Raw genomic sequence first — 255899 nt, 5'->3', positions numbered from 1 at the left:
CAGAAAATATTCAGAAAACAGTTTTTAGTTGGAAGATTTGAGGATGGAGGTTAAATCTCACCTTGGACATCTCTTCATAGAAGATGTACATTATGTGCTCTTTATCCTCAGCATTCAGCCAGCTCTTCACTTGGTCAAACCATGAGCCAAATACAACTGAAAAAAGAGATAAAAAGAAGTCACAAATATCCCAGTATAATTAACAAATTATAACTTGAAACAATTATGAAATGTAATTTATTTGCAATGAATTTCATTGTGTTTGAACATCCCCAATGTTAAATCATGTTACCAGGTTAAAGACTATAACTATTGCATCAAATAGTTCAGTCTAAAAAACACCTTTTCCATCAAGGAACTTGTGGAGGTACTCCCTCTGTGGGCCGGGATCCACGAAATATTTCATCGTCCTATTGAAGTGAAAGGAAGATGTAAACACATCTTTGGGGTTCCTCATCATATAGATCACCTGTAGTGATGAAATTACATCCATTAATCATTTATGGTGATTTGAAGACTCAACTTGTACATTCCTCAAACATACTGGCCCTCATTAACGAAACAAGCATATGGCAGAAAAGCAACGTGGTCTCACAGAAATCTGTGAAATAGCCACGGAATCACTCAAATTTCCGTGAAACTGACACGGATTCGCTACAATGCAAGTTAATGACAGTCATATCCCGTGGCTATTCGTGTTCCAAGTCACGTGGAACACATTGTAGCGAAATCCGTGTCAGTTTCACGGAAATTTGAGTTATTCTGTGGCTATTCCACGGATTCCTTTGAGACCAGGTTCCAGAAAAGTGTTCGTGTACACAAGTTTGAGTCAGCGCGAAGTCCATGTCGGAGATGGAGAATTATTAGACTATTGCATTGAAGCCTGGAATGGATAAAACTCTGTGTTGATTACCAACAACAAAGCATATCATAGATTTACCTTTGGCTTAACTGCAAAGAAAGATTGAGGCATCATGTTGTAATGGAAATGTGAAGCGATGATCCGCGGAGACGGCCTCTCTTCAAACTTTAGGAATGCGTTCTGCCCCACTTCGATGAAGGGAACTCTGTGCCAGTTAGGAAGAGTCTCAACAGAGGCTGGGTCGCCCCCACTAGCAATCAGAGGGACAATCTCTTGCAACCAATGTGAACCTAAACAAGATGCTTTCTGTTACATCATTAACCACAATAACACTTGAGAATTGTACACTTCATGAAGTATGCATCAAAAAGGAAACCACAGTTTGCTTTTTCATTCAAATCAACATGGTAGAATGGTGAGTTGCTATTGCTATTGAAAAGATCCCTGACCAATAAACTTTCTGCTAGAGAGGAGATGAGGATTGCACTACCATCATATAGTTTTTTTTAATTTTTTTATTATTTATTTGTATTTTTTTATTAATTTAAAGAAAACACAACATAAATCACCAATGGACAAACACAGTAAAACAAAAAAATGCAATAAATAAAGAAAACTACAATAATAAATAAGAACTTCAACACATTAAAACGAAACAAGACACAAACAAACATCAAACATATTTACCACATAAAACATACAGTATATCAGTAAACTTGATAACCTAAGAGAAAATAATAAAGGGTTGAGTCCAAATGCCAGCCTTCCACTTCAATAAACCTTTTCCCACCTTCCCAAATACCGTCCAACATCACCATTCCTATTAGAAATATAACCTTCCAAAACAAAAAAACGTTTAATAAGCATCCTAAATTGATTAATATTCAAAGAATCTGCAGCTTTAAAAATAAATATTTTCCCCAACAAGATAATTAAATTAATAATATAACTGCTTGTCTCTGTAACATCACCTAGTATAACAGAAAAGAAATCACATTCAAAACTCAACTACAATCATATTTCTTTTGGTTAGTCATCAAATTCTATTAATTAGTTATTATTATTATTATTATTATTAATTAATAATTTAATTTAATTAACCATTTTGCCTCTCATCATCATATACCATCTGTGTTGAAACCCCTCGGGAGAAAAACAAAAGCCTTCAGATTTGTTCAGTTCTCTGGCCTTTTTTTTTTTTAGCAGATTCGCGATCTTGTAATCCTGCAATTCTTGCACCATTTTGTGATAGTGCGGGAAACTGTGGAAAATTCACTTCTATACAGTGAAAAAAATATCACTGTTTTGACTCTATGACACATGCTGTATATGTAAACATTTATACCAGTACATCTATGTTACATGTATAAATAATGAAAATGTTACATATAAGTGAGTACATAAACATACATATTTTTATGGGTCAGACATACACAGTACTGTGCCGAAATCTTAGGCGAAAAATCTAAATCAAATTAATATTTGCTGTGTCCACCTTTTGCCTTTAAACCAGCATCAATTCTTCAAGGCATTTTTTCACACCTGCCTAAGACTTTTGCGTAGTCCTGTATGTCAACGTCATATATACATTGTACCTATATGTACATATACACGTAATATTTCATAAGGGACATTCAATATATAGACAAATACAGTTCTGTTCATGGCACTTTCTTTAAAACCTGGTCTGGAACTCTCTGACTGTATACAACAATAATGTTACAATCATTAGGAGCTGCTGCAAGACCAGATTCAAATACAAATACAGAGGTTACAACTTTCTGCCATAAAGGGTCTATTTTAACTCAAACCATGCTCCTTTCTTTTACTGTTTTGTTGCCTAAAACCTCTTAGATCTGGTAGATTTCTGTCAGGGGCTCACTTCACCTAGGAGCTATCTGTGATGCAAACTCAAGAAGTTAGAGTAATAACTCACCTGACTTGGGATACGATACAATGAGTATATCATCTGGGCGAAAAGTAAAGTTTTCACAGTATGTCAGGATCTCTGGGGTGTGGATAGATGAAGCCAGGTAGACCCCCTTGTACACCTTGTATAACTCTGCCTCAGTCATAGTTCAATGTGTAAATGAGCAGACTCTCTGGGATGGAGTCCCTTATTTAAAGGACAACCCCCACTCTGCTTTGTCAAATGATAGACAAACACCTGCCAAAGTACACAAAACTCATTTTTTGTAGGACATTAGTTAATGAAGTTGAGTTATTAAACCCTCATCTGGGGTTAACTCTTCTAAGTAGTGGCTTGTGAAATGCACTCTGTTTAAGCTGTTGTACCCCTGCCACTTTGTAACTGCTGTAGTGGTACTACATTAATATTAAAGCTCAGAACATTTATTTACAGGCTGTCTCCAAGAAACATTCTCCCGGGTAATTGGACCTTATGAGGTACACAAGATTGTTAATGCCTTAAGCCACGCCCCCTTTACTTGATCTCTGACTTTGTCTGTGGGTGTGTGTGTGTGTGTGTGTGTGAAAACAGACACTCATTCAAAGACTTCTCGCCACGACAGCGAGGACACTACATGTTTGCTAACCATTGTTTTTTTTGTTGAAGCCACTTTTTTTTTTTTTGCCAAATACCCATCAAATCTCCCAAAGATTTCCCAAATGTACCACTTGAATCTTTTAAAGGTTTTTTCAGCTCCTGGACCTTCTGGTTCTCTATCATGTTTCTCACACTGGCCAGGTCTGTGTGGTGTTCTCTGCAGTAGCTATGGGCCTCATTCCAGGTCATGGAGGGGAGCGTTTCTATGTTCCCCGGGTCCTATGGTCCCCTCTTTGTATGAGACTGGGGAACATAGGACCCTTTTCCCCGCTTTTCCCAAAAAGGGTCCTATGTTCCCCGGTCTGTTACTCTTTCCAACATTACTTCCAAATAGGCCTATGGGCTAACCCTAACCCGGGGAACCTAGGACCCGGGGAACATAGGACCCGGGCAACATAGGACCCGGGGAACCGAGGACCCGGGGAACATAGGACCCGGGGAACATAGGACCTGGGGAACATAGGGATGACCCCTCAGTCATCAGTGAGGACAAATGTCAGTGAGGACATCTGCTTTAAATGACCTTCATGTAACTGAAGACAGAGAGGCAAAGAGCAGCAGAGAAGGGAAGAGGTCATCAAGCTAAACTGGTATGTTTTAACTTCACTGCTGAATATTCTCCTCTGACATCAGAGCAGACTGCCTGAGCGTTGTATGTGCAGCTGAAATCGTGCCATCGTCCATTCAACATTGTGCAGTGTTTTGCACTGCTGGGATAGTCTGGTTGTCCTTTTTCCCATCCTCTGAACTCCTCCTCCCCATATTTGTAGAAGCTTGTGTCTTGTGAGATCCCTTATAATGCACGTTTAATGGGAAACAAAATCCTTAGTCCTTAGTTCAGTGTAAAAAAAAAAACCATTAAAATTTCTGTGAAGTATTACGGCTCAGATTGAAAAAGTTTAAATCCACCTGCACCCAACAGCTTTGAAAGGAAAGAAAGAGAAAAGTGATCTCACAGACACTGTTGTTGTTTCTGCCATTCTGTTCGGGGTCTCCACATCCTCCATGCTGTCTATAGTGGCCAGGTCTGTGTATCTCTCTCTGGTGTAACTTTGTGCTTCAGTAAGTCTTGTTTTCATAAAAGACATGGTACTGACGTCCAGCACACAGGCCTGTAGAGACACACATGCACACTGTTCAGATTTATGCTATAAATAACTCTTCATACATGCTTTATTCATGCTTAATTAGCGCAGGTATAAAGTGAAGCCCAGCAGTGAAAAACAAAGACTGAGCACATTTTAACTGATTTATCTCTAATACATTTTTTAAAAGAAATTAGATATGTGACTGATTCCTGCTTTTTTTAAAATGATATGAGGTCAGTGTGCGTTTTGGTTTAAAAGTCACTCTGACAGAGATCACAGACAATTTTGATAGATTTGATTTGATTGAGTTTATAAATGACATCCTCCGAGCTGGACTGGAAAAATTGAAACGAGCACAAAATATTTCAGTGCAAGTGTCCGACATGGTGAAGGTGGCGGGGCTTTTGATACAATGATCATGTACCAATATTGTTTTAAAACTACGATTACTCTATATACATTTATTTTATCTGCCTAAACTTTCTGTGTCCTATTTAGAGTAAGATTCTATAATCACAAAAAGTTTTATATCTCATGTGGACATTGCAAAATCTGTGTCCCCACTATCATCTCTGCAAGTGATAACAAAGCAGGAGGTTGTGTTGAATATTTTGTTAACAGGTCAGGTCACGGACATGGTGTGCTGAAGCAGAAAGATAACGGTCTTCTCTGCTTGGTGACATGACGTGTCCACAATATTTATTCAAACTGACAAATCAATGGTTCAGGGACGCACCTTCTGGAGAGTTTTACCTACATTCTGAGTAAAACCTCTGTTAGGATATAAAAGAGGGTTCAAGGGACAGATGGGGGGAGTCCAGACTTCATGAACCTTAATCATGTAAATCAGGGAAGTGTAGTTTGAAGCCAGAGACTCTGTAACTGCAAATTTCTTGACGTATTGTTACGTCCCAAATTGAGGTTTGGGCAGTGATGCCGGTGTCGTGCCAAAAAGTGATTGCCTGCCAGAATCTGATTTCTGGCCGCGGGAGCGCACACGGCAGCCCGTTGAGCGGTAGCGTAAACACGTCTGCTTTTCTCTGGATTAAACGGTCTTAATATGCAGATACACACAACTGTATTATAATGTAATTATAGCAAAGGCATGTGGCTTCGAAAGTTTAACGTTTGTTGTTGCGTAATTATTACAACTGTGGCCAAAAGAAGTGTAGTTTGTAGCGAAATCAGACATGGCAACTACGTGATAGACACGTCTATTTCAGTTTTCACCTCGCAAAAACTGATTGAAGGCCAGATACAGTTACTCAAAGGTTATTTCTGCCTAAATATGACTTGATCTCATTCATGAACTTCATAATGTAAAGATCTGACCGCTCAACGGGCTGCCGTGCGCGCTCCCGCGGCCAGAAATCAGATTCTGGCAGGCAATCACTTTTTGGCACGACACCGGTAACGCGTTAATTAGTAACGCGTTACTCTAATATGACCACTTTTTTCAGTAACGAGTAATCTAACGCGTTACTATTTCCAAACCAGTAATCAGATTAAAATTACTTATCCAAGTCACTGTGTGCGTTACTATTTTTTGTCATTTTCCTTAGTAAAACGATATATTTGCTTTCTTCTTGCGACTCGGGGAGCGACGTCGATCGCCGGTTTTGCAATCTATTTTGCGGGTAAAAATGGGTTTGGGTGGGTGGATAAAATTGGGCTGTTTTCGGATCAGTTCTGCGGGTTTTTGAAGCCGAAACACGGGCACTTCAGATCCTTTTTCTGCGACCCTCTGTTCAGCAGGCAGCAGTCTCACTCACTCATTTACTCACACACACACTACAGCTCTGGCTGACGTGCCCCCTAAACTCACAATAGACGCTCCCACTACCTTCAGGCTACGTTAAGTCAATCAGTAAGGATGACTATATGGTGCTTTATATCCAACACAATCATGATCTAGTCTGTCCTTAGCCTACAAAATAAAGTTTGAGAAATGTCTGCATGGAGCACAGCTGCTTACAGGTGTGCAGCTGACAGGTGTGCAGCTTACAGTGACAGTTTCCTCATCGCTACCTGAAACACCATCCGATCCTCCTCCTTCAGTTTTTGCACGTACGCGCCCGGTATCTCATCTCTTTCTCTCTTGCGATTCACACAGCACAGCTGGACAAAGTGGTCTATAACTGCCGTTTATATGCAGCAGTCAATATGATCGCTATTGGCAGTCCGGGGTATAAATGCTCAGAGTTTGTTTCATTTTAATATATTATTATATATAAGTTGTAAGCTTCAGAAACCATCAAACACATATATTTAGGAACTAACCCTAACCCTAAAAAAAAGAGAGTATTTATTTTTAAGTAAAGTCAAGAAAGACTGTCTTTATTTTATTTTTTATTTAAAAAAGAGTATTTGTTTTTAAGTGAAGTCAAGAAAGACTGTCTTTATTTTATTTTTTATAAAAACATGTATTTTTTTCAGGAAATTGTTTTTAAGTTTGTACGTTACTGTTAAAAATACACTTCCAATAAAATGAGTATTGGCAATTTAAAACTGGTTGTCATTTTTATGTTGAGGCGGCGAGGTGTTGTTGTCAGCAGCTGCTGAATGTAACTAATAAAGTAACTTGTAATCTAACTTAGTTACTTTTAAAATCAAGTAATCAGTAAAGTAACTAAGTTACTTTTTAAAGGAGTAATCAGTAATCGGATTACTTTTTCAAGGTAACTGTGGCAACACTGGGTTTGGGAGTAACCATTGATGTTCGGTTCTGGAGCTGTTTAACTGAAGGAAGTTGTGACTCATCCACGCCCTAATCTCCTCCAGGCAGTTGGAGAGGGCTTGAGTAGGTGATGATGAGATGACCGAGGTAGAACGTTGGTTGGGGTTAGTACGAAGGTATAACTGTGTGTCATCGGCATAGCAGTGAAATGACATTCCGTGTTGGCTGATGATACGACCCAGTGGCAGCATGTACAGTATGAAGAGGATGGGTCCTAGGACAGATCCTTGGGGGACACCACAGGTAACAGGGGCTGTTTGGGACTTGGCAGATCCCAGGCTGACGTACTCCGTCCTGTCACTGAGGTAAGAAGTGAACCAGTCCAGTGTTGAGTGATGGAGACCAATGTCGGTGCGGAGGCGGCTTGGGAGGATGTGGTGGTCGACAGTGTCAAAAGCCGCTGAAAGGTCGAGGAGGATGAGCAGGGAGGGGGATCCAGAATCGGCAGAGATGAGAAGATCATTGGTTACCCTCAACAATGCTGTCTCTGTACTGTGGGCAGTGCGAAAACCAGATTGAAATATTTCAAAGAGTGAATGACGTTGTAGATGTTCCTGTAGCTGTGCGGCAACAGCTTTTTCAAGCACTTTGGATAGGAATGGAAGATGGGAAATGGGCCGGTAGTTGGAGAGAGATTCTGGGTCGAGGCTGGGTTTCTTTAGAAGAGGCTTGATAATGGCAGTTTTGAGTGAGGGTGGGACATGGCCGGAGTTTAACGAATGGTTTATGATTTGTGTGATAAGAGGGCTTATGACAGACAGGTTTGATTTGATGAGTGTTGTAGGGATGGGGTCCAGGGGGGAGGTGGAAGGCTTCATTTTTTTGATGAAACCCTCAACTTCGGACTGAGTGACTGTGGCAAAGGTACTGAAAGGTGCAGGTTGAGGGCAGGCAGATGGCAGAGATGGAGCAGGGGAGCCTGAGAGCTGAGACCGGATGGAATTTATCTTTTCTTTGAAAAATGCAAGAAACCTGTTACAGTGTTCTGCTGTGGGTTCTGAATGGGTTTGGTTTTTGGGATTAAGGAGATGGTTTATGGTGGAAAAGAGCTGTTTTGAATTTCCTGGACTGTTATTGATGATGTTGGAGTAATAGATGGACCGGGCTTCTTTAAGGGCTGCTGCATAGGCTTTCTGGTTAGTTTTGTAGGCCAGCTTGTGTACCACCAGGCCAGATGATTTGATACGCCTCTCAATGGCACGACCAGCAGCCTTCATCTTGCGCAGTTCATTGGTGAACCAGGGGGCAGTGCGGGAAAAAGACACAGTTCTTGTTTTGAGAGGGGCATGTATATCCAGGAGGGAGCGAAGAGAATGGTTGTAGTGTTCGATCAATTTGTTGACTGATGGAAGGTTAACTGGGGCCAGCAGTTGGAGGTCAGAGTGCAAGATGGCAGGGTTGATGTTTTTTATATTGCGAAAATTAATATCGCGTTTAGGCTGGGGGAGGTGAGATGGGCAGGAAATGTCCATGGAAATTATGCTGTGATCAGAGACACCCAGGTCATATATTGACAAATTTTTGATGGAAGGAGAGTCCGAGATGACCAGGTCTAAAGTGTGCCCTCTGGTGTGTGTAGGTGCATCAACATGCTGTGTGAGGTTGAGACAGTCCAGTACATGAAAGAAATCAGCTGCCAGGGGGGAGGAGGGATTGTCAATGTGAATGTTCATATCGCCAAGTATGATGTTATTGGAGGATAGAGAGCAGAGGGAGGTGAGAAGGTCGTGAAACTCTGTGATGAAGGATGGGTGTGGTTTGGGCAGCCGGTAGATCAGTACTGCATTGATCTTGGAAGAGGGTTTAGATTTGAAGGCCAGATATTCAAAAGAAGACACATCAGGCAGAGACAGAGGTGAGAGCTTGAGAGAGTTGCGGTAAATTACTGCCAGGCCATCACCTCGGCCAGTGCAGCGAGCTCTCTGCAAGTAACTGTATCCAGGGGGACAGGCTTCATTTAATGAGGAAAAAACTCCCGGTTGGTGCCAGGTCTCAGTGAGGCACATCAGGTCAATATCTTTCTCCAGAATGTGATCATGGACCAGGCTTGATTTATTAGACAGGGACTGTGCATTAAAAAGTTCAGTTTTAATGTGGGCCAGATCTGTAGACCTCTGGATGGGACAGAGCAGGCTAGGATCTACACCTCTCCTTCCATCACACACAGCATGGCACAGTCTCGCGATGTTCCCGGCGATATTCCTTACTGCGGTGGCGGCGGTCTGCTGACGTGTCTGCGATGCGACAGGTAGAGCGGCAGACCAGGTGGGTGAGATGGAGCCGGCGTCGGGAGGCTGGATGTAAATAAACTTTCTCCGCGATCTTTCAGCTTTAAACTGTGCCAGTGTAGCGGGTCCGTTGACCGGAGTAATCAGCGGCTCTGGCTCCGGGAAATCAGGGCGGATCCATCGGCTGCATACGAACCGGGCAGGGAGAGAAGATCCGAGGTGGAACTCAGCCGAGGAAAGGACTCTCAGGTGAGCTTTGAGACGGGCAATCACACCGGCGCGTCTCCCACGTCTTCTTGAGCGCTTTCTCTGGGGGAGAGGGCATGACAGGCGGCCTCGGTGTTCGGAGCCGCAGGGTCGGCTGGAACGGGACTTTTGGTCGCGATCCCTCCGGGGAGAGACTGTAGGCAGGCGGCGCAGGTGATCGGGAATGTCCGCCAGAACCGGTGTTTGCTGATCGAAAAGATGGTGATCAGATGGCAACAGCGAGTCTGACCAAGCCCTGAGGTCGAGGAGGGTTTGGCGATCATATGCCAGCAGAGCAGATACATAACGGAAGGCAAAAAGCAGTAGGAACAGGAAAACAGACGTAGCAGCAAAGGAGCGAGGCCGACGGCTTGCCATCACGGGCGCCATCATCGTCGTTTAGTGTCCAACATGGTGAAGGTGGCGGGGCTTTTGATACAATGACCATGTACCAATATTGTTTTAAAACTACGATTACTCTATATATATTTATTTTATCTGCCTAAACTTTCTGTGTCCTATTTAGAGTAAGATTCTATAATCACAAAAAGTTTTATATCTTATGTGGACATTGCAAAATCTGTGTCCCCACTATCATCTCTGCAAGTGATAACAAAGCAGGAGGTTGTGTTGAATATTTTGTTAACAGGTCAGGTCACGGACATGGTGTGCTGAAGCAGAAAGATAACGGTCTTCTCTGCTTGGTGACATGACGTGTCCACAATATTTATTCAAACTGACAAATCAATGGTTCAGGGATGCACCTTCTGGAGAGTTTTACCTACATTCTGAGTAAAACCTCTGTTAGGATATAAAAGAGGGTTCAAGGGACAGATGGGGGGGGTCCAGACTTCATGAACCTTAATCATGTAAATCAGGGAAGTGTAGTTTGAAGCCAGAGACTCTGTAACTGCAAATTTCTTGACGTATTGTTACGTCCCAAATTGAGGTTTGGGAGTAACCATTGATGTTATATAAATAAATAAAAAACAGTAAAAAGGGAAAACCAGGCAAGCTGAGTTAAACAAAAATATAATTTATTCATAGATGGCGAACACAAAACTACTATCCAATGGACAGCGACAATAACCTAAAATATCTTCCAACTAGAACACAAACCAAAATACAAGGACCAACTGGGTTTTCCTTCCCCAGCTTCCAGGCAGCACTCAAGGGTTTTCACCAAAAACAGCCATCACTTCCACAACCGGCACAATCACAGCGCGACAATGGCCCACCAGCCACATCTGCTTCAGGATTCAGTCTATTTAACACCTAATCAGCAATCGATCACAGGTGCACCTGGAAACACACAGCAACTGTGAGGAGCAGGAGGCGGACCCTTAGGGAAGCAAGAAAACAAAAGAAAAACAAACATAACACACCTCCAACCGTAACAGTATTGTAATAAAATGATGTTAAACTGAGAACTTGGACGTCTCCTGCTCATCATTCCCCATCAAACGATCTGCACAGATAAATAGGTGAGAGGTTACTGTTGGAGTCAGATCATTTCATTTTAAAGGCTTCCTCAATGCATTTCTCAACTAATCCCACACCACGGTCTGCCACTCCCTCGCTCTTCCACCCAGAAGGGTTATGATGTAGGCTACTCTGGAGTGATCAGACAGGAGGATTGGATGGATCTAGTTCAAACACCAGTGAACACTGTGATAAAAAGGACCTGGCTCCCCGCTGTAGTGACTGGGAGGAGGCAAATGTGGCTCATGGCTGGGGTGTGGTGCCAGAGGGGCAGTTGGCAGCGAGGCAAGGTTATAATAGTTTTGGATTTTTCATTAGTTTTAGTTTTAATTTCGTTGTGAATTTTTGTTTTCAAATTCAGTTAGTTTTAGAGTGAGTTTTCTAGTTTAAGTTTAGTTTTTATTTTTTGAAAATGCTTAGTTTTAGTTTAGTTTTTATTAGTTTTAGTTTTTTTGTAATGGGCTATGTGTTGGGTGCCAGATTCAAAGAGGTCATAATAAATTTTGCCTTTATTTCCTTTGGGTTATTCATCTCAGCCCCAATAAGGTTATTAACTCTTACAGTTCTGGGTGTTTTGAATTTTGTTTCGAGTGTAGACATCCCAGTCTCAGTAAACATATTTACCAAGTTCAAATAGAAGCACTGAATTATGAATGAAAAAAGTTGCCAAAAACGAAAGCTAAGAATATTTTCACTACAATTTTAGTTTAACCTCAGAATACAGTTTTAGTTAGTTACCAGGTTTTTTTAAAAGTCTTGTTTTTATTTTTATTTCAGTTAACGAAAATGTTTTTTCAAATCTAGTTTTCGTTATTTTGTTAGTTTTCATTAACTATAATAACCTTGCAGCGAGGGTGAGGAAACCACATGACTGGATGGAACTGCGGCCTGAAACTGCTGTAGCTGCGTCCCCATCTGGTCAACCCCGTGGGAAAGGGCTTGTAGGTCACAGCAGCCCTCTCCTCCCGCTGCGTGTTGAGGGCGGAGCCTTGCTTGTCCACCAGCGTGCAAAGGTGTTCAAATTCTGCTGGGTCCATTGTAGGCCAGATCTTACTGTCACAGATCAGGGCGGACCCAAACGCAGAATCACAGGCAGACACAGGAGTTAGGCAAAAGAGATTTTACTTAAGACCAAAGCAAAAGTTCCAGCAAAGGTACAGATACGTCAGGCAGGTTGATAACAGGTAGCAGGCAGAGGTTAAAAATCCCAAAAACTAGAGATGGGCCATTTGACACTGAGACCATGTTTATACATAGCAGGCTATTTAGAGAAACGAATATTTCCCCCCCTCCGTTGTCATTTACTAGCCTGGGTATACCCATACTGCCTTGCGTGCTCAAATTTAATTTCAAACCTCCAGGCGGTCTGGCAACCAGAGAGGTTTCTTAGCCCTGTTTTAGGGATCCAATCACAGAACGGGGAGGGACGGCAAGACGATGACGCGTACTACCTGGCAGGCGGAAGCTTGTAGTTTTCTTACGATCCAACATGGCTGCTGCAGACGCGAAACTCTCTTTAGCTGTAGATGGTGTTTTAAATAGTTTAGAGCGAAAGTTGAAAGGCGAAAGGTCTCTCAGCGGCTCCGCTGAGATCACCGGCGTTATGGTAGCGGGGCTATTAGCGTCGCTAGCGGCTATTAGCGCCGCTAGCGGCTAATAGCCCCGCGGACAGCGGAGCCGCCAAGAGGCCCGCAGCAGCTTGTTTATTGCCCATAAAATCAGTGGATGTGTGTGGCTGAATGACATGAGGGGGAATAAAGCGTGAAAATAAATAATCTTGCAGAAAGCGAGAACTGGAGAAGCACAGCAGCAAGCAACACTCCCTCACAGATACACACACAACAAACATCCATTTCTGTTGCTCTACTACGTCATCTGGTATAACTGATCTGATTGGCTAAGGATAGACATTCTAAGCGCCCAATAAACGGCTCCGGAGGATCGTAAACCACACCTCCTCTACAGAGAAATGAATGGCTGGTTGCCAAACTAGATCTCATTTGAGAATAGTCTGGTGTTAGCCAGGCTAGTCATTTACATCAACTCGCATAAATACGCCGTCGAGCACCATTATAAGTATGTCAAACCTATGGGCGGCAGTGTAGGGAGAAGGATAAAGCGATGCAAGCCAATCAGAATCCTCAGAATCAACAACAACGAATAACACGAGCGACTTCCTGTTCCTTTATAAACAACTAGATAGAATGAGCATGAGAACCTAAAACCCCGTTTCTCCCAGTTGACACGACAACACATTACCAGAGTTTTTCAAATTCTCCAATTTGCCCGGAGTTTTTAGAAATAATCGTTTTCCGTGATAAAAACAGGGTTTTCGTGTAAATGAGAGGCCAAACAGCATGGAAATATCTGCATTTTCCTTTCGTGTAAACGGGGCCTGAGGCTCCGAAGCCGGTTTCACTCTTTGAAGCTGGTTCAAAACACTGTGTTAGAGCTTGTATCAAAGCTCATGTGACCGATGACGTTTGAGGCTTCAAAGAGGCCACAACGAAGCACCTGAAGTGAGGTGACTGATTTGAATCTTTGCCGCTGCTTCATTCGTTAAAAGGAGACGCAAAATGATCGGTGTTGCCACCCTGCTTCATAGCATTACAAGACATCTTCAATTGCATAATTCCCTCATGTACACAAGCACTTCATTTTCACACTGTAGCAGAAGCACAATATTCATTTTTTTTCATAATGTGGCACAAGGAAGCCCTTCAGAATCATTTAAACCAAAGTACTTCCACATTGTTGAATTTTAATCTTTTCATAGTATTTATTACAACACATTTAAACACTTTCATGTGAGAACAATGATTCTTAGAAAGAAGACAGATAAGACTGATATTATTGCTTTTGTGTTGGAGCTGGAATAAATAAGATGTGTGAATCATTTGGAAGTCTGTGGCTGCTATAATTGCAGCTGACCACTAGATGTCACTGGTAGGGTCTGTCTTTGAGGCTTATCAGACAAATGTTTGGATGCTCTGCACAAATACATCGTTATGAAGGTTATTATTGATATAGTATTACACAGTATGACACAGTATCAGTGCATATTTTTAAAAAGGAGATAAACACATTCTCTCTTTATGATGATTAATATTCAGAAACTGTTTTTGTTCTCAACCCAAGAAATTCTTTGAGATTTGGGAAAATGTGGGAAGAAATGATTAGACAATTTACATTAAATTAACATAAAATAAATTTGATGATTTGGGTAATTATTTTGTTTATAAATATACATTTGGAAATAAGAAAAACATTGTAAAATGTGTATTCAATAGCATTTTTTTAATTGATTAAAAATATATTAATTTCAGATTCATCATTCATAAATGTATATTTAAATAAACGACTTTTATATTTAAATACATCATATTTTTGTGTAGTGTGATTTACCCCCTGACTTTTGTTATTGATCTGTCTCTATACAATCCCCTCCTCCTTTTATAAAATATATGTTATAAAATATGACAAAACATATATTTTTAAGTGCAAAATTGTTGTATATGTTAACAGGTGAATAAATTAGTAGACAACAAAAAATATGTTTTAATGAAACAAAAATGTTTTTAAAAAGTATTTTATTCCAGCTGCAAACTGACCTGCAAACTCACTCTTCTGAATTTTTTAAATGTTGTTTTTGATTTTCCTTCTTTATTTTGACATATCTGATGTCTTAACTACATTTGTGTATAATAAAGTTATATATTACTCTATGCATTGTATAATGTTAGAAGTCACTGGGGCCATTTTTCTGATTATACTTAGATACTTTTACTTCAGTAACATTTGCTGTTACTGGTATGAGAACTTTTACGTAATTAAAGGATCTGAATACTTCGTCTACAACTGTATATTCTGGTTGAATGGAGTTGTGAACTTGGGACTGTGACTTGTTCCTGTGGACAGTATGAGATCCTCAGAGTTATTATTTCTGCTGGATGTTTATTCAAACTGCAGATAATTACAGCAGCAGCTTCTAACAACATAAACAGCCTCCTTCCTGTCTGCACTTATCTCCTCACTCTGCTTTCTGCACCAACATCACACACTTCGTCACCATCATCTGGTAAAGGAAAGAAAGAAAGAAAGAAAGAAAGAACTCTACTAAGCTGTACAGAGTTTAGTTTAAGTAATTCCTTCTTTCATTCCTTCCCTTTCTCTCTCATTTCCATCATCTGTCCTCTCCTTCCTTTCTTTATTCACTTTACATTTCCTTTCCTTTTTTATCCTTCCTTCTATTCTCCCTTTTCCTTTGTTCACTTCCCATCCTTCCTTCTCTCACTTCATTCACTCCCGTCTTCTTTTTCCCCTGTCCTGTTTTTGCCTTTAGTTTTTTTTCTTTTCACTCCTCCACTTTCATTTCCTTTAATTTTCTTTCCTTCGTCGTACTTTCTTTTCCTTTCTTGTGCCTTCTTTCCTTTCTCTCCCATTTCTGATCTTAACTCTCCTCTCCTTTCCTTCCTGTTCTCCATTTTCCTACTGTCCTTTCCATTCCATACTTATCTTTCTCCTCCTTCCTCTTCCTTTCCTTTCCTTTCCTTTCCTTTCCTTTCCTTTCCTTTCTTTCACATTCCTTATCTTACTTTTTTTTTTACCTTTTACTTTATTTATTTTCCTTTATTTTAATTTATTATCCTTTCTTTCTCTTCTCCACTCTCCTTTCATTACTTTTCCTTCCTTTTCATCACTTTTACTAAAGAAAAGTTATTCTCCAGAAATGTACTGTACTATTTTAGCTTTTTCTACATTAGGTGCAAATGCCATAAAAGAAGAAAGTTAATTCATTTTATTACAAATGTTAATATGTTCATACTATTTTACAGTATTATTCAATTGCTTAAAGGTCTTAAATGTTAAATTACAGACAATTCTATTAGAAAAAACATTTGTTTGTTTATTACTGTTTTGCTGATAGTGGTAGGCAACTTTTGCTGCCAGACTTTTTTGAAAATTTATTTTTACGTTTTTTGTTTTGTTTTTACAGTGCAGTGAATCCCCTTAACCTTCTGGAGTCACCAAAAGCACCAAATCCAGACTTCTTCATCACATCCAGACTAGAAAACAAAGCAGCGTGGAGCCCTACTGTAAATTTACCTCTAAAGTTCTGGCTGTAAACTCCATGAGGCCAGTTTCAGTTTGATGATGATATACCAAGTATAAAACTGGAGGCAAGGTCAAATATATTTAGTATAAAATGATAGAACTGGATGTAACCCTCTTATATGTTTTATTTGCTACCTTAATTCACATTTGCAACATTTTTAATTTTTTTTAATCACATTTTATGTTGGACTAAAGGACTAAAAACATGAGAAACAAAATGAGAAAAAAAGACACAAAATAACTAAAAAAGACACTATAAAAGACACAAAATGACGTACAAAGACACAAAATGACTAAAAAATACACAAAATTACCAATTTTTTTACGCTAAACACACAAGACACCAATAAAATACAATCACACTAGAATAAAAACCAGAGTTGGATGACATACACAATCACAAGATCACATTTATGTTGGTTTTTCTTTGTTTCTTTTTGGTTCAAAATGTTGATCCAGTAAGTCAGAATAAAAAAATCAATTATTATTGAGTCATATAGGTGAGGTTGTGCTGAAAAAAACCCAACAACAACATGGCATTTAAACATTTTTAAGTGGTGTATACAGGCAGGATAAAAATGATTCAAAAATGGACAAAATAGAAAATAACGAAGAAATGGCTGAAGAGGGAGGCACCTAGTGCAGATGAATGGACTGATATTGTGTACAGCATTTTTGTAATGGAAAGAATTACTTTCAATTTAAAAACACAAAAATGGATTACATATGTCTCTACCATAAAACCGGATTTCAGGTAATCTCAGATTGGACGATCAGAATGCTTTCATTTCTTTGTAACTTTCCCCTTTTTATTTTATTTTATTTATTCATTTATTTTTGGGTGTTTTCCAATCCCCTTTTGTACACTTTTACTTTTTTATTTGATATTTTCTGTATTTCTCTATAGGTGCTCATGTTGATTGTTTGCTTGTTCATTTAAAAAAAACAATAAAAAGTAAATGACAAAAAAAAAAAAATGGACAAAACAGCCCCAGACTCCATAGAGTTAAACTGAAGCTATAGGTCTTTTTTTCTCCATTCAACAGTAAACTAAATTCTGTTTGTGGTACTTTAAAGCAGTACATTTCTTTGCTAATACTTAGTTACTGGGAGTTTTGTTGTTGCCTGGTCCCAGTTAATTGACTGGAACAGAGTGTGGGTCTGAACAGTATTGAGACTGGGCCGCTCCCAGATGTGGGACTGGGCGTGTGTGCGGTGAGAGGACCGCAGTGAAATGTGAGCCCGCTGCTCCGGCCTGGCTCGCAGTATTTTGGGATGTTTTACACGGGGCAGGACAAAGACACGTTACCAGGCGGGAGCCCCGTGTGAGCAGATGTTACTGCTCCGGGAACTGAAGCAACAGAAGAAGAAGAAGAAGAAGAAAAGAGGGAGAAGCAACATTGTTTCTGCAGAAAAAGAAGGACTCAGAGACGGTAAAGTTTGTTAGAGACAGACAGGCAGGGAGTCAGACAGACAGCTGACTGGAGGCTCAAACCGATGTTTTAAAGACAAAGAGAGCTCACGGAGGATAAAAATAGTCCTGCATGTTTGGAGCTTTAACTGGGAGTTACACTGTGTTTCTGTGTGTTTTCAGTGTGTTGTCAGTTGTTTTACTGGCGTGTTTCTCTCACCGGGTGTTTCCACCTTTAATGACTGACGAGCCCAAACATTAGCCACGTGTGGCCGCACATCAGCACCACCTCTCCACCTCTCCACCGCACCGACACTTAACATAGTTATCAGTTACAGTTACTGCTGCTAGTTTACTGATAAATACTTAGTTATTAGTTACAGTTATTGCTGCTAGTTTACTGATAAATACTTAGTTATTAGTTACAGTTATTGCCGCTAGTTTACTGATAAATACTTAGTTATTAGTTACAGTTATTGCCGCTAGTTTACTGATAAATACTTAGTTATTAGTTACAGTTATTGCCGCTAGTTTACTGATAAATACTTAGTTATCAGTTACAGTTACTGCCGTTAGTTTACTGATAAATACTTAGTTATCAGTTACAGTTATTGCCGTTAGTTTACTGATAAATACTTAGTTATCAGTTACAGTTATTGCCGTTAGTTTACTGATAAATACTTAGTTATCAGTTACAGTTATTGCCGCTAGTTTACTGATAAATACTTAGTTATCAGTTACAGTTACTGCCGTTAGTTTACTGATAAATACTTAGTTATCAGTTACAGTTATTGCCGCTAGTTTACTGATAAATACTTAGTTATCAGTTACAGTTATTGCCGTTAGTTTACTGATAAATACTTATTAGTTACAGTTATTGCTGCTAGTTTACTGATTCATACTTAATTATTAGTTACAGTTACTGCCGTTAGTTTACTGATAAATACTTAGTTATCAGTTACAGTTATTGCCGTTAGTTTACTGATAAATACTTAGTTATTAGTTACAGTTATTGCTGCTAGTTTACTGATAAATACTTGGTTATCAGTTACAGTTACTGCCGCTAGTTTACTGATAAATACTTAGTTATCAGTTACAGTTATTGCCGCTAGTTTACTGATAAATACTTAGTTATCAGTTACAGTTATTGCCGCTAGTTTACTGATAAATACTTAGTCATCAGTTACAGTTATTGCCGCTAGTTTACTGATAAATACTTAGTTATTAGTTACAGTTATTGCTGCTAGTTTACTGATAAATACTTAGTTATTAGTTACAGTTATTGCCGCTAGTTTACTGATAAATACTTAGTTATTAGTTACAGTTATTGCCGCTAGTTTACTGATAAATACTTAGTTATTAGTTACAGTTATTGCCGCTAGTTTACTGATAAATACTTAGTTATCAGTTACAGTTACTGCCGTTAGTTTACTGATAAATACTTAGTTATCAGTTACAGTTATTGCCGTTAGTTTACTGATAAATACTTAGTTATCAGTTACAGTTATTGCCGTTAGTTTACTGATAAATACTTAGTTATCAGTTACAGTTATTGCCGCTAGTTTACTGATAAATACTTAGTTATCAGTTACAGTTACTGCCGTTAGTTTACTGATAAATACTTAGTTATCAGTTACAGTTATTGCCGCTAGTTTACTGATAAATACTTAGTTATCAGTTACAGTTATTGCCGTTAGTTTACTGATAAATACTTATTAGTTACAGTTATTGCTGCTAGTTTACTGATTCATACTTAATTATTAGTTACAGTTACTGCCGTTAGTTTACTGATAAATACTTAGTTATCAGTTACAGTTATTGCCGTTAGTTTACTGATAAATACTTAGTTATTAGTTACAGTTATTGCTGCTAGTTTACTGATAAATACTTGGTTATCAGTTACAGTTACTGCCGCTAGTTTACTGATAAATACTTAGTTATCAGTTACAGTTATTGCCGCTAGTTTACTGATAAATACTTAGTTATCAGTTACAGTTATTGCCGCTAGTTTACTGATAAATACTTAGTCATCAGTTACAGTTATTGCCGCTAGTTTACTGATAAATACTTAGTTATCAGTTACAGTTATTGCCGCTAGTTTACTGATAAATACTTAGTTATCAGTTACAGTTACTGCCGCTAGTTTACTGATAAATACTTAGTTATCAGTTACAGTTATTGCCGCTAGTTTACTGATAAATACTTAGTTATCAGTTACAGTTATTGCCGCTAGTTTACTGATAAATACTTAGTCATCAGTTACAGTTACTGCCGTTAGTTTACTGATAAATACTTATTAGTTACAGTTATTGCTGCTAGTTTACTGATAAATACTTAGTTATCAGTTACAGTTACTGCCGTTAGTTTACTGATAAATACTTATTAGTTACAGTTATTGCCGTTAGTTTACTGATAAATACTTAGTTATTAGTTACAGTTATTGCCGCTAGTTTACTGATAAATACTTAGTTATCAGTTACAGTTATTGCCGCTAGTTTACTGATAAATACTTAGTTATCAGTTACAGTTACTGCCGTTAGTTTACTGATAAATACTTAGTTATCAGTTACAGTTATTGCCGCTAGTTTACTGATAAATACTTAGTTATTAGTTACAGTTATTGCCGCTAGTTTACTGATAAATACTTAGTTATTAGTTACAGTTATTGCTGCTAGGTTACTGATAAATACTTAGTTATTAGTTACAGTTATTGCTGCTAGGTTACTGATAAATACTTAGTTATTAGTTACAGTTATTGCCGCTAGTTTACTGATAAATACTTAGTTATCAGTTACAGTTACTGCCGTTAGTTTACTGATAAATACTTAGTTTTCAGTTACAGTTATTGCCGTTAGTTTACTGATAAATACTTAGTTATTAGTTACAGTTATTGCCGCTAGTTTACTGATAAATACTTAGTTATTAGTTACAGTTATTGCTGCTAGGTTACTGATAAATACTTAGTTATTAGTTACAGTTACTGCCGTTAGTTTACTGATAAATACTTAGTTATCAGTTACAGTTACTGCCGTTAGTTTACTGATAAATACTTAGTTATCAGTTACAGTTACTGCCGTTAGTTTACTGATAAATACTTAGTTTTCAGTTACAGTTATTGCCGTTAGTTTACTGATAAATACTTAGTTATTAGTTACAGTTATTGCCGCTAGTTTACTGATAAATACTTAGTTATTAGTTACAGTTATTGCTGCTAGGTTACTGATAAATACTTAGTTATTAGTTACAGTTACTGCCGTTAGTTTACTGATAAATACTTATTAGTTACAGTTATTGCCGCTAGTTTACTGATAAATACTTAGTTATTAGTTACAGTTATTGCCGCTAGTTTACTGATAAATACTTAGTTATTAGTTACAGTTATTGCCGCTAGTTTACTGATAAATACTTAGTTATTAGTTACAGTTACTGCCGTTAGTTTACTGATAAATACTTAGTTATCAGTTACACTTACTGCCGTTAGTTTACTGATAAATACTTAGTTATTAGTTACAGTTATTGCCGCTAGTTTACTGATAAATACTTAGTTATTAGTTACAGTTATTGCTGCTAGTTTACTGATAAATACTTAGTTATTAGTTACAGTTATTGCTGCTAGTTTACTGATTCATACTTAGTTATTAGTTACAGTTACTGCCGTTAGTTTACTGATAAATACTTAGTTATTAGTTACAGTTATTGCTGCTAGGTTACTGATAAATACTTAGTTATTAGTTACAGTTATTGCTGCTAGGTTACTGATAAATACTTAGTTATTAGTTACAGTTATTGCTGCTAGTTTACTGATAAATACTTAGTTATTAGTTACAGTTATTGCCGTTAGTTTACTGATAAATACTTAGTTTTCAGTTACAGTTATTGCCGTTAGTTTACTGATAAATACTTAGTTATTAGTTACAGTTATTGCTGCTAGGTTACTGATAAATACTTAGTTATTAGTTACAGTTATTGCCGCTAGGTTACTGATAAATACTTAGTTATTAGTTACAGTTATTGCCGCTAGTTTACTGATAAATACTTAGTTTTCAGTTACAGTTATTGCCGTTAGTTTACTGATAAATACTTAGTTATTAGTTACAGTTATTGCTGCTAGGTTACTGATAAATACTTAGTTATTAGTTACACTTACTGCCGTTAGTTAACTGATAAATACTTAGTTATCAGTTACAGTTATTGCCGTTAGTTTACTGATAAATACTTAGTTATTAGTTACAGTTATTGCCGCTAGTTTACTGATAAATACTTAGTTATTAGTTACAGTTATTGCTGCTAGTTTACTGATAAATACTTAGTTATTAGTTACAGTTATTGCTGCTAGTTTACTGATAAATACTTAGTTATCAGTTACAGTTATTGCCGCTAGTTTACTGATAAATACTTAGTTTTCAGTTACAGTTACTGCCGTTAGTTTACTGATAAATACTTAGTTATCAGTTACAGTTATTGCTGCTAGTTTAGTGATAAATACTTAGTTTTCAGTTACAGTTATTGCCGCTAGTTTACTGATAAATACTTAGTTATTAGTTACAGTTATTGCTGCTAGTTTAGTGATAAATACTTAGTTATCAGTTACAGTTATTGCCGCTAGTTTACTGATAAATACTTAATTATTAGTTACAGTTATTGCTGCTAGTTTACTGATAAATACTTAGTTATCAGTTACAGTTACTGCCGTTAGTTTACTGATAAATTCGTCAAATGTCCTTAACAAATTCCTTTACACCTATCACAGTTAAACTGCAGGAGTTACACTTTATTTATTTTTTTACCAACTAACAAGCTAAAACTACATAAGTGTTCAGAACTAACACTACTGCTGATAAACTAGCTAACCAACTGCTAACCACCTAACAAGTTAATGTTAGGAACAAAATATTGGTAATCAACCACTAATTAGCTAGCCAGCTAATCAACTCTAATTAATGAAGCTAACTAATGTTAGGAACTAACAGTTACCAACTACTAATGGGCTAGCTTACCAACAAACAAGCTAATGTAAAGAAATTACTGTTTTCAACTGCTAATAAAGTAGCTACCCAACTAGCTTACTAACAACCTAATGTTAGTATCTAAATATTGGAAAGCAACTACTAAGTAACTAGTTAACCACAAGCTTTGCACCTTACAAGCCAATGTTAGGGAATAGCAGTTATTGTTAGGAACTAAATATTGGTAATCAACTTAGGGGTGGGCGATATGGCCCTAAAATATATTTTTGAGATAATGATATTCTTGACGATATTAAAAAATATAGAAAAATATATAGTTTATTATTTTTTAGTCTGTATAAATAAATAAAAATCGTACAACAAAATAAAAATCTATTATAAATGTAAATGTATGTAAATTGCAAATTTCAACAGATAGACAAAAAAATTACTTTTGACTCTTGAGTATTAGCAAAAAAAACATCTAGGGGGTCCGGGGGGCCCCCTGGGAGAAAATGTTGTATATTTTATAGTACAATGTGATCAGTCTCATCCACTTTGAGAGGCAAATGAGAGCAAACACCTCGCATCACATTTTTTACAGTCAACAGGGCTTTCCACTAGGACATGGAGCAGCCAGACAGTGTTGAAAAACAGCTGGCTAGGGGGCATTCCCTCTGGAGAATTTTTTTTCATAAAAGCCCAAATTTGGTGGCCTCTCACAGATTCTAATGCCACTATTCCATCATATAGACTGGTCTTAATCATTGCCCATTTGAATTAATTATAGTAAAGGAGAATAATGGTTCTTCTATGTTTTATTTAAGGCATCTTATTTTGACAGTCGTCTTGTACTTTCTGTGGTGGATTCTTTGCTCTTATTTTGAAAGCTGCATTTGTATAGCGACAGGAAGTAATAATAGCTTTTTGTGATTAAAATAACTTTAATTGTTAGCTAATGTTAGCTCGCGGCTAACGAACGGCAAAATGCAACAGTGTGTTTGCACCTCTGACGGCCGGACAGGTTGGTAGGATGTAGTTCGGCTCGCGAGCACGCAGACGCACGCGGAGAGAGCACGTGGGGACGGGACTGATACATTACAGACAGGTCGGTCCTTGTTTTGAAGCGCAGTGGGAGGGCAGCAAGGTATAGTCGGTGCGTGTGTGAGTGCGCGCGCATGTCTCGGAGGAGGACGGAGAGAAAACTTTATATTATGAATAGTGTAAAAATAGTTTCAGTAGCTTGAAATGTGACGTTAGCGCAGCACATGAGACTATAGCGGCCGCCACGGTCTAGGTCATTAATAGGAAATCCTTACGTCACTACGTCAAGAAGTAGGAATGTTGCCAATATTATATGCATTTTTTTTACCCATAAAATTTTTTACCGGTATAATCGTGAACCATAAGATATGGCACACCCCTAAATCAACTACTAACTAGCTAGCTAACTAATATTAGGAACTAAAGTTACCAACTACTAATAGGTTGCTAACCAACTAACAAGCTAATGTAAGAAACTAACTAACCAGTACCACCTGCTAATAAGCTAGCTAACAACTAGCAACCCAACTAACAAGTGGTACTTGACAGCTAATAACTACCATAACCTAACATGTTAATAATATTTGCAAGCTAACGATAATTAGCAATGTCATCAGAAAATTGACCAGCTAATTAATAAGCAAATGCTACAGCCAAATTCAAACTTAATTAACAAGCTAATGATATCTTCTTGCTAACGAACTAACAAACAAGCCATTTTTTCAAGTCAATCTGATGTGACCTACATGCTACCCATCTGACAAACAAGTTCATCTTAGCTAATTAACTAACAAGTAATGGATTCCGGATGGCTAACCAGATGACCTAAGGTTAGCAGCCAGTTTACTCTGACTGGTTAAAATGACCTAACCACGAGTTAAACTGACCACTGAAGACCTAAATGTTTATTGGGACTGGTCACTGTGCTGCTGACCTGAACAATACTTCATTCACCAAAACGCGTCCACCTCTCTGGTCCTGAATGTTTGTGTAGCACCTGTGTAATATATTGTGTTAGCCCATTTAACCCATTCCTATCACCTGTCTGCTCCTCTACAGATATGGCTGAAGATGTCTGTGGACACTGATAACTCCTGTGTTTTGTTGTCATCGCGAGACTCCAGGACTTCTTGCGTCTTCCAAAACGAGGACGAGAAAGATGACATCCCAGGAGCGGGAGAGGAGAGGTAACTCACTCTGACCACTCAGCTTTTTCTGGACCTCTCCTGCTGGATTTTTTAACTTGTACAGGAACAAAAATTGAACATTTGGTAGCTGATGGCCGATATTTGGCTCCTGTAGATTTAAGTGGTACTTGGGTTAAACACAATTGCTGACTTTACTGCTGTTTTCTGTTTGCTGCAGCCAAACTATGTGTGTTCTCCTATGTAGACAAACATACACAAAGCTTTGCCCTTGAGTAGTGAAACCATAGCATGGTTCTATACATTTAATATGTGCTGTCAGATTGCTGCAAAACAAATTGCTGGTGTTTTAATTAAGCATCTTAACGGTGAAGTTTATTTGTTAAAGTTACTCTATTTCACACAACTGGACCATTTAACTGACACTTCCAAACAACTCTGTAGCTGAGATTTGACGCACCAGATCTCAAGTGAATGCAGCCTAAGCAGTTGTTTGACCTCTGACCTCTGAGAGGAAGCTCAGGACTCTGAACAGGGACTTAACCCTTGAGAGTTTTGGACTGTTTTGTCTGTTTCTGAATACTTTTCATTCTGCCACTTAAAAAATGTTTCCCTTGCCATGTTGGTATCATTTTTCAGCACAACCTCACCAATATGACCTGATAATTACCTTTTCACTTTGACTTACTAGATCAACATTTTCAACACAAAAAAACAGGCATGAAAAACCCCATAAAATCTGATTTTGAAAATGTTTTTTTTTACTTTGAAAACACAGTCATGCTCAATGAAGAAAATGTTGGTTACAAATATAACATACAATAGGTTAAATAAGGAGAACATCTAGTTCTATGGTTTTATATTTGACCTTATCTCTGGTTTTTACTTGGCCTATCATCATCAAACAAGAACTGGCATGAAGTTTCAGGCCACTTTAGAGGGAAGCTGACCACAGAACCCAATGCTGCTTCGTTTTTACAGCGTGACGTCATCAAGAAGTCATGTGATCTGACAACTCTGGGGACTCCAGAGGGTTAAAGGTCGAGGCTGAAAACCAAAAGCGATGGAACATTTGCTTTTTATTGCCTCTGCACCCTGGAACAAACTCGCACTGTGTCAGGAATGTGTTGAAAATGTGCTTTTTCTGTTTCCTCTTTTTGTGTCTTTCTTTCTATTTGTAATAGTTTTTAAGGTGCTGTTATAATATAGTTTCAGATTTTGATATGAAGCATTCAGCTGTGGTGTCTCCTCCTGCAGTGTTCTGGAGATGCTGAGCTACTCTAAGTTCTCCAGCCTGGAGACATGGCTGTGCATGCCGTCCTCGCTGCTGCTGCCTCCTCTGGACTCCACCATCACCTCCTCCTCCTCCTCCTCCACCACCTCCTCTTGCTCACATGCATCCAACCACTCCTTCAATTTTTCCTCGTCCCCGGCCTCCAATTCCCGTCGCTCCACCTGCAGCGAACCAGGAGAGACGGACAGGTAAGACTGCGGTCAACTAAAGATTTTAAGGTGGTTTTGCTTGTTTTAAAACCAGCTAGGAATATTTTTAATTCCTGCTGACATTCATGGTGTTGCACACAGTGAAAAGTGACAGTTGTAGCTGTGTTAAGATGGAAAAAAGAGAGCAAATGGATCATATGGACTATCGACAATCAATACAGGGCCAGAGGGTGAAATGTGTGTTCACGTCATGTTTAATTGTGGAAAAATCCAAATCTGTCTGCTGTGCTAATCCACCGGTAACTCTCTAAAAGTGTGTTTTATATTTAGATCTACAACATTGTAGATGGGAATGATGGATAAGGCAGAAAACCCTGATAGAAATGATATTAATTGACTTCAAGGTTGGAAATATTACTTCTTTTTTTTAAGTCAACTAATCTCAAGACTGTGTGACTTCCTGTCTGTGGCTCTCAGCTCCTCCCATTGGTTCCTATGGAATATCAGCTAGTGTCAGACCTAGGGTTGCAAAGGGGCGGAAAATTTCCGGTAAATTTCCGGAAAATTTCCGGTAAATTTCCATGGGAAGTTAAGCTTGGGAATTTTGGAAATATTCCATATTGGAAGCTACAATACATATAATACATATGTAATTTCAACAGATTTATTTGTAAGTAGAGTAGAACACGTTCTAATTACTTGTTTCATGGATGAACAAAAACAGGAGTGTTGGGTTCAATATCACCCATCCCCTAACCCCACTCATTCAAAAATGCACCCCCCCCATCCAAAAATCTCCACAAAGTCCCATTCAAAATGTTAAATGAAAAATGCCACTCTTCCTCCAAAACGTTCCATTAAACATGCAAATCTTCCTTCAAGCAATCCTCTGCATTTTTGCTCAGTCAATAGACTCTTCCTGCTCCTCATCAACATCCAACAACATGTCCCCTTCCTCAACATCCAGCTCTGAGTCTTCCTCTTCAGTGTCACTTTCCAGCCTTGTTGAGGATGGCTCTGTGTCAGGCTCAAAGAGCCTTAGGTTTGCGCCAATGCCAACCAGCTTTTCCACTCTCACATTTGTGAGCCTGTTGCGAACCTTTGTGTGGGAGGGTTAGGGTTAGGGTTAGTGCACAGTGCTAGTAGGGGGTGTGGTCTCAATAGCCATGCAGTAAGCAGTGTGCTCTGTGCATGTGATTGAGGAATGGCATGGATATTCAAGTTTATTTGAATGGCATCTGTTTGTTTTAGTCAAAATTCCCAGTTTATTCCCATAAATTCCCGTTAATTCCCATTAATTCCCGTTAATTCCCGTTAATTCCCGTTAATTCCCGTTAATTCCCGTTAATTCCCATGGAAAGTTTCCGTCTTTGAAAATTCCGGGAATTTTGCAACCCTAGTCAGACCTCATAACACACTTTGAATGACAGCCCCCCCATTTACAAAATGTAAAAGAAATGCATAAAGAGACGTTTAAGGAAAATAATAAATAAATAAATAAATACAACTAATGAATAAATACTACTAATATATAAAACTTGAGTTTATACGATAAATATGTAAAATGTAAAAAAATAAAATGTATGAAAAAATATTAAATATATGACAGGAAAAATAAATCAAAGTAAATAAATATCAAAATAAATACAAAGGTAAATTCAAAAATGAAAGCCACTTAACCCACCCACTGCTCCCTTTTTATCAATTAATGCCTTCATTTATTTTTAGTACGTTTCATGGCATATACAAGTTTTTATCAAGTCCTTTATTATTTATTTTAGATTTTCCCAGTTTCCTTTATGGATGTAGGGCTCTGATCGCTTATCCCATGTAGTGTTTCATAGTGGACAAACAACTGGTGCAGCACCAGCATGTTTGAATTTTGTATTTTATTTTGTATTTTTTGCCTCCTTGACGTTTTCCCTCATGTCTGGGACTTTGACCAATAGGAGTACAGACTTATAATCATACACGTCAAAGCGAAAGTGGAATGATGTTGTCTTTGGTGGAGCAGAGGAAAAATCAGTCATTTTTGCAGAATAAAAGCTATTCTTGTCTCTGAAACTGAACTCCTTCCTGATGACAGACACGTGTTGTGGAAGATGGCAAACTCTGATAGTATGGGAACCTACGTGTAGTTTGTCGTGTCTCCCGGCCGAGCTAGGGGCACAATTTTATGACTCTTTTATCAACTAATCTGAAGTCATGACCATCGTAAGAGATAAAAATACTTTGCAGTCCAAACAGAACATTAAACAGCTGCACCGAGAACTTTACAGTATAGGCTCTGCATCCTTCCAGGTACAGATAATGGTTCTGATGGCCACCAGATGTCTTCTCTCTCGCGCTGTTTAAGTCGAGAAACTGAAACACAGTGACCTGTTGGTCCCCCCTCTCCTCCTGCAGCCAGCAGGAACAATATTCCTCGTAAAGTATTTGTCTGGCTCCATGGAGATGGCAAACATGTTGGGAGAGATAAGCCGAGAGCCTGCAGAAAGCCTGAGGGGAAACACTGGTGTTTATACATGTGGAGGAAACGTACTAATAAAAGGAAGTGTGCTCATTAAGACTGAGAGGGATGTATAGAGGACGTATAGCAACAGAACTGTTAGGACTGTTTGTTCGGTTACTTAAAAACCAACGATAAAAAGGCTTTTAGAGGACACAACGGCGGAATACAGCTGCTCCAAACTCACAATTAAAGATTATGTTAAAGTCAGTCCCTGTGTGATGGCAGGTGTCATGTGAGACCAGCTCAGCGATCTGGTCTCCTGGAGCTCGTCCACAGTGTCCATTCACTGTGAATCCTTTCAGCTCAGGACGCCGTTAAAGTTGGGGGAGGCAGTTTTGTATTTCCGTCATTAGGCAAAAAGTCCATAAAAACCTTTCTGCATATTGCAATTCAAAAGTTCTGAGAGAAGACTATGGCTGTATTATTGTTTTTGTCTGTACTTTGTTGTGCTGTTTCTAACTTCATGGGAAAATGCAGCCCATTACAACTCGGGTATTTTAAAACCGTAGCGTTTTCTGTGCGATTACGTCTTTCGTTGACACGAAAATGATGATTCAGAACACTAAAAACTGGAATGTTTTAAATATATCTTCAAAAACTTTCCGGGCAGATGTTTTTTTCAGTATTTTTGCAAAATTGTTTTTTTTAAATGACTGTGTATGTATGGACAAGGCCTTAAGTTATTGAATCGAGCAGTTGAGGCTTAAATCGTGCAGCAGGTCTGGAAGCTCCTGTCAGTCTACGGCACACTAAGCAACCAAGTTGTATAGATGCTGGCTTTTCCTACTGCAATCAAATGCCACATCAGTCTCTCCCTCCCTGGTTTACATCAAGGTTTCCTTTTCATATGACACAAAAGACCTCCTGACTGACTGATCAGCTTCTGCTGGATAAACTGTGAAACACACACACACACACACACACACACACACACACAGAGTGAGGTCAGGTATCACCCCTGTGTGGCTCTGAACACTTGAGGACCCTTTTCCTTCAGCTGAGGATCTCCACTTCTTTCTGTTTCCTATTCGTACCCTGAGAACATTTTTCAATACTTCAAACCAAACACACAGTGATGAACATGCGGAGATGTGTGCGTATTGATTTGTAACACCGATGTGATGCGGTCTCCGATGTTGAGCTGGACTCAGCTGTTGGACGTTGTGTTGAGGAGGAACAAGAAGAAGAGACGGGTCAGAGGGTCGTGGAGGAGCTGCAGCTACGTGGTGTCAGAGGACAGGTATCAGGACCACACTTAGATAATAACGCTGTTTATAGACGCCGTGTGTACTGTAGCAGCCAGACGTGCTTCCTGTTGGACTGTACACTTGAGTCCCAGTGTCAGGTTCACTATTGAATTAATCACAATGATCCTCAGATAAGCGCTCTAGAGTCTCCATCATTGTTCAGGAGCTTATGATCATAGAGCTGTAGATGTTTACATTTATTTTTTTTTCCAAAGAACTTTAGCCCCTTTTTCTTTTTTTCCCCTCCTTCACAGTTTGTAGCAGACTGAATTTAAAAGAAGATATGGATATCATATAAAACTAGAAGACCATCTGAATGAAAATGGGTTCTATTTGATATATTTCTGCCTAAACAGTCTGTGAGTTGCATAAATCGAGTATGACTGGAAAACTGAGACTCTTGTGGATTCAATGGGCCTCATTCATGAAACGTGAGCAGAACGAATTCGTGTGTAAACCGTTCGCAGACGGAAATTTACGTGCATCTCCGCATTCATCAATATTTTAGTAGCTCCGATCTTTTCGTAGCTACTAACAAAATCTACACATGCTGCTGACCACACGTAGTGCTTGTGTAAATTTAAGAACGCATATAAATAATGCTCGTCACTGTTGGAAATTACAATTTTAATTCATAATGCGTTCTGTTATGTACACAATACGCAGATGCCTTTGAAACATGTGATATAAACATGACAAACGATTAAAAATATAACATATTTAGTTAAATTAGTTGGCAATTGGCGGGATTAAGATTCAGATTAAACTCATAATTGTGAATTATCTATGTAAATTGACGCATCCTGCCTGCAGTTCTCAGAGGTATCATTAAATTAATGCCAGAGTATATCCAATTTCCATAAGGCGCACAACGGCAGACAGAAGTAATGCAGGGGTTCAGCGCAGTTGCAAACATGCCAGGTGTTATCGGTGCCATAGACTGCACACACGTACGTATCAAGGCTCCATCCGGTGATGCATTTGCTTACATTAACCGGAAAAACTTTCATTCCGTGAATGTGCAACTGATCTGTGACGCAAAGTGTGTGTTGTTAAACGTTGTGGCCCGGTGGCCCGGTGGGACGCATGACGCATTCATCCTGCGTAATTGCGCAGTTGGCACGCGTTTGGAGGATGGAGCTGTGAGAGACGGCTGGCTCATTGGTAAGAATATAGCCTGCATAATCACATGTGTGTGTTATATATGGACTTACCTTTCTATATCCATAGGGGATAGGGGTTACCCACTGACGCCGTGGCTTATGACCCCACTGGCCAGCCCGCAGACACCACAGGAGCATACAATGAGGCGCACGCGGCTACTCGGGCCGTTGTAGAGCGCTCCAACGGGGTATTTGGACTCTGAGCGTCCTCCTCCTGTGGCAGATGTACTTTTTTTGTGTGCGCTAATGCGTTTCTTTGCGTCAAGTTTAATGTCAAACCATTTACGTTTAACCTCGGACGTAGTTCTTTGCACTACAGAAACCACATTTACTGCGTCCGTCACCTCCCTCCACGCTTTCGCTTTGCCTGTCCCTGTCACACCACTACTAACAGATGAAAATAAAAATTTTTTTTTGGACTCCACTTCTCCCAAAATAACTTCAATCTCCGCTTCGGAAAAATTCTTTTTTCTTTCTCGTTCTTTTTTTCTTTGTGCCATGACTGACAGGTCGACAGGATGCCTCTACACACCTCCTTATATGGTGGTCATTAGCAATTCATGGGCGGGGTTCATGCTAATTGCTGATTATCGGGAGCGCGCTGCCACCTTACGATGGATTGGCATTCATGATCATACACACGTGTTTACGATCAGATCTGAGTTTCCCGCGGCGTTCATGAGTCCGGAGTAGGTTTTTAGTAGCGTAGGCTTTTATGTGCAAATCTACGCACAAATCTACTAACGTTTCATGAATGAGGCCCAATGAGCTCAATTTTAATCGTGTGTGATGATGTTAGGCAGTGAACTTGAGCTCAGTGTATAAAATGAGCTGCCGTGACCTCATGAAACTTTACAACCACAAACTAGAGACCTAGAGCATTCAGAGGACGGATGGCTTTCCACACTATGTTGACAATAAGGAGGTTTCTCAGCAGGAAATGAGGAATAAAGGTGTTTAGCATTGTGTTGCTGTTGCTCAGCAGAGTGTCTGTCACCTGTCAGTCAGTAAAAACCCCTTACACGCACACTGAGACCGAGTTCCCCACACCACTTCTTTGCTTCAAAACATTTCCAGCATGATGGAGAAACGTGCCTACCTGTCTGTCTAAGTCCCGCCCCCACATGATCGCTCCGTTTGCGTGTGTGCACGCAAGCCAAACTTAATACCAGCAACCTGTATGGGCCTGTCAGAGGTCCAAACACATTGTTGCATATGCCGTTCGGTTGCTGTGAGCGAACATTAGCTAACAATTTGTTAAGTTGTTTTAATCATAAAAAGCTAAAATGTGATTAATTGGCTCCTGTCGCTAAACACATGCAGCTTTTTACTCCCGGGGGGCATGCTCCCAGATGGTTCAGTGCCCAAAATACAGAAATCTACAAAATGTCAAAAGTTTTTGAAACCAAATCAAAGCAGGGATTTTTCTCCAGTGTTCCTCAATCTGTTGATATCTTCATGTAGAATTCTGGAGGGATTTTTCAACATTTTTATCAATTCTTTTGCAAAAATAATGATTAAACTTGGTTAAAAGCATCAAATCTGTGTAACAAATTGTATCAACACAAGAAAATCTGATGCTGTTTACTAAATATGATGCATTTACACAAAGCCAGTGCCTGATTCACTTATTAAAGTGGTGCTGAAACCAGAAATAAGACATAATTGAACATACTTTTTCAGAATGGTACAAACAGTAGCTGTGGCAACTGAAACGGTTAGTTTTTATGTGGGTTGAAAAAGTACGTATATTTCTGTAAGTCTAGTTAAAATAACCTGTACACCAAAATTATCATCCACAGTAGCTGCTGTTTTTCTTTATACTTTCTCAACTGATTATCAAAATCATCACCTGTTTCTTCTCGATAATTAACTTGCCTCCCGCCGTCCTGAAAGTCAACAGAAATCTATTTGATGTGATTTTAATTGATATTCCCGCTCTTCTGTCTGCAGGTCTGCAGAGAGGGACTCCACCTTCCTCACCCCCGCTCTGGGGAAGGAGATGCCTTTCCTGGCCACGCCCCTCCTTCCCATCCTCTCCTCCACCCCCGCCGCCGCAGCTGCAGCGCAGTCAGCGGGAGACTCCGCCTCCCACAGCGGCGTGAGCATCAGAAAGCGGCGGCGGCTCGCTGCCAGTCCAGGAGGACTCCACTGGAACTCTGCAGGTGACAAGACACACACCTGACAGCTGGTCCCAAAGCACTGCCACACACCTTGTGATTTGCATGAATATATTGTAAACACCTTTCACAACAGACAAACTGAACATAATAACCTTTGAATTTCTCTCAGGGGAAATAAATGCAGCACAGGAAATGCCACAATTATTCCAGCGCACGATTTGTTTACATTAGACACGAAGCCAAGAGCGGCCATGTTTGCTGTTTTATTAATGCCGTTATCTCAGCCTGTCAAGTTCATTATTTTGTTTTCTCAAAATACCAGGATAATCAATCATTATGGTGAGATTAAAAAAGGCTGTTCCCTTTTCTTATTTATAATATTCATCAGACATCAGGAGTGCTGTTAAAGCATGCGTAGGCGGCCTCATTACAACTATAGCTGGAAAACATTTGATCAACACATCAGACTGCATTTAATCGAGCTTGAACACACGCAGAGATTTAATTGTCTCTCAGATGTTTTCCTTTCTGTTAGAAATAACAATCGGATCGGTCCTCATCATTTAAGCAGCAGACAAATCAAACCCACAATCCTTTTCGAGGTCTCCCTAATGATCCTGTGACTCGAGATAACAAAAGTAGTTTTCTTTTAATAATTTTTTTCTTTATCTCCAGAAATGGGACTGTTTTTTTCTTGAGAATCAACATCAATTGACCTGTTATCTTGAGATACTGGCAAAATTAACTTTAGCATAAAAAAAAAAATTGCAAGCACGGCTTTTCTTGGCTTTCATAGTTGAGTGCTGAAAGGAAGTTTGTTTCAATATACAGGTGATATTCAGATATAGCATATCAGATGCTTTTGTCCCTGTCTACGATTCTTTGTTCAGTTAAATTTCCCATTAACCTCCAGCTGTGTTCTGGTAATAAAACACAGTGAAAACTCAAAGCAAGAACCTGAACTTCTAGCTCTTGAGCATCACTTGGGACATTTTTGGCTTTTTATTTTTTTATTATTGATCATTTGGAAGTGTATATAATAAGTAATACATGCATAATAATGTGTGTGTCCAAAATCTAGACTCTCAGACCCTTTTAAGGACAAAATGACACATTAAAACCACAATATATCTGAAAGACAATGTTCTACAGAATAAAAGAGAACACATTACGTGATGTAAATATATTTATACTTGACTTGGCTGTGTGCTACAATGCTGTAGTTTGCCTCAGTGTCTTGTTTATTCTGTCCGGGGGCTTCACTTCCCGTCCTTTAGCTCCACCCTTCTGGAGAATGATAATGAGCTTCCTGTTGAACAGATTACAGTCTCTTCTGTTGTTAGAAATTTTCATATTTATGTACAGTTTAACTTCTTACGAGGCCCGAAGAGGTGAACAGATCCAGTGTTTCAGTGCAGAAACAAAAAAATAATCATAATCTTTTGATCAGAAATATGTATGTCAATTCCTGAGATTTATGTCACATCCCCTTGAGAGGGTCCAGGCCTCCAGGTTGGGAACTACAGGTCTATATCCAGGAGGTTGTTTCTGTTGCACTTGCCTGTTATTGGATCACTCTTTTTCTTCTTTCTCTTCATTCGCTTTGATCTCGAGCCTCCATCTTTCATCTAAACCTCCATTCAGACACGCTTCCCTCTCTGCTGCATCTGCGTCACACACTTTAATCTCCTGAATCGTTCAATTCCTGTTTAGGATTTACCAATTTTACTTAAGAATTGGTAACAATGGTCAGAACAATCCCTCCAGAATCTGACATTAAGACACCAAAACCTTGAGGAACACCAGAGAAAATTTCGTGCTGGGATTTGGTTTCAAAAACTTCCCATTTTGTAGATTTCTTTACTTTGGCCGATTGTACGGAAAGCACCTGTGTTGTGTTGCCTGCTGAGAAATCCCCTTATCATCAACACTGTGGAACGCCATCCATCCTCTGAATGCTCTAGGTCTCTAGTTTGTGGTTGTAAAGTTTCATGAGGTCACAGCATCACGTTTTATACACTGAGCTTCATCATCAAACTTCATCCAAATTTGATTTGAAATTAAATGACCCAATACTATAATAATAGAAATTTGTTTCAAATAGTTATTTTAGAAGTAAGAGAGGCCAAACACTCATATATTTAATATATTTAACATGTTTATGCATCATTTTGTCACACATACAGTGTATCTGGAAGGTATTCACAGCACTTCACTTTTTCCACATTTTGTTATGTTTCAGCCTTATTCCAAAATTGATTAAATTCCTTTTTCCTTAAAATTATACACACAATACCCCATAATGAAATTTTTGACCCATGTTGTGCATTAGAAGCGTAGTGATACAAAAAGGGTTTTTATTCAAAAAAAAAAAAAAATGAGGATGTATGATGATCAAAAACAAGTTGATTAAGGGAAAACCTGGAATACTGAATGATGAAATTAATTTATTGCAAAGATATATATCATAAAAACTCTCAAGTTTCACTCATCACACATGAATCAATTTGGGCTCATTGATACCCCAAGAGTCTCAGCTTTGCCAACAAGATCTCCAACCTAAACGACGGAATAAACCGTTTGTCAATACCACCCATCACAACACAAATGACCATTTGTCAAAATGAGCATTTCACTGCTCATGGTACCGCGGAGCGTTCTAAAAATAGCACACACGTCATTATACATACATGTACAGTCGCGGTTGTAAAAAAATGCTGCAGTTTCTTATTATGCATTATTATTAAGGTTACAAAACCACTGAACTAGGTTTAGGGCAAAAAAAACCCTGGTAAGGTGTTATAAAAGACAGTTTAAACAGTAAATAAATCAACGTAATTGCCGCATGCCGGAAGTGAAGTACTTACGAGGGAGACGTGAGCCACGTAAGTTGCATAAAAAACGTAGGTTACGCTAAAGTTTCATCCACTGCTACTCCCAACAGTTTGGCTTCTTTGACCTGTTCTATAGCAATGCCTTGCATAGAAAGACACAGTTTGGGTTCAGACCTCAGTACATGACTAGAGCCCATAACCATACACTTACTTTTCAAGACATTCAGCTTTAGCTTATTCTCCAAAACCCACTCTGAAGCTAGCATTAATTCATGTTAAAGTAACTTTTACACAGATGTAATGTTGAGACATGCAATGTCGTGTCATCCGCGTAAATTACAGCACCTGCACGCTTTAATGCATATGGCATGTCAATAACAAAGATGCAGTATAGTAGCGGCCCAAGGCTGCTCCCCTGTGGAACCCCACTATTCAGCATTGCAGTACTTGAGAGGGTGCCATTAAACATGATACATGTTGTCAGTTAGACAGATAACTTTTTAATAATTTGAGAGCTGAATCATTTAACTTGTAAGCTGACAGCTTTCTGAGTAACAACTCATGATCTGTAATGTCAAAAACGTCGCTAAAATCCAACAGCACTGCACCTAAACGTGATAGAAATGTGACGTTTTTGAGGGGCTTTGCAGTCACATCTGATTACATGTTATCAGCATATAGTGGGCATGCCCTCAAGAGGAGACTTGTGGGTGCACATCAAACACATTTTCATTCAGACATCTTGAGGTCAGATGTCAAGGGACAAGGGAACCCATTAATAATAGACATGTCAGTTTTTCAGTCGTGAAAATGTAGCCACGAGTGATATTTCACCTCTTTCCTGACAAGAAATCATGACATTATTGGTACCATTAGATTCCTTCCATCTTCTCTCTAACCCAGTGGTTCCCAACCTTTTTCTTGAGGGACCCACATTTTTACCACTGTAAACTTTGGCGTTGCCATGTGTTGTGAGCTTGTATTGCACCCTGAAAAATGCATGTATTATAGGCTGGACATAAAGTGGCTGTAGTTTTTCATTTTTTTTGTTGTGGCACCGTTCCTTTAATTGATGATCTTTGCAGAAAATGTTAGAGTGGACTGTCACACGTCAATAGATGGTCTTTGAAAAAATGTCTAAAGAAAACGCTAGAGTGCGCTTTCTTGTGTATCGTAGAAGATCTTCGTACCCGTTGTCCGCAACATGCTCCTGTAAAAGAACCGAGCTTTTAAGTAAATAAAGTTGCCAAGAGAGAAGACTTTGAGTCATCATTGCATGGGTGCAACACTTGGAGATCGACTTTTTCAAATTTATAGGTATAGATGTATATATTTAACCCATTAGATTTATTACACCCCTTAAAATCAAGAGGGCTTCGCGACCCCCCGTGGATCTTTGGCGCCCCCCCGGTTGGGAATCACTGCTCTAACCAATAGCTTTAAAAGCCAACTACAGCCACTGACAGAATGAAGTGGGCAGAAAATTTGAGCTAAGGGGTTAAATGGTAAATTATTGACCTCCCTGATCGGTAGTTTTGTTCGTTTTGCTCCGTAATATCGGTATCAGCACCGGTCCTAAAAACCAGCATCTGTCAGGCTCTAGAAAAAAAGTAATGCTCAGAAATGAGATTAAAATGTGTTTTCATGGAGGGTTTGCAATGAAGTCTCCATCCATCCAGCAGAATCTGTGGAATCTGTGTTTTATGTTCATTTAGACTTTCCCCAGCTGTCACTTCTGTCAGTAAATCACACACAGTGAACATTTTCTCTCTTTCCCTCACTCTCATTTCTTTTTCTCGTCATTTGTCTTGTTTTGTGTTTTTTGCTCTTTTGCCTCGAGGCGTTTTAAAGCCTCCTGGGGAATCTGCATTTCCTCTCGTCTCTTCTGCAGAATTTTTTTGTCCCAGAGTTTTAGTTGTCCCTGCTGCTCCGACTCTTGCCTGCTGTCCATACAGAGAGGTCTTAAAATGTTTGATAACGGTTATTTAGAAAGAATCTGACATTTAATTTAATCTTGTGTTGTTGCTGCAGATAATGCTGTCAGCTGCCTGCCAGTGATTTAAACCTCCAAATTCCAAACATAGAGTCAGAGCAGCTTCCCGTGACGGGAATACAACCTCGGAGCGTTCAGATCTCAGCGCTGCGTCACATGTGAACTTTTGTTCTACAGCTTTTTATGTTTCAGAGACGGACCATCTGTGTGTTTGTGAACCAAAGTTTACAGTTTCAGAGTCAGATTTTAAACTTAATACTGCAAGAAAATGATCTGATTCAACAGGATCAAAATCTTCTCCATTTCTGACTTGTTCTAACTCCTGAATGAAAGATTCTCTGACTGATTTACAAAAACAGGAAATGAAGTGTCTCTAATCCCCCTGCAGACCTTTATCTCTCTCTCTTTCTGTATAGAGAAAATAGTACAAGAAAAAGTAAGTTCAGGGAAAGAAAAGAATGCAAAGTGCAAAAGAAAAGTATACATACTGCATTTATTTTATAACTTTTTGTTGATAATGAGTCTTTTGTCCAGCAGAGGGAGCCACAAGTCCAGAAAACTCCAGTAAACAGGGTGCGCTTCAAGTCAAAAGGTCTCAGAGAGAGAGAGAGAGAGAGAGAGAGAGGGAGAGAGAGAGAGAGAGAGAGAGAGAGAGAGAGAGAGAGAGAGCTTTAATGTTTGTTAAAGTGGGACTGATTAATTACTCTTCTAAATCCTCTAAATATTAAACAAGTCTGCCATCACACGTCTGCCACGGAAGTATTAAGAAATTCTGACAGGAAACACATCTTACTATATAAATACAAATGCTAAAATCTTTTGTCTTGAGTCAATGATATGTAGAAATAGAAATAAAAATGAAACAAAACATCTCTAAACTTTTAAATATTGGCTATAAACACTGATGATTAAGGTTTTAAGAAATGTTAAGACTCTTGTACATACAAACGTGCCAGAATAAAATATTTAAACTGTAAAATTGGCATTAGTTTTAAAAAATAAATAAAAGTTAAAAAACACACACATACTGTTGTGTTATTTCTTATCATTGTAAGATCATAAAAGTCTGTTGATCCTCATGAAGTTTTAATGCAGCAGCTCAGCTCGTCAGCTGTCCTGACACCTGATCACACACAGACACACACGCACACACACACACACACACACACACACACACGTTGAATGGATGGAAATATGAAACCAGCAGAACACGATGAGATGAAGAAATTTGACTTTAAAATGTGACGTTATGAAATCCCTCCATCCGTCCGTCCTGCTGCTGCTTTTATCTTTCATCTTCACATTTCATCTCACGGGCACTCTGAACTTCTATTTATAGTTCAAAGCACAATCCTGAAAAAGGAAATCATCAGAGGAAACATTTCTAGAGCGAATATATCTATTTTTTCAATTGTAAAATTAGTATTTGTAATAATTGAGAATTCTGTATTAAAAAAAGGATATTCTGATATTGGAAATGTTTCCAAAAACATGTAACTATAATAATTACATTATTTACATGTGATACAGGTCTTTAACTTACGTTTAACACATATAACAGGATTTATAAAAAATGATTATACTATTTAGATCAGGGATGGGCAACTTAAATGCTGGAGGGGGCCACAGTTTTTCATGGACACTACCACAGGGCCACATATAGGACCGTGCACTTAACCAGATATGAAACTGCAATTTTAAATGTGTTTACAGTGCAGTAACTTAACATATTCCATGCTCAAATGCATGTATAACAGTATACATAGGAACACAAAAGATTTGAAGAAAATAAAAAATAACCACTTACTGTGATTTCTTTTTTCATTGCAAGAATAGCAGACCAACATTAACTGCAATTAATTTAATTAATTTTGTGCATTTTTACACAGCACTTTTAAGATTTCATGCTCAACTGCATGTAGTTGTACTGAGGGCCACTTCAAGTGAGGGTGCGGGCCGTATGCGGCCCCCGGTCCTCCAGTTGCCCATCCCTCATTTAGATGTACACAGTGCCATGGATACGCATTGTTTTGATGACGGCTTGCCTTGTTAGCTGTCAATCAAAGGTAGCCATGTCCCAAATCATAAGCTTCTTTATCATTTATTTTCTTCTAAATGAGGCCAAAATCTTGCCATGAGAATTTTTGAGAATGAGAGTTAATAAATCAAGAGAAGTCTTCTCATGTTGTATTGAGATGGATAGGGCCGGAGTTCTTTTGCAACCGACGTTGGCGACCCCTGTTGGAATTTTGCTAGAATGCAGGCTGAAGGCACTTCTGGGTTTGCTTCACTGCTCAGACCTGGAGGTTGCCGCCTGGTTGCAGCGTGATCATGTACGGCCCCATGTTGCAAGGACCTGTACACAACTCCTGGAAGCTGAAAAGATCCCAGTTCTTGCGTGTCCTGCATTCTCACCGGACATGTCACCCATAGAGCATGTTTAGGACGCTCTGGATAAGCGTGTATGACCACTAGGGATGGGTACCGAATTCGGTACTTTTATAGGTACCGACCGAATTCCGTCGGTACTACCGAGTACCGATTCATGTAAAATCAAATGGTACCATGTTTCGGTACCTAAACGGCGTTAACTTTAAACTGATCATTGATTTCAACCTGTTTTCATTTGACGTCTTTGATTAACAAGCGTGCTGACGATCGCACTATTTTTTAAAATTTATTTACCTCCTCGTCTGGTCCTGTCTGCTCACCGTGGCCACTAGCCACTAGCTGCTGCCCTCTTCCACCGCGGAGCAGAGACCAACAGCCGGCTCTAGGCCTGCTAGCCGCCAGCTACTATCTCTCCAATGTCTCTACCCGGGCTTGGCCTTCATCTGCCTCCAGATTAGACCTTCCTTACTCCGTTTGCTCTCTCCATTCATCCGTAGACTAGTCATTAGCAGCTAGCAGCTAGCTGCTGCATCTCTGGTCCTCCGCTAATACTCCGCTCTTCAACTCAGGAATATTACCTGCCACTTTACTCCAAACTGCCTCGCTGAAATTTAATCCCTCAGACTCCTGCGTCATCCTCGATATGTGTACAGAGCAGCCCGACTCAACTTTGTTTATTCCATCATGCCATGCCCACAATACTGTCTGACCGGTGCTGCACCGCACAGCTACGACGTCATCACAACAAATCACACGTGCACTTACAACCTTTTTTTTCTTTCTCCTCCGTGCTTTGCCACCTGAGAGCGCTCCTCTGCATTCTTTGATAACACTGCAACCTTCATGTTACAAAATGCACGTTCGCTCAACAATAAAGCACTGCTCATCCTGGATTTTATATTGTTTTGATATATTTTTTAAAGTTTATATTTTGAGAAATAAATATGTTACGCAAAAGTACCGAAAATTGGTACCGTTGAGTACCGGTACCGATTCCCAGGTACCGGGTATCGGTACCGTATCGATTCAAATGTGAAAGGTACCCATCCCTAATGACCACATGTTCCAGTTTCTGCCAATATCCAGTAACTTCACACAGCCATTGAAGAGAAGTGGACCAACATCCCACAGGCTACAATCAGCACCCTGATCAACTCTATGAGATGTGTTGCACTGTGTGAGGGAAATGGTGGTCACATCAGATACTAGACTGGTTTTCAGTTTCTTGTTTCTGTACTTTTGTACCTGTACAGGTGTGTGTGTGTGTGTATGTGTTTGTGTGTGTGTGTGGTGTAGAGTAACAGCAGGGTGTCTCTGGTTTCTCTCCTCCAGGTTCGGTGCAGAGAGACTTCTGGTCACCTGATCTGTCCCCGGTGTCGCGGGGAACCACGACAGCAGGAAGAGGTGGAGGTGGAGGTGGGGGTGCAAGGAGCCTCCCCCTGTCTGAGGGGGATGGAGCAGTGTGGGCCAGCGACCGGGCGGCTCTGAGGAAGACGGTTTCTGTTGACGAGCGGCTGCTGCGGCCGGCAAGCGGAGAGCAGCCGCACCTGAGACTGCTGAGTCGCCTGGAGAGAGGCAGGAAGAAGCTGCACAGCATCAATGTGAGTTGTTTTATTCAATTCAATTCAATTCAACTTTATTTATAGAGCGCATTTCATGCACAAGGCAGACTGAATGTGCTTCACAATGGATATACATAATTACAGTTAAAAAACAAAACAAAACAACAGAAAACCAACAAAAACAAACAATTAGAAAAAAATCTATTATAAATTAATTGAAGAGTGCAGGTAGACAAGCTGTGCCATATTCACCACATACACACTTACTTACTCACACATGTGCACCCACTCCCACAACCACGCATGCACACACGCATGCACACAGTTCAACCAAATGCTGTTGAAAAAAGATAGGTTTTTAATCTGTTTTTATAAATGGCTACTATTTTTTTTTTCTTTCTACTTTTTTACCTTTTGAGAGAGGTTTGTATTTGTTTTAAATTTCCTCATATTTCAGACCACATTTACTTGATTTGCTTAATCAAAGTCAGTGTTTGATAGACAGCCGAGCGGAACAACAGCGTGACAGGAATCAGGATGTTCTGCCATCTTTGTTGTAGTCCAAACATGATCGTAATGAACTCTCTTTGCCACAGAGGGCGACGGCTTTAAAGCAAGATTTCACGATAGTATTTGTTTTTATTGTGAATGCAAACGTATCATATTTATTTATTTGTTTATAAAGGAAGATTTTAGAATAATTATTTGTGTATTTATTTTAAAAGCAAGATTTCAAGATAATATTTGTATTTATTTTGGACACACAAATATATCATATTTAGTTTTTTGTTTCTAAAGGAAGATTTTGCGATAATATTAAATTAACTTATTAATTGACTGATTTTTAAAGAAAAAAAATCACAATAATATTTATTTATTAATTTTTAAAAAGAGGATTTTAGTGTAAAACATGCTCAAACCCGACCCAGAATGCATCTGTTGATTTCACACCCAAACTCTTTTTCTGTCTAAAATCGTCTGTTGCGAGCTGAAGGTGGCGTTCAGAGAGGTTTTCTTATTTTGGAGCTCTCTGAGCGGTGCAGGGTGAAATCTGAGTTGAGTGGGTGTTGAGTGTTGTTCCGATGGAGTTTGTTCCGCTGTATTATTCGTGCTTGTATAACGGCATATTTTTATCGTGTGAGCTTGAGTGGTCACTCCCTGTTGAATCTCTGAGGTCAAACTCTCTCGACTCATTGTCACAAAACGATGTTGGATTGCTTTTGTGAGTGTGTGTGTGTGTGTGTGTGTGTGTGTTTTCTGAGTGTGTAAACGTTGTTCTGACCCGGACCCATTGAACCTCTCCAGTCACACACTTGTGTTAGCGGTGAGTCAGAGGCTGACACACAGCCGGTGCTGCAGCCCGTCACGCTGCTCTACAGACGGATGAATAATGGATCAGCTCCAATTAGAAGCTTTTACCAAATTCACAACTTGTCCTGTACTCGACTCTGAAGGACAGAGAGTCTGACGTCACGCTGATCACCATCTCTTATATAATCCTGTTATCTGCAGATTGCAGTTGAATTATCTTGTTAGATTGGGATTACACCACTTAGTTTAATCAAGATGAAGGATAATATGTCGTTTTCACGTTAATTATCTCAAAGAGTTTTCTCTTCACAGTGTCGGACAGAAACACATTCTGGACAGTAATTAAATGAAGACTAATTGATTGACGGGATAAAATTATCTCGCTCTGTCGGGATACAAGTTTACATTTTCTCCACATAATGTCGCAATTATCTGGATTTTCTCTCAAATAAAAAGCCCATGGGTTTGTTACAAGCATAAACAACTTTGTTATCTAACAAATTAAATCCACCCGGCCTCACCAATCTGCGTACAAATAACACGACTTTACCCTTTCAAATTACGTGCAATGCATACGCTAATAACAATTTTGTGTGCATATGATACGCAGAGGAGCGTTTCTAAAAAATTGGGACCCTACAGGTTGTAGGACATTGTAAGGTTCTCTGCAGTTTCATTGAATTTATGCTGCAAAACCATTTCTGTAATGTTAGGGCAAAAAAGTTTCTGGTTAGGCATAATAAAAGACTGTTTATTATGAAAGTAAGCAAATGCAAAAGTAAACAAATGCACATAAAACCCGGAAGTGAAGTAGTTATGAGGATGACGTGACGACTTAAAGAGACATAGTTATGTAAAAATCACTTGGTTTTCTTTTGTTTTCACATGGGACATGAACATTGTTCTCCTGGGTGACCGTCCTGGGTTTGTTTGGATTTTGGCGTATGCATTGCACCTAATATCAAGGTCTAAAGTTGTGTTATTTGTAAGCAGATGCGAGAGGATGGTCTGGATAAAATAAAGATTTTGCATCCACAGCTGTTGTCAGCGTCTGAACCACAGTCTGTAAATAAAGATGGACGGATGTGTCTCTACTTCCTCCTGAACAACATCGAAGCCTAAATATTCTGATAGAGGCATGGTCCTCCTTTTCTTTGGTGACGCCACACAGAGCCAGAGTCTACACAGTAAGAGTGGAGCTGCGGTATGGAGTTACCACCAGTTTTAGAGAATCAAATAACTAATTAACACTTGATCAAACATCAGCGTGATGAAAAAAAACCCAACAACCAGCGGTAAAGTGCAACCTCCTTAAAAGTTGGACATAGTTTAACTTTTACTGGTAAATTGCAGCCTCAGGCAAAGAGTTTAATATGAAGCCAATCAACGGACTGGACTCGTATACCATGTTTTGCCACGAGGTGTTGCACTTGACTCAACAGCTGCTGTCAACTCTGTAATTTGTTTACCAAATTTCTCCTGACATGACGGTAGCGACAGGAGCGAAAAAAACCCCACCCAGAGACTGTTTGTTTGGTTTAGAGGGTTAAAATTTTACTTTGAAAAAAACAAACACTTGAATGCAGACGATACTGCTGTTTACTGTCAGTATCACCACACAGGGAAGCTTCATGTGAAAAATCAGTGCGATAAGAACAACCTAAATGACAGAAACCACCTTTGGAAAATATTTATTTGCCCTCTACTTTGAGTTTTTAGATGGCTCATGTCCCATCCACTAACCCCTAAATTCCACTGAATGCGTCACGGCTGCAGATCCGTCGGCGGAGCCAATACACATCCATTATAATCACTGTGGTAGATTCCACCGACTCCAGATCCGCTGCGTAGTGAGTCCGTCGTCACACGGCCATCCGACAGCCCTCGCAAAACTTGCGCAGAGCTTCTATTTTTGTTGGACGACGGAGCACGGCGCATCAACTCAGCACAGATCAGACACAAAATAAAACATCCGGTATATTTTCAAAATAAAATACCTTGGGTTCACGGCGGATTGTATTTCACAACTTGAAGACGTGATGATGGGCGGGGACAGACCTGAAGTCAACAGGTTAGAGGTTTTCACTTGTCTTTTCACCCCACTGACACCATGGATGAGGAAAAATCATACAATTATCTATGACCCGTCACACCCTTTATATAAAGACAACCATAAAAAGGAAATGGCTTTGAAAACCATTGCAGGAGTAATGGGAGTGGATGATAAGTTACTAATATGGTCCAACAAATGTTGTTTGAGAGCAAATGATCTGTTCTTGTACATTAAATGAGACATTCTCTAGTTATACGTGTAGAAAATCCGGTTATATCACTTGATTATGCGTGAATTCACGAGATCTCGTGCGTCCTTGGGACTCCGCTACAATGCGGATCACAGACGGATCCAGTGTGTGTTAACAGACTTCGGAGATACGCAGCCGTTGCAAAATGACCCGTTTCGGAGTTGTATCGCATCCAGTGGAATCCCGAAGTAAGGGGGCGGGGTTTATAACCCGTACTGCCCCCCCCCCCACCAGGTGGCGCTCCAGATGATTTGGCCTCACTAACGGGGAGTTCTCATGTCATACATCTTTATATACAGTCTGTGGTCTGAACCTCATCTCAAAACAGTTTTTCTACAGTTTTGTGACTTTTTTTTTGTCTTCAAACCTTTGATGGGAATTTTTGATTCCTCAGGTACCGTTTAGAGGTTGTTTCAAAGACTTACAGCAAATATATTATCAACTGTCGGAATAACCAAGAAGCACAATGCATGCTGATGCTTCCCAGGATGACTCACACTTTGTTGTAGCCGTTGTAGCTAAAAGTGTGTTTTAATTTTTACATGGCTGCTGCATTTTTTGTCTGCAGGATCAGCACAACAGAGAATTGTCCAAGATTTTTAAAGGCTGTTTTATGGCTGTTCGGAAACCGCACCACCTACAGTCCAAATGAGACTTTACAGTTAGTGAGAGTTCAAACATCAGATTTCTGTGGTGGTAGTTATTATGAATCAATGGTGAATCAGTGATGGAGCTGTGATGGAGCTGTGATGGAGCTGTGATGTGGGCCGCACTGATCCATCTGATGTGTGACAGTTTGGTTCCTTTTTAAAGCACTGAGTGGGTATCAGCAGGAAATGACAGTGTGATTTTATTTCTGTGAGTGTTTGAAGGTCGAGTTTATCTCACGTCATCAGTGGCAGCTCTTCACTCAGTATCTGTCAGCAGCTTTTATCATTTTAGAGTCTTTCAGGATGTTGAAGATTCACTTGTTTTTATTTCATGAAAATTAAAGCAAACAAATTTTAATTAACAGCTTCAGGTTCACTTTGTGTTTTGTATTTCTGCGGATTATAAAATTAAATGGCTCCAGCTTTTCTTCAATCACTTCTGTTAAGCGTTTGCTGTCAAAGCCGTGAAATTTAATTGTGAATTTACTTTTCAAAAGACGGACGAACAAGAGAAGCAATCAGAAGAACAAGGAGACGTCAAATTAAAAAGAAAACAAAGACAGAAAAAAAGAAACACAGAAAGAGAGACATTAACGAAAACGTACAAAAACACACTAAAAAAAACAATTCTTATAAAACTTCAGTTTTACAGTTTTAACTGAATCATAAGCTTTAATTTTAGTTGTTGAAAATAAAAAGAAATATTTGAACATCTGACAAACTGAACACTGGGAGTGTGACAAATAAACAACACAAAAGTTTCAAATCAAAACTAGTCCTATTGCATTTACGGCAGCTGTGAAAGTTCAAAAACAGGTTGGAATAGATTTGTGCAGGCAGGGGTCCAACAAATCAGCTTCTTTCCAAAATAAATACCTTTGCTTTTTTTGCCACTTAATATCTGTATGAAAATACTCATCACAAAAATATACCGGTGTGCAAATTAATTGCAAGAAAAAACCCCTCCGGTGTGAAAATGGCTTTCAGCTGATTAAAGTTGAGTCGTGTGTGACACCATAAGACCTACAGTCTGACTGTGAATTGTCCTAAAAAGGCCACTGTGGGAGAATAATCTTTTAACTTCATATTTTTATTTCATTAGTTACTCAGAATAGAACATTTTCTCTCCATTTTCTCTCCGCTTATAGTTTAGTTTCCCTCTGTAGCCGTTTCAGTATCTCTGAACCTGATGGAGTTTTATTGTTGTAAAGGTTTCTCCGTCTGAACGGGTCGCGGCTGTTTCAGAACGCTGCAGTTCTTCTTCCTGCTGCAAGCTGATAAAAAGTTGACTGATGGCTCAGTTCTGCTGCTGCAGCCGCCACAGGATGATTCATTTATTTTTCTCTTTAACTCGTTTCCCTTCACCTCTGAGACTCAGCACACATCATCACCACACACACTCGCTCTGTGATCTGCAGTTGTTGGCTCTCTGGTTCCGGCAGATCCAGCAGATCACAGTGATTACTGGAAACATTCAAGTTCCACTTTCTTTTTGTTTGGGTCGTCTGTGTGTCATCATCTCACCTCATTGTTGTGTGTAAACAGCTGAAAACGGATGCATAAAATGTGTTTACATTAATAAAAAACTGATGAAAACGGATAACTGGTAACAATAATCCCATTGATTAGAGTCGTATTAATTCATTCTAATGCCGGCATGTTTTTTCGGACAGTTGTGCAGCATCTGTTGAAATGTTGTCTTTTTTATAATTTTGAATATTTCCAAAATTCCTCAGCTTAACTTCACATGGAAAGTTTCTGGAAATTTTCCCAAAATTGTCCACCCCCTTAGCAACCCTACTTACACTGCACATGTACTGCTAAAGTGATAACGTAAAGCCTTCCTACCGACCCATTTCACTCCTGCTGCTTCCACTGAATCACCCGCTCCGTCGCTTTCTCTCGCTTGTCCACTCACTCTACACACTTAAGGCCCCCACAAACCCCCCGACGGGACCCGACGGGACCCGACGGGACCCGACACCGACAAGCTCTTATCCGACGATTCTGTCGCCTCTCGTTGGACACAGTCGGGTGAAAAAAGCAGAGAAACCACGACGACTGCCGACTACACAGCAGCCTGTACGTTCTGCGCTTGTGCGAGATGCAATAAGTCTCCCTAACAACAGGTGGCGCTAGTCTCGTGACTGTAATCCAAAACATGAAAACAGGAAATGACGTAATGGAGAAACCACAGTAGTAACCATGGAGATTAAAAACAAAGCGCACACAGCATTAAGCTTGTTATTAGTTTTGAGAAGACGTTTTGGACGTTTCAGTCCACGTAGCCATGGCTTCCAGTGTATTTTTAAAAACGATGAAAAAAACAAAGCAAAATGTAGTTGTCTCTCCCGTGCCATGTTTTTATGTTTACTCTCGTCACTTCCGCCCCTCCCACACACCGCGCTGATTCGCTATAGCACCGCCAATCAGATCCGCCCATAGCTAGCGCACAGCCAATCAGAGGACCCGACGAGTCTAATCTCCCGACGGCCGACGATCCCCGTTTGAGCATGTCGAACCGGGCCCGAAGAGAACCAACAGCTTCTGTTCTTCCCACTTCCCCGACGCAGATGAACACACCAAACAGACACGTACCCGCCGTCATCCGACTGTCCCCAACACCCGACAGTCGGGCCAGTGTGTTCCTGGCTTTACACACACAGACTGCACTCTTATAACACATTGTTAAAAATGTTGTTCTTTTTCTCCTCGTCCTTTTTCTCTTTATCATCTGCTCATAACTTCACGGCTACCACCGTAACCGCCGACTTCAGTTGACTTCTTTACACAGCGTGCAACGTGTGACGTCTTTGTTATTGTTCTTCTGAATGGAGCATCAAGGCCTGCAGGCTGAACGTAGCCCATGTAACACAGACTACAGCTGCAAGCCTATTGGAAAACAGTGATGTCACACTCACGTCTACTCAACGCTGTTAGAAACTTGCAATTAACAGGAGTGGCGGTGGAGCATGGCCTCACTTTGCGAAGAAAGAACCAGGAATGTTGTTTATTTCATGCTGTACACACAGGCGTCACTGTTTCCTCCCTCAAGGTTGTTGTTACACAAAATATTTTCTCATTTCATTAAGGTGTAAGGAGAAAACATCTCCAGAAGTGATGAAATACTTCACATCTCTAAAATTAAGTTTATAAATGCACCTTTCATTGACATTTTATTTTTTTAATTTTATTTTGTTTGGAAAAGGCATTTACAAACAGACATCAGCACAAAAATACAAAATCGATGTTTTCCATAGACCTTTTCCATTTTTTCCTTTTTTCCCCCACCCATTTATGCATACAGGTGATCAGAAGAGACTGCGAGAGTCAGAGTTTGTGTGTAAAAGACAGTCCTCCTGGTCCTTCATGAGCCTCCATATTCACTGTCCTGGAAACGTGTTGTTATATAGTCCATTTAATATAGAAGGTTTAGTACATTCAGACACACACACCTTAGACCCACACTTCTACCCACATGTTTACAACCTGCATACCTGGGGTTATCATTCAGTAAACATCAGACTAACAGTCTTTTTGATTGACATTTTAAAGAACGCTGCATTATTTCCATAAAGGATTTCTGCCCTGAATAGATACAGAACCGACTGTAACAGCCCTGATGTTCTGCGATTAAAAAAGACAGAAAATATGAGTTTTTGTAACTGCAAGTAAAACCAAAGACAAAATTTCACCATGGAGGGAAATATTTTAATTATTTCTCCGTCTCTTATTTAAATTGTTTTTTTTTGTTGATCAGCTCATTGTTTCAGAGCTGAACATTCTCTTTGTAATGAATTTGAGGAAAGATTGAACATTCTTATGTGTTGTAGGTATATTTTTGAGCAGATTGTCTAGCAGAGGTGCAGCTGGTGTCCCGCTGACATTCTGCTCCGTTGTCTCAGTAAATAATAGATCTCCAGGCAACACAGGCAGCCAAGTGACAGCACGGAGACAGAAACATCCCGGCGTCCTCGTCCCGTCACTCAGGACGAAGATGGAAAATCCTCCCAGCAGCTCCTGGCTGTATTTACCTCGCCTACATCGTAAAAAACTGAGAAATAGTTGTCTTGTGTTTTTGTGGAAAGTTTGTGTGCTGGGCGGAGAGGACTCAGCAGGTGGTGGACAGCCTGAATGAAGCCTGATGCATTATTAAGGACGGTGTCACTTTATTACAAACGTCCTGAGACTCTACTTCAGCTCTTCCTACACACACACGATGAATACAGATCCTTCCTGTCCAGATCTGACTCCAGATCAGATGTTTCACTGACCAGGTGATGAGTCAGACGTTCCTCGTTTTGTTTCAGTCTCCAGAGAAACGCTTTGTCTCCCCGAGGCACTTTGATGTTCTAAACGAGTGACTGCATAATTAAGACGATAAATCGATATGAGGCATTGCAACAGAACCAAACACCAGCAGCCGCTGCACATAAGACAGATGTGTCATGATTTAGGGCTGATGAGACCTTGTCAGATAGCAGACGAAATACCACTCTGAAGTTTTAGCGAGGGGAAAAAACGAGCATGTCAGAAGCTGAAATATCACTCTAAAGGTGGCTCAATTTTGGTGAAGAGAAAAACTCAACAGCTGCTGTCAACTCTATAATTTGTGTACCAAATTTTTCCTGACATGGCAGGAGCGAAAAAAAACCCACCCAGAAACTGTTTGTTTGGGTTCAGAGGGTTAAAATTTTACTTTGAACAAACAAACACTTGAATGCAGACGATACTGCTGTTTACTGTCAGTATCACCACACAGGGAAGCTTCATGCGAAAAATCAGTGCGATAAGAACTTAAATGACAGAAACCACCTTTGGAAAATATTTATTTGCCCTCTACTTTGAGTTTTTAGTTTGGCTCATGTCCCATCCACTAACCCCTAAATTCCACTGAATGCGTGACGGCTGCAGATCCGTCGGCGGAGCCAATACACATCCATTATAATCACTGTGGTAGATTCCACCGACTCCAGATCCGCTGCGTAGTGAGTCCGTCGTCACACGGCCATCCGACAGCCCTCCGAGACTTGCACAGAGCTTCTATTTTTGTTGGACGACGGAGCACGGCGCATTAACTCAGCACAGAGCAGAACGTTCGGGGCAGGAAGTCGTGCACAGACACAAATTAAACATCCGGTGTATTTTCAAAATAAAATACCTCGGGTTCACGCCGGATCGTATTTCACAACTTGAAGACGTGATGATGGGCGGGGACAGACCTGAAGTCATCAGGTTAGAGGTTTTCACTCGTCTTTTCACCCCACTGACACCATGGATGAGTAGATGTTGATTCTGGAGGTCCAAAATTATACAATTATCTATGACCCGTCACACCCTTTATATAAAGACAACCATAAAAAGGAAGTGGCTTGGAAAACCATTGCAGGAGTAATGGGAGTGGATGGTAAGCTACTAATATGGTCCAATAAATGTTGTTTGAAAGCAAATGATCTGTTCTTGTACATTAAATGAGACATTCTCTAGTTATACGTGTAGAAAATCCGGTTATATCACTTGATTATGCGTGAATTCACGAGATCTCGTGCGTCCTCGGGACTCTGCTACAATGCGGATCACAGACGGATCCAGTGTGTGTTAACCCACTGAGGCCTGAAAAATAGCTGGCCGATTTTAAAATAAGCCTCTAATTTTCTGGAAATTCTGGAAAAATTCTTGAAAAAAAAGTGTCAACTCTTCTATTAAATAATAGATTTTTCAGCCTCTGTAGCAGATAGAAATGAAATTCAAAAAGGTATTTGAGAGCTAATACAAATACTACAAAACGACGTATCCGCTTTCCAAGCTTCAATGGGTTAACAGACTGCGGAGATACGCAGCCGTTGCAAACGGACCCGTTTCGGAGTCGTATCGTATCCAGTGGAATCCCGGAGTAAGGTGGCGGGGTTTATAACCCGTACTGCACCCCCCCACCAGGTGGCCTGGTGGGGGGGCCACCCCCCACCAGTCTCCAGAGAAACGCTTTGTCTCCCCGAGGCACTTTGATGTTCTAAACGAGTGACTGCATAATTAAGACGATAAATCGATATGAGGCATTGCGACAGAACCAAACACCAGCAGCCGCTGCACATAAGACAGATGTGTCATGATTTAGGGCTGATGAGACCTTGTCAGATAGCAGACGAAATACCACTCTGAAGTTTTAGCGAGGGAAAAAAACGAGCATGTCAGAAGCTGAAATATCACTCTAAAGGTGGCTCAATTTTGGTGAAGAGAAAAACTGCCCATTTTCAAAGGGCTTCTTCTGACCTCTGACTTCCAGATATCTTAACCCTTTGATGCACAACATGGGTCTAAAGTGACCCGACTGAGTTTTTATGTTGTATATCTTTGCAATAAATTAATTTCATCATTCAGAATTCCAGGTTTTCCCTTAATCAACTTGTTTTTGATCATCATACATCCTCATTTTTTTTTTCATTTCTTACTTTTTGAATAAAAACTCTTTTTGTATCACTACGCTTCTAATGCACAACATGGGTCAAACATTTCATTATGGGGTACTGTGTGTATAATTTTTACGGAAAAAAGGAATTTAATCAATTTTGTAATACGGCTGAAACATAACAAAATGTGAAAAAAGTGAAGCGCTGTGAATACCTTCCAGATACACTGTATGCGTGACAAAATTATACATAAACATGTTAAATATATTAAATATATGAGTGTTTGGCCTCTCTTACTTCTAAAGTAACTATTTGAAACAAATTACTATTATTATAGTATTGGGTCATTTAATTTTAAATCAAATTTGGATGAATGAGTCATTTTTTACCCATGTGTGTAACATTGATGTAATGGTACAAACAATATTTTTTTCATAAAGTATGAAAGTAAAAATGGATATAATGATCGAATGTAATAAAAAAAAGATATTCAAAGAGTACTTGGATTATTCAATCATAAAACCAATTGATTTTAAAAGATAGAGCAAATAAACATACAGCAGTTTGAAATAATATGGGAAATGAATGTGGGTCATTTTTGACCCATGTTGTGCATTAGAAGGGTTGTCCATAATGTTGTGCTCAAAGGGTTAATGTTCTATGAGTACCCACAATTCTCCTCTTTACAGACATGCCTGCTTTATGCTGATAACATGCAGTTTTTCTCCATCAGTAAAATGTGTTATTTTGTCCTACTGTATTTGAATATTTCTGCATACTGGGCTCTCTAAACAGTCTGTGATTTGCATAAATCGGGTACGACTGGAAAGCTGAGACTCTTGTGGATTCAATGAGTCCTATTTTATTCATTAACGCCACAATGAAGGTCGGGCTGAGAGTCAGAAGAGTTCGTAACATGAATGACTTTAGGAATCTGTTGGATCCAAACATGTCATGATATCTTCTTGGGAAAGGGGTAAAAAAAATGCTCCAAAGCTAAATTTTAGCGAGGGAAAAACTAATACAGTGGTCCTATGAACTCTGACCTTGAGATATTTGATTGCAAATGGGTACTTTAGGTACCACGATGCCCATGTTATGCTTGAACATGCAGTTTTAGGGAAAAACCATGCCGTTTTCCTCCTGCAGTACAATTAATTTGAATATTTCTGCATACAAGGTTCCCTAAACAGTCTGTGAGTTGCATAAATCGGGTATGACAGGAAAGCTGAGACTCTTGTGGATTCAATGAGCCCAATTTTAATTGTGTGATGATGTTAGGCAGTGAACTTGAGCTCAGTGTATAAAATGAGCTGCTGTGACCTCATAAATCTTTACAACCACAAACTAGAGACCTAGAGCATTCAGAGGACGGATGGCTTTCCACACTATGTTGACAATAAGGTGATTCCTCAGCAGGAAACACAACACTCTTCATACAATTCTACAAAATGTCAAAAAGCTTCTGAAAGAAATCTTAATGTCTTCATTTGGGATTTTTAAAGGTTTTCTCAACATTTTTCTCAATTCTGTAAAAAAATAATAATAAATAAATAAATAAAAAGCATCAAATGTCTGTAACAAATGTTATCGATCCAAAAATTGGCTTATAATAAGATGAAGATGGTTTAAAGGGAACAAAACGAAAACTGAAGCAGATAAAGAAAAGTTGCTCGCTAAAGAAATCAATATGACATTTATTCTTGTTTGCAGCCCTGAGGAAAGAAAAAAAATAGCATAACATCCCTAGTAAAAGTATCTTTTTTTGTATTCCGCATAATACTCCAGACCAGGGATGGGCCACTTAAATGCTGGAGGGGGCCACAGTTTTTCATGGACACTACCACAGGGCCACATATAGGAGCGTGCACTTAACCAGATATGATGAAACTGCAATTTTAAATATGTTTACAGTGTAGTAACTTCACATATTTCATGCTATGTGCATGTATAACAGTATAAATAGGAATTCAAAAGGTTTGAACCAAATAAAAAATAACCACTTACTGTGATTTTTTTTTTCAGTGCAAGAACAGCAGACCAACATTAACTGCAAGAAGTAATTTTGTGCATTTTTACACTGCACTTTTAAGATTTCATGCTCAAATGCATGTAGTTTTACTGAGGGCCACTTCAAGTGAGGGAGTGGGCCGTATGTGGCCCCCGGGCCTCCAGTTGCCCATCCCTGCTCCAGATCATCTATTACTAATTTCAGTAGCTGTTGGTCTCTATTCCATCACAGAAGAAACAACTTTTTTCTGTCTTAAAAACTCAATATTTGTGAGTAAAAGTACAGGATTTATACTGAAATCTCATTTTCAGCAGGTTCATATATTCAGTTCTTCATATCTGCAGGCATCTGCTGCACCACCTGCTCCTGCAAGCTTCATAAAGACAAACAAACAAAAACACTTAAGTGTGTGTGTGTGTGTGTGTGTGTGTGTGTGTGTCCTCTCGCAGCTCCAGCAGGGGGCGAGCTCCTCTCTTCCTCGTCTCCTCTGGAGGAATCTCTCCTGCTGTGTTGTGATTCTGGCTCTCAGGTCCAGTAAATAAATAATTCTGGCACATATTGCTTTTTCTTCTTTCTCTGAGCGGAGCTTGAAACCTTTTTAAATGGCAAGTGGAAAGTTTGAGAAGAGCCGTGACAATCGAATGAGAGACTGTGTGTGTGTGTGTGTGTGTGGCGGCAGCTGTCAGTGTTTTATTACTGGAGGAGAACCAGGCAGTAAATCGACCTGCTGATGCAGATAGATACTGAGAAACACATAATTAATCACAGAAAAGATGACTTCTGCCTATAGCTGAGGCTGAGTGTGTGGCCTTGTGCGTTTGTGTGTGTTCCTGTGTGAGCTGGCAGAAGCAATCATCTCTGAGCAGTGGAGGCGGTCATCCTTCTTTATCTTTCTAATAGATTTTGTGACCCCGGTCGCCCATCTTCCTGAGTCAACAGGTACATTTCCTGACAGTTCAGACAGACAAAACACTGTCTGATGTGACACATAGGAGTTATGACTGATATTTTATCTCTTGTTTCCACTACAGCAAAGATTTTCTAAATTTTTTTGCCCATTAAAACTGACGCAGCATCCAGCATGAACCCTCATCACCGTCTCATTATGTTTATGAGCTTTTAGCAGTTTAATTGTGGTAGGCTGAGAGGCCTGAAGAGGTAAAACTCCATTAGTTGATGAATAAAACAGCAGAAACTTGAACTTAAAGTTGCAGCACATTTTCAAATGCTTAATGTTAATGATATCCGTATAAACTCAGATAAAAGGTTATGTAAATTATCTAAGCATAATATCGATTAAAGTATTGAAATTGTGCCAATCTGACACATATTTTCCATCAGATACAGTATTACCCGTAGAAACATGATCAAAATCTTTCTAAAAACGCATTTTGATAGTTTCAGCTGGAATAAAGATTTACTTAGGTGTTTATTATTATTGTGATGTCATCATTTTGAGTATCTTCTTATGCTTCATATCAATAAAATCTGTATCTGAAGCTAAAAGGTGATAAACTAAAAGGTGAAAAAGCTAATAAACCATAGTACCAGACTCTTTGTTATGACCAAAAGGTAGTCGACAACTTTGCTTATAGCCAAACATCAAGTGCAACAACGTATGACACAACAAGCAGCTCATTTTACTTACTAATCCAATAACTGGAAGACCTGAGGGGTGTTCCATCAGCGTGGAATAAGGAAAAGCCTGGCTTAATATGATATGCCTCGCTTATTTAAGTGAGAGATGCGTTCCATCAAAATGGCTTATGTGACTCCCCGCTCAGTAACCATGGTAACTTACACCCCTGAACTAGCCTGCTCCGGGGCAGGCTAACCGTCAAGCTTACTTTAGCTGTGTGTCAAATAATTCCCAATTTCTGTATGCACGCGCGTCACTTTTGTCATGTCCGTGCGGAAAGTTTAGACTTTTTTTATGTTACAGTCTGGTTTAGACCTTTTTTCTTACAATGTGACAAGGCATGATCCCTGTGATTTTCCCTCCTTTTGAGGGTCTCATGTACTCAGACAGATCTCTATTTACCCATGACCAACATACTATTTGAGTGGGGCCTGAATGAAAGGTACAGATCTGTGTTGTCAGACTGCAAAACTTGGTCTGTCTGATTGGGCCTTTCTCTTAATAATTTCTTCCGGTACCACTGCCCGCTTGCCCGGCTCCGGTTCAGGCCCTCCCAGCATTTCCTTTGCTAGCAGTGCAAATACCAACGCTCCCTTTCATAGTGTGGTCCCGCAAATGTCCCGCTATATTGCCAGAAAATATCTGTGCTGACTTTTCGCTTCAGGTCGTCCATAGTGATCCCGTGAAGGCGTGATATTTGTGCTCTTTCTAAGTGCAGTCCATCGTCGAACGAGGTGGGAGGAGACGATCGTGATGTGCAACAGAGCAGCAGCAGTGCTGCACAATAGCAGAGTGCTAGTAGGCTACACAGTTAGCTCTGCAGCAGATCTCCGTTTGTTAACAACATGCACCGGACAGTCTGTGGACAGTTAGAGTTGCCCATTTGTTAATGATCAGCGGCAGACACTTTGTGCACAGTTAGCAAGCTGGTTTGTTTACAATAAGCTGCCAACGCTGTGCACATTTAGCGACGGCGGCCGCAGTTGTTGCTGCTGAACATGATTCGATGACTGTCGGACCAAGTGGGAGGCGTGTGTTGGAGACGTCACCTGGAACTTCAAATATTCCGCCTTTCCGGGATGGTCGTTTCATAGTGGCCGCGCTTCCAACAGTCCAACTGGGAACACTTGATCCCAGCATCCTGCTGCCGCAGGCCAGACATTACAGAGCTGTAAATGTCCCAGCATGAAACGGCACTATGAAAGGGGCTAATGGAAGTCTCCGCTCTCCGATGCCCTTTTGGTTGCATTTTGTTCCATTGTGCCTTTTTTTCTCTAACCAATGTAAACATCCCAGTTAACATAATTTACAGACACACCTTGCAAACAAAGCTAGCTAGCCATCTTGCCGTGGTCACTTCAGACACCAAAGAACTACGATGATGACATCAAAACTCGTTGCTTTAAAACGTTTGTCCACCATCCAGCAGGTGACATCCCGGCGGCTGTGTCTTCCTCTTCTTCTTCTGTTAGCGTTGGTCACTGCTGGACTGATGAGGTAACGCGAGGTGAGCAGATGGCGGCCGGCGCCTGTTTTCTGTCACTCGGGCCACATGGAATAGAAATACATGTTCCATACATAGAGTCCAGCACAGGAGGGATCTGTGCGCGTGTCCTGTTTACTCGTACATTTTTCTCAGGCCCGTCTTTGTACACAAACACTCACAAACACTCTCACAGTGGTGTATTAAGCTGCCGTGCTCCCGCGGGGCTAATCATATCAGGGCACAAGTCAAGCAAGTCTTTCTGAACATCCATTAAGCTGCTCCGCTGCACCAGATCCTCCATGAATCACCCCACCGTGAAATATTAGCTTCATAAATTCAGCCTGCCATCTTATTAAGCCTAATCCCTTAAAAAAACATGGTGCGGAGCGGATGATTGGTGCCTCTGCCCCCACCGCCGTCCGCCACCTCAGGAGTGTGTGTCCGCATGATATGAGAGAGCTGCATAAACAAATGTGTGGAGGGCTGCAGACGCTCATGTTTTACTGCAGGAATCCTCAGCTCCTGCACTGCAGCACACAGACACACACACACACACACACACACACACACACACACACACACAGAGTTCACAAGAAAGTAAAAGTAAACCAAGTGTTATAAAATATCCAAAAAACATCATGTCATGAGTTCCTTATAATGATATAAAACATTATAAAATTTTAGATGCTGCAACCAGACAAAGTTTGGTAGTTTTACTTGATATTATTTAAAACTAGAAGGGTAATCAGAGAGCGCAGACCTTCACCAAGGCCATGCTTAATCTCACAAAATTAATGAAAGTGAAAATGAAATTGTGCTTCCACTCTTCCTCCGCTCATGCTGCACCTTTCCACCAGGTTTAATGAAAGTCGGGCCGATGATTTTTTGTGTATTCCTGATGACAAACAAAAAGACTGAACTGAAAGCCTAACCTTGACGGATTTAATAATTAATATATCGGCCTTGTTTTTATGTTAACGGTTTAAACTTTCAAGATGTTATTTGCTCCTGTCGCATTTCAATCAATTAAATCATGGCTTGAAGTGTGAACAACTCAGAAATATCTTTTGTGCAGAATAACAGTTTATCTTAATGATACAAATTTTAAAAAAATATATTAAAATTGCTTCATTATTTTTTCAAAATTGAAATAAAAACACTTTTGCAAGTGCAAACAAGTGTCACAAATGTTGGGAAAAAAAGTTTTCTCCACATTTTGAACTATTTCCATGTTTCCAGCCTCTCATGTCCTCTCCTCTCTGCTCTGTGTAAACCAATTTTCAGTAAATATTTGGCACGTGACCGTTGGTCACAGCAGAATCAATCACGACTTCGGTGTCACTGAGAAGCCCAGAATTTAATGTGTGCAACAGGATCTGCTTATTGCAAACGCTTTATTTTTGGAGTCTTTTTAAATGAGACATGAAGAATAAAGTGATTTTTTTTTTTTTAAATTGGTGAAATGACGTAACAAACAAGGTGACAGGGGGACAAATACATTACACCATGTGGAGACAGCAGAGATACAGCGTAAACAACAACAAAGAGAAACATAAATGTACAACGATTTGCACAGAGGCATCACAGGTGTGTGTGTGTGTGTGTGTGTGTGTGTGTGTATGTGGATGAGCGGCAGATGCTAAGACATATATAGAAATATATATAACATGGCTCACTTATATGTATAACACAATGAAAATAAATAGGCAAACAAAGCAAGAAGCAGTAATGCGAGAAGAGAGGGAAGAGGAAAGAGAGAGAAATTAAATAAGAATAAATAAAATGACGTAATGAAGTAAATAAATAAATAAAAAAGATAATAATATATAATAATAATTTTATATACATATACATACATACATATATACACACACACATACATACATACATACACACACACACACACATATATATATATATATATATACATATATATATACACATACATATACACACACATACATGAATTGTATGTTTAAGAATAAAGTAATAATAAATAATAATACATTTTAGACTTCTCTTTGGTTACTTTTTCCAACAAAAACCTTCGTAACCAATGGGTCGTTCAAGGGCCGTTGGAAGGATCAAACTCTGGTGATAAAGTGGAAAGTGGAAGTCATTGTGGTCTGACAAGTCCACATTTCAAATACAGACAAAGTCAAGAATTGGGAGACAGAGTAAAGAACTAGAAGACTAAGCCAGAGACTAGGAAAAAAAATGCCAAGAACTAGAAGACAAAACCGAGTACTGGGAGACAAAGTCAAGAACTAGAAGACAAGGCCAAGAACCGGGAGACAAAGTCAAGTACTAGGAGACAAAGTCAAGTACTGGGAGACAAAGTCAAGTACTGGGAGACAAAGTCATGGACTGGGAGACAAAGTCAAGGACCAGGGGCAGGTATTTCAAAACTTGTAATCCGGATCAGGGTAATCCTGATCAGGTTAATCCAGATAACGAAATCCTCATTTTCTCTGTCATGGATCAAGGTGATCCTTCTGACTTTATCTGAGTATTTCAAAACATTGGCAGGGCAGATCACCGTGACGTCGATCTGGGCGGATTAAGATTCAAAAATCTTGTTGTGTCTCCACCTCCGGAGGGAAACAGGTGGAACTACCTGACGAAAGGAGCAGGGAGCATGACTTTCATGTCAAAAGTATAAGTTTACCGTCGTCTAATGTGTAGCGGTTTTAAGACCATACGAACGCCAACCGACATATCATGCAAGCCAACTTCTTGAATTGTCACCTAAGTAAAACCAGGCCGCTGCGATCTCTAATTGAGATGCGGCTGTGCTAGCCGTAGCTAACTCGGCTTCATTGACTTGTGTGTTAAGCAGCTAGCGGGCTAGCGAGGTAGCTGCTTTGTTGATTAATTTTAGTCTATGGTTTATTTAATGTATCAATATAATTAAAGCGTTTCCAAGGATTTCCAGCACTCAGGGACCCGGTTGTCCTTAATAGCTGAGAGGTCCATGTCTGTGAGTGACTCTGAAAGTAGAAGAAAGACAAGGTGTATGAGTTTCTTTATGAACACAAAGCATGACATCATTACCAGCATTACAGGAGCATTCTGACACTTGTGAATGAACCGTATACTTGTAAAGTTAAGTTTCCCAAGTACTGCAGCAGTCTGCTCTGGACACATGTGGCATATTTTTTTTAAGTCTGCTGTGTTGCCAATGATGTAACGCTAATACACTCTGAATAGGTTGGTGTTAGTTTAAAGAGTTATGGTATGATGTATGTTCCAATTAGTTCCTTTACAAGTTAAAGACTAAAATTCATCAACCTCGCTAGCTGCTTAACCATGGGTGGCACCAGAGAAATGCAGAGGCTATGAGTGTGCTCCAGCATTGACTGGGGGTGCTCCTAGAAATACATTTTTTAAAATTATATTAAATATTTAGTTTTGTATTTCATGGTGGGTATATTTTGCGTTTGACGGGTTTTGTGATATCTGTTTTGCAACATTTTAGTCAAACATAGCATTAACATTGAGGAGCTCAAGAAAACGACCTTTGTTATCAGCCTGATTCTCTTCTCTGTGGCCTCGCTGAGCAATTCCCTGGCATGCTGTGTATCGCAAGCTCTCCACCGCTGCCATAAAATCACAGTTTTCTCGTACCAGTTTTAAATGCCCCTCACTCAACATTTTGGCTATTTTGGAACCATCCTCCTTCCTCTCTTTGAACTCACACCATGCCTGCATTGCATATTCATGTGCTGCACTGACATTATGGGCTTTGAAAGAAACCAGACGCAGTAAAAGCAGGCTCGGAGCAAAAATCCACTTGCCGCGGGGACGAAGTGCCAGCAAGAAAAGCAGAAGGCTTTGGTAGTCCTTGGTAACTGAATACTCCATCCATCCAAATTGTTCATACCAAGCATGGTTAATACTCCTTCACTGAGTACCGAATGTCTGTTTCGGGAACTTGTGTGCAGGCTGTCGCTGTTTTTCATCCGGACTTTGGCTGAGATCATGCGCTCCTCGGGGAGCTCTCTGAGGTACTGTTGTCCATAATGGTATCTTTCTCCAAGCTTGGAGGACGACGGGAAGTAGGGGGGCCATCCGAAGGTGATACTGCAGTGAGGAAACCCTTCATTTTTCAGCCAACCATAGACAAACATAATTCAAACAACAATAACGTAGCCAACGCAAATATGTGCCACCTGACATTTCACCTTTGACCTCGCGTTAATATCAAGAAATACATTTTGTAGCATATTTGATTTTTATTTAGGACATTTTCGGACAGAAATTAGATACAAAGCGCATGAGATAGAATGTCGTAAAAATGTATTTTATTTCATGAATTTTTATAAGATTTCGTGGGGGTGCTGTGGGGGTTCTATGCCACCACTAGGGGGAGCTGTAGCACCGGCAAGCCCCTCCTTGGTGCCACCGCTTACCACACAAGTCAATGAAGCCGAGTTAGCTACCGTTAGTACGGCCGTGTCTCAATTAGAGATCGCTGCGGCCTGGTTTTAATTAGGTGACAATTCAAGAAGTTGGCTTGCATGATATGTCGGTTGGCGTTCGTATGGTCTTAAAAGCGCTACACATTAGACGACAGTAAACTTACACTTTTGACATGAAAGTCATGCTCCCTGCTCCTTTCGTCAGGTAGTCCCACCTGTTTCCCTCTGGAGAACGAGATTTTGAAATCTTTATCCGCCCAGATCGACGTCACGGTGATCCGCCCTGCCAATGTTTTGAAATACTCAGATAAAGTCAGAAGGATCACCTTGATCCATGACTGAGAAAATGAGGATTTCGTTATCCAGATTATCCTGATTCGGATTACAAGTTTTGAAATACCGGGCCCTGGAGACAAAGTAATGGCTTCTGCGAAGATCGCCATCAGATCGATAGCCAATAGATTCTGGTATTGGAGATGTTTTGTCCTGAGGTAACAACAAGGTTTCCATCCTCAGGACAAACTTTACCTTTGTATTACTGGTGTGTAATGGGCACCACAGCCTCATGGGGGCTCTCCTGTGGCTCAATATATGAAGCTCTGGTCTGCCCGAGTTCAGTCTGAACGCCTCCTGCTGAAGTCCGGCGGGCGTTAACCCCATCGATGCCCACGCCAGTCAGCCTGTCACTCACCCAGTAGGCGAGCCAGCCAGCCAGTGCTGCGAGGTGCCAGCGGCGGCGGTGGCTGCCAGCAGGGACGGCGCGGCCTCCCTCGGCTGCAGGCCGCTCGCCCGGCACATGAATGCTGGCTTTGGAGCACTAATTAACCCGCGGAGAGGCCAACAAGCCTCCACAGTCCAATATCAGAAGAAAGCCTTGTTCAAATTAGCAAGGTGAAGTGAGGAGGAGGGGGGAGGCAGCTGTCTGCGGTCACTGTGTGTGTGTGTGTGTGTGTGTGTGTGCGTGTGTGTGTGAGGTTATATTAGTTCAGATTAGTGGTACAGTGGTAGAGTTACTGACTGTGTGATGATTGTTCAGGATTTATGAGACAAAATTAAGTTTAAATTAAAGCTGCAGGTCTGCGGCTCGTACGATGATAGTTCATTATTTTCATTAAAAATAAGTCTAATTTAATTTAATATATATATTTATGCATATCCTCATCACCTGTGTACATTTATATATATATATATATATATATATATAATATGTATCTGATTGCGAATTAAAGTAACATCTGGGAAAAAAGATGAAACCGCTCCAGAATGACTGATCATAATTGGCAACACCAGCAGATCAGTTTACCTTTAATAACATTTTCCACCTGAAGAGAGACACTGCTTTGGCTCGATTCTGACTCTGATTCTGAAATGTTTGATTATTGATCAAGTATGGTGGGTTAACCTGCCACCGGGAGGACAATTTCTCCCCCCAGTTCAGTGAACTGGTCCCAGTGCTGCCGGTTCTGTGACTCACGAGAAAAAATAGTTATAAAAAGTTAAATTTCCTGTTGTGGAGTGCAGAGAGAGGGAGACGGTGTGTGTTCTTACATAAGATCTGTTCTAACAGTCGTCTCTCTGTGGAGGAAACTCATCACACACACACACACACACACACACACACACACACACACACACACACACACACAGTCTGGCCTCTGACTGACTGGGACCTTTATGACTCAGGGGTTTAAGGAAACAAAGAGAAAATGGAGTAATTGAAGGTTTGAGTTGGGAGGATTGTTGTTCTGGTTCAATCCGATCCAGTGTAAAAACTTAAACAGGTTTTATTTCATGCCAGTTTTTTAATTTAATTTTTTTTCTCTATTTTTAGTCTTTTTAAAATATACATATAAATTAAAGCACATAACAGTATATTAAGTAGTTCAAATGAGCCCTACCCTAACAACTGTTAAATGCTGCTTACATAAATGCACCAATAATAATAATCCAATAATATGTTTTTAATATTTGATACAATCTGCATAACCATTTTTCAATTCCCAATCGATAATGGTATCATATAAAACTAAAAGATCTAAGGAATCAATTGGCACCAAGCACACAGCAGGGTTTTTTCTATGTTGTTACAAAGGTCTTGGTATATTGATGTAATATTCTAGATGTTTTTTTGACCATTTTTATCCATTCTCAACAAATTATGGGACATAATTGAACATGAAAATGGGCTTCAAAAGGAGAAATATTAATGTTCTGAACTCTTATTCACCTTCATAGGTTTAATTAATTAATAATTAATTAATTAATTAATTAATTAATTAATTAAGTCATTTTTATGAGAGATTTTTGACCAGAACAACTTGACACACAGTGCTGAGCTGCTCGACCTGCTACCTCCCCCTACATCCACTGCCCACAACCCCAAATCCTCAATAAAAAGGAGTCTGAATGGTCAGAGGAAAACAAGTACTTTTACTTTTAATTCTTTAAATACATTTTGAAAGTGATACTTTTGTACTTTTACTTCAGTAAGTTTTGAACGTAGGACGTTAACTTGTAGTGGAGTCATTTCACAGTGTGGTTTTAGTGCTTTTACTGCAGTAAATGATCTGAATCCCATCTTAAACGGACATATTCTCTGTCAGTATTCTTGTAGTATTTTTATTGTTGTATGCTTGATACTTTGCCTATTTTTCTTCCCTTCCTGTATGACGTCTTTAAGCTGAACGTAATCTTACTTATTAAGACGTTCAAAAAGGATTTGATGAAACCTTTAATGATGTCTTCGATTTAAAAAGACATGAGAGCACTTCATAGAACAGTGTGATTTCAGAGCTCCTCTCTGTGTGCTGTTAGGAGATAACAAGCAATTCGGCGCAGCGGGCGAGAACCAATCATCATCATCTCTGTGGTGATGCACCTGCAGGGCATGCCGGCGCGATCCTACCGTCAATAAGCAATCACAACCTCACAGGGTCCAATCAGGACGCTTTCATACAACTCCTCAGATCCTGGGGACACGTATGAGACATCAGGTGTGTTTTAGTGGAGTGTCGTGACCGTTTACAGGACAGACAACAGGAGAGGAAGTGAAGCAGCGTCCTCGGAGCCAAACGTTGTTGGACAGAAAGTGAAGGTGACAGATTAAACTGAGACAGATGGAGTGAGAGGATGGCACAGATGAATAAGTCACTGACTAACAGATGGAAATAAAGACCTCGCTGTGGCTGCAGGCGGGACACCGGGTCATGATGATGATGGTTTACACATGCTCTTCTGATTCTTCACTATAAACCAATAACAACTTGTTAATATTCGGCTTCAGTTTGTTTCACAGTAAATGAAACTTTGGCTCGGCAAAGAACATTTTTTTGTGGACAAGTGATGAGAAAACTCACCTTTCCTCAACTTTCAAACAATCACCAAACATCCACAGTTTGCTGTAGAAAGAAACTGAAGAAAAATGAAAAACAGGCGTGATTGTCAGAGTTTTAACTTTCTGACGGTCCTTGACCAGATCATTTATTTCCTTTTCTGTTAGAAAATGTTCCCAAAACAAAGCTTAAAATCGTGATATATCTGTCAAAATAATTTTGTCTCCTAGTCCCTGACTTTGCTTCCTAGTCCCTGACTTTGTCTCCTATTCCTTGACTTTGTCTCAGAGTCATTGACTTTGTCTTCTAGTCCCAGACTTTGTTTCCTAGTCCCAGACTTTGTCTCCTAGTCCCTTACTTTGCTTCCTAGTCCCTGACTTTGTCTCCTAATCCCTTACTTTGTATCCTAGTCCCTGACTTTATTTCCTAGTGAGGGCAAGTGAGCAACGATTGGTCTTCAATCTTCCCAAATTTTCACACACAACACCCCTCCTCCGCTCCCTCCACTGGCTACCGGTGGCTGCGCGGATACGCTTCAAGACTCTAGCTCTGGCGTACTCTGCTGCTAACGGTTCAGGTCCTACTTACATCCAGGACCTTGTCAAACTCTACACCCCTGCCCGTCCTTTCCGCTCTGCATTAGCCAAACAGCTGGCGACACCCACCCTGCGTGGGTCAACTCGCCTCAAAACCACTTCCAGACTTTTCTCTGTCTTGGCTCCCAAATGGTGGAACGAGCTCCCTACCAACATCAGGACCTCAGACAGCCTGTACATCTTCTGCCGCAGGCTGAAGACCTTCCTCTTCCAACAATACCTCGGTTAAGTCATGGTCACCTAACACATATATTTAAAAAAAAAAAAAAAAAAAAGCTCTTATTCTTTTCTCTTCTTTTCTTCTTTAACATATAGCACTCCTTTAGCGATGACAGTTAGCTCTTAAAGTTATGTGCTTACTTGATTCCTATGGTCTATGTCTAGTACCATCAGGTTGAATGCACTTATTGTAAGTCGCTTTGGACAAAAGCGTCTGCTAAATGACATGTAATGTAATGTAATGTAATGTAATCAAGTGGCCATCTAGGGTTGGGAACAACCCCCAGGTGTGAGCAATTTTGCACTTCAATTGGAAATTCCAACCATTCACAGCTCTGACAGAGGGCGGTCTACGCTTGTCACAATCAGCCTGAATGCGAGAACAGCCGCATTCAATTCCAATCACAGTATAATAACAGGGGTGTTTGCTCAAGCGGCAGCGTCAGCTGCAGCCGTCCTTGGGTAAGACGGACGAGGCTAAGACAAGCAAGTTTACCTGTGCAAGTTAACTAACCTTCGGCCCCTCAAACAGTCCTCACACACTGTCACTTCCTTTTCCATGGGCCTGTGGAACTGCCAATCTGCAGTAAACAAAAGCGATTTTATTACGGCTTACACCAACCACCTTTCTCTTCTACTTCTTGCTCTCACTGAGACCTGGATCAAACCTGAGAAGACAGCCACCCCAGCCGCACTCTCCACTAATTACACCCTCTCCCACACCCCCCGTCCTTCTGGGCGAGGAGGCGGGACTGGCCTGCTAATTTCCAATAAATGGAATTTTACCCCTCTGCTACATTTCATCAGATATGACACTTTCGAATACCATGCCATTACAGTAACTGCTCCTGTTAAAGCCTACGTTGTTGTCATTTACCGTCCACCAGACCAGCTGGGAGGCTTTACAGATGAGCTAGATACCCTGCTCTCTTCCATACCTGATCATGACTGTCCGCTGCTTGTCCTGGGCGACATGAACATCCACTTCGACAGTCCAGACTCTAATAACTTCATGTCGTTAATTAATTCCTTTGACCTCCAGCTGGTCCAAAGTCCTCCTACTCACAAAGCTGGCAAGAACCTTGACTTAATTCTCATCCATAACTGTGCCACAGATGCACTGGTGGTAACGCCTCTCCACCTGTCAGATCACTTTTTTATCCAGTTTAATGTCACTCTACCAGAGCAACCCTCTGCTCCTGCACCAATGGTTACGTTCCGCCGTAACCTCCAGAACTTATCCCCAGCCCACTTCTCCTCTATTGTCGCCTCTGCCCTACCTCCACTGAGCACATTCTCCTCTCTGAAGGCTAATGATGCCACTGACTCACTCTGCTCTACTCTGAACTCATGTCTGAACAGGCTATGTCCTTTTATCTACAATGCCTGCTCGACCCAACCAATCCCACCCATGGTTGACTGATACCCTTCTATCACAGCGTACCAAGCTCAGAGCTGCTGAAAGAAAATGGCTCAAATCCAAACTTGTCGACGATCTCATAAACTATCAGACACTATTGTCCTCATTCTCAGGCAGCATCACCGATGCAAAGACTGCTTTTTACAACGACAAAGTCAACAGTGTCGCTGACACCCGGAAACTCTTTTCCACCTTCAAATCACTACTCAACCCTCCGCCTCCTCCCCCTCCTACCTGCCTCACCGCAGACACATTTGCATCCTTCTTTACAGGCAAAGTTGCAGCAATCAGCAATCCAATTCTCTGACCAGCTCATTCCCCACCCGACTCCTAATACTGTGACATGTAGAAGTCCTACAACATGTCTTTCTGTATCTCAGCTGGGCGGCACTGAATCAGTTGCTAGCACCTCATTTTCTGGCTTTACACCCCTCTCTGAGAGTGAGGTATCCAAACTGTTGACATGTTGCCGTCCTACTACATGCTCGTTGGACCCTTTACCAACAAACCTTCTTCAGTCCATTAGCCCAACCATCACGCCAGCTATCACACATTATTAACGCGTCACTGTCCTCCGGCACTTTTGCCACTGTATTCAAAGCAGCTCGGGTAACACCTCTTCTCAAGAAACCATCTCTCAACCCTGCTGAAGTCGAGAACTATCGTCCTGTCTCACTTCTTCCATTCTTATCCAAAACTATTGAACGGGCGGTCGCTAAGCAACTTTCAGAATTCCTCCTACAGAACAATCTTCTTGATCCAAATCAATCTGGTTTCAAAAGCGGTCACTCAGCTGAAACTGCTCTGTTGTCTGTGACAGAAGCCTTAAAAGAAACAAGAACAGCAGCAAAGTCCTCAGTTCTCATTCTGCTTGACTTGTCAGCTGCTTTCGACACAGTTAACCATTGCATCCTCCTCCTTGGCTCTGTCCTGGTTTGATTCCTACCTCAAAGGACGCTCATTCAGTGTATCCTGGCATGGACAGTTGTCTAATTTGCATTGCCTCTCCACAGGGGCTCCCCAGGGCTCAGTGCTGGGACCCCTGCTATTCGCTATCTACACCACCTCTCTGGGTCAGGTTATCCGCTCACATGGCTTTTCCTATCACTGCTATGCAGATGACACTCAGCTCTATCTGTCATTTCCTCCTGATGACCCATCGGTCTCTGCACGGGTCTCTGACTGCCTCTCTGACATAGCCACTTGGATGAAGGCACATCACCTCCAGCTGAACCTTTCAAAAACTGAACTGCTGGTCCTCCCTGCTAAACCCACATCTTCTTTCCTAGCACCACACGATAATTCTACTCCTTAACGAACTATCACTAGCACTTATTGATAATAGCTCTTTTTACACTATACCTTCATTGTTTGCTTTTATTCTTCCTGTAAGTTGCTTTGGATAAAAGCGTCTGCTAAATTACTAAATGTAAATGTAAATTAAAAAAAAAATGATTTTAATCATTATAACTGTTACTCTGCACAAAAGATATGTTTGAGTTGGTCCCACTTCTAGCCATAATTGTGCTGATTCCATAGAGCTGCATAGATTTTAAATGTATTTTATATATTGCAGTGAAATACAAGGCCACAATGAGCAAAATGTAAAAAGAGCAAAAACATGCATATTTGCAACTTTTATTTATATGCATTTAAACCCAGTTGTATACTGCACCATGTAACAGGACCCTTTTCCTGTCTCACTCAAACAGAGCTCAAAATAAAAAAAGAGTCTTATCACTTTCACTGTGTGTGAATTAATTATGACCGGCAAAAAAAAGTCCTTGCAACCAAGAGTCCTTGGTTATTAATCGATAACTAGTAATGAGTTTTTTAGCCTCGTGTGAGTGGTGCCTGACAGTGTTATGGTCCTGCAGACGTCACTCTGTCATATATAGTAGTGTTCAAAATAATAGCAGTCCAATGTGATTAACCAGATTAATCCAGGTTTTTAGTATATTTTTTATTGCTACATGGCAAACAAGGTACCAGTTGGTGCACTGCTATTTTTTTTGAACACCCCCTTTCAACTAATTGCCCAATTGCACAGCCTTAAGAGTGTGCATATCACAATGCTGGGTCTTGTTGGTTTTCTGAGAATCTACTGCACCTACTGGTACCTTGTTTGCCATGTAGCATTAAAAAATATACTAAAAACCTGGATTAATGTGGTTAGTCACATTGGACTGCTATTATTTTGAACACTACTGTATGTTGTGCTCCTCACTGAAGGCCGGCTGTGCACTGTTTGTGTAGCTGCTGTAGAGGGCTGCAAGAGGGAACACTCAGCAGATTTCTCCCCGTGCGGTTTGAGCGATCATCTCATCTCGGGGCTGGCGGGGGGCAATTCATCCATTGTCCCTGTTGAACGCCGCTGCCACAAAAAATTCCCCATGAATTGAAGAATACATTTTTTAACCCCTTGTTGCTCTGTTATTGTTCATTTTTCTCATGCTAAACGTCTTGGGTTTACACTACATAACCAATGTTTTCTCTTCCAAACACTCAGGCTGAGGTCTCCCCGCCCACTTTTAGGCGGTCCAATCAAATAAGAAGGACTTGATTTATATCCCTGTTGTACCTGTACAACCTTCAAATATTCTGTTTCACAGTATAGAAGCCCAAGACTTCAATGTCTTCAAAAAGTTTTTCTGATGTTTTTTGAAAACAAACAGGAGGTCGAGTGACGTTGTTGTTATTGTGGTCACATGAGCACTTGGAGGGTCCAAAAAGTATCTGACTTTGTTCCTGTTAATTATGACCTCAATCATCCCCTGAATTTATACATTTAGCTACCTAAACCTTAAAGTTTCCACCTAGAGGATCTCTGCCTGCTCTCTCTGGTGGTCAAACCTTAACCACAATCCCGCAAGATGAGAATGGTGGTTTTGTTTGCAAATACAAAAATATTGGCGTATAAAATGTTTTAGAAGTTCACAATTTTGTTTGAAGATCCACAAATTATCCTTCAACCACCCTGTTAGCCTTGTGGAAAATTAATGAAAATCAGGGGAAGATTTGATCTGGTGTGGAAGTAAGTTCCATTTGTTTTGTGGCTTTAATAAAAAAAAGCCAGACTGAGCAAACTTTGTGGATCTTAAGGAGACTCAGAGCTGATTGAAGTACTTTGATCACTGTTTGTTTCATGTTTACTGCGCACAGTCAGCCTTGTTATCTTTTTTTTTTTTTTTTTTAAGATTATTTTTTTGGCATTTTATTGAAAGGGGGTGATAGAGGGGAGGACATGCGGCAAAGGGAGCTCAGGCCGGATTCGAACCAGGCTCAGCCGCACCAAGGACTCAGCCTTAATGGTAAGCGCTCTACCAGTGTGAGCCACCGGGACGCCCCAGCCTTGTTATCTTTTAACCTGAACCAAGTTGTCTTTGTGCCTAAACGTCAGCAAACCTGAACCACAATCCTGTAGCATCAGAGAACAATGGTTTGTAGTTTGCAAATCCCCAATTTTTTTTTTAAATGTACGCATTTTGTTTGCAAATACAAACATTTGTTTGAAATTCCTAAGTTTTCTTTGCATAATTTCCACTTTGTGTCCACAATTTTGTTTTAAAATTCAAGAACTTTGTTTAAAAATTACCGTATTTTCCGCACTATAAGGCGCACCGGAGTATAAGCCGCAGCAGCTAAATTGAATGATGTGTACATATATAAGCCGCACTGGACTATTAGCCACAGGTGTTTTAATGTTTAATTACCATATGTAAGGGTTCGTGCACAGAGGGGATTGTCGGGAAAGAGAAAAGCTGCATCATATGCATTTCTACGTTTGTTTTCCATAATGAGGGTTTGTGCATGAAAACTTCCTTTGCACAAACTATCTAGCTATCTCGCTCTCGTAATGTCGGTCTTGCTCTCGTTCTGTCTCGTTCTGTCTCTCGTACCACTCTCGGTTTCACTTTTACTTTTGTGCGCTACCCGTTTCACTCTTTTCCGGCGCCCTGCCAGATTGGCTCGGGGTCCTTCGTCTGCCGCTGATGACGTCACACAAAACGCTACGGCGCGGCGACTCCGACAAACTAAGTAGCTTTCGACACAAATACACACAGACAAGTGAAAAATAGCTTAAAAGTATATGAAGGACCCCGAGCCGATCTGGCAGCCGAGCCGATCTGGTACGTACACCTGCCTCCAGCTTTTCCCGCTGAAGCCCGCCGCTCCTCGCGGACTGCTCATAGAGCCCATAGAGTTAAAGTTGGTGGACTGTAACCTGTAAAATCCATAGATTTAGGAGGTAACCTAGTGGCCGTTAGCTGTAAAAATCCATAGATTAGCTGCACCGTTATAAGCCGCAGAATCGAAAAATGGGGAAAAAGGCGCGGCTTATAGTTAGAAAATTACGGTAACCAATTTTCTTTGCAAATACAAAAATTTTGTTTGAAAATTAACCATTTAACCATAATAATAATAAGAATAATAATAATAATAATTTTATTTATATAGCATCTTTTAAAAAACTACAGTTTACAAAGTGCTTCGACAGAGAGCAGTTAATCACAGCAGTTTTACACAATGTATATGGAAATACCAAATACCATTTGGTTTGAAAATTCACAGATTTTCCTTTCACCACCTTGTTAGACTCGTGGCTAACAAGGTGTCCTATTTCCGACAAAGTTTTTATTTTTGCCTATAAGTTGTGGTGTAGTGATTAGCACTCTTTGCCTCGTAGTAAGAGGGTCGACGGTTCGACTCCAGCCTGCAGCTCTTCTGTGTGGAGTTTGCATGTTCTCTCTAGGTACTCCGGCTTCCTCCCACAGTCCAAAAACATGCATGCATGGTGAATCTAAATTAAATGTCTGTGAATAAGAGCGTGAATGGTTGTCTGTCTCTATGTGTCAGCCCCACGAGTCTTGTGACCTTGTGTCCAGGGTGAACCCCGCCTCTCGCCCACTGTCAGCTGGGGTCGGCTCCAGTCCCCCGTGACCCGAGTGCGGATAAGCAGTTGAGGATAATGAATGAATGAATCAAGTTGTTTTGTGCCTAAACCTGTTTGTGTTGATGACGTCAGATCAGAAAACGTGCTGCACTGGAGGGAAATTTGATATTTTGTCATTTAATTTTGAGCTCTTATTGACCCGACAATACTTGAGAATAACTCTCCTCCTGATCCTGAGAGTCTCATGTATAATGTGTTCATATATAATAAGAGTAGACAGCAGGACAGGGACCTGCAGAGCGACGTGAGGAAACACCAGCAGAGGATGGAGTCAACGTAAAGAGACTATGGAGGGGGAGGAGTCCTCAGACAGCAGTTTTCCCTCACGGCGTCCTCCTCAGTTGTCAAGGCGACGGAATATTTCCACCTCACAGCGTGAACGCCACTGCAGCCGTTCTGCTCCACAGGCCGCCACCCGTCAAACACTCTGCGACTCCAAGGTTGAAACACACCAGCAGCAACTTGCTGCTGCAGGCAGAGCGCCGTTTATATAAAAACCTTTTATATGTTATAAGGCAGTCAACCTCCCACACACACACTGAAGGTTTGAGCTTTTATTTGTTGCAACTTTAAAGGATTAGTATGCAGCATCTTCATCGCTTGTGACCCAGTAGAAGAGTGTGTGTGTGTGTGTGTGTTTCTGCGAGACTGGTGTCCCCTCAAAAACAATCATAGGAGAGTGGGACAGGTGGTGGATGAGTCAAACAAACCCAGGACTTTCCCCAGGAGAACGGGGTTCATGTCTAATGTCAAAACAAAAGTAAACCATGTGACTCAAACATCAGTAAACTTCTGTGCATCACGTATGTAACTTTCACTAGTCACGTCATCCTTGTAACTACTTCACTTCAGTCTTTAATAGGCGTGTTTCCGCTGAGTACTTTTTCATTATCAAGAAAACCATAAAAAATGGTCAAAGACAAACTCGACCCCCTGCAGTTTGCATACAAACAACACATGGGAGTGAACAATGCTGTCCTCTACACGCTTCACCGTGTCTTTGATTTTATACAAAAGTAGTACACAAAACCTTTATGGACCAAAAAACCAGCAGTGGACGGCTCCTCTCTCTCTGTAGCAGGACGGAGAGATTTAACAGATCCTTCGCTCCTACAGCCATCAGGCTGTCTCTTTCTAACAGAGCTAAAAGACTAACTGAATTTCCCCTCGGGGATAAATAAAGTCATTTTGATTTGATTTTGACTGATTGATTAAAATAAACAATAAATTGAAGAAAAAGAGTGGTCTAATAGTTTTTTCCAAATACTTTCTCTTCAACAGTGTTAAAAAAAAACAGTCTTTAAAAAAAAAAAAATATATATATATATATATATATATATATATATATATATATATATAATATTTATAAATATAAATAAATATTTATAAATAAATATATATATATAAATACATATATATATACATATATACATATGTTTATATATAGATGTGTATATATATATGTGTGTGTATATATACATGTGTATACGTATATATACATGTATATATATATACATATTTATACATATATATATGGTGTTAGGTTATGTAGAGTTTATATAACGTTTGCAATAAACATGTTTATTTCACTTGTTTCGTTTTTGCAGTTTGATAAATTAGTGAACAATCATCATGTGTCCGTAGGGTGAATTAATGAAAGAATAAAAAAATAATATTTGTCCATTTCCTGCCTGATTGTTTGTGTTTGTGTGACATGAAATTGATTTTCCTGCTCAGTAAGCTGCGTGTGCAGAGGAACACAATAAGTGTGTTTGTGCTCTGCATGATGCTGCATACAGATTTATGATTTTCTCTCCTGTGTCTCCTCTCAGAGCCTGGGAACCTCGAGCAGATACGACTCCAGGAAGAAGTGAGTGTTTCCTCAGTCATTCACACTTTCCATACGTTTTGTCACTTCTCCTCTCACTCTGTGGTTGCAAATCATTCACACTTTCCATACGTTTGTCATCCTCCTCGTCTCATTCTGTGTTTCTGCTCTGAAATATTTCCCCGAGCTTTGAGCAATAAGTCCTGATCTGATAAAATAGGAGCCTTGAACTGCTGGATTTTTTCTAAAGAAAAAAAGGATCCAAGAAACTAGATTATGTCAGAGTTCCGATTTGAGGAAATCAAATCGAGGGAATATTTTTAGCTGAAGAAAGAAACCCTGAGTGCAGTTTCTGAATTGAGCTTGAAGCATCACTCAGTGAGCAGAAGAAGGAGAGGAGAATTGTTAACGCTCGACCATGCTGAGACAGAAATTGATGAATAAGAGAACAAGCTATAGACCTGTTCTATAGGAAAGGTAAAGTTACATTTCTTAAAAATCTTTCTTGTTGCTCTACCCTGTTTCTTCTCACTGAAGAGAGTTTTTCAGATTCATAGTGGATGTGAGGGGTCCTGAAGTATTTTTGGGGCTTTCCTCCCATTGCGTAGTGTATAGAACCACCAGCTGCTGATTGATCAGTTTTGTTAGCTTACTTTTGCTCCTAGCCCCTAGATTCCCAAACTAGTACATAGGCGTGTTTCCACCATAGACTGTATATAGATAATGGACGTAGTCACCGTGACGTCACCCATTGGTTTGTGGCCCGTTGGAAGCCTCTAGTTCAGCGTTACACTCGTCACCATCTTGAGTCGCCATCTTGTTTCCGATACGCAGAGCAAACCATAATTAGACTGTAGAGGAGGAGAGGGATCTGATCACTGACTACAGCCTCTCTACACCTCAACCTGACTGAGAGAAGCCGCTGCTAATTCATGTTAGCATTAACTGGAGCATTAACTGGGATGTTAGTTTTGGCTAGCGAAAACAACAAAAACAAAATGTATGTTACTTACCTCAGAAAACTGAACAGCGACTCCTTGGAGTGTCTGTTAGTCCAACCAAACGCTGAACAAGACATTTTTACTGAACAAAACGTTCAAATAAACTGTCATTAAGTGAAAATACAGTGAAAGGGTCAAAGTTATGAGACCAAACCGGTAAACGTCCTCTTTTATATCTATATAACGTTATATATAACTTTATTGACTCGTTGCCGTGGATACGCATTGCTCTGCTTCTCTCCTGATGACAGCTCGCCTTGACAGTGACCTGTCAATCAAAGGTAGCCACGCCCCAAATCATACAATTCTTTATCTTCTATTTTCTTCTAAATGGGGCCATTATTAGAACTATTGACATCAAATTGTCTTGAAGATGATTTTTTACTAGTGATTGAGACCATAGTGTTTATGGTTTACTTTCTGAGGTAATAAATCAAGTGAGAAGTTTTCAAATTTTGTACTGAAATGAATGGGCAGATTTTTTCTGCAGCCAAACTTAGCACCCCCTACTGGAATTTTCAGTGGATTGCAGGCTTAAGGCACTTCCTGGTTGGCCTCCATGCTCAGACACGGAGGTTGCCGCCTGGTTTCCACTGAGTACTTTTTGGAAAGCGGCTGAGTGTTTTGGCTACGCCCACTATTTAGCTCACCTCGGCCTCTGTTCCCATACAGGTACTTTTGTAGCAGCTAACCAACAGAATTTGAATGTGACGTAAATAGTAATAGCGACGCTGACGTGATTATTCAGCGACAATTTTGACCGTGACGTCAGTGACGCGACGCTACAACAGACCAATGCAGCAAGTCCAAACAGTCGAGACATTATTTTTCCTTTGTCCATTGTCTTCTCTTCTTTGTTTTTTGTGTTCTCCAATTCTCTCGTCTCAGTCTGCTCTGCTTATTTGTTAAAAAAATGGCGCTGTTATGTTGTGGTCGTGTCGAGTTGCACTCGCAGATACTTTTTGAGCCGCTACCTGAGCCGCTAACCGGTGAAGTTTGGCGGATCCTCTCTCCCAAGCCACACAGAATGGAAACACGCCTTATGATGTTTTATGAGATTCGCAAACTGTACATTTGGTTGTTAAAACTGTAACACCATCGCTGTTGGTATGGTTAAGTGAAATTACCCCTTTTTGGAATGGAAGTACTCATCTAAAACATACAATTTACAACCGTTGTAAGGTACTGGAAAATCTAGAAAATGGACCTTGAAAGTCCTTGAAAAGTGCTTGAATTTGACCACTTAAAAAGTGTATGAACCCTGTGTTATGTAGTAGTCAGTCGTCCTTGTAACTACATCACTTCCGGCATTTACGTTTAAAAAACAAGTAAACCGTACGTATATGTACGTGGTCTGTACTCGCCCAAAAAATGTGGAATAAAATATGTTTTACCTTTTTCCATGAAATAATTGTGACGATGTGATTTATTTTTGACAGATCTTCTCCAAACTGAATTAATCAATCTCTTTCAAACATATCACAATGAAAATTGAACCACAACTAAAAGAGGATTGTGTCAAAAAAACAAATTATAGCAATTTTTTGGGTGGCCATGTATAATGTTGTGTGCACTATTTGTAGAACAGGGGCATCGACAAATAACCTATTCTGTCCTTTATGTTGGAGATTTTGTTGTTCTGACATATAAGGTTGAGTACCAGTCAAGAAATAAACTGACTGAAAATTACATCTTGTGATTGGTCAGAATAAAATAACCTCGCCCCCAAATGGGAAACAGCCGACATGAAGAAATAATCAGATCATCAGGCTGAAGAAATGTTCTCACAAAGACAGAAGAGTCAGTACATTTGTGTGTATGTGTGTGTGTGTGTGTGTGTGTGTGTGTGTGTGTGTGTGTGTGTGTGTGTGTGTTATCAGCTGTGTAAAACGTTGATCTGAGCACATTCAGTGTTTGGACTCTTCAGTTCACCCCGCTGAGAGACTCAACAAACTGCCTCTTTATTCTGCTCAATGGACCAACACTCCTCCTCATACACACACACACACACACACACACACACACACACACACACACACACACACACACACACACACACACACACACACACACAAGCTGAGGTTTTTCTTCACTGAAGCAAAAATGAAGCAAAATAAATCGTCTAGAGGAGGAAAAAAGAGAGAGGTGATAAAAGAGTGTGTGTGTGTGTGTGTGTGTGTGTGTGTGTGTGGTGTGTGTGTGTGTGTGTGTGTGTGTGGGGGGGGGGGGGGTTAACTGTTTAAACCCACACAGAATCAGCTGGTTAATGAAGTTTATTGATTGCTGATTGACCGTTTTGAGCAAATTCACCCTCCAACAAAGTATGTTTTCTTTAAAAAGGTCACCAAAAGTCCATTGTTGTATCGTATAAAGAAACTGTAAATTCAGCCATTATCGTCAGAATTTAAACTTTCTTATACTTCTAGTTATATAGACTAATATATTATATATATATGTCATGTATTGCAGTGAAAGTTCAAACTATTTATGTATTTTGGGCAATTTTTCTGTCAAATACTGAATCTGAAGAAGCTACAGACACCAATACATTACACAAAGATGTGCAATACAGTTTCCCAGATGCAGTTCAGACATGATCTCAGTGTTCAGTGAGCAGATGTAGAATAAATAGAATAAACAGAGTGTGTTGTGACGGGACGAAATGTTCAGCAGCGCGATTTACAGCCGACGCGTTCAGGAACATTCAGCAGCATCCACGTCTTTAATAATGCTTCATAATCATGTGTCTGCAGCTCCACTGAACACACACACACACACACACACACACACACACACACACACACACACACACACACACTCATCAGCATATGAGACTTTTACTCTGTTGGATTCATTGGACTGGAAATGTGTGTGTGCAGACGAGGGTGCCACTTTGCAGCAACTGTTATATGACACACACACACACATGAGGGGCCCAAGGTAGCCATTAAGAATAATGGCCTCTGGCTATGCGTTGCCATGGCGATTGAAAGGAGGAAAGAAAGGCAGGTTCAGTGGAGCTGATGGAGGAGAGAGAGACTGCAGCATTGAGGCTCCTCTTTATTTCACGACAATATTGTTCTTCTGCTGCTGATTTTACCTGCTGACGTTACTGCCATGTTTCAGACGCCCTCCTTTAAAATATAATAAAAGGTTCAGAAAACGTCACATAAATTTAAAGATCAATGCTGCTTTAAACACTTAAAACACTGATTTAACTCTCTGAACCCCAACAAATTGTTTCTGCGCACATTTTCCTTCATTTTTCACTCGCAATACATAAAATACTTATAAAATATGTAAAATATTTTATAAATAGATATATAAAACCGAATACACATATATATATACAGTGTTTGTTATTTTATGTTTTATTATGTTTAAATAATTTAAAAGTTTTAGGAAATAAATGGTGGTAAGAATGCAAAAAATTTAATAAACTTGTAAAAAAAGACTTTCGTACATTCAGGTACCATTTTCGTTGTTTGTCACTGCAATATATAAAATATATATATAATATAATATATTAAATAGTATACAACTCAAAAATGTCTTTAGTGCTGAATAACAATTATAATAATATGAATTATAATGACATAAAACAAAGTTACATTTCTTTACTTACTATTTTATAGACATCTTGAATAAATTTGACTCTATATATGCAATATTTATAATATAATGTTTAAAGAAATTAATACGTTTGAGGAAATAAATAGGGGTAAAAATGCTAATAAAATAATAAAGAAATACATTTTAAATAAATAAAATAATTAATTATAAAACTACATTTAAAAAAGAAAAATTTTAAAAATCAAATCACTAAATAATACATGAAAGTCAATTTTTTTAAATAGAGGAATTAACTCTCTATACCCCAGCAAGCAGTCACATTTTCCTTGTTTTTTACTGCAATACATAATACATAAGCATACATATATATATATATAGGCCTTCAACATGCTTAATAATATATTTCATTTATTCTATTTTTCTAGATCCCTAAAATATATTTTACACACAAAATTAGTTTTTTGTTTCAGCAGAAAACAGCAGAACAGAGCAGAAATATATTCTATATGTATTGTATATTTTATTTTTGTTTAGGTTATCTTAGTGCCTTTAATCTAAAAAGTTGAATCCAATCTGATAAAATCAGATGAATCATTGAAGGCAAGTCACTGAACCAAAAAATAAATAAATAAATGTAAAGATGAAAAAGATATATCTCCCTCTGACTGTGTGTGACTGTGTTTCACTTATTAACCATGTGATCAATAAATTAAATCTGCAGCTCTCCTCATTCCCTCCATAGTCATTTGATATGACTTTGTAATCATATTTGATTACACGAGTCGACCAATAACATGCAGCTGAGGGACTGTACACTGAATATTAATAAAAATAATAATAATGAGACATTAAAACAGCTAAAAATAAAAACAGTTTGACAGGAAGTTTTGAAGAAAGGAATTAATGAGACGTAATAATGTCTCCTTATAAACAACAGAATACTGACTGTGTGTGTGTGTGTGTGTGTGTGTGTGTGTGTGGATGGGAATAAACAGTAGAAATTAAATTATTCTAAATAAATACAGACTGCAGCCCTACAAAAGTGAACTAAACAGTGGATTTTCCTGAGTTTTAAAAATAATTCAACTGAAAAATAAAATACATTTTATATAACACATGAATGTGTATACAGAAAAATAAAACAAAATTAAAAAAAAATTAAAAGAAATACGATAAACGTAAATTTAGTTGCTTGTACTACAGGAACATTTATTCTCTCTCTGTTCAGAATAGTTTGTTCTGTGTGTGGACACGCTCTCCTCCTTCTCTCATGTAGTTTTTGAAGTAACCTGCACAATTTTTATACCTGCACCAAAAACATTCAATGCATCATTTGAAGTATTTATTTTTGATTTTCTTCTTTCTCTGCTCGCCTACTGCAGCCGGCTCTGATGGAAATTACTTATAATGTATCATGAAACTTCTTCTTAAAAATTATTTTAGAAACTGTAAAAACAGGCGTTATCGTCAGAGTTTGAGTTTTCCCATGGCCCCTGAACGTTTCTGTTAGAAAAAGTATCCAAAGCAAAGCTTAAAATTGCGCCAAAATCACTTTATTTTTAGACACGTTTGAAATGAGACACGTAGAACAAAGCGTTTGCAAATCAGATCTTGTTAAAAACATTCATTTCTGCGATATGATTGATTCTGCTGAGACGAGCGGTCATGTGACAAATAAAATCTGAAAATCTGTTTACACAGAGCAGAGAGGAGAGGACAGGACAGGCTGGAAACATGGAAATAGTTCAATATGTAGAACACTTTTTGACGTTTCCATAGGGCTGCAGCACTTAATATATTGTTGGGTTTAATTTTTTCATATCACATTTTTTGTTATTAAGCTGACATAGTAAGCTCATTATTATTCAAAATATAAGGCGATTAAAAATGACAGCAATTATTTCAGTTGTGGCAATCTCTTTTAAAGTTACTGTTGAGTGCCGCGTTGAATTAAAGATGATGGAAGTAATGAAGACTGAAGCTCATCAGGTTCTTTTGTTTCATCCTGAATTCATGTGGAACCAAACTGAAGAAATATAACAAGAAAACTGTAATATCTGACACACACACACACACGCACACACACACACACAGGCAGCAGAGTGTGGTTTAAAGTGACTCTGAGACGAGGGGGCGTCCTCGCTCCTGTGTGAGCCGTATTATTCCGCAAGAGCAGGATCAATGTGTCTGTGAGTACAGTCATGGAAACCTGAAACGACCTGTACGACACACACACACACACACACACACACACACACACACACGCACACACACAAACACACACACACACACACACACACTCAGAAACAATAAGCATAGCATTAGTCGTGACTGGAAGTTTTCTGACTCACCGGCTCATGAGACAGATCTCTCTCTTACTGTGATTTCATCTTTCAGTCCTCCCACTCTCTCTCTCTCTCTCTCTCTCTCTCTCTCTCTCTCTCTCTCTCTCTCTCTCTCTCTCTCTCTCTCTCTCTCGCTCTCATGGCAGCTCTGCTTTCATCCTGCAGCTCTCAATCCCCCCTCTCTCCCTCTTTTTTACATCCCTCTCTCCCCCCTTTTTCTTCTTTCTCTTCTCTGGAAACAGACGCCGGTGGTGTTTTGTGGTAAATTCATCAGAACAAATAATGTTTTCATGTCTTTTCAGGACTTTTTATAACTGAAACAGATCCTATGTGATTGAGTTCCTTCATGTAATCCAGGAAATATTGCTGCAAAATATGTATTTACACCGTGAATAAACACAAGTCGATGCAGGGACGTGAATAGATGGACGCAAGTTGAAATTTTTGGGGGAGAAAGTTGCACGACGCGTCGCAGTGTTGAGATTCTTGACTCTTTGAATGAATTCAGTCTTTTTTCACATCAGCATCATGTTGTAGTTACCCTACCCTCCCCAATGCAGACAGTTTTTCCACCCCTGATGAGTTGGTCCTCCACTACAACAACAGTCTCCATAATCTCCTGGACTATCTCGCCCCACTCAAAACCAGATCTGTCACCTTCACCTGCTCCTCACCGTGGTTCACGCCCGCTCTCAGACAACTGAAAACCATAGGACGCCGCCTGGAACGCCTCTACAATAAGACTGGTCTAACTGTTCACAAGGAAATCTATCATAACCACATACTCCACTACAAGAACTGCATTACCAAGGCCAAATCCACATACTACGCAGATCTAATCAGTTCCAACTATGGCAATTCAAGAACCCTCTTTTCACTCGTCCGCAACACCACTCAACCTCCAGACTCACTACCACCACAGATGTACTCTACCGCCTCCTGCAACACTATTCTATCCTCTTTCACTACTAAAATCCACAACATCCACCAGCAACTTGCTCCCAGTGCCTCTCATAGTTCATCTCCGTTATTTCCATCTGTGCCCCCCTCCCACACTCTCTCAGCATTTACCCTCCCTCCACTCTCTGTAATTACTGAGACCATCAAGAAATCAAAATCATCAACCTGCCGCTTAGACCCCCTTCCAACTACTCGTGTCAAAGCCACCATTCCCTCTCTGGCCCCCCTCATCACACACATAATCCACTCCTCTCTCACTACTGGAATTGTCCCATCACCCCTCAAAACAGCTGCTGTCACCCCAATACTAAAAAAACCTGGTGCAAATCCCAACGACCCCAACAACCTCCGTCCCATCTCCAATCTGCCATTTCTCTCAAAGATTCTGGAAAAAACTGTTGCCACTCAACTCCATTCCCACCTTTCCCGCAATGACATTTTTGAACAATTCCAGTCCGGCTTCCGACCTCTCCATAGCACTGAAACTGCACTACTCAAAATCACCAACGACCTCCTCCTCGCAGCTGACTCCGGTCTCCTCTCCATCCTCATCCTACTTGATCTGAGTGCGGCCTTCGACACCATCTCACACACCATCCTCCTTGACAGACTCCTCTCCATAGGCATCACGCACACCCCCCTCAACTGGTTCAAATCCTACCTCTCTGGCCGCACACACTTCATCCAACTCAAATCATTCACATCACAACCACTCCCAGTCACCACTGGGGTGCCCCAAGGCTCTGTCCTGGGACCCCTCTTATTCATCATATACCTACTCCCCCTTGGTTACATTTTCCGGAAACATCACATCAACTTCCACTGCTATGCGGATGACACCCAGCTCCACATTTCCACTGAACCTGTCCACCCCCCCCCCCCCCCCCCCCTCCTCACTGACTGCCTCCTCGAAATACAGTCCTGGTTTTCATCCAATTTCCTGAAACTGAATAGCAACAAAACAGAAATTCTACTCATTGGCACAAAAACCACCCTATCCAAATCTCCCAGTTTCACAATATCCATAGACAATTCCAACATCTCTCCATCCCCCAAGGTAAAGAGTCTGGGTGTCATCCTTGACAGCACACTCTCATACACCTCACACATCAGTCACATAACCCGCTCAGCCTACCTCCATCTCCGTAACATCAACCGCCTCCGCCCCTCACTTACACCCCACACAGCTGCCATCCTGGTTCACAGTCTCGTCACCTCCCGTCTTGACTACTGCAACTCTCTCCTGTTTGGACTTCCGCAAAAAACCCTTCACAAACTACAACTGGTACAGAACTCAGCAGCCCGCATCATCACAAGGACCCCATCCAGTCACCACATCACACCAGTCCTCCAGCAGCTCCACTGGCTCCCCATCACACACCGCATCCAGTACAAAACTCTACTGCTCACCTTCAAGGCCATTCACAACCTCGCCCCTCCATACCTCTCTGACCTCCTCCACATTGCCACACCCGCCCGCCCACTCAGATCTTCTTCCTCCACCCACCTCTCCGTCCCCCCTGCCCGTCTGGTTACCATGGGGAGCAGAGCTTTCAGTCGCTCTGCTCCCTTGCTCTGGAATTCCCTTCCCCCTTCCCTTCGCAACATCACATCTCTCAATCAATTCAAATCACAACTCAAGACCTACCTGTTCAGACTCGCTCACTCCATTTGATCCTCCGCACAAACTCCCCTCCTTAATTGTAATGTATTTGTAAATATTCTGATTTGTTTAGATTGTATATGTATGATGTTCTGCTTGTTTTTTGTTTTGTGTTTTTTCCATGTTGTAAGGCGACCTTGAGTGCCTTGAAAGGCGCCCTATTAAATAAAATGAATTATTAATTATTATTATTATTTCAGCATCTGTTTATCGCAAATGTGTTCATTTTGACTTCGTATTAGCGCCAGTCAGCATAGCTCTGATCAACCCAAACTCTAGCATTTTAAAAGTAGTTTTCTTGTGGTCTTGCAGACCTTCTTGCTGCTCACCTCACAACCTCCGGGCCTCTTTATCCTTCTCTCTGTCTCTTCCTGTCTGTTTCTTCCTCTTTGTTCAGTGTGTGAAAATTGAATGCATCAAGGTTTTCCACTGGATGAAACATAAAGAGTCTCTGAAATTTTTATTTTAAAGCGTTTTTTGTGTTGCCAAAGCCTTTCAGCATTGAGATTATCCTGCACAACAGAGCTAATAATAAAATAAATAAAATAATTATTATTTTGAAGGTAGTTTTCTTTTGGTCTTTTTGGTTTTCTTTTGGACAAAACATGAATTCAGACTTGATCCACACCAGCATCATGCTGTAGTTATTTCAGCATCCTTTTGATCTGTTTATTGACATTAAATCAAAGCTAAATCACTTTATTTTGGGTTCATACTGATGTATCAGTGCAGTATTAGCAGTCATCCAGACACTGTTCCTGGAGAAGGACGTGAAATTCACTGAGCTGTTCTGAAGTTTGTGAATTTAAGAGGCTATTTAATGTAGTTTGTACAGAAAACAGTAAAGCACAGCCTGAGAAAATCCTCATTCTGATTCAACAACATTGATCAACCTTTATTTCAGCCTAAAAATTAAGAAGAAGAAACAGTAATGTGCCCAAGTGCTCCAAAGGAGATTATAATAACGAGTGAAAAGGTGTAGCCACGGTGACACCATCCATCTGGAAGCTCCTTCATTTCTGTCCTGTGTTGTATTTTGCCCACAAACTCAGAAAACTGGAGCATTTCAGCATGTTGGCTTTTAAAATTCAGTATAATAATGACAAGTCGGGACACAAAGCTCTCTGAAAGTGTAATTAGCTCGAACAAACATTAGTCATTGTTAATTTTGTTCGTTGAATCATTTCTCAGGCAGTCACAGTGAAGTGAGGAGCACTGACGAGTCCTGTCAGGGTTCAGTTTGTGTCTTAATGACACTTTGATGGGACACATTAGCCGGGATGAGGAGACAAGTTTTATCTGTAACTCTGAGTTTTCTTCTAAATGTCACACTTCGTCTTCGTACAAGGGTCTTTAAAATCCCATTGAAAGTCTTTAGTTTCTCTCATTAGAGAGTATTTTAGTTTGTTTTTTTGTTTTTCTTTCTCTGTCTATAGCTCCTGACCAAAGAATTGTTCCCTGCAGGTGTTTATGTGCTGATTATTTTTTCCTTCAGATATAAATACAGCTTCTCTTTTTATTTAAGACCTGAGAATCTACAGTAAGAGATGCAGTTTTCCTTCATGTGGCCGGACGTTGAACTTCACTGTGAATTCACAAAAAGCTGAAGTACACTGTCATGTTGCAGTGAGCTGAAGTTGAGTTGTGAAGTTGTGAGTTGCAGCGAGCTGAAGTTGTGAGTTGCAGTGAGCTGAAGTTGAGTTGTGAAGTTGTGAGTTACAGCGAGCTGAAGTTGTGAGTTGCAGTGAGCTGAAGTAGTGAGTTGCAGCGAGTTGAAGTTGTGAGTTGCAGCGAGCTGAAGTTGTGAGTTGCGGCGAGCTGAAGTTGTGAGTTGCGGCGAGCTGAAGTTGTGAGTTGCAGCGAGCTGAAATTGTGAGTTGCAGCAAGCTGAAGTTGTGAGTTGCAGCGAGTTGAAGTTGTGAGTTGCAGTGAGCTGAAGTTGCGAGTTGTGAAGTTGTGAGTTGTGGAGTTGTGAAGTTGTGACTTGTGAAGTTGTGACTTGTGAAGTTGTGAGTTGCGGTGAGCTGAAGTAGTGAGTTGCAGCAAGCTGAAGTAGTGAGTTGCGGTGAGCTGAAGTAGTGAGTTGCAGCAAGCTGAAGTAGTGAGTTGCAGCAAGCTGAAGTAGTGAGTTGCAGCAAGCTGAAGTAGTGAGTTGCGGTGAGCTGAAGTAGTGAGTTGCAGCAAGCTGAAGTAGTGAGTTGCGGTGAGCTGAAGAAGTGAGTTGCGGTTAGCTGAAGTAGTGAGTTGCGGTGAGCTGAAGTAGTGAGTTGCGGTGAGCTGAAGTAGTGAGTTGCGGTGAGCTGAAGTAGTGAGTTGCGGTGAGCTGAAGTAGTGAGTTGCGGTGAGCTGAAGAAGTGAGTTGCGGTGAGCTGAAGTAGTGAGTTGCAGCGAGCTGAAGTAGTGAGTTGCAGCAAGCTGAAGTAGTGAGTTGCGGTGAGCTGAAGTAGTGAGTTGCAGCAAGCTGAAGTCATGAGTTGCGGTTAGCTGAAGTAGTGAGTTGCAGCAAGCTGAAGTAGTGAGTTGCGGTGAGCTGAAGTAGTGAGTTGCAGCAAGCTGAAGTAGTGAGTTGCGGTGAGCTGAAGTAGTGAGTTGCAGCAAGCTGAAGTAGTGAGTTGCGGTGAGCTAAAGTAGTGAGTTGCGGTGAGCTGAAGTAGTGAGTTGCGGTGAGCTGAAGTAGTGAGTTGCAGCAAGCTGAAGTAGTGAGTTGCGGTGAGCTGAACTAGTGAGTTGCGGTGTGTGTAGGCTGTGTGCTGCAGCTGCCAGCTGAGGGAGTCTGTCAGCGCAGGATAACTGTCGCTGTGTGACACCCGGGGAGGCGCTAATGCGACATTCCTCTGATTGATGCGAGTCATTTCCTCGCTGTCACACACTCCCCGAGGTGCTGCTGGGAAAGCTCCCACACACTCATAAACTCTCTGTTGATTCACACACACATTGTGCGGCCCATTAAAGTTATGTCTACTCCTGCTCTACTGCTGAGTCGTGACTCGACATCCTGACAGTGACAAGTCGTTACGAGTGCCGAGACAACAATAACTCCTCATCCAATCAAACAAACAGAAGGTGCGTGTGTTGCGCGGGTTGGTTCTGCAACATTTCACTCAAACGACTTGTTTATCGGCACCGATTGTGACTTTTATTTTGTAAGTCAAACACTGTCATCGTTTGTGTGTGCGTGTGTGTGTGTGTGTTTGTGTGTGTGTGTGTGTGTGTGTGTGTGTCCTCTGCTGTTTAGGCAGTAACTACCTGTAAACAGAGCACACGGCTCTCGGAGGCTTTTATTGTTTCTACCTTTGACACACAGCTTTTGTTCAGCAGCTCAGTGTCACTGGGTGTAAATGATGACATCACATACTAAGACATATTTTTACTCACAAGGTATCCACGGGTTACATAAGGTCCTTTTATATTCAGGGACAGGGACAGATGACGTGCTGTACATCACGGGGACTCACAAAGCCATACAAAGGCTGAAAGTATATTTGTATCCAACATTTATTACTGAAGGGGGTTGAAAATGTGTTTTTTCTATGAAATATAATCAATTAAAAATGTATTAAAAGTCTGAATAGCTCACATCCTCAGAGAATTATGAAACAAGATGTTTGTCTGCTGTGATACACAGTCCAACATCCGATCCAAAAAATATACAAGATGCAATTTGGATACTTTTTAGGTAATTATTCAATAATTTCCTCTTTCTTTACTTAACTGTCTAAAACAAACCACCAAAATTGTCAAAAATCCACCGTTTATAATAGAACAAAAAAAAAAACAGGCATTATTCTCAGAGTTTAAACTTTCCAACGGTCATCGAATTGCTCATCGGTTATAAACGTTTCACATAGAAAAAGTAACCAAAATGAGTCTTAAAGTGATGTTTCCGTAAAAGTAACTTTGTGTCTTTTAAAACATGTCCAAAAATAAAGCTTTTGCACTAACCAGTTCCTGTTGAACACATTAAATTCTGCTCTTCGGCAACACTGTGAAGCCGAGATTGATTCTGCTGAGACAAACGGTCATGTGACAAATATTCACTGAAAATCGGTTTACACAGAGCAGAGAGGAGAGGACAGGAGAGGCTGGAAACATGTAAATAGTTCAATATGTAGAATATGTGGAACAAACTTTTTTCCCAACATTTGTGACACTTGGAAAAGTGTTTTTAATTCATTTTTGAAAAAATAATTTAGCAATTTCAATATCTATGTTTTGATTTGTGTCATTATAAATGTGTTATTCTGCACAAAAGACATTTCTGAGTTGCTCACACTTCAAGCCATGATTAAATTGATTAAAATGTGACAGGACCAAAGAACACCTTGAAAGATTAAACTGTGGACATAAAAACAAGGCTGATATATTAATTATTACCTCCGTCAAGGTTTAGCCTTCAGCTCAGTTTGTTTGTTTGTAAATTCTGAACTCCTCAGCAACTCTGCGAAGTCGTGATTGATTCATATGACAAATATTCATTGAAGATCTATTTACACAGAGCAGAGAGGAGAGGTCAGGAAACCCTGGAAAGATGGAAATAGTTCAATATCTGGAATATGTGGAGCAAACATTTATTTCCCAACATTTGTGGCACTAGTGGGCACTTGGAAAAATGTTGTAAATATAAATTCCATTTTATTAGAATAATTTATCAGAGCAATCCAACTTGTTTTTTCTTTTTTCATTTTTTTCTTTTTATCATTATAACTGTGTTATTCTGCACAAAAGCCTTTTTTGAGTTGTTCATGTTTGCCAAGGTTGTGCTGATTCCATACAGCTGCAGGATTTTATTTTATACATATTTTATATATTGCTGTGAAATACAAGGTCACAATGAGGAGAATGTTTAAAGAGCAAAAAACATAGCCACAGACAAGCTTCACTGCTTCTGCCACACAAAAACAGAAATAGATTATGATTAATACACTGGATAACTTGTGTTTCTGTCTGTGTTTGAATGAGAGATAAATTGGAGAATCAGTCTCAAATGACATTTCTTTTATTGTGGGAATTGTTTTTCAGTGGCTTGTTTGTGATCAGAGAGCAGGAGAGAGTGGCTTTTTAAACCATTTTTCCCATTCATACTATAATAATACTATACAAAACACACGTCAAGCACAGAAGTCACAAAGTGCCATAATGGCACTTTAACAAGACAAAACAACAGTCGGCATGGAGCTGAAAACATAAAAAACACATCTAAAAAAAACAAATAAACAGCAGGTTAAGTGAAGTTGTTGTACACATAAACACTGAGCTGAAACTATAATGCTCCATAAAGCTTTAAAGTGAAAAGCTGCAAATTCAACTGCAACATATTCAAACATTATTATTTTCTCAATGTTGCTAAAATAAACTGTTTGTCCCGTCACGACATGTCCTGAGTCCTCCAGTCAGCAGTTAGTCATCACTCCTTCTTCACTCTTCTTCAGGTTAATAGGAACTAAAAACAGTTTCTGACTGTTTTTTTTTTTTTAAATATGCGTTTATTACATTTTCAAAAGACAAAACAGGAACACATACATGACAAAAACAAAACAAAAAAAAACATACATTTGGCTCACATACATATTTAAATTCAGATTTAGGCGAGAGATTCAGGAGTCATCCTACACAAATAGGGTAAGCAAGTAAAACAAACCAAGTGTGCACTGCCATGCATGATACATTCACATGATCACAGAAAGGTAACCAGAAACAAAACCATATCAATTAAACAGTAGGGTGTCACTTACAAGGCAGAGCATTCTCAGCTACGATACCAACCCTCTTGCAAGAATGGTAGAGATATTCAAACCAATATATGACAAAAAGGGTTCCCATGTTTTACGAAAAACATCATCCCCGCTGTGCAGTCTACATGTCAGATAGTCCAAAGCAACATATTCAAGTATCACCCTTTGCCATTGAGCCTTAGAAGGAGCTTTATCCATTATCCAATTCAAAAGAATACACTTTCTAGCACAGAAAGCAAGTGTTTGATGAAGTTTTCTTTTAAATTTGTCGGTGATGGACAAATCAGATATGCCGAGTAGTAGATACAAGGGGTCGTTATTTCTATTAGTGGACAGAATCTTAATTAATTTCCTATATTATTTAAAATAATTTCCTGCCCAATGACCTGCCAAAACTGCTGTATTTTTCCACAGTGCCACAAACAATGTGTGAGACTGCCAGTTTCTATTTTACATTTGGGGCACAGTGGGGATGAGTTAAGTTTCTGACTGTTTTAACATCCTGTCCACAGGACTGCTTTCTTCCTTCTGTTTCTCCTCCAGTCCTGCAGGAGGGACACAATTCTGATTGGCTGGTTTAATTTGGAAACTGTACAATAATTTTATTTTATTTTATTTTTAAGCAAAGATTTTGTCAGTCTTGCATGTTGTTAGAAGGGTGAAAAGTAGTGAAGTCTGCTTACTCAAGTACCAAAAACTTTTATTTACAAACAGAATAGAGCATCAAATAATTAAAGTAGTGAAGACAGGTTTTTTAATTTAACAAATTACACCATTTATCAGTCAGAAACGATAAAAACAGATATTTATTTTTGATTTTCCAATTTCTCACGTTCCTGGGATGAATTGTGTGTGATGAATGCTTCTGTCCTGAAAAGCAAACAAATCTGAGATTAAAAATATTGATGTTTGATCAAAAAGTCTGATTTAAAATGTGACCAAAAACAAGTTTATTTTTAATACATTTTTAAATGTAATTATTTCATTCATTTTTTATTCATTGTGTTCAATTATTCAACATTTTCCCTTTGCATTTTACCCCCCCCCCCCCCCCCCATTTATTTCCCTAAGCATTTTTAGCATCTAAGCATGTAAACATTTTCTTTTAAAATGTTATAATAAAAGAAATTAATTTTTGATATGTTTTATGCTACACACAGATTCTAGTGTGCTGCAGAACGTATACATTTTATATAGATTTTACATTTTGCAGTGAAAAACAAGGAAAATGGGACCAGAAAAATGTTTGTTGGGGTTCAAAGGGTTAAAATGAATATTAAATAACACAATCTGTCCTAAATATCATATCTGTATTCTCAGATGTAATAAATAATAATAAATATTACTGTAGTTTAATTTCTCCTCCTGTGTGGAATTGACCTTTTGCTGATCTGTTTCAGAAATCTTTTTTGATCCATCCCACCAGTTTTATGTAAATCAGATTTATTCAGACATGACAAAGTGTAAAATTGCCAAAATATTTCCATAATGACATTCATGTCTGACCGCAGCCTCTCGCCGTGTTTTCACTGGAACCGAGCTCCATTATTTGTTGCCGAGCAGAAAATCAGCAGAATATAGTGAAACAAGTAAATTTAAATGCCTGCATATTGAAGTGAATGCCGCCTTTCACGCTATTCCTCCTTTCTGTCCCAACCCCCGCCTCTCGCCTTCACCTGTTGGTCTTCAATGGGAACCATGGAAACAGCTCTGAGCCAATGAGCAGCGGCCGCCGCTGGCTGTGGCTCGGCTCGGCGGAGACTGGCGGGATGTTGGCACATGAATTGTTTGGAGTTGTTTGTGATGTCAAAACAGTGTTATTGTTTGTTGGCGTGCTTTTATCTCCCTCAGGAGGCGGCTGCAGGCTCAGTGGAGCGGCAGCTCCTGATGCAGCGCCGCCTCAGCACTGAAACCCTCCAAAACAACAGTATTATTTGCTAACAGATGATACATATCTCTTCTTCTGTGGTTGTTTTAAAACACATCAGTGCGATTCTTCATTATAAACACATATACTGCAGTTTATTTATACACCGTCATGTTGGCATTGATAATCACTATAAATGTGGATTAATCTGCAGCTGGAAATAGTCCCCCCCCCCAAAAAAAAGTCCTGTTGTTTATTTGACTATTTATTCTTAAATCTACTGAAATTATGTTTATTTATTTAAATGGTCAGTAATTGACTAAAGCTGAGTCTATTTTACTGTTTATTTATTTATTTATTTATTTATTTATTTTTAACAGTAAGTAATATACTTGTACTGAACATACAGTACTGATATTTATTAATTTATTAATAATTTATAATAATTAATTAATTAAATATTAATTAAATCAAAAGGTCAGTAATATACATAAACATATAGTACTGATGTTTATTTATTATACTTGTATTTATTTATATTTTAATGTATGTAAATGATTAGTAATATACTGATTATGAACACATAGTACTGATGTTTATTTATTTATTTATTTTTAATTTATATATATATATTTTTTTTATTTAAATGATCACTTATATACTGATACTACCACAGTACTGATGTTTATTTATTTTTTGTCCTGTAAAGGCTAGGGGTCAAATGGCTGTGGAGCTGTTAATTAGACTGACAGCTTTCAGGTAATAACTGTCATTACATCTGACCCTCTGATAGAGAGCTAACAAGCTGCTGCACTGCTGCTCTCCAACATCACTTTGCTCCAGTGAATAATCCAGAAAATTATTCACAAAAAATATAAGAAACTGGTACAGTTTGCAGAGCAACTCAAAATCTACACAGTCTGAAATAATCTTAAAAAACTTAAGACAGGATTAGAGCCTGTTTACTGTGGGAATGACACTGACGCATTTGGTTAAATGTCAATAAAAAGGAAACAGCAGAAACTAGCACATAGGGCTGAATGAATGCCACTCATATTTACTGTAATTATGATGAATATAAATTCAGTTTTGTAATTTTCTGTGTTTAATATTCAGTGTTTTCCAATAGTTCAACATATTCTTATAAAGGAGTTAATTTCCTGTGAAAATGTTTCCCTCCTGTCCTAGCATAACATTCAAAATGCACACATGACGAGCTCAGAGTTGACACGTGATTGAAGTATTTGTTCCGTCACGATCACAGCAAAACCACTTCCTCAAGGTTAGGGAAAAAAGAACAGAGTGAAAGCTCAAATTGACTTGCTTTGAACCATGTGTACATGAAGACAACCTACTGAGTAATGAACAGAAATGCTCAGCCGTTTGCTGATCGGTGGACAAAACATCCCCACTGTGTTTTTCCATCATTTTCTGCCGTGCACGGACGCAGGATATGTACAGCTGAGGTCATGCGTTTGCATACTTAAAAGCAATTATATCTGAGCCTTTAAGGCCTTTACACTCCTGATACATGACAAATAACCAAAACTAAAAATCAAAATACTATGTTATATGCTATATTTAGCACTGTACAGCCCTGTATTATGTAAGCTGTATTATTAACATAGTTTGTTGGACTAGTTGTGCACCAGTAATGGTAATAATACGAATTGACAGGAACCGTAACTGTTAAAACCCAGTTGGGTTATCTCATCTTATATAGCTAGACAATCGTTAGTTAGCTCATGTTTGCTAGCTAGCAGCTTAACTTGGAGTGGTTAAGTTGGGAGAAGGGTTTCCCACATTGTTTTATCCACAATGCAATGCTCTTCTTGTGTTTTTGGTTTTGAAAATGGAAAATAAAACGACTCCTCCTGCTGAACTACTATGGTACCTGGTGTCAGATTTACAAATCCTGTATGCACACCGCTTCACCTTGTTGCTCAGAGCTCAAAGCTTGACGGACATTCTTCTCTTAGTAATGGTTGCTAAGGTAGGATTGGAGGAGGAGCGTTCGAGGGAGGAGTTTTTCAAATGTTCCTCCTTCTGCTCCTCCTCAATCTCTTCTTCCTTCTCCTGCTCCTCCTCAACTTCTTCTTCCTCCTCCTGCTCCTCCTCATCTTCTTCCTCCTCCTATTCCTCCTCATCTTCTTCTTCCTCCTGCTCCTCCTCAACCTCTTCTTCCTCCTCCTCATGCTCCTCCTCAACCTCTTCTTCCTCCTCCTGTTCCTCCTCCTCCTCCTCAACCTCTTATTCCTCCTCCTACTCCTCCTCAACCTATTCTTCCTCCTGCTACTCCTCAACCTCTTCTTTCTCCTCCTCCTCCTGCTCCTCCTCAACCTCTTCTTTCTCCTCCTCCTCCTGCTCCTCCTCAACCTCTTCTTCCTCCCCCTGCTCCTCCTCAACCTCTTCTTCCTCCTCCTCCTCCTCCTGCTCCTCCTCAACCTCTTCTTTCTCCTCCTCCTGCTCCTCCTCAACCTCTTCTTTCTTCTCCTCCTCTTCTTCCTCCTGCTCCACCTCAACCTCTTCTTCCTCCTCCTACTCCTCTTCATCTTCTTCTTCCTCCTGCTCCTCCTCAACCTCTTCTTCCTCCTCCTCCTCCTCCTGCTCCTCCTCAACCTCTTCTTTCTCCTCCTCCTGCTCCTCCTCAACCTCTTCTTTCTTCTCCTCCTCTTCTTCCTCCTGCTCCACCTCAACCTCTTCTTCCTCCTCCTGCTCCTCCTCATCTTCTTCTTCCTCCTGCTCCTCCTCAACCTCTTCTTCCCCCTCCTGCTCCTCCTCAACTTCTTCTTCCTCCTCCTCCTGCTCCTCCCCAACCTCTTCTTTCTCTTCCTCCTCCTCCTCCTGCTCCTACTCAACCTCTTCTTTCTCCTCCTCTTGTTACTCCTCATGCTCCTCCTCAACCTCTTCTTCCTCCTCCTGCTCCTCCTCATCTTCTTCTTCCTCCTCCTCAACCTCTTCTTCCTTCTCCTGCTCCTCCTCAACCTCTTTCTCTTCCTCCTCCTCCTGCTCCTCCCCAACCTCTTCTTTCTCTTCCTCCTCCTCCTCCTCCTCCTGCTCCTCCTCAACCTCTTCTTTCTCCTCCTCCTGCTCCTCCTCAACCTCTTCTTTCTTCTCCTCCTCTTCTTCCTCCTGCTCCACCTCAACCTCTTCTTCCTCCTCCTACTCCTCTTCATCTTCTTCTTCCTCCTGCTCCTCCTCAACCTCTTCTTCCTCCTCCTCCTCCTCCTGCTCCTCCTCAACCTCTTCTTTCTCCTCCTCCTGCTCCTCCTCAACCTCTTCTTTCTTCTCCTCCTCTTCTTCCTCCTGCTCCACCTCAACCTCTTCTTCCTCCTCCTGCTCCTCCTCATCTTCTTCTTCCTCCTGCTCCTCCTCAACCTCTTCTTCCCCCTCCTGCTCCTCCTCAACTTCTTCTTCCTCCTCCTCCTGCTCCTCCCCAACCTCTTCTTTCTCTTCCTCCTCCTCCTCCTCCTCCTGCTCCTACTCAACCTCTTCTTTCTCCTCCTCTTGTTACTCCTCATGCTCCTCCTCAACCTCTTCTTCCTCCTCCTGCTCCTCCTCATCTTCTTCTTCCTCCTCCTCAACCTCTTCTTCCTTCTCCTGCTCCTCCTCAACCTCTTTCTCTTCCTCCTCCTCCTGCTCCTCCCCAACCTCTTCTTTCTCTTCCTCCTCCTCCTCCTCCTCCTGCTCCTCCTCAACCTCTTCTTTCTCCTCCTCCTCCTCCTCCTGCTCCTCCTCAACCTCTTCTTTCTCCTCCTCCTATTCTTCCTCCTGCTCCTCCTCAACCTCTTCTTCCTCCTCTCCTCCTTCCTCTTGAATCAGAGCTCTGCCAGGTCGTTCTTCTCGTCCTCCGCCTGTTGCAGTTTACTCTCCAGGTCTTGATTCTTGATTCTTAATTTGTAAAACCTGTTCTTCCAGCGCTCCTTCCTCTTGGACAGTTTGAAAATGACTTCCCAGCTCACTTTTCTCTTCGCAAGGTCGTCTCTGAATTTGTCCTCCAGCTCTTTTCTCATGTTCTCCACCTGTTTGACTCTGCTCTCAAGCAATTCTTTTCTGCCCAGCGCTTTTTCAGACAGGTCTTTGTTCTCGTCCTCCAACTGTTCGACTTCCCAGATCTGTTGTTTCTCCACCAGGTCATCTCTGAATTTGTCCTCCAGCTCTTTTCTCTCATTCTCCACCTGTTTGACCCTCGCTTCTTCTTCGTCCAGCCATTCTTCTAACTTCTGGTTCAGAGTTCTGAACTGGGTCTTATTAGTTATTGTGTGTTCAGTAAAAACACTTCCACAAGCAGCAGTTTGCCCTCTTCATGACTTAAAGTTAGAAAAATACTAATGCAGATAGAAAAATAAAACCGAGTGAATCTAAATATCTATAATAATATAATATTAATAAAATAAACATAAAAAATACAATGTATGTATCATTAATGGAAAATAAAACCTACTAATATTAATAAAAAAATAAACCTAAAAATAGAATACATAAATGTATAGATGGAAAATTAAACCAACTGAATAATATTAATAAAAAAAGGAAATATAAAAATAAAATATATAGAATGCATGTCATAGATGGAAAATGAAATGAACTGAATAAAATTGATATATATGTTTTATATATTATTATTTATATATATAATGTATAATATAGATCAAAATAAAACCATCTGAATATTAATGATATCATTTGCATTATTATTGTTGTTGTTGTTATTATTATTATTATTATTATTATTATTATTATTATTAATAATAATAATAATAATAATAATAATAATATTAACTAGAAAATTTCCTCTGGGGAAATTTTGAAAGGGCCACGGGGGCTACTGCCAGTGTGTGTACACTATAATGAGATTCTTCAGAGATTTCAAGCTATGCCCTTTAACCTGTAAATGTGTGTGTGTGTGCGTGTGCGTGTGCGTGCGCGCATTTGAAGCATGTGTATGCATGTGTGAGGAGTGTGCGTGCTTACGCGCATGTGTGTGTGTATCTGTGACAGTAATCACATCAAAGATAAATAAAAAAAAAGCAATCAACAGAATTAACTGACACCTGCTAATGTCCCGGAACATTGACAGGTGGAATTTCTGGCCTCGGACAGAAAGCACTTTGAGCATCCCGAGTTCTTCCTGAACGTCTACATATGATTTTTTTTTAAGAAAAATTAAAAAATAGCTTTGTTAGAACGATCTAAAAAAACTGTTCCATCTTCCTTTTTTCCGAAATCTTCCTGCGTTTTTAATATGGGACCCAATGAGGCTGTTGGTGGCGTTGGTGGCGCATCTGTACATCGTACGCCCAAACTATAACTCTGACAGCTTTACCAGAGGATTGTGAGTGAGAAGACAAATTTTCCTACATTTCTATGTATAAATTATTTCTGTAGAGTGGAATTTGCGGCCTGGAGCGCAGTTTTCAAATGTATTTTTTGACAATTTTTTCTCTCCCTCTACACTCTGGCTGATGATGTCACACACTGTGAGACGAACATTCCATGCAATACACACCCATTATAATCTCAGAATTTCTCCAAAAATGATCATGGTCATTGAACAGGGATTGATAAAAAAACTATATGACCTATCGAAACGTGGATTAATACACCGATTCACAAGACTTGTGTCTACCGTTTAACGTTTAAGTGGAGTCTCTAGGTGAAATTATGCCGGAGAAGTAGACAATTAAAAATCTCCAATTATTGTTCTTTTTCACTCATTTTTTGTCGGCCGTCCCATTCATTTCAATGCAAAATTTTGGGCAGTTTTTCGCCCCGAGCACTGGTCCCTACAGCTATTGCTGTATGGGACCAGTGCTCGGTGCGATTGCCCCGAGGCCCTAATAACAAACTTGATCTGTATAGCATCTTATAAGAAATGCGGCTCAAAGTGTTTTATAATCAGGAAACATGACATCATTTCTATAGAATGAACATTAGACTCATTCAAGACTTGAGTTTCATAATTATTATAAAATGATGTTATGATATTTTATGAATATGAGAAAACATTTAAAATAAATCTCACTGAATAATTATAATAATGATGAATAAAATACATGAATGCACAACATATAGATGAAAAAATAAAACGCACTGAATAATATTAATGAAAAATTGAATACAAAAATAGAATACATTAAATGCATAACATAGATGGAAAATAAAACCCACTGAATAATATCCATCAAAAAATGTAATATAAAAAAACAAACTGAATATTAGTTTAAAAAAATAAATAATGTAATACATAGAATGTATAGAATCAAGTAAAATACAACCTTTTTAAAAGAATTGCAGCAAAATGTAGAAAACGCAGACGTTTCAGACAGAACCCGAGCAGAACATCTTTTAAATCTAAATGTCTTTGATTTTTGGACTAAAAAACCATTTGAAGGCGCCCCACTGAGCTGCAGGAAACTCATTCATTAATTCAGCGCAACATAAATCTCTATTTCAGCTGTTTAATGGGAAGCTGTGACTCAAACACTTCAACAACCTGTCAGTCTGCAGGAAGAATAATTCAGCAGGAATCACTGTAATATCCTGAATTTTATTACATTGTATTGCCTTTATTTGTGTGTGTATTTATTTGCTGCAGTTTCCCGTCAGTGAATTTAATCTCACTGTCATCACCTCCCTGCGCTCCCTTTTTGTTCTCAGCCTGAAGCTGCTGCTCTGCTACCCCTCCTCCAACAGCTTTACATTGTGTGTGTGTGTGTGTGTGTGCCTTTCATATCACACCAACATATGCACACACACACATCAAGCCTTACTATCCGCCTCCTCTTCTCAAACATCCCTCTCATTATTCCCCTCCCTCCTCACTCTCTCTCTTAACCACTCATTCACTCTCTCGCTCTGTGTGTGTGTGTGTGTATGTGTGTGTGTGTCCACTCCGGTGTGTGCGTGCCGATGCGTCGCGATGCGCCGGTGAACAGGTGTTCAGTACAGTCAGGCAGAGCTGGAGCTCCACAGCAGGGACACTCTCTCACACAAACACACACCCAGGATAGAGCATCACAGCTGGGGCTGCTGGAGTCGCTGCTCCCCCCTCTGTGGAGGAGAGGATCCAGGAGGCATCAGACAGAGAGATCTAACCCAGCGCTGGAGACTCAGACGCTGGGTAGATCTGCTGCTGAGCAGCCACAGGATCCTCACTTACCTCCTCTCTTAATAGTGAGTATTATGCTGCCCCGAAAATTTAATTTGACGGGTTAGAATGTTTGGAAATAGTTGCAGAATTGCAGTTTTTTTTGCAGCTTTGAAGCAACTTTTGCGCCTCAGTTCGGATCCAACAGGTGTCTCCTCCAGTCTGGTTCTTCTCAAAAGCCGAATAGTTCCTCCGGTGGCGTTCTGGTGCAGGATTGTCCACCGGTTCAGCCACACTGGGATCCAGTTTGAGCCCCACTGGGACTGTTTTCTTTGTTGAATTTTTGCTGCAGTCCAGCGTGAAGTCAGACTGCAGCTTTTCTTCTCCCCGGAGGAAAAGAGAGATCAGCGCGCGGAAGACAAAGACAAGATTGAAATCCATTCATTAACAGCAGCACATTGACTCCAGTGAAGTGTTCGTTACAGAGACGATGGTGTGAAGTGTCTCTGGGGACAGTTTGACACGACAGACGCATCAGACGGAGAGATCCAACCCAGCGGAGGAGAGTCAGATGCTGCTAATACTCACTGTCTTATGTGTGAGTATTACTGATGCCACAATTTAAATTCTGTGGGTTAAAATTTTGGAAATAGTTGCAGAATTTTTAAATAAAATATAGAGCAGGTTTTGAGCATCTTTGGAGAAGACACCTGTTGGATCTAAGCTGAGGCGCTAAAGTTGCTCCCGTCTGGTTTGCGTTCTGGTGCAGGATCTTCCGCCAGCTCAGGAGCACTGGGATGCAGTTTGAGCTTCACTGGGACTGTTTTCTTTGTTGAATTCTGCTGCAATCCAGCGTGAAGTCAGACTCCAGCTTTTCTTCTCTCCGGAGAGCGTGAAGATGATAAAATGATGAAATTCATGCGTTCGCAGCAGCACTGACTGCAGCGAAGTGTGGCGATGCTGTGATGTGTCTCTGGGGACAGTTTGACACGAAAGAGTGAGGACGTCCTTAATGTATTAATAAGTGAGAAAAGGAATTTTTCTGTTGGATGTTTGGACTCTGAACTCAGGGAGGAAAGTAAACGGAGAGTGTGAGAACATTCTAAACGCCTCCTCTGCTTCTTTCAGACCCGTTTCCTCTCGTTGTTCTGAGGACGAGCTCTTTCTTTTCGCTTCTGTGTGGATTTCTCGTCCTCAGGTTCTCACCCATCCCTCTCTTCTGTCTTTGTGTGTCTGTGTCAGGTCGGACAGTAAGATCTCTCGGTTGGCCCAGAGGTGGAACCAGAGGGCAGCAGCAGGAGATGCTCTGATTAAAGACCTGAGGCCCCTGTTTTATGCGGGAATCCCCCGATCCTCACTCAGCCTGGACAGGTGAGGACACACACACACACACACACACACACACACCTGCTTTCTTGGCTTTCCTGATAACGTAGCTGCACAACAAGGATGATAACATGTAACAAGAGTAAGATTTCAGCTTTAAGGGCTCATTTATGCTTCGATACAGGTTTCATTCATTCATTTCTTCTGTTTTTTTTTGTTTCTGAAAGCTGACAGGACAAATCTAGGGGGCAGTGTTGCAGCAGTGTATTTCAAGCGAGAAAAGACCAGAGGACATGAGGATTTTTAAGTGGCGTAACTTTTTGAGATTATAATGACGGTACGATTCTCCGTCCACATGTCGTGATGCATTTTACGGGCTCCTCCACCGTCGCCATGTTTGTTATCGTCCGAAGCTTTTGAGCCGAGACGCCCTCTAGTGGACATATTGATTAACATCCAACATGAAGAGATGTGTGCAGTGACGGTGATGTTTGCAATGGACGTGTCTACTTTCGTAGCGTAACTGAGCCCTAAAACAAGCATCACGGCTTTTACTGAGCCCCACCAACCTGCCAGGTTTGATGTTTTCTTTAAAGATCACCAAAAATACACCAGAAAGAAACTGTAAAAACAGGCATTATTGTCAGAATTTGAACTTTCCGCTTGAATGGATCATCGGTTACAAACGTTCTGTTCTAAGTAACCAAAATGAAGCATGACATTGTGATATTTCTGTCAGAATCACTTTATTCTACATGTGTCATTTAAAACATGTCCAAAAATTAAGCGTTTGCACCAACTAGATCCTGTTAAAAACATTAAATTCTGCTCCTCAGCGACTCTGGAGCCATGATTGACTCTGCTGGGACAGACGATCATGTGACAAATATTCACTGAAAATCTGTTTACACAGAGCAGAGAGGAGAGGACGGGAGAGGTTGGAAACACAGAAATAGTATAACAAATTTTTCCAAAATTCATGACACTTGTGGGCACTTGGTGTTGTAAATTAAAAAATAATTTTATTCAATTTTTAAAAAATAATTTATCAGAGAAATTCAACTTTTTTCTTTCTTTTTAATTTTTTTTTATTTATGTCATTATAACATTGACATGACATTTTTTAATTTGTTCACACTTCTAGCCATGAAGTGACATGAACTACGACTCCCACAGTACATTTCAGCCGATCCCAGAGCTTTGTAGAGTTTGTAGGTATCATATTAAACCTTCAGCAGATTTACTTTTGGATCCGGCAGGTTTGGCATCATGTGTTTGTTCCCGTGTTCTTCAATGAAGCTGCAGCTCTAATTCACGTCTCTGACTGGCTTTCTTCACCATAGCAACAGCAGCCGAGGCTCATGGGTATTATAGTGTTTAGTGGCTTTGAAAACATGATTGTGGGTTCAAGAAATGGATTATGTAGAAAGTAAGAGTCTGTTTGTAGTCAGTTTAACCCAAAATGCTGCCGGTGTTTACCCTGTGCTGTATCAGAGGATTGTTAAAAAAGAAAATAGTGACTTTGTTGGGGACTATTTTCAGCAACGGATAAATCCACAGGGAGCAGAACAGTGTGTGTGTTCACGGTGATGAAGGAACAACAGTGTGGCTCACGGTTTCATGTTTTTAACAAACTGTTCTCCCGTTAAAAACGCCCCCATAGGTCGTTTCTACAAGCAGCTGGATACGACCCTTATTTACGTTTGAGACCGGCCCCCCCGCCCTCTAGTGGCTGTAGTAATTATGAATGACGCAGGGGCTGAGTGTAAAGCACAAAGCTGTAGTTAGGGAGGGAGGGTCGACAAACCCAGGACTTTCACCCAGAAGAACGGGCTTTGTGTCCCGTGAAAAAATATAAGTAAACCATGTGATTTAAACAACAAGTTCTCCAACATAAATGGCAGGAGAGGTCGTGTGTCAGTACCACAAATTATGGCACGTAGGCACGTATCGTGGCTCACGTTTCGCGGCACATGTGAACGGCGCGACACAAGGGCGCTTTCTAAAAATTGCACACACGTAGGGTCCGCGGTTGTAAAAAACGACTTTTCTGTGGATTTATGTTGTAAATCGTCTGACCGTGGGTTTAGGGCAAAATACTTCTGTTAAGCCGTTCTAAAAGACAGTTTAAACAGTAAATGTATGTACGTAAAGGCCGGAAATTAAGTAGTTACAAGGGTCATATGACTGTCACAAGTAATGTAAAAAACGTAAGTCACATTCAAAAACCGTGATTCACGTATCTTACCAAAAGATCGTAATTTAAGTTAAAAAATGTTTTACTTTTGTTTCCCCACGGGACATAAACCCCGCTCTCATGGGTGAAAGTCCACCGTTTCTCCGCCTGGCTGTCAATCGCTACTACGTCAGAAAGATGACGGTGGCCGCTTTACAGCGGATGGTGGAATTCATAAATATAGCTACGGGAAAACAGGCTGGATTTAAACATCGCTGAAAATCACATTTTTACGTAACTATCGCCGTGTTTCCATCACTTCATTTCTATGCGCATTTTGAAGATTCACATGAAAAAAGCTTGATTGAAACACCAAAATTCAAAAAAGCTTTTGAAAATGCACATAAAAGTTTTTATGCTCACCTGTTGTGTAGTTTTTTGTGTTTTTTGAAAAAAACAGCTAATGCGCTTAATGGATGGAAACAATTTTTCTGAACAAGTTCTGACGTAGCGAACATTTAACTCTGTGCCAACATGAAAGAACGGTTATAATTCCCCCAATTGAATCTCATTCCTAAAGATTCTGTTGCTCAATCTGTTCTTCTTCTCCTGTTCTCTTTCTCACATGATCTCTACTTCTACTTTACTCAAACATTCATAACTAAAGAAGAATTTGGAGTAGAGTGGAGTCTCATGAATTTAACGATTTTCATTTTTCAAGAATGGTCATGACCTGACCTGGGAGGTGAGTTTGGATGGAACGAGGGGATATGTCTCATCTCTTCTGCAGCATTTCAGGGTTGTAATGGGTTCCTGTGTTATGTTAACGCCAAAGATCACGAATCTGAGAGTCCTGAGAGGGTTTTAACATTCAGACAGTTTAAATTATGAGTCCCTGAATATTTTATTTTACAAGAAAATAAACTGTTTAACATTTAGGGGGCGAAAATAAGGTCAGATTAAAATGTTGTTTCTCCTCCGTTTAGAGCAGTATGAATATTTAATAGAGGAATACTCACACACACACACACACACACACACACACACACACACAGCTGCCTACTGTGTGTTTACTGTCACACTCAACACTGAATTGTTCGGCACAATTATAAAAGCAATTAGTTCCTTTTTAATAATTTAGAGCCTTTTGTTGGGAGCTTGAGCTGCAGGGAGTGATGTTCGGATCAGCTTGTACACTGAAACCAATCATGTTTAACCTGCACAGAACACACACACACACACACACACACACACACACACACACACACACACACGCACAGTTCAAGTGACTGTACTGCCTTTCAGCCTTTAAAGTGGGCATCAGTTTAGGAGCTGCAGTTTTAAGATGATGAACACAAGTTCAGCTGATGTTTCAGTGTGTTCTGGTGCAGCAATTTTTGTTTTGATACCATTTGTTGCACATGTTTTGTGCTAAATTTCACAAATTTTTTTTATATCGAGAGTGGATATAAATGGTCATAAGTCCCTCCAAAATCCCACATTACGACACCAAGACCTTGAGGAACACCAGAGAAAAATCTATGCTGTGATATTTTTTTTGTCATTTTGTAGATTCCTGCATTTTTGACGATTATATGGAAAGCACTTGTGTTGTGTTTCCTGCTGAGAAAACCTCCTTATTGTCAACATAGTGTGGAAAGCCATCCGTCCTCTGAATGCTCTAGGTCTCTAGTTTGTGGTTGTAAAGTTTCATGAGGTCACAGCAGCTCATTTTATACACTGAGCTCAAGTTTCACTGACTAATATCACACATGAATAAAATTGGGCTCATTGAATCCACAAGAGTCTCAGCTTTCCAGTCATACTCGATTTATGTAATTTATGTCTTTCATTTGTTATAAACTCTTCTGACCTCTATCTTCATTGTGGTATTAATGGATAAAATTGGGCTCAGTTAATCCACAAGAGTCTCAGCTTTCCAGTCATACCGAATTTGTGCAACTCACAGACTGACCCCAGTATGAGGCGTTTTACTGCAGGAGAAAAACTGAAGAAAAAAATGTTATCAGCATAAAGCGGGCAAGTCTGTAAAGAGGAGACTCCAACAGAACACATTTTCATTATTTTTCATTCCCTTGAAAAATAAAATCTGTTCATCTGTTGAATCTGAGTGAAATCTGCATGGAAACAGCTTCAAAATATGCACACAAAGAGTCTTTAAAATGTTGACTCTCGGGTCACATTAAGTGCAGAGGCAGCGATTCAATCAGCAGTGACGTTCTGACCTCCTGCAGAGCTGAGTGCAGAACAATCAGGCGGAGCAGTAATTATCATGTGACGGCAGCTAATAGCGAAATGCAGCCGGTGTGTTTCCTGCAGCTGCTGCAGCAGCAGCAACTGATTGGTTGATTCACAACCAATTAACATAATTAATTATTTCACATGTACAGAGATTCCGAAACAGTTTGGACGTCTATAACATACACATAGCAACAACAAAAAATATGATCAGTTGCTAATCTTTTGACATATGTTGAATTGAAAACTGTACAAAGACAAAATATCTGTTTTGATGTGTTCTGTTTTTATTTACTTTTTGCACAGTGTCCCAACTGTTTTGGAATCGGGGTTGTAATACAGGACTGAAAGGAGCAGAAGCTGCAGAGAACTTTTACTAAATGAACATCATGGTTTATTGAAGAAGACTAGAAACTAACAATAGAGACGAAACTCATTATAAGAATGTTTACTGAGGTCACAAATCATTTTTTTCAAAGACTTTTATACAATCAGACTTCTTTCTGCAGCCAGTGGAGTCGCCCCCTGCTGGACAGCAGACAGAATGCAGGTTTAAGGCATTTCTGCAGGCAATGTCCAATTCTTTTTATACATTTTTTGCAATCATTTCTTGACTTCGGACCATAGATTGTCTAATTAATGGACTTAGTCACCGTGACGTCACCCATTGGTTTGTGGACTGACCATTTGAGGCATCGAGTTCAGCGTTACACTCGTCGCCATCTTGTGTCGCCATCTTGTGTCGCCATCTTTTTTTCGGAAAAGGCGAGCAGACCATATTTGGACTGTGTAGGAAAGAGAGGGATCTGATCACTGACTACAGCCTCTCTACACCGCAACCTGACTGAGAGAAGCTGCTGCTAATTCATGTTAGCATTAACTGGAGCATTAACTGGGATGTTCATTTTGGCTAGCAAAAAACAAACACAAAATGTATGTTACTGAACTCAGAAAAATTAACATCAACTCCTTGGAGTGTCTGTTAGTCCAACCAAACGCTGAACAAGACATTTTTAAATGAACAAAATGTTGAAATAAACTCATTAAGTGAAAATACAGTGAAAGGGTCAAAGTTATGATATCAAACCGCTAAACGTCCTTTTTTTTTTTTAACTTTATTGTCAAGTTGCCGTGGATACGCATTTTTTCTGCTTCTCTTCTGATGATGGCTTGTCTTGTGAGTGACTTGTCAATCAAAGATAGTCTTTTTCTTTTATTTGGTCCGCTTACATTTCTGCACTGTAAAAGCAAACCAGACTAAATACAAAATGAACCAAAAGTATCAATTTTACTCCGCCACCATTGGTGTATAAATGTGTGTGAACGGGTGGATGGGAGGCAAAGTGTTTTGTCTGTTAAAGTATAAATGTGCCATATAAAAGCAGTGTAATGGTAATGATCTAATGATAAACCATCAGAGGGTCAAACTGGAGGAGGGACAGAATAAAATGTGTGTGCAGGAGGATAGAGAGCAACACATCAGCTCTCTAACAGCTCATAAACACAGCAGAGCAGTTTGTCCTGCAGCTTGGACCGATTTCAGGATAGAGAACATGTTCTGTACGGTCTGAACCCCTCACTGCCTCGCACTCTGTCACTTCACTGACATGTTCACATCGGTACTGTGGAGAAGGAGCGTGGGCTGCAGGCGACGGGAGGTCCAGAAATACTGAAGCAATCTTTTGTGACAGTATGAAAGAACTGTGACAAGTCATAAAGCCTGGAGGGGTTTTCTGATTTCCTACGTGGCTTTGATGCTTTCACTGAGGTCAGAATATCTCAGAGAGAGAAACAGCTGCTGAGGCATCTGTTCCTGCTGCTTATCTGAATCCTTCAGCTCCTCCTGGTTCAGTTCTGAGAGTCCTCTGGATATAAAACCTGCATCTGACCCTCTGTCTCCTCACTGGACTAACAAATTACAACATGGACTTATCATACATACGTCACAGAAAAAAACATTAGAGCATTATTTTCTTCAATTTCTTGTTCATTTTTATACCTTATACAACTACAGATACATTTGTTTGGACAAATATAATGATAACATCAAAAATAGCTCATAAGAGTTTACTTTAATAGATGATATCTAGACAGTTTCAATGTTTTTCTTGATAATAACCAAAATGATTATCAAGAAAACCATGGAAAATGTCTAGATATCAGCTCTAAAATTTGTTATTATGTTATTTTGTCATTATGGTATTTCTCCATTAATTTTACTTAAATGTTTTTTTTTATATATATATTTTTACAATATAGTTTTTGTATTATTCCTATATTTACGGTTATTAAGTGACTACGGTGATATACAATTTAAAATTTTACATCCTATTTCTGATGCAATTTGACAGTGTTTTACTGTAACTTCTACAAATTTTTTTTTAACAATGTACTGTAATATAATGTAATTTGCATCTTATTGGTTTCATATTACAGTTTTGGACATACAAAAAAAATGTCACACACTGTTACTACTACTGAATAATAGCTAGTAAGTCTTGACGAGAAGCAAAAACACTGTCCAACATCTGTATTCAACACACTCACACACTCACGTCGTCAGTTGTTAGATGGAGGAGCAGCCGACTGATGATGTGACAGCATACCTCTCCCTCCCTCCCTCCCTCCCTCCCTCCCTCCCAGCAGACACCTCCCTGGCGTTATGACCCAGCAGATGCAGAACCTGCAGTTGTCCCAGACCAGGAAGTGCCCCGGCGGGCCGGCCTCCCCGAGCGCCGCCAAGCGCCTCTACAGGAACCTGTCGGAGAAGCTGCGAGGGAGCACCTCCTCCTTCGAGGATGCCTACTTCTTCGGCAAGACGGACCGCCTCCGCAAAGCCTCGGTGAGTTACATACAATTTACTAAGTCTTTGTACATAAAAACATGTGAGTAGAGTTCTGTACACATGGCAGTCATAGCAGGAGGAAAATGTGTTTTTATTATGCACTTCAAGAAAAAAGTTCAAATGAAGAGAATTTAAAGTCAACTTTTTGAGTTTGGTAAAGTAGACTGCGAGCTACAACCTGATTTTTCTCAATACGTCTAATTAGGGCTGCACAACTGATCGAACTTTAATCGTGATCATGATTTTGGCCGCTACGATTAAATTAACCTGATCGTCGGCGATATTTCCATTTTATAATGCGGCTATAATGCAGGATGTGACGTAATACTCGACGCCACAACACCACGCGCCATTTGTAAAAGCTGGTGAGGCACTGTTGCCAACTTAACAACTTTGTTGCTATATTTAGCAACTTGTCAGACCCCCTTAGCGACTTTTCGTGATTTGTTCGTAATTCATTTTTTAAACATAATGAAAAAAAATTTTTTTTAAAGTTTGTTATATGTCGACCATTTATTTTACTTGTTTTTTTGTTTAATTTATTTTATTAATTTGTTGTTTGTATGAACAAAATACATTTTTCGAAATTAAAAAATGATTTGATTGATTAATTACAATGTATTCCAATCACTTTGAACCAGCTGCTTATATTTAAAATGAAATAAGAAAAAAAATCAAAAATAAATCTGTCAACGTGCTGAGGCAAACACCAGGGGACGATATATTTGTTTAGCGTCACACTGTGCAGCAGCTTCATGAACACCTCTCCGGATTGTTCTCTTTCCTCAATTATTTAGAATAAAAGTGGAGAGATGTGTGAGGGGGAACCCTGCTGTCCTCTCAGACTGAAGGATCAATAAAGATCTGGTTTCACTGATTCTGTTAACATCCTGAACGCTCCGTTCCTTCATGTGTCACGTATTTGATTCAATCTCCGACCTGCTCGCCGCCTGCAGCTGTTTTTTTATTTTATTGTGACATCACGAACTGTCTCTGTTCGTCTCTCTGCTGTCTCCAGTTCGAGTGTCAAGCTGGAGGACACTCGTGAACGTGTCTCTGGAGAGCATTTGGACTGTTTCTCACTCTTCATCAGCACTTCTCTCCTCTCCTCTCTCTGTCTGTCTGTTGCCATCTATATCATCTTCATCATCACCCTCCTCACTGCTGCGCCGAGAAACATTTGGTCGCTGAGACTCATCGTGTGTGACGAGTGTTACAGGTCCTACTGTGTGTGTGTGTGTGTGTGTGTGTGTGTGTGTGTGTGTGTGTGTGTGTGTGTGTGTGTGCGTGTGTGTGTGTGTGTGTGTGTGTGTGTGTGTGCGCGCGCGCTGACATTTACAGACCAGTCACAGCAGCAGACATGAAAGAAAAGAGGCAGAAGGGGGAGGAGAGAGAGAGAGAGAGAGAAATAATACATAAATAAATAAATTACAAAATATACTTTAAATAATAAAAGGAAAAATCATTAATTAATAAAACCCAGTGGAATAAAAAAGAATACAAAGTTTAAAAGCAACAAAAGAAAAAATAATTACTTTTTATTTATTAATAATTAATTAATTTGGAAAGTACCAAATAAATCAATACAGGAATTAATACAAAGGAAAATGAATTAAAAAAGAAATATACATTTTTTATCATCTAACTAATGCCTGCCTTGTTTTGGGAACACTTAATGGCATATTGATGTATTTATTTTAATAAATAATGATAAAAAAATATTATTTTCTGTTGTTTATTTCTTATTTTTTCAATCAATCAAACCTCTCCCCGTCACCGTTCCTCCGCAGACGATGCAGGGCAGCGACTGTATCTTCGAGGCGGTGGAGCAGCAGGACCTGGACACGGTGCAGATCCTTCTCTACCAGTTCTCAGCCGAGGAGCTGGACCTGAACACGCCCAACAGCCAGGGCCTGACGCCGCTCGACATCGCCATCATGACCAACAACACGCCCATCGCCAAGCTGCTGCTGAAGGCCGGCGGCAAGGAGAGCCCGCACTGTGAGTACACGCCACACAATACAACACAACGCCACACAATACAACACAACACCACACAATACAACACAACACCACACAGTACAACACAACACCACACAATACAACACAACACCATACAACACAACACAACACCACACAATACAACACAACACCAACAATACAACACAACACCAACAATACAACACAACACCAACAATACAACACAACACCACACAATACAACACAACACAGCACAATACAACACAACACAATACAACACAACGCCACACAATACAACACAACACCACACAATACAACACAACACCACACAATACAACACAACACAACACAATACAACACAACACAACACCACACAATACAACACAACACAACACAATACAACACAACACCAACAATACAACACAACGCCACACAATACAACACAACACAACACAATACAACACAACACCACACAATACAACATAACACCACACAATACAACACAACACCACACAATACAACACAACACAACACAATACAACACAACACCACACAATACAACACAACACCACACAATACAACACAACACCACACAATACAACACAACACCACACAATACAACACAACACAACACAATACAGCACAACACCACACGACACAACACACCACAAAACTACACAACACAACACATCACGGCACAACACGACACAACACAACACACCAAAAAACTACACAACACAACACAAGACTACACAACACAGCATAACACACCACCCAACTACACAACACAAAATTACACAACACAACACAAGACTACACAACACAGCATAACACACCACAAAACTACACCACACAACACAAGACTACACAACACAACACAACATAAAATTACACAACACAACACAAGACTACACAACACAACACACCACAAAATTACACAACACAGCACAGTAGACCACTACACAAGAGACAACAAAACTACACAACAAAATACGACACACCACAAAACTACACAATCCAACACAACACACCACACCACACAACTACACAACACAGCACAAAACTACACAACACAATACGACACAACACGCCACAACACCACACGACACAACATAAGACACAACAAGCCATGACCCACCACTACACACCACAAAACACCACGACACAACACAAAGCAGTACGACACAAAGACCTTGAGGAACACCAGAGAAAAATCCATGCTGGCGTTTGGTTTCAAACACTTTTGACTCTTAATAGATTTCTGCATTTTGGGCGACTATATGGCGATATATGGCACTTGTGTTGTGTTTCCTGCTGAGAAACCTCCTTGTTGTCAATACACTGTAGAAAGCCATCCATCCTCTGAATGTTCTAGGTTTCTAGTTTGTGGGTGTAAACTTTCATGAGGTCACAGCAGCTCATTTCATACGCTGAGCTCAAGTTTCACTGAATAATATCTTCATACATGAATAAAATTCCACCTGTGTCTTTGAACGATGCACTTTTAAATGTTAGATCTCTTCAGAACAAGACGGTTTTAATGAATGACCTTATTTTAGGTAATGGAATTGAGTGTATGTTTTTAACTGAGACATGGCTTAGCACTGATAGAAGCATCTCCACCTGGCTACAATTTCACATATTCACACAGGAAAAACAGAAGAGGTGGTGGTACAGCATCTACTTTGCCACCATCATTATCTCTTAAAGACATAACATTTGGTGACTACATAACTTTTGCATATCATTCCATCTTTTTTAGCAGCCCTCCAATACTGTGTATGACAGTTTACAGGCCACCCAAACGTTGCTCTTTATTTGTGTCAGATTTTTCAGAACTTTTATCAATCATCCACACCAAAAATGACCGTACTTTTTGTTTTAGGCGATTTTAATCTACATGTGGACACTCAATCAGACTCTTTTACGTTGGATTTTATGAACATGCTGCATTGTTTGAATTGTAACTAACGCATTAACCAACCAACTCACAACAGAGGTCACACTTTAGATCTTGTTATAATAATAATAATACATTTTATAACATATGGACTATCTGCAAGTGTGACCTCTGTTGTCGATGTCGGGATGTCTGACCAACTCTGTGTCTTTTTTACTATCAGTGGTTTTATTCAGCAGGACTTTACAGAGCAAACTGTGAGGAAGCACCATCTTAACTATGAAGTTGCTGCAAATTTTATCCATGTTTAAAGCAAAACCACTGCAGATATTTTACCTTCATCTTGTGATTTTATAGTAGAAATTTTTAAGAGGGAACTAAGGCTTGCAATTGACAAGATGGCTCCCCTAAGATGAAGAAAGGTAAACTCCAAACCAATACCTCCATGGAAAAATGAGAGAATCAAACAACTAAAGAGAAACTGCCTCAAAGCAGAAAGAAATTGGAAAAAGAACAAACTGATGATAAACTATGAAATATTACGTGAACAATTGTCAATCTATAAATTAAATAAGCAAGACAATTACACTTTTCAAAATTGATATCCCACAACAACAATAACCCCAAATTCCTTTTTTCAACCACTGAACGTTTAACCAATCCTGTTTTTAAGAAGCTGAGCACCTTGTCTACAAACATCAGTTGTGAAGAAACTGCAGTCCACTTCACAAACTAAATAGATACGATTAGATTGGATCTAGGTCAGTTTCAGTCTTCAAATAAAAACTCCCAAGATCCTTTGCTTTTATATGAGGAAACACTGGAGAAATTTGTCCTGGTTGATGCTGAAATGCTTGGTAAGGTTTTATCCCAGTTCAAAACCTCAACGTGTATTTTAGATCCGATTCCCACAGCCTTTTTAAAAAAAGTTTTAGTATTTCAGAGGAACAGTTGCTCACAATCAATCTACTATCAATCGTCTCTTCAGACGGGTATCTTTCCCACTAGCCTAAAGACTGCCTTAGTCAAGCCTCTGCTGAAGAGAAACAATCTAGATTGCTCAGTTATTAGTAATTACAGACCAGTGTCGAACTTGCAATTTTAAGCAACATTTTTAAGCAACAAGTTTTTAATCAGTTTTAATCAGTTAAATGATTTTATCAACTCAAACCACATTTTTGAAAAGTTTCAATCTGGTTTTAGGGCCAATCACAGCACTGAGACGGCTCTAGTAAAGGTGGTAAATGATCTTAGTGTTACTTGATTTAACTGCAGCCTTCGAAACAGTTGACCATTCAATTCTTTTAAATAGACTAAATAATTTGTTTGGCATCTCTGGTACTGTTTTTAACTGGGTCAAATCTTACCTGAATCTTACCTGAGAAGTTTTTGTAAGTATAGGTGACTGTTCATCCAGAAGTTTTAAAATGAATTGTGGTGTTCCCCAAGGTTCAACTTTAGGACCAACTCTTTTTAACCTTTACATGCTGCCACTTGGGGACGCTCACGAGACAAAGCATTAATTTCCATAGCTATGCTGATGACACACAGCTTTACATTGCCGCGTCTCCAGATGACTCAGGGCCAATAGATGCCCTTTTTAACTGTATTTTAGACATAAAACAATGGATGGCAGATCATTTTTTACAGCTCAACCAGGACAAAACCAAAGTTTTAACTATCTTTCTAACTATGAAACTCCAAGCACTGAATTTTAACCCTTGTCAACAAGTTAAAAACCTGGGAGTTATCAGTGATTGTGATCTCAGCTTTGAGCCCCATATTAAAAATATTACCAAAACTGCCTTTTATCATCTTAAGAACATTGCCAAAGTACAACTGTTTCTCTCTCTTAAGCCAATACAGAGACATCACCTTTTATCACCTGTAGAATTGACTATTGTAATGCTCTACTTTCTGGTCTACCTAACAAAAAATGAGATTGATTACAGTTATTACAAAATTCAGCTGCTCGTCTGTTGACAAAGACCAGAAAGAGAGCTCATATTACACATATTTTAAAGTCTCTGCATTGGCTACCTGTGTGTTTCAGAATCGATTTTAAGATTCTTTTACTGGTTTATAAATCTCTTAATGGTCTTAGTCCAGCTTATTTATTGGATTTACTTTTATCCTATGAACCCTCGAGGACCCTCAGGTCTTCTGGGAGCGGCTTTTTAATAATACCAAAAATGTTTCTGCTCATGCATCTTAGTTTTACAACATCTCCTCCTTTATTTATTTATTTATTTGCTACTATTTATTAGTCTTTTATATATATATTTTTTTCTATCATGCTCTACTTAATTATTTACTTATTGTTTTATCTTTTTTATCTAGCTTTTTAAAAAAACAACTTTTTATTGTTAATATTTTTTACTTTTATTTTATTTTATTTTATTTTACCTTACTTTATTTTTTATCTAATTAATTTCTAACCTGCCTCCAGTGTTTCCTCACTGCTCCATGTTGAGATGGCGCTTCCTCAGTTTGTGCTTTGTTTTTAATAGGATGGGTGGGATGGAGGGTTGGGGATGGGCGGAGGGTGTTTGCTTGTTTCTAAGTTTTGTTATTTTTATTGTTATTATTATTATTACTTTCTCCTTTTTTATGTAAAACACTTTGTGTTGCATCTCTCTTGTATGAAAAGTCCTATACAAATAAAGTCTGATTGATTGATTGATTGATTGATTGATTGATTGATTGATTGATAAAGTTGGGCTCATTGTATCCACAAGAGTTTCAGCTTTCCAGTCATACCCGATTTATGCAACTCACAGACTGTTTATGGATCCCAGCTGGCAGAAATATTCACATACAGTCAGAAGAGTTGATGTTCCGTGCTCTCCATCAGATCCATTCAGTCTGCAGCTTTGTTTGATTGGTTCTGTCTAGTCTGACCTTTTAGTCCTGAAACTTAATTTACAGGTGAAACAGATCAGAGCGATGGTCACTGCCTGTTGTCATGGTGACGCTGATGTAAAGGTCTCGACTCTGAGACGTGCAGCGAGGTCTGAACATAACGTCTGGTTGTTTCCTGTTTTTCACTCTTTGAGTCAAAATGTCAGCAACGGGTGGTAACATTTTTCACTTTTCAAATTTGCCCATTCTTTCACCTACATTTGTAATATTGTTTGGCAAACTACCGTCATGTATCTGCTCTCATAAACATCTTAAAGGTTTTTTTTACACCCAAACCAACTGTAAGAAAAAAAACAGCAGTTAGCTAATAGATTTTATGTCAATTTAATCAGAATTTCAGCCTATCAACTGTTTAATGTTCATTGTATTCTATTGAGCATGTGATCAGCAGACAGTGGTGGAATGTAACTTCCAAATACTGTACTTAAGTACAATTTTGAGATACTTCACTTGAGTATTTCCATTTATGTAACTTTATACTTTTTATTCCACTAAATATAGCTGACAGCTTAAGTTACTTTAACCTGAAAACATTATCAATTCAAAGTGATTAGACATTTTTACGTTTGGTTTTTAACATTTCTTTGCTGTATTTTTAGTCTTTTTAGGGCCCGAGCAGGCAACGACCTGCGAGGTCCCTATTGTATTTCGAATGATTATTCTTTTTATTTTTATTTTTATTATTTTTATTTTTATTCCCCCCAAATGATCGCATTTTTCAATGCCTGAACATACCCCAAAACTCACGAAACTTTAAATATAAGTAATACCTGGCGAAAAATTTTATAATCTATTGTCATCCTGAATTTCCACCACTAGGTGGCGCTATAATAAAGGAAAGCGCGTTTAGGCTAATAACTCCCACATACTTTATCGCACATTCAGAAAACTTATATCCACGCGTTCACTGAGTTGTGCTGAATCTCGTGATATAAGCCACTCCCATTTTCGCCTACCGCTTTTTTTCGCAAATTCGCGAAATGTCGCAAACCTATTTTTTCGAACTCCTCCTAGGTAATTTCATCGTTCTGCACCAAACTTTGCACACAGCATCTATGGACCCTCTTGACAAAAAGTTATTAAAAGAATTTTGATTACCCAAAGAATACTCAAGTTATTAAATAACAACTTCCTGCAGGTGGCGCTATTATCAACACAAAACACAAAGTGTTGCATATCTCCACATTGGTGTGTCTGAATGACATGAAACTCAGGTTACTACTTCCCCATGAGCCCCTGAGGCTCTCTGCAAAATCTTGGGCGATGAACACTAGGTGGCGCTCTTTAAATTGAAGTATTTTATATCTCCAAGTCGGTTGGTCAGATTAACACCAAACTTGGTAGACTTATTGTCAATGCCCTCCTGAGGATAACCCTTGAACATTTTATTGATCGGCCCCTAGGTGGCGCTCTGGCGGCAGTTTATTTTAATCAGTGCCACTGTGCCCAGACCATAAGACTTAAGGCAATGAAATTCATAGGGGTGGTATAGACTGGTCCCTGTAACGCACAAACCCCGACGGCAGCATGCCCCGACACGCGTGTACTGCGAGGGCCCGTTCAGTACTGCGCGCAGTCCTAGTTTAAAATGTATTTTAAATACATTCAAGCCCATAACAGTATATTAAGTAGTTAAAATGACCCCCACCTTGACAACAGTAAAATTCTGCTTTCATAAATGCATCAGTTAAAATATTCCAATAATATATTTGGAATATATAAATAAATCTGCATAATGAGTAGTAGTAGTAGTAGGACTTTCACTTGTAGTGGCTTTGTGCCGAGTCCTGTTCATGTTTCTCAGAGATGTTCCATAATTCCAAAATTTTCTGCTGCCGACTCGGCTGTTAACCTTTATTAGACGTGTGTTTAGCCCGCTGTAAATTGTACACACACACACACACACACACACACACACACACACACACACACACAAACACACACACACAAAGTGAGAGCAGAAGAGTTGATAATGTAATGAAGAGACTCTTCATTTAAACGACAAATAAGTTATTGTTTAATAGAAAAACTGCTACACACTCTGTGTGTGTGTGTGTGTGTGTGTGTGTGTGTGTGTGTGTGTGTGTGTGTGTGTGTGTGTGTGTGTGTGTGTGTGGATCAGACAGGGCCTGTGTTTGTGTCTGCAGCCCAGTCTGGGTCTCCTCTACCTGGACCTGAATGAGCCCGCTATCCCCCCCTCCTCCTCCTTCTCCTGCCCACACACACACACACACACACACACACAAACACAGTTTTTCCCTCCATCAGTCCCCTGGTTGTCCTCCATAAACCCTCCAAAGACAGGTGGTTCTTACCTTACTGAAGCCCCCGTCAAAACCCCGCTTTCTGCCTGTGTGTGTGTGTGTGTGTGTGTGTGTGAGGTGAAACAGTGGCTGGTTTACAGCGAGCGGGGCCTCCTGCTCCTGCGTGACTGAACAGCTTTAACGAGGTTTGTCGTTTAATGGTTTAACTTTTCCAATGATGCGTGTAACGCCGGGGCAATTACAGCTAAGTGATTTATTGTACCGGGAGGAGGGGGGGAGTGAGGGGTAAGGGGCGGGGGGTGGCAGCAAGCACTCTCCATGCAGCGGCCTGGACTCAGGGCGGCGGTACAATCCCATCCTTGTAAACAAACACAGAGTAAACATTGCTGCAGGGCCGGCTGCTCTCTGTTTATGTCATTCCTCAAGTGCCAAGTAAATCAGTCAGTCGGCCTGACAGCACGCCGTGTGTGTGTGTGTGTGTGTACATGTACGCTGGTCACTTTCCATAAGAGTGTGTGCTAGTTTTAAAAATCTTAGTCCTGCTGCTCTAAATATGACTTCAGTAAAAGTAAACACGTGTGTGGGGACGTCTGCTGAAGACAGAAAAATATGTTTTCAAGTATTTAGATATTTTAACTCAATTTAAAAACGTGTTTATGCCTGAAAAATAAGAATTAAAAAAAACAAACAAGAAAATAGTTTTTAATTAAAACGATAACAATAATTTTCAAAAATGTATATGTGTATGGGGCGGCTGTGGCTCAGGCTACTGATCGGAGGGTTGGTGGTTCAATCCCTGACCATGGCAGCCTACATGTCGAAGTATCCTTGAGCAAGATACTGAACCCCAAATTGCTCCCGATGCTGCGTTCATCGGTGTGAGAGTGGTCGCAAAGCGACTAGAAAAGTGCTGTATAGGTGCAGGTCCATTTACCATTACCATTTATTTTTTAGTAGTATACATTTTTTTAAATTTATATTTTTAAGAAATGTAAATTTTTTTACATTATTAAGAATTTGAGTGGTGGAAATAAGAAGCATTGAGATCCATTCAAAGTCAAATGCATTAAAAATTGTAGCTAAAGTAAACCAGTGAATATGGATGTCTGTTGATGCCAGAAAATTTTTACAAACAAATTCTAAAAATAAAAAAACTAAAAATATTTGTAAAACAATATGAATCATATTTAACAACTACTATTAAAACATTGATAATACATATTAATAATTTAAAAAGCTTTTTAAATAAAACAAATTAAATGCATGGCATGCTTTTATGATAATTTTTAAAAAGTAATATTTTTTAAACAAAATTTTTAAAACTGGACAAGTTAATACTCAAATGTGTTTAAGTTAGTTTCTATCATATCTACATGTTTCATGCACTGATATCTGAAGAAGATTATTATAATTGTTGAACATGTTGTTGTATGTAATGATCAAGATTATATTTTGTTCTTTTGGTTCCAAATCTTTTTGTTATAGTTTCACGTTCTGCAAACGCCTGCCTACGTTTCAGTGCGTGTGTTTGTGTGTGTTTGATTGTGTGTGTGTGTGTGTGTGTGTGTGTGTGTCACCTCCTGTTGGCTGTGTGTTAATTTACGAGGCCCCTTGGGCCCCTGGGGGTGGGGGGGTCTATATTTAGCCCCTGTCAGTGAGACAATGTCCTCCTGTTTGAGACGTAGCAGCCTGTTAATTTACAGCCTTTTCAATTAGCAGCCGTTAGCGGCTAACGGGGTTCTGACAGACCGAGCACGCCAGGAAGTGACACCTCCAGCTGCTGACTTTCCCAACAGCAACCGCTGGACAGAAGGAGTCAGGAGCACAGGACAAGTTTATTTCAAATTTACATGGAGACACAAATGTTTCAAAAATATTAATTATTAAGAAGAAGCATTTTTTATACAATTATAATTATTGTAGTTTTTAATGTTTTTAAATGTTTATTGCAAAAAGCCTGTGGTGAAGTACCTGCATTCTGTCTGCTGTCCAGCAGGCGGCGACTCCACAGGCTGCAGAAAGAAGTCTATCAGGAAAAAATGACCTTAGTAAACATTCTCATAATGAGTTTATGGTCTCAATCGTTAGTTTCAAGTCTTCTTCCATACAGCATGATGTTCATTTAGTAAATTTTGGTCCCATTTAGAGTCTAACAGACCAGGAAGCAGGGGAGGGGTTAGGGCGGGGCTACAGCATGATTGACAGGTAACTACCACAGGGCAGTGTGTGTTCGTCTCAGACCTTCTACTGGAACATCTGGAGCATTTTTTTTCCTAAAAACTTTTTTTCAGTGTCAAAGACTATCTGAGGAGTCAAATGTTTATTTAGAACAACCATCGTCCCTTGCTAACTGAGCAGGATAGCCAGCGTTCGTGTTAGCTCATGGCATATTTTTGGCACATGCACAGGTTGTAAAAAAATGAGCTTCATACCCCTAAAATCTGTCCAACCAGACTGAAAAGGTCATATAAGTAAATAATGATTTAAAAAAAAGATAATCAAATTCTACTAAATAAACACATAAAACATTTTGATCAAAAAGATTTCTAAACATAGAAACATGAACACCATATTTCTTCACACTTTTAACTATTGGCATTCTTTAGTTTTTGAGAGTTTTCACCTGCAAACGAAATATTTCCTAGTGCCTATAGTTTGATGTAATGACATCATCAAAAGCGGAAGCCATGATGACACTAAATACATAAATCTTAACTTTCTGCTGCTTAACAAATTAACTGTCTAGTTGTTATGGTTTTTCTTTTAGTTATATTTAAACAGGTTTTCATTGGGTTAAAGTTTTGACTCAAGGAGGAAAACCCAACACAGTTTTACACGTACACAGAGAGAGAGAGAAAGAGTCCTTTAGTCCCACGTGACGGGTTTTGTCGTACGTGCGACTAAAGTGGAGCCCTGTTGTATATGGCAGCCTTCAGGACTGACTGAAGATACTGACATACAGGCATACATTACCTCACGGCTGTTGCGCCCTTCCAATGAACGGCGTCTGGCTCTCTTACCTGTTCGTTCAAGGCAATCCAGAGTCTTTGTGTTTATTGTTCCCCGTTGGTGGAATGCACTACCAGTTCCTGAAGACCCAGCTCTTCAGAGAGGACCTTCTCTCCTAGCACCACACCACAACTCTACTCCTTAAAGAATCATCACTAGCATTTATTGCTGCACTAACGGCTCTTATCTACTGTGGCCCTGAGTGCTCACAGCCCTGCAACTTAAGAAAACACATGCAAATACACAAAACACAAGCAAATTGAGACAACATCTTCATCAATTTGACAACACAAGCGCAGCATTTAGAAAAAGCACTGCAAAGACCAAAACACAACACAATAAGACAAAGCGATGCAAATAGATTACATTATCTATACATACATATATACATTATAACGATCATGTCGTGCTAACGTTAGCCGGCGATCGATAGCGTGTTAGCATTAGCGAGCTAGCAAGACCAAGGCCAACTTGATGCCGTTGAGAGATATAACATCATAACTTTAAATTATCATTATCTTGAAATAACTTGATAATATCACAAGTGTGTCCAGACGTGTGCATCACTTTTAAGTGTCCTCTGGAAACATTTCTGTTGTGCTGTGGTCTATTTGCAGCGCTTTTTTTTATTGTGTTGTGTTGTGGTCTTTGCAACGCGTGGTCTTTTTCTAAGTGCTGCGCTTGGGTTGTCAAATTGATGAAGATGTTTTTTTCAATTTGCACGTGTTTTCTTAAGTTGCAGCCCTGTGAGCTCTCAGGGCCAATGTACTTATCGCACGTATCGCACTATACCTTAAATGTAAATGTGACTGAGGACTCTCAGTACATTCACCAGGGTCGAGTGTATGTGTCACCACATGTGTGCTCTTACAGCAGCTCTTTTCACAGATTGGACTATCATTGTATCTTTGATGCAGCAATTGTCACTGTTGTGTTTATTATATTGTATATTTTATAATATAAAGAACTAGAGGAGACAAACAAGCACTTTAGGAGTGCTTGGAGCTGCTGCTTGTTCTGTATCGGCTGCTCGCCACACGCACCCAGAACAACGACAGCTGTTATCTCAGCAGCACAAACCTTCAGTTCCCTTTATGTTTTACGGTCTTGTGTTTTGTTCTATGTAAATGGATGCTCTCTGGTGTTTCTTTGCACAATCAGTCTGCAGATATCTGATCAACAGCTAAGTGTGTTCTGTGTGTGTGTTCTTGTGTGCTGCTGTTTGTGTTTATGCTGCTTTCTTGGTCCCCGAGAGAGGAAAAAATATATGTGTGAATGGACTTAATTTCCTTGCAATGAAAGACACAATGTTTCCTTTATTTTGTTTTCTGTACTCTCGTCTATCAGTGTTTCTCACAGTTACTTTGTCTCCGTCCCCTCTCCCTGCAGCTGGACAGACAGCGTTGGTCCTTTTATGGACACACGCTCAGAGACAGTTTCCATGTTTTTGGCCTTGATTTGTTCTCACGTGGACGCTGCAGTGAAAGGCGGCCAAGCCTCAGCCTGAGCCGGCCTTGACACAGCCCAACCTGCAGCCTCCAACTCCTCCACAAACCCTTTTACTATTATTGTTAACGAGAGACACGAATCCATCCAGAACACACGTGCTCCTCCTGCTCAACCTTGTGCAAATGCAATGAAATAATTGTTTTGTAATTTTTCAAATGAAAACACAACCACTGAAAAAGCAAAACATCTGCAGATTCGTGTTAATATTTTAGTGAACTTTGTGCCTTTTTGTTTCCTCACCAGCATCTTTTAAAACCTCACAGATTTGATTAACCTCTGAATATTATTTTAAAGTCATTCAGCTTTTCAATACTAGACCTCTGAGCACAAATTCACGAGTTTATCACAAAGCTTTGATTAAAACCGTCTTTCACATGAAAACATAACTGCTTCAAAAGTATTTTTAGCTGCTTTAATGAGAGGTTTGCTGACTCAATATGTTTCAGAGTAAATATAGTGTTATGCTTTTCTTTTTAGGTTAACCATTTGTGTTACAACATACTTTTCGCTGATATTTCTATGAGACAGCTTAATCCTCCACACGGCCAACATTTTCCTCTAGTATTGTTTCTAGACAAACAACCCATTTGCCTTTAACATCCTGCCAGGGGCTTCTTCTCAGCAGCAGCGTCTGCCTGAAAGTAGCCAACACAACATTACGCCAAACATTTAGTTGAACATTTAGCCAAAAGTTTAGCAGAACATTTAACCCGAACATTTAGCTGAACAGTAAGCGAAACAATACATTGAACATTAATCCGTACATTTAGCCAAAAGTTAGCAGAACATTTAAGCGAACATTAAGCCAACGTAACATTAACCAAACGTGAAGCAGAGCATTTAGTTGAACGTTTAGCCAAAAGTTCAGCCAAAAGCTTAGCAGAACATTTTGCCGAACAATAAGTGGAACATTTAGTCAAACTTTAATCCATACATTTAGCCAAAAGTTAACAGAACATTTAAGTGAACATTAAGACAACGTAACATTTAAGCGAACATTAAGCCAACGTAACATTAAGCCAAACATGAAGCAGAACATTAAGCCAATACAACATTTAAATTAATAAGCCAACACGACATTGATGTGACACAACTGATAAACTGCGACTGCCATCAGTCATCTTATCTGCTGTTGAACAGATGGAGGTCAATACATTGTCTAAGATGAATACTCATCGGATAAATAGCTGTTGGTGTTTCAAACATTCTTCATGCTCAATATCATGTTGAAAAGGTAAAATCTAGACCCTCATCTGATCCCCTTTGGTATCATCTCACCGCTCTGTGTGTGTGTGTGTGATTCCTGTTGTAGTTGTGAGCGTGGAGAGTCGGGAGGCCCACCTGAGCTCTCTGGTGTTGGAGGCAGAGCGGCGTGCGGCGGACCTGGCAGCTCAGGCACAGAGAGACGGCCTCTCCCTGGAGGCCTGCCAGAAGGACAAACAGCTGAGAGCCTGGGAGTGGAGGAGCAAGCTGTACAAACGCATGAGTACAGGCTTCCAGCATGCACGTGAGTCACACCTCTGTGTGAGAGTGTGTGTGTGTGTGTGTGTGTGTGTGTGTGTGTGTGGTCCTCTCAGTTACAGCTGACCTCTCATCAGCCATTTGTCCTCCAGGACGTTACATTTACATTTGTTTACATTCATTCATTCATTATGAATGAAGAATGAAGCTTTTACAGGTCAAGGAGAAACCTTTGAGTGGCGTTAATTTCACCTCCCACCAGACACAAGAGACCAGATGTCACATGGTTATGAAATAAATTGTATTTTTATAATAATAAAAAAGTGGTGTAGATTCCAGAGGCCTAAAGGGCCACAACCTCTGATTGAAGTAGCTTTAGCATTTCTTATTAAGGTTACAAGTAAATCACACAGCCACAAAGACGCAAAACAAGGTGCAAAAGACATGAAGGAGTTGCAAAAAGAGGCAAAATACAAATAGAAACCATTTAAATGTGTTGAAAAAGGCAACGCTAAACAATGTGTAATACAAGTACAAATTTAAAGAAGAAAAGTAAGTAAGAGAAAAGTATATTTATTCATTGTGTATTGTGTCTAACTTTAGTAAGTTTAGTGGATCAGAACATGTCGGGTTTGGAACTATCTGCAGATACAAAACAACTCCAAAGAGAAGAAAACCACTACACTTGTTTTGTATGTTTAGTATGTTTCTGTTGTGTGTCTCGTTAAAGTTTAGTCCATGTTGTCTCCTCTCTGTGCCCCTGCTCAGGAGCCCCGGAGGCCCCGTCTATGGTCCGTCTGAGCGTGAGCAGTAGCAGCACGCTGACTGTCACCTTCCAGGAGCCGCAGTGTCTCAACTCCACCGTGGTGACTAAATACAGAGGTACACACACGCACATAGCACAATGTACTTAACTCTACACTCATATCTAACACAGTGACGTGAATGGAACTCAGATTGTTTTCTTTTAGTTTTAGCCTGTTTTGTTCAAAATGGTGTCCCACAGGGGTCCATACTGGGCCCTATTTTATTAACAATTTATATCACCAATTTGTGTAGTAATTTTATCAAAACCCCTTATTGTTTGCTTCCTTTTATAGATAATTGGCGTTGGTGGGGAGTAGATAGTAGTAGATTTATTTACTTATTTTACAAATTATGTGCTAAATTACCTTACCCCACCTCACCTAAATTAACCTTTTTTTCTCAAGAATCATAAAATCAAAATAATAAAATCAATCAATCAATAAATCAAAAAAAATGTTCATAAATCCTTACAGAATCCCACATAAGACTTTCAGAAAAAAAAACTTTCTTTTAAACGATTTAATCTCAAGTCATAGTTACAGTTTCTCCAGCAAAATCTAATGTTTTGTTGTTTTGACCTATTACAGAAGCCTAGAAAGTCTATTTTCATGGTCACTTAGGTCACATAAGTTGGTGCAGCTTTTTTTTCGATTTATTTGATCGGGGTTATTTGAAAAACCCCCTGCAGAATTTTTTGTTATATGGTTTCAAAAACCTTTGACATTTTGGAGATTTCTGTATTTTTTTTCCTTCTGTATATTTAAAGGTGGCAGAGGATTCCATCATCCTCAAAAAGTTGAAGAGGTTAACACCAATTCTTATTCATGTGTCTGCGAAGGTCTGCACAGACTGTTCACATTGTGCACAGAATTGCACAATGAAATGCAGTCATATTCCTCTGAGAAACACACAAACAGAAAAATGTTTAAAAAATGCTTAACAACTAATAATATAGTCATTTATAAAAAGCACTAAAGGTAGGAATAAAAAGGAAACAATGTGTAATATAAGATATCTTATTGCGACTTTAACTCGTTTACAACCTGCAGCAGATGTTAACCTGCTGTAATAATTCATATGTCAGCATTATAGTATAATTCTGTGACTTCCACACGAAGTGAATAAAAGACTGACTGCTGTTCACCTGGAAAACTGCATGCTGCGTTACTATGACAACTGGGAAAACTGCATATCAATTTGTTTTTTTAATGAGATGTATTTCTTCTGTTTTTATATGTTTAATACAAAATAGAGCTTACACTTTATACTTCTGTGATATTGATATATAATAAAGAGACATAACAGTAACCACCACATCTATACAGATATAAGAGGCAATAATATTAAGCACAGGAAAAAAAGTTTTTAAAAGATTAAATGTCTTCAGTACCACTCCTCTGAGACATAAGCAGAAGCAGAAGCTGGAGGAGTAGGTTGCATATCGACTGTGTACGAGATAAGTTATTGTAAAAGAGAGAGAAAATAAAGAATAACAAGTGCCGAGTCAGTGGTAGATTAACGATGTTGTTTAAGAAAAATAGCGTTTTTTTAATTATGTAACTCTGATGAAGATGCACGTCGTGTCACATCTGTGTGCTCTGGCCTATGTTTGTTTTTTTCTATATAGAATAGAATAGAACAGAATAGAACGCAATACAAGGAAATTTGTAGCTCTGCCTCTTATTTGGTACTTTTAAGACACAAGAATAAACCACGAGAAATACAAGAAAATATACTGAAACGCAATATAAGACACTAAAAAGGTAATAATTTCAAAACATTCAAATGTGTTAAGAAATTTTAAATATGTAAAATGCACAGTGGATTTTGAAGGAGTTTAAATACAGTTGAGTTTGATGCATTGCTTTATTTAAGTATGTAGGAGGACATTAAAGTGAATATTATAAGCAAAATTTGCAAAGAGATAGTATGATGATAAAAAGTGGCATTGCTACTGCACGTAGTAGCAGCATGGTATGTGTAATGAATAAATAGCAGCATGGTGTAAGTGTGAAAACAGTATAAGTGATTTAGCTGTGGTTTAATGTCAATAAACTGATGAAAAGGATGCTGAAATATCAACAACATGGTGCTGATGTGGAAAACGTCTCAATTTATGCTTTTTCTGGTCTGGCTGCAAGACCACCAGAAAACTACTTTTAAAATGACTGTTTTCTGAATGGAGTTTGGTTCAGCAGAGGTACACTGTGCAGGGGAGAATCAACGCTTAAAGCCTTTAGCAAGACACAAAGCTAATGTATCGTGAAGGCCAAAATAACACTTTAAAATTCATTTTTATTGTCTCTGTATTTATTATTATGATGTTTCCTCCAGTGGATAACAAAAGATAGCTTATAACACACTGAACAGAGAGGAAGAGACGATTAAAGATGCCCGGGGGCGGCGAGCCAAGCAGCGAGAAGGTTAATGTCTGTTTCCTCATCTCAGGAGGAACTATTGATTTTTAATGAAAAGACCAGTAGACCATTTACTTAACCTGTGTGTGTGTATGTGTGTGTGTATGTGTGTGTGTGTGTGTGTGTGTGTGTGTGTGTGTGTGTGTGTGTGTATGTGTGCACACAGTGGAGTGGAGCTGCCTGAAGGATTTCTCGCTGCTCGCTGGAGAGACGGTGTTGGATAATCTGCAGAGCCTCAAGTGCACCATCAGCAGCCTCACCACGGTAACAGCAGCATCCCTCCTCCACCCTCCTCCTCTACTTCTTCTTCTGCAGTTTTGTGTCAGCTGCATCACTGTCTGACACATAAACGCTCCGGCTGCGGTGCATCTGCTGTTTGCCATTTAGAGCGTGGATCAGCCTTCAGACGTTCCCACAGCCGCCTAGAGAACATTTAGACACAAACACGGCGCCTGAATGGAAAGATCGAGACACGGCGTGGGCGTTTAAAGAGCCGAGTCACAATCCACTGCTCACATGTTGCTGTGAGAGAGGAGGGATTTACAAAATCCCCATAAAAACACACAAAGACACACAAAAGCATCATAAAGAGAAACAAAACCACCACAAAGAGCCACAAAGAGACACAAAACCACCACAAAAACGCACAAAACCACCACAAAGAGACACAAAACCACCACAAAGATGCACAAAACCGCCACAAAGAGACACAAAACCACCAAAGATGCACAAAGACACCCAAAACCACCACAAAGACACACAAAACCATCATAAAGATGTATAAAGGGACAAATAACCGCCATAAAGACACACAAGACCACCACAAAGACACACAAAACCACCACAAAGAAGCACAAAGAGACACAAAACTACCACAAAACCACTACAAATACACACAAAACCACCACAAAAAAGATTTTGAAAAGACCACAAGGAAACTGCAATTGACCACAAAGGGATACAAAAAGAACGCAAGAACTTACAAAACTGAGAAGGGATGTGAAATGACCACAAAGAGAATTAAAACACTGCAAAGAAACAAAAAAAAATACTGAAAAGAGACAAAACAACCACAAAGAAACTGTCAAAGTTGACAAAGAAACATAAACTGACTACAAAGAGACGCAAAACGACAAGAAATGATCACACAAACCGTCAGAACATTTATGAATTTCCAACACAAAGAGGGACATCAGATTCATTACTTCACATTACATTTCTCCAGTTTTCTGCAGCTCTGTAACCACATACAAAATCCTTCAGTGAAGAAATAAAACGGAAGAACTTCACAAGAAGCTGCTGCTGATTTCACACAGAAAAATCTGTTTTCAAGGACTGCAGCAGAATGAAGACTTCTGTCTGATGAGTCTCTGAAGTGATGATCTGCAGCTCAATTCTTGAGAGGTGAGACGTGTCAGTTAGCAGCTGATTTCTTTTGTTGTAAATTCAATCATTACCTTAGCCTTGCTAACGCCAGACTAATCACAAATGAGATTAATCTGGAAATCAGCCATTCATTTTTCCGTAGAAGAGGCGTGGTTTACGATCCTCAAGAGCCGTTTATTGGGCGCTTAGATTGTCTATCAAAAGCGTCTGTAGGTAGCTCTTAGCCAATCGTATCAGTTATACCAGATGACGTATGAAGAGCGACAGAGATGAATGTTTACATAGCCAGACTAGCCCATCTCTACTTTGAGACTAAAATGCTCAATTGTGCTTCTGCAACGTTTTTCTGCAGCATGTTCTGGCTCTGGCTGCTCAATAGTTTCAGCTCAGTCTACCGACAGTGTTGGTGTGTGTGTGTGTGTGTGTGTCTGTGAGAGAGTGTTGCTTGCTGCTTTGCTTCTCCAGTTCTCACATTCTGCAAGGTTCTTTATTTTTACGCCTTATCCCCCTCATGTCATTCAGCCACACACATCCACTGATTTTATGGGCAATAGACGAGCTGCTGCGGGTCTCTGGGCGGCTCCGCTGTCCCCCGGCTCGTAGCCAGATCACCTGCACTACAGCAGCGGTAGCGGGGCTAGTTGGTAGATTAGGCTTTGGCCAAATCCTGTCGGAAGCAAGACTAAAACATACTTTTTCATGGTGAAACAAGAGTGTAAAGTCAATTGTTCTTCTTTTAAAATAAACTTTCGCTCTAAACTATTTAAAATGCCATCAGCTAGATCGAAAGAGAGCTTCGTGTCAGCTGCAGCCATGTTGGATCCGTAAGAAAACTACAAAACTACAAGCTTCCGTCTGCTGAGTAGTACGCGTCATCGTCTTGCCGTCCCTCCCCGCTCTGTGATTGGATCCCTAAAACAGGGCTAAGAAACCTCTGTAGTTTCCAGACCCTTTCGCAGTTCGAAATTAAATCGAGCGTGCAAGGCAGTCTGGGTATACCCAGGCTATCATTACCTGGTTGAACCTGAAACATTCAGCCAGCAATGTTATTTTTTTTACTTTGACCTACTGGATCAACATTTTGAACACAAAAAAAACACTACATTTAAAAACAAAAAAACAAAACATAAAATCTGATTTTGAAAATTGTGTTTTTTTACTTTTTACACAATCACGCTCAATGAAGAATTTGAAATGTTGCAAATTTACATTTTACATTTTAGTCATTTAGCAGACGCTTTTATCCAAAGCAACTTACAGGAAGAGTCAAAGCAAACATTGAAGGTATACTGCAAAAAGAGCTATTAGTGCATCAATAAGTGCTAGTGACAATTCTTTTAGGAGGAGAATTATCGTGTGGTGCTAAGAAGGAAGATGCTCTCTGAAGAGATGGGTCTCTTCCCCTGCTCTGGTTGGAACTGGTAGTGTGTTCCACCAGCGGGGAACAAGAAATGCAAAGAGTCTGGATTGCCTTGGACCAACGGGGGGCAGAGCCAGGCGCCGTTCATTGGAAGAGTGCAGCGGTCGTGAGGTACCATATGTCTGAATCAGGGCGTTCAGGTAGGTAGGAGCAGTACCGGAGACAACTTTGTAGGCCAGCATTAGAGATTTGATGCGGGCTGCAACAGGTAGCCAGTGGAGCTCAATGAGCAGCGGTGTGACATGTGACCTTTTTGGCTGGTTGTAGACCAGGCGCACCGTCGCGTTCTGGATCATCTGAAGCAGTTTTGTTGTGCAGGCTGACAGGCCTGTCAGGAGGGCGTTACAGTAGTCGAGTTTTGAGATGACAACAGCTTGTGTCAAGAGTTGAGTGGCATGTTGAGTTAGGTAAGGTCTGATTTTTCTGATGTTGTAAAGTGCAAAGCGGCATGACCGGGTAACTGAGGCGACATGACTGGAAAAGGTGAGTTGGTCATCAATCATCACACCTAAGTTTCTCACCACCCTGGTGGGGGCAAGACACAGGGAGTCAGTTTGGATGTTGATGTTGTGGTTTATTGTAGGTTTAGCAGGGAGGACCAGCAGTTCAGTTTTTGAAAGGTTCAGCTGGAGGTGATGTGCCTTCATCCAAGTGGCTCCATGTCAGAGAGGCAGTCAGAGACCCGTGCAGAGACTGATGGGTCATCAGGAGGAAATGACAGATATAGCTGAGTGTCATCTGCATAGCAGTGATAGGAAAAGCCATGTGAGCGGATAACCTGACCCAGAGAGGTGGTGTAGATAGCGAATAGCAGGGGTCCCAGCACTGAGCCCTGGGGAACCCCTGCAGAATGAGAACTGAGGACTTTGCTGCTGTTCTTGCTTCTTTTAAGGCTTCTGTCACAGACAACAGAACAGTTTCAGTTGAGTGACCGCTTTTGAAACCAGATTGATTTGGATCAAGAAGATTGCCCGTTCAATAGTTTTGGAAAAGAATGGAAGAAGTGAGACAGGACGATAGTTCTCGACTTCAGCAGGGTTGAGAGAGGGTTTCTTGAGAAGAGGTGTTACCCTAGCTGCTTTGAATGCAGTGGGAAAAGTGCCGGAGGACAGTGACGCGGCAATAATGTGTGATAGCTGGCGTGATGGTTGGGCTAATGAACTGAAGAAGGTTTGTTGGTATCGGGTCCAACGAGCATGTAGTAGGACGGCTACATGTCAACAGTTTGGATACCTCACTCTCAGAGAGGGGTGTAAAGCCAGAAAATGAGGTGCTAGCAACTGATTCAGTGCCGCCCAGCTGAGATACAGAAAGACATGTTGTAGGACTTCTACATGTCACAGTCGGGTGGGGAATGAGCTGGTCAGAGAATTAGCTGCTAATTGCTGCAACTTTGCCTGTAAAGAAGGATGCAAATGTGTCCGCGGTGAGGCAGGTAGGAGGGGGAGGCGGCGGGTGTCAGTGACACTGTTGACTTTGTCGTTGTAAAAAGCAGTCTTTGCATCAGTGATGCTGCCTGAGAATGACAATAGTGTCTGATAGTTTATGAGATCGTCGGCAAGTTTGGATTTGAGCCATTTTCTTTCAGCAGCTCTGAGCTTGGTACGCTGTGAAAGAAGGGTATCGGTCAACCATGGGTGGGATTGGTTGGGTCGAGCAGGCCTTGTAGATAAAAGGACATAGCCTGTTCAGACATGAGTTCAGAGTAGAGCAGAGTGAGTCAGTGGCATCATTAGCCTTCAGAGAGGAGAATGTGCTGAGTGGAGGTAGGGCAGAGTCGACAATAGAGGAGAAGTGGGCTGGGGATAAGTTCTGGAGGTTACGGCGGAACGTAACCATTGGTGCAGGAGCAGAGGGATGCTCTGATAGAGTGACATTAAACTGGATAAAAAAGTGATCTGACAGGTGGAGAGGCGTTGCCACCAGTGCATCTGTGGCACAGTTATGGATGAGAATTAAGTCAAGGTTCTTGCCAGCTTTGTGAGTAGGAAGACTTTGGACCAGCTGGAGGTCAAAGGAATGAATTAATGACATGAAGTTATTAGAGTCTGGACTGTCGAAGTGGATGTTCATGTCGCCCAGGACAAGCAGCGGACAGTCATGATCAGGTATGGAAGAGAGCAGGGTATCTAGCTCATCTGTAAAGCCTCCCAGCTGGTCTGGTGGACGGTAAATGACAACAACGTAGGCTTTAACAGGAGCAGTTACTGTTATGGCATGGTATTCGAAAGTGTCATATCTGATGGAATGTAGCAGAGGGGTGAAATTCCTTTTATTGGAAATTAGCAGGCCAGTCCCGCCTCCTCGCCCAGAAGGACGGGGGGTGTGGGAGAGGATGTAATTAGTGGAGAGAGCAGCAGGGGTGGCTGTCTTCTCAGGTTTGATCCAGGTCTCAGTGAGAGCAAAGAGCTAAAGAGAAAGGTGGTTGGTGTAAGCCGTAATAAAATCGCTTTTGTTTACTGCAGATTGGCAGTTCCACAGGCCCATGGAAAAGGAAGTGACATCATGTGAGGACTATTTGAGGAGCCGAAGGTTAGTTCGGTTTCAGCACCTTTTGGCAAGATTTCTGCGTGGACCGGAGACCACAACAGGAATGGAGTGGCACATATTGTAAGACTGGGGAGGGAATAGGACTGGTTCCCTTTGCTCAGTTAACTTGCACAGGTAAACTTGCTTATCTTAGCCTCGTCCGTCTTACCCAAGGACGGCTGACGCTTAAGCAAACGCCCCTGTTATACTGTGATTGGAATTGAACGCGGCTGTTCTTGCATTCAGGCTGATTGTGACAAGCGTAGACCGCCCTCTGTCAGAGCTGTGAATGGTTTGAATTTCCAATTGAAGTGCAAAATTGCTCACACCTGGGGGTTGTTCCCAACCCTAGATGGCCACTTAATTGCTCACTTGCCCTCACAGAGATGAATTCTTCAGAATTCAGAAAGGAATGCAGATTTAGGCTAATCACAGAAAATATTCAGAGAGATTCAGACCGCCCCAGCTGAAAAACTCTTACTGCCCAGTCAGTATAGGTTTTTAGTGAATTCTGTATATGTTGCCAGTATATACTTCACTTCTCTCAACGCAACCATAGGACTTTTGCCCGAATTGGGTAGACGAAACTCTGATATTTAAAGGGAGCAGCCTTGTTTTTGGATCCCGCCCTCTGCCAGAGCTGTGAATGGTTGGAATTTCCAATTGAAGTGCAAAATTGCTCACACCTGGGGGTTGTTTCCAACCCTAGATGGCTACTTAATTGCTCACTTGCCCTCATAGAGATGAATTTTTCAGAATTCAGAAAGGAATGCAGATTTAGGCTAATCACAGAAAATATTCAGAGATTCAGACCGCCCCAGCTGAAAAACTCTTACTGCAAATGTGAACCCAGGTTGCAAATATACACAAAACACACAAGACACAATCCTACAACTGAAAGACACAAAACATCTTTAAATGACACAAAATTACAACAAAAAGACACAAAATGAAAACAAAAATAGAAAGCAAAAAACACACCACAAGGAGACACAAGCTACCATCAAAAGGTGTAAAATGATGACAAAAAGACCATGAAGACAAAACAACTACAAAAACACAGATAAAAAGACACAAACCAAGTATAAAAAGAGACAAAATGACAACAAAAAGACACAGGATGACATACAAAAAAAACACCACAAAAAGACACAAAACAAGAAAAAATATGCAAAAAGACAAAACAACGACAAAAAGACGCAGAATGTCCATAAAAAGAAAAAACACCTCAAAAAGAAAAAACACCTATAAAAAGACACAAAACGTCTATAAAAAGATGCAAAAAGACACAAGACAAAAAAAAACACCTACAAATGGACAAAATGACAAGAAAAAAACAAAAAGACAAAACATCTAATAAGACACTTAAACACCTATAGAAAGAGACAAAACTATGGCATGGAGTTTTAAGCCAGTCCTTCAGAGGGAAGCTGACAGCAGAGCTCCACACTGCTTCGTTTTTATACTGTGAAGTCATCAAGTCATGTGTCAGATTAACGCGCTGTTCTGTGTTTTTGTTTCAGGGTCGTCTGTACTACGTGAGAGTGTTGGCCTATAACATGAAGGGCTGGGGTCCTCCTACCTCCTCCCTCCCTCCATCTGCTGCTCCCTCCAGTGAGTTCACCTTACACTCTTTAATCCTGATACTCTCATTTAATACAGCAGTTTAAAACATCTCTGTAGGTCGAAACGTGTTATGATAACGTGATAGAGGGAAACAGGAAACTAAACAAACAAAAAAAATCAATCAAAATAGATATAACAATAATAACAGTAATTTATTTTTTAAATTACAAATGACAAGTAATGTCCTGTATATTTGTGTTTTCTTAATTATTTTATCTGTTGTTTTATTATTTTTTTTATCTTTTCTTTGAGCTGTTTTATTTCTTTGTTTGTGACACACTTTGTTACGGCAGCTTTTAAAGCTGTCTTTCTCATTTCACTGTCTGCATATTGTTCATGGTATTTACCATTCATTTTGAACATTTTGATAATCACTTCAGCTTAACTGGCGAACCTCGCTTAAGCTCAGACACTAAACAAGTGGTTAGCGGTAGGAAAATGATCAAAAATGCTAGAAAACATTATATACAAAAATGAACTGTAAAATGAACAACTATATACAATACGTACAGAGCTCACTAAAAGAAAGAAAAACAGAAATGGACAGCACCTGAATGCTGATAAGTTAGCGAGTTCACTCTGTAGGTGAGCTCGGTGGTCAGCAGTAAACACTGAATCATCTGGATGTTCTCCGCTCGGGAACATCGGTTCTGTCTCTCCGTCACGACTCGCTTTCTCTCTGCACATTCAAGTACTTTAGCCTTGGGCTGAGTGTGTATGTGTGTTTTTGACACATTTGTCTGGCTTTGAAAGGATGTGTGTGTGTGTGTGTGTGTGTGTGTGTGTGTGTGTGTGTGTGTGTGTGTGTGTGTGTGCGTACGTTTGTTTGTGTGTGTGTGTGCATATGTCAGCTTTTGCATGATTTAAAAAGGAAGGGAGACATCCAAAACATGATTACTCCTTTTAGGCTCGCCTCCATCTGCGTTCTTTTTGGGTTTTTTTTTAAAAATGAAAACACCAACGCATGTTACCACAGTTAGCTATGAATGTCAGTGCTAGCTGTGCTAAGTTGGAAATCACAGCACAGAATGTCCTGTTGTGGACTGTGGGTTAGTTCAGATCAGAAAGTCACACAATAACACAAACAAACACACCAAACCATCATCTGAGAGGTAAAACTACTGTTTTTATTAATGGAGTCTGGGGGCTTTGAAGCGATCATAGATAACAGCCTTAGTTCCTGTCAGAAAGAGCTGTCTGACAGCAAGGTAAAGAGGAGGAAGTATTATAAATGTAACATACACTAACTGATATAAAAAAATTTTAAGGTGACAAAAATGTGTTTATCTGCAGCCCCTGTCCACAGCAACACATATCACTCTCTTCAAAGCCACCAGACTCCTTTGACAAAAGCAGTAATTTTACCTGTTGTTTAAAGAAGTGCACATTTCCAATAGCCGCACTGTACTATGAATACTGTCAGTATCAACACTGCGATGCTAATAGACATACAGACCAAAAACAACTGCAAACAAACAAAGAGATGACTGAAGAGACACAACCAACCACAATGAGACACAAAACGACTACAAAGATGCAGAAATTGACTGCAATCAGACAACAAGGGAAACAAAACGATGGTAAGACTGTAGAAAACAGAAAAGGAGCTTTTTTTAGCGTCTCATTGAGGACGTCGTCTCAAAGTTTGTCCTCTGGTCGTGTGTTCAGATTGGAGGGAGAGCGACGGCCGGGAGCCCAGGAGGAGGGGCCACATTGAGGCCATGGAGCGTCTGCTGCAGCAGGTCCGAGCTACGCACACACACTACTGCTGCGGAGGTGAGTGTGTCTGAACACACACAGGAAAGGGCTAGATGTATTTTCACGAAAATGTTGCCATATCAAAGTTGTCCCAGATTTTTTATTTATTTAATTAAATTATTTTTTTTTATTTTATTCATTATTCTTTCTTTTATTTATTTGACTTTATGCCTCCCCACCGTGCTGCAGAATAGCTTATAAACCCCGCCCCCTAGTGGCAGGCTGCAGTATAGCTTATAAACCCCGCCCCCTAGTGGTGGCAGGCTGCAGTATAGCTTATAAACCCCGCCCCCTAGTGGTGGCAGGCTGCAGTATAGCTTATAAACCCCGCCCCCTAGTGGTGGCAGGCTGCAGTATAGCTTATAAACCCCGCCCCCTGGTGGCAGGCTGCAGTATAGCTTATAAACCCCGCCCCCTAGTGGTGGCAGGCTGCAGTATAGCTTATAAACCCTGCCCCCTGGTGGCAGGCTGCAGTATAGCTTATAAACCCCGCCTCCTAGTGGCAGGCTGCAGTATAGCTTATAAACCCCACCCCCTGGTGGCAGGCTGCAGTATAGCTTATAAACCCCGCCTCCTAGTGGCAGGCTGCAGTATAGCTTATAAACCCCGCCCCCTGGTGGCAGGCTGCAGTATAGCTTATAAACCCCGCCCCCTAGTGGTGGCAGGCTGCAGTAAAGGGTATAAACCCCGCCCCCTGTAGAACATGATTTGTAGACCAGGATGTCTCTGCACCACTACAGTAAGATTTGACACATATTTTGCCTTTAACAAATCCTGCACCTGTGATTTGGATATTGCACTGGTGCATATTCCAATTTTCCAGTTTGATAAAAATCTGGTTGGTAATATGCACCTAAAATTCTGCCTCCACCTGGCACATTTCAGTGTAAGCTTATGATGATATAAGAGTCTAAATCGTGTTGAAAACGAAACCTTGAACAAACACAAAGTTTGTAGAACGGATAAAAAGAATCTGAAAGCTTGTGGCAGAAATATATCTTTAAAAACTGTCTTCTTCAGATCTCTTTTGTCCCTCACGAATACTTCCCCCGACTCCCAGTGTGAATGGCACTGTGAGGTGAAGGTGAGGTGGAAGAATAAAGACGTTCAGTCTCTTACGTAAGTGTCATAGTTTGATCAGAAGATTTAGTTTCTATTTGCATTTGTTTAGTGTGAAGACCTCGAATCAAACAGCCGTCAGTCATAATCCCTGAACACATCGCTGATTGGATGAGCTCAACTTTATTCTGAAACCTGTGATTCACCAGAATACCACCTGAGTGGGTGTTTGGTCTCTGTCTGTCTCCGTAGCTGCTAAAAGCTCCACAATTTTCACCAGATGCTCTTTGACTGTGTCTGTGTCTCTACAGTTTACCTGAACACAGTGTTTTTCTGATACTGTTACATTTTCCTTGCGGTGTTCTTGTTTTTCACCTCTCTGAGGTGATACTAGCATTAATCAACAATATTATCTGGATACAAGCGACGTTTGTCCAAAGTAAAATAAATGTACAAACAGCTTTAGGTCACATTTTACTCACTGTGTCCTCATTTTTCTCAGCAGTATTTAGAATATATATAAAATATAGATATCCTACAATTGTGGCTAGAAGTGGGAACAACTCAAAAATGTCTTTTGTGCAGAATAATACAGTTATAATGACATAAATCATAAAAAATAATAATAATAATTGGAGTAATATGGGATCCATAAATTCAACACTTTCCCAAGTGCTCACAAGTGTAAAAAATGTTTGATCCAAATATTCTAAATATTAAACTATTACCATGTTTCCAGTATATGCTGTCCTCTCCTCTCTGCTCTGTGTAAACATATTTTCAGTGAATATTTGCCACATGAACGAGGATCTGGTTAGTGCAAAGGATTTATTTTAGACATGTTCTAAATGACATATTTAGAATAAAGTGATTTTGACAGAAATATCCCAATTTAAAGCTTCATTTTGTTTAGTAATTCTAACAGAAACTTACATCACACATGATCTGTAAGAGGACCGTCTGTAAAGTTCAAACTCTGACCATACTATATACTTTTTGAACCTCTCAGCAGGTTTTGATGTTCAGAGCAAGAGAGCACCATTTCCATGTAGAGACACAAACTTAAAGCGGCAGCTCAGACGGAAGATCTCTCCATGTTTCCAGCCTCTGTTGTCCTCTCCTCTCTGCTCTGTGTAAACAGCCTGCAGTCCTTCATGGCTCCACAGTCTCGCTGAGGAGAAACTATTTCAAGTTTTTACACCATCTGGTTAATGATAACAGCTGATTGTTGGACACATTTTAAATTAAATATCATTTAAGCTCAGACTGAAGTATTCGTCACACAGGATTCATGCAAGCACTATCAGAAAGTTGTACAGTAATTTCTGTTTTCAAAGTTGTAATAATAATAATAATGTTTCTAAGTTGATGACTAAATTTCTTCTCCAGCTTGACTCCAAAACATTACACAAGCATACCTGCGGCAGGGAGAGCCTCTCTCTCTCTCTCTCTCTCTCACACACACACACACACACACACACACTCTGTCCTTGTTATTTCAGTAACAGGTTGAGGTTCTCCGGCTGTAAAAAGTCTCAGTGTGTCTGCGGCGCTGGAGGCTAACCGGCTCTGACAGGTGGATAATGTGACAGCAGCGCGGCGGCCTACTGTGCTGCGCCTCACGTCACTCTGAATAAATAAAGAAATGAAAAACACAAGCGGAGCTGATTAATGAGGAGAAAGAAGTTTCAGTTCAGTCTGAACTGTTCGTGTTTGTTCTCATCCGTCGTTCATGCTGTTATTAATGTATGTTACCTAATTACTCTTCTCATGTAAATAAAACTGATTTAAAATAAGCGTTCATATAGCTACCTGGCAGAGCATCACTGTACTGAGACTTAAAAATTAAATATAAATTAAAATTAAGTTTGTTTATCAATTGAGCAATAAAAAAAATTGTTGATGTGAGCTAATCCTAGTTTTGTAAGGTCAAAAGTTTCTAACAAAAAGTCATATTTTTGCTGCATAGTTGTTTCAAAACCTGATGAAACACTCCGGTTACAGTTTAGGGTTAGGGTTTAGTATTTTAAACGCCTGAAACAACTTTTCAAAAAAGTACAAGTACGTTTACGGTATACTAAGCTCAAACTTTACGATGTGGAACAGGTCTTTATGCTTTCTTCAAAGCCACCAGACTCCATTGAAAAAAACAGCAATTTTACCCGAGATAATCTTCCTTACTGCTTTTTGCTAAGACTGAAAGGGCATTTCCACTTCAAAAACCTAGAAAACAATGCCGCTCTGGTCTTAACAACAAGATCCACCACATTATACAGCATCTATAGGGGAACACACACACACACACACACACACACACACACACACACACACACACAATAAAGTAAGATATTCAGGCTATTAAATGAGCTCTTTGCTCTACAGTGCTGGTTTTGTACCTGAACACTGATTAATCTCACATTTATTTTTGGCTCTCTCTCACATACACACACACACACACACACACACACACACACACACGGTGGGTGTACATTACAGCTGGGATAATGACTAATTGAGCATGTACTCCAAACATAAATTCAAACACACACATTAATGACTCTTGTAGTTATTCTGCACAGCGCTGACAAATCCTCTGAAAAACATCTCGACTGTTTGTGTATGCGTGTGTGCGTGTGTGTGTTGGCAGTGACCTCAGTGACATCATAGCTGTTGACTCTGACTCGGTTGAGTGACTGTGGGTTTTTTTCACCACACACACACACACACACACACACTGTGTTTGTTCTCAGAGCTGGACTGAATCTCTCTGTTCCTCGTCCACTCGACTTGCTGAGAAAATCACAGCTACATGTTCAGATACTGCCGGGGCAAAAATCGAGAGCTTCATGAAAGGACAAAATAGTTTTAGAAATTATAAAGTCAAAGGTGAAATCACTTTTCGCCATACAATTGCCAAAAATACAGAAATCTGCAAAATGTCAAGATTTTTAAACCAAATCACAGCATGTATTTTTTCTGTTTTGTTCCTCAAGATCTTGGTGTCTTAAAATGGGATTCTGGAGGGAGTTTTGACCATTTTTATCAATTCTCGACAAAAAAAGGCAAAAAATTTGGCATGAAAATGGACTTCATATACTCCTATCATAAAGTTCTAATCCATTATACACTTGAAACATTTTAATGAATTGCTTAGTAAACACAGTGCCAAGCTGCATCTCAGATTATTGTTCAGGTTCCAGCTTTCAGATGATGTAAACCACTTCTATGTGACATCTACCGTTGACCTATGTCTCCCCCTAAAGATCTACTGCCCACCAACGCCAGTTATCTATGAATGGAAGAAAACACAAGGGGTTTTGATAAAATTACGACATAAATGTGTTATATAAATTGATAATGAAAGGGAACCCAGTATGGGCCCCTGTGGGACACCACAGGGGCCCATACTGGGTGAGGGCTGAGGGTTTAATTTCTAGCTTTTTAAATATAAACAAATTAAGTCCCACATGTTCTTTCTTTTTATCTTCTGTATTTATTATTTTGTGAAGATTTTGATGTTTCCCAGAGAAACAATCTGATTGACTTTGGTGACCTCTGGACTCTTCCTCTAAAATGTTCTCCTGTATGTTCAAGTCCTCTACTCCTCCTCCTCCTCCTCCTCCTCCTCCTCCTCCTCCTCCTCCTCCTCCTACTACTACTACTACTACGTCTCCATCCTGTTCTCCGTTTGTCCGGTGGCTTGTTTGTTTCCAACATGTTTGTGAGCGTCAGACGTCTGCCGTCTGTTTACAGGATGGTCATTATGTGACGCTTAAATTAGCCGGAGTAGAAAGGGGCGCTGCGGTCTGGAGATTGGCATCGCTGAGCGGCCGGCCACCATCCTCGCTAGGCCGGAGGGAGAGACAGAGGATAGAGAGGGGGGCTGTAGAGATAGACAGCCGAACGAATGAACGAGAGATAAGATAACGTTCAGTCAGAGTAACATGGGAGAGTGACTCGACCCTGCTGACCTCATAAACGCACAGAAACACTCACACACACGTTTGTTTCTGTTTCTCAATCTTTGTGCACAAAATCTCACTTTTAAAGATTAAAACTAGGAAATAAATGTCAAGAAGAGTTTAGCCTCTCACCATTTTCAAATCCATCAGAAGAAGCAAGATCTGTAAAGGTTACACTTTAAAAATTGAAGCATGCAGGACGTAACCCTGACTTAAAACTGATCAATAAAAGCAGAAAGTAGATGTTTTTCTTCTTCTCTTTTCTTCAGACACCTCAAAGCTCCAGAACCCAAGCAGGAAGCAGTCGGTCTCCAGAAGTCTGAAACATCTTTTTAACTCCTCCAACAAGTTTGTGAAAACACTGAAAAGGTTTGAAACTTTCTCTCATGTTCACATTTAAATTGTTAACATTTCTGTTTAAATCTTAAGATCTAGTTTCAATCTAAATAGAGTTTGTAATTTTTTCGCCCACTGAAAGTCTAAAGACATAAATACATGAAACAAGAAGCAGAGAATGTATACTGAGAAACTAATCCACACAGCAGCACACGCACATCCTGTTAGTGACAGGAAGTGGCTTTTTGGAGGTTAATATATTAGGTAGCCTTCCCATGATGCACTGCAATGTGTGTCTGCAGGGGGATCTACCTGGCCGCTGTCTTCTACCATAAGGACAGTCTGCTGGTGACGGCAGAGGACCAGATCCCCATCGTGGAGGTGGATGACTCGTACAGCAGCTCCCTGATGCAGGACTTCCTCTGGTTCACCAAGGTAACAGTTTTTTTACCCAGCATGCAAAGCAGAGCGTCAACTTTTTATGAATTAGTTTTCGTTGATACTTTCCTCTTATCGATTTGGTTCTATCTATCTATCTATCTATCTATCTATCTATCTATCTATCTATCTATCTATCTATCTATCTATCTATCTATCTGTCTGTCTGTCTGTCTGTCTGTCTGTCTGCCTGCCTGCCTGCCTGTCTGCCTGCCTGCCTGCCTGCCTGCCTGCCTGTCTGTCTGTCTGTCTGTCTGTCTGTCTATCCATCCATCCATCCATCCATCCATTTTTATTTAAATAGTGAGCATTGACTGACACTGAACATACCGAATTGATATTTATTTAGCAATTTATTGTGTTTTTATTTATTCTCTATTTTCTCTGTTATCATTCCTAGAATTGGTTTGGTAATGTAATTTATTATATGTATAATATATACTAATTTATAGCAATGTCATATATTAGACATCGGTGCAATATCTATATAAAAAGGTCTGTTTTCCTGCCGCCGTTGTTAAGTTCAGTTTAAATAGGTGAAGCTGGTGTAACAGACTCCGACACAGCAGAATCTCTCTTTCCACACCTGTTGAATAAACAACATGCAGCCTGTTAATCAGACACTTTGGTTGGAAGGTGTCTTTTCACTTGTGATGGAGCTGTTAATCGAGACACTCGACGCTGTCACTTCCTCTCAATGTTGATCAGCTGCAGTCTGCTGTTCTCTGCAGTAATCAGCTGTTTTATATCCGACCTGCTGCCCCCGAACACATCGCACAAATAAAAGCACATTGTTTCACAAAGCTGCAGTTTATTGACTCTGTCTCTCTCCGTCTCTCTTTCTGTCTTTGTGTCCCTGCAGCTGTCCTGCATGTGGGAGGACGTCCGGTGGCTGAGACAGAGTATGTCCGTGTCCATGTCGTCGTCCTCCACCCTGCAGGCACGACACAAGATGCTCACTGCCGCCGGCCAGCTGCAGGTCAGCTCCCGAAACATCCGAGACATGAAACTGAAAGTGACGTCATGCAGCATTTTAAACTTGCACTTAGTCACAGATTCACATTTGATTTATTTCAAAGTCATTTATTCCGTTTGTTCTGTTTTTCGTGTGCTTTTCAGTTGCAGAGACAGACTGTGTGACATGTTCTCTAAATCTTTCTAAAAAAAGTAAAACACATTATGATAACCTGATATCTATGAAGAAGTAATTTAATACGTTTCAGCTCATAAATTGATTTTATATCAGTATATGTATCTGTTTGATTTTTTGACTTAAAACATAAAAGAATACAGCTTTAATCAGTGAAAAATCTTTGTAAAATAGTTTGTAATATCATAAAAATGTTAACAGGTTTAATATCTGCAAGGGAGCTTTCAACACAGCAAATAAAAAAGTAAAAATAGAAAATACTAATCATGATAATATATATATATATATATATATATATATATATATATATATTTATTTATTTTTTTTCCCTATTTGCAACTTTATGAATACAAAATATTCATGAATAGAAATGATTAAAACATAGAAATATGTAAAAATATATATTTATTAAAAATAAAATGAAACTATTATTTCATACTTTGGAAATAAAATAAATAACTTACACACTAACTTTTAATACATAAAAATAATACAAATTCAAATATATTTAAAATAATAAATAAAATATATATTTTTAAATAATTAGAATAATAATAATAATAATAATAATAATAATAATAAAAAAGAGACCAATATGTCATGCTTTGCAAATAAACAAATAAATAAATAACAGTAAATATACATAAAATATATTAAAAATTAAATATAATACTGATTATTAAATAATTAATTATTTTTAAAAAAATAAAATAAAATGATTATAAATTAATCCATTTGCAAAAAAAATGTGAATGTATTATATGTATTTAAAATAATAATAAAAACAAACTATTATACTGATAAAATAATAAGTGAATATAAATAATAAGAATAAATATATATTTCTGAAAAAATAATAAATACTTAACTAATTATATATATATCATTTTAATATTATAATCTTGTAACATGTAAAAGTGTGTATTTACCTGCTGGTCCTGCAGAATCTCCTGGGGACTCACAACCTGGGCCGTGTCCACTACGAGCCCATCAAAGATCGCCACGGCAACGTGCTGCTGGTGACCATCCGCGACACGGAGAGCCAGCACTCGCTGTTCAGCGGGAAATGGATGCAGGTGACCAAACTTCAGAGCCAGAGGAAGTCACTGTCCACGCCAGAGGAACCGTACGCCCTCGACATCCTCATCATCACCATACAGGTGACACATATACACATTTGTATTATTATTATTATTATTATTATTATTATTATTATTATTATAAATAAAGATATTTCTTACAAAATGTAACTCAATTATTAGATTTTTTTTTTTTTTACAAATTTTGTTAAATGAAATCTTTTAGAATATTGACGACAAAAGCTCCCAAAAACAAACATAAATAAATGTTTTTTTATATATTCATCAAGTTTTAAATTTATTTATTTTTAATTTATTTGTTTTTGTTTTTATTTTAAATTGTTTTATTTATATACTTTTGCATGTTTTTTTAATTCATTTTAAGTGTATTTATTTTTGCATTTATTTTAAATGCATTTATTTATTTATTTATTTTACTTACGTATCTTACTTCTTTCCTCTTGTACGGTTATATTCTGTCTATTTATCTTCTTTGAGTTAACAATTAATTAAGAATAATTTTATCTGATGCTTGAAACAAGTTTGAGCCTAAACCGACACACGTTTTATTTCGGGTCCTTAAAAAGTCATGGAAAAGTTTTGAAATTTTGTCCATGAAAATGTGTTTGCTGCTGAATTATTGTTTTCCCTCCAATTTATTTCGTTATATAACGTATTTATTTCTGTATTTTTCTATGTGTTTTTTATGTGTCATCTTTCTCTTAATCCTCTTGACACACAAACAAACCTTTATCCTGAGTAATAATGAGTAATTATTTCATTATTATTCATCGTGTCTTGTACAATCGTATAGTTTTCCCAGTAGGAAATATACAGACACTAGTGTTGTTGTTCTGCTGCAACAAACAGACATTTATTGTCCCTGTCCTCTGTGTGTCTCTGTCCTGCAGGACATCTTGGCGTACCAGCGGCGCAGCACACACCGCCTCGCCCCGGGACTCTACCTGGGCTACCTGAAGCTCAGCAGCTCCGTGGACCAGATCAGAGTCCTGGTGTCCCAGCGGACCCCAAACATGCTCTGTCACACCCGCATACGAGACAACGCCAACGTGTCCAGGTACAGAAACACACACACACACACACACACACACACACAAACAAACAAATCCATGAGTCATGTTCTGCATAACCAGGAGAAGACAAAAGGTTTTAGTTTCATAATTTTAATAATATTAAAAGATAAAAATAAAGCCACAAAACAGCTCATTGCTGCAGCGTCTGAGTGGGCAGATGGAGTCGTGACGGAGAGATTCAAGTGAAGAGGACAAAACGTTCACATGATTCACTGCTGAAGGAAGCACAATGTTCACAAAGTCTCATACTCTCTGTCTCACGTTTCTATCCTGATTATTATTTTTCAGGCACTTTACAACAACACGGAAGCTGCAGCTCCCAGTTTCAGCTCATGGTTTATCTGTTTGACTACAACTTTACTGTTCTAGTTCACTGTCCGTGTCAAGTGGCCCTCACTCTTGTTAGGTTTAAACTGCAGCTTCCTTCATTTGAAAAGGCAGCTTGCTGCAGAAGATTGGACTGGAATTCACTCAATGACCAAAGGCGTGATTCCCCTGAGTACTTTCTGAGTACTTTTTGGAAAGCGGCTTAGTTTTTTGGCTCCGCCTACTGGTTAGTTCCCCATGGCCTCTGTTCCCATACAGGTACCTTTGTAGCTGCTAACCAACGGAGTTCGAATGTGACAACAGACCGACGTGGCAAGCAGTGTTGCCAACCTAGCAACTTTGTCTCTATATTTAGCAACTATTCAGACTCTTTTTCAAAAAAGCGACTAGCAGCAAATCTAGCGACTTATTCTGGTGTTATTGGAGACTTTTGGAGACTCGTTCCTACTCTTCTTAACGAGTAGCAGGCGCCGTCCCAAAGCACTGAGAAGCGGCCCAGTCCTACCGCAGCAGTCTCTCCCAGCTGCAGTCAGCAGAGCAGGAGCTGTTAACCCTTCAGCGTCCAGTTTGCACCAGTCTGCAAATAAATCAAGCATGCGCGAAATCGCAGCTCAGTAGCAGCTCAGAAAAGTACCTACCAGAGGCAAACACCCCTTGAGCCGCTAACCAGTGAAGTTGGGCGGATTTTGGACAGATCCTCTCTCCCAAGCCACACCCATAGCAGCTCACTAGAGGGAAAAGTACCTAATGGAAAGGCGCCTTGAGATTCAGCTTTCTTTCTTTTCTCTCTTTTATTTTGAAAGTTTCCAAAGCCAATCACAGGTGAAAAACCTTAAACACAAACACAAATAGAAGGTCAAGAAAAATGTAACCCAAGAAACCATAATCAATCAATATAACTCAAAATAAATACTTGATTTCAGGCTAGTTTTTTAGAGAAAAAACTGTTGAAAAGCAGCTGTACACTAAGATTAAGATTCAGTTTTGCACCCACACACTGAAACAGAGAGCAGTGAATTTGTACAAACCAGTCAACACACCATGCTTAGAAGCAGTGGGCAGCACATTTCTGTACCCGGGGAGTATTTGGTGGTTAGGTGCCTTGCTCAATGACACTTCAGTCCCTGACCTGTCAGTCCTGGTGATTCGAACCGGCAACCTTCCGGTTACAAACCGATTCTCCGCGATCTGCCCATGAGTTGATGAAGACCAAAAACACTTAAAACAGAGAGAATATTGCACTGACAAAAAAATCTGTTATTGTTGGTTCAAGTCTGGTTCGTCAACCTGTAAAGTTCGTAAAGTCTACGACAGATTGTGTTCGTAGAATGATGAATCTCCTGCGGAGTCGAAAGAGATTTTTGCATCCGATGTTATTTGTTCATGTGTCAATGAATAAATGTTTCCTTTAGTCGTCAAAGCAACATGACATAGATATTTCAGTTGCTTTCACTTCTAAAGTCTAGTGGATTCATAGTTTGAAGGCTGTTGTTTTTGTGTGCTGTTGTCTGACCTTTACTTCATTGCTACACTACGTCTGTCCACGAGACATTTTCCAAGCCTGTTACTACCTTGCCTGGTGTTGAGACTCAAGCAAACTAATCCCAGAATGCATTGTGTTTTGGCTTGCTTCCTTGCTCTAGTTTGGACTGCTGTCTGACCTGCAGCGAACCAAACTCAGGTGCACTTGGAAGCAAAGCGAGACCCTCATTTTTTAGCGGACCTGAGTTCTGTTCTTTGGTCCGCACAAGAGTTGGTTTGAGAATTCAGATCTGATAAAAAGCACCGGAGTTCGTTTCAAGCAGACCAAACAGCTCAGGTGAAAATGCCCCCAAAATGTCTGAGACTGTCAAACCTTCACACTGTGATAAGATGTTTTGAAGTGGAGGACAGTTTTAATGAATGTGCTTCTGTTCCTACAAACGGTCTAAAGACCGCTAATTTCACTGTAACTGTGTGGCTGTTAGTGTGATCTTAGTTAATTGGACTGTTTTTCCATTGAGGTTCATTTGACTAAAAAGTGGGCAATTTTGCACCGTTTTTCCTCTTTTAAATATATCCAGACAGCTCAGGAGCACAGTTTGAGTTGCATTTCACTCACTGTGGGTGCTTTGAGAATGAAACGTTTATTTTTGTCTTATTTGTGCAGGTTCAATGGCCTCAAAGCTGTGCAGTCCGGTCCTGCATAAGCCTGCTGGTGTTTTATCTGCCGTTGTTTACGTCTCTGAATCTAAAGTTTAGTCCACAGCAACAACTCGTAAAAATAGCTTCTGGAGTTTCAACCTGAAGGAAGGTCTGAGGAATGAGAGCTGTTCATTCAGATCGGCTCACATTTAACAAGGACACGGATCTGCCAGTATAACACTACACAACCACTACACACCGGTGTGTGTGTGTGTGTGTGTGTGTGTGTTTTGTGCTGGATCCAATCTGATTGGCTGTGAGCCGTTTGTGGGCAGGTAAAAGTATCTCTGCTCGTTGGCATCTGTCACAGGAATTTCTGGATGCTGGATGTCACACGTCCACGAGTGTGAGAGGAAAAGTGTGGGCGCGTGTGTGCGTGTTCCTTCCTGACAGTTTTGGTAGAGAAAGAACTCAGAGAATAAACGGGAGCAGGTGAAGGTGTGAACAGAGCCTCAGCAGGTAAAAGATTCCACCTGTTCCACCTGCATCTGTGTGAACACGGACTTTCTGTTCGGTGTTACAAAGATTTAAAAAATTGATGAATTCCAAACCAGAACTTTCTATTACAAGATAAAAATTGTGTGTCATGAATTGAAGTTGCTGAGAGTTTTGTGTTTCCCTAATATTGTTAATTTGATCTTTTTTATGCCAACATATATATTTATTAAAGAAAGCAGATTTAACCCTCGAAACCTGTTGAGTTTGAAAAGTATGTCTTTCTTTTTTTTTTTAAATAACCAAATAAAAACACAATCCATCATAGCAGGAAACTGTGAATACAGGCATTTTCGTTGGAGATTTTAATTTCCTACAGCCTTTGAACGCACCATGTGTGACAAACACTTCTGTGAAAAAATAACCAAAAATATGCTTAAAATTGTGATATTTCTTACATCATCTTCAAAATCACTTTATTCTAAATGTCTTATTTAAAACGTCCTAAAATAAACCGTCTGCACTAACCAGATCCTGTACCAAAAAAAATAACAGTTTCTCCTCAGGGACATTGTGAAGCCATGAATGACTCAGCTGAGACAAATAGTCACGTCACAAAAATACAAAATTAATTATATTGGGGAGGACTTATCTCTGCAGCTGATATCTCAAACACTCGACAATCAAGACTAATAAACATCAATGGAGGAAAAATATGTATTTTTTACTTTATCTGGAGGTGACCTATCCCTTTAAATATCTGTGTCCAGGGAGGAGTGGGACTGGATCCAGACGCTGTCGGCTGCAGGAGAGAAGAGTGAGGAGGCGGAGCCTAGGGCGGAGAGCCACGCCCCTTTACTGTACTACGAGCTGCAGACGTCGATCAAGTCTCTGCTGAAACACCTGAACCTACCTCTGCCCCAGGTACACACACAAACTGTACATTTTAATTTTTTATCTGCCTAAAATGCAAATATAAGACATGCATCACACTGTGGAAGGAAAAATCAGGACTTATATAGAAAGCTATTCCTATATATGTATTATGTATGTATGTTATGTATGTAAATATATTCAAACTTCATTTGTACAGCAACTTTCACACAGGTTAGTGCAGTTCAAAGTGCTTCAGAGATGACTGACCAGTAGATAATGCATAAAATCATTAAAAATGATGAAAATCGAATAAAAATAATAGTAAATGGGGGAAAAATCAACAATCAAACAAAATAATTATAGTAAAACCAAGTGAAATTTAAAAATTAGACAAAAGTCAAAACAAGAATAAATAATAATAATAATAATAATAATAATAATAGTAATAATAATATGCTATAAAATATGAAAAACTAGATAAACTGATAAATAATGAGATAGATAAAATCAAAAAGGTAGGATAAAATGACGTGAAATTACAGATACAATTAAATAAAGTAAAGTTTAATACATTAATTAGATTAAATATATTAGATAAATCAATAAAAATAGTTGAGTAAAGAAACACCTTAGGGCTCGAAGAAGAGTAATTATAGTAAAACCAGGACAAATAAAAACTGGATTACAAAGTAGACAAAAAAACAAATCAAGAATAAAAAATATAATAATAAAAGGAATAAAAGGAAAAAACTGATGAAATCAAAAGGACAGAAAAAAAGATACAGTTAAATAATATAAGGTACAATTTTACGACGTAAATACAATTAGATAAAAAGCAATGGAAAAAATGTCTATAAACGCTTCTTGTTGAAATTCTTGGATGAATAACAAACAGCTGAGCGTGACTCGGTACAACATCACGTTATAGTCAGAAAGTGGTTTGTTTAAAGGCATGTTTATAAGGTGTGTGTGTGTGTGTGTGTGTGTGTGTGTGTGTGTGCAGGCACGTCACTTCCGTCTCTACAGTCAGGAGGTGGTCGAGCTCGGTCACGGCGTCTCCTTCCTGCTGCTGCTGCCGGCGGCCGACGATGTTTGCTCCGCCCCCGGACAGTCCAACCCCTACACCCCGCTGTCAGGGTTCCTCCACCTCCCCCTGCAGATGTTCGAGCTCGGTAACTACACACACACACACACACACACACACACACACACACACACACACACGTCTTTAAATGAGTTCTAGAAGAAGAAGATTACTTTATTAAAAACAACAATGGGGAAATTCAACCTCTGCATTTAACCCATCCTTTTTACACACAAGTGAACACACCATGCAAGGAGCAGTGGGCAGCACATTACTGCGCCCGGGGAGCTGTGCAGGGGGTTAGGTGCCTTGCTCAAGAGCACTTCAGTCAGTTCCAGTTACAAGCCCGATTCCTAACCTCTAGGCCACGGACTAGTTACTTTACAGAAGATGTTTGATGTGCTGATGTTGAATGTTTTCAATAAAGTGAAATTCTCCTCCTTCTTACGTTAAACAAACTCCTTAAAATCAACTATTTACATTTACATTTAGTCATTTAGCAGATGCTTTTATCCAAAGCGACTTACAAGAAGAGTAAAAACAAACAATCAAGGTATAGTGCAATAATAATTAGTGCATCAATAAGTGCTAGCTCCTTTTTATATATTTTATTTGTATTTGTTTCAAATAAAAGTGTTTAATTTTCTGATTCTGATGTGAGGTCCTTAAATGTTTTATTTATTCATTTTTAAAGGCTTAAAGGATTTTAATTTATTAAAAATATTTTTTTTTTTAAAAAGGTTGTCAGGTCTTTAACAAATCATTTTTAGTCCTTTTTTTAAATTTTATTCTTACAGTTTTTTGGATCTTTAACTCAGTTATATATATATTTTTTAAAGATTTTAAGGTTCATAGTTTTTATTTGTTTTTATTTTTTTAAAGGCTGTTATGTTTTTTATTGGTTTATAGATTTTTTAAATAGATTTTTAGGTCCTTAGGTTTTTATTTTTTACTCATTGTTAAAGGTTTTTAGGTCTTAACTGTATTTTTTTGAGATGTTTTTTTTTATCCTAGTTTTTTGTCTGCTTGCTTGTTTGGTTTTAACCCACAACAGCAGTTTTTCTGACCTTTTAAAGATGCATGCTTCAGCTTTCACCATCTCCAGCTGTATAATGCACCGTACACATGAATGCAGTCGTGCTGCAGCTTCATGCAGGACATCTGCACTGACTGAGTGTGTGGAGGTGGACAGACTGAGCTGTGTTACACACACACACACACACACACACACACACACACACACACACCTCCGTCTGCAGGGAGAAGCACTAAATCAGTCTGCAGGCTCCAGCAGGACGGCCTCTCTGCTGACCCCCACACACACACATAAACACACACACAAGAATGTGTCAATAACACCCATACACACTGCACAATACTCTCTCTTTGTACACACACTGACCTCGTCAGCTGCTGCAGGGAGCTGAAGAAACATTTTCATATGAATCTCTGAACATCTGACCAGACTTCTGCCACTTTTTAGCAAACTGCACCAAAAAAGACCTACAATTTCACAGATTGTTGTCAAGATTTTATTTATTTATGATCCAGACCTGTCACTGGTTATTGTCCAGATTTTCATTGATTATTGTCCAAATTGTGAGTGATTATTTTCCAGATTTTCACTAACTGTGGTCCAGATTTTCAACAATTACCATCCAGATTTTCACAGATTATCTTCCAGATTTTCACTGATTATTAACCAGATTTTCACTGATTATTAACCAGATTTTCTCTGATTATTAACCAGATTTTCTCTGATTATTAACCAGATTTTCACTGATTATTAACCAGATTTTCACTGATTATTAACCAGATTTTCACTGATTATTAACCAGATTTTCACTGATTATTATTCAGATTTTCACTCATTATTAACCAGATTTTTACTGATAATTAACCAGATTTTCACTCATTATTAACCAGATTTTCTCTGATTATTAACCAGATTTTCACTGATTATTAACCAGATTTTCACTGATTATTATTCAGATTTTCACTGATTATTAACCAGATTTTCTCTGATTATTAACCAGATTTTCACTCATTATTAACCAGATTTTCACTCATTATTAACCAGATTTTCACTCATTATTAACCAGATTTTCACTGATTATTATTCAGATTTTCACTCATTATTAACCAGATTTTTACTGATAATTAACCAGATTTTCTCTGATTATTAACCAGATTTTCTCTGATTATTAACCAGATTTTCACTGATTATTAACCAGATTTTCACTGATTATTAACCAGATCTTCTCTGATTATCGTCCAGACTTTCTGTCCCCTCACATCCAGTATAAAATGTTGAACTTCATGCTTTTATTTCGATTGGATTTATTTGGGTTTTTATGTATTTGGGGTTTTTTTTATTTTAGCCTTGTTTTAATTTGAATTGGGCACAGAGTGACTAGTGATTTATTGTTTGTTTGCAGCTTTTGTTTTTTTGTCTTCAGAACAATCAGAAGATAAACCGTCACTAGACATATTAACACATTTATCTCTTCTTTCTTTCTTTAGTCCACTTCTGCACCTACAAAGAGAAGTTCATCAGTCTGTACTGCCGCCTCTCCTCCGTCCTCGACCTGGACGCTCTCATTACCCAGCAGGCACTGCGGGAGGCCATCACTGACGGCGAGGTGGCCTCAGCCAAACAGAGACACCAGCTCATACTGGACTACATCCAGGTGAGACACAAACACACCGCTGGATCCTCTCTAGAGCTTCTGTCACACATTTCAGCCGGATTAAGATTTTCAATAATGTCCTCATCATCTACTAGAAAACTGTTTGATCTCCAGCCTCTGTACAGCTTTAAACAGAAGATAAAATAACTTTTGGAAGATAATCTTCCATAATTTGCTGTAGCCACATGAGTGTTTGCACGCTGAAGAAAACTCTTTCAGATAAATCTCTTCATATGATCTAGTTTTCAGTCACTTTTTTTTTTACCAAATTTCACTATAAACACAGAGATTTTTACTGATTTTAATCAAACTTTTTACTGATTATCATCAAGGTTTTCACAGATTTTTAATCCAGATTTTTGCTGATTTTCCATCCAGATTTTATCAGTTTTTTCAAGGATTTTAATACAGATTTTCACTAATTATCATCCATATTTTCACTGATTATTGTCAGGGTGAAAGCTTTCATTCAGTGTCCAGTAGAAAACTATTTGATCAAACCATAATTTTCTGCAGCCAAATTACTTTGTGTGAAGTTAAAGAGAACAAGCTTCATATTTTAATCAAACAGACCCTCGCCTCTTCACCTCCAGTTTAGAAAATAATCGACTACTTTGCAAAACCTTGCGACCACTACATATTTGGGACACAAGCAGGACTTGAGACTGTTTGTCTGGTTTCTGTTTCTCTGCGTTTGTGCTTCACCATCAGCTGCAGAATGTTTGGAGAAAATGGAAAAAGTTTGGTAACTTGTTCATGAAAACATGTCACGCTCACTTGATGATGTAACAGTGGTGGGAAACACATCTGCAGCTGATCTGAGACCAGTTTGATTCAGTCTGTCTGCTCTGTGTGGTTTCAGCTCCCGTTCACATCTTGACCTCCAGTCAGACTTTAATAAATCTCATCTTTTAATACGATTTTGTTTCATATCCAAGAAAAATAGCGCTAAGACAAACGAGCGTCTGATCCAATTGGAGTCGTTTATTGATGCAGTAAAGTGTGACCGCTGCTCCGTCACACGTCCACGGGTGTGAGAGGAAATCTGTCTGTGAAGAGCTCCCGCCGACCACCAAACCACAAGGGTGCTCTCCTGTGTGTGTGTGTGTGTGTGTGTGTCTGTGTCTGTGTGTCTGTGTGTGTATGTGTGTGTTAACATCTGTCTCGCTCTCTGTCTGCGATTTTAGAGCTTGGAAAAAAGTGGCCCCCCGACCACAAACTGCTCCGAGAGAGAAGGGAAAAAATAATACCAATCAGAGTGTGTGTGTGTGTGTGTGTGTGTGTGTGTGTGTGTGTGTGTGTGTGTCTGTGTCTGTGTGTGTGTCTGTGTCTGGTGTCTGTGTGTGCGTTAAAGGGCCACGTCTGTCTGTCAGTGTTTGGATTTCTATACTTGTGAGGACCGGTGGTACATTTACTTTTCTTTTTACTTGAGTACTCCCATTTTATGTAACTCTATACTTCTACTCCACTACAATTAAGAAGTAAATATTGTACTTTTTACTCCACTGCATTTAGCTGACAGCTTTAGTTACTTTTCAGGTCGAGGCTTAACATAAAAAACATGATTAATTTACAATTATGATTATAAATTAAACTGTATATAAAGTAGTTAAAATACATAAATGCATTAATAATAATAATCCAATAATATATTTGGAATAAATAAAACGAAAATGATACTATAAGTACATTTCGATGCATACACTTCACAGTGTGGTGTTAGTACTTTTACTGCAGTAAAGGATTTGAATACTTCTTCCACCACTGGTGAGAACCGTCATTGTCTTAATGCAAATATTTTAGCTGCTTCAAAACCTAAAAGGAACCTTAAAAGCACATTTTTACCCACGATTTTGTTATTCCACATGAATGTCCTTGCTCTCCAAAACTCCCTCACTCTCAACACTCTGCTTTTCAGACTTCACTTTTCACTCCAAACAAAATGTTCCAACTTTATAAAGACATCAAACACTCAACACTCAAATGTCCTCTCTTTTCAAACTCCTCACTTAAAGTTTCAATAAGGAGGTTTTTTTGGGTTTTAAAACAGATTATTTTTTATTACTGAAGCCTCTTTATGACCTTCAGAAGCAAACAAGAATATTTGCAACAGTAGATCAAAAGTAAAGTCACATAGAAGTGGTGTACATCATCTGATTAGAAAATGACCTAATGAAGTCATTAATTAAATGGTTTAAGTGTTTAAGGCTTTAGAACATTATATTATGAGTATATGAAGTCTCATGCTCAATTATGTCTCTTGATAACATTTGTTACACACATATAGGGCCAAATTTTGCCTTTTTTGTTGAGAATTTAACAACTTTGGGGGGAAAACCCTCCAGAATCCCACATTAAGACCCCAACATCTTGACGAACACCAGAGAAAAAGCCATGCTGGGAATTGGTTTCAAAGACTTTTGACATTTTGTAGTTTTCTGTATTTTTCGGCAATTGTAGGTCTAGGTCTCTAGTTTTTGGTTGTAAAGTTTCATGAGGTCACAGCAGCTCATTTTATACACTGAGCTCAAGTTTCACTGACTAACATCATCACACGTGAATAACATTGGGCTCATTGAGTCTCAGCTTCCCAGTCATACCCAATTTATGCAAATCACAGACTGTTTAGGGACCCCAATATGCAGAAATATTCACATGCAATAGGACAATATAACACATATTACTGCAGGAGGAAAAAATGCATGTGGAAAAACTGCATGAAGTGTAACGAGGAGGCTTGTGGGTACTCATAGAACGAATTTCATTCAGATATCTGGAGGTCAGAGGTCAGAGGACCGCTTTGAAATTTAGCTGAATTTAGCGGCTATTTCACCTCCTTCCTGACAAAATATCATATCAGAAAAAGCATGTTTAAAATTACTCTTATTGTTTTAGATGTTCTCATTCTCAAAGACTCAAACTGGTCCTCACAACGATAGAAGTACAACAACGCACACACACGCAGTGTCTCAGCATGTCAGATCTGGGAGGTCCTGACTCTGTGTGTGTGTGTGTGTGTGTCTGTCTGTCTGTGTGTGTCTGTGTGTGTGTGTGATGACACAAGATGACGTGATGCCGTCCTCTATCCTCTAATTGGACAGTTTGTTTGGACTCACCACATGTTGATGGAGGGAAGCTTCAGACGGCGGTCTGTAGAAACGTCTGCACACGTGTGGCTTCTTCTTCTTCTATTTCACTGCTAAAAACATCAGAGGAAGAAAAGCTGCTTCACTAGCAGTCAAAGATTTTTAATCACTAAAAGAAATTGCAAAAGAGCTGTTTTTGTGTCACGTAACCAGATTTCTACTTCGACATGTCGTTGTATTCAGTCCATCAGTCATCATTGTTTGTTGCTTCTTTTATATAATTAGTGCAGTTTAAAGTGTTTTACAGGGAAAAAAAACATTAAAAAATCCATTAAAACCAGCAGAAATGAGAAACTAACTGAAATGATTAAAATCAGGGATAAACTGATATTAATATTTAACACTTTTTAAATAAAAATGTTAAATATTTAAAGACGATATTGAAAAGTTCTCTTTTATAAAAAATAATTGATGAAATACAATGTGTTTCTCACACTTTCAGTGTTTTAAACACAGGATTTATATGTATTGATAAACGTCAGATACTTTCTGAATAAGACCTAATGTTCGGGAAGAGACTTGACTGTCTTCGTCTCCACTCTGGCGTCACGTAGAGTGAACACTGTCGGGAACTGATGCAGTATCCACAGCACACACACACGCACACACACACACACACAGTGAGGGAGGTTTGTGGGTCGTGACGATGAGCAGAGCGAGCTGCTGGAGCTGCACTTCGTCCTTGGAAACGTCTCGCTGTCCGTCTGTGTCTCACGTTGTCTTAAATCATGAAGCTGTGAAGCTGCTGTCGGTCTGATCAGCTGCAGATGGAAAGTTCCTTATATCACACACACACACACACACACACACACACACACAGCTTTCCTCTGGAGGTGAAAGGAAACCTCCTCAGAGTCTCATTCCTCCACCGTCTGTCAATCTGAAAGGAAAACTCACTTTTTCTGACTCATTGTTTGTTTAGTTGTTGTTGTTGTTGGGTCTTATTATCGGAATATGTCTTCTATGTTTAAAGGTTCAATATGTGTCCAAAAGAGAATTTTCTCCAGGAAGCTATTTCAAAATCAGCTGAATATTTGTGTATATGGAAGGTATTTAAATCTGTTTTTTGCATTAATTTCAAAGCACATACACAGGTATAATAACAATAACAGCAAAGTTGAACGAATGAAATGAAATAATATATTATTATCTTCACAAGTATGTGAACAATATATGTGAATATATAAAAAAACCTTTGTCATTGCCCGACCAATACCAGAAGCCCGATTTATTCTGCTTCCTGTCACCACTGTCGTTTTTACAAAATTCATAAATTCACATAAATATATATTTAAGTCTAGTCTTCACGGTTTTGTTGATGGGTGATGAAATAACCTCCATATGTTCGACATTCTTTACCAAAATCGGAGAAAAAAAGTGTTTTTAATTTAATGAGGAAAATGTATTCTTTATTTTATTTGCTCTAAATCTTTGGACATTCTCCACACAAAAAAAGGTTTCCAGGTTCTATCTGGAGTTCTTTCATTAGCTCGATATTTTGTCTTTACAAAAACAAGAACATCTATTTAATATAACTATTGAAACCAACGATAACGTTTAAACCCCAGAGACTGCCATAAATAGTTTTTCGACAGGAAGTAAAACAAATCGGTTTTCCGGTAAAGATCGGGCAGTGACAATCCTCGTAAAATTCACCATAGCGACGGCAGCTGATGCTCATGGGTATTGTAGTATGTAGAGCCATCAGACAGAAAACATAAACGTAAAGTATGGTTATCATGTTTCGGTTGGCGAATATCAAAAAGATTGTTAAAAGAAAATTTAAGAAAATAAATGTAGTCTCACGTAAAGACCAACAAGTCCCCAGGAAAAACATTCTGTTGGTTTGAGACTGAAAAATAAAGAAAATATTATACTTTAAGTTAATTTACTTTTGGTGAAATTCCAGTTAATGATGTTAATGTGTTGATTTGTTTGTTGTTGTTGGTAAACAAAGTAAGCAGGGACGTGCAGCCTCTCTGTGGGACGAGCAGGAATCTCCTCTCCTCTCTCTCCACCGCCGGAGCCTCGGCATTCTTTCCAGCCGAGTCATCGTTCTGTGTGTGTGTGTGTGTGTGTGTGAGTGTGAGGGAGAGAGAGAGTATGGCTCTCCTGCTTTCTGTCAGACAGTCAGCTAATTGCTGCTTAACTTTGTGTCAAGCTTCATTCGCTTCAAAAGTGAACACACACACAATTTCACTCAGGATACTTTTTACTTTCACTTATAAATCAGAAGTTACACTTAAGGTGTTTGCACCTTCTTTAAAGGTTCAGTATATAACTTTTATTAAAAAAAAGAATAATGTTTTGTTGCATTAATCCACCACATCTGAATAAAAACAACTAATCAGAGCTGGGGAGTCTCTAACACAGTGTCAATCACTGCTATAAATACAGCATTGATTCAGTGTTGGAGATGGGGCTCTGTTCATTCCTATGAATCAGCGGTGCATGAAGCCTAAAAAAGTTCTTCTTCCATGTTTTTTTTTTTACCTTCTAGACTTTTCAAATGGTATCAGACGGAATTAAAATATTATGACGTGAGGCAAATATTGTATATATAGAGTGACCTAAATAAAATAAAAAGAATAAAAAGTTTTAGCTCTATTTTTGACTCCACTGAACAATATATCATCTGCATAGAAACGGACTGATTGACATTGACTAATATTGTCATATATTGTTATAATTTAAGGAAAATTTCACCAAAAAGAAGATTGAATCAATTATACAAGTAACACAAACTTATGCTTGAGTCTCATTTTGGAAAACTTGAGGTGTTTATCTTTGTTTTCTGAAAATAAACATTGCATATATTGAGATACATGAATAAAATAAAATAAAACATTTCAGCTCACTGACTCTGCACATAGAACAAGATGTCATCTGCATAGAAATGGACTGATGCGTGACGTATAGTTTAAGGAAAAATGAACTAAGTCACTTTATGGAAAACTGGAGATGTTTCTTTGTTTTGTTTGGGTGGGAAGTCTATATTGTATACATTAAGAAACCTTTAATTAAATTAAAGGAATAAAATGTTTCAGCTCTACTGTAAACAGATCTGACTCAGCACATAGAACAAGATATCATCTGCATAGAAACGGACTGATGTGTGAGTTATAATTTAAAAGTTCAACATAAGTGAAGACAGAATCAATATACAAGTAAAAAAGAACCTATGCTCTAGTCACATTTTGTAAAACTGGAGATGTTGACGTTTGTTTTGTCCCCTGACAGCAACTGGACGAGATGCGTCGCGACCTCCGCTGGATCACTGACGCCCTGCAGTACGCTCGCTACAAGCAGCCTCGTGGCGGCGTCCCGATCACCTGCCTGGTGGACGCCAGCGCTCCGGAGAGTGACTCCAGCCAGCCGAAGACCGACTCCACCTCCTCCAACATGGACTACCTGCCCACGCCCTCGCCCTCGCCTGAACTGCGCAGGAGGAAAGCCATCAGCGGTGAGTTGTCGCTCAGGAGAAACTGTTTATATTTCAGTTAAAAACATGCTTATCAAACTCTTTCTGCCGTCAGACTCGCTGCTCGGCTCAGATGAAGACGGCTCCTCTGAGGTTTTCCTGCCGACGGACAGCGACTACGACTCCAGCGACGCCCTGAGCCCCCGCGACCTGGACCTGCTCTATTCTCCAGCCCAGGATCTGTCCCAGCAGGCCGTGCACTCGCTGGGCGGCAGCGCCCCAGACGTGCTGCAGATCCACGAGCTCAGGTGGGTAGTTTGTCTCTTAATGCATCAAAAAAATCATTCTCAGGGATAAACATAGCCACTTTAGCTGCTGTTAATTTAAAACAAATTTAAAATGTCATGATTTGTTCATACCTGTGAATGTCCAAACTTCCTGGAGTACAACATTTTCTCCAGGTTTTTTCATTATTTATTTATTTTGTTGTAACTCTATTGAGAAAAGAAGCTGAAATTATTATTTTGTGAAGACACTTGTAGGATCTGAACACTAGTTGTTAAAATTATAAAAAAATATCTTGACATTTGATGTCTATATCCTGAAAAACTCAAAGGTCAAAGTAAGATTTTATTTTAGTTTTAAAAAGATTTTAATATTAACCCTGTTATGTTCATTTCTCAGGAACAGCAATAATGTTCATGGGTCGATTTGACCCAGGGCATGTTTAATTATCCAAAAGTGTCCCAATAAAAATCCCAATAAACATTGTTTATGTTTCATTAATAACTCCATTACTAACCATTTCAATCAATATTTAGTGCAATGGTGTTCTTTACCTCTCACAGATCATGGTTCAATGAGGATAATTGACTAATTTTTTAAAACAAAAAATGCATGTTAAAACTTTTTTTATGTACATTGGAAAGACCTGCATATAAAATACAATGGTTTTACATGACATTGATTTTTTCTTTTAAATTATTATTTATGAAAAATACTTTTAACTCATTTTTTTTTTTTATATTTTTACTGGAATGGGTCAACATTTTAGGAGGGTTAAAGAAAAGGCAAAAACTTTAGGATGCAAGAAAAACTTTACTTTTGCTTTAGAAAAAAATCAGCAAAAGTAATAAATAATAGAAAATAAACTCACCAAAGTCAGAGACAAAAACTGCTCCTGATAATGGAACATAACTTCTTTCTCTGTCTCCATGTTTTAAATCTGATGACTCTTGTTCGTCTCCACCTCTCAGGTACAGCGTCTGTCCCCCCTCAGACCTCCCCGTCTCCCCCGTGGTGAAATCAAAAGACGCTCCTCTCTACTCGCCCCTCCTCCCCCACTCCCCCTCCCTGTACAAAGACTTCCCCCTCTGTCCTTCCGTTGCTCCTCGCTCTCCGTCCCTGTCCAGGACCCTCCCCACGTCGCCGTCCTTCCCCCTGTCCCCCAGACTCATCAAGGACCTGCCCCTGCCCCTGCCCATGTCCCTGTCCCCGGGTCTGTCCGACACCACCAAGACCCTGGAGGGGCTCTCGCTCCACCAGGAGGGCGTGATCACCCCGCTGAGGGCCCTCGCCAACCCCCCCGCCAAACGCAAGCTGCTGTCCAGGAGCCACCGGGGACAGTACTTCAGCGGACCCCAGCGCTGGCTCCGGGGCCACAGCGGGGAGAGCCACACGGGGTCTTTATCTGAAGGCATCTACACCAAGCAGCTGGACCCGGAGCTGCCTCCGCCTGTGGACGCCACCTACGTGAGCCACGCCTCCTGCGTCCTGGAGAGCCGGAAGGGCCGCCACCGGGAGCCGCGGCCCCACGTCCGCAGGATCTTCGTGGAGCCGTGCAAGGAGCTGTCGCCGGACCATGAGAGGCGGGGCTGGGAGGAAGAGGAGGAAGGGGAGGGGACGGAGGAGCCGAAGGCTGCGGGCGTGTCGGTGGTCGTGGCGCAGGTGGAGTCCGGAGGGGAGGAGACGGAGGGAGGCACCACGCAGGACGTAGACTCGGACGACCAAACCAACACCCAGGTGTCAGAGATCCTCAGCAGCACGCTGTAGAGCCGCCACAGGCTGCAGGTCGGTTCACACCACACAGCCAAATGTTTACAGATTCACTAAACAGCCCTGCTCAGGAAACAGACACGCGTAAAAGTTCATTTAAAATTATATTCTCTTCTCTTTACGTTAAGGAAGGAAGGAGTTTTCTCTGTGGTGATAAATTAATGCAGCGTTGTGTGAACTCGTCTGTCGAGGGACTAAATGTAGCAGATGTTCATTTATATGTAAAAGTCCCTCAGTTCAGCTTCAATTTACAAAAATAACAATCCACATGAAATTAAAAACACATTTTCCAGTTTTTTTTCCCCCTGTATCCGTCTGTTCATGTTTCTCATGATATACGCCAAATACAGTCATGGAAAAAATTATTAGACCACCCTTGTTTTCTCTAATATCTTGTTCATTTTAATGCCTGGTACAACTAAAGGTACATTTATTTGGACAAATATAATGATAACAACAAAAATAGCTCATAATAGTTTAATTTAAGAGCTGATATCTAGCTATTTTCCATGGTTTTCTGGATAATAACCAAAATCATTATCAAGAAAACCATGGAAAATGTCTAGATATCAGCTCTTAAATGAAACTCTTATGAGCTATTTGTGTTCTTATCATTATATTTGTCCAAACAAATATACCTTTAGTTGTACCAGGCATTAAAATGTGCTGTAACAGTTTCAGCTTTTTCAAAAGTCGACAAAGTTTCCCTTTAACCTCTCACTCTGAACAGGTGAGGGAGCCATTACAGTCCTCTGAAGCTTTGTATCTTACTCAACTCTGCTCACTTTTCCAATCAAACGTGGTTTGGATTTAAATCCCTCTGTCACAGGAGAAAATTATAGAGCACCTGAGGACACTCTGACGTCTGTTTCAAGGGGGTTTTAAAGTCTAAACTGAAATTTTCAATACAGGATTTCGAGAAATTGGAATCAACAAATTGCTTTGATAAAATGCTTCCAAACACAAACTCACAAAAGGAATCTCTTAAAACTTGGAACTCAAAATTCTTCTTCTTCTGTAAAAAGTGATGAGTCAGAACAAAGTCTTGTTTTGTTCACTGCGGAGTACAGAAGCCCCACGGTCACTTTATTTCCACAGATTTCTCAGGATGGCAACTTAATTATGTCGTCATCACCATCAAACAAAAGGTTGTTTTTATTACTTGACAGTGACGTCTTGGTAAGGTTAGCAGAAAGATTTTCGAAATAAGGTGTTAAAGTACATACAAAATAAATATATGGATATATGACTAAATGGAACTGCATATGTTACCTGTGTCCCTTATAAATTAAAAACAAAATAGTAAAACATTTGAGGAGGAAATGTCTTTATTCCCTCTCAATGGCACACAAACACAAAATGAAACATTTTAGTCAGGTGCAAATATGGTTTAAGCCTAAAAAAAATCTAACAAAAGGTTTCTCAGTGGTTTACAGTAGTGTCAGATGTACTTACAAACATACTAAAAGTTTACCAATTTTTGACTCCAAGAAAGACCCCATTTTCAAAATCGCCAGGTCTTTAAAATGACCATTAGTCCTTTTAGTCAGGCGGCTGAGCTAAATAACGGACAAAAGCTCCACATTTTTCCACATGCTCTCTATCACCATAAGTTTAAATTTTTGATGGGAGCCACTTCATCAAGTTTGTGGATTGGAGATGGCAGCCATATAAAATCTATGAGAACCAATATATCTTCCAAGCCACTTAGAAGGTCAATCTTGGTGTCAAAATCTACATTTTCTGGATCAAGAAATCATTTAAAGCTATTGAGAATATCACTAGATGATTATTTGATCCAATAGATTCATTTTAGTTCATTTTGGCCATATATTTACATCATTTCCAACTCATTAATATAGGTCATATATGGTACATATATTCTGAAAAATGAATGAATGAATGAATAACATGCATAGATTGCATGAGCACCTTGCACCACAGACACTTTACAGTGCCCCTTCAGTAATTGCAGATTTCTCCTTTCTCATATGGCTTTGCCTAGTGTTGGTGGTTTCCTGCCCATCTTGGACGCCATCTTGAAAATGACTCCTTTCTAGTGGTCAGATTTTGGTAAACTTTTTTAAGGACATCTAATACTACAAAAAAACTGCTGAGAAACCTTTTGTAACACATAATCACTCTGAAATGAATTCAGACTTGAAAACAAATGTAGTTGTTGGGATTTTACTTTCAAAAATATTTTAATTGATACAATATAAATGCTTGATCTTTAGAATGAGTGATACTTTTAAAATGTTTTATATTTCTTGTGAATAGAACCCACTTGATCTTATTTCCACATATGTACTTTGTTCACAATTTGTTTCGCGTTTGAAAACGTTAATGTCAGCTGATTCAACCGAAACATTATGAGTGATAAGGGGAAACAACCTCTTGTTTTCACGTGATAACGTGTTAATTAACTGGTATTCTCAAGATAGCAGGGGAAATTAAAGTGTTTGGGGCTTCCACTGTGTATTTCAGTGACTCCTGTTACATTTCATCAGTTACGTGTCTTAAAAATGATGAGATCATCCAGTCTTAAAGGTATATACACGCAAACACTGCATCCAGTCTTGTGAACGTCACTTTATATCACCACTCTCTCTCCCCCTCCTCTCTGTTTGTGTCTCTGTCTCTCGCCCACAGTGCTGATTGGTCGGACCCGTTCCTGACGACCCGCCCGCCATTAGACCTCCGCAGATTGTAAACTAAACTGAAAAAAAGTTGCTGGTTCAACTCCGCCAAGCCTCAGAACCCATGGCATCGACTGTTACACCTGAAAATAATCAATGCAACGACAAACCAAGCACTGCTCCTTCTTCTCCTTCTCTTCTTCTCCTTCTTCTTCTTCTCCTACGACCAGGAACTTTGCACACTTTGACTCCAACCAAAACAAAACAAAAGTTGGTTCAACTGATTGTTTCGTAAAAATTCTCTCAAACTGTCGATTATTTCAGAGCATGGATTCTCCTCTACTTGAAGTGAATGTACAGTTTGGTCTGTATGTGTTTGTTTCTTTGAGCTGCTCCCGTCCGGTTTTAATGTGGTCCATTTAAAGAAATTATAAATATATATATGAATATATGCCTCAGCCACTACACACAGACCACTAGAAGAAGTATTTTTGTAGTCGACGATGAGGATGATGAAAGATATTTTCCCTAAAGCTGTATTTTGTCGGCATGAAGTAGTTTGTAGTTAGTTTTGGACTGAAGCTTTGTGTCCGGTTTGTGCCTCCTCCTGGTTCAGCATGACCCCGTCAGGGCTCAGGGGGGTCTGAGGTCTGATGCTGTTTGTGTCGTTGCTTTCACTTCCTGTCGTGTTTCCTTTTCGAGGCTGCTGTCGTGTTTTTATGTTGCACCGAGAAAAACTGCAACTTTTGTGTTTTTAGAGAAAACTTTTCGGACGTGTGCAAGGCCTTTTAAAAGTGCGTTTTTAAATGTTTGCACATTATGGAATAAAGCTAATTGAATATATTTGATGCAGATTGGGCATTAACTGTGGCAGCTTCTATCTTTAAAGACCGACAGAGTGTTGATGATAAAGTAAAGTATTAATCTGCAGGTTGTGTTTGAATGAGTAGCACAGATACTGCAGTACTTATACTCACACTAGAACATCTGTACTGCAGTAATCTGCCGTTACAAGAGTTAAAGAATATATTAGTATTAAAATATTTGCTATATGATTAGCCTAGCTTAGCATAAAGAGTGAAAACGGGGAAACAGCTCTATGGAAAAGTTTCAAAATACCACGTATATCTAATTTCCTCTTCTTTACCGTTCTGTCAGACAGCTCGTTCTGTTAGCTACGCTCTCTTCAGAGCCAACACACTCCATTGACAAAAACAGTGATTTTAATACTGAAAATACAGATTTTTTTTGATTTTTTTTATCAAAATTACTCCCATAAAAGAAATATTCAAGCATAATTAAAAAATAACCATTTTGAAAACTTACTCAAGTAAAAATACAAAAGTGCTGAGTAATGTTGTTTACTGTGAGTCATTTTCAACCCAGTCTCACAAATCTGCGTACAAATAACACTGCAGCTTTGCTCCTAAGAATAGATTGACAAATCTATCAAAAAATTACTAACAGATTGTTTCTAAAAACAGCGACCCTGCCAGTTGTTGGGCGGACCGTGGCTTGGGGCCGGTTCGAATCCCAGAACTGACAGGTCAAGGACTGAAGTGCCCTGCGACTGTGGCTCAGCTAGTAGAGTGGTCACCCATTGATCAGAAGGTTGGTGGTTCGATCCCTGACCATGGCATCCTACATGTTGAAGTTGGGCAAGATACTGAACCCCAAATGGATCCCCATGCTGCGTTCATCGGTGTATGAATGAGTGTGTTAACTGAAGTGTAAAGCGATTTGGATAGAAGCGCTATATAAGTACAGTCCATTTATTATTTGCCCCCCCACAAAGCTCCCCAGGCACAGTAATGTGTTGCCCATTTGAAGGGTGTGTTCACTTGTGTGTTAAAAGGATGGGTTAAATGCAGAGGTTGATTGGGATTAATACAGTAATTAATCTTGTAGGAGATCGACACGTCATTATACATAAATGTTACAACGCTGCTGTTAAAAAAGGCTGCAGTTTCGTTGACTTTAGGCAACAAAACCACTGATCTAGGTTTCCTGCAAAAAAAAACCTTGTTAGGTTTTATAAAAATGTGAAGTGAAGTAGTTAAGAGGAAGACGTGACTACTGGAAGCGACATACAGGTGCATCTCAATAAATTAGAGTATCATAGAAAAGTTTATTTATGTCAGTGATTCAATTCAAAAAGGTGAAATAACACATTATATAGATCCATTACACACAGAATGAAACATTCAGTGTCTTCGTTTATTTAGTTTCTTCTAATTATAATGATTATGGCTTACATTTAATGAAGACCTAAAATTCGGTATCTCAAAAAAATTGAATATTACAAAAGACCAATTTTAAAAAGTATGTTTAATATGAAAAGTCTGTCCATCTATATGACTCAATACTTGGTTGGGGCTGTTTGACTGGAACTACTGGAAATTGACTTTTCCATCATATTCTAATGTATTGAGATGCACCTGTAGTTAACGTAAAAACGTGATGCACAGAAGTTAAGTGATGATTGAATCACATTGTTTATTACTGTTTTCACACGGGACATGAAGGCCATCGTCCTGGTGAAAGTCCTGGATTTGTTTGACCCATCCACCTCCCACCGACTCGCCATCATTCATAATTACTCCTAACATAAACATGGTGAAGGATTGCCGTATTGAAGGTGCTAAAGTCACGTTATTTGTACACAGATTCCAAAAAATGGGTTATTTAATACAAGTTCAAGTCAAGTTTCAAGTCTTTGATTAAGAGTCTGAACCAAGTTACTTTTTTTGGAAGAATAAGCTGTTAATCAGCTGGTCATCAGGTCATAAATACAGAGCTATTTGTGAATGCACTTTTTTTAATGTATGTTCATTCTAATTTAACTATTTCTGTTTAATACAAATATTTAACATTTTTGAGCCACATCAAAGGATCAGTATGTTTCCTCAGACTTCATGCTAAGCTAAGCTAACTCTAGTACTCTAGTACTAACTCTGTACTGAACACACAGATGTGATATTGATGTCTACCGTCACGTCTCACAATCAGAAACAAAGAGAATATCTTTTATTTCACAACTGTTCGTGAAACTTTATTTCAAGTTTTAAAAAATAAACCAAACTCTCTCGTTTGAATTCGATTATTGAGAAATCGATCGTTGAGAAAAGTTGTTCAGCTGTAAAGTGTTTTGGAGTCTGTTCGTCCATCATCAGGACGAGTCTGTTTATTTACCCAGAGGCTTTTATTCTGAAATGTTTCCACTCACACACGACTCAGAAACTGTTTGTTACCTTGTGAGGGCTCCAATCTTCAGCCTGTAATGTGACGTTTCATGTTTCACCTCCAGGATTTTTGTTACCAAACTTCTTTCTGTATATTTTTGAATCTTAATGAATCCAGTTTGACTTCTGACTTTTATTTATTTGCAGCAAAAGGAGGATACGTTGTTTTGTTTTTTTATGGACTGTGTTAAAAAAAAAAGTCTCATGCATTTTGACATTTTGCAACCTGAACTCACATGAATGGATGTATTTTAACAACTGAAATAAACTTCTCATGTTGGATGTTGTGCACTTAAACAGGAGATTTTGTCTTCTATCAGATGGTGAAGAAACTGAGGTTTTAGGTTATAAAATCACTGTTCCTCACTTTTTATAGAAGAAAAGAAGAAGAACATGAACACAACTGCTTCATCGCCTATAAAACAACTTTGTAAAAACTGTCTCTCTATAGCTCAGAGTGAACCAGAACAAAAACAAGACTCAGTTTTCATCACTTCTTTCTCCTCGCTACCGCCGCAGCCGCCGTATCTGAGGCATTCTGGTTATGTGAGTCTGCCAATCAGAGGTAACGTGACCCGAGAGCTGCAGCTGTACTGACTTATCATTGTTGTCTGTTTAAAATGTTTCTCTCTGTTCCTTTAAAAAGCTAAAACACCTGAGACCGTCATCCAATCAGCAGCCGTCTGGTGACCAGTTGCCATGACAACAAGAAAGATAAGTGAACCCTCTTTGAGGCTTCTGTTTTTCAGCTCACTGAAATATGATTTAAAAAAACAATAGAGGAAAGACAAATAATCAGAACCACACAAACGGATAATTGATAACCATAAATAATCAACTTTATTCATGTAGAACTTAACAAGGATACAAAAAAACACAACAGAAAGACATAAAAACATTTTTTTAAAACGAATTACCTGAAATATAATATTTTTTACTCGGCAGGCTTTTCCTTAAAGAGTTCGTGTTTTTACTATCCAGTCAAACAAAATTGTTAAAATGTTTATGTGAATCCAAAACTTCTTTAAAAGCTTTGAAAGATTTTTTACTTCAAATCATATTTTTAGTGGCTGAAAAATGTACACACTTTAAAAATAAAATGTACACACTTTTATATAATAATAATAATAATAATTGCATTTGATTTTTTTTAAACATGTTTTAACGCAAGGAAAAAATTATCAATTTTTGTCGACCAAAATTCACCAAAACCAAAACTTTTGTTTGAAAATCCAGAAGTTTCCTTAATATTTAATTATTTAATTATAATATTTAATGATCAAATATTTAAAAGGCAAATAAAACTTTTAGATTTGCAATAAAAGTATTTCATCACAATAAAACAATGACATTAAAAGTCAAATTCATTCTGCTCGCAAAAAAATAATAATGTATTGCCGTGTGATACCGGCTTCGTGCATAATAAATAAAACAAAAAAAAACAAATAACCAATTTATCTCAGTTGCTTTTACTTTTTTCTTATTTTTGCTGCAGATAAAAACGTGTCACTGCAGCAGGTTTTTCTCTTAATGTGAAACATTAAAATCATAAAATCCAGAAGTTTGAAAGCAAATAAAACTAGTGTTAAAAGTTTTACTGAAGACACAGAAATATATTTTTCCGTCGCTTATTATTCTCAGTTGCCTTTACTTTAATATTTCTACTGTAGTTAAGATAGTATCACTGCAACAGGTTTTTCACAATAAGAGCCTGTCATGTCTTTGATAAAAGGCTTCTGGGAGGCTTTTAATATGAAACATAAAACCAGTGGCGGTTCTAGACCAATTTTACTGTGGGGGCCAAGCAGGGGCCAGTGTTTAATCAGAGGGGCACATTAAAAAACTGCAAAGATGATATTTAAGCATCCAAGTCCTTGATTTTAGGTTATTTAAAAATCTAATTTAAATATATTTGGAAGACACAAATACATTGATTGAAACAAAGAGACTTACCAACAATAACAACTGTTTTTGTTCGACAATGACATTTCTCATTTTTGTGCACAATTGATTTTTTTCATTTTGAAAGTGCAGTACAGTCAGAATTATCTTTTTTATATATATATACACAAGCTTTTATTGCACAATTCAACTATTGTACAATGTACACAATCTGGGTTCCTTTAGTGTACAATGAGATATTGTTTGAACAAAAAATAGGTAAGAATTGTTCCGTCATTCATCGTTATAAATTGATCATTCTATTATTAATTTGACACAGGGGCCACAGCAGGGGCCAAGGGCTTCTTCACAGGGGCAGTGGCCCCTGTAGGCCCCTGTGTAGAACCGCCACTGCATGAAACTCTAAAATCCAGAAAGCTAGTTCAACTTTTAGGTTTGCTACAAAAGTCTTTATTTAAACATAATACATTTTTAATCACAAATTGATTCAACTTTCAAGATAACTTTTTTATTGCAGTGTGGGAAGTTTTGCTCTCAAACCTGTTCTGTTTTACTATAATATTAAGACATAAAAGTCAAACTAGAATACTTAATAAATAATTAATAACATTTTTAAAATTAATTTGGATTTCCTGGATATAACTGGAGACATTTACAGGCTGAAATAATCCTGAATGTTAATTCTCAGTGAACAACATCTGGTTCCACATCTGCATATCACAGAGAAGATAAATCAGTATTTTCCTGCTTTATATCTGATGTTTTTGGATTAATATGATTATGTTTAATCTATGGAAATGCTTTATATTCTGTGAGATGATATAGTAGTTGAGTAAAAGTTCTCAGTTACATTCCAGCGCCTGTTGATGTGTGTTCTGACCCGTCTCTGCCACCTTGAAGCCTTCTCGTCAAATGGAGCGTCCAAATTGCTGCGGTTTGTCTGAAGCATCAAAGGCGTCCGGGGTCACGAACTGTTTGTGCTGCGAGCTGGGAGGCCGTCTGATTGGCTGAGGAGATTAAACTCAGAAACACATGGGTTAGGGTAAGGTTAGTGGACGAGCCACTGATCCACTGCGGTGGGCTGTAACACCGCCACGCTCCGGAAAATCAAAGGAAAGTGATTCAAAACATCAGTGTGTCTGAGTCTTTTGATGAAAAGTGAACGTGATCTCTGTGACGTGATGTCTTCACCTTGGGACAAAAGTGACGATCTGTCTGCTTTTGTTGTTTGATGATCAAAGTTTCAGTTTATTTAAAGATATTTTTAATCACTAACAGATTTTCACGCACAAAAAAATCCGCATAAAGTGATCTGTGTTAAAGTATCACATCAGAAAAGCTGAATGCAAACAGCCAAATTTAATAAAATAAAGCTTTTACTTCCGAAGAAGGGTTGAACCTGGAATTATCCCAAAACTTCTGACGTGGTGAATATGTAACTGATCACCTGCTTCCTGTCAGTGTCTTCCAACAACAATACCAGCTGACATGAAGGAACAATTCAAACTGAAGGCCTCGCTCCACTTTATCTCATAAATGGTGAGATGTTCGAGGTGTAGCGAGTTGTTTTTCTTTATTATATTAAAAGTTTGCTTAAAATTTGTTTCACAACCCGCTACGCTTGTTGTGGTGCGGACACAATAAAAAGAAAGCTTCTTAGAAAGGTGAAAAAGTTCCTCCAGTCCAAAAACATCTTTTGCTGCTGCAGACAGCTTTGGTGAGCCAGGGCTCAAATTTGAACCCCACCTATGTGTTGACAACCAGCTGTATCGTGAACGTTAATGTTCACAGAGTTGCCGATATAACAACACGTTAGTGGACGATTCCCCTAGAGACAGCACCACATTAATCAGAGCGCTTAACAGCTCCGATAAAGCAAAGATAAAGTACAGCTTCCGAATGCGCATTGTGTAATCATAGATTGTCTAAATAATGGATGTAGTAACCGTGACGTCACCCATTGGTTTTTGGACTGCATCGAGTGCATCGTTACACTCGTCGCCATCTTGTTTCCGATACGGGGAGCAGACCATATCTGGACTGTGGAGGAGGGAGAGGGATCTGATCACTGACTACAGCCTCTCTACACCTCAACCTGACTGAGAGAAGCTGCTGCTAATTCATGTTAGCATTATCTGGAGCATTAACTGAGATGTTCATTTTGGCTAGCAAAAAACAAAATGTACATTACTGACCTCAGAAAAATGAACAGCGACTCCTTGGAGTGTCTGTTAGTCCAACCAAGCGCTGAACAAGACATTTTTACTGAACAAAACGTTCAAATAAACTTTCATTAAGTGAAAATACAGTGAAAGGGTCAAAGTTATGAGACCAAACCTTTTTTGAAAATATATATAACTTTATTGACACGTTGCCGTGGATATGCATTGCTCTGCTTCTCTCCTGATGATGGCTTGCCTTGTTAGCCACCTGTCAATCAAAGGTAGCCACGCCCCAAATCATACGATTCTTTATCTTTTCTTCTAAATGGGGCCATTATTTACACAGTTAACATCATATTGTCTTGAAGAAGATGTTTTACTAGCGATTGAGATCATAGTGTAATAAATTAAGTGAGAGGTTTTCTCATTTTGTATTGAAATGAATGGACCCAAATGCTTCTGCAACTTTGGTCAGCACCCCCTGCTGGAATTTTCGCTAGAATGCAGCTTAAGGCACTTCCTGGTTTGCCTCCCTGCTCAGACCCGGAGGTTGCCACTTTGGTATAATGTTAACTAACATGGCGTCCCTCAAGGTGGTTGATGTTAATTCTCAGATCACGGGCGCATAAAAGGCAAAAGGTGATTAAATTGCTCAGCTAGCTCAGGCGTCTGATGACTGGCAACAAACACACCATTGGCACCATCCCCACTCCATATTTCCATAATTTTCCGCCATGCACGGGTGTACCCGTACATACAACCCTACACTGCTCCGAGCGGTTATATGGTACTATGAAATGTTTCTTGATGACAACACAGACCATAAAACATTCGTAATAGTGTTGACATTTTTGATGAAGCTGTTTTCTTACAATAACATAAACTACAGACCGACGCCGTGTTAAGATGATAGGAAGAACAGCTTTATTTCGACCGGCTTTCAGAGTTTCAGAAGTTTGGTTGAATATCACAGATTTTTACCTGTAAAATTAAAACTTTGGAAAGTTTCACTTTTTTAGGATATTGTGAGGTTTATTACGTGTGTCTAACTGAAAACAATCTTTAACTTTTCCACTTTGGAGGGTGGTTTCAGATTTTTGCGTCTTTAAGCCCCCAAAACGCCGTCACCGTCTAAACGAAAGGCACTTCCGATAAAATATTTTGTCGTTTTCACCCGCGAGCGTCCTCGTGTGAACGGGGCCTAACTTAAGATGTAAGTTACAGTTGTAAAAACATAAATCTTCTGTTAGTAGCATTGATAAATGACTATAAATATGATGAAAATGTAACAATGTAACTGCTGCTGTTCTCTCCATAGACTCTGTCCCGGTGCCTTCAGGGCCCTGTGGAGACTTTTCTTCTCAGACCTCCAGATCCATCAGAGCGTGAACTCCCTCAGAGCTGATATGGAAGTGAAGGATGAAAGGTTTACAAAGAGACAGGAAGTCTTATCTCGCTTCCTCTCCACTCAGATATGACAGTTTAGCGGCGCCCGGCCATCATACAGAAAATTACCAACAAGCGTCTTTTTAACAGCAGACGTGAGGACAGGGGGTCAGAGGGGGAGAAGAAGGAAAAACACGAAGGAACGTCGACCTTCTCCTGCAGGTTTCAGACAATCTGATCCAGTTCAGGTTCAGTCTTCAGTCAGAGGACCTTCTTCCTGTTTCAGTCTTCTCTGGTTCAACATATTTATTCATTATAACTTTAATTACTCTATTTAAGATCAATATGTTCACATAAGTTATCGATAAACCTCCAATTTAACCACAAAATATAAAAATTAAACTTAATTTATACACACTTTGTCAAAATCTATAATTAGAATCATGAAATAACAAATGTTTAGTAAGAGAAAAAAAGGGTAAAAGATAAACAAAAATATATTCCTTGAAGATGAAGCTAAAATATAATAATTTTGTAAATGAAACTGTGAAACTAACCCTGAAACATTAATGGAGAACTGATAGTCTGATAGTTGATATTTACTTGTTAAACTGCCAGTTTAAAATGTTTCCATTGTAGACATTTAGATACATTCAGCGATTTGTCTGAATATTTTGTAGGTAAGAAAGTACCTTTTCAGCCTCTTAAATCTGGAGATATCTCTGGTTTTTATTACAATAAGCAAAACGAGACATTTAGGGCCTGTTTACACGGCAACGCTCTCGGGTGAAAACGACAAAATATTTTATCAGATGTGACTTTCGTTTAGACGGCGACGGCATTTTTGGGGCTAAAAAAACGCAAAAAATGCATAACTTAATAACGCTCCACAGTTGTGAGACAGTTTGTGTCTAAAGGGTTAAAAACCCAAAAGTGGGGGCGTCCCGGTGGCTCACACTGGTAGAACGCTTGCCATGTAGGCTGAAGCCTTGCTGCGGCGGAGCCGGGTTCGAATCCCACCTGAGCTCCCTTTGCTGCATGTCTTCCCCTTTGTCTCCCCTTTTCACTCTGTCACAGTCAATAAAGCATTAAAAAAAAAAAAAAAGTGTGCTCTGATCAGCTCATGCTGGCTCTCGCCGCTACGCGTTTACGTAACATCCATGTGCAGTCCAGGCAAACGACAACAAACATGTCGGACTATTTCCATCAGTCAAACATTCAAGTTGCCTGAGCAGCTCTGATAACTATCCAGGAGTCATTTCAGCAGTTATTTGTGCCTTTGTGGCCTTGTAACAAAAAATATTTGCAGCAATAGCTCGACCTCCTCCTCTGTCCAGACAAAATTAGCTGTCTTACTTCGTTTCTGGTTTTCAACTGTCGGATATTTCAAGCTACTAGCTACGAGAGAAGAGAAGTTAGCTCTTGGTGGTGTTGAGGACTACCTAGCCACCTGGCGTGCATACTACATCGAATTTCACAGACTTTTGCGTCACTGTATGCAGGCTGATTTCCCACTAAAGACGCTCGTCTAAAAGCAGAATAAAAAGTGAGAATGCAGCGCCACTTTGGCATTTTCTGTCCAGAACGTCTCCATCTAAACAGGCTCTAAAGACATTGCCTCTGACTTTAAGAAACTGGGTTGGACATTTTTATTTGAACTCTGTTGACTTTTTACAGACCAAACTATAAACCTGATTAATAGAGAAAATAATCAGGATATTCGTTAATAATGAAAATAGTTGCAGCCGTAGTATAATCAGAGAAACTGGAAAAATTCAGAAGAATGCCCCCTCCAGTCAAAGCGACTGTCGAATGTCGGTTGAAACTTAAGGCTGGTCCGTTGATTTGCATTATGTCAAACCCTATGAGTCCCTGAATGCAGCAGCAGTGTATAATTCAGGGACATGTGTGAGGTGGTGGACTGACGGGACATCTACAGAACATTAAACCCCGCCGTCTGCGTCCTATGATGCAACTTTGTGAAGTTTCCTGTAGCTAATTGGCCTCAGACAGCAGTCACACTCACATTAACCTGACAGGAACCAGTTCCCCTCATCCAGGATCTGTTAGTCCTGCAGGTCCAGACCAGGACAGTGGTCCCCTTTATCTCCCCCGGCTTCTTCTGCATCAGTGTCTGACATAAGAGCTGTTTTTATCGGCCTATAATTCGACGTTTACAACATGAGCAAACACACCAACAGTTGTGCCTTCAGTCTTTATCTGCCATCAGAATTCATTCATAAACTGCTGGATTAACATTTTACTATTAAAAAAGAAAAAGAAAAGAAACACTTTATAGTCGTTCTGTATGAAACAGACTAATTTTTATGTTTTAATCCACACATTTCTCTGAGAAAATGAAACATAATGAGCCAGTTAATCCTCTTTAATCCAGTCCTCTGTAATAAAAGGTTCACTTGGTTCAGGAGTTAACTGTCAGCATGTGGAAATAAACCAAACTACAGTGAAATTGTTGCATGATTTAAGCTTCAGGCTGATTTATTCAACCTGACATGTGATTTTATTTCCCTCTCAGTGGAAGATTTTCCACATTTTGAGGCTGAATAAAGTTTCATATTAACTGTGTGACTGATTTATGTTTTGGTTGGTCTCCATCTCTTCCAGCTGAAATCCTGAACACGTTTTAACGTCCCTGCTGAGCAGAAGAGCTGGAAGCCTCCATCCACTTCAGCTTTATGAAAAGACATAAAACAACAGTTTGACGGGATAATCAGGAGAGGAATCGAAGGGACGCTTCAGTCTGAACGATCGTTAGTAGGAACGCCTTACAGCGAGAGTTACAATAAATGTAAGTTAAAGTCATCAGAAGCTGCACTGGACCTCCGTCACACCAGCACTGCAACACACAGAACCATCACTGCATCCACTGCAACACACACCAACACTATCACTGCAAAATGCACCATCACAACCAAAACTACCACTGCAACACACAGCACTGCAATCATCCCCACCAGCAGTAAAACAACACTGCAAGCAAAGATAACATTGCAATCATTCAACTAATGATAGACGCAACACACATCACTCACTGCAATGCTGCTATACCATTATTTTATACATTAAAGCACATAAAGGTATATTAAGTAGTTAAAATGAGCCCTACCTTGACAAACTGCTTTCATAAATGCATCAATAATATGAATCCAATTATATATTTGGAATACCGTCAACCTGTTAAAATAATCACCTAACGAATTTTTTCAAGTTTTGCAGGAAACAGAAAAAAACTTCACCAAAAGTTTAACATATGACATTTATTGATCATTTCACTCAAAAAGGATGTAACAAAGGATGGCTATTGGCATAGTAATAACACTGTGTTTAAATTATGTAACTTAAGAGAAATAAATGACTTAGGCAATTTTTTTAACATAACACTTTATTTTGAAGGTGTCTACATAAGAGTGACACAAGCCTGTCAGAAACATGACATGACAAGTATCATGAGCATTAATGTTACTTCAAAGTGTCATTAATGTTCATGACACATCCCATGTCATGTTTATGACATGCTCATGTCACTCTTATGTAGACACCTTAGAGTAAAGTGTTACCAATATTAGTGTCAACAATAAAACACTGACAAACTAAACGATACCTAAATAATCTCCCTTCAAAATAAAGTGTTACCATATATTGCTTAAGTCACAAAGGCATGTTCAAAAAATTGCCTAAGTCACATTTCATTTTGACTTAGGCATAATAAATCCTCTTAAGTCACACACTTGACATAGGCCATTATCTAAAAGGGGTAAAATCACATGATCTGATCAACTGAGGATGTAGGCGATTTTATCATAGGTGGCCGGCGTCATGAGGAGATGATTTAGGCAAAAAAAATAAACAAAAAAAAAACAATATATATATATATATATGTATATATATATATTGACAAAAAATCACTTAGGCGATTATTTTAACAGTGTGTCGATATTTGAAAAAATCTGCATAACTTTTACTTTTGTTACATTTCGATGCTGATGCTTTTGTACTTTAACTTCAGTGAGGTTGAATGCAGGACTTGGTAGTATTAGTACTTTAACTGCAGTAAAGGAACTGAATACTTCTTCCACCACTGTGTAGTACTACTACACTTAATTATCATCATGTGTGCGTGCCAGTGCGCAAACTGTGGGTGTTTGAGCGGGATGGGAGGGACCGCCCTGCTGGATACTCAGCTGCAGTCTGAGGCGCCTTCAGTTCGGCTGCAGGAGCCAAAGAAGGGGGACCAAAGGAGAACCAGAGGAGGACTACAGGAGAACTAGAGGAGGACTACAGGAGGAGCAGAGGAGCAGCAGCCTGAGCGGCAACATGCGGACTGGTAGCAGCGTCCTGCGGGGCGCTGAGTCGTCTCTCCGGGGCCCGCTGACCGGGGCAGGTCGGGGCTGAGTCCGGACCCGGGTCATGGACTCTCTGATCCGCCAGCTGCTGTCTAAACATTTCTGAGAAGTTTTGGAGCGCGTGGGACTTGGGGAAGCCCCGGGACGCGCGTGGAGAGGATTACCTGTGAGACATGGATCACCTGTTGGCCGTGTTCCTGCTCGCGCTCTCTCTGGGCTTCAGGATCGAGCAGGGCGCGTGCCAGCACTACTACCTGCTGCGGCCCGTGCCCAGCGACACTCTGCCCGTGCTGGACATAAAGGAGGACCCGGACCCGGTGCTGGACCCCCGGGAGAGGGACCTGAATGAGACGGAGCTCCGGAGCGCTCTGGGCAGCCACTTCGACCCGCAGTTCATGTCTCTGTCCCCGCCGGAGGACAAGTCCGCGGCCGGGACCGAGGACCTGAACGAGGCGGAGCTGCGGCAAAGACTCTCCGGGGCCATGCCCAAAGAGATCCGGGCCCTGGACTTCGAGGTCCCGCACGGGAAGAAGCAGAAGCCGAGCAAGAAGCTGCGGCGGCGGCTGCAGCTGTGGCTGTGGTCGGTGACCGGCTGCCCGGTGCTGCACGCCTGGAACGACCTGGGCAGCCGGTTCTGGCCGCGCTACCTGAAGGTGGGCAGCTGCTACAGTAAGCGATCCTGTTCCGTCCCTGAAGGGATGTTCTGCAAAGCGGCCAAGTCCACTCACTTCACCATCTTGCGGTGGCGGTGCCTGCAGAAGAAGGGGGGCCTCAAATGCGCGTGGATCCCGGTCCAGTACCCGGTTATTACCGAGTGCAAGTGCTCGTGCATCAACTGAACTCTGCTGCTGAGAAAAAAACTATTTTTATACACACGCAGCGAATCATTTATCATTTAAACTCTCAAGAGTCAGAAAAAATGGTTTTCATGCTACAAAGTGAAGAAAGTTCTTTTTATTTAAAATGTTTATAAACATATTCATGTTTTAAGAGGAAATTAGATGTTCAGACTGACTCTGAGAGCAGATGACTTGTTGCACTGTGCAGTGTGAGATTGTATATTTGATGTACATGTTTTTATTTTCTGACAGAACTTTGTATAAAAATGAAGCTCAGTATTATTAATATAATCACATCTACTGTATCTGTTTATATTTATACTTTCTGAGATTAAAAACGAGAAATATGAAGGGTTCTACTCCAAATATCACAAATACACTGCTCACAGTATAAAAAATAATAATATTAATATGGACAGATTATTATTAATAATAATTATTAAGTTTGAATTGGAACTCTTGATAAAAACTTTTTATCTTCAGATGCTGTAAAATAAAAAGGGACAGTTTTATAAACTCGTGACTGAGATTCTTGGTTTATTTAGTTATTTATTTATGGCTTCACAAACAGAGATGGAGGAAATACTCAAACCCTTAACTGCAGTAGAAGTACTAATACCACACTGTAAAAATTCTTGGTCACAGTAAAAGTTCTAGATGGAAACCGTTACTTCAGTAAAAGTACAAATACCACAGTAAAACACTCTGTTGCACAGTTCTTTTAAAGAGAAACCTGGTCAAACACTGGTCCAGTGTGGAGACAGATCAGTGTAAATTATCTTCCGGACGATTATCAACCATCAACGTATGTCCACTTTGTTTCGGACGCTGAGAGGCTCAGGTCATTTGTTATAATTGTATAAAACATTACAGAAAGATGGAGACGCCTTGTTCTGAAAATCTTACAGGGGGACTTATTGTAAGTAAAGAAAGTTTTCAGAACCGGTGGTACAATTCCCACAAAAACATCATATGAGTGATCCTGTTAACTGGTGACTTCCTGTTGAAAGTGTCCCTGGTTACTGATAATAACTTCTTTGCCAAAAATCATTGTAGAAGTTATACTTTCACAGTGCAACAGAAATAGACTGTAAAATCTAAAATTGTATACCACATTGAATTACCATTAATCATGAAACAGTACAAAATATTGACTTTATCTGTCATAAAATGTAGAAAACAAACATTTTGGTAAAGTTAACCAAGAAATACCATTACGCCACAAGCAATTACCCTAAACATGATGGGATCATTCTGTCTAAATTACAGATTTTGCTGATGTCTGCATTTAAATTAAAAACCCATTATCATACAGCAGAAGCATAGCGTAATGTCTCATGTATTCTCACTGGTTTTTGTTTTTTTCATCAATGTTTGGCATTAATAATTACCACATGAGATTGTATTTTAAATTGATTAAAGTAAAATGAAACATGTTCTGTTTGTGCAAATTTCAGCGGAGTCACCAGTTAATACAGTCACTCGTTAAACCGTAACACCGGAGGCCCCTATAAAAAAAAGTCTGTGCTGTTTGTAACTTTGATTTAAAACTAGTCGTTTAATTGACTACACGCTATTGAAAAGTGATGGATGTATTCTGTCGTCACCACATCACTGACCGAGAAGGTGGACTATTGCATGCACTTTTTTCTGTCAGTTAATAATAAGGTTTTACAACAGTTGATGCCGCAGCTTTTGTCCAAGAGGCTGTAATTTTTATCTGCAGCCTTTTTAAAAAAAACACAGTCAAAAAAAAATAAAATTATATATATATATATATATATATATATATATATATATATATAATTTTATTTTTTTTTGACTGTGTTTTTTTGCTGATGCTGTGTTTGCATTATATATATATATATATATATATATATATATATATATATATATAATGCAAACACAGCATCAGTGGAATTTAAATGTATCTTTTTTTTTTACTGTAGGTAAAAACACACAAAGATATACTATATGTACACACATACATAGACAGTCGCAGAAAGACAGCAGTGACAACAGTGTGTGTGTGTGTGTGTGTGTGTGTGTGTGTGTGTGTGCGTGCATGTGTGTGCACACAGGTTTTAGCAGGTAGATGAGTGGGAGAACAGTCGGATGTAACACTAAAACATTTCGAGGTTTTCACTCTGCTGTGAAGAGACAGACTGCAGCCGCCCACACACACACACACACACACACACACACACACACACACACACACACACACACACACAGGGATGCTTTAGCTCACAGTTTGTTATTTCCTAATGATTTCTTCTGTAATCTGGCGCAGATATGGAAAGAAAAAGAGACTGAAATGATCCTGCATGCAACACAATTCAACTTTTGACTACATTTTTTTTTAGAAAATTACTATCTGTATAAACGAATACGTTGGATGCTTTAAGTACCACAAGAAAAAAAATGGTATACCTTAGTGTATTAGAAATATAATTGAACATAAACGTTATGCGAGTCACTTTTATGTTTTGTGCTTAATTTGAAACATACTTACATAATATTTGTAATTTTGAAAAAGTAGTGCAAAATAGATGTCATTAAGTTCAACTTCAATGTACTAAAAATGCAGTACACTAATAGTATACTTTATTGTAGTGTACTTTAATTTTACTTTTTTGGAAATGTATTTAAGTATACTCACTAAATGTGTGCTTTAATTTAAGTTCACATTAAGCTACTTCAGTTTGCTTTAAGTTTTTGGAGATTCAAATTCTGATAATATTTCTTCAGTTAGTATAACTTCAAATGCATGATTTGTTCTTGTAATGTAGTATTTGTATACGCTGGTTTTAGTCCCTAAAGACTACCTCAGTGTATGCAGCAGCTGTGTGACGTCACCCCCATCAGCCAGCAGGGGGCAGCACTGAGTCTCTGTCTGTCACTCAGCCTCCATTAAAATAAATGACTTGTGTCAGTGTGACAACATGTGAAGGTGTGTGTGTGTGTGTGTGTGTGTATGTGTGTGTGTGTGTTCACACTGCCCCACAGTGTTCACACACTGTTTATACATACCGGTGTGTGAGGCCCCTCTGTCTGTCTGTCGCAGTTTGTTTACTCAAACTTTATTTTGGGAAAATTCCACCTCGCTGCACGACTCTGCACATAAATCACTGATGCTGCTGCAGCTTCTGTCACTCACACACACACACACACACACACACACACACACACACACACACACTGACCTGCAGACGTGCGTAATGAGTTGTGTTTTAAGTACATTTTCACAAGTGTTTGCACAGTTTTTCTCCATATTTCAGACACACATTTTAAAGATAACAGGTAACATAATAACAGTCAATATTACAGATAACAGGTAATATTATAGGCAATATAACAGATTATAACAGGTAATATTTCAAGTAATATTGCAGGTAATAACAGGAAGAATTATAAGTAATATTACATGTAATTTTACAGATAATTAAAGGTAATATTATAGTTGATATTACAGATAATAAGAGGGAATTTCAAAGGTAATATTACAGATGATAACAGGTGATATTATAGGTAATTCTACAGATAAAATGTAATATTACTATTACTAGGTAAAATTATGGGTAATAATACAGGTAACAATAATAATACAGAAAAAAAATTCTGGGAAATAAGTAGGGGGGTAAAAATGCATAATTCCATCACTCAAAAAATAAATGCAAAAATATATAAATCTAAATAATAAAAATTAATTATTACATGGGAAAGTTAAACTAACTTACATTAGCTCTGAGAGTCCTGTTTGTTGACTCACCCACCAAACCTTGTTGTTCTTTATACGTATCTTCGCTGCAGCCATAACGTCACTTCCATCATAGCATCCTTCATAATGACTACGACCACTAGAGGGCGCCGCAACTACAAACATAAATATGGGTCATTGTAAGCTTGTGTACAAACAACACGTCAGTTTTGTCTGACGGCAAGATGAACCTTTTTAAAGCCACCAGACCTGTTTGACAAAACAAGTCATTTTACTTGTAGCAGAACACGGGAGTTGCTGGTTTGTTGCCTCCACAACAACTTATTGTTTATGTTATTGGGTGACTTTGGTGAATCCAAACTTACCCTTTAAAACACGAAATTCACACAAATAATACAAGCTAACGAACCAATCAAGGCAGCGGTAGAGCAGCAACTCCTGTGTTCTGAGGTAAAATTGTTGTTTTTGTCAATGGAGTCTGGTGGCTTTGCAAGAGCAAGCTAACATCGTTATTTCACGCCACGTAAACATAAACAAGGCTGTCTGACGGCGAGGTGAAAATATTCCACCGCCATCTCCAGTTGGTAAATACCAACTGTGAACCTCATGCAACCACACTATAAAAATATTCCTTAAACCCATTTCCTTAATTTGCGTTTTTTGCTGGATTTTTTTCATCGTTGGCACACAGATTATTGATGTTTGCTAGGTTAATTTTAATGAATTTGTGCCATTTTGAGTTAATAGAATTAATATAAAACTAGGACATACAGTAATATCATTAAAAAACAGACAAATAATACAAGTGACGGATTAGAATATAAATACAGTAAATAGTCCATGGGAGAGCCACTGGTGAAGCCCTGAACTGCAGCCACATCCTAAAACACTGTCTGATGATGTGAATCGACACATTTTCATTCTTTAGGTACTTATTGTTTATTTCAAATACCTTGAAAATGGCAGAGAGGCACACAGGCTACAAGAATCTGAAGCTAGTCAGCCAATATGAGCACCAGAAAGTTATCAGTCATCACATGAAAAAAAAAACATATTTACAATATAAATTAACACATAATTCAACTCCAAAAGACACTGTGACGGCAAATGTATTAAAATGGTATAAAATTGGATATAAGTGATAATGGAATGTCAGCTTACATTTATACTGTGTGTAGTGCAAGGAATACTGTCAATAATACAAATTAAAAAACAATATAATTCACATTCATAACAGCTTTGGTCCAAAGAGAACTGAAACATGATGGGATGAGAAGTTACCGATCACAGACTGATTTTTTTTAATTTAATATTTAGATTAAACATGCTGCCCTGGATGAAGCCACATATTTAGTTTGGATACAGGTCCGACAAGCACAACATGTCCTACTCAAACTAATCATCACAAGCAGCTGAACGGTGGCAGTGGGCTGACAGACTGGGAGGAACCTGAGGCACTGGAGAGGCGGTGTCGTACACCTACACCTCGTTTACACCTGATAGTAAAACACAGTCTGAGAGAGGCTGCATCACTGGCTGGACAGGTCACATGATTTACCACATGGCCATCATGGTACGACCATGCGGTGCAGTTGAAAGCTCTGGCAAAAGAAAGTGAGTGGAATTTGGCTGAAATTTAGGGGAAAGAATAAACCTTCAACAAACCAACATCCACACCAAACTTATTCAAAAAAGTTACAGTTTAACACCAACCAACTGTTATTACTGAGTTCTGTGGTTTTACTAAGCAATTTGTTTGTTTTTTTTAATGCGAATTATTCCCCACAAACCAAACTCGTTCAAAAAAAAGTTACAGTTTAACATCAACTGACTAACCTTGGTGAGGTCTGTTGTTTTTATAAGCAACTGGAACCTTATTTCTTCAGTTTTTTTAGTTCTAAATGCTCCACTACAAACCAAACTCCATTCAAAAAGGAAACAATTTAATGCCACCCAACTGTCCTCTGACTCTGTTACTGGTAAAGTGTGGGTTGAAAGTTTTGGCAAACAAAAAACCTCGTAAGTGGACTTTGAGTAACAATTAAGTTGTCAATGTACTATATTTGAGTGAAATAATTGACTTTCAACAAACCAACGCTGTCTGAACCAAACTCCAAACTTCACTTCCTGCTACTTGACTATCCTTAAAGAGATCAGAGTTTTTTCTGAGCAACTTTTTTTCATTTTTAGAATTTTGTTCTCCACTGTAAACCAAACTTCATTCGAAAAAGTGATATATTATGTCTGTTGTTTATTCTGAGTAGGGTTGCAAAATTCCCGGAATTTTCAAAGACGGAAACTTTCCACGGGAATTAATGGGAATTAACGGGAATTTATGGGAATAAACTGGGAATTTTCTAAATTGAAGGTTGGCTCTTCTTAGGGAACTTAAATATAGTTGAGGAAAGTATATTTTAGCATAATCTTGACTAAAACAAACAGATGCCATTCAAATACACTTGAATATCCATGCCATTCCTCAATCAAACCCTAACCCACACAAAGGTTCGCAACAGGCTCACAAATGTGAGAGTGGAAAAGCTGGTTGGCATTGGCGCAAACCTAAGGCTCTTTGAGCCTGACACAGAGCCATCCTCAACAAGGCTGGAAAGTGACACTGAAGAGGAAGACTCAGAGTTGGATGTTGAGGAAGGGGACATGTTGTTGGATGTTGATGAGGAGCAGGAAGAGTCTATTGACTGAGCAAAAATGCAGAGGATTGCTTGAAGGAAGGTTTGCATGTTTAATGGAACGTTTTGGAGGAAGAGTGGCATTTTTCATTTAACATTTTGAATGGGACTTTGTGGAGATTTTTGGATGGGGGGGGGGGTGCATTTTTGAATGAGTGGGGTTAGGGGATGGGTGATATTGAACCCAACACTCCTGTTTTTGTTCATCCATGAAACAAGTAATTAGAACGTGTTCTACTCTACTTACAAATAAATCTGTTGAAATATCTGTTGAAAACATTTTGTATGGATGTTTTCTTATGACTTTTGCTTATATTTATGCTTGTATATAATATATTCCCAATTAGTTCTCATAAATTCCCATTAATTCCCATTATGGAATATATATAATATATATATATAACATAATACATATTATATTATATATATATATATATATATATATATATAATATATGGAATATTTCCAAAATTCCCAAGCTTAACTTCCCATGGAAATTTACCGGAAATTTTCCAGAAATTTACCGCAAATTTTCCGCCCCTTTGCAACCCTAATTCTGAGCAAGTGGGACTTTATTACTGGTTGAGGATCTTAATGTTATATTTAATTATTAAGTGCAACAACACAAACTAAAATAACTTCACCTGCATTGTTTTGTATCTGCATGTGTGGATACCACATGGAGAAAATGGTACAACTACTACACGAGGCTGCAGGATGAAATGCTAAACTTCCTCCTCTGGACTGCAGGTTAATATCAGGTGTGAACGAGGTCAAACTTCAGGATTCCTACATTGTTTCAACAAATACTTTGATCTCTCTGATGTGGTTTTTGTCTTCTACTACGTATGAAACATCACTTGATTACTGAAACCACAGAAAGTGAATTGTCTGTTTGGACAGCACAACAAGTCCCCAGACTTTTTGTGCATTTTGAAGCGTGTAAAGATTGGGGACCGACGGGATCCTGGGAACCCTCGGAGCTGTTGCAGGAAGTGTTGGAGGACAGTTCAGCTCTGGCGCCACCTTCAGTGATTCCGTGAGTTGAAGAACCCGACGCTTGTGGGTGACTCCTTCACCGTCACCGTGATGAAGTTGGCCGTGACGTCGGTGACAAACACGTGCTCCAGGAGGCTCCGGGCTGGCCGCCAGTCCGTCTCCGTGTCAGACTCGGTGGCGTCGTTGCCGAGGCTGGGCCTGCTGTTGACTGGAAACAGCGTGGCGTCGTGCTCCGACTCGCTGCTGCTGGTCTCATCCGAGTCTCCGGTACTGAGCTCGTTCAGGCTCCGACTCTGAGAGGCGAGCCCGTGTTTCCTCTCCTCGTGCCTCCCGCCGACGCCGCTCCCTCGACCGGCGGCGCTTCCTGTCATCTTCTTCGTCTCCGCCCCCCTGTCCTCCCGTAACCGCCCCTGCTCCGCAGCGCCACCTGTCGCCAGTCCAGAGCGCTGCCCGCCAGCTGTCGTCCGAGTTTCTTTGACGCCTCCTTTTACAACGACGCCGCTCCGTAAGCTCGACCTGGACGCCGCAGCTCCGCCATTGTTCCCCTGATGGCTGCTGCTGGACGGCGGCTTGCTGACGCTCTGCAGGTTGAGAGCTCGGAGGTTGAGAGCCTGGTTGGCCCGGTCTCGAGGCGTCGGCGAGGACGAGGCCTTGGAGAGGCTCTGCTGCTTGTGTTGAAGCGGCCCGGTGCCCTCCTGCCTCCTCTGGCTCAGCGGGGAGCGCTGCACCGCCGTCTGGCCTCCGCCGAAGCTGTTGTGCAAACCCAGCGAGCCCGGGCCGCCGCCTTGTTTCAGCGCGGACACCTTGTAGCCGTCTCCTCGGCCGCTGGCAGTTTCTGAGATGGAGCGCTTCAGCTCGGACAGAGAGTTCTTACTTTGCGGGGACGGGCCCGTTTTGCTGTAGGAGGACGAGGACGGAGACATGGAGCGGCTGGTCCAGATGCAGCTGAGAGACCCCGCCTTGGAGGTGGCGCTCTGTGAGAAGGAGCTGGCGGAGGTCTGGGAGGCGGAGGCGGCCTCATCTCTGGACATTCGGCTCAGCCCGGTGTAGGTGAAGCTCGCTGGCTGCAGAGGTTTCTTTACGCCGGGTCGCGGCTCGTCCCTCTGCGGTCTGAGCACCTGGTGGTGGCGTGGAGGAGGTGGAGGAGGAGGAGGTGAAGGAGGAGGCGGCGGTCTGCTCTTCGCTTGCCTTAACGCCCGCAGGTCAGGGTGGAGTGGCTTCCTCCCGCGCTTCTTCTTCAATGGAGGATCGGGTTTGGCGAGCACGATCTGAGGCCTCTTCTGGGGGACGGGGTGGACGCGGGGACCCGGCTTCGCCTTCTTCGTGTGATCTTCATCCTCTGAGGAGGAGGAGGAGGCGGATGACGACAGGCCGGAGGAGGAGGAAGACGAGGAGCGGCTGTCTTTAGTGGTGGCTGGCGCTGGCTGCTGAAACAATAAAGAATAAAATAACTGAATGCGTCTATGATTCTTCTGTACGAATTAAACTGGAGGAAAGACGAATTACCAGAATCTTCCGCGGTCGTCCTCTCGGCCTCTTTCCTTTCTTCTGGAACAGAAGCTCCCGCTCTTGTTCTCTGAGAAATAATAACACATAAAACATCAAATAAATGAAAGGAGAAACTGTCTGAAACTTTGTTCACTGATGATCCGAGTTCACTTTCATTTTGTTACGGTTTACTTACTTTGATTCTCAGAATATTAATCTCAATAAATAAAAAATCTGAATCATCAACAATTCTGAAAATCAGTCAATCTCAGAAATTACTTCTTATGTAAACTTGTTTTGGACTTTAAGTCTGAAAAAGTTAATGATTAATTTTCATTTAGACTTTTTGATATTTGATTGCACAAATGTATAAATAATGATAATGAATAACTTGAATGAAAATGAAGGTGCAGCCCTATTTATTCTACTGTAAAAATGTACAGAGAGAAGTGACAAGAAAAATTCTGGTGATCCATTTTCTAAATCTGATACAAATTGTCTCCTGTGTTTATGATTTCACAACAGTTAAAAAAAATGCTTTCATTTTTTCTGAAAAGTTGAAAGGCAACAGGCCCAGGTGAAAAGAATGTTTTGGCAGGTGAAATTATTCCCCCAAATTTTTTTACATTTTTCTGAAAAAGTGTCCGAAAATGTTGTTGGAATTTCGGCTACATTCAGAACACGTAGTAGACGTGCGATTCAGCCTCTTGTGGTCAAATGGAGTATTACAACAATAAAGACTTAGAAAAATGAGCCTGACAAAAAAGTGGCAAGACCTTTTTTACATTTTAAAAATAGTGAAATTAATTTAGATCAGATAAAAAAAATAATCAGCTGAATTTATTTTTATTTACTCTGACTTGCCTCTCAGGGCTTCCGTAGAAATGTGCCATTTGTTTTTAAATAATTTTAATCTTTTTCAACATTTGTTTCTTTCCGTTGAGAAACATCTGCTTCCATCTCAAAATGTCCACACACACACACACACACACACACACACACACACACACACACACACACCTCTTGTGGAAAGCTGCCAGCAGCCTCGGGTCCAGAATATTTTCTTCTGGCTCCCAACTGTTGTGCCTGAAAACATTAGAAACAAGACGGTTGAGTTAATAAAATCTCTTCATTTGTATTTTATAGTTTTAATTTCTGCGTGATGACTTAAACCTGCTGCAAGTGATTTTTATGACCATTTAGGGGCAGAAAACAAGCTGAAACCACAAACGCCAACATTTCATCACTTTATGAATGTGATAAACACAGCTGGAGTTCGTGAGCAAGAAAATACAAATAATTAACCAAAACAAACTAAAGAGGGGAACGTTTTTTTTCCACATTTCACACATTTAAATAATTAAAATATTAATGAAAATAATAATATTATTAAATCAGATTTATATAGCGCTTTTAAAATGTACTCAAAGTCGCTTGTTAAATTGTATTGCTTAAAATATACTGATCAAACTGCCTTAATGTTATATAAAATGACTATATTAAATTGTTATAATATTTCTGAAAATAATGATATTATATGGATAAATAATTACCATAGATATACTGGTTGGACTATTCAAATATTAATTTAAAGTCCTATTAAAACATAACAAGATATAAATATATTTATAATAGAGTGGAAGATGTAAACAGAGCAGCAGGATGCAGTAACACAGCTGTACACATGATGGATGTTTACTGGTGTAAAATTGGTTTGGAACCATAATTAAAATAAAATCAAATAAACTGTGTATTTTCAGTCTAAATGCATGTATGTGACGTAGTGCAGCCTGCAGCCTGTTTATATTCACTACATTTACAGTAGAAATCCTGCTGTTAGCATCAGCTGCTTGGTGTGAAAACGGCTCGGAAAAGCGGAATAAGTGGAGCAGAAATGGCTGCTGCAGCTCGGTGTGTCCGCTGTGTGTTTATCCGTCAGAGTGTTGAAGATAACCCCGTTGGTTTCATCTCCTCTGCGGGGATTAAAGCCCTCCGGCAGCGGGGTAAACACCGCGGTGGAGCCCGGCATTGTTTGGGGCCATTTTTTCACTGTATGTGTCGTTAGCATGGATGTGGCTAACAGTTAGCTATACTTACTTAGACGACCACCCTCTCCACTTCACCAGATACTCAAACTTTCCCTGAAAAACAGACACAAGCAGTCAGAACCGGGCCGGGCAGAAGCTCCGTTCCCGTAGAGCCCAGAGGCGGGTTTTCTCTTACCTTTCTCGGCCGTTTGCTCAGGATGCATTCCGCATCAAATACCTGGCCGACTGTGACCCCCTCCATTACTACAGCAGGCAGCCCCTCCGAACGGCGAAGGAGCTCGATTTGACCCGCAGCGGCCACCGTACAGCCTGATCATCAGTTATAACCGTGTTATAAACGTATTGTACATAACGTCACACTGTTAAAATAATCGCCTAAGTCATTTTTTGTAAAAAAAAATTTAAAACCTAAATCATCTCCTCATGACGCCGGCCACCTATGATAAAATCACCTACATCCTCAGTTGATCAGATCATGTGATTTTACCCCTTTAAGATAATGGCCTATGTCAAGTGTGTGTCTTAAGCGGATTTATTTGCCTAAGTCAAAATAAAATGTGACTTAGGCAATTTTTTGAACATGCCTTTGTGACTTAAGCAAGATATGGTAACACTTTAATCTGAAGGTGTCTACATAAGAGTGACATGAGCGTGTCATAAACATGACATGGGATGTGTCATGAACATTAATGACACTTTGAAGTAACATTAATGCTCATGACACTTGCCATGTCATGTTTCTGACAGGCTTGTGTGACTCTTATGTAGACACCTTCAAAATAAAGTGTTACCATATCTTGCTTAAGTCACAAAGGCATGTTTAAAAAATTGCCTAAGTCATTTATTTCTCTTAAGTTACATAATTTACACACAGTTACTGTGCCTATGCCAATAGCTATCCTTTGTTACATCCTTTTGAGTGAAATAATCAATAAATGTCACATGGTGAAGTTTTTTGTGTTTCCTGCGAAACTTGAAAAAATGACTTAGGCGATTATTTTAACAGGGTGACGATAATAAGGTTTACTGCCGTGAAGGTAAATAATAAAAACAATGATATCTAATTATAACTAAATAAATGTACAGATTAAACTGCTCAACTTAACTGAAAATAATTATATTATGTTATGATAATATTCTTGAAAATATATTTGTTTAACTGCTCAATTGTAACTGAAAATGTTTAAAATATTATCGAAAATTTACTGGTTAAATTGTTCAAATATTACTGAAAAAATACATACATTTTAATATTACTAAAAAATATACCTATTAAAATTCTGAAATATTACCTAAAAGGAATTATACTCCATAATTATAATGTTATTGAAAATATACTGGTTAAATTGGTCAAATACAACTGAAAACAATTAGATTAGATTGTTTAATCATTACTGAAAATGTAAAGGTTAAACTGCTCAAATATGACCAAGATAATTATATTAAATGACAATAATAATATTGAAAATAAATTAATTATTAAAACATTACTGAAACCGATTAAGCTAATAGATTATCATGCAAAATAATTACATTTATTTATTGTAATATTGAAAATATACCAATATTTTTTTTTAAATGAATGAAATTATTTAAATGTCAAACTGCTCAAATATTACTTAAAAATAATTACATTATGAAAATATTAGTTTATATTAGTTAACCAGTTGAAATATTGCTGAAAAAAGAACTTAATTATCAAAATGTTATAGACATAAATGCTCAAATATTACTGACATTTTCTATTAAATTATTTTCTTTTCACTTTCTACTGTGGAAAGAAATATATTGAAACTCGTCGGTTGTACATGTAGGACTGTTTCTTTGCGGAACCTTTAGTCTGTGTCTAAAAGGGGAACTAATTCTATGTTGCACCCGTGTTATGTATGTTGTCCGTGAAACATGTTAAATGTGTTTGTGTCCAGCGGTGAATGACGGTGGTTTTCTTTATTAAAGGTAAGTTATTAGTACTTTAATCACTATTTTAAATAACCAAAACAAACCGTGTTTATAACGAAGTCAGTAGTTCAGTTAGCATGTTAGCTAATAAACCGGTGACTCCTGCAGGTCAGAGACGTCTAACTAATGCTGGGCTTACACCAAACGATTTCCCCAGTCCCAGACTAAAAACTGAAAGTCTTTAGTAAATCTAGGAGTCTTACTGGAGTCACAGCGCGGTCCCGTCATCCCGATCGTTAAGTGTAAGGTAGTAATCTGCGCTGTTTGATATCAGTCTTTTCCTAGTCTTTGGTTTGCGATCAAATCAAACGTGTTTGATATTATCGCAAGTCGCAGTGACGTAACACAATCAACAACCAATAGATGAGCGGGTCCAGACCGGCAGAAAAACCACTTCGACAGGAAAAAGTAACATCACAATAATGTCAGAAAACTCAATCCTAAATACAAATATAGAGATGTATTATATTTATGGCCACAAGCGGGATTTTGGGGGCGCTGTTTCATAGTAAAGAGAATAGTAAGCAGACCCGGTTAAAATGTATAAATAAATGTATACATAAATAAGTAATAAATAATTGATAATTAATGTGTGATCAACTAAATGAAAGTTGATAGAGCTGATAAGTATAATTATTCTTATTAAACAAATAAATTAAATATAATTAAATACGACATAAATGTACATCATGAATTATTTTCTAAATTTTCCTTTCCTTTATTCTTCCTTATCTATTCTTCTTGTCTATTTTTACTGTAAAATAGTCAACTTTTCATGTCAGAAAAACAGAAACCCTTTTTCAGCTTTGTGAGGGGCATTTTGTGCCGTCTTCTTTTCTTTTTCTTTTTCCAACACAAACCACTGCACACACAAATATTGCATGGTAGGTAAAAAAAATGCTAAAGGAAATCTAGTTGTAGTCTTGTAAATAGTGACCCTGCAAGATTCACAGTCTTTGTAGAATCTCAGTGTGAGACTAGGCTGGGACTAAAAACTCTAAACACTTGTCTTTAGATGTGAGCAGGTGTGAGCTGATAGTCTTGCAGGAGTCTTTCCAAATCTTTTCAAAGTCTTCTGGTGTATAGGTAGCATTACTGTTGGCTCGTTTTATTCAACTACAAAACAACTATTAAATAAATAAATGACATTTAAAACTTGCCCAATCAATACCATCCGAGCTAAACACAAAGTTTAACTTTTATGACCGTTTTATTACCTTCCTTTTATGTATTGTTAATATAGCAGAAGAACCTCGTTTAAGAACTGGAGAAATTAAGGTTTGCATGTTTTTTAACAAACGGACATAAATGCTACAATATAACTGAATACATGTTAAGAATCGTCAGTGTTCGATGGTGAATGCGGTGTTGTGTCCTTACTGGTTTCCAAACTAACTGGTGCCCTTACTGGTGTGTGCAGCTGTTTTCTGCCTCATTTAGCAGATTCGTCAAATATTTAATAAACATATACAGTCATGGAAAAATGATTAGACCGCCCTTGTTTTCTTCCATTTCTTGTTCATTTTAATGCCTGGTACAACTAAAGGTACATTTGTTTGGACAAATATAATAATAACAACAAAAATATCTCGTAAAAGTTAAATTGAAGAGCTGATATCTGGGCATTTAACATTGTTTTATTGATAATGATTTTGGTTATAATCAATAAAAACATGGAAAATGTCTAGATATCAGCTCTTCAATTTAACTTTTAGGAGATATTTTTGTTGTTATTATTATATTTGTCCAAACAAATGTACCTTTGGTTGTACCAGACATTAAAATGAACAAGAAATGAAAAAAAAAACTAGGTGGTCTAATAATTTTTTCCATGACGGTTCATGAACAATTAAATTGTGTCGTAGTGAATTGGAATCCAGCTCTAACCGATGTTGCAAACATTATATTTTCATGCTTTCTTTTTATGTGTAGGTGGCTGTGATGTAGTGTTCACTTTTACAACAATTTTATCCACAGTAGATAGGAGATGCGACCTGGAAATCACCAGTGAAATGTTTATTAAATATGTGACGAATCTGCTGACTGAGGCAGAACACAGCTACACACGTACGGGAACCAGTTAGTGTTGAAACCAGTAAGGACATAACAGCGATATACATGCGATCCACCAAAACATTATTATATATATCCGTTTAAGCAAGTAATCCCAGTGGCTTTTTAATGAAGAGATCAATTCATATTTTGGGTTCAGATCACAAGAATGAATGTGAATGTTTGGAATTAAAGACTTTATTTGGTTGTCGGAGATATTTAGTCCTATTAAAACAGCCACAGGAACAGTTAAGCATTAAGTTAATATATAATATAGTATTTTTGGTTTGTAAACAAAGTAGCATTAAAAATAACTTTTTTGTTTGTAAACAAGGTGACATTAAAATATAACTTTTAAATAGAGTTTTGGTTAGTAAGCAAGATGGCATTAAAATATAACTTGTATTCAAAGTATTTCGGTTTCTCAACTTTTGGGAAAATTCATTTGTTTGAACACATAAGTAAGTTTCAAGTGAAATAAGTAAATAAAGGGTTTTTTGATTACTTGACTGACAAAAATGTAATCAGCAAAAACTTTTGATTATTTTGTAACTGTTTTGGTAATTTTTTAAAAGCAAAATAAAACAATCATTTGATGGTTCCTTGCCAAATGATTAAAAAAAAAAAAGAAAAAATGTAATTAAATAATAATAATTAATTGCAGCCCTATTTTACAAATGATTCACATCTACCAGCCTTTGCAGATATTTTCTATTTATTTTGTGTGGAGGAATACAGTGTGTGTCTGCTGGTGTTTGTCCTCCACCAGGTGAGTTTCTTCCTGCCGTCCCAGCCTCAGGTGTGGACGTCCCACCATGCTGCTGCTGCGTCCGTCCCTCTGCTGCCCTCAGGCCTCCGTGTTGTTGACGCGATGCGTCCGGACGCTTCGGTGCGACGCCTCCAGGACGCTGCTGCAGTCTCAGGCTGAGAACTTCCTGCGGCGCCGGCTGCCCCCGCGCCTCCACGCACAGAGCCGAGGCACCAAGAGCCGAGGCCGGAAGTTTAAGAGCCAGGAGGAGGAGTGGAGGACGAGGAACAGGACGGTGCTGACGTACATCGCTGCTGCTGGAGTAGGGATGATCGGCCTGTCGTACGCCGCCGTGCCTCTCTACCGGCTCTACTGCCAGGTGAGGAGGACCACTTCCTGTTCCTGATGTCTTTAACCTCCACACCAAGGTTATTATAGTTAACAAAAACTAACGAAATAAGGAAAACTAGAATTGAAAAAACATTTTCGTTACCTGGAATAAAAATAAAAACGAGAGTTTTTTTTAAAAAAACGATAACTAACTGAAACTGTATTTTGTGGTTACAAAACTAACTAAAACTAACTAAAATGATAGTGAAAATGTCCTTCGTTTTCGTCTTTGTCAACTTTTTTCATACGTAAACCTTTTTGGTTGATATGAAATCTATTTAATCTATCTGGTTTTATGACTTAATAAACTTATTGGGGCTGAGATCGATCAGACAAAAGAAATATAGGAAACATTTATTGGGACCTTATTGAATCTGGCACCCAACAAATACCCCATTACAAAAAAACTAAAACTAACACTAAAACTAATAAAAACTAAACTAAAACTAGGCATATTCCAAAAAATAAAACTAATTAAAACTAGCAAACACATTCTAAAAACGAATTAAAACGAACTGAATTTGAAAACAAAAAATCACAAAGAAATTAAAACTAATGAAAAAAACAAAACTATGATAACCTCGCTCCACACCTGCTCATCATGTGACCTTTTTATCTTCACCTGGCAGGCGTCGGGGCTCGGCGGCACGGCGGTGGCCGGACACGACACGGATCAGGTGGAGACGATGAAGCCGGTGAAGGAACGCGTCCTCAAGATCACCTTCAACGCAGACACACACGCCAGCATGCAGTGGAACTTCAGACCGCAGCAGACAGAGATCTTTGTAAGTTCTTCTTCAGTGCCATTTATTAACATAAAAATTGACAATTTTTTTCATGGGGGACAGTGGATTTTTTTTTTTTTTTTAAATGAATGAAAACATCAAAGTATACATATAGATCCAACAACAAAAAGAAAGAAAGTACAACAGTCATGGCTACATGCGTCCATTATTAAATTACACTGTTTACAGATATAAGAGAAATGAATAAGATACATTTCAATTTTCAACTGTGTCCCATCGCGTCCACTTCTCCCATTTAGTCAAAAAGACATTTTCCTTCATTCTAAGTCTGTATGTCATTCTTTACATGTTATGGATTTCTCTAATGATTTCTAATCATTCATTTACAGCTGGTGGCTCGACCTTACACCATCTTCTTGTTATTGTTTTTTTACATGTGACCAGTAGTATTTTTATTAAATATCTGTCTTTGACCAGGACATAATGATTAAAATTCCCAAGGTACATAACACTACATTCTCTAGGTATTGTATAACCCAGGACATCTTTAATTATTTTGTGTACATTTCCCCAAAATGGGTTAAGTTTCTGACATCCCCAGAAAATATGTGTATGATTTGCTTCCCTTTCTCCACATGTACGCCCGCAAGCATGCTGGGAGCCTGTTTGTTTACTTTTTAATTTGGGAGTGATGAAGAAACAGGTCAGATTTTTCCACCCAAATTCCCGCCATATTCTGGAGTTTGTGGTTGTGTGCTGTACTTGACACATATTCTGCCACTCCTCTACGGTAATGTTAATCTTCAATTCATTCTCCCACTTCTCCTTAATGTACAGAGTGGAGACATCTTCTGAGTCTCTAAAGTTTTGGTACAGTACTGAAACTGCTTTCAGTTTGGTTCCATCGTATGTCCTGATCATTCCATCGAGTACACCATTCAGGTTTTTTACAGTTTGTATTTCCTTTATAAAATAGTCCCGCAGCTGTAAAAATCTGAAATGGTCTCTGTTTTCAAGGCCATAGTCCCTTTTCAGCTCCTGGAAGCTCATTATGTTTCCATTCTTCATTAGTTTACACATTGCTGTGAGCCCTTCCCTGCCCCAGTCCCTGACATTATAGTCATTTGCCCCCGGCTTAAATCCGTCATCATAAGCAAACCAACTTCCCAGTTTTATCTTTCTTTCTAATTTGTGTTGTCTGACCAAATCAAACCAGATAGTCAGTGTGTGTAGAGTTATCGGGTCTATCCATTCTTGTAGGACAGTGGATTTTTAAGAGAAGAAAGCAGGTCAACAGTAGATGTCACATAGAAGTGGTTACATTATCTGAAAGGTGGAACCTGAAGATTAATCTGAGATGCAACTCATCACTGAGTCAAGATGTTCCAGTCGTACATTAGAGATAAAATACGTTTATAAGTCTTTGGAACATTATGATATGAGTTTATGAAGTCCATTCTCATGTTTAATTATCTCTCACAAGTTGTTGAAGAAATTTTTGGGTTGATAATATTTGTGACACAGATTTGGTGCTAAATGAGTCAATTTATTATTTATTTGAGAATTGATAATAATGTTGAAAGGTCCCTCCAGAATCCCACATGAAGACACCAAGACTTGAGGAACACCAGATAAATCCAGGCTGTCATTTGGTTTCAAACACTTTCTAAACATTTTCTCTTGCAGAAAACCAGAACAGTGACATTGAAAAGGGAAACATTGGCACTAAAATATTAATAATGAAACACTGGCATTTATGTATTTATTATTACATACCATAACCATACCATTACATAACATCATTTTTTTTTTGTATTTTTGTTGTATTTATCAATTTCTCACGATTTTCACAGGGAGGTAAGGGTTTCAGGGGAGAGGGCAAGGAGAGAATGACACACCAGGTTCCTACAGATATTTGATGTTTTTAAAAACTTTTCAATTTTAAACATAGTGCTTTTAAATTAAGGTTATATCAGACGCTGATTCTACTTAAAAACAGATTAAAAAGCTACAAGTGTTCCACCTGTCACCCTTCTGTAGCTTGCTGTCACAACATCATGTTGGTTGTTTAAAGCAACAAAAACTTATTATATATATTAATATAATGTGATGAAGAAGTGAAATAATCAGTATCCTGTTTTTACTGTTTGTGCTTTATATAAGGGTCAGTGACAAATAAGGTGTGGCAAGATGTCAAATGGTGTAACCACAAAATGATAATAAATATGAAATACTTTATCCACCTACAGTGTATTTAAGTGGACTTATACATATACTTACTTCATTTAAATAAAACTATAGTATTTCTACATTTCCACATTTCATCAATATTGAGAGAACATATTCTGAAAACAAACATTTTTTCTAAAGTTTTGACAAATTATGTAAAATGTATTATACTTTACCATAATGTTGCAATGTAAACGTGGATTGTATTATTTTTCTCATTTAAGTTCACATTTATTTTCCTGTATATAATCAGATTTTTATGAAAAAAAGTGACTGGTTGCACCAACTGACACTGGGTTCGATCACGTCATTGACCCATAAATATGTAATTTATCACAGCTGTCAGATGCTGGAAGATCTTGAACATTGAAAATGCTTGGAAAGTGCTTGAATTCGACTTTAGAAAAGGTGCACGAACCCCAGCTTTTTCATATTTATTTGTATTTTTTATTTTTTAAAGATTATTTTTTTGGCATTTTACTGCTTTATTAGATAGTGACAGATAGAAAGGGGGAGACATGCAGCAAAGGGACCTCAGGCCTGATTCGAACTCGGGTCCGCTGCAGCAAGCACACGGCCTTAACCCTCCTGTCGTCCTTCCTTCTTTCCTTCCTCCTCTATCCTCCTTTACTTTCTCTCTTCTTTCCTCCCTCCTTCCCTTCTTTTCTTTCCTCCTTCCGCTATCTCCTTTACTTTCTCTCTTCTTTCCTTCCTCCTGATTTCCTCTCCTTTCCTCCTTCCTTCCTTCTTTCATCCCTCCCGCCTCCATTCCTTCCTCTATCCTCCTTCCTTCTTCCCTTCCCCCCCTTCCTTCTTTATTTTTCCTTCCTTTCTTCTCCTCCTCCCCTTTCTTTCCTCCATCCTCCTGCCTTTCTCTCTCCTTTCCATTCTTTCTCCTTTTCCTCCTCTCTTCTTTCCTTCCTCCATCCTTCTTTCTTTCCTTCCTTCTTTCCTCCATCCTTTTTTACTTCCCTTTGCGTCCTTCCCTCTTCTTCCTTCCTTGACCCGAGGACAACAGGAGGGTTAATGGTACGCGCTCTACCTGTGTGAGCTACCGGGACGCCCCAACTTTGTCATATTTTAATAGTTTTTTAATAAACCCGGTGATTTTTTTTTTTTTTTTTTTGCATGTGAAACCAAGTTGTGCACTGCTGTCCTGTTGGTCTGAAACCACACGAGTCTGTAACGTTTCTGTTGTGTGTGTGTTGTGCAGGTGGTTCCAGGTGAGACGGCGCTGGCTTTCTACAGAGCAAAGAACCCCACAAACAAACCTATCATCGGCATCTCCACCTACAACGTGGTGCCCTTCGAGGCGGGACAGTACTTCAACAAGATCCAGGTACTCCAATCCTCACCTTTTTTTTCCTGACCGAAGACTTTATTACAAGGATGATTGCAAATTGCAAAAGATACAACAGTGTTTTAGCATTTTTTTTCTCAGAAGGTTAAAAACTCAAACTGTAGATGTAGATGAATTCTGGTTTGTTATACCTTGAGACCTTTTTCTGAATATAATTTTTTATAGTTTTGCCCATGAATTCGATCAATAACAATTTTGTTTCGGCGATTTTTTAAATATGTCATTTGAAGAAATAGAATATATTTTAAGATCAGATTTTGGTTATTGTTCCTCATCTATTATCTTTACTTCTTTGATAAATATTAGAGAGTCTGCACACAAAATAATGCTTCAAAGATCATATATTTAATTTATTTACCACCTGATGAGGAAACAAAGACCTTGACGCTTAAATCATAAATTGGTGGTCATTAAATTCAGTATCTGTTCTAGAAATATGTTCTATATCTATATATCTTGTGTGCACTCTTTTTTGGTGTTTGACATATTCTTTTTTCTAATGTTTGTGCAAATTTTTAGACAAGTCTTGTTGAATTAGGTGATTCTGGTGAAAATTCATTTTACATTTTTTACATTTGGTAATTTTTTTCCTGATGAATGCGTTACTCACACAAGAGAGTTCTCGGACTCAGATTTTAAAACATCTGATGTTAACCTCTTAATCCAGGGAGTCCCTGCTGTTCATGCTTAATCTATTTATAGAAGATAAAAATGTTATACAGCTTTGGAAACATGAAGCTGTGAGAATCATAAACCAACAGGTACTGTATCTTGTCCAAGCTTCTGTTTTTTACAGTTTCTGACTATCATAAATTGTGTAATTTTGGTGATTTTAAGAGAGTTAATGATGAATTTGTTTCAAATTTTTTCTCATGTCTCTGCAGTGTTTCTGCTTCGAGGAGCAGCGTCTGAACCCTCACGAGGAGGTCGACATGCCCGTCTTCTTCTACATCGACCCCGAGTTCGACGAGGACCCGCGGATGGCCCGAGTGGACACCATCACTCTGTCCTACACCTTCTTCGAGGCCAAGGAGGATCAGAAACTCCCTCTGCCAGGGTACAGCTACAACTGAGACAGGATCCTGGTTCTGGTTCTAACATCTGTCAGAGGAGAAAGGAAGAGAAAAATCCAAAAATCTTTTTTTTTTTAAGCTGAAGTTTGGGCTTTTCATCTGGAAAGCATTGGCTCCTACAAAGAGACTCTTACACTGAAAATCTTTTTTTCTTTTTTGTCAAATTCCATTTCCTTTAATATTAAATAAATAAATATGCCTATGAAATAAATCCTAAAATAAATAAGGCAACAAATAGAAATAAATAAATGACTCAGTCTGAGGACTTTTATAAATAAAAGTAGACCTTTTTTAAAATAAAACATATTTATTCTATAAATATTTTGACTCCTTCATATATTTTTCTAAATTTATAAATTTATTTCATAGGCATATTGATTTATTTAGTTCCGTATTATTTACTTGAATAATGAATTAAATGACTTTCCATAATTTAGTTAAAAAATAAAAAAGGGCCACCACATTCATGTTTGGTGTCTCAGATTTTTGGGGTCGCTGTTCGGAAAATAAAATATAAAGATTTGAGAATAAAGTCGAAAAAGTTAAAGAAAAAGCAATAATAGAGAAAAGTGAAAGACTGTTATCATTATTATTAGATACTTTATTGTCCCAAAGGGTAAATTTTCATTTCTTGCTAAAACAATATGTAGCAAACAAGACCAAAGACACAGTAATAAAAATTGAATTAAAATATGTAAAATATTGCACATACCCTGTGAGATAAAAGATACAAATATCTATAATTGAGTATAATAGTATTACCTATAATTGAACTCAGAAAAAAACATTTAACACAATGCATTAAACAAAATTTACAATGCAGTGTGTATATTATTATTGTTTAGTATTATAATTAAATTCTCAAACAATATCAGATTAATTTATTTTCCTGACAACGGCCCTCATATTTTGTAAGTAAACCAGGTTCCTGGAAATCCTGGAATCCTTTAAGGCAGTTTTTCAGTCACTTTACATTTTTGAAATGAGTTTTAATCATCACAATCTGCATCTTGCTGTCACTCCATCTGCTGATATTTGAGCTAAACAAGGTTTGAGGTTGAATCTTTACGAGGAAAGAGAACGATGGACGAGTTTTTCTACCTTTCACTTGAACAGACGAACAAAACCTGTCACAACTTCAGAGACTGAACATTTTCTTGTGTCACTGAAAGACGTCGAGAACTTTAAACTGCTTGTGTTCATTCTGATGCCTCAGAGACTGTATTTGTATATAAATCATTTAATTATTACAGCAGATAATTGTGAGAAAGACTGAAGATGAATCAATAAATTATGACTTAAAAGCAATCTGAGATTTCACTGAGTTGACTGACATCTGAAGCTTTTAGGCTTAAACAGTTAAACGTTTAGGGAGCTTATTTAGTTGTTTTTTTTTGTTCTATAGTAACATAAAATAAAAAATAATAATATGAATGTTCCTCCCATAAAATGTAGAAAATGTGTAGTAAAATATTTTTTTTTTGCTTGTTTGAAAAAAAAAAACGTTTTTACACTTTTACAAACACTTTTATTCATTAATTTATTTTGTATTCTGTGCATTATTTGTTTTTAACACTTGGATTTTCTCATAGGTAAAATTGTTTCCTGTTTATTTTATGATACATTTTTCCTGAATTTGTTCTAGAAAAACAAACACATTGCAGTTATTTATTATATTATTATAAGGATAAAAGCTACTGTTTACTGTTTTTTTCCCCCTATAATTTAGGTTTAAATATTTGATGTGCCTCATTTTAGTCGCCAGATGGCAGCAGAGCAAAAGAAACACTTAAGTTCCCACTGGTATGAAGGATTTATTTGTTTTTACAGAAATCTGGAGATCCATAACTTTGCTCTTAAATGTCAATATTTGTTCTGAAACATATCTGACAGGAGAGAAAATTCAATATTGAGGTTAAAACAGCCTAAATTATTTAAATGTATTTAAAATATCTTTATTGAGCCCACAACTATATACAATATATTGTGTCCTTTTTCATTTTCATTAATATGAAATAATAATTAATGAGGCAATTATATTCATGTACATTAATACATATAATTCAGATGTTAAACAAATTAAAAAGAGGAAAACAATTATTAAACAAATTACATTCAAATTAACTAAGATCAAATAAATGTGTTCATACTAAATGTGTATTTTTTTATATAATTAGAATGATACATTAGAATGTAAAGCAGATGATATAAAATATTTAGAATTGTATTTTGAGATTGGGACAGTTTAAAAATAAACATTAAAAAGTAAGAAAAATTTAATTTAAATTGACAGATAAAATAAATGTAGCCTAAATACTCACCAAAAGAGACTAAATAATGTTTAATGATATACAACTTTAAAATTAGAATGTATGCAAATTATATAAAAGATTTAAGATTTTGTTTGAGATTGGGGAAAATAAAAAACTTAAGTGAAAGGGATAAAATAAACATTGACTAAGATAAGATAAATGTGTATGTACTCAATAAAAGAGACAAAATAAATAATTTATATTATCTAAAATTATACATCAGAATATTAAGCAGATGATAAGACATAGGATTGTGTTTTCCAGATTTGGGACAGTATCAAAAATAAGTTAACTAAAAAGAAAAATGAATAAATCAAACATTTACTATGATAAAAAATAAATGCATGTACACTTCATAAAAGAGAAAAAGTACATCTAACCCCAAAAATAGGAACATAACTAAGATAAGGGAGTCAAGGAGTATTGATTTCCTGAAAAATAAAAATACATTTTCCTCCAGTCAAAATGAAAAAGAAAAGTGAGATTATTTTGAATCTGTGGTGATGTGTCATGCTTTTATTTTGTAGGCTGCTCATCCCGTGCAAAGTGACGTCATTTTCCAGTCAGCGAATCAAACGTCTGCTCGCGAGTGTTGACGGACGTCTCCAAGTCCGGGCTCGGGGTTGCCCTAGCAACTCACAGGATGGACCAATCAGACCTCCTCCTCCTCCTTCTCCTCCTCCATCCCTATCCGCGACACCACCTCCGCTGGAGCAGGGGGCGGAGGGAGGGAGGCCAAGGACCCGTCAGCTCTGCTCCTCATTCCGGACTCAGCAGCCGAACTGAACCGCAGGATTTTTATTTTGTTTTACAAAAGCTTCGTGCGCAAGAGCGCGGCGCGTCCGGAGCGCGCGGATGGCACCGGGGGCGCGGTTGTTGTTGTTGTCGTTATCGGTGAGTCCAGCTGGACACTTGTAGCTCCTCTGGACACAATCTGAACCGGGTCACCGGACTGTGTGTTGCATGTAAACACGTCGTGGATCACGAAGGGATTTATTTAGGCGTCTTCTCCGCGCTTTGGAGAGGACAGTCAGAGGAGGAGAGGAGGAGGAGGAGGAGGAGGAGGAGAAGAGAGGGGGTGTTCGGCTTGCTGCTGCCGGGTCTCATCTCATGATGGGACACGGCAGCTGTCATCTGCCGCGAGCATGAGCCACAGAAGCAGCCCGGCCAGGGCGTACGACTTTCTGCTCAAGTTCCTGCTGGTGGGCGACAGTGACGTAGGGAAGGGCGAGATCCTGGCGAGCCTGCAGGACGGAGCCACCGAGTCCCCGTACGGATACAACATGGGTGAGTGAGTGGAGGGGGCGTGTGTGTGTGTGTGTGTGTGTGTGTGTGTGTGTGTGGAAATAAGTCATTTATTTTCTTAACCCTGACGTTTTCATGTTATTTTGAAGGTTTTACGCGCATGGATTTCCTGTTTTTACGCACGGTTTTACGCACGAGTGGTCAGTACCGATGCAGCTCTCAGGATAAAAACAAAACCACTTCACCCAAAGTTTAAGGAGGTGACATGAGGCACTTTGCACTGAATCTTAGTCTGAAACCAGCAGCTCTGAACTGGAAAATATCTGAACCACAAAGTCTTTATACTGGAGCATAAAGTATCTAGTTTGAGGCACTTGTACTCTCTTTCAGTATTTCTACTTATGCTGCTTTATACTTTTAACTGCACATTTATTTGACAGCTTTAGTTATTTTGCATATTTAGTTTGTGCTTTTAAATTCATACAAGTAGAGGTGAAACAGTCTCAAAAATCAAGATTATAGTGACCACAATGATCACAGATATTCTCAATATTGTTGTGGTTTTGTTAAAATATGCTGAAAATATTACAAAAATACAGATACATCTTCATTTATTTTTCATTTATTAATCGATTTATTTATGGTTTTCTCTTTGCATTTCCCCCCTATTTATTTATTCCCTATTTAATTCTCCATTTTATGAACTTTATTTATTGTTATACACTTTTTAATTAGTTTCTTTATTTTTGCATTTAATTTAATTTTTAACATTTATTTGTTTTTCAATAATAATAATAATAATGATAATAATAATACAATATATAAATAATACATGCATTATTTTCCTGTTTATGTGTTTATCAATTTAGTTTTGCATTTATTTTGTAAACTTTTTTACATTTTTGTATTTTTATTTTTACATATTAATTATATAAATGTATTATTTTCCCTTTGTCTTATATATTGTTATTAATGAAATGTATTTATGTTATTTTATTCATGTATTTATTTATTTTATATGTATTTTATTTACTAATTCGTTGTTGTTGGGTTTTTTTTACATTTATTTATTTAATTTCTTTTTTCCTATTGTTTGTGCATTTCATTTTTATTTATTTTACACTGATTTCCTACATTTCTGTATTTTTTTCCCTTTGAGTTGAAGTCACTGCTTCACTCTGTGACTCTGACTGATAAAAAATCCTGAGATAATAAAAACTGTGCTGCTGCAGCTTTTAATATTTCAGTTGTTGAGCTGACAGCAGCATCCGGAGAGACTTTAGTGTGACAACAGAGAAAAATCCTCCGTGAGTCAGACTGCTGACATCACCAGCCTGCAGAGTTGAGGTCAAAGTTCAGGGAGGACAGAGGGAGGATCACGTCTGGATGGAAGTCTGACTGATCCTGATGTTTAAGCTCATAAAAATATCAGAAGTAGCTTTATTTCTGATGTTTTCCAAAGTAGACAGTAATACATGAAGCAAACAGAAATGTTGTATTTCTGTCATGTTTTCCATTGTTTGAGCTTTTTTAGGCTGCGTTCAGTTCCACAAAGTGAGTTTACCAAATAAATTAGGTTTATTCCAGTTTTTCTGAATGCTTTTCAGTTGATTTGGTTCTTTAAAGCAAATTCAGACGTTTTTTTCTGCACAAATGTCTTCTCACGGTGGGGACGAGATGAAAAAACAAAATGAAAATGTAGGACATTCATTGACGATTAGTTGTGTTCAAACATTTCACACCCAGTCCGACACAAATATATATTCTTTACTGTAATAAAACAATCTACTCGACATGCTGGAGGCTGTTTGTTTTCAGCACTGTATTGAAAGGTTTTCTTGCATTTCCTCTGGCTGGTGCCAAAGAAATGTTACTGTTGTGAGTGTCTGTGATGTGTTGTGACACAGGTGATCCCCATTTCCCAAAAAATAGAAACAAAACTATGAGGGTAAAAAACAAAATAAAAGCACTAATCATTACTTAATAGCCTCTCAATCTTTTCTCATCTCGCTGCTGTGAAATAATTGAAACTGGTGAGATCATAAAAAAGATGTAGAACACAACATATCGATGAATTACAGCTTAACTTAAAATAACGTTAATTTAAGGTATCCTGGGTCAAATTCCCGTGTTTGACTGACCTATAGACACTGCTCCCTCCTGCCCAAATCGGACTTTGTCACTCTTTATACTTCATCGCCTCACTTCCTCCTTCGTTCCTGTCATGATTAATATAGCCTAGGCTTGGGCAGTTTTACGGTAAACCAGGGTATTCAGAAACCCCATCAGTATGATTTTCAGTTCTGTCAAATATAAAGCTGCTGCTCCTTCAATCTATTTAAACAGGTCTTCGTGCTGTTTATGTGTAATGCACAGCAGCCACCACCAGAGGTCAGTCTGTAGGCAGCTGAGCTGAGAAACATGGAGACTTACAGGACTTTAAAATGACTGTGTCCCTGATGATGAAGATGAGCCAGCCTGCACGGACTAAACTGCTTTTGGGCCGTTTTTGTCATTTTATTTTGTAATATTAATGGACTTCCTCTAAAGAATGACAGAGAACCGTTATGAGTCGCGGCACAGCAGAGAGACAGCAAGGGAAACAGCAGGATTTTATTTTACATTGGTGGTTGTGAGAAAAGAAGGTCTTAACTTAGAGAGGTTTGTTGAATTTTGTTTTGTATCTGTCCAGTTTGAATGAAGTGAGTTTTAGATGACATTCGTGTCAGTTCAGTGGAAGACAGAAACTTGAATTCAGATCTTGTCTGGCTTTATTTTCTGTTTGATAAGACAAAAGAGGTTAAGGAATCTTTCCTTTCTTCCCAAGAGCTTGTGCAGCGCTTCAAACTTGTCATCTCTCGATCGCATCTCTGAGCACAAACACAAATTATACCGTATACCTCGGTGAAACAGGATGCAAAACCGGATACCGCCCAAGCCCATTGTAGCCACTAGAGGTCGCTGCCTGACAAGAGACGTCATTATGGAAGGTAAAAAGCTGCATGTCCTGGCTATTACATGGCTAATCTGTTTACAAAATATTCTGTTTTTTCTGCCCTTATTCTGAAAAACACAATATTCCTACTGAGCTGTTTCCACGGCTAATGAACATGGATATTCCCCTGATGTTCCTCTTAAGTGCAGCTGTGCAAAATAATATTTTTCATAGATTTGGAGCTTGTGAACACAGTCTCCCCCTTTCATTTCTTCAACCAGCTTTTTGAAAAGGTCTCATATGCAAAAAACCTGCTTTGATCTTTGATCGTGTTTGAAAGTAGGTTGTGTTGGAGGCCGTGTGACGCAGGTTCTGAATGTGCGAAGAATTAAATCTGAATAACATCACACATCTTCACCAGGTCGACATTTTAATGCGTCCAGTACTTTGGTTAATCATCAAATTCCTGCAGAACTGATGACAAAAAACAACTCGTCCTTACAGTTTTATATTCACACAGTAAACAGTCAGACGTGACCGTGTGCATGTTTGAAATATAAAAAATAAATCACGTCTCTGTATTTTTCATGTGTGAGCCGCCAAGGTCACCCTGATCTGTGTGAGTGGGATCATCCAGAGAGTGAGTCAGCCTCTCCTGGCAACACCAACAGCATCTCCACTTTCTCCATCATTACACACACACACACACACACACACTCGTGAGTCTCCCTGAGGCTCGGCTCTCAGGGAGTTTAAAGCTTCAGCTGTTTGCTGGAGTGTTTTTTTGTGAAGTTACACAACACTCAAAAAGACATTACGAAAGAAAAGAGGCGTTCAGGGGCGTTAAACAAATTGTAAACCAGCGTTTCTTTACGTGTGCATGATTATTAGCAGCATGAGACACATATAAAACACACTGAGAGCTTGTGCATTTTTGTGAGCCTGCGTCAGTGCGTTCTCTAATCACGGCTTCCCCGTGTGGTTTTGGCACCGTGCTCGGTGATAATAGCAGCTCTGCTCTGGTCTTGGCTGCAGAGCGAAGAACCCGCCGGCGGTCACCTGCACGCCGTTCCAGTGGAGCCTGCAGACGTCACGCAGTTTTACTGTAAAAACTCCCTCGGACACGGAGGCTGCCGGCCACAGCCGTGTCCTCGTCTGCCATCAGTCCTCCTGTTCCGACATGCGCAGGGATTTTCCAAAACTTGGTTTTTCGGATGAAAAACTTATGCGAAATGTGGCCAGTACTGTTTTCAACACACTGTTGTGAGGAGGCTGAAACAAACAGAAATGTCAGATTTCCATCCAGTTTCCTACTTTGTTCGTTTTTCTTGCATCTTACTGTGTTGATTAAGAAGCAACAGGAGGGCGTCTTTAGTTACCTGGCCGCTTGCTTCCAGATCTGATATGCGCGTTTCAGCTACGCTGATAGCCTGGCCTTGGGCTTGTAGAGTAGTGGTGGTTTCGGCTAGCTTTTGGCTAATATCCTGTTTGAATGTAGTTAATTCTTCTCTTACGTCTCTTCTGAGGTCGGCCTGAAAATCTTTAAAGGTCTTTTGCATCTCGCGTTTGAATTCCCGCAAGTCTTTGGTAACAGACGTTAATTCTTGAAGTATGTCACCAGCTTGAGTTTTCTCAGCTAGCATCGTCTTGTCGCCATTTTCTTCCGACTCAGAGTCCTCTGAGTCGGGTAAGTCGGTTGCGTTATATTCCCTGTTTTTTGTGCGCCTTTTTGCCCTTTGCTTGCCTTTGCTCCTTTCATAGTGATGAAACACAGCCTCTGAAGTGGTAATGTCTCGAGTATTATTCGGTTTTGCAGCCGACTGGTGTGGAGCTACTGTCTACTGCTGCATTTAACCGGAAGCCCAGTTTCCTACTTTGTTAATCATTATTTTAGCTTCGACTGGCGCTCTTTTAATGACGTTGTCTTGCTCTGTGACAATACGACCGTTTTCTGACAGGAGAAGTGGCGCCACCTGCTGTTTGTCTCAATGAATCAACTCCTAATCTCCGCGTAACAGCAGTTGATCGAAACAAGCATTTTTGCATTTTCTTTTGCTGTTTTTCTCGAAATTCTGGTAAAAAAATTGGGGCCTCATGAAGGGGTTTTGTATGATATCCTACATATCATGACATGTGAAGATCACTACTGTAATCTGCGTCACAATCGTTGTTTTAAACACGATGTTAATGCTGTAAAATGTGACGTTTAGGCACCAAAAACACATGATAATAATTAGATAAAAAGAACTATTAAAAGAGGCCGTTGTTGGGAACTGTTTGGTAAAGAGCGGGCACTTTAAAAAAAAATCCCTGGCAGGTGATTGGATGAACTAATAATCTGTCTATCAGTATCACATACTGTGCTGAAACCACTTCAGTGCTGTTTTTTTGCTCTTCACAACCACGTAGATGCTCAGAGGATGCTGACTGGTCAGAACTTCCCGTTGTTCGACTTAAACTCATTACTTCTGACAAGGTGGATTTACAATCTTGTGATCCCGTGATTCTCAGTTGATCTTGTGATATTGCAAGAATCCAGCTTTTGAGCAAGATTTAAAAAAAGCAATTGCTCTCCCCTCAAAAAGTCAATGTAAGGTGTTTGTACATGCAGCAAAATACGACTCATGTTTACGTTTTACACTGTCCTCGATGCAGAGTTTAAATGATGGATATCACACTCGGGCCTGAGGGAGGGGTCAAACAATCAGTGGACTTTCACCCAGGAGAATGTTTTTTTAACTTCCATGGCTCATGGTTTGTGAACCATGTTTTTTATGTAACTTCCGTTTTTTTACGTAACATCCGTGGTTCAAGTTGCCCTTGTAAGTACTTCACCTCTAGCCTGGCTAACACCAGACTAATCACAAATTAGATTAGTCTGGAAACCAGCCGTTCATTTCTCCGTAGAGGAGGTGTGGTTCACGATCCTCCGGAGCCGTTTATTGGGCGCTTAGAATGTCTATCAAAAGCGTCGTAGGTAGCTCTTAGCCAAGAGCGACAGAAATTGATGTTTGTTGTGTGTGTGCTAATAGCTATTAGCCCCGCTACCGTAACGCCGGTGATCTCACTACGAGCCGGGGGACAGCGGAGCCGCCGAGAGACCTTTCGCCTTTCAACTTTCGCTCTAAACTATTTAAAACACCATCTACAGCTAAAGAGAGTTTTGCATCTGCAGCAGCCATGTTGGATCCGTAAGAAAACTACAAGCTTCCAAATGCCGAGTAGTACGCGTCATCGTCTTGCCGTCCCTCCCCGTTCTGTGATTGGATCCCTAAAACAGGGCTAAGAAACCTCTCTGGTTGCCAGACTGCCTGGAGGTTCGAAATGAAATCCGAGCGCACAAGGCAGTCTGGGTATACCCAGGCTACTTCACCTGCGGAATTTACATACATTTATTTACTGTGTAAACTGTCTTTTATAATGCCTAACCAGGAACTGTTTTGTCCTAAACTTAGATCAGTGGTTTTGTAGCATAAATTCACCAAAACTGCAGCCTTCTTTACCCCACCCCTCCTCCAGCCCTTTTTAACGTCATGTTGCTCCATCACCGCTCAAACGAATTTCAGAGAATTACTTTCTGTAACAATCATATGAAGACAGGCTGCACATTTGGATGGAAACCTGGCTACTGTAAGCATCACACACACACACACACACACACACTCTGCAGCAGTCTGTACAGTTTCAGTGTTTTGACGTCCGTCTACAAACCTCACTGTTTCACTGTTTCCAACCTCTTATGTAACACCACTTACCCTCCATGCTTTATGTATCATGCATGCCAGAGAGTGTGTGTGTGTGTGTGTGTGTGTGTAGTAACTCAAACATATGTGTGTAGGTTGGACTGGTGTGTGTGTGTCCCAGAATAACTCTCATATCACATCTTGTTCTCCCTGATCTTCCTCCTCTCTTCGCTCTGATGCGCCTTGACTCTCTCCGTCTCTCCGCATTTACTCAAATACTGCACCTAAGTACTTTTTTTTTAAAAGTTCTTGTACTTTACAACTTGACTCGAGTACATTTACATTTACATTTAGTCATTTAGCAGACGCTTTTATCCAAAGCGACTTACAGGAAGAATAAAAGCAAACAATCAAGGTATAGTGCAGTAAGAGCTATTATCAATAAGTGCTAGTGACAATTCTTTAAGGAGTAGAATTATCGTGTGGTGGTAGGAAAGTAGATGCTCTCTGAGGAGCTGGGTCTTCAGGAGTTTTTTAAAGGTAGAGAGGGACGCCCCTGCTCTGGTTGGAACTGGTAGTGTGTTCCACCAGCAGGGAACAAGAAATGCAAAGAGTCTGGATTGCCTTGGACCAACGGGGGGCAGAGCCAGGCACCGTTCATTGGAAGAGTGCAACGGTCGTGAGGTAGCATATGTCTGAATCAGGGCGTTCAGGTAGGTAGGAGCAGTACCGGAGACAACTTTGTAGGCCAGCATTAGAGATTTGAATTTGATGTGGGCTGCAACAGTATTTCTAGTTTCTGCTACTTCATACTTCAACTACAAATGCAAGGAAATATTGTACTTTTTACTGAACTTACTTTACAAATTCAGATTATAAACAAAAAATAAAATATATATATTCTGATGCGTTTATGTAACACGTGTGTGTGTGTGTGTGTGTGTGTGTGTGTGTGTGTGTGTGTGAGGGCCATTGTCGGGACATCACAGCAGACAGCTACTGATAATTACTGTTATAAAAGAGACGAGCTGCTTGCTGCTTTTGTTCCCGGTGGGGCTTCGTGTGACAGCAGCCTGATGTTAGTGTGTGTGTGTGTGTGTGTGAAGCCGTCGGGCTGCTGGTACAAATCTCTGAAACTCTGAAGTAAATCCACGGCCGTCTTGAAGCCTCCGGCGGTGGATTTTCTTTAATCCGCTGTCAGAGGAGACGTGAGGAGGCTGAGAGGTTGTTGGTTCTAATCCCTGTGAAACATCTTCACTGTGACAAGAAGAAATATTAAATTATTATTTCTCTTACGCCACATCATCCTGTAATTCCCATGTGTGGCCTCAGGTGTGCTGTGTTGTTTTTTTAGCAAGGAAAATGTTGTTGTTTTTTATTAGCTCAAACCAAAAACACAAAATCTAAAAATAATAATAAATAAAATAATAAAATTAGAATTATTATATGAAAATATTTCTTTATTTTATACATGAAGAAAAAAGAAAATTGTGTAAATTAGCTCCGTATTTTTAGAAATTCTTCACAAAAGCAAAATAAAAGTTGTATTTAACATTTAAATCATTTATTTCATAACGGGTAAAAACAACAATAAAAAGTGCATTTAAACATTTTGAAATTCTTTACAAAAAACAACATGTATTTCATTAATAAAAAAGCTTTTTATTTTTCAATTTGAATTTTGCGTGCATATGAAACCAATTCTTCCCCATGTTTACATTTGGAGCATAGACTGTATAAATAATGGACGTAGTCACCGTGACGTCACCTATTGGTTTGTTGACTGCCCGTTGGAAGCCTCGAGTTCAGCGTTCCACTCGTCGCCATCTTGTTTCCGATACGCGGAACAAACCATATTTGGACTGTAGAGGAGCAAGAGGGATCTGATCACTGACTACAGCCTCTCTACACCTCAACCTGACTGAGAGAAGCTGCTGCTAATTCATGTTAGCATTAACTGGGATGTTAGTTTTGGCTAGCATAAAACAAAAACAAAATGTATCTTTCTTACCTCAGAAAACTGAGCAGTGACTCCTTGGAGTGTCTGTTAGTCCAACAGACATTTTTACTGAACAAAACGTTCAAATAAACTGTTATTAAGTGAAAATACAGTGTGAAAGGGTCAAAGTTATGAGACCAAACCGGCAAACGTCCTCTTTTATATCTATATAACGTTATATATAACTTTATTGACTCGTTGCCGTGGATACGCATTGCTCTGCTTCTCTCCTGATGACGGCTCGCCTTGTCAGTGACCTGTCAATCAAAGGTAGCCACGCCCCAAATCATACGATTCTTTATCTTCTATTTTCTTCTAAATGGTGCCATTATTGAACTATTGACATCAAATTGTCTTGAAGATCATTTTTAACAAGTGATTGAGACCATAGTGTTGTCCTGAAAATTTTTTCTGAGGTAATAAATCAAGTGAGAAGTTTTCAAATTTTGCACTGAAATGAATGGGCAGATTTTTTTTGCAGCCAAACTTAGCAACCCCTGCTGGAATTTTCGGTGGATTGCAGGCTTAAGGCACTTCCTGGTTGGCCTCTATGCTCAGACATGGAGATTGCCGCCTGATTTGGAGTTAGTGGCGCCCTCTAGTGGCCGTGGTAGACACAAAACACAAATGTTGTGGTAGGAGGGTCAAACAAACCCAAGACTTTCACCCAGGAGAACGAGGTTCGTGTCCCATATGAAAACAAAAACAAACCAAGTGATTCACCTAACTTCCGTGCATCACGTTTTTTTACGTCTTTTACAATGCCTAACAAGGAACTTTTTTGCCCTGAACCTAGTGGGGTTTTTTTAGCTTAAAGTTAATGAAACTGCAGCTTTTTTTTTTTACAACAGTGAACCTTACGATGTCCTGCAACCAGTGGGGGCGCTATTTTTAGAAACGCTTCTATGCATATTATATGCATGCAAAATTGGATTTTGGCATATGCATTGCAAATCATTTAAAAGTGCAAATCTGTGTTATTTGTATGCAGATTGAAGAGACCGTGTTTTTAAAACGGACCGATCACGCTGCGGTCTCTAGCTATTTGCATGAAAACATCAGTTTGGAGACTAGATTAACAATGTACAAAAAACATGCAAGTGTACCTGTAAAAAGTTTGATTATAATCAAGAAAATACATCAATTTATATTTAAATAAATAATAATGATTACATTTTTACATATTACTGTTACTGTAATAAAATAAATAAAACAAAAATAAACTTCTTCTTCTTTTAACTTCTTTTACATAGATTCGGGACTCTTCTCAGGGTGCGTTCAGCTCGAACCTGTTTGTTTTGTTTAAAAGAACTCTGGTGTGTTTGGTTCGTTCTGGTATAAAAAGCTTCGGGTGGGGACTAAAAAAACACACAAGACCGTCTGTAAACGAGGATCTGTGTCTGCTTTAAAGTGAACTCTGGTGCAAGTTTGTTCGTGGAGTGAAAACAAACAGACAAACTTAACGTAAATTTAACAAACCAAACATGATGTTTGGCTCATTTAGACCGAACCAAGCTTTAAAAACACAACTAAATTGGTTTGTTTTAAGCAAACCGAAAAGGTGATTTTCTCATTTGGTTTGTGAGTCAGACGCTGATTTGAAACATTTTCAGCAGAAAGCGTCACATTTACTGTTTGTATAGTAACATTATACTCATGAGTTCATTGTTTGTCTGTCTTGTTTCAGGAATCGACTATAAGACGACCACCATCCTTCTGGACGGGAGGAGAGTCAAGCTGCAGCTCTGGTACTAAACACACCGAAGAACTCACATTATCAACACAGGGAAGGAGCGACTGTGAAGTGTTCTCTGTTGAGATATTTACTGATATTAGCATGCTAACCAGCTAGCCCCTGCCTGTCCTGTACTACTGTACACACACTGTACACACACTCATGCATAAAAACATGCTGCATTAATGCGCCTGTTACATATAGTTTAAAACCACTACACACACACTGAGAGAAGGAAGATCACAGTGCACTTTAAGCACACACACACACACACACACACACACATTCTTATACTTCTATCCTTGTGAGGGCCCTCATTGGAATAATGAATTCCCTTGCAAGGTTAGAATAGTTTAGGATTTTTCATTAGTTTTATTTTTAATTGGGTTGTGAATTTTTTTTTTTTTAAGTTTTAAAATGCTGTAGTTTTAGTTTAGTTTTTATTAGGGTTTTTTTGTAATGGCGTATTTGTTGGGTGGGAGATTAAAAGAGGTCACAGTAAATGTTGCCTTCATTTCCTTTGTCTTATCCATTTTCATTATGCATGAAAAAAAGTTGACAAAAATGCAAACGAAGGACATTTTCACTATAATTTTAGTTTGTTTCGTAACCACACAATACAGTTTCAGTTAATTGTCCTTTTTTTAAACTCTCATTTTTACTTTTATTTCAGTTAACGAAAATGTTTTTTCAATTCTAGTTTTCGTTATTTCATTTCGTTTATGTTAACTATAATAACCTTGTACCCTAACCTTCACCATCACAACTAAATGCCCAACATTAACCCTAACATAAACCTACTTGTAACCTTTAACCCTTAAAATAAAGTCTGAAATCTGAAAAAAGCCTTTAAAGAAGTGAGGACCTGCCGAAATGTCCTCACTTTGCAAAAATGTCCTCACTCCGTTGGTTAAAAACGTGTTCCGGTCCTCACTATGTAGGAAGTACAAGAACACACACACACACACTCAGTCAGCCATGGCCCTCTCTGAGGTATTTTTAGAGCGTTTTTGCTTTTAGCCTAGTCACTATTAAATTATTAATCTGAAACTTTTTTTGATGTTTAAGCGGATGAGACGCTTTAGCTCTGTGCGTGCGTGTGTGTGTGCGCGCGCGCGCGTGTGTGTGTGACTAAATCCCCGCCTGACCCGATGTGACGTCCTCACAACAACACGTTTACAGTGTGACTCGCGTGTGTGGGATCGTTTACAGTCACATTGTGTTCTGACTCATACTGTAAACACAGAGTCCTGCTGTTGGACGGCAGACGGACTCCCTCAGAGTCTCCTGGTTCTGTTGGGCCGGCAGCTGGCCCGGTCAGACGCAGCAGGACGGCAGCCAACAGAAACACTGCTGTGGTATTCAGCTCTGCTGCTGGAAACACGCTTGTTTTTCACTGCGGACACAAAAACAACAGAAACAGAACAGACGTGCTCTCTGCAGGCTGGACCGTCTGACCTCATTATGAACGAGGCGTTCTTTAAATCGTCATTCCAAGATCCAACGAGATAAAACTTTACTGCACATTTTTCACAACAGGATCCAATAAAGTGTGTTTTTCTTTCATTAACCCTCTGGAGTCTCCGATCACATGACGTCTTGATGATGTCACACTGTAAAAGTACTGGCCTTTCTGTATCATTTTACAGGGTTATACTTGAAGTACTTGAGTGCAAATGCCATTAAAAAAAAATTATATTACTTTTATTACAAAGTTTAACCATAAAATGGAAGTTGAAATCGTTCATTTAATACAATGGGATATATAGGGTTTTTTGTTTTTTTTACAATATTATTTCATTGCTTAATAGTCTTGAATGTTAAATTTCTGCTAATTATATGTATATATAAATATATATAAATATATATTTGTGTGTGTGTGTATATATATATATATATATAAACACATTTTCCATTTGTAAAAATAAAAATGTAAAAGAAATTATAAAAAAACCCCTGAAAAATCTGGCAGCAAAAGTTGCCAAACACTGTCATATTAAAGTAAAAACAAAACTTTAATTATTTTACAAAAAATATTTTTAAATACAGATATTTACTGTATATTATGTATTATTATACTGTATTATTATAATTTTCTGTAAAATAATAAAAAACATTTTTTTTCAGTTTGACAGAAATCTGTCAAAAATGTTTACATTTTTTTTTTTTTTTTAACTTTTGTCTCAGTAATGCTGGACAATGCTATGTTGTGATCCCAGCGTTAGAGGGGTGGGACTTAGCAAAAGGCGAATTAATAGTCAAGGTAATATAAAAGAGCAAAAAAAATTTAAAATAAAGGTGAAAAATCACACTCTATGTGTTATTGTAAAATATAACTATAAACAGCAACACGTGTTTGGCCCAAGCTCGAGCTCAGGTCGACATCTTTGCTTTAGGTTTTGAAACATGTTTTTAACAGTTTGTTTAGATGGTAGAAAAACTCAAAATACTTCATGTTTAAAGTATTTGACCATTTCTTTTTCCGTGTTGTTTCAGGGACACGTCCGGTCAGGGACGATTCTGCACCATCTTCAGATCTTATTCCAGAGGAGCTCAGGTACGTTTTCACTCTGTCAGCTGAATAATCTTGTAAGAGATTTTAATTTATGCAGCTCATATAATAATAATATAACAGGATTATAATTCAAAGAGCGATTAACTTTTAATCATCGGTTACCACTGCTTCTGTTTGTAAAAGTAACCAAAATGAAGCTTAAAATTGTGATATTTCTGCTAAAATCATTTTGTTCTGTATGTCTCATTTAAAAAGTGTAAAAATGAATAAATAAATAAAACATCAAATTCTGCTCCTCATCGACACTGTGAAGCCGAGATTGATTCTGCTGAGATGAACAGTCACGTGACAAATATTAACTGAAAATCAGTTTACACAGAGCGGAGAGGAGAGGACAGGAGAGGCTGGAAACATGGAAATAGTTCAATATGTAGAATATGTGGAACAAACTTTTTTTGCAGCTTCCGTGGCACTTGTGGGCATATGGAAAAGTGTTGTATATAGGGATGGGTACCGATTTCGGTACTTTTATAGGTACCGACCGAATTCCGTCGGTACTACCGAGTACTGATTCATGTAAAATCAAACGGTACCATGTTTCGGTACCTAAACGGCGTTAACTTTAAACTGATCATTGATTTCAACCTGTTTTCATTTAACGTCTTGATTAACAAGCGTGCTGACGATCGCACTATTTGTTATTTTTTTATTTACCTCCTCGTCTGGTCCTGTCTGCTCACCGCGGCCACTAGCCACTAGCTGCTGCACTCTTCCAACCCGGCGCAGAGACGAACAGCCGGCTCTAGGCCTGCTAGCCGCCAGCTACTATCTCTCCGATGTCTCTACCCGGGCTTGGCCTTCGTCTGCCTCCAGATTGGACCTTCCTTACTCCGTTTGCTCTCTCCATTCTTCTGTAGACTAGTCATTAGCAGCTAGCTGCTGCATCTCTGGTCCTCCGCTAATACTCCGCTCTTCAACTCAGGAATATTACCTGCCACTTTACTCCAAACTGCCTCGCTGAAATTAAATCCCTCGGATCCTGCGTCATCCTCGATATGTGCACAGAGCAGCCCGACTCAACTTTGTTTATTCCAACCATGCTATGGCCATAATACTGTCTGACCGGTGCTGCGCCGCACAGCTACGACGTCATCACAACAAAACACACGTGCACTTGCAACCTTTTTTTTTTTCTCCTCCGTGCACTTGCCACCTGAGAGCGCTCCTCTGCATTCTTTGATAACACTGCAACCTTCATGTTACAAAATGCACGTTCACTCAACAATAAAGCACTGCTCATCCTGGATTTTATATTGTTTTGATATATTTTTTAAAGTTTATATTTTGAGAAATAAATATGTTGAATTGAAAAAAATAGATTTTGTTATTAAACAAATTAACATTTATTACCACATAAACAAACGCAAAAGTACCGAAAATTGGTACCGTTGAGTACCGGTACCGATTCCCAGGTACCGGGTACCGGTACCATATCGGTTCAAATGTGAAAGGTACCCATCCCTAGTTGTATATATATATTCCATTTATTCATTAAAAAAAAAAAAAAAGAAATTATCAGACTTTGTCTGATTCAACTTTGTCTTTTTTATGATTTGTATCATTACATTATTACATATTACATATTACATTATACATTGTGTTATTCTACACAAAAGACATGTTTTTTTTGTTTAGTTTTTTTTATTAATTTAAAGAAAACACAACATTAATCACCAATGGACAAATGCAGTAAAACAAAACAACAACAACAAAAAGAACGACAAAAAAATCACAAAACCAACCTAAATAAATAAATATAACTACCACAAAAGACATATTTGTGTTGTTCCCACTTCTAGCCATGATTGTGCAGATTCCATAGAGCTGCAGGACATATAGATTTTATATATAATAAATATATTGCAGTAAAAAACAAGGCCACAGGGAGTAAAATGTAAAAAGAGCAAAACACACCCTGAAGCTGCTCGTTGTGGGAAGAAACTCATCAAACATCCGCAGAGTGTTCCTTCATGTTTCCAGCCGAGACAAAAGAAAAACACTTTCCACTGAATGAAGTTGTTGTTTTTATTGTTGTTGTCGTCACTCAGTCAGGCTTTTAGTGGGCACAGAGGAGAGATCACCATGGCAACAGTGACACCATCGCCACTGAAAGCTGATCATGAATCTGTAGCCTGTGTGTGTGTGTGTGTGTGTGTGTGTGTGTGTGTGTGTGTGTGTGAATTGATAGTGACCCACACTTCCATGCAGTGATGTGCTGCAACATTCAGAATTATTATTTTTTGATCAAGGTCTTTTTTTATTTTTCAAATTTTTCAAATACATCAGACAAAGAAGATACAATTCTCACATGAGACAATCAAGTCTGGTTCCAATCAAACAAACCTCCCAATGCCCCCCACCCACAAGTACTGGACCCCAAGCAAATTTCAACACATCCAGACACCGACACATACACAAACTAGGTAAATAAAAAAAGGAAATCACAACAGAGAGAGAAAAGAAAAAACAAAAACAAAACAAAACAAAAAACAGATACATATATACATTTGGGTAACATAGAAATGTTAGTAGCTGCCATGCTTTCAACAAAGGAAATAAATGGCTGCCAAATGACATAGAATTTCCTGGTGGTCCCTCTTACAGTAAATCTAATTTTAAAAGTGAACATGACTCATGACCTCCCTAATCCACTGGTCATATGTTGGCGGGAAAGCATCTTTCCATTTAAACAGGATAAGTCTCCTGGCCAACAAGGAGCAGAAGGCCATAATCTTAATCTTAGACAGTCTATCTTTGGTCCAATGAAGACGGTGGACTATTTTGAATTGAACCACAGTGTGTCTGAGGCATATACGTAGAGGAAGAATAAATTCGCTGAAAACGTTCAGAATTATTTTGTGTCAACATTAGTTAGGGATCTGTTTACTGTGATTATTTTCTTATCACAAGAGAGAAGGTCACTCAGCAGAGCTCAGATCTCCGCCAGGCATTTTGCAAACCAAACTCCATTCAGAAAACCATCATTTTAAAAGTAGTTCTCTTGTGTTCTTGCAGACAGACCTGACAAAGCATGAATTCAGACTTTTTCCACACCAGCATCATGCTGTAGTTATTTCAGCATCCTTTAGATCCGTTTATTGACATTAAATCACAGCTTAATCACTCTATTTTGGCTTCAAACTGATGTATTACACGGTTCCTGCAGATTATTATAACTTCTTAAAAATACATTTGAAGGATTTAAGGTCCTCAAAAGTCTTATTTTTAATGATGGCCGCTCTAAAATGTGGAGGTTTTGGTTGGTTCTCCACAGTCCACCTGCTCTCATGAAGGTAACAGTAAATTAAGATTCTTTTAATAAACACATTTGTATCGAATGTTGACACAAAAATATCAAGACAAATATTTATTTTGTCAAGTTGATTTCAAACATTAAGCTCAGCCCAAAGAAGGAAAGACGTAAAGACCTACATTTTCTCTGTAAAGGTCTTAAAAACCATTAAATTTGATTGTTCACTTTATTTCACTTTATTTGGGTTCATACTGATGTATCAGTGCTGGACCAGCAGTCATCCAGACACTGTTCCGGTTGGAGGCGATGAAATTCCTCCATATCAAATAATTAATCCAGACATGACGATGTTTCTGTGCCACAGCAGCTACAGAGCAGCAGAAAGGATTATTTCACACACGGTTTTAAGAAAGAAATAACGTTAATGATGATGTTTTTAATATGTAACACAGTAACATGAATAAACACAAATTCTGTGGTTAAACTCCTGGGAAACAAAGCTTTCAAGCCAACAAACAACTCCACATGTAGACTGCTGGACTTCACTGCAATAAAACTAAATTAGCTACAACTGAAGTCTCCCAAACCTAACAATGTATTTTCTAACACAACAATGAATTAATCGCTACTAATTACAAGCAGAATTTGAACACTGAATGAGGTTTCTGGTCATCTTTGGATAACAATAAGTGAACTTCAATGTATCCAGAATTTTTTTTTTAAGAAGCTACATATTGTAGGTCTGCAACTTACTAATTAATTGCATTGCTGATTCTTTTTTTTTTTAAATTAATTGATTAGTTGTTTGGTCAATAAAATGGTAAAAAAAAAATTTAGATAAAGCGCAATATGACATTTTTGGTTTTGTGCACAATTCATATATAGCCAGTTTACTGTCATAATAAGACTAAAGAAACCAACAAATATTCACATATTTTCTGGAAAAAAATCAAGATGATTGGTTGTCGATTATTTTAACCCTTTGATGCACAACATATGGACACCGCTTCTAATCCACAACATGGCTCAAAAATGGCCCGCATTCATTTCCCATGTTATTTCAGGCTGGCTGTGTGTTTCTGTGCTCTCTTTTTAAATCAATTTATTTTATGATTGAAGAGTCCAAGTATTCTTTGAATATCTTTTTTTTTTATTACAACAGATCATTATATCCATTTTATTTTCATACTATGAAGAAAAATATTTTTTGTATTATTACATACATTTTTCACACATGGGTCAAAAATGACTTATTCATCCAAATTTGATGTAAAATTAAATGACCCAATACTATAATAATAGTAATTTGTTTCATATAGTTACTTTAGCAGTAAGAGGGGCCAAACACTCATATATTTAATATATTTAACATGTTTATGTATCATTTTGTCACACATACAGTGTATCTGGAAGATATTCACTTTTTCCACATTTTCTTATGTTACAGCCTTATTCCAAAATGTATTACATTTATTTTTCCTTAAAATTATACACACATTACCCCATAGTGAAATTTTTCACCCATGGTGTGCATTAGAAGCGTAGTGATACAAAAAGAGTTTTTATTCAAAAAGTAAGAAATTAAAACAAAAAAGGATGTATGAGGATCAAAAACAAGTTGATTAAGGAAAAACCTGGAATACTGAATGATGAAATTAATTTATTGCAAAGATAAATTTTATAGTATATATTTATTTATATATAAAATTAGATAGAAAATAAAAAGTCAGTTGGGCCACTTTAGACCCATGTTGTGACCCATGTTGTCATCAAAGGGTTAATTGTTGATAGCTAATTGACTAATCTTTGCAGCTCTAAAATATTGTCAGTAAAAATAGTTGAATTTTATTATAAACCTGGCTGGTTTCCCCCCGCAGTCTATGAGATTATTTCCTATTTTGAAGTGAGTTAATTAGTGTTTACGTACAGTTAATTAATATACACATTAATATGTTTCTCTGTGTTCCTCAGGGAGTTATTCTGGTGTACGACATCACCAACCGCTGGTCGTTCGATGGGATCGACAGGTGGATCAAAGAGATCGATGAGGTCAGTGATTAAATGTGTTTCTGAGGAGGTTTCTCTGCACTCAGCACATTGTTTACCATTCAGATGTTACTTCATCTCCGCTGCATCAGCTCTGAATCACTCAGCTACGTTCACAACAACAACCCACTCACTGAAAACAATGCTGCTCTCTCTCTTGCACACACACATACACACACACACACACACACACACACACACACTGTACCAGGGTCCACCAGGATGAGCTGCGTGTTCAGGTTTCATTTCAAGTCTAATGTTTGAACATTTTTCTTCAATCAGCTGCTGCTTAAAACATACATTCTTCCATTTTGTCAGTTTATAAATGCTTTAAAATCAGTGTTTTACCGAAAAAGTTCAATTCAGTTGTTTTTTTTACTATTTCCCCCCAAAACTTTAAACGTTAACCATATGAACCCCAACAATCCGTTTCAGGGCGTTTTACGCTTTTTTTTACATTTTGCTCACTGTGGCCTTGTATTTTACTGCAATATATAAGTCCTGCAGCTCTGTGGAATCAGCACAATCATGACATAAATCATGAGAAATGTATGAAATTAATGGAATTTAATGTAGAATGAAGTGATTCTGACAAAATATCACAATTTTTGGTTACTTTTTCTAATGGAATCTTTTGTAACCAATGATCCGTTCAAGGACCGTTGGATAGTTCAAACTCTGATAATGCCTGTTTTCATAGTTTCTTTTCTACGATAAACTGTGTATTTTTTTGTGATTTAAAAAAAAAAAGAAAACATATGTTTGAAACCAGAAAGTTATTTAAAATTTTCTTCAAAAGCTTTATGTGCTCCAAGCACCAACGTCTGAGGTTGTCTGAAAATTTAAGGCAATGCTGAAGTGCGTCAAACCTGCATTCTGTATTTGTGACCTCAGTAAACATTCCCATAATGATTTTATGGGTTCAAGCCTTCTTTCATGCGGCATGATGTTCATTGAGTACATTTTTGTCCCATTTTTACCCAGCATGCCCCAGGGGTGCCCAAGATCCTGGTGGGGAACCGCCTGCATCTGGCCTACAAACGGCAGGTGACCACGGAGCAGGCCCAGGTGTACGCCGAGAAGCTGGGCGTCACCTTCTTCGAGGTCAGCCCGCTGTGCAACTTCAACATCACCGAGTCGTTCACCGAGCTCGCCCGTATCGTGCTGATGAGACACGGCATGGAGCGCCTGTGGCGGCCCAACAAAGGTTATATATTTATGTTGTGTTCATTTTAAATGTGTTTATATTTGTGTTTATTTTCTATTAATTTTAAAACTATATTATTTATTTATTTATTATTTTCCATTTTGCATTTTCAACCATATTCCTAAACCTATTTTATTTCTTTATTATTTCTTTATCATTTCGTCACCCTGTTAAAATAATCGCCTAACTCATTTTTTCAAGTTTTGCAGGAAACACAAAAAAACTTCACCAAAAGTGTAACATATGACATTTATTGATTATTTCACTCAAAAAGGATGTAACAAAGGATGGCTATTGGCATAGTAATAACACTGTGTGTTAATTATGTAACTTAAGAGAAATAAATGACTTAGGCAATTTTTTGAACATGCCTTTGTGACTTAAGCAAGATATGGTAACACTTTATTTTGAAGGTGTCTACATAAGAGTCACACAAGCCTGTCAGAAACATGACATGACAAGTATCATGAGCATTAATGTTGCTTCAAAGTGTCATTAATGTTCATAACACATCCCATGTCATGTTTATGACACGCTCATGTCACTCTTATGTAGACACCTTCAAAATAAAGTGTTACCATATCTTGCTTAAGTCACAAAGGCATGTTCAAAAAATTGCCTAAGTCACATTTTATTTTGATTTAGGCATAATAAATCCGCTTAAGACACACACTTGACATAGGCCATTATCTTAAAGGGGTAAAATCACATGATCTGATCAACTGAGGATGTAGGCGATTTTACCATAGGTGGCCGGCATCATGAGGAGATGATTTAAGCAAAAAAAAAAATTTGACAAAAAATGACTTAGGCGATTATTTTAAGAGTGTGACGAACATCTTCTTTCTCTACAGTAGATGGTTCGCTTGGCTTGGCATAAAGACTGGAAACAGTTAGCCTGCTCTGATTAATATTTAACATCTTGTTATATAAACAAGAATACAAACACATGTTGGGTTTAATATGTTTTCTGATGACATCATGTTTGATGAGGTCACTAACAGGTGTGTGCTGCCCCCTGCTGGACGGCTCTGAAACACAACACACAGTCTACAATGTCATTTAGCAGATGCTTTTATCCAAAGCGACGTACAAATGAGAGTTAATACAACACAAGGAAGGATGAAGTCAAGAAACATAGCAAGAGTAAGTGCCGTGGGTTAAGATTGAGTCCATTAGGACGTAAGAACTTTTAAGTCGTGCGATACTTATTGTTGTCATTTGTGTGGATCAAGAGTGAAGGTGTTCAGTAAAGAGTTGGTCTTCAGTCTCTTCTTAAAGATTGAGAAGGATTCAGTGGAACAGATGGAGTTTGGAAGTTGGTTCCACCACCGGGGCACTACAGAGGAGAAGAGTCTGGTTGAGACGTAGAGCCCTTCAGCGGAGGAGGAGCCAGATATCTTTTGCCTGAAGAGCGTAGAGAACAGGAGGGTTTGTGGACCTGAACAAAGGAGTTCAGATAAGAAGGAGCTGTTCCCGTTGCTGTTTTGTAGGCAAGAGACAAGGCTTTGAATTTGATGCTGCTGTGACCGGGAGCCAGAGCAGAGAGATGAGGAGCAGAGTGACATGAGCTCTCCTGGCTGGTTGAAGACCAGACGTGCAGCCGCGTTCTGGATCATCTGCAGAGGCTTGGTGGTGCAGCAGGAAGACCTGCCAGTAGAGAGTTGCAGTAGTCTAAACGTGATAAGACAAGGGCCTGAACCAGGAGTTGTGTGGATTGCTCGGTCAGGTAGAATCTGATCTTCCTGATGTTGTACAGGGAGAATCAACACGATCGGGCGATTGAGGACACATGAACCTTGAAGATCAGTTGGTCACGTCGAGTTAGTTATAGATCCAAGCTGAAGATTGATGGGATGATATAAGGTGGGATGACGAGGAGCTCCGTCTTTGAAAGGAGATGATTTATATTTTCTTAATAAGATTATAGTTTTTTTTTAAATCACAAACTCATGAACTAAGTGTCTCTCTCCCTGTCTGTCTCAGTGCTGAGTCTGCAGGACCTTTGTTGCCGCTCCATCGTCTCCTGCACGCCGGTCCACCTGGTGGACAAGCTGCCACTCCCGTTGGCTCTCAAGTCCCACCTGAAGTCCTTCTCGATGGCCAACGGGCTGAACGCCCGCATGATGCACGGCCGATCCTACTCCGTCACCGCCAACGCTCACCAAGGCGCCACAAAGAGGACGGGAGGGACGCTGCTGAAGAAACCCAAGCTGATCCGACCGCCGCCGCTCAGCCCGTCTGCACAAAGCTGCAGGAACAGCTGTAAGATCTCCTAACAGCTGGACGAGGCCGTGAACGCACCGCCGCCTGTAACACAACACCACGGCGTGTTCACGCTTCAGATCTCTGCACGGGAACTCTGAAATCTGTTCATGAAAGCTGTTTGTTACGTCCACAACTGTCCAATTTGAGGACAAGATGAGTGTCAGGGCCACTGTTCAGAGAAAAACATGAGATTTAGAGAATAAAGTAAGAAAATTGTAAAAACGGTTAAAAAAAAAAGGGGGTAATCTGAAAACAACAAAATCAGAAATGTTTGGAAAAAAGTAATATTTTCAGTATTTTAATACAAAAGCTATATTTTGACAATAAAAAGAAAATGTCACAATTTATTTAAAGAAATAAAAGCAACAAAAGGCAAAAAAATTACATGCTTATTTATTGTTTACTATTGAAGTAAAATTTGTATCATCTCAGTATGTTCAGACAGGAAATACTTAAACATACACATCTGCTAATTTAATAATCGCACCTGACATTTTGTCAAAATTATATCCTTAAAATTCGGATTTTATATCTCATAAATCTCATATTATAAAAATTAAAACAAGCAAAGAATTGTTTTGTTTCTCCCAAAAACTGAGAAAATATGCAGATTATTTTCCTAAAATTGTATACATTTATTGTGAAAACCTAGCAACTTTTTAAAAAATGTTATGACTTAATTCTGAAAACATTATGACTTCTTTCATAAAACTTTTGTCTTGACATATGATTTTCAAAAGTTTGTTGTGGAATCATTATGACTTAAACATCAAATTTTTTATCTTGAAATATTACAACTATTTTCTCAACATATTACGCCTTTATTCTTTTTATTTATTTATTTATATAAAATGTTTGGATTTTTTTCTTCTCCTAATTATGGCCCTACTAACACCCGGTGTTAGTGTTTGCTGCAGTAATTATCTCTTTCAACTATTTTTTTTAATTGAATATGACCTGTACATGAAATTTTAGCTGTATTCTTAAAACTTTTTTTTCCTGAACTGTGGCCATGACAGCAACATGTTTGTGAGACATTTAAAGGAACTGAAGACTAAAAAACAAACATCACTTGATCACAAACGCCTGCAAGAAACACTTAAGTTTTTATAATTATTAATGTGTAAATGCAGGAGAATTTTCCTTTAACGCCTCTTTAACGGCGAGTTGTCGTGTTCACAGTCGTGCAGCTTTTTCCTCAGGATGTTTTCTACACACACACACACACACACACACACACACACACACACCAAGGTTATAATAGTTTTGGATTTTTTATTAGTCTTAGTTTTAATTTCGTTGTGAATTTTTGTTTTCAAATTCAGTTAGTTTCAGTTAGTTTTTAGAGTGAGTTTGTTAGTTTTAGTTTAGTTTTTATTAGTTTTAGTTTTTTTGTAATGAGGTATTTGTAGGATGCCAGATTCAATAAGGTCACAATAAATGAATAAATGTTTCCTTTATTTCCTTTGTCTTATCCATCTCAGCCCCAATAAGGTTATTAAGTCATAAAACCAGATAGATGAAATAGATTTCATATCAACCAAAAAGGTTTACGTATGAAAAAAGTTGACAAAGACGAAAACTAAGGACATTTTCACTATAATTTTAGTTAGTTTTAGTTAGTTTTGTAACCACAAAATACAGTTCCAGTTAATATAGTTTTTTTTAAAAACTCTTGTTTTTATTTTTATTTCAGTTAACGAAAATGTTTTTTTAATTCTAGTTTTCGTTATTTCGTTAGTTTTCGTTAACTATGATAACCTTGACACACACACACACACACACACACACACACACACACACACACACACACACACACACACACATACACACACATACACACACACACACACACACACACATACAAATACACACACACACACATACACACACGTACGTGTACATATGAAGCACTTTGGACTGTTTTTTTGCACAGACGTCCTGAACACACTGAGATGAAACGTGTGTACAATATTTGTACGTTTTGTAAATATCACTGTTTGATACGATGATAAACGATGACTGTCGGGTTTGTGCCTGTTTTTTCTGTGGAAAGTGACGTTATATTTTTCCTGAGGAGGTCACTGACACACAGCCGTGTTTCACACCATTTATCAGTGTTTTAGGGGAGACACTACAGGTGAATAGAGGCTTTTTTAACTCATGGATATCACGATGAATCTTCCCCAGTTTGTTATTTACAGTAAGACAAAAAGTTTTTGCATAACAAGTCTTCTGAAATTTTATGTTTGGGCAAATTTATGAAGTTATTATATTGTGTTGATTTCTAAGATTCAAAGTCTTTTACAGAAGGAATTTGGGATATCTCCCTTTATCATTTTAAAAATCAGAAAAATTCTGTCAAAAGCCATTAAAAAAATCATGTTTTTAAGAAGAAAACGTTATATAAATCAGGGTATGAGTGGTATATAGAAAAACCCCTCAGTAAAAACCCTCAGAATATAGTTTGGAATAAATCTGGTAAATTAGTTTTTTATAAGTGCAGCTGAAGTTGACATATGAGAAAAAACTAATTTTAAAGATTTCATACATTCTTAATGGAAATGATATACAACACAAAATGACACAATGCAATAGAACGCTACCTTTTAGTGAATGTTGGAGAAATCTACAAATATTAAAAAGTATTGTTTGCTTTGGATGTTTTCTTTTCACTATTCTGAAAGAAGACAAATTATGGGAGAAAAACAGCCCAAAACCTCAAATTTGACCAGTGCATGAAAAAAATCATGTTTTTGCCTGTAGTGTCTCTTGTAATAAGATGCACCTTTACAATAAACTCTTCCCACCCTGAGTGCACGAGGTGTGTCGTCTCATAAAGTGGAAATATCCATCGTTTTCTATCAAAGTAAAAAATATCTGTGTACAGTTACTAGTAATAATAATAATAATTTATTTTATGAAAAAATATTATTAAAGACTTAAAACTTTATAATAACACAAAAAACAGAAAAGAAGGATGCAACACATTAAAACAAGGGCAAATAAACTCAACAAAAACTAAACAGTAAAAAGACATGATACATGATAAAAAACATATAAATAACAATAAAATAAATATTAAATTATAGACATGAATGAAATACCTAAACATACAGATTTAGTCATAACACAACATTTTGCTCTATTATGAGATATTAAATCAAAATTATGAAATTGGGAGTGCATCGGAAATTTGATTTGTATCTTTTATTTTTTTCTTAAGTTGGATTCCAAAAATATTTTTCTAATAAAACTTAATTTGAGAAAACAAAAAACATAAAGCAAAGCACCTTGGATAAAAGCGCTATATAAGTGCACTCCATTTATTTTTCTGTTTTGCAATTTTATTCTAAAATATTACTTTGATCTTTAAATATTATAAGTGTTATGACTTCACTTTGAAACATGATACTTTTTTTTATCTTACTTAAAGTACAAATTTTTTTCAACAAATTGTGGCTCAAGGTATTTACAATTCAAGGTAAATTTACAGCTTTTTTCAGAAATATGAATAACGCAACATTTTGCTCTATTAATAATAATAATAATGCATCGGTTTTATATAGTGCTTTTCAAAATACACAAAGACGATATTAAGTCAAAATTCCCAAATTTGATTTGTATCCTAACTTTTTTTTATATGTAATTCTCCCAAAAAATTAAAACTTATTTCCCATATTAAAAAAATCCAAATATTTCCGCTTTTTTGCAAAAGTGCAACTTAATGAATTATAAAGATTTTATTAAAAACATGTTACAACTTATTCTTCACATATTATTGCTTTGATCCTGAAGTATTATTATTATTTATTTATTTAAAAAAAAAATACAAATGTTTCAGGGCCGTGGCCAGGTATCCTTTTTGTATAAAATGATTGTGGATGCATCGAAAGAATCCTCGGACAGTAAAAGATTGGTCTAGTGATTTAGATGCAGAAATCTCTCAAGCTGACTGGAAGACGATTTGTCATAATGCACAATGTCAGACTATTAACACCAGATTGAAACTATTACAGTTTAAATGGATTATGCGCGGATACATCACTCCTGCCATCGCTTTGATAACAATAATCCTGATTTCTGTAATAAATGCAGCCAAGAAGAAGGAACATTATTACACTGCCTATGGAGTTGCCCCAAAATTAAAAAATTCTGGGAAAAGGTCATACAAACTACATCTGATATTATCTCGATCAAACTGCCTGTCTGCCCTCGGGTATTTATCCTAGGACTACTTTCAGAGTGTCAGGTGGGAATAAAAAGATCAAGGTCATTTTGTGCTCACTTCAGGCTAAACACTGTATAGCAACTTCCTGGAAGAGCACCAAGGGAAAAATACAGAGCTTTTTTAAGCTATGGGGACAATTTATTGAATATCTTGAAAGTCACCAATCAAGATGTTGAACACTTGAAAAGGACAATGAAGTGTATAAAGAAAATGTAATATTCAACACAGCAGCTACATAGGAAATACAGGGTTATACCTTTTATTATAATAATAATAATAATAATAATAATTATTATTATTATTATTATTATTATCTATTGTTTTTTGTTTTATTTGTTTTGTTCTTTGTTTCAGTGGTAATTGGTCTTGTCTTTTTTTTAATCTAAGAATGTGGGCATGTAAACCCTCATTAATGTATGTGTCATGTTAATTCTAAAAACCCAATAAATATAATTTTCAAAAATAAATAAATACAAATGTAAAAAAGCAATTTTCTGAAAAATTTTTGAATTACAAAATTTGAAAAAAATGTTAAAAATATTCCAAATTTTTATCTTGAGATATTTCCCTTTTAACTTTTTTCTGGAAAATTTACATTTTTATTCTTGTAAAAGCACAACTTTATTCACACATCATTATTATTTTATAAGATTTTATCTTAACAATATTACAATTTTTACTCTTTTATTCTAGTATGATTTCTTTGATCTGGAAATGTTATGCATAATATTACTTGATCCTGGTTGATATGTTGATATTATTATTTTTTGCTGAAAATATAATATTTTTCTCATAAACAATGTCAATTTCCAACAACTTTATATTAAAATAGTCTTCCTTTGTATCACAATATATGTTCAACCTTTTTTCTCCAAATGTGCTGTGAGTGTTACTCTTGTAAAAACAAATTATAAGGATTTTATTGCAAAAATATGACTCTTTAATACTATAAATTGTATTTATATTATGACTTTGAAACATTTTGAAGATAATAATAATAATAATAATAATAATAATAATAATTATTATTATTATTATTATTATTATAGTATAAAGGAGTCATATATTTTAGAATAAAATATTTATAATAAATTAAAATTAGCCAGATTCAGCCAGAGAGAGAGAGAGAGAGAGAGAGAGAGAGAGAGAGAGAGAGAGCGAAGAAAATTGCAATTATTTGAGGAAATTGCAGTTTTATGAAAATATTGCAATTTAATCTCAAAATCCATCATCGACTTGTTTTACATTTATTTAGTTATTTGAATTTCATTTTGTAACTGGTTCAACTTTTTTTTTTATTAACATGGTGTCTAATTTAATTTAATTTGCCTGTAATTGTCCTTTCTGCTGTTATTCACTGCTTCGTCCAGCAGGTGGCGGTAAACCTTCCACCTGCTCCATTTTAAGAGTAGAAGAAGAAGTTGTGTTTATATATCTCTTGCTGGCTAGCTGGAGACTCTGGAGCAACACAAACATATATATTTTGTGTTTTTATACTCGTTTAATGAACCGAACAGGATTTTTGTGTTTCGACATGTGTTTTAAAGTCTAAATACAGTAAAAACGTAGTCTGTCACGTCTTCGTTGTGCGCTGAATGAAACATTAACTCAGAAGAAGTCGGTTTATTATCTAGAAATTTCTCCAGCTGCTTCCTCCGGAGGATCTGTGACAACAGCGCAGAGGTAACGTTACATCCATAGATGTATACTGCCCTACAAAGTCTAACTGCAGTAACTACGTAAAGAGTAAAACTGATAAAAACTGCTTTAAAGTTTTTTTTTAACGTTTTTTAACTGGCCAGCCAAATGGGTTATAGGTAGGGAATTGATATGACATTTATTTCTACATGTATCGATAATGTAATTTTTATGCTCAAAAATCATGATGATTTATTTGACCTTTGACTCCAAAAATTAAGTTACAGCACTCTGTTTTTTTTTGTAAAAGGTTCAAATAGTAATGCACAAACACAATGCAGTAACTATAATGTTTATTTAAAAGTGTTTAACAGCTCTATTCAAAGATTTGTGTGTTTTACACTTAATATAATAAAGTAATGCTAAATTTTAGTCTTTATATAATTTTAGCTCACATTTTTTCTTAATCACTATCTAGATAATAATTTCCCTATTAAATAAACTTATAATTTCTATTGTTTTTGTCTTCACTACACTGTATCACAGTCAAAGTTTAGCTTTAGTTTTGAGTTCTTACATTATTATTTCTCTGACATAAAGCAAAATTGAAATCTAAAACTTTGTCACAACATAAAACAGACATAGAGGAGTTCATTTTTAGTTATAACTCAATTTCGACCAAAAATGTAGTTACTGCAGTTAGACTTTGTAGGGCAGTATAGTTACATCACCTTATTTACTCTTTGTTCTTGTCTGTAAATTAACCCTCTGGAGTCACCAAAAGCACCAGAGCATGACTTCTTCATGACATCCAGACTAGAAAACAAAGCAGCGTGGAGCCCTACTGTAAATTTACCTCTAAAGTTCTGGCTGTAAACTCCATGAGGACAGTTTCAGTTTGATGATGATATACCAAGTAAAACTGGAGGCAAGGTCAAATATATTTAGTATAAAATGATAGAACTGGATGTAAGCCTCTTATATGTTATATTTGCAACATTTGTTCACATTTGCAACATTTAATATTTTTCATTGAGCATGATAGTGTTTTGAAAGTTAAAAAAAAGATGCAAAATAACATTTAATGTTGGACTAAAGGAATAAAAAAGACACAAAATGACCACAAAAAGACACAAAATGACTTTTAAAAAAGACACAAAATGAGTAAAAAAAAGTCAAAATGAGTAAAAAATGACACAAAATGACCAATAAAGACACAAAATGACTAAAAAAAAGACACAAAATGGCCATAAAAGACACAAAATGGGAAGACAGAATGACCAAAAAGAACAAACACAGAAGACACAATATGACAAAAGACACAAAATAACTAAAAAAGACACAACAGACACAAAATGACCAAAAAAGACACAAAAAAGACACAAATGACCAAAAAAAGGCACAAAATGACTTACAAAGAAACAAAAAGACATGAAAAGGATTCAAAAATGGACAAAATAGCCCTATAAGACTCCATAGAGTTTAATATTCTGGATGATGTTCTGACCAGTTTACCCGCTGACCTGTCTCAACATCTGTTGGTGGGGTGAATTTAATGTTAAAGTTGCAGAAAACTAAACACTTTTGTCTTGGTTTTTGAAATTGTATTGGGTCTTTATAGCTGTCTAATTTTATTTATATTTTATATGGTTTTATCTTGTATATAGCTGTTTAAAATGTTGTTTTGTTTGCAGTTGTCTTCTTTTTTTATATAGCTGTATTCTATTTATATTCTTGTAATTTTTTGCATGTAGGTGTCTTATTTTATTTGTATTTTTGTCTTATTTTTGTATATACTGTAGGTGCACAATTGTATTTATGTTTATCTTATTTTGTGTAGATAGGTATATTATTTTATGTGTACATTTGTCTTATTTTTTGTATATAGCTGTGCACGATTTGTATTTTTGTTTTGTTTTTTTGTTTACAGGTGTCTTATTCTATTTGTATTTTTGTCTTATGTTTTGTCTTGTATATAGCTGTTTTATTTTATTTTTGTTACTTGTATTTTTGGCTTTTATCTTATATGTCGTACATATAGCAGTTTTATTTTTAATTCGTCTTTTTATTGTTTTGTTTTTTAAATCTTGTATATAATGTGTATTGCAGTTTTATTTTAATTTTATTTTTGTCATTTGTATTTTAGTTTTTTATCTTTTCTATAGGCTAAATCATTTTTATCAGATTTTTATCTTGTTTTATTTTTATCACTCAGCTGCAGTTGTGGGATCAGTTAAGTTAAATCATCTTTTTATTTCTGTAAATGTGGCAGTGTTGGCCAAAAGGCCCTTTAGCTGTTTAAGCAACGTTAAAACACACAACATGTAAAATCAGAAACAGGAGAAAGTTAAACATGAAGCAGCTCCACAGGATTAAAAGAGTACACTCAATATTTTTATGACGCTAAGTCAATAATATAGTTTGTTAAGTGAACCCTTGATTTAATAACTGGTTGAGCCTCCGTTGGCAGCAATAACCTCAACCAAACACTTCTGATAGCTGCTGATCAGACCTGCACAACGTTCAGGAGGCATTTTGGACCATTCTTTGTTACAGAACTGCTTCAGCTCAGACATATTCCTCTGAGTGCATTTTCCTGTGGAACTAACCTTGCTTCTGGATTCTGGTAACTGTATTTGCTTTAAATTGCTTTTCTGCTTGCTGAGGTTTTCTTCTTTAACATATAGCACTCCTGTAGCGATGACAATTAGCTCTTAAAGTTATGTACTTACTTGATTCCTGTGGTCTAAGTCTAGTACCATCAGGTTGAATGCACTTATTGTAAGTCGCTTTGGACAAAAGCGTCTGCTAAATGACATGTAATGTAATGTAATGTAATGTCTGGTGTGAACGGCTCTCTGGAGGTCAGTCCACAGCATCTCTATTGGATTGAGGTCTGGGCTCTGACTGGGACACTCCAAAAGGTGGATTTTCTTTTTCTGAAGACATTCTGAAGTAGATTTACATTGATGTTTAAGGTCATTGTCCTGCTGCATCAGCCAACTTCTACTGATCTTCAGCTGGCAGACAGCCACCCTGACATTAACCTGTAGGATTCCTTGATTAACCCATTGAAGCCTGGAAAGCGTTTACGTCATTTTGTAGTATTTTGTATAAGCTCTCAAATACTTTTTGAATATCATTTCTATCTGCTACAGAGGCTGAAAAATCTATTATTTAGTAGAAGAGTTCACACTTTTTTTTCCAGAATTTTTCCAGAATTTCCAGAAAATTAGAAGCTTATTTTAAAATCGCCCAACGGTTTTTCAGGCCTCAATGGGTTAAATTGGGTATTAATTTCCCCTTAATGATGTCAAGTGGTCCAGGCCGTGAGGCAGCAAAGCAGCCTCAAATCATGATGCTCCCTCCATCATACTTCAGTGTTGGGATGATGTTGTCATGTCGGTATGCGGTGTCCTTTTTACATCATACATAGTGTTGCGTGTTCTTCATGAACAATCCAGCCTTTGTTTCAACAGTCCACAAAACATTTCCCCAGAAGTGTTTTGTCAAGATTTGGCAAACTTCAGACATGCAGTGATGTTATCTTCGGAAAGCAGCGGCTTCCGCCTTGGTGTCCTGCCATGGACAACACACCTGTTCAACCTTGTGTGTGTGGTAGACTCATGACTAGGGTTGTTACCTCACTGAGCTTTCTGCGTTGGGCCTTTGGAGTGAACTTGGCTGGGCACCACTTCTAGGGAGAGTAGCCACTGTACTAAATCATCTCCATTTGTGGACCATTTGTCTAATTGTCGACTGGTGAATACCTAAAGTCTTTGAGGTTAAAATATTAAAACTTTTTCTCAAAATCCATCTTTTATTTTTTTAAATTCCAGAAGTTACATGAACACAAATAGTCGTATTTACCTTTTTAAAATAACATCAATATGATTTAGATTTAAATCAGGAACTGCTGATGATGATTTCTGTGTGTCTCCGTCTGGTTTCTGTCTCTGCAGACTGGATGGCTCTCTGTTGGTTTCTGATCCATGTCCTCCTCTTCACCTCCTCCTCCTCCTCCTCCTCCGCGGCTAACACTGAGTTCTTCACCTCCATCGGTGAGTAAAACCAGTTTCCTTTGACTCGTCCGCTTCACTTTGTGGAGGTAAACTGAGCATTGCTTTCATTGTGTTGTTTTCATTGCAGTAAAAACACGTTTCATAAATATTTCTTCTGGAAAGAACCACATACAAAAATACCATCAAAGTTAATTTCTAAACTGAGGAACTTTAAACTGCAGAGGATAAATATGTGAGATTAAGATTTGTATTAATATTTTATGATAAATTAGTTATTGAATATAACTGTATGGGCTTTCATTGATAAGGAAGCTAAAAAGTTAAATAAATACATACGTAATTAAGTTTTACTAATTTCAGAGAAGGGGTGGGATTAAATTACAAATGAATTAATCTTCCTTTTTTTGTTTTCTTGCTTGCATATATATTCCATGTCTATGCAATTGTATGACAATTTTGCTTTTTTTATTTATAAATTAACAACTTTTTGAAAAGTAAAGATTAGTGTCAATATATTAGAATAAGTCTAAGTAAATAAATAACTGTATATTATTGTATAGTCTTGCATTGATAAGGAAGCTAAATAATTAAATACATAATTACATAGTTAACTATTACTAATTACGTAGAAGGCGTAGGATTGAATACCAAATTAATTAATCTTTCTTTTTGCTTGAATATGTTTTATTTGTCTGTATGCAATTGTACGACAATTTTGCTTTTTATTTAACATGAAACAATCGTTCACCTACTTATTTAGCTGAAATCTTTAAAAAAAAAAAAAAAAAAAAAGGGAAAAAAAGTTGATCAGATGTGTTTTCAGGTCACATGACCGACCTGCTGTTCACGGAGAAGGACCTGGTCACCTCCTTAAAGGATTACATCACAGCAGAAGAGAGGAGACTGAAGGAAATCAAGAAGTAAGAGACAGATAGAGACACGTTTTTATATAATATATTAGGTTATATCAAATTATAATTATTGTTTAATTCTCACTTTTTGTTTATGAAAAGCACCTTGGCAATATAGCAAATCATCTGATGTCAAAGTCATGTCAAAGAAGAGATGAGAAGTTTTGTTTTGAAACTAAATTTTGAACTGAGCCATGTTGGTTTCGAAAAAGCTGACTCTTCAGAATGAAACAGATCATTTTTCATATATATATATATATATATATATATATATATATATATATATATAAATAACGTTTAAATTATATACTATTTAATTGAAAACTTAAATAATTAAATAATCTTCACTACTTAAACATTACATGCCCCCTGAAAGACCTCTTGTCCCACCAAAAGACTTCCTGCTCCCCTTAACAACCCATGTCCTCCTAAAGACCACCTGTCCCTCTAAACATCCCCTTTCATCCTAAACAAAAGTTTTTGAATCCAAATCCCAGCATGGATTTTTCTCTGGTGTTCCTCAAGGTGTCCTGCTAAACACCCCTTTTCCCCTGAAGACCGTCTGTCCCCCTAAACTTCCCCTGTCCCCCTAACTAAAACACAATAAACAGGAGGAATGGAGTGGAAGAGGTTAATCTTCAGCCACACTTGGAGGACAGATGAGAGTGTCCTCAGTTACTGAGTTTCAGGAAACTTTTTTTTGTTGGTAATGAATCAGCAACTTTTACCTCCGCCCTGTAATACACACTGTTTAAGCAACGTTAAAACACACAACATGTAAAATGAGAAACAGGAGAAAGTTAAACATGAAGCAGCTCCACAGGATTAAAAGAGTCTCGTCTCAAGACCCATTTTTATTCCTTGGCTTTTTAACACTGCGTGAGTTTTGTGGTCCTCTGTGTCTTTTATTTATTTTATTTATTTTACTACTTTTAACTGCGTCTTTTATTTTATTTTACTATGTTTATCTGTTTGATTGTATTGTTTTATTTATGGCATCATTTTAGATTTATACACTTATTATTTATTGCTGATTGGTATATGGAATTGTTTGTTTTATTGTTGATTTTATGTACAGCACTTTGGAGACGTTTGTGTTGTTTAAATGTGCTATACAAATAAAGGGGATTGGATTGGATTGGATTGGATTACACTCAATATTTTTTTTTTTTTTTTTTTTTAAAGATTATTTTTTTGGCATTTTGTTGCTTTATTGATAGTGAGAGATAGAAAGGGGGTGATAGAGGGGAAGACATGCGGCAAAGGGAGCTCAGGCCGGATTCGAACCCGGCTCCGCCGCAACACACGGCATACGTGGTTAGCGCTCTACCGGTGTGAGCTACCGGGACGCCCCACACTCAATATTTTTAGTACGCTAAGTCAATAATATAGTTTATTAAGTGAACCCTTGATTTAATAACTGGTTGAGCCTCCGTTGGCAGCAATAACCTCAACCAAACACTTCTGATAGCTGCTGATCAGACCTGCACAACGTTCAACGCGTGTCACTATTGCCTATGGCAATGGCCTTAACGTTTGCATGTGTATACTGAAATAGCCTAAACTGTCTCATCAGTCTCTCTTTGTAATACATGGACTGCTCGAATTGTGAAGGGAAGCAGCTGTTAAACTAAAAATTTGTCATCATGAAGTAAATAATTATTTGTACATTGAGACGAGCGTGCGCACAGGCGTCCGCTATGTTCGCACGTGGCACGACACTTTTCACCCGTCACCCCTTTATTATCTGGTGTACTCGCAGTAGGCGTGTCTGTACGCACGCCTATTTATCAGTCTTCATGCAGGCGCAGACGATGTGGTTAAGGCGTTTTAGTATAGTTCACTGGCATAAAATGCCCCCATACGGCACAAATTACCCCTTGCTGTTTGATTTCCACAAACACTACACAGCGTGTACCTGTATGGTCATGTAGAATATTACTTAACAGTCGCGTGGTCTTCATGTCGCGTATTTGAGGCGTAGTTTTTAGTAGTGTGTGTGTGTGTGTGTGTGTGTGTGTGTGTGTGTGTGTGTGTGTGTGTGTGTGTGTGTGTGTGTGTGTGTGTGTGTGTGTGTGTGTGTGTGTGTGTGTGTGTGTGTGTGTGTGTGTGTGTGTGTGTGTCAAATACATTTCTGTATTTTGGGCGACTATATGGCGTGAACTTTTGTTGTGTTTCCTGCTGAGAAACCTCCTTATTGCCAGTATACTGTAGAAAGCCATCCGTCCTCTGAATGCTCTAGGTCTCTAGTTTGTGGTTGTAAAGTTTTATGAGGTCACAGCAGCTCATTTTATACACTGAGCTCAAGTTTCACTGACTAACATCATCACACGTGAATAAAATTGGTCTCATTGAATCCACAAGAGTCTCAGCTTTCCAGTCATACCCGATTCATGCAACTCACAGACTGTGTAATGACCCCAGTCTGCAGAATATTCACATACAATAGGACAGAACAACACATTTGTACTGTGTGTCTTCAGATGGGCGGACAAACTGGACGTCCTCTCTGCAGCGGCCACCCAGGACCCCGAGGGCTTCCTTGGGAACCCGGTGAACGCCTTCAAACTGATGAAGAGACTCAACACAGAGTGGGCGGAGCTGGAGAGCCTGGTGCTGACTGACATGTCGGACGGTAACACACACACTCACACACACACACACACACACACACACACACACACACACACACACACACACACACACACACACACACTGTCGCGGCAATTTTAACAACTGCACTAAGTTAATGGGTGAGCTGGCCAAACACAAAGCACTCAATACTCTTATTCAGCAGGTTTTATTAGCACATTCGTATTCCATACACCGCACAATTCCGAATGGCTATTTTACAGTACAACAAAGTCCCGTACACCACTCGACTTATATCTGTTGTATTTCCCAACATTAATTCTTCAGCAAGTTTCAATGTGGCCCTATCTTCCTGCCCTATACATCACACCAGGACAGAGCCCACTGGTCTACATGTTCCCCTCAATCATGGTGCTATCAGAGTTAAGTTCACAGAGTGAGTTCCCACAATGCCTTGCATCTTGAATATCAAGTAGGTCGCCACCTACTTCATGTCCCACCATGCAGGAAACACCAAATTTCCTTCACAACACACACACACACACACACACACACACACACACACACACACACACACACACACACCTCTCACTCTCTGCTTAGAGGAAAGAGGATGTAAATGAATAACTGTCAGGTCCTGATGATGATGCCAAAAGGCCCTTTAGCTGTTTAAGCAACGTTAAAACACTAAACATGTAAAATAAGAAACCAGAGAAAGTTAAACATGAAGCAGCTCCACAGAATTAAAAGAGTACACTCAAGATTTTTATTACACTAAGTCAATAATATAGTTTGTTAAGTGAACTGTTGATTTAATAACTGGTTGAGCCTCCGTTGGCAGCAATAACCTCAACCAAACACTTCTGATAGCTGCTGATCAGACCTGCACAACGTTCAGGAGGCATTTTGGACCATTCTTCGTTACAGAACTGCTTCAGCTCAGATATATTCTTCATCCAGTGGACCTCGTGCGTAAATGCGCACAGCCTCTTCCTCAGTTTGGCGCCTGACCAATGGTCCAGTCCTGATACACTGTTATAGACATACACGCGTGTCACTATTGTACTAAAGCCAACGCTTCAGAGGCCTTAACGTTTGCGTGTGATCCATCTTATTTAATTACCTACTGCCAGGGACGCTGACTGTTCCTCCTCTCCTTCGTTTTCTTCAGTGTTCATCTCTAACCTCACCATCCAGAGGCAGCACTTCCCCAACGACGACGACCAGACCGGCGCCGCCAAAGCTCTGATGCGGCTGCAGGACACGTACCAGCTGGACACACACACCATCGCCACCGGAGCGCTGCCCGGTCAGCAGAAACATTATTATACACACCTGCTATGATAATTGACCTATGGCTAAGCCACACCCCCAAACGCGATGAGCCAATCACAGTGCGCATAGCTAACTCAATACACTCGGACATTCTCTGCTTCCACATCCATTGAAATGCATTGGAGTTAGTCCGTTTTCAATCATTTTTATGTGTTTTTTGTTGAGATTTTAAGTTTAAAATGGTCAAACGGTGTGAATGGGGTACATGCAACTCTGACACAAGGTATAGCCCAATAATATGGGAGCAGTAACCCGGTTCCCTATGGCAGTGATTCCCAACCGCTGTTCCGCGGCACACAAGTGTGCCGTAAGAAATCAATATCTATCAATATCAAATCCAGCGACTCTGTCTTAACGAGCGCTAACGAGGTCAGCCGGCTCGTTAAAAGAGCCTCTTGTTAACGAGCCGGTCGACCTCTTTAGGGGCAGTTAGCTACAGTTAGCTCTGTAGCAGTACAGTGTGTATGTGCTGCTGCTGCAGGAGGTGTTCACTTAGCGATCTCTGTTTGTTTACAACAAGCACCGGAATGAGCGGTGTCAGTGGGGTGAAAAGACGAGTGAAAACCTCTAACCTGTTAATGAAGGCCCTTTTGATGACTTCGAGATGATATTTCATTTTTCTGTCTCCAAAAGTGATTAATTGCCTCCTGTGAAATTTCTCTGACTGTCACAGCTGCCATAGCACCCATCACCGAATGTTGACAGTTTGTCCGAGTGAGTGGAGGGGGCGGGGCTTAGCCATAGGTCAATTAGATAATTAGAGACGGTTTTCAATACTATTGGGAGAAATTTACAAGAAAGAAAGTCTAAATATGATCATAAAGCCATAATATAAAATGTAATATTTAAAGAATTAAGTTCAAAGTATATTTTTCTTGTCAGCAAACCTTCTGTTAGGCAGGCATAAAAATTGAAAATATTAAAGAAATCAAACTACTTTTTAAAGTGCGTTCTTATATAGTACATCTCAGAAATGTAAAATAGTATTTGTTCTTTTTAATTTAAGTGATTTGTTAGACAAAAGTCAATCTTCCGTCCAAACGTGATACAAAACACATTATTATTTATTAGAATTAATATGTATTAAAGCATTTATTTATGTACAATGAATAATTTAAATTATTTATTATTATTTAAAAAAAATGTATTCCAATACTGCAGGTATTAAGACAATTCTGACATAACAATGAATATTTTTACCCACTTCATACTCTAATACAGATTAAAAATATATATTTTAATATTATCTTATATTTTAAAAAATCTGATGTAATCATGGATATTTTTTACCTCTTCAAACCACTAGTGAATTATTAAAAATGTGTTATATTTGGTGGATCTAGAGGAACTGGAGTGGAGGAATAAAGATAAATATTTACTGAGAATATTACTGGTGGCCTGTAAGAAGAGGGAGGCACTAGTGCAGATGAATGGATTGATATTGTGTACAGCATCTTTGTAATGGAAAAAATGACTTTCAATTTAAGAACACAAAAGGAGGTATTTATTGAAAATCGGGAAAAAATTGATTACATATGGATATAAAACTGGATTTCAGGAAATCTCAGATTGGACTATCAGAATACTTTCATTTCTTTATACCTTTCTTATCCCCTTTTGTACGCTTTTACTTTTCCCTTGATATTTTCTGTATTTGTCTATAGGTCTTCATGTTGATTGTTTGTTTGTTCATTTCCATGTAAAATCAAAAACCAATAAAAAGTAAATGACAAAATATACATATATATATATATATATATATATATATATATATATATATATATATTATATGATAATATAAAAAAGAAAAAGAAAACTGAAACTGAAAACTTTAACCATGATTAGTTTTTATTTTATTTATTTAACCTTTATTTAACCAGGGAATATCCCATTGAGATTAAGAACCTCTTTTTCAAGGGAGCCCTGGCCAAGAGGCAGCAAACACAAAATACAGTTACATATTTACATAAGATACAGACCTTAAACGCGTTATGAGAAACAAGTGTTGTGGAATTGGCCTCAATAACTCTTAGTTTGGATTTAAAAGTGCTCAAAGAAACAAAGTCATTTAATTTCCATTCTTTCTGTAGCATAAAGTGCAGAGTAAACAAATGCCCTTTTACTCAACTCCGTACGAGCAGAAGGGACAGAAAGCAACAACTGATCTTGTGAACGAAGAGAATAAGATCCGGCATTTCTCACAGTAATTAAGGTGCAAATGTACGAAGGCAGCAGTCCCAATATTGCCTCATAAATGAAAGTATTCCAATGACTAGCCCTTCGAGTGGCCAGAGCAGGCCGTCCTACCTGGGAGTATAATTCACAATGGTTTAAAAATCCACCGAGGGAGTATTTAATTTTTGAGCTGCCTTTGCACATCAGACAAGCCTCCTCAAAGTCATCTTAAAACCTATTTTTATTCCTTGGCTTTTAACCACGCATGAGACTCTGCTCTTGTTTTTAGTGTTTTATGGTTTGCTTTTATTTGTTGTTTTTTAAATTGTCTTTTAAAAAGCAATGAATCTATTTATTTTAGTGTTTATTTCCTGTTTTATTTATTTTATTGTCTCTTGTTCTGTTTGTTTACGTACAGCACTTTGTTGCGGCTGTGGTTGTTTTAAAGTGCTTTACAAATAAAGTTGAGTTGAGTCCCTGTCTCTCTCTCTCGCCGTCTCAGGCTCGTCCTCCGCCACCTCTCCCCACAGCTCTCTGACTGTGGACGACTGCTACGACCTCGGGAAGGTGGCGTACTCGGAGGCGGACTACTACCACACAGAGCTGTGGATGGTTCAGGCCCTGAAGCAACTGGACGAGGGCGAGGCGTCCGGCACCGTGGACGCTGTCACCATCCTGGACTACCTGAGCTACTCTGTCTACCAGCAGGGGGAGCTGGAGACCGCGCTGGCCTTCACCCGCAGGCTGCTGCAGCTCGGTCAGTCCACCCCTGTTTATTTTGGCTTTTAAGCCCGCAAGACATAAAATTAGATGTTTACCGTTTGGTGATTTAGGATTTATAAAAATGAAGAACCTCATTCGACAGCATCTTTTTCTAGTTTTACAATAAAAATCAGAATTTTGAGGGGGTTTTTTTTAAGGCGGTGAAAATCAATAAATTTACATGCCATTAAACATACCAAAAATAATATTAAACATTAATATTAACCAATTAGCCATTAATTAAGTGACAATAATAAGACAATATTAAAGAAATAAGTTTAGGAAAAAATGCAAAGGAGAAATAATGCTTAAATGAATACATATAACAATGCAAATTATAAAATAAATGTATATATAAAGAAATTAAATTCATTTAAAAAAGAAAGTTAAAAATAGAGAAGTTAATTCAACGGTGTATAAATAAAGAAGCAGATGACAACAGAAATATCAATTCATGTCACATTTGTGAATTTATTAATGCCCATATTTTATTTTAATATTATTGCTGGTACATTTAATGGCACATTTGTTTAATTATCCAGTTGTTTTTTTTGTGGTAACACACATTTTAACATAATTTGTCTAGTTTTGAATACATTTTTTTAGATTCATGTTCTCAACATCTATTTATTAAATAATTCTGTTTAGACTGGAAAATTTGAATTTAAAAAAGCATTTCACAATTTTGTCTTTAAGATTTTCAGTGTGAATCAAAATTTAAAGTGTGTTTTTTTGTTTTAGTCTTGAAGTAGACTGTCTAATGAACAAGAAAAACAAAATGTGTATATTAATTAACCTATAAAACATTGAGGACAACAGAATTGACATCCATGTTGACCTTCACTGACGTCTGACTGAACTCTTTGTGATTCTGTCCGCTCAGACCCGAATCACCAGCGAGCCAACGGGAACCTGAAGTACTTTGAGTATCAGTTGGCCAAGCAGCAGAAGGTGGAGGAGAGCGAGGAGGACGCGCGGTTGAGGAGGGAGACGCGGGGTCGACCCGCCGACTACCTGCCAGAGAGGAAGAAGTATGAACAGCTGTGTCGCGGCGAGGGCCTCGGGATGGTAAGGAAACAAACTTTACTGTTCAAGTACAGAATATGAGATAAGGAGGCAGTCATTTTGCACTAGAAGAGGAGTATTTATTGAAAAAAAATGATTGCACTTAAAATTCTATAAATGTTTTACTTAAAACATATAACTATATAAATATAGTTATTTTACTCAAATAAAAATAGTGATTGCACTAGAATAAAAATGAGTTCACTTGAATTTAAATAATTATTGCACTAGTATGATTTTTATTTTTCACTAGAAAAAGAATATTTGTTTCACAAGAATTAATATAATTATTTAATTTGAATAAAAATAATAATTGGAGTAGAATATGGGTATTTGTTGCACAGGAATAAATTGTATTATTGCATCAGAATTAATAAATTATTTCTCTCGAATAAATATAATTATTGCACTGCAAAAAGTATTTGTTGCACAAAGATGAATGTAAATTATTGCACTAGTGGGAGTGTGATTTTGCACTAGAAAAAGAATATCTATTGCACAAAAACAAAATTATATCATTGCAATATTAATATAACTTTCACTAATAATTGCACTAGAATAAGGGTATTTATTACACAGAAACAAATATAAATTATTGCACTGGAATAAGAATATTTACTACATAGAATTTAATTTAATTATTTCACTGGAATTAATATAATAATTCCACAAGAATAAAATTATTCATTGCACAAAAATAAATGTAAATTATTGCACTATAATTAGAATATTTATTGCACCAGAATACATTTAATTATTCTGATTTAATTTATCCTTCTGCCTTTGAAACACATAAATGCTCTCATCTGTTCACTTGCTTGTCTTTTCTGTCAGTCTGCTCGCAGGCAGAGCCGCCTCTTCTGCCGTTACTACGACAACAACCGGCACCCGAAATATGTGATCGGTCCGGTGAAGCAGGAGGACGAGTGGGACGGCCCCCGCATCGTCCGATACCACAACATCGTGTCGGACGCAGAGCTCGAGAAGATTAAAGAGCTCGCCAAACCTCGGGTGAGTCCACATGTCACCTCACAATCTATAAACAAACAAACAGTTTCCCTGTGGAGGTTCTCACCAAAAAGTAAATAAAAATGTATATGGAGGACAGAAGCTGCCAAAATGAAAATTAAATAAAGGACTTGATAAATAAATGAATACACTATTCAATATTTTTAATTATTAATATTTATTTTTTAAAATGTATTTACATAAATTAATTGATTAAAAAAATAATAAATACATGTACAAATACATTTAAAATACATTCAAAAAAATAAATGAATACATTTAAGAATGAATAAAAAGTAGATAAAATGCCATGACTTTGAAGTACATATAATGGCATATAAATTAATTTATTGAGCTATTTTTGTTTTTTTATAAATAAATAAATACATAAATGTAAAAATACAAAAAAAAACTTTCAAAAATGTATGTATGTATTAGGGCCGGGACTATAATGCGTTAATTAAGATTAATTAATTACACAAAAATGAACGCGTTAAAAAGATTGACGCATTTTAATCGCACCTATTTTTGCACCGTGGAACGTTTCTCACTGGATGAGTTTCAGGCGGACCGATTATACTGGAGCACCAACTAGCGTTCATGAGTTCAGACAACAACAAACCACAGTGAACATGAAGGAAGAAACTGATGAGACGCTTTGGTTGGCCCCGTGGATGATGGGACATTTAGTTACTAAAAACCAACGGATGGAAGCGTCGATAAGAGCATGGTTGTGTTGCTATGCAACAAGGAATTCACATAGCACCGCAGCACATCGAGCCTCAAGTATCACCTCAATGCTAAACATATAGCAGCTAGCGGCTAGTGTGATAGCTAGCGTGGATTGTGTTTTTCTTAAAAAACCAAAGTATTCTAGTTTACAGAAGGTCTACCTACCTATAGGCTACCTGAATTTATGAAATGTACTATATTTCTAAATATGCTATTGCTACTCTTAATGGCAAAAATTGCACTGGTCTGTTGGACTTGAACAAAAATAAACAATATTTTTGTTGCTTAAGCTTATGTATTCAGTCATTATTCAATGGTATACTAAAAATCCATGTGAAAAAAATTACTTCTCACTGTTCTCAGGTCAAATATTTATATGCAATTAAAATGCGATTAATTTCGATTAATTAATTACAAAGCCTCTAATTGATTAGATTATTTTTTTTAATCGAGTCCCGGCCCTAATATATATATATACATATATATATATATATATATATATATATATATATATATATATATATATATATATATATATATATATATTTTAGCAATTAAAACCATTTGTCACATTAATCAATATTGGTTAATACATTATTTTAATTTAATATTTTTTGTTACATTTAATGGCATATTTATTTATTTATCAAGTTCTAGTTTTTGCAGTTTGCGTGATATACAGTCATAAAGTTGGTCCACGTGTCTGTGTAAATGAGTGTGCGTGCGTCAGGGAGTGTGTGTCTCCCTGTAACTGTCGGCCGATTGGCTCCACAGCTGCGTCGGGCCACCATCTCCAACCCCCTCACTGGTACCATGGAGACGGCCCACTACCGCATCAGTAAGAGGTAAGAGCTGTTGGAGCTGGAAGGACGTCCACAGGGAGACAGCCGCCGTCTCACCCCCACTGTGTCCCCCAAGATGTCCCCCCCTCTGGGTCAGCTGCTCTGCTGACACACAATTAAACAGCCATGTAATGTAAATAATGATAATGTATTAGTTATGTTAATGTTAATTTATTAATAGTAATGTTGAGGTTTGGTGTCACTTTGGGCTCAATTTCTCACAATTCTTTACATAAATAAAAAAAAAAAAGAAATATATGTAAAAAGAAAATACATTTCTAATAAATAAATAAAAATGCAAAAATGAATAAATTAATTTAAGGAATTCTCAAAAATAATTAAATAAAAGGGAGAAAAGTTTATTTAATACGATTCATTTGATTTATTCCTACATTTATTTTCACTGTTATTTTTGGTGCATTTAATGGCATATTAATTAATTAATTGATTAAACCATTTATTTATTTTTATCAATTAAAAAGTGTATAAATTGTCACACCACTTCACACTATTTTTACAAACCAAACCAAAGAATCAATCAATCGATTAACATTTTTAATTCTTTAAATACTTTTTTTTTACTGCAGTAAATTACCTCAGTCCTCCCTCCGCCTCTGTCAGAGTCTGTATTTATTAAACTCTTGACCTGTGAGCAGGAAACAGAGCTGATGTTTAAACTCTCTGTCCAGAAACTCTCGTTGCTTCCCTGAATGCAGCGTCTCTGTGTCAGCTAGTGACCTGTCTCTCTCTCTGTCTCTCTCTCTGTCTCTCTCTCTGTCTCTGTCACATTAATGTGAGCTAGCTCAGACGTGCTACGGTGCATGACTCTCATACAGGCAAACTGAAAACGGTCCATTACAGAATCTCCAAGAGGTAAGAAGAGCTGGACGTCACACAGAAGGCTCACCAAAATCACTAATATTATATAATGTAAATAAAATTTGACTTAATCATGGATATGTTTACCTCTTCAGGCCTCTAATAAAGTATGAAATAATATATTCAAATATTATATAATAACAAAAAATCGGACTTAGTCGTGGATATTTTTTATTCTTCCTGCCTCTCGTAAATGATTTCTAAAATGACCTCCCATAGAGAAACATTGTGGATCTCCAGTGGAGGGTGGTGCGTCGGGCCCTGGCTACAAACAGACGGTCGAGCAGGAAGTCACTTTTTGTTTTTGTCAGACTGAGGAAACATTACAACACCTGTGGCTTGGCTGTCCCAGACTGGCTTCACTTTTCTCTGTGCTGCAGCAGTGGCTTGAACAAACTTAAAAAGACAGACTGTTTATTTTTAGTCCAAGATATTCTGCAGCACAGCGTAGGAGCATTTGTCTGGTTAACTTTCTGATAGCGAAGATAGCGATGTGGCTCAACAAAATGAATGAGACGGGCTCTTTTGTGTAGGGTAGATCACGGGGACAAAAGGGGAGAAGGTTGTATGTTTTTGGTTTAAATATCATTTCTTGATGTGTTGTATTGTAAATGATAAATTGGTCTCCTCCTCTCCTCTCCTCTCCTCTCCTCTCCTCTCCTCTCCTCTCCTCTCCTCTCCTCTCCTCTCCTCTCCTCTCCTCTCCTCTCCTCTCCTCTCCTCTCCTCTCCTCCCCTCTCAGTGCGTGGCTCGGAGCGTTTGAGCACCCAGTTGTGGACCGAATCAACCAGAGGATCGAGGACCTCACCGGCCTGGACGTGACCACAGCAGAAGAGCTGCAGGTAACGCTCAATAAAATCATTAAAATTTTTCCTCACCCTTAATTTTTTAAGGGTGACGTTTATTTAATCGTAATGTTTAGTTTAGATTGTTGATAACTTCTGTCTCTGCAGGTGGCGAACTACGGAGTGGGAGGACAGTACGAGCCACACTTTGACTTTGGACGGGTAAATAAAATATTTCCTGAACTGTTTGTGTCTTTGTTTACATATACAGTTGAAACCAGAAGTTTACATACACTGTATAAAAAGACACATATGCTTTAACAGTTTTGGCAGACCACAGGACATGTCTCCAAAAATTAAGGTCTTTGTCCCTGTGTGCATTTGCAAACTGTAATCTGGCTGTTTTATGTTTCTTTTGGAGTAATGGCTTCTTCCTGGCAGAGTGGCCTTTCAGTCCACGTCTCAGGACTTGATTCACTGTGGATAATAACACACTTTTACCAGCTTCAGCCAGCATCTTCACAAGGTCTTTTGGTTTTGTTCTTGGGTTGATATGCACATTTTGGACCAAAGCACGTTTATCTCTGGGACACAGAGTCCGTCTCCTTCCTGAGCGGTATGATGGCTTGACATTCCCATGGTGTTTATACTTGGGTATAATTATCTTGGTTGATTTTTTTTTTGTCTTTCCCATGATGTTACACAAAGAAGCAGTGTGATTCAGGTGTGCCTTAAAATACATCCACAGATGTGTCTCGAATTAACTCTAATGTTGCCAATAAACCTACCAGAAGCTTCCAAAGACATGACAGCATCATCTGGGCTTTCCCAAATTGTTTCAAGGCATAATAATGTTAGTGTATGTAAACTTCTGACTTTGAAGAAAGTAATAAAAAATTGTCTAAAAAAATCCTTCTCTCATTATTCTGGCATTTAGCAAATAGAATTAATTTTGGTAATCCTAACGGACCTAAAACAGGAAAAGTGATTCTCTGATTTCACAGTGACAGTGAGAAAAAAAGCATATGTGTCTTTTTATATAGTGTATGTAAACTTCTGGTTTCAACTGTAGTTCATCTTTAAAAACTCTGAACCACATGTTGAGAACCTCTGGCTTGTGTGTTCTCCATCGTTACTGTTTGTCATGTTTTCTTCAGAAAGATGAACCAGATGCTTTCGAACAGTTGGGGACAGGAAACAGAATCGCTACCTGGCTGCTTTACGTCAGTAATATTTATTATTGCATGATTATGAGATGATTATTTAATTATAATTAATAATGTCCTGCTGCAGCTGATGAATAATAAATAAATTATTTTAATTATTATGATTTATTATGTGCTGCAGCTGATGGATAATAAATAAATGTGTTAAATGATTATTAATGATGATTATTTAATTATTATTTATAATGTAATGCTGCAGCTGATGGTTAAAAAATAAATGAATTCAATTACCATCAATGATTTAACGCAGCTGATAGATAATAAATAAATGTATTAAATTATTATTAACGATAATTATTATTATTATGTATTATGTGCTACTGCAGCTGATGGATAATAAATAAATAAAAATAATTACCATTAATGATGAATAAATGCAGCTGATAGATAATAAATAAATGTATTAAACGATTATTAATGATGATGAAAGACAATAAATAAATGTCTCCTCCTGCAGATGAGCGACGTACAGGCAGGGGGCGCCACAGTCTTCACTGACATCGGAGCTGCTGTTTGGCCCAAAAAGGTAAAAAATAATTTATTATCAACGAAGACAAAAAAAAAGACGAAAACAGAAAATAAGTTAAAACCAGTTAATTAATCTAGAATTGTTGCTTCAAAAATACAAAAGTTTTGGAAAATAATAAAATAAATTATAATTATAACAATAAAATTATAATACAAATAAATAAATAAATACCACCAACTCTGCTTGAGATGTGTCGTGAGTCTTTAGTTAGCGGCCTCCTTCTCTAAATACAGCAGTAATTACTTTGTTTTTCAAGCCAGGGAAGACACCCACTCTCTGTGGATCTTACAGACCAATTCACTGCTTAATAATGATCTCAGAATTGTTTGTAAAGTATTAGCTGGACGGCTTGAACTGAGTTTGCTGGAAATAATTCACCCTGACCAGAATGACTTTGTGCAGGGAAGGCAGGGCTTTCACAATATCCGTAGAGTACTTAATATAGTGTTTTTAGTAAGTCTGGCTGTACAGACACTGCCATTCTGTCATTGGATGCAGAGAAGGCCTTTGACAGGGTGGAGTGGCTGTATTTATTCGAGACTCTGCAAAGGTTTGGTATAGGGGGGACATTTCTCGGCTGGATTCGACTTCTTTATGCTGCTCCACAGGCTGTAGTTTTAACAAATGGGTTATTTTCAACACCTTTTGAACTGCAGCGGGGGACAAGACAGGGTTGTCCCCTGTCCCCCCTGTTATTTACCCTTGCTATCGAGCCACTTGCTATGGCGATTTGAAAAAACACCGACCTGAATGGAATAAAGATAGGAGATATCAAACATCGCATAGCTTTATATGCAGATGATGTAATTCTGTTCTGTTCTAACTTGAAACAGACTCTAACTACTTTGCTTTCTCTCACAAACACTTTTGGGGTCTTTGCAGGCTACAAAATAAATAGCACCAAATCAGTAATATTATTTATGAACGAAATTTGAGAGACTCAACCCTCCAATTCATACTTATTTTATGGTTTCATTGAAAGGCTTTGTGTATTTGGGTGTGATGATCCCTCCTACCATTGACAAAATTGTCCCAGTGAACTACAATCCCTAACAGATAGAGTTACAGAGCTCATAAACAGGTGGACAAGATTACCTATGTCTATGATCGGGCGCATCAATGTTTTGAAAATGTCGATTTTACCCAAGTATTTGTATCTTTTCCAATCTATGCCACTTGCTCCCCCGCTTTCTTTTTCCCGGTCACTTGAAAAGCTCTTCTCCTCCTTCATTTGGAACAACAGGCGTCCCAGGCTTAGGCTCACATTGTTATATCTACCATATGATAGAGGTGGATTAAAGCTAGCAAATCTTATGTGGTATTAATGGGCAACTCAAATCATCTTGTGAAGGACCATCTCCCAGCCTGGGTTTCAAATGAATCTCAGGCCCCGTTTACACGAGGACGCTTGCGGGTAAAAACGACAAAATATTTTATCAGAAGTGCCTTTTGTTTAGACAGTGACGGCGTTTTTGGGGCTTAAAAACGCAAAAATCTGAAACCACCTTCCAAAGTGGAAAAGTTGAATCCGCTCCGCCGTAGCGTGTCCGTCTACACTGACAAGACGCAAAACTCTGCTCAGATCTGCTCACGTCACGTATGTGTTTACGTCACATACATGCTCCAGTACAGGAAAATAAACAAACGTGGGATTATTTCCATGCGTCGGACCTTCAAGCTGCCCTGGCAGCTCTAATAAACTTACAGGAGTCTTTCCACCAAATGTACAGGATATGTACAGATAGTATTAGTGAACAGAGAAGGATCTGTAATTACCTCCATCACATTTTGGATGCAGCAATTGGTCGGAGGCGAGCCAGACGGCTTTGGACCTGGGAGATCTAGTGGATGGTGGAGAACTTTGTGGAAGGAGAAGCTGATGAAAATACGTGGTGTGAAAGCTTCCACATGCCCAAAGATGCTCTTATGGCTTTAAGTGATGCCGCCTGGCTGCATACAATCCAATTCACACACTTTAGCCTCGCCGTATGCAGCAGATTTCCTCCCTAAAACGCTCGTCTAAACGCGGAATAAAAAGTGAAGACGTGACGCCACTTTTGCGTCTTCTGTTCAGACCGTCATCATGTAAACGTAGCCTCACTCAATTAATATTCCTTTGAATTTGTATTTATATTCAGCCAACAAAAACAAATTAATCAAACAGATCAAAATCCCCTTCCTCAAAAATACAGTAATGATTTCGCACAGTGCTTTTTTCAGCCTGGAAGAGCAGACAGCGGGTTTAAAATCTGGTCATCTCGAGGTGTAGCTAAAATAGCTGACCTCTTTAAAGACAATCATACTTTCATGTCTTTCGAGGAACTTAAGGCCACGTATTAAATACCCTCAAAACACTTCTTTAAATATCTTCAATTGAGAAGTTTCATACTGTCCGGGCAATGTAATAGGTTGAAACTTCCCCAACTATCTACTCTTGAAGACTTTTTGATGAGGTTTTCAGAGTCCAAGGGGTAGGTGTCCTTTCTTTATAATTTATTTGTAAGTAAATCCAAAGAGTCATCACAAAACATATTACAATCATGGAGATCCGATGTGCAAGAAAATCTAATAGAGGAAGAATGGGCTAGAGCTTGTTTAACAGCTCAAACTCAAACTGTGAATACAAACTCTAAATTACTACAATACAAATGGATAAGCAGACAGTATATAACCCAGAGTAAGCTGCACCTTTTTAACCCAAATACTGGCATTAAATGTAAGCAACAAAAAGGTTCTTTACTCCATTGCATGTGGGAATGCCCTCTTATACTCTCTTTTTGGGAAAAAGTGTTGAACCTGGCCAGTCGAATTATTGAAAAAGAAGTACCTCTCAAACCAAAGTTATGCTTACTGAATATTTACCCGGACAACTTTTTGACCTCCAAAAATGAAAAATCCTTACTCAATATTTGTTTTCTGGAAGCTAAAATATTTATAGCCTGCTCATGGAAAAGGGGTAAACCTTGTACTACTTGTACTACTACTTTCTACTTGGCTTCAGAAAAGATAAGCTACACCACGAAAAAACAAGCTTGACAAGTTTTGGAAAATCTGAAAGCTTTTCTATAATTTCCTTGTGTGTGTGTGTGTGTGTGTGTGTGTGTGCATTTTTTTCATCATCACTATTGCTATCATTATTGTTGTTGTTTTCTTTTATGTGCCTTCTTGTTCTATGTTGTTCACCGTTTGTAAATTAACAAAATGTGCAATAAACATGTTTAAAAATAAATAAATACCATGTCTCAGTGTGACATTTGATTAATGGATCCACACATTTTTTAATAAATTAAAAAAATTAAAACAGCGAGGTGTCACTGTGTTGCCTTCAGGGGACGGCGGTGTTCTGGTACAATCTGTTCCCCAGTGGAGAAGGAGACTATCGGACCCGACACGCCGCCTGTCCCGTTCTGGTCGGCAACAAGTGGGGTAAGCTCAACAATTCAGATGTGATGATGAAAAGCTTTTGAGAGTCTGGAAATATTTGGTTTGGGTGCCTTAAAAGTGCTTGAATTTAACTTCTTAGAAACTTGTACGAAATCTTATTTTTACATGTGGTTCCTGAACTCATCGTCTGTCCGTTCACAGTGTCCAATAAATGGATCCATGAACGAGGGCAGGAGTTCAGGAGGCGCTGTGGCCTCCACCAGACTGACTGACCTCCTTCTCTCTCCTCCTCCTCCTCCTCCTCCTCCTCCTCCTCCTCCTCCTCCTCCTCCTCCTCCTCCTCCTCCTTTCTCCAAACTGCTGATTCTGTGGCTGCACATGTGATCTGATTCACTTTTACCTGAACAGTGAGTGTGAGGGGTGAATTTTCAAAGAATGGATTGATTTGCAATGAGGCTCATTTGCATAGAAAAGGGCCGATTTTGCACCAAATGTATGCACATTTACCTCATTTAAATATGTGCAAATAAATCTGGAGCAACGAGACGCAATATGCTTGGCAGTGCAGCTAGGGGTGCAATTCACTCTTTGAGAGTACTTTGACAATTACACGTTTTTTTCCCTTGTTTGCACATATTTTGCAGCCGCAAAAGCCTCTCAACCCCTTTGTTAATTCAGTGGTGTGTGTGTGTGTGTGTGTGTGTGTGTGTGTGTGTGTGTGTGTGTGTGTGTGTGTGTGTGTGTGTGTGTGTGTGTGTGTGTGTGTGTGTGTGTGTGTGTGTGTGTGTGTGTGTGTGTGTGTGTGTGTGTGTGTGTGTGTGTGTGTGGTCAAACAGCAGATATGACTCCGTCACTCACATGTGTTACATCACAAAAAGCTTTTTATTTTTTATGTTTATTCACACTGTGAATACCTTCAGTCTGATATATTAACCCTCTGAACCCCAAGCAATTTCAGATCACGTTTTCCTTGTTTTTTACTTCAAAATATATAAAATATATATAAACTCTGTAAGTCCTGCAGCAATATGGAATCAGCACAAACATGGCTGGAAGTGGGAACGACTCAAACATGTCTGTTGTGCAGAATAACACAGTTATAATGACGTAAATCATAATTTAAGGAAAAAGTTTAATTTTTAAAATTGCAAAAGGAAAATATTTAAAAATAAATGCATCAGTAATGTGAATAAATTAATTAATGGAAAACTAAATAAATACATTTACAAATAGCTAGAAAAAAAATCTATAAATAATATGATATAGGAATAGTGTTAAATATTAAATTAATAAAAAATAAAATAATATATGGAAAAATTTATTTTAAATTTTATATAAAAAAATTAAATACATTAATAAATGGAAAATTAAATTGGAGTAAATAAATAAAGGTTTTTTTGTTTTTTGCTCATAAGTGATGACATGTATGATAAAATTATTTTGTTTTGTGGGAAAATGTTAATAAGCAGTTATTATTATTTTTGTATCCTTGGTATATTACACATTAAACCAACAAAATCAGACAGTCAAATTAATGTTGAATTAAGTAGAAAAGTAAAAATTTTTAGACACCCAAAATATTTATTTATTTTATTTTATTTATTTATGAATAAAAATACAGAATAAAGAGATTTTGATGAAATGATCAGGAAAAATAACCAAATTGTATCTAAAAATATATTTCAAGCTCAGGTTTAATTCTTTATTTCTGACAGAAGAGTTGGTCACACACAAGGGCCATCAGTAATTTGAGAATCCGGCGATAATTTTATCATTCTTTTTAAAGTTTGATAGATGTCATTTTGATGATTTCTTTTTTTAATCTAATTTTATGTTGGTGGGTTTGTGGGGTTCAGAGGATTAAAGTTGTTTGAAGTTACTTTCCACAAAAACCACTCCGTCACACGTTGTTTTATAATAATATAAAGTACCACAGTGTAGAAATACTCTTTCTCAAGTAAAAGTACACATTTGATACTGATTGTGTCACTCCGTCCTCCCATCATGACCTCCTCCTCCCACTCTGAATGCTGACACCCCTCTTCTCCACCAATACAATCTGTGTGTGTGTGTGTGTGTGTGTGTGTGTGTGTGTGTGTTTGTACTTCCTACATAGTGAGGACCGGAAAACACATTTTTAACCAACGGAGTGAGGACATTTTTGCAACATTGCGACATTTCTGCCGGTCCTCACTTCTTTAGAAGCCTTTTTTGAGATTTCAGACTTTGGTTTAAGGTCACATGATAATGATAATAACTGAAACTTTATTGTATGGTTACAAAACTAACTAAAATTATAGTTTGTGTGTGTGTGTGTGTGTGTGTGTGTGTGTGTGTGTGTGTGTGTGTGTGTGTGCGTGTGTGTGTCTGAGGCTATTTCAGCCTGGAGGTCGTTCACTGACAAACACTGGCTGATGACATTTAAAGGAGGCGTGCTCTGTGACTGTTGTCCTCTTGCTTCTCCTTGTCATGTTGAGGGTCGTTTCCCCCTTTAATCCTAATTATAACAGTCGTCACATGAACGCATCACGAGTGCAGATATTTTTAAATCATGTTTGTTGATCTCTTTAATAAAAGTTGCTCTGATTTCTTCACATGACATCAAGAAAACTGCTATAAAATGGAATATTAATATTATTTTTCACTTCCAATGAGTTAAATATTTTAACCAAAATCGGTTCGGATCAAATATCAATTTATTTTTAGGATTAATAAAAACCCTTTACATTTATATATCTATATCTTGAGAGATCCCTGAACTTTGGCTTTAATGAAGAACAGGACAGTCGTCGGCCAATATGATATATATGATATATATCATATATTGTTTAAATTGCAACCTTTTCTTTAGTTTGTTTCCATAATGCCACTGTTTTGCTTTGATTTTATGAATTATTTTCTCAATCCTAAATGCTAAGGGGAATTTTTCTATTTTCTTTCTTTTTAACAGTAGGTTTTAAAAAAAATATATAATAGAATAAGCACAAATATTTTGAAAGCGATATGACTTTCTGTTTACTAGGTTATTACTATGGTAATAAGAACTTGTGTTTTCGTTCTTGGCATACTTGAAAGATCAGCAACAACATTGATTTGATTGATTTTTTTTTTTTGGCAAAATCAGATAAAAAAAAAGACTTGCACTTGTTACCTCTGCACTTGTTACCTCTGTGGATCTATATCCATTTTGGACAATCTTGACATTAAATTATCATATCGTCCCATGCCTGGTTTACTTCCTGGTTGGCGTGAAGAGGAGGACATCTGAGTACTGCAGCCTTTAAAAACAACAACAAGTATTCTTTAAATATCCAGCTGTGGTTCATCACTGACCTCAGATCTGTTTCACTGCTTTAGGAAATGTCACAACTATTTTATGCAAACAAATGTTCTGTGACAGAAATGTTGTTTTGTTGAATGTTATGGAGGATGTAAACAGTGTTTCTAATCAGAATAAAGTTTAAAGTTCTGCTGTAAACACAACAGTGAGGAATCTATATTTATTATTAATCTTCTACTTTGTAGTTGTGGGTAAAAACTCACTGAAAAACTAAAAATGCACGGGCAAATCTTTTGCACTGATTCTTTGTTTGATGCATACTGGGTCTGCAGTAGTAGACCAGTAATCAAGTACTAGAAACCAATACTGGACCTACTGCTGCTGCTATACGGCTTAGAAGAACAAGGGTCTTGCACGGTGTGGTCTTCATTGATCAGTGCAGAATTTACCACTCCAGAACTGGTGCTGTGATGTTATTATGTTAATTGTATTGTGTTTTTTGCCTTCATATGCATTGATCTACACATTGATTAATTTGTCAAGTGTTCAAATTGATACCACCCTAATACCTAATACCATACAAACAATTATAATATTTCATGTTTCTTATTGGATATAACCATTAAACATTCATGATGCTGGTAGAAAAAGTAAGTGAACCCTTTGGTGCCCAGCAAAGTTCACTCCAAAGGCCCAGTGCAGAAAGCTCAGTGAAGTAAAAAAGACCTCCAAAGTAACAGCGAAAGACTTGAAGGAATCATTGGAACTGGTTTACAACCCTAGTCATGAGTCTACCACACACAAGGTTGAACAGGTGTGTTGTCCATGGCAGGACACCAAGGCGGAAGCCGCTGCTTTCCGAAGATAACATCACTGCATGTCTGAAGTTTGCCAAATCTTGACAAAACACTTCTGGGGAAATGTTTTGTGGACTGTTGAAACAAAGGCTGGATTGTTCATGAAGAACACGCAGCACTATGTATGATGTAAAAAGGACACCGCATACCGACATGACAACATCATCCCAACACTGAAGTATGATGGAGGGAGCATCATGATTTGAGGCAGCAAAGCAGCCTCACGGCCTGGACCACTTGACATCATTAGGGGAAAACTTATTCCCAATTTTATCAAGGAATCTGACTTGTTCAGTTTATTTCCATAATGCCACTGTTTTGTTTTGATTTTATGAATTATTTTCTCAATCCTAAATGCTAAGGGGAATTTTTCTTTTTTTTCTTTCTTTTTTAACAGTCTGGGATATGTTTTTTTAAAATAGAATTAAATGAGCACAAATATTTTTGAAAAAAATTACTTTCTGTTTACTAGGTT

The 255899-nt window shown here is 38.7% G+C and overlaps 7 protein-coding genes across 9 annotated transcripts in view; 5 read left to right on the top strand and 2 right to left on the bottom strand.

Annotated features, from left to right (window-relative positions):
* The window catches only part of LOC131958928 (sulfotransferase 2B1-like), a 5810-nt gene extending 2852 nt beyond the window's left edge, over nucleotides 1-2958 (bottom strand). The window contains exons 1-4 of the mRNA XM_059324001.1: nucleotides 2799-2958; nucleotides 941-1152; nucleotides 343-469; nucleotides 62-156 (exon numbers count right to left, since the gene is read on the bottom strand). Of these exons, the coding sequence (XP_059179984.1) occupies nucleotides 62-156; nucleotides 343-469; nucleotides 941-1152; nucleotides 2799-2937 (573 nt within the window). The 5' untranslated portion in view covers nucleotides 2938-2958. The remainder of the gene's footprint in view (nucleotides 1-61; nucleotides 157-342; nucleotides 470-940; nucleotides 1153-2798) is intronic.
* Nucleotides 2959-17584: 14626 nt separating this feature from the next.
* Nucleotides 17585-166025, top strand: ankfn1 (ankyrin repeat and fibronectin type III domain containing 1). 2 transcript variants are annotated; one of them, XM_059324571.1, is made up of 26 exons: nucleotides 17585-17757; nucleotides 24785-24912; nucleotides 26128-26352; nucleotides 33189-33400; nucleotides 41909-42177; nucleotides 74720-74757; nucleotides 100189-100317; nucleotides 107354-107549; nucleotides 109343-109553; nucleotides 122449-122643; nucleotides 123366-123479; nucleotides 125988-126085; nucleotides 132680-132770; nucleotides 134451-134558; nucleotides 139831-139930; nucleotides 140200-140332; nucleotides 141198-141314; nucleotides 142430-142645; nucleotides 143476-143642; nucleotides 147375-147528; nucleotides 148484-148652; nucleotides 151088-151254; nucleotides 157641-157863; nucleotides 157937-158129; nucleotides 159078-159891; nucleotides 162529-166025. In XM_059324571.1, exons 2-25 carry the CDS (start codon nucleotides 24797-24799, stop codon nucleotides 159871-159873), a joined length of 4437 nt encoding a protein of 1478 aa, XP_059180554.1. In that variant the 5' UTR covers nucleotides 17585-17757; nucleotides 24785-24796; the 3' UTR covers nucleotides 159874-159891; nucleotides 162529-166025. The 2 variants fall into 2 exon arrangements, with proteins under 2 accessions (XP_059180554.1, XP_059180553.1); XM_059324570.1 differs by having other exon boundaries at nucleotides 107351-107549.
* A 9196-nt stretch (nucleotides 166026-175221) lies between these two features.
* Nucleotides 175222-177827, top strand: nog3 (noggin 3). The gene has a single exon (XM_059324894.1). It carries the CDS (start codon nucleotides 175745-175747, stop codon nucleotides 176408-176410), a length of 666 nt encoding a protein of 221 aa, XP_059180877.1. The 5' UTR covers nucleotides 175222-175744; the 3' UTR covers nucleotides 176411-177827.
* A 3001-nt stretch (nucleotides 177828-180828) lies between these two features.
* LOC131960079 (chromobox protein homolog 2-like) lies at nucleotides 180829-187601 on the bottom strand. Of its 2 annotated transcripts, none has more exons than XM_059325304.1 (5): nucleotides 187532-187601; nucleotides 187406-187449; nucleotides 186329-186394; nucleotides 185327-185396; nucleotides 180829-185247 (listed from the first exon to the last, which is right to left on the bottom strand). In XM_059325304.1, the coding sequence occupies exons 1-5, from the start codon at nucleotides 187595-187597 to the stop codon at nucleotides 183850-183852; spliced, it is 1644 nt and encodes a 547-aa protein (XP_059181287.1). In that variant the 5' UTR covers nucleotides 187598-187601; the 3' UTR covers nucleotides 180829-183849. The 2 variants fall into 2 exon arrangements, with proteins under 2 accessions (XP_059181287.1, XP_059181288.1); XM_059325305.1 differs by having other exon boundaries at nucleotides 180829-185244.
* Nucleotides 187602-189143: 1542 nt separating this feature from the next.
* LOC131959458 (cytochrome c oxidase assembly protein COX11, mitochondrial) lies at nucleotides 189144-199221 on the top strand. Its single transcript, XM_059324660.1, has 5 exons — nucleotides 189144-189312; nucleotides 192137-192494; nucleotides 193135-193290; nucleotides 196694-196819; nucleotides 197725-199221. The coding sequence occupies exons 2-5, from the start codon at nucleotides 192183-192185 to the stop codon at nucleotides 197911-197913; spliced, it is 783 nt and encodes a 260-aa protein (XP_059180643.1). The 5' UTR covers nucleotides 189144-189312; nucleotides 192137-192182; the 3' UTR covers nucleotides 197914-199221.
* A 1508-nt stretch (nucleotides 199222-200729) lies between these two features.
* Nucleotides 200730-224318, top strand: rab40b (RAB40B, member RAS oncogene family). The gene is made up of 6 exons (XM_059324659.1): nucleotides 200730-201512; nucleotides 211775-211835; nucleotides 214319-214379; nucleotides 219622-219699; nucleotides 220681-220903; nucleotides 222890-224318. Exons 1-6 carry the CDS (start codon nucleotides 201371-201373, stop codon nucleotides 223180-223182), a joined length of 858 nt encoding a protein of 285 aa, XP_059180642.1. The 5' UTR covers nucleotides 200730-201370; the 3' UTR covers nucleotides 223183-224318.
* Nucleotides 224319-228746: 4428 nt separating this feature from the next.
* LOC131959095 (prolyl 4-hydroxylase subunit alpha-1-like) lies at nucleotides 228747-254770 on the top strand. The gene is made up of 15 exons (XM_059324203.1): nucleotides 228747-229085; nucleotides 233003-233101; nucleotides 233886-233982; nucleotides 236457-236608; nucleotides 237737-237874; nucleotides 240578-240832; nucleotides 241721-241905; nucleotides 242737-242913; nucleotides 244417-244487; nucleotides 246106-246205; nucleotides 246317-246370; nucleotides 247306-247371; nucleotides 247832-247900; nucleotides 251233-251329; nucleotides 251489-254770. The coding sequence occupies exons 2-15, from the start codon at nucleotides 233008-233010 to the stop codon at nucleotides 251557-251559; spliced, it is 1626 nt and encodes a 541-aa protein (XP_059180186.1). The 5' UTR covers nucleotides 228747-229085; nucleotides 233003-233007; the 3' UTR covers nucleotides 251560-254770.
* Nucleotides 254771-255899: the final 1129 nt, after the last annotated feature.

This window comes from Centropristis striata, chromosome 21 (assembly GCF_030273125.1).
Source record: "Centropristis striata isolate RG_2023a ecotype Rhode Island chromosome 21, C.striata_1.0, whole genome shotgun sequence".
Taxonomy (NCBI): Eukaryota; Metazoa; Chordata; class Actinopteri; order Perciformes; family Serranidae; genus Centropristis; species Centropristis striata.
The sequence above is the reverse complement of the archived record's forward strand: the minus strand, read 5'-3'. Positions and strand labels throughout refer to the sequence as shown.

What these genes read in the sequence shown, in the direction of transcription:
- LOC131960079 (XM_059325304.1), bottom strand. Translation starts at nt 187,597, where the DNA reads ATGGAGGGGGTCACAGTCGGCCAGGTATTTGATGCGGAATGCATCCTG. An exon ending in TGAGCAAACGGCCGAGAAAG is followed by an intron (nt 187,450 to 187,531) that starts GTAAGAGAAAAC and finishes TCTGTTTTTCAG; the next exon opens with GGAAAGTTTGAGTATCTGGT. An exon ending in GACGACCGCGGAAGATTCTG is followed by an intron (nt 185,248 to 185,326) that starts GTAATTCGTCTT and finishes TTATTGTTTCAG; the next exon opens with CAGCCAGCGCCAGCCACCAC.
- ankfn1 (XM_059324570.1), top strand. Translation starts at nt 24,797, where the DNA reads ATGTCTGTGGACACTGATAACTCCTGTGTTTTGTTGTCATCGCGAGAC. An exon ending in TTTGTGAAAACACTGAAAAG is followed by an intron (nt 139,931 to 140,199) that starts GTTTGAAACTTT and finishes GTGTGTCTGCAG; the next exon opens with GGGGATCTACCTGGCCGCTG. An exon ending in CCTGCAGATGTTCGAGCTCG is followed by an intron (nt 148,653 to 151,087) that starts GTAACTACACAC and finishes TTCTTTCTTTAG; the next exon opens with TCCACTTCTGCACCTACAAA.
- nog3 (XM_059324894.1), top strand. Translation starts at nt 175,745, where the DNA reads ATGGATCACCTGTTGGCCGTGTTCCTGCTCGCGCTCTCTCTGGGCTTC.
- rab40b (XM_059324659.1), top strand. Translation starts at nt 201,371, where the DNA reads ATGAGCCACAGAAGCAGCCCGGCCAGGGCGTACGACTTTCTGCTCAAG. An exon ending in CCCGTACGGATACAACATGG is followed by an intron (nt 201,513 to 211,774) that starts GTGAGTGAGTGG and finishes GTCTTGTTTCAG; the next exon opens with GAATCGACTATAAGACGACC. An exon ending in AGAGTCAAGCTGCAGCTCTG is followed by an intron (nt 211,836 to 214,318) that starts GTACTAAACACA and finishes GTGTTGTTTCAG; the next exon opens with GGACACGTCCGGTCAGGGAC.
- LOC131959095 (XM_059324203.1), top strand. Translation starts at nt 233,008, where the DNA reads ATGGCTCTCTGTTGGTTTCTGATCCATGTCCTCCTCTTCACCTCCTCC. An exon ending in TGAGTTCTTCACCTCCATCG is followed by an intron (nt 233,102 to 233,885) that starts GTGAGTAAAACC and finishes ATGTGTTTTCAG; the next exon opens with GTCACATGACCGACCTGCTG. An exon ending in CACACTTTGACTTTGGACGG is followed by an intron (nt 246,371 to 247,305) that starts GTAAATAAAATA and finishes TGTTTTCTTCAG; the next exon opens with AAAGATGAACCAGATGCTTT.
- LOC131959458 (XM_059324660.1), top strand. Translation starts at nt 192,183, where the DNA reads ATGCTGCTGCTGCGTCCGTCCCTCTGCTGCCCTCAGGCCTCCGTGTTG. An exon ending in TCTACCGGCTCTACTGCCAG is followed by an intron (nt 192,495 to 193,134) that starts GTGAGGAGGACC and finishes TTCACCTGGCAG; the next exon opens with GCGTCGGGGCTCGGCGGCAC. An exon ending in AGTACTTCAACAAGATCCAG is followed by an intron (nt 196,820 to 197,724) that starts GTACTCCAATCC and finishes ATGTCTCTGCAG; the next exon opens with TGTTTCTGCTTCGAGGAGCA.